The 288,358-nt window shown below is 49.7% G+C and overlaps 2 protein-coding genes and 1 pseudogene across 3 annotated transcripts; 1 reads left to right on the top strand and 2 right to left on the bottom strand.

The window, feature by feature from the left end:
- Positions 1-112,006: 112,006 nt before the first annotated feature.
- Positions 112,007-156,006, bottom strand: LOC308346104 (uncharacterized protein C14orf132; the record flags this gene model as incomplete). The annotated part of the gene is made up of 2 exons (XM_080808713.1): positions 155,978-156,006; positions 112,007-112,231 (listed from the first exon to the last, which is right to left on the bottom strand). The coding sequence occupies exons 1-2, from the start codon at positions 156,002-156,004 to the stop codon at positions 112,007-112,009; spliced, it is 252 nt and encodes an 83-aa protein (XP_080664839.1). The 5' UTR covers positions 156,005-156,006.
- On the top strand, positions 156,003-236,448 carry LOC308346742 (large ribosomal subunit protein eL32-like; annotated as a pseudogene). Its single transcript has 2 exons — positions 156,003-156,171; positions 235,988-236,448. The product of its transcript is annotated as a large ribosomal subunit protein eL32-like (transcript).
- A 9,791-nt stretch (positions 236,449-246,239) lies between these two features.
- On the bottom strand, positions 246,240-246,419 carry TUNAR (transmembrane neural differentiation associated intracellular calcium regulator; the record flags this gene model as incomplete). The annotated part of the gene is made up of 1 exon (XM_080808495.1): positions 246,240-246,419. The coding sequence occupies exon 1, from the start codon at positions 246,384-246,386 to the stop codon at positions 246,240-246,242; it is 147 nt and encodes a 48-aa protein (XP_080664621.1). The 5' UTR covers positions 246,387-246,419.
- Between the last annotated feature and the right edge of the window lie 41,939 nt (positions 246,420-288,358).

Genomic DNA, 288,358 nt, shown 5'->3' with positions numbered 1-288,358 from the left:
TTCTCCTTTGGCTGGAAATGCACATACAAGTAAAAAAAAAAAAATTTTTTTTCCAGGAAAAAACTCTCCTCCCCAGAGTCTGAGCATGACAAGCAGTTTCTGGGTCCCCAGCAGCACCCTGGTGCCCAACGTAGAGCCCCCAGACAGTAGGTGCTCAGCAAAGGAACTTCCTAAAAAACTCGCAAATGAGTCAGAGGGCCGGCCTGTCCCCCCATCCTGGGGTCCCTCCTGTTCTCTTGCTGCCCTGTCCCCACACTGGCTCCTGGGTGTCTGTGCCAGTGTGGGAATTGTCCCCTCCCTTCATCTGCAGGACAGACGCAGGCTGTGGAGAGTGGGAATCTTGGAGGATTTTGTCTCCTTATTTCCATTTTGATTTTTATATATATGTGTATATATATATATACACACACATATATATATAAAAAAATTGAAATTTATGTGTATTTATATATAATACATATAAATTGAAATATACATAATATATAATGTATTTGTGATTTATATATATTGTACATATATATGTGATTTATATATATATTGTGTGTGTGTATATATATATGTGTACACACACACATATATATATATGTTCTGCAAAGGGATATGCATGCTTATAATAAGAATTTCAAAGAGTAGGAAAGTGTATACAGTGACCAGGAAGCCTGGCTCCTGGCTCTGGCCCCCGCTCCGCCCCCTCCCAGAGGTAGGCGCTCCCTCTGGTCTCCCCCCAACCCCCAGCTCCTTCCAGACATCATCTGAGCCTGTAGAGTACTGCGTGTGCCCCTGTCGTTGGAGGAGAGCGGACACATCCTGATGCACGGTCGGCCTATTGCGTTTAACAAACCAACCACCCCCTTCGAAGGCACCAGGCACAGCAGGCGTTTCCCAGTTCGTCTTAGGAGGTTTCCAGTTCCATGAGTATTCGTAGCTGAATGAACCATGGCTAGGAGAGGCTAAGGGGTTGTCCTCGGCCATGAAGCTGGGGAGGCGTGGGGGTGGGATTTAGTCCCTGCGGATGGCTTCAGAGCTGGGAGGAGGAGGAGCAGGAAGGGAGCAGGGAGGGGACAGGGAGGGGACAGGGAGGGGGTGAGGCATCGCTGCCGTGGGGGGGTCTTTGGCCCCTCGTGCCCCAGTTCCTTTGAGCCCCCTGCTTCCCATCGTTTTGGCTACCACAGACCATCTGCGCGGACCTCCTTGTCCGCAGGCCTTTGCCCACCTGAGGCCACCTGTGCCCGGGGGACGCACCCCATTCCTGCCTGCTCTGGCTTTTCATCTCCCCGCCATGTTCTTGCATTCTAGCCATTCATTTCTGGACATTTCTGGTCAGAAAAGAGCCCAGAGGCCCTTTCTCCACCCCCCCCCCCCACTTTACTGGCTGACATTTAACAACATCCACTGGGGAGGGTAGCTTTGGTCCCGCGAGGGACAGGGCCTGATTTCTCCTCAAGGTTGCTCCCCTCAGAAAGCCCTTTGCTAAGGTTGTTTGTCTCCCGGATGTGGACAGAGGCCCACCTGCCTCAAAATCCCAGGGGGCTGCCAGGAGGCAGAGTCGCAGGAGAGGGCCCTGGGGTCCGGAGTTGGCGGGAGGAGGGAGCCAGCCCCCATATGACCGGATGCACAGCCACGTTTGGAAACGGCCAGTCCGTCTTTCCCCGCCAGGCAATGCCCACGTTGGAGCATGGTCGCTCGGGGAACCCTCAGGAAAGAGGCGACGTGGAGTCATGGGTACAGACCAGCCAATGGCAACCATTGAAGTGACAGGCACTCTACAGTTTACAACATCCTGTGGGATGTCCGGTCCAGATAAAGCTGATTGTCAAATGCCACTCTTCGAGGCCCAGAGAAGCAAAGTGACTGGTCTGAGGTCTCTCTGCTGCCTGCTGAGTGGGGACTGGGGTCTGGAAGCCAGTTCTCTGAGCCCGAACTGACCGCGCTCTGCAGGCTCCAGAGATCAGGAGGCCCACAGGCGTTGGGGGGTGGGGGGGGGCGGTCGGAAACCTGAAGTTTGAGCCCTGAAGGGAAGTATGATGAGGCTCTTGCTGTCACCACCCACGGATGTGTCCCCTGGGAACGGGAGCACATGCGTGCGGGGGTGCCGCTTTCCCCGGGGATCCCCGAGACGCAGTGGCCCCGTTGCAGGGCAAAGACAACACACTTCTGAGGGTCCCAGAACCTGTTCTTTGCCCTGTAGCCCGTCCCTCCACGAGGTGGGCCCCGGCAGTGAGCCTGAAACCTGCTGTACCAACACCGGCTGTACCAACACCGACTCTACCAACACCGACGGAGTTATGGCTCACTGTGGTCCCCAGAAACAGGAAGGAGGATCCCCATTACGCAATGGAGAAAGCAGGCTCAGAGAGCATCCCTAACCAATAAACGGTCAGGACTCAAACCCAGAACTCACGTGTGTTCCACCCTGCTTCGTGCTGTGATGATTGGCGGGGTGGGGGTGGGGGACTCATATTTTTCCAGCCTCCAGTAGACTCCAGTAGCCTCCAGATCCCCCTTTGATGACACAGTCAAAGAGGTAGCTGACTCTTGGGGTTTGCAGGAGAAAGTGTGTCTTGGTGGAGGCGCTGTGGAGGTTTAACTCAGAGAGGGTCTGCGAGCACTAGAATTTGCGCCCTCCAGCTCCAAGAAATAGACAGTGGATCATTGTTCAGTGGGAGAGGAGTTTAGCTCCAGTCCAGAGAAGGACTTCTTAACCACGGAAGTCTCCTGAGACGGAGTGGGCTGGCCGGTGAAGTAGTGAGCTCCCCGTCGGTGGAAGCAAGTACACTAAGAAAGATACTCACAGGTCAGGGGATTCCTAGACTGGGGAGGTGTTGGAAGCGATGCACTCAGGTGTCAAATCTTAGTATGTTTTGATCATTTGATTCACGGTCTTGAGCTACTCTAAGTGACTTCTGAATCTTCAAAACAACACAGATCTGCTTTGTGCCCCCCCCTTTTTTTTAATAGGCTCAATTTTTTTTAGGGCAGTTTTAGGTTCACAGAAAAATTGAGCAGAAAGTACAGAAGCTTCCTATAAGCCCCCTGCCCCGACGCACCAACAGCCTCCCCCATGATCAATACCCCCTAGCACGGGGTGCATTTCCTACAGTGAATACCTATATTGGCAAGTCATTATCACCCAAAGTCCACGGGCTCCCTTGTACATTCTATGGGTGTAATAATGTGCATCCACCACTACAGACCCCTAACTGCAGTTTTGCTGCCCTAAACATCCTCTGTGGTCTCCCTATTCATCCCTCACTCACTCCCCCTTATCCCTGGCAGTTACGGATCTTTTTTACAATCCCCATAGTTTTGCCTTTCCCCGAATGTCATGTAACTGAAATAATACAGTATGCAGCCTTTTCAGATGGGTGTCTGTCACTCAGGATGATTCTACCCATCCATCCATCCAACCATCCATCCAACCATCCATCCAACCATCCATCCATCCAACCATCCATCCATCCATCCATGCATCTGGAGTTCGGCAGGTAGTGACCAGGGCCTGCATTGGGCTGAGCACGGTTCTCCGTGCAGGGAAGGCAGCCGTGATCTGAGAGAGAATAACCCTGTTTTCATTGGGAAAACCAGACCCTCTGACCCGCTCTGAACTTGCAGGCCACACGCTGTCACCGTGTTAGCCGAGACCACGTGGCACGGCCATTTCCCCTGTGTGGTCCCCACTTGGTCGGCATCTCTCAAATTTGGTCTAACCCCAAGTCCTCAGTCAGTCATCTGAACCTTGCCCTGTGTGTCAGTGACAGAGCCAGAGTCCCAGAGAGGCTGAGGCACCCCCCACCCCTCCCTGGTGCCAGCAATCTTCACTTCTACCCTGAGGGGTTTGGAGCAGGGATCATTGGGATTTTGTGAGTATAGGGCAGGGCTGGATGGGGCCCTAGGGCTTCGCGGGAGGAGATGGCAGGGGAGCCTTCTTGTTTTCAGTGTTTTTCCAAACCTCTTCTCCTGGCTCTACCCCAGACCTGCGTGCCCTCCACCCCACAGAGGAAGAGGCACTCTTTCCTCAAGCTCGTGGGGCTCCCCTCCACCCCGCGGCTGCCGGGGCCCTGGAAGGACACAGAAGGGCTTTCCTCCTGAGAAGAGGGAGCAGGCAGTGTCCTCTGGGGTCCCTCACCCTGGCCCCAGCCTGAGCCCTTCTCTCTCTTCGGGGGCTGGCCCGGGCCCCCCATGGCCCCACACCTGGGCCAGTGTTCCCACTTCCTGGGCGCTGGAGCCGGAGACAGTCTGTGACTCAGGGAGGTGAGTTCTAACCTGCCTGCCGGAGCGACGCCCATCGGCCACCCCGATGCAGGCTCCTGCAGCCACCTGCCCTCAGCAGCCCGCCCGGAGCCCGGACTGCAGCTGTGGGCTTCACAGGCAGGCGGGAGCCCGTGTCTGTCTGCCCTTCCGCCGCCCTGCCAAGTCACCTCCATGCTCAGGAAATGGGGAAAAAAGAATTCCTCAAAAACGTTATGCAGGGAATGAGAGCAGAGCTGGGACCCCAACCGGTGCCGAGCCAGGCTCTGAACCGGTGTCCACGTTTATCCCTCTGCCTCGGACAGGCAGGACCAGGGCTGGGACTCGGACCAGACGGAGGGGCTTTCAGCCTGCCTGAGTTACCACTGACTCTGGGCTGCCCCCCCGCCCCCTGCATTTCCAGACCCTCTCCCCTCTGCCCTCTGATTTAGCTCTTGCCACCCTGGGAGCCAGCAAGCACAGTACTTTGCAGACAGAGAGGTGGAGGCTCAGAGAGGTTAAGCAACTTGTCCAGGGTCACGCGGGGCCCATGAGCAGCACACCCATGAGTTAAAAGCCGTGTTCCAGAATCTAAACCCCGCACGCGTCCCTGCTCCCTCCTTGTTGCTGAAGTCCGAGGCAGTTACCCAGAGTCCATAAAAATCAACTCACTAAATTGTTCACACAAATACACACATGCCTGTCTCAATTCAGGGAGAAGAGAAACCTGGAACAAACAAGATAATTCCACGTACTGGGAGCCCTTGTAGTTACTTGTCAGGACTGGGAAAGGAAGGGAACTTTCCCCCAGCACCTGAGGGAACTTTCCCCCCAGCCGGGGGAAATCAGCCTGTGGGACACTCACCTGCCGGGTCTCTCTTTGTGCTGGGACCTCCTGTCCTCCTGGCGATGGGGAAGCGATGGGACCAGCCCCTGCCTGGGGTCCCCCTTGTCCAGAGCGAGCCACACGGGCACCTTGGGCACTCCCTCAGTCCGGCAGGGCTGCCTGACGTCCTCACCCCTCCTAGGAGCTGAGCTGAAGTGGTGGAGGGAACAGCTCATCTTTCAAGGGCTGGGTGGTGATGTCACCGCCCTCCTGGGCACTTCCTCCCTCCTCCTCCAGCCCAGCCCAGCGCTCCTGCCCAGCAACCCGGCCAGTCCAGCTACCGTTTCCAGAACCCATGCCTGCAGAGCCCAGGCTGGGATGGCTACGGAGACCCAGGGCTCGGTCTGCCCTGTGAGCCTTAAGAGCTCAAGTGAGCCACACAGAAGATTTCCAGGTTAGCCCAAGGAATGTGCTATTGTGTGGACTGGCTGCCCTTTAGAGCCGTGGGTGACGCGGGTGACGGAGGTGTCCAGTGCTCACAAGCGCCAGGTCCTGGATCCCCATCCCTGCACTTCCTGCCTAAGGGCCTTGGGGAGGTGGCTTAACCTCTCTGAGCTGGGAGGTGGACCAGAGACCAGAGATCGGGACAAGTGTCCGAGGGGGCGCGGTGAGGACTAATTATAGCCCTGACCCACCCATAACTAGTTTTCCGTGTCAGGCATTTTTCTAAGCACGTAAATGGACAAACTCAGCGAATCCTCACAGGAACCCGGGCAGACAGGGTTCTATCCCCTTTCTCACTTAAATGTAATGGTGGATGTGAAAAGTGGATTGCCCAGCCGGTTACCCCAAAACACTAGCATTCTTCCTCCTGGCATCACGGTTGGCGGCTGGCACACTCTGGGAGTAAGTTTGTCTAATACAACATTTATCTCTTTTCATGACTTCCCCCACGTGATTCTTTCGGTGTAAACCGTCGGTGTGCCTCCCAAGTGGCAGAAACGAGGAAACAAACTTTGGAGAAGGAGCACGTGTCCCTGTCTTGTTTTCTGGGGACAGGGCAGGTTTGTGCACTGCCCCGCCCCCCCCCCGCCCCCCTCCCATCTGGGGAAGTTTGGCGGTGGTTTGCTCCTACTTCCACACTGATTGGTTTTCTTGGCTTCACTCGGGAGACTTGGAGACTTGCCAATCTTAGCACTTTCTGTTTCCAGCAGCTTCAAAGCTGGAAGTGCGGGGCCTTTCAAATGTTTTTATTTTTAAGGTCTTAAAACCTTTCCTTCAAAAGAGACCAGAAAAAGTGGAATTGGGGAACAGAGAGGAGGGTCAGATCTCCACCTGCTGGTGTCCCCTTTCCCCGTTACCGTCTCTGAAGCAAGTCTACGAAGAGTGATCACGTTCCACCGCACCCTCATGGAGAGAGGGAAACTGAGTCCCAGAAAGATGTATTGGGATCTGGGCCTGACGTGGCTGTGGGGCGGTTGCAGAGACTCGAAGTCAAGTCCCTCCCCAGCCTGGGGGCCTCAGATGAGTCTCCAGGGGACGGGCCTGCCCTACCACATTAGGACTCCTTGCCCGGAGGGTTCTCACGTCCCAGGTGGGGACAGGGCTCTGGGGAGAGGCTGCACGGGGCCCACTGAATGGGTACACAGATTTGTATGGTGTACATGGCTTTTCTGGGCGAGAGGATCTACCGCCTTCCTCGGTTCAGGAAGACCTCAGCATGTTGAGACCCAACAGAACAGAGACTTCTCGAAGTCCCCAGATGGCATGATGGTGTGGGGCTCAGTCCTAGGACCCCAGGATCTTGACCCGAGCCGAAGGCAGGCACTTAACCGACTGAGCCACCCAGGTGCCCTGTAATGTAGTTTTTGAACAATACCATCTTGATCCACTTTTGAAGATCTGGTTGGAGGCTGGTCAGTTTCTGTTAACAGTTAAGTTCACGTTCTGATGTTTCCCTTACTGGGCTCTCACACTCTGGGTCACCGTGTACCTAATCACCAGGGGGCCAGGTACCCAATAACTGTGGACAGGCCCCCACACCCTGGGGCTCGGAAACTTATTCAAATTAGCCAATCTGCAGGGAGCCTGGGAATCCCAGCTAAACCCTCCCCTACTTGCCACGGGGAAGCTGTTCCCCACAACTCCAGCTTGCTGCAAGCCTGTCCCTGAGTACAAGCCCCCGTGTGGGCCTGCCTAGAAGGCTTCGCACATTTGGAGCGAAAGTAACAAAAAGTTCCATCTTTCAACCATACAATTGTCATTGTGTTGTGTCTTGCCATCAAAACAAACTTTAAATCTTATAAAACAATTACCTACTTTTTCATTCACCTATAGGTGTACCTACCCATTCATCCAAATATCCTTCCTTCCTTCCTTCCATCCACTATCCAGCTACCCATGCACTGATAAATCAGACATCACAAGACTAGGCTGTCCATTCTTCGACAGAAGTAAATGCGTCCAACACACCCTTGCCTGGGAGAAGTCTGCCCCTGAGGCCAGTCCCAGCTTACGGGCAGAACCTGGGTGGGGAAACCATTTCAAAAGGAGCTCCATGTGGACACAGGAACAACCTTCTAATTTTTATCTGTGTTAGCATGTTTTTTGTCTTTCATTTTTGCTATGAGGAAATTTGGCTGAGCCCTTCCTGCAAAATGACCACGGCCACAGACTCCCTAATGGGTCCGCGTGGCTGGGGCCCACAGAGGGGCTCAGCCCTGCTGGGACTCCCAGCTCCAGCCGGCGCCCCTGCCTTCAGAGAGCACAGCACAAAGGCAAGCTATAGACATCTATGTACCTATGCTTGTTTTTAAAGGTCGGCCTTTCCACCCCAGTGTTCTGGAATGTTCTCTCCAACATCTGTGTGTGAGGCCAGGGTTGTCACTCCCACCCCTTACCTCCCTACCTAGGAAGGCCCTTGTCCCTGGCCCCTAGGAATGGGCTGTCCTTTTGTACAGAATTCCACCGTCTCGACCAGAAAGCCGCCCCTGTTCTCTGTGATCGGCACCCACTGAGGGAAGAGCTGGTCTGTCACACACGCCCCAGACAGACCCATCCTGGAAAACCGGAAGGCAGAATTGACTGTAAGCTCTGACTTTGATGCATAGCAAAACACACGCAAAGCCCATAACTGGGCCTGCTCGGCACCAGCAGCCGCACCTGTGAACCCTACAGGGCACAGCCCGGCCCCCCGTACTCCTCCCGCCCGCCTCTGGTCCCCGCTCCCAGAGGCCCTTACACCCTCCGCCCTGCTAGAGGCATTGACTTTGAGCCCCGGCCCAGCTCCGGCCCTGTGGCCGCCCACTGCCCGACGATAACACTGTCGGCGATTTAATGTCGTTCTAAGGAAAAAAGGTTAAAAACGGAAAGGGTCAGCATATTTTACAGTGTATCTTCCCATCCCTCCATATCAGTTTTAAATGAGAATATCCGTGCGTTTAAGTCACACGTGGAATCACCACAATGACGTAATCCGTGGATGGGACACGGGGAGACGCTGCAGAAAGCGAGCGCATCTGTTTTTGTTTAACTCTGGGATATGGGAGTTTCCCCCACAGTTTCTGTTTGGCTGGGCTCTCCCACGGCACCTACCCCTCCCTGACTCAGGGCGCGCGTGAGACCCCGGCTGTTCCTGGCAGGCCGACCTCAAGAGCTGGGCTGGGAGAGGGGCTCTCGGGGGTGGCAGAGACGGCTGTGAGGAGGCCTGTCCCTCCTCAGTCCCTCTGTCCCTCTCTGTCCTGCTCTGGGAGGCGGGCAGTGGGTCCTGGTCCCCCTGGGCCGACCAGACTGTTGGAGCACCCCAGGCTTGGTGGACAGGAGCCCTCGGTCTGCCCGTCAGCCCGGCCGCACTTCCTAACTCTGTCCTTGGCCCTGGGCTGTCGCCAGCAGGTCTTGAGCCCGTGGTTACTCACTTCCCGTGGCTGCGGCTGGGAAATCCAGGGTGCGGAGGGGAGGCTGGTTCCTGGTATCCCTCAGACCCGCTTCTCCTAGGACTGGCCATTGAGCCAGGCTCCCCAGGGAGCAGGAGAGGGCACCTGGCTGTCTGGTTAGCCCCTTGGGGTCCCCCAGGCTGGCACAGCTCCGAGTCCTCTCTACGCCCGCTCCCACCCTCTCCCCTCCTCCTCCTCCTCTTCATCTTCATCGGGAAACTGAGGCTTGGAGGGGGAGTGGAGGTGGGCTTTGGAGGCATGGCTGTAGCTTCTCCTCCAAGGACTTGAGGGGGTGGGGGTGGGGAAAGGAAGGCTGGGGTGATTGGCGAAAAGTTTGGGGATATGCAGGGAGGAGGAGCTGGTGGGACATTGAATGACCCTCCCCAAACCCATTTGCCCTCCCTCATCTCAAATTCGGGGTTCCATCCCCTTGGCCACCAGAGATGGCGCTGTGGGCCCCCAGGCTCAGGGGAGACTAGGTAGGGAGGGCAACCAGTCCGGGAGGGGAACCGCTATCGCATGTGTCTACCAGTGGCCCCTTCACAGCCTTGGTCTGCAGCACCCCGTGAACCCCAGCCGGGGCTCTCTCTGCGCTCTCCTAGCTGACCCTCCCTCACCTGGGCTCCCTTCCCCTTGCTCTCTAGCCTGGCGCGATACACCTGCTTCAGAAGCCCTCTGCCCCTGCTCTGCACCCTTTCTGCCCCCCACCCCTGAGCTCGGGGCTCAGCAGCCCCTCACTTCCCATCTGTGATCTCCAAGTGTCCCGGACCCGTCTTCCCTCTGCGGCTCCCAAACCCCGTCGCTTGGACTCACGTACATGATTTTAGATGGCGCTCTGTGTGTCCGCCTCCCCTTGTACCACAGAGGCGATACTCCCGCCTGGTGGGGCACGAGGCTCAGGTGAGGCTCAGGTGTGTGGTTTCGGCCGAGCAGCAGGCAGAGGCAGGGGTCCCTAGCGGGTGCAGACCTGACCTCCAGCCCCGAACCAACATAGGGGCTCCAGCTTGGGCAGGGTCCCAGGCTCCTCGTGGTGAACAGGATGCCACATCTGTCACGGGGCCGCTGGCAGCTGAGTAGGGATTTGGGGAGCCCTGCCCCTCACTGGTTGGGTCCTCTCTTCCTGGCAGTTTGGACCGTTAGCCCTCTCCCTTCCCTGCCCTTACGAAAAGCTGAACATAACCATTTAAAAGTTCATTGTCACTGAGCAGACTTGCCACATTGTACCATCTCCTCTGTCTAGTTCCAGAACATTTCCGTTCCCCCCCGGAGGAAACCCCGCACCCTGTGGCCGTCACTCCCCATTCCCCCCTCCTGAGCCCCCCGCAGCCATCCACCTGCTTCGTGTGTTGGGATTTACTTACTCTGGATAGTTCCCACCAGTCGAATCCCACAATCTGTGACCTTCTGGGGCCGACTCCTTTCACTCTGCCTAATGTCTTCGAGGTTCCCGAGTAGCAGGGAACCCGGTTCACAACCGGGCAACAGTTCACCTTTGTTCATCCTTCACCACTGACGGGCGTTTGCGCTGTTTTTACCTTTTGACTGTCGTGAGCCGTGCAGCTGCGAGCATCTGTGTAAAAGGACCCGAGCTTCTGTGTTCAGTTCTTTGGGGCACATCCCGAGAGTGGAGCTGCTGAGCCAGGTGGTACCCCCATGTTCACCTTCTGAAGGCCGGCAGGACTGTTTTTCACAGCAGCTGCGCCCGCCGTGCCCGCCCCCCCACCCCGTGTTCCCCTCTCGGGTCCACGCGCTCTGCCCCTGATGCTGCTGGGGGTCGAGGGGCGCTTTGACCTGTGGCCTTTGACGAGTTTCTGCCGACTCAGTGGCCAGCCCTTCCGCACCAGCATCCAAACCCTCTTTACCCCCAGTGTTGGTTAGAATATCTCAGTTCACCGAGGTCCATTGCCACGTGCTCCTCATTGGAGTCTTGTTTTTTCTTCTTCTTTTTTTAAAGATTTTATTTATTTGACAGAGGGAGAGAGAGAACGAGCAGGGGGAGGAGCAGGCAGAGAAGCAGGCTCCCCGCTGAGCAGGGAGCCTGACATGGGGCTCGATCCCAGGACCCTGGGATCATGACCTGAGCCACAGGCAGATACTTCACCGACTGAGCCACCCGGGTGCCCCTCTCTGGAGTCTTGTAATGCGGCAGAGAGGTTGAGTGTTTGGGCCCGGAGTCGCCCAGCTCAAGAGAGGCTGAGTTGGAGTAGGAATCCAGGCCTCCCCACCCTGGTGCTCTGGCCTGTGCGATGCGAGGCCCCACAAGCCAGGCTGTCCCTGGGACCTACCCGCCCCCCAGCCCAGCACCAGTGCTCTGGCCTCCCTGGGGGAGAAGCACGCTAAGTCCCTAACACTCTGGGCCACATTCCTCTGCCCAGGGTGGCTGCATCCGCAGGCCTGGGCCTGTGTCCCGGTGCCCTTCACCCTTGAGTAATTCCTCTCGGGTTTACTTTCAGGTCTGTTTTCTGAACACGGCCCCTGGCCCCTCCCGGCCCCCTGCGGCTACCCAGCTGAGAGCTCCCCTCGGGGCACCCCGAGGTCAGTCGCAGCCACCCTCTTGCAAAGCACAATCAGCCAGGCTCCTGGGGGCTGAACACCTTGCTCAAGCCAGACCCCACCCGGCAGGTTACAGGTGTCACCCTCCCCACCCACAGGCTCAGCCTCCTGGTGGAAATCATTGCACCGAGTCCTCCACGAGGGGCCCAGGGCCTCCCCAAGGTCAGCAACCTGAGCTCAGGTATGTGACCCAGCCGTTCTCACCAGGGTCATGGCAGGCCCCCTGCCGGTCTCCCTTGTCCCCGCCCGCCCCTCCCGCCCTTCCTCCTCACAGCGGCTGGAGGGATCATTTTGTAATTAAAAACTTAAAAAAACTAAAAAACAAAAAATAAATGTGCACACAGTGAAGTTTACTCTTGGGGTGTCCCGGTCTGTGGGTTTTGACAAATGCAGACTCATGTACCCAGCACCCGAGAGTCCCCCAGAACAGTGCCGTGCCCCAGGCATGGGCCCCATTGCACTCAGGCCTCCCTTACTGTCTGACAACTAGGGATCTGGGTTCTGTCCAGAGGGATTTGTAAGAAGGTAGGTCACCCTCGCATCTAAAAGAAAAACCAGCCCCAAGCCCCATGGCCCAGCCAGCACTTTCCTGCCCAGGACACGGGCACCGTAGGTCCCTCCCCTGGGAATGTTCTTCCCTCTGGCACCGTGGCCAAGCCCTCTTCTCCTGAGTCCCCAGCCACAGCTTTGGGGGGCTCGTCCCGGGGGCCTGCTCTGCCATCCTGGCGAAGAAGGAGCCCTCGCCCCTGCCTGCTATCCTGTGTCCCCTGGGGGCTCTTCTGGGGGACACCCACCCTATTCGGTGCTGTGAGCTTTCTCCTCTGAGTGTCCCCTGCATTGGCCGTGAACTCAGCTCTGTGAGGTCAAGGGCCATATTGACACAGCCCACCAGCCACAGGCAGGCACACACTCAGTGCTCAATAATTGCTCAAGGAAGGCCACAGAGGGCTGCAAACTCAGTTGCTTTCTGATTCCCAGCTGCACCTTTTCCATGATGCCTTGTGGCCTCCCCAGAATTCTCACACATCCATCCATCCGTCCATCCATCCATCTGTCCACCCAACACCCCCTGGGGCTAGATTTGTTCTCATGTGCCCGTCCAGGACTCACAGAACTGGGGAAGGCTAGTCCCTGCTTTCTCATGGTGGGGAGATAAACATCCCCCTCCCCGTGCACTTCCGAGACTGGAGAAGACCCTCCCCTCCATTTCCCCACCTGCTGGCCTGGTCACAGTTCTGGGAGGAGAGTGACCCTGGGATCATCCACAGAAAGGAGAGTGACCTGCCCAGGGAGAGCTGTAGCTGAAGAACGCGTTAGGCAGCCCAGCCCCCGCACAGCCACACCGCACTCTGAGAAAGTCTGCTTGGGCGGCAGGAGATGGGGCAAGGGGACAGTCTTTACATGGGGCCCTGGGGTGGCCCCAGCGGGAGCCTGGAGCCTGCGAGGGGCACCTCAGAGCCAGAGCCCCCCCCTTGCCTGGTGTGGAAACCAGGGTACACTTCCTGGGCTTTTCCCTTCCTACCCCCACCAGGGAGCCATGGGTCCCTATGTTTCTTGGTGGGTCACAAAAGCATCCCGGAGATGGGGAACAGGGGTGCTCTGGGGCGGAGGGAGGAACCAGCCTCGGCGTCGTGGCGACAGCAAGCATGTCCTGTTGTCCCTGCCCCATGAATAAGCACCACCTTCCTAAATGCCCCCCGCCCCCGCAGCCACGAACCCTGAGGGTGACAAGCTGCAAGCAGGATCCAGAGCTCCCTGTCGCCAGAAATAGGCGAGGGGCCCCCCGAGGAGGCAGGGACTGCGTGGGTGGTGGCTGGCCGCCCTTCCGGGCACTGAGCTGTGTTCCCTTCCCAGACCGGAGTGATTCAGAAAGTAAGGAGGTGACCTTTTTCCTTCCCTCAGGGTCACTTCTTTGACTCCAGGGTTTTTTCCGAGGCGACAGGACATTTTAGCCATCAGGGTGGAAGCCAGGGGGGATCGTGTCAAATCCCCGAGGCTGCCACGGCACCTGGCACAGGAGGACCGAGCAGTCAGCACTCACCGATGGACTGGACAGATGGTTCTTCCCCGCCCCCTGCATGCACACACAGCGCTTACAGAGCGACAGGCGTTAGAACCCGGGGAAGTCTGTGCACCCGAGGCCCTGATGAAACGCTCAGGTCTCCAGGGATGGGGTGGGGGTGCACGGCCAGCCGCATGCCCCGAAGCCCCCCCAGAGCGGCTTCTGAGTGGGCCCTGCTGCTGCCCCACTGGGCGAGGGTTTCACTGATGCTGCTGGGCCCAGGCTGGGGGGTGGGTGCCACGCTGTCCCCAGTGCACCAGGGAGCGGGATGCAGCTGTCACTGCCACCAGGACGGCTTCCCGGGTGCTCACCAGCTTCTGAGTCGAAGGCCCTTGTGGGAACGTCTGATGGGAAATCCTGGCGGCGTACCTACGTCTCAACTTACAAGAGAGTCTGGGAAAGCTTTTGCCATCCTTCAGGGCTCCGGGGGTGGAGAGCCCCCAAACTTGGCAGGGGATTCAGAGATGCAGGGAGACCAACAAGAATACACATGCTCGCAATCCTCCCCTGTAGACATCCCACACTCGGGCCGGTCTTTGTCTCCTCGGATGCTGCTCTCTGCGTGTCCCCGCATCATGGTCCGTCACCACATACATGGATGCCACTCTTGTGTCCCCTCCCACCTCCCCCCAGTGTGATCATATCAACAGTTTGGGTGCATTCGTTTTCACGTTCTTATGCCCACGGTGTAGGGCACGTAGTGTGGATGCGCTGTGATGGGGGAGCCTCGTGTCGTGCTGTGAGTAGGGGTATCGAGTTCCTAGGGCAGCTGTGACAAAAGACTTATGACACGCTTACAACAGCAGAAGGGTGTTCTCTCATAGTTCTGTGGGTCACAGGTGCGAGAGGAGGGTGTCAGCTGGGCTTCGGGCCTCCCGCCAGCCTCTAGTGGCCAGTGTTCCTTGGTTTATGGCCACTTCCTCCCACTGTCGCCTGTCATCTGTCTTCTCTTCTGTGATCATCTGCTCTCCCTCTGCCTCCCTCTCATGGGGACACTTGGGACGGTATCAAGGACCCACACGGACAATCCAGAATCTTGTCTTCTTCCTCATATCCACAGAGACCCTTTTCTCCGAATAAGGGCACATTTGTCATTTCTTCGACAAGTTCCTCCCTCTGGTTTCCTTCCGTTTTCTTCTTCTGCGTCCTCTGTGTCTTAGCTCTGGAACCACCTGTACGGAATCTCTAACTTTCAGGACTTTTTAAACTCCTATTATTATTATTGTTTCTCTCCTTTTGGGAACTTCCTTTGATGTTATTTTTGAATGCTTCTTTTGAAGATGAGTTACCACGTTCGAACCAGCTTTATTGAGGTGTAATGGACACATAGCAAACTGTGCCTAAAGTGTGCGGTTCACTAAGTTTTTACATAAGTTTAGGCTTCGAGGACATCAACACCATCAAAATAACAAACACAAATGTCTGGCTATGGAGCCCCTCAGGGATCCCTCCTTGCCGTCCTGCCATCTCTACCTTCTGTCATATGGATGAGTTCAGATTACAGATTTATAAAGACGGAAGCATGTAGGTGCCCCCTTCTGTTGTCTGGCTTCTTTTACTCAACATGACTATTTCAAAATTCACCCATGTCATTGCGCCTACCAATGGTTCATCACTTTTTCCTGTAGTAGAGATGGATATACCCAATTTGCTTTTCCATTCATCTCTTGATGGACATCCGGGCTGTTTCTGGTTTGGGGGCTATTGTGAGTAAGCGGCTATGAGCATTCACGTGCAAGGCTTTTTAGGACATCGATTTTCTTTTCTCTTGGGTCAGTAGCTGGGCACGGCATGGCTGGGTTCTATGGTAAGTGTACGTTCAACTTTGGCAAACTGCCAGACTGTTTTCCAAACTGCGTAAATCATCTTACTCTTCGACCCGCAGTGTATGAGTCTCTGTTAGCTCACAGTTACACTGGCGCTTGGTAAGGTCTGTCTTCTTAATTTTAGCCAAATTTTTATTTACTTATTTAGAGATAGAGGGAGAGAGCATGTGCACAGGGTAGGGGTGGGGTGGGGTGAAGGCAGAGAGAGAGGGAGAGAGAGAGAGATAATCTCAAGCAGACTCCATGCCCAGTACAGAGCCTGACTCGGGGCTCGATCTCATGACCCTGAGATCACCACCTGAGCTGAAATCAAGAGTCAGACAGACACCCAAGTGACTGAGCTACCCTGGCACCACATAATTTTAACCAATCTGATAGATGTGTTGTCGTATGTCACTGCGGGTTAATTTGCATTTCACCAGTGAAGAATGATGCATCTTTCCATCTCCTTATTTGACATCATTTGATCTTTTTTGGTGAAACGTCTGTTCAAATCTTTGTCGGCTTTTTGATCAGATTGTAGGTTTCTTCATTGTTGGATTTTTTTTTTATTTTTATGTATTTTATTTTATTTTTTTTTACATTTTTATTTATTTATTTATTTGACAGACAGAGATCACAAGTAGGCAGAGAGGCAGGCAGAGAGAGAGGAGGAAGCAGGCTCCCTGTTGAGCAGAGAGCCCGATGCGGGGCTTGATCCCAGGAGCCTGAGACCATGACCTGAGCCGAAGGCAGAGGCTTAAACCCACTGAGCCACCCAGGCGCCCCTTCATTGTTGGATTTTGATAGCTCTTTATATATTGTGGATGCAAGTCTTTTATCAGATAGATACATACTTTGCAGAGATTCTTCTTTCAATCTTGGTCATGAGATTTTTAATGTGTAAGAGTGCTATGTGTTCTTTTACACTTTTGTAGCACCCTATTCTTTAGCGGATGCAATATTTTATTTTGGGGAGGATATTAATTATAATTTAAAAAATTTCTGCACTGTCTCTTCTATTTTTTGCCCTGCTTTCTCTTGGCCTCTTGTCCTCTTTGCTTTTGGGTCAGCAGGTTTCCTTCAAGACCCAGTTCCCCTGGCTGTCTTTTTATACCCAAGAGTGAGCTGGTCCTAGGTTCGACACACCTGGGCTGGGCTCAGATCCAAGTGTGTCTCATGGAGAAATAATGCAGCCACAAGCCACGAATGCTGCTGGGGGCCCTTCCAATTTCAGTGCTACAGAGTTTCCTTAGACCCACTTAGCTTCCCAGAGCACAACCCTTGGTCTCCTGTCTGGGGAGGCCAGAGCCCGGCCACTGGTCCTCCTGGGACAGGACAGGGAGGGATCTCTAGATGCCAGAGCTTAATGGGCAGAGTTTCACCAAATCCTGTGCTGTTCAGCTTCATGCCTCCTCTCTCCCCTTTCTTTCTTGATTTTTCCATAAACCTCATGTCTTGGGGCTGGAGGTAGCACAGAAGGAAGGAGAAGGTGATGCTGGCGTCAGACAGGAGACTGGTGTCCCAGCTTTTTATGGAGACACTTTCTCCCAGTCCCCACCCTACCCCCCACCCCCTTGCAGTCCTGATTCCAGCACCTTCCTTCCACGGTACCTGGTGCCTCAAGGACCAAGCCCCTGTGGGTTCTGTGATCGAGGTGGTGTTTTACTTGGGTTTCTCTCTTCCTGCCGTTAGATGGGAACCCCCTCCATTCTGTCAGATCTTTCTTCTGCTTTCTGCCAGCTAAGAATCCGCTAACTCAGCCGCTGTGGTAGACTGCCGGTTTTATGATCTTGTAGGGTAATATCTTTTTGGGTAACACCTCCACTAACATTTTAAAGGTGTTTGGGGGAGGGAGGAGACCCATGGATGGTCACTTTGACCAAAACCAGAATTTCTCTTTTTGCTTATAGTCCCCTTTTTTTTTTTCATGTGACTTACTTGGTTATTCCTGCTGCCTGCTCACGCTCCCTGAGTCATTACCGGCTCTCCCTCCCCATACCCCTTGTCTCTCACTGCATTCTGTCCCCTCTCTACCAGGCCAGTGGTTTCCCTGCAGCCCAGTGCCCTGAAGCCACTGTCGACTTAGAATTGTCGGTCCTGGCAGGTCCCCAGATGCTGCCAGAGCCTCCCCAAGACCCCTCTTTTCTCACGGTCTGGGGGCCGGAGTCTGAGACTGGGCGTTGGGGAAAGAGGGATCCGGCCCTCTCTCTCAGCCTCTTGGCTGCGACATTTTCACTCTAATCTTCTTGTGGCATTCTCCTGGCGTGTCTGTGTCCAGCTCTCTCTCCCTTTTACAAGGACACAGACATATTGGATCAGGCCCACCCGAACCACCTCATCTTAATTCGATCACCTGCAAAGACCCAATTTCCCGAAAAGTTCTCATTCCCAGGTATGGAGCTTGGACTTCAAACCTTTCTCAGGAGACACCATTCAATCCACGGCCCCCGTGTCTCCCTGCCGCAGACCGAGTCTGCCGAGAGAGGTCATTCCCCTCCCCTTGGCATCCAGAGGCAAGCAGGTGCTCCCCGAGCCTGTGTACATCTCCGTCCCCTTGCCATGGAGGTCTCTTCCAAATTAGCAGCTCCGACGTTGTGGGCAGATGGACGAACAAATGCTTTCAAGAGCGAATCTTTACCCAGCAACCAGGATCGGGCCGTGTTAACAACTTTGTGGTACCTCCTGGGACTCAGCGGCTGGCCGGCCCCCTGCGTGGTGGAGGCCATGGGCTGCCCAGTCCGCATTCTGGCTCCACTGCAAATCTCTGGGTGGGCCCTAGCAACGCTTTGTCACCTGCCAACTGCAGCTGGAAACGGTCCCGAGCGGATCTTGTGTAAGGACCTCATGGGTGCTGCACGCACAGGGCCTGGCGTGCTCTTGTCGTTTACTGTTACCCGGAGTCCGGGATTAAACGTGCCGTGGCCACAGCAGCAGCGGGCAGCTCCCGGAACCAGACCAGCCTTCCTGCATCCGTGGGTGGGGGTGGGGGGGGGTGCAGCTCGCTGGCTCAGGGAGTGGAGACAGCTCCGTCCAGTCATTGTGCTCCCTTCCCTGCCCCCCTCCCTGGGGTCACTCTGGGGCTCCCACTCTTCCTTAATTTCTGCTCATTTAATTACATGCTCATTCATGCTAGAGGAACAGGTCAGGACAGCTCGAGGCCTCTGCCCTCTGCCTGATGGGGTCGCAGAGCTCAGGCACAGCTCTGGGACTTTGGCCACCTGCTCTGGAAGTTTCCACCTGGACCAGGATCCCCTTGAAGGTGCAGGCCGGGGGCACACCCTGAAAAAATCCTCAAGGCAGTTCACCTTCCCACCCCCACCAATAATAAGAAATGATCATAAGCTAACATCAACTCCTCCCAGGGGACAGAACGAGGCTTTAGGATTTTTATAATTATTACTTTATTTAATATTCAAAACACACCTGTGAAGTAGGTGTCTCGTTTTACCTATGGGGGTACTGAGGCTCACCGAGATGCAGTAACTTGCTTCAGCTCACGGAACTAAGAGACGGGGGTGTGCTTGGCGCTCGGACCCCAGGTCCAGTGTCTAAGCACCCACGCGAGCTCCCAGTGCCCTACCAGCCCGTAGCCTGGGATACCTGGTGTCTGACAGCAGCTCTGGGCAGAAACCCCTTCCAGAATGGAGACAGAATCAAAGGCCTCTGCGGAGGGTGTTTACTCGGGAGGTTACTGTATGCGGCCAGCCCTGGAAGGAGGAGCTGGGCTCGCTTCCATCCCACAAAAGGAGAAGGCAGAGGGGGCCTTAATATCCTCTTCCCCCCAGGTTTCCAGCCCCTGGATCACCATATTAATTCCCTTGCCTTTCCCAGATTCTAGAGGCTGCCCGCATCCCCGGGCTTGTAGCCCTTACAGCTTCAAGGCCAGCAACGGCCTCCCTGTCCCTCCGGTAGGGTTTGGGGTCAAATCTGCAGACACGCGCCTAAGCCAGAGAGGAAGTGCAGGGAAAGGGAGTCAAGGCCGAAAGGACACAGGGGAGGGAAGTGGCTTTGGAGCAAGACCCCCATGGAGCAGTCTTGGGGCTTCCGGCCTGCATGCAGGCCCACGGCTTCCAAGAGGAGGCCCCCCCCAGCTCCCCATGGCGCGCAGTTTCGTGGGGACTGTGAATCACGCGGTGGGCGTGTGGCTCAGTTGGGAGGACCAGAAGATCTCCTCCAGGAACTTGACCTTTGAGAGGGTGTGCGTGAGGACGGGAGCGTGGTCAGGGCGCTCTGGCGCCGTGAGGACTTCTGACCTGCTGGCCGTGTTCTGCCTCGGAACCTGGCTGGTGGGTGCTCAGGAGGCCGGTTTATACCATATTCTTGACACCGTATGGGTAATATTATGAATGGGATCTCCCCAAACGTTATTGAGAAGTAATTGATGCACATCACTGTATAGATATGCCTTAAGCGTACAGCGGGACAGTCTGATTGACACACATTGTGAATGAACGTCATCTCTCCTACGCAGGGTGTATTTTGGTCACGAAGATCGGGCAGTGGTGGTGGGTGGCTTTGCCTGCTTGTGAAACTCTAGGGGACCCTTGCTCGTCCCTGGTGCTGGGTGTTTCCCCCGGCTGCGCCCCGTCCTTCCCAAGACCGGCTTCTGTCATTCTGGGAGCTTTCCCGGCTGGGGTGGCACCGTCTGGCGGCTTACGAGTTACTTAGGGCAAAGAGGTGGGGAGCGGGTTCTGCACCCTGGCGCAGGAAGTCTTGGCAGTGAGAGGGCACATTCGGGCCAAGATGAAGGAGGTAAGAGAGGGCCATGGATCGCAGTCCGGGCTGAGGGCCCGTGGCCATCCTCTGACCCAGCTTCTCAAGATATAGACCCAAGTTAAGTCACCTGCCTTGGGTGACACAGAGACTAGGCAGCTTAGCTGGGTCTTGGATCGGAACTTGCCATCAGGGAGACCTGGGGCTTTGGCACTGGGAATGCGGGGCTGGACGATCAGGGTGTGGAAGGGGGATGCTGGGAGAAGGGTGGCGCAGAGTCACGTGGAGGCGAGCGGTCCGAGGACGGGCTTGGTCACACTGCTGGTGTGTGATCGTGGGTTGAGCAATGATGTGGGATTTCCTGAGTGTGAGCCTTTGTTACCCAGGCAAACACTATGTGGTCAGCGATGAGAAAGAATGATCGCTGCACCCAACTGGGAACACGTATTTGGATCATGATAGACATTCATCTATCTTTTTCAATGCTGTGTAGGCCTACTGTGCGCCGCTCACTGGCTGGGGACTCCACGAGGGCCAAGCAGCCTTCTTGATGGAGAAACCAGGACATCTGGGGAAGACAGATAGTAAACGTGCAATTTGACACATAGTTATTGTTTAACCCCTTCTGTACCATGTGTCAGGGACTGGTCCCCCTGGAGGCGACATTATGAGCTACTGCTGGGGGAAGGAAGGTTTGGCAGGGAGGGTGGGCAGCATAGACCTCAGGCAGTGGGAACAACATGTGCAAAGGTCCGGGGGCTGGGAGAATGTACCTCATTTGTAGGACGGGAGGAAGAAGGCTTTTTGTGATGAGTGAAGTGAGCTTGATGGGGCCTCGTGGGGGTATTGGGGGGATGGAGGGCCTCAGGGCTGGGTCTGGGAGTCGAAGAGAGGGAGAGGTAGAGAATGGTCTTGTTGGCTGAAGAAAGGGTTTAGACTTTGTCCACGGGTCAAGGGAAACCACTAGGGATTCAAGTTTGCATGTGTGCATGTGTGGGTGAGTGTGTGTGTGGGTGTCAGTCACTTTCTCTCTATATATCTTACTGATTCTGTTTCTTCGAAGAACCCCGGGTAATCCAGATCTCTCTTCCTGCCCCTCCAGGAACCCTCTCCCCTCCCATATGGCAACTCCACGTTTGCATGGCCCCTTGCCGCTTACGGCCCAGGCCGCACCCATCCGGGGTTTGCTCCCTGGGGTCCTGTGAGGCTGGCTCCCAGGAGACCCTTGTCAAACCGTGAGCCGTGTAGTGGTCAAGTGCATGGACGGCCGGGTCCGAACCACAGTTCTGCCCCACGTGGGTGCACTGTTAAACTGCTTGTGCCTCAGTTTACTCATCTGTAAGGAAGGGGTTATCCTGTTACCACCCACCTCGTGACTGGGGTGAGGGTTCAATACCTCAGCTCTCGGTTTTACTGGGGGAAATCTGCGAGTCAGACAGGTGAAGAGGGTGCGTGCTTTCTCTGCAAGTTGGAAGCGGTGAGGCCTTCCTGACCTCTGAGGGTCTCAGTCTGCCTGCCTGCGAGGTGGGTAGCGCCAGGCCCACTCATTGGGAGGCTATAAGCAGGGCCACTGGCCCCACGTTGTTTGTGCCCCTGAGTGAAGGCAGAGCTCGCTGGCTGTCTCTGCAGAAAATGCTAGAGGACCAGTGTCCCTGAGGTCTGGCCAGGCTCGGCAGGCACCGGGTATAAATAATATTGAGCTGCCCCTCTGGGGTCCTCGGGTGAACTCTCTGACCTTCCAGAGTGCAGGGCGAGTTACTGACTCTTTCCTGCAAGACGGAAAAATACTTCTGACTTATTGCCAACGCGTGTGCCAAACCCAGCCGCCGAGCAGCCAGGGGCCCACGGAGCCAAGGGCCACAAACCTCTCTGCTCGGGGAAGGTTCCTGAGATATGTGAGACTTTCTTTAACTGGCCAAATAGACAAGCCAACCTTAAACCGGAGACCAGGTTCCCCGTTTTCGGGTAAACTGATGAAAAAAAAAAAAATCTGCTCTGTAATTTCCAGTGACAGAATCACGAAGTGTGACCAGCCGGGTGTCAGCCTGAGGGTCATGGGACTGAGATTCGATCAGACACGCATTCACTGCCCATTCATTTAACCGATATTTTAAAAAGCACTTCCTAAGCTCTAAGTGCTGGAATATTGGAGCAAACAAAGCAGGCCCAGGCCCTGACCTCACGCAGTCTGTATTTAGCAGGGAGGAGGCTGAAAATAAATAAGAGGAATCAAAGCTACAAGAATACTGGCAGAGTGACCGGCAGGGGCTGACCAGCCGGGGAAGGGATGGGACCTGTGGGAATGAACCATCCTCAGAGCCCAGGCCTGATGCAGTGGGGGCCTGCTTCTAGCCCACTTAATAGCACCATGTGGATGTAGGGGAGGCTCTATTCCCCCAGTCTTGGAGGAACTGGGCCCCTGCTGTCTCATGACCTGCCCGTCCCCACTGCCTAGTGTCTGGGAGCCCTACCTGGTTCCTGCACTGGGCCAGTAGCCAAGGGAAAGGAGACATCATGGGAGACTGTGAGGTAGCTCTAGGGACGGGCTTGGAAGGGGTGCACTTCACTCTTGCCCACCTTCCATGGGTCAGAACTCAGCTCCTTGATCTCTCCTAGACCACCTGAGGAGGAGAGGCTGGGAAGGGCTGGCCCGCCATGGACGGGAGGTACTGGTGAAAACGAACCAGGTTCTTCTCCAGTCGCGGAAATGGCAGTGGAAAGGACCGGGTCAGATAGGACTCCTAGGTCACGGTCAGGAACCTACGATTTTGTCCTAGGTGCTGGGAGCCTGGTGGGAGGCTGTAAAGGAAAGTGACATCACCTGGTTTACATCTGTGATCTGCCTCGGACATGAACCTGCTGTGCTCTGCGTCTAAGCACAACAGCTCAAGGGTTTCCAATTTCTTCACCTAGAACATGAGAAGAAAGTGTACTCAGAAACCTTTTTAAAGATTATTTATTTATTTTACAGAGAGTGCGAGAGAGTATATCTAAGCAGGGAGAGAATCTTCAGGGAGAGTCCCTATTGAGTGTGGAGCCCGATGTGGGGCTGGATCCCATGACCCTGAGATCATGACCCACACTGAAACCAAGAGCTGGGCGCTCAACCGACTGAGCCCCCCGGGCGCCCGGCCAGATTTTTCTTAATACGCTTCACCTCCACATCCCGACCTCTTTTATGGCTTCCTGGAGACCTCAGCAAACAAGGCCTGGACAATCCTGGGGACCCAGAGCAAAGGCGGACAAGGGTGGGAAGGAGCCCCTCCACCAAAGGCCTTTCCAGGATGCTGGTCTTTCTCACTTCCCCAGGAACGACACAGAACATCCCTCCCTGCTCTTCCCGCCTCCTGGATGGTCGACAGGAACCCACTGATTTCATGAACCATCTTCTGCCCAGAAGAGCCTCCCGATTCCTCTCGCGGGCCTGATTCGCACACATCCTAGCAGGTTCCACTCAACACCTCCTTTTCCTACTTCCTCCACAGTGATTTCTCTCTTCCCTGTATTTCCACGAGCCTCAGAGTGTCTGTTACGCAGCTGAGTAAGTGGCCTGCTCACTGATTTATGATTCATTCTTTTTAAAGTCTCCTCTGTTGAGTGCTTTTTATGAGTAGTGGAATTCAAGACCTGAAAGTCACAGCACGGCTCAGGAGGTGGACGGCTGGGAGATTAGGCTACACGGCAGAAGTAGATCAATCTTGATGTCTCCGCGGCTTAAGCCACGAAGGTTTCTTTCTTATCCTCATCACAAGCCGGTTAGACTGTCCTCCAGGCTTGGACTAGACATGCTGTGTTACTTCCGTATACTTTCAGTATTTTCTACCGGTGAGAAAACAAGGGCCAGGATTTGTTTAAATTAGTTGATTGATTTCTCTTAGCCAATTTATTTTCGTAAAGACAGATCACAAGAACAAAAAAGTTGGGGGCGCCTGGGTGGCTTCAGTGGGTTAGAGCCTCTGCCTTCGGCTCAGGTCATGATCCCAGGGTCCTGGGATCGAGCCCCGCATCGGGCTCTCTGCTCAGCAAGGGAGCCTGCTTCCTCCTCTCTCTCTCTCTGCTTCTCTGATCTCTGTCTGTCAAATAAACAAGTAAAATTTAAAAAAAAAAAAAGTTGCTCACCCAGTGGGGTATCGACAACAGCTTTCTTGTTAGCAGGTCATTTCTGACACTTACGACCCCAGTTCGTTGCCGTTTTCTCAACTCCTGCATACTTTATTTCCCATTTCCCTCATTCATCAGGAAGCTCTGGTCCCACCCACTGTCCGCGGGGTCTTGGCAGGAGTCTGGGTGGCGGAGAGAGGCCATACCGCCGGGAGTCGCTGTGTTGATAGGGCATTCGTGTGTCGATGAATTCGGGGATAAAGGCATGAATGAATTTAGTGAGCTCCTGCCCGGCGGGCCCCAGACCACAAAGGGCCTCACGTGCCACATGCTGGGTTTTGGTGGGTCTCCTGTTGGCTCCAGGGGCAGCGAAGCAGGGACCCACGGCTGTCGGCCTTGGTTTCGAAGCTCACGACTGTGAGCGCTGGTCTGGTCGGAGCTGGGAGAACACGGAGGTGGGGGTTCTGGGAGATGCTGGGGGGCGGGGCGGTGGCTGCAGAAGCCCAGGGAGTTCCTGGAGCCGGAGACACGGCACCAACCCAGCGCTCTCTCCCGAACCTCATCTCCCAGCCCCTGGCTGGCTGGGCTGTTAGGACGATCCTGCTGTGTTCATCCTCAAGCCCTCAGAAGGGCTTTCCCTGCACAGCTGTCCCCCCCAGATGCGACCGAGAGCCCAGAAGCTCTACAGGCAAACATGTCGATTCCATTTCTCATTTGTGTATCTCAGAATCCCGGGAACATAAACAAAGCCATGTTTGTCAGCTGTGGTCGCCTCGCAGGGCTGAGTCAAGATATGCCGTGCCTGTCCTGTGCCTCCGGGACTTTCTGTGAGTTGGCGGGGTGCACGTGCACACGCACACACACACATACACACATGCGCGCGCACACTCACACACATGCAGACACACACAGGCACATGCACACACACGTGTGCACGTGGGACTCAGAGATCTGCTCTGCCTCCCGGCTCTGCCCTGACCTTTCCCCTCTGTGAAGGCTGTGGGTTTCCAAGCTGATTTCTAGTGCTGTGATCCCACGGGGGGATCCCATTGTGGATAAAAATATCATGCTTGAAAACAATTAAATGCTGTTTTGGGATAATTTAGAGACCTCCCTGAAGAGGTACGGAGGATGTTCTTACTCACTGCCTCCTAATTCCTGCCTTTAAATCAAATTTTAGCCAGTTATGTGCTTTTTATCTTCAAAGCTCTTTTGGAAACTTGGGTCAGCTCCTGGTGAGAAGGGAATTTTTAATTTGCATGCAACTGTGTTAACTCTTTCCAGTCCACGGCGGCCACTTTCTAAGATTCAGCTGTCTTAGAGCCAGGAGGGATCTTACAGATGGGGAAACTGAGGCCCCAAGGGGAGGAGGGCCTGGTTAGTGGCACAGCCAGTGGCGGGACCCAGGACTCCCGACTTTGTGTCAATGTATGTGGTGTAAACTCGAGGTCTTCAAAGTAAAAAAGACCCTTCAGGGAATCCAGTTCAGCCAGCAAAGAGAGCCAGACGGCAGGCACCCTATTTAAAATCGGTTTAAGTATTCGTTTTGTCCTCTGACAAGTGGGCTAGTTTCTAGGTTATAAGGCTAATGCTGGGATTAAAGAAGTTGATGATGATAATGTACTTAGCCCAGTGCCAAAAAGAAGGAAAGTGCTAGAAAAATGTTAGCTCTACAACGATTGCCCCAATGTCCAAATAAGGAGACCGAGGCTCAGAAAGCTTGGGCCTCTTGCTGGGCCAGAGTCTGTGTCCTTACCGACCAAGTGCACTGTTCGTGCACGGGGGAAGCGGGTGCACCTGGAACTCCTCTGGCAGGAGTGTGACGTGTCTCAGGGAGGGATCCCTGGGCAAGCCCACGGGGAACAGACGCTGGGCCCCCGGGGCCTCCGTGGGGGCAGAGACATCCCACTCGTGGCCCGCAGACGATGCTGGTTAGTTGGCTGTGCTGAGAGGAGGGAGAGGATAGAGAGAGGAAGGGAAGAGCCTGAACCCGGGCAGGGGGTGATGGTCCCGTAAGGCAACCCTGACCCCAACCACCTGGGCCTGCAGTTGCTGACGTCACAAGGTGTAACGACTGAAGGGGTCTTGGGCCTCACGAGCAGGACGCCGAGGCCGGCACTGAGTCAGCTCTTGGGGATACAGGAGCTCAGAGCTGGGGGGAGAAGCTCCAGGAAGCAGGCTGTGCAGAAACCACGACAATCATTTTGAGGGTGGAAGGTTGGGGTGTCGGGGGAGAAGGGCCCCTGGAGGCTCTGAGCTTGTGAACTGAGAGTTTGGGTAAGATTTCTCCAGATCCCTGGAAGGCAGGGAGACCCCTCCGTGGGGTCCTGGATGCCTAGGTTTGTGTGCCTCGACCGCTGGGTTTTCTGTATCTAAATCAGTTTAGTTGGTTTTTCATGAACCTGGAGAAACAGCCCCGAGAAATTTGCTGTCACCCACATGACACAGCTCTCTGGGCTGTGCTGGGTGCCCAGGGCTATGTCACTTGGCGTTCTGCATTTCCAGACCAATCCTGCCAAGCCTTCAATGCCCCATCCCCTCAGCCTCGGGCAGGACCTGGGCCTCCTGGATCCCCGAGGACTGACCACCTCCACAGACTCTCTGCGCATCTCCTCCTCGGATCCCATCAGCCACCTGCCTCTCCCTTCCTCCGAGCGCTCCGGAACTCAGGGTTAGTCCGAGTTCTGGTCTTTCCACCTTGTACAGACCCCAAGCCTGGTGTCTGTGGAGAACTCTGCTCCCCTCCCAGTCTTCTCAGGAGGTTGAATTTTCCTTTTTTAAAAGATTTTATTTATTTATTTGAGAGAGAGAAGGAGAGAGCACAAGCAGGGGGAAGGGCAGAGGGAGAAGTAGGGAGCCTGATGTGGAGTTTGATCCCAGGATCCTGCGATCATGACCTGAGCCAAAGGCAGATGCTTAACTAACTGAACTTCCCACGTGCTCCAAGGTGTTGATTTTCCCTACCACGTGCCACAATCTCTGGATCTGGGAGCAGCGGAGTCGACATCTGTCGCTCTTCCCTCGACGTCCATGTTATCTCCTTCCTGCACAAAGTCCCCAGTTCCTTCCAAGTGCACTGCCTGTCTTCGAAAGGCTTATTCCTTCCAGGGGCTGGGATTCCCTGATCGCCCCCTTCGTTACCAATAATGTCAGCCCTCGGTGTGCCGACTCCCCACCATGGTGCACTTCAATGGTCTTGGCATGTGACTATCTGTTCTAGAAGCAGAACCTGAACTGGATTCTTGCTCAGGGACCTCCCAGGGAAAAGGGAGCGAGGTCAGCAGGATGGGCAGGTGGAAGAAAAGCTGAGTGGTAAGATGATCTCTGCTGGAGACCAGCTTCAGCTTGACCCCAGGGGAGCTCTGGAGTGTTGGCTGCACCTGTCTCCTTCCACTCTGCAGGGGGATGGCCTCCAGGCCCGCTGTCCGTCTGCCATCAGCTGAGGTCCACAGAGCACGGGAGTGCAGCCTGAGTGCAGTCTCCTGGAATCTGGGCAGGAGCCCCCCACCCCTCACCCCCCAGAACCTCCCAGGTCCCTGATCTGAACGCACAGCCCATGACCTTTCCCACCACCCATCTCAGCCACCGTCTCCTACTCCTCCTCCTTCTGAAACTTCTCTGCCTCAACCGTCTGCTCCCCTTCTGCCTGCACCTGTAAGCTGATGAGAGCTGGGAAAAGTCATACAATGGGGTGGCTGTCCTCCTTCCGTATTTAGGAGCACAGATCTCTAGAGGGCAACGAATCCATGTGCCCTTTCCTAGAAACTTCCCTTTGTGTGTCCCTGGTCTTCCGTGCGGCTTCCTTCCCTCCCTCTTGGCTGATGATCTGATCTCAGATTCTAGAGAGACCGTCACCATATCTAGATGGGAGTGCCCGCTTGCTGAGTCCCAGCCCGCTTGTCGGTCCCCACGTGCCCCACAATAAAAGACGTGTCCTGCTTTCTTTTCCCAAAGCTCAGGATTTCATCTCTCCACCGGCTCAGAGATGGTGCTTCGGGAATTGTCACCTGTCCTTCTCCCATCGCCCGTTACAGCCTTCCTGCCGGCTGCCCCAGGATGCTCCCCTGACCCCGTGCCCCGCTCCACCCACGAACCACGGTCCTGCTCCCTGCCCAGTGCCACGGAGCTGTCCTGACCCGTTAGCTCCGTTTTCTCCCCTTCTCCTCTAAACCTCTCCATCTGGGTCTTGTCCCCTCATTCCCCGCAAGTTGGTCCTGGGCGACCCATGCCTTCCATGGCACCGAAATGAATGCCCACCTCCCTTGGCCTCCCCGTGTCATTTGATGTGACTGGTCACAGTGTCCTTCTGAAACTCTCCCTCCCTGGGCTCCCCCCCCTTCCCCCCCTCCACAGGCTGTGGCTCCTTCAACGGGTCATTCTCCTGCCACGGACCCCACAGAACTGGGGTGCCCGGAGCCCGCACTGAGCCCTGCCCCCCCCCCATCTACACCCTGGAGGGGAGCTCAGGTGGGCCGGGGGAGGACTCTGAAACCCATTCTCCAGCCCAGACCTCTCCGAGCTCCAGACTCTTCCTCTCCCCCTGCGCCCAGCCCACCAGCCACACAGACCTTCTTTCTGCCCGTCATCCTGTGACCCTCTCAGGGCCTCTCGGGGCCTTTCCACCCCTCGTGCTTCAGTCTGGAATGTTCCTCCTGAGATCTTGGGTTTGCTGCCTTCTCCTCAAAAGCCACCCCCTCAGAGAGCCTCCCTGACTCCCCAGGCTACCAGGCACGTTCTCCACGAACCTGCCTTTGGTTTTCTGGGCAGAGTTCCCCGGTTCCCGCATCCCATGAGAACGTGAGCTCCTTGGGGGCAGAGCTCCGTGACTCAAAGAATTCAACCCCTCTTGACGCCCACAGTGTGTCTGCAGCTGACGGCAGAACGACATGGGTGCCTTTCCCTTATGAATCAGCTCCGAATCCAGCAGAATGTTCTCTCAGCTGTGGTCGGTGGATCCCTGGAATCCTTCCTTCTCGCACGTGAGCTGGGATGAGACCAGAGACAGAGATCGCCAACCCGGCCCTTTTGGCCAGAGGTTCTGTGGCACTTTTCTGGAGGACAAAAGCCACATCCTCTGTGTTCTGCGTCCCTGGAAATCATGGGCATGGTGGTTGGCCTGGAGATCCGGTGATGAACCAAGTGCTTGCCCGGGGTGGGGGAGGGGCTCACGGTGGCACTAAGTCAACGAACAGCCTGGTGCCGGCTTGGAAATCAGAGAGGGTAGGGAGGATGGGGAGTCCTGGGGTGGGACGGACATGTGAGGAGGGCCCCAAACAAGGAGGGGGAACGGGCAGCCCTCTGGAGGTACGGCTTTGTAGAAGGAAGGGCAAGGATGAAGGCCTTAGCGTGGGAGGGCCGGGAACGTTCAGCAAACGCCAGCAACGGGCTCGGATCCGAGTAGCCAGGGAAGGGATATTTTTTTATCTTTTATTCTGGGTGGGACGGAGGCGGACCTCTGGAGGGTTCTGTGCTGAGGAGCTCCAGATCTGATTATCCTTTCAAAGGATCACTCTGGGTGCTATGTTAACAACAGGTGCCCGGGAGGCAAGCGGGAATGGCGGAGAACAGCTCTGAACGTTTTGTCCCAGTTCAGGGGAGCGATGATGGTGGCTTGAGGTAGAAGGTCCCCAGCCCTACATGGATTGCTTGCGGGGATCAGAGGCGAGCTCCATCGTCGTAGCACGTCGTAGATAAGGATGTATTGTAGCGTAGCTCGGACAGTAGCCACCTACAGGACCGGTGTATAGCCTGTGCTGTGTCTACCAGCTTGTCCCCAGAATCTGGCGATAAAAACAGCTAACATTTAGTAAATGTCTGCTGTGTGCCAGGCGCTGCCAGCTGGAGTAGAACATGGCTCAGAACCAGAGTATTGGCAGAGAAACTTCATTCCGTGGATAGACTGACCGAGACTTTCCTAATAAGCAGATGCCAGGGGTCGGGGACAGGCTGAGGACCCACGTGGCTAACGTGGTTCAGCAGATCCAGGCAGAGGTCTGAGGGATCCAGGATGAAGTAGGCGCCCCTTACATCCCCAGTGTCCTCACTCCCCACCGGCTTCTCACAGAGCTCAGGAATGGTGCTCCGTGCCTGGCAAGGGACACACAGCGGAAGGAGCCACAGACCTTACCCATTAAAGTGTTTCAACCCAGCCAGAAAGAAATCCACAATGATCTCTGGGAATCCTCTTTGGAGCATAAGTAAAGGGAACTCCAGCCGAAACAGATTCAGGTGGGAAGGAATTTTAGAGTCTGATGTCACCAGAGTCCAGGGGTATGTCTGGCTTCAAGAGATACTCACAGGATGGCACCAGAATCCCAGGACTCTGAGGACCAGTATGGGGAGGGGCGGACCCCCAAGAAGCTGTTACTGGAAATAGAGAAATGGGTGCAAGCCATAAAAGAAATCGCAACAATCAGCTGGAGTCCAAGCCTGATTGCAAAATATTATTCAAGAGTATGCTGGGGAGGAGAGATTGATTCTGACTGTGCGCTCAGCAAAGGGTTGAGGGGAAGTACCATTTGAGCTGTGGCATAATGGTGCCTTTCCGGCCAGTAGAATAGGCAGGAAGAAAGACATGCAGGCTGGGGGGATGGCATGAGCCAAGGTGCAAGGGTGTGGGAGTGACCCGCTGCACGCGGATTGGGAGCCAGTGTGTGGCTAGAGGCTCAGGCGAATTACGAGCTAAGGGAGGAAATGACCTGGGACTGGATTGTAAAGGGCCTCTCGTGTCCCCTGGGACTTCCTTTTTTTAAGTAATGGAAAGCAACTGGAGATTTGAGGACAGGAAGACGATGTGTTCTGTGCTTTGGAAAGATGGCTGGTGGCAGAATGGAGAGTGGATAGGTGCAGAGGGCAGTCTGGCAGAGGTTAGACTCTATAGACTTAACAAGAAGTTAGACTCTACAGGACTCAAGGGCTGGTTAAATGGGGGAGCTGTGTGGCGGGCTGCTGCTTCCTTATCAAATGTCCATTGTCCTGTTTCTTGCCCAAAGAAATTTAGTTTTGTTCAGAGCAGCAAAATGCCTGGGGACTACTTGCCTTTTCAAATGCCTTGCGGTGAAATGTGTCCGTGTAACCCATTTGTGCCAATGCCGTATGAACAGAAGTCTACCAGGTGAAGCTGTTGTTTCCCGTTTGAAAAGGAACACACTCGGGTGACGGGAGCCTTTGACCTACATCTTTCCTGTTCTTCCTGCTTGGCATGTAATCGCAATGCTTGGAGGTAGAGCAGCCCTCTTGTGACAGGAGGATGAGAGCTTCGAGGTCAGGATGGTAGAGCGGGAGGCTATAAGGAATTTGGGTTCCTGATGGCTTCCTGAAGCAAGGGCACCAGCCCCACACTGCCTACCTCCAGATTTCATATCACGTGGAGCAAAGCGATGCCTCTTTGGTAATGTCACTGGACTTAGATCACGACACATCACGGCTCAAGCCAATCTTAATGTTAGAAACGCCTTTGGAAGCGTGAAGAACCAGGTGGAGTTGGATGCCATTAGCTTCATTTGGGAAGTGGTTTGGAAGAAACTGTATCAGGAAAAGAGCCCGCCACCCAGAACCAGCCTGGCCTGTGGCTGATTGGGGTCCTTGGAAAAATCTCTCATCCAGCAGCAACGTGGGATTTTAAAGCTGAATTTATCAACAAGACCAGAAACAACAGATCCATCATATAAGGTATCTGATACAGGCTTTGGATTCCCAATAACTTATGGATTTGTTTTGCGGATGTCAGAAAAGAGGCTGCCAGCCTTGCTAGGGATTTAAATTCGAGATTAGAGAAGCCAACACAAGGAGGGCATTGTGAGCTCTGGCCTGTGTGTCCCAGCCTAGAAGGCCGCCTCTCAGCCTCTCATGGGATAAGGATGACCCCAAGCCAGGTGTGGGGCCAGGATGGTTCCTGAGGGGTGAGCTGGCCGTGGGCTGGGGGCCACTGCCCCCCACACCCCACCTCTTGTCCAGGACAAGTATGTTGAGGGCGGAATGACGTACAGACCAGACACAAAGATGAGTAAGTATGGGTGGTCAGATGTTTGCGGGCTCATCTTTGATATCACATTCATGCAACCACATAAACTCTGAGGAGCAAACACAAGGCTCTGGCCAGTAATGTGTTTATACTAGTTGTTGCGGACGGAGGTGACTTTAACTCAGGCATTCCATGGAGTGACTCAGCTCTCATTTACCCCCTCCACTCACAGACCGCTCGCCGGACACAGGAAGGCCACGGGACCACGATCTTCCTTGCAGGACCTTAGAGGACCACGATCTCAAGGAGTCGGGTGATCCAAGGGCCAGAGGGGGCACTGGAAGCCATCGAGGCCACTGGCCGCTGGAGCTGAGTGTTGGCCCATTCTTTGCTGTTGAACTTCATTGTTCAACCTCTACCCCAATACCCCCGGAGATGGGGACCCCTGTCCCTAAGGATGCCATCTACTAGGACCCTGGGAACAGGTTGCAATTCTTATCGGACTCTTACGCTTCGAGTCTGGCACCGTGTCAGACTCCAGCCATGTCCACCCCGTTCTCTTCCGCCCAACACCAGCCTTACTGAGGCTTGAGCTAAGCCTGGGGTTCTGAGACGAAGACATCCCAGCCCTGGCCTGAGGGCCCCGGAGTCCAGAGAAGGAGGAAGGAAGCGGGCAGGTGGTGACAATACAGTGGGTTGGGTGCCCCAAGGGGTCGTGCAGGATGATAGCTGCGCAGACGCTCATGCGGGGGGCCCTCACCTGGCATCGTGAGTTGGGGGCAGCATGTGTTTGAGTGCCTGGAGGCTGAGGTCAGCAGAGATTTCTCTGACTCCTGTCATCTAGACCAGATTGGCTGCAGCCCCCACTTCTCACCCTGGGGAAATGCAAAGCTTTTTCCAATATTTTTTGGGGATTCAATTTCCCATGGATGCCTCTGGCCCCAAGCCCTTGAACTTGATTCATGGCTTTTCTCCCTGCCCCACATCCCACCTGTGTGTTGAACCTGACCTGGACCCTAGCTCCCTTGGTTTCTGCGAATGAATCTTCTACGCATGTGCACGGGCATGCGTAGAAGACCCCCCTGAGGGTCGGTGAGAAGCGGTGGGCGTGCATTGCAACAATGCCCTGAGAGCCCCCTCTGGGCCCTCTGGGCCCTCACCTGGGCTCCCCCTGGCTGCCCTGCCCTGAGCCCCAGCTTCTTACCATCCTGTGTGTATACAAGGCTCTGTGCAGGTCCCCCCCACTTCTCCACGCCCCACCTCCCCGCTGGTCCCCAGAGGGAGGGGATCTGTTCCACGGAGCAGCCCCTCTCCACAGGCTCCCTGCACCTGTCCAAGCCCACTTGTGCTCAGCAGGATGACTGGACCTTTCACAGAGCACGCTCTCTTCCCTTTAGGAGCAAGAAATTTCCAAGTAAGAGCTCTGCCCCTCTGGGATTTACTGTGTATCTGGAATGAGCTCAAACCAAGAGGTCTTGTTTTGTCCCTTGGGCTGCAGAGAACCAGCAGGTCTCCTCCTTCCCTGGGCAGAGGGCTGGGCCACCGTCAGGTCTCTGCTCTGTGCCAGCCTCAAAGGGAAGGGACAGGCCAGCCTTTCTCTGTGCTCCTCACCCCTGTCCCTGACTACAAGGGCACTTGTTTCAAGTTCATGTTTACGGATTCCTCCCAGCCTGGCGGGCAGGCCAAGGTGCACAGAGGTTTATTTGTGCCACCTCTGTGGTCTGGGGTTTTGAGCAAGTCTGTTGTGGCAACGATTTGATGGGAAAGGAGCACGATTTTGTGCAGTTGGGGGGCATTTCTCGAGAGGCCCGTGGTTGGGCTTGCATTTCCTTCTACCTTCCTGGAACGGGCAGTTGCATACAGGTTGGGTCAGGGAGGGGGCTTGGAAGCACTCGAGGCTTCTCTCTCCCTGGGAGTCTGCCTTCGGGTTCCTGAAGGCAGAGAAATGAATCAGTGTGTCCACAGCCCTTGTTACCCCTGCCGACCCCTTCAGCTGTCCCGGCAGCTGGGGTGGTGTTGGGGGCAGGCAGAAGGCGCTGCTAGGGAGAGGAGTGGGAGCAGGTGGCTGACAGTCTGTCCTGCGCCTCCCACTGTCCCTCTCAGCCTTGAGGATGCAGGTGATGTCCCTTCTGCTTTCCCCCAAGAATGAGATGGGGATTGGAAGAGCTGGAATCAGTAACATGGCCGCTGGTCTTCATTCCTTCCTTGCTTCTCAAAGGACCAAAGGGCCCACCATTGTCCCCCCCAAACTGAGGGAGGAGACCCCAGGGGTCCGGAGAGGTGGGCTTGAGCCAGCTCCCCTTTATAGTCTCCAAACAAGGATATTTGGCTCAGAGACTGCTCTCCTTGATTGAGTTCAGTGACTCCCTTCAGCTCATTCAAGATACTCCGCCAAGGGAGACCAGTGGAATTTGCTGGTGGACAGGACGTGGTTTACGGCAAAGAGAGGAGACCAGACAGAGATCCTGTGGGAGGGAGGTTGGGTGGGGTAAATGGGGCACTCTTTCTAGTTGGAGATGCCTGAGGAAAATACAAGTAGAGGCGGATGTGTGCAGGTTGGGGGCACATGGGCAGCTCAGAGAGACCCGGATTCCCTGGGAACAGCCTTTCCGAGCATCCCGGGGAGAGTTAACGATGAGCATTCATTCCGGGGAGGGCCAGGGACTTCGCATGTTTAAGCAAGTACCATAGATAACTGCTTCCTCCTCCAGCCGGAAAGCTTTAGTCCAATTCAGGTCTAGTCCTTAAGGCCCAGAGAGGCCATGATTTGCCCAAGGCCACAGGCCCTTTAAAGGGCTCCTGCCCCACGGCCCTGTGGTTTACCCATCCTTTCTGACTGCCTCCAACAGGGTCATGTTCCCCCATCCTTTGTCCTCGAGAAGAACTACATGTTGCTTTGCAGACATATGAAGTTCACCTCTAAACTGTAGGAAAGAACAGAGGGAATTCCTAGAGACGGAGATTTCTGGAATTTTGTGCCATGCCTGAGAGAGGATGTCCCAAGGGTCACATGTCTGGCATCGGCCATGCAGGGAAATTCTCATCATGTTGACATATCCTTCCCTCCTCAGGAGACAGGGCCTGGGAGGAGCAAGTAAACATGGAAATGGTTTGGACGTCCAGACAGAGAGCTGGTGTTCGCAGCATTTTGGGGCCAGAATGCCTGGCCAAGGAGTCCGCATGAGCACTCAGTCATGGGGCAGTTCTGATGTGGAAAGAAAGCTCAGTGCTAGGTGCTCTGACAGCTTCAAGAGCTTAGAAACACGGTGCCTTTCCTCCAGGCAGTGTGGAGTGGAGAGGTAGGCAGCCTGGTTCTGCTGCTGACGGGCTGTGTGACTTCAGGCAAGATCCCTCTCTGAGCCTTGGTTTTCCAACCCTGAAACAAAGACCAGCATACCTGCCTCAGTAACTTATTAGGGTTAAGCCAGCTAGTATGTCTGAAAGCAGTTAGCAAAGTGCCAGGCCCTGACAGGTGCTCAGAAACATCCATTTTTTTCTTCCCTCCTTCCTACGTGGCTGTACATGGCTGAGACAATGACACTTGTGGCCTGATGGCTTCCCCGGAACCAGGGTCCCCCGAAACAGCCCCCGTGGTACCCATCTCAGTGGACACTCAGGTGCGCTGGGAACAAATATTTCTAACTTCATGCTCAGGTCTGCCCCGTGGATGTAAGGATGCTGTTGTACCAGCCCCAGAGCCTCTGTCCTTGAACCGGGGTATCCCAGAGAGGACTCAGGTGTCAAGCGGACCCCTGGTCCCATCCTAGCAAGAGAGACTCCTACAAGCAGACCCACTCTTGTCAGCAGCCAGGACAGATACGCGAAGCTTGACCTTCACCTTCCCCCAAATGGCCAGGCTTCCCCAAATCTGCTGTACTATTTCCTGCCTCGGTTGCTTCGCACCGTTCAGACCCTCTCCTAGAGCCCTCTTCCCCTGTTTGCTCAGCCGGAGAGCTCTGACAAGCTCTTACGGGTCTGCTAGGACATCATCTTCTCCGCAGACGCCTCCCTCATCTGAAGTGTGGACCCCCGTGGCTCTGTGCCAGACATCTTCCTACCGCACCATTTGGAAGTCGTCTGGTTCATACCAGTTGGTATGCTGGCTCCTCGGCGCAGGCACAGGCTCGAACTCAGCTCCACCCCGCACGCCTGGCCCAGAGTGTGGCGGGCAATAGCGGCCCTGGGGATGTCTGCAGGCACGAACCCGGCTGAAGCCGACGTCCAGGCACCGACATGCTTGGTTGCAGTCGTTGCCCTAATGAGTTAGAAACCTGATGATGACGTTTATTTCTCATGCTTATGAAATTCTGAGACAAATGCAAAGTTTGGAAAAGCGTAAGGAGAGGAAGAGTAAGTAATAGTCTCTCTCCACCCGGAGAGAATTCCTGTTCGTGTATGATTCGTTTGCTTCCCGGCTTCATTTCCAATGCGTGGTTCCGTTCTGTACCGTTTGCCAGAGTTGGAATCCCTTATGTCTGTAACTCAGCAGGCTCCTTTCCCCCTGATTATCATTACAATATCATGAACACTTCTCTCAAGTTACTTGTAAATAACTTTTTTCAACAGTTGCGTAACCTCGCACCCCGGTAGCTTGGCCAGTGTTTACGGAACTCGTCCCTGTGATGAGGAATGAAGGTTGTGTCCCCAGGGGCAGTGCTATAGAGGACACTGTGATAACTCAGCTTTGTACACACTTGGTCGTCTACTTAGAGGTACAGGGCCCGCTGCGCACAGCCCGGGCTCTGCCGGGCTGCACCCTGGCCAGGAACCCGCTCAAACGGCCACAGATACGTGACGCTGATCTAGACAGTATTGATCTGCTTTTGTTTGTTTTTTTAAGTGGAGAATTCACATACAAATTCTATTCTACAGCTTCCTTCGAGGAGTCAGAAGACTGGGGGGGCCCGGGCCCCCATTCCCGCGGGCGAGCCCCTGCTGAAGCCTGTCAGCTAGGTCGGGTGGGTTGTGAGCTCTCCCCGTCATCCTGGTCTCCCGCTCACTCGGGTCCCTTCCTCTCTACAGTCTCCTCCCCAGGGAGCCGTTTACCATTGCATCTGTGCTGGTTTTTTTCTCAGTGAGAAGAGTGAGCTATTTCTCAGACGGATACTTGTTTCAAAATGCAGGCCACACCGGAAGGGCTTTGCATCTCATAAAACACAGGAGCCGTCCTCTCCTTGCTGCTGATGAAGAATGTTCCTCCTGATTGCTATGCAAGCCAAGTGTGTCTTCGTAGAAGGAATGCCACCGGGACATCTCGTGAGAGCTCCAGACAAGCCACGGAGGTTCGGAGGCCCCGGCCTGCTTCCCGCATCAAGGCTCCCTGTGAGACACCTGCTCACACTTCCGTGGGCAGCTGCTCCAGGGTTGGGGGGAGAGTGGGGAGCTGTACAGTTCGGGAGGCTCTGAGTGGCCAACGAAGACATCTGACCCAAGAGGATTGAAACAGGGAGGACATGAACATCTTACGTGACTCATGGTCCAGAGGTGCGGGCTTCGGTCACCGCTCAGCCCATGACTAGTGCTCTCGTCAGGGACCTAGGTCCCTTCCAGTCTCTCTGCTCAGCACTGATGTCACCTGAAGCTGGCCCATGTCCTGACTGCCAGATGGTGGCCAGTGACGGCTGGGCCAATGTGCCTCTTTATTCACACTCACCAGGACAAGACAGAGAAACCTCTTTGCTAACCGGAGGGATGGCTGCCTTCTGCCTGACCAGGCCGGCTTGGGACACACACCCAGCCTCGGCCAGATGTGGCCAGGGGAGGGCTGCGTGCTCCTTGGCGGTGTGAGTCGTGGCAGTGGAATGGATCTTCGGGCTCCGCGTCACGTCCACCACAGACACGTCCCCTGAGACCCCTGACTCTGCTCATTGCACTTCTGGCTTTGCATTTGCAAGGACTGGAGTTCATCTCTTCTTGAGCGAAGTCCCAAACGGAAGCCCTGCCGAAGCCAATTCTCCCCAAACCAGGCACTCAGCAGGCGCCTCTGTCCCCTCCAGCCTCTTCTCAAAGAGCAGCCAGGCTTCTCTGGCACCGCCATCATCTTTCTCTTCGACTGGGGACTCCAAATTATTCCTGGATAACCCCATATTCCAACATGTCCTTTTGTTTCAAGCCTCCGTATGGCCCCTGGAGACTGGGTGATTAAGGCAGCACCCATGCGCCTTGCAGAGCTGCAAATATTATTTTTTTTATTTTATTTATTTACTTGACAGACAGAGGTCACAAGTAGGCAGAGAGGCAGGCAGAGAGAGAGAGGAGGAAGCAGGCTCCCGTGGAGCAGAGAGCCCGATGTGGGGCTCGATCCCAGGACCCCGGGACCATGACCTGAGCCGAAGGCAGAGGCTTAACCCATCGAGCCACCCAGGTGCCCCAGAGCTGCAAATATTTCAATGAGCAGGAGCAGCGGTGTCCTCTCCCATCAGACTGCCCATTCCGTACTGTGCCTGCTCTCCGTGCTAACGCGACCGTACTGGGGCTGTGTCGGTGCGAGAACCCGGTTCTGGAGCGCTGCAGGGGGCCAGCTGCCCTAATTTCCAGGTTCCATGCCTTGCACAACGGATTGGTCTGGGCGGGAAGGTTTTCCAGCTAACCAGCCTGTGGCGTAGCCTCTCTGCCATCCGACCCCTGCATCCTGGGCCCGTGCCAGCTACTATCCGGGAAGCGCCAGCCGTGGGACTGATGAGGCGTGCCACCATCCAGGTCCCGCCGCTAAAATGTAATTACGCGTCCGCCACCATTTCCCAGGACAGGGATGGGTCCCCGGAGAGCTCTCTAAATGCACATTAGGCCCGCAGCCAAGGCTGCGTTCCCTCGCAAAGATGCTCTTTCACACTTAGCAGTGGGAGAAATCACTGAATGTCAGAACAGGAGAGGACAACTTGGGGAGGGGACCCGACACTGCAGACATCTTGCAGTGTCTACGCAGGGTTCCCTGAGACGCCGGTGACAAAGAACAATCCGTGGACGTCAGTGTCCACCCCCAGCATCAGGCTGACCTGGTGAACATGTAATGTGCCCTTGAAATAGGGACAGATGGTGCAGTTGCTGTACCTGGTGGGGACAGCGTTGGTCACGGCTTACTGAACGTTGCATAGCTTTGTTTTATCAGTTGTTGAGACAGGGCTATTAAGCCTTCTTTAGATGACAGCCAGGCTTCCCTTCCTGAAACGTACTTCAAATCATGGTCCCCTTCTCTTCGAAAACTGGCGAGGGGGGCTCAGCACGTGCCGGGCAAGACCAAACCTCAGAGCACGGCTCTCCGGGCCTCCGGGATCCAGCTCTGCCGGCTTCTCCAGCCTCGCCTTTCCCCGTGCCGTGGGCTGCAGGTGTCCTCCGAGGGTCTCACGGCCCATGCACGGACACTTGGAGCGTGGTGGGTGTCAGAAAGCCGCACTTACCCCCTCCGCCCTCCCTGGAGCGACAAGCCATGCCCCCATGACTCCAAGCACGGCAGCTGCGTTGGTTCTTGGAAAGGAGCCCCAGCTGGAACAGTCCCTTATCAGCCGGCAGTTTTGAGCAGGCGACCGCGTGCTCCTGCTCTGTTAACCTTTGGTCTGGGGCTGTCTGTCAAATTGCAGTAGGCAGCGAAAGGGAAGCAATGTCACACGGTGCTATCACATAGAACACGGGCTCCTCTCCAACTTCTCAAGAGGAATCTTGAGATTATGTTTGGGTAAGTAATAGGACTTGCAGAACGAGTGAGCGGGTCCAGGGGAGGCCTCTTTGAAGACCAATAATTAAGTGGCCAACAGCAGTTAAAGCTGACTTATTCCAATACTGCCAAACATTCGGGTTACTCTGGTAGGACCTCTGGGCTCTCGCCCTCGGGCACCTGCTCAGGTGGTGGCGTAGGAGGGCATTTCCCTTCTTCCTCACCTTTTGGGATTGAGCTCAGCTTCAAAATCTGGTTTCGATGCCTCCTCCTCCATGGAGCCTTCCTTGATTTCCTTCTCAGTCTTGCTTCATGCTTCCCTCGCCCTCAACGGCCCCATCGCTGCCCCACGCGTGTTAGCTCATATCTTCCTTTCTTGTAAAATGATGGAAATTAATAGGGGCCCTGGAGACAGACTCAAGATTGTACCCTCGGTTTGCCACAGTTGGCTTTAACACACTGAGCTAATTGCTCATGCTTTCTAAGCCTTGATTTCCCCACCTGTAAAGTGGAGCTGATAATAGGAGCTTCCTCGTAAGCTCTTGAGGGAATTAAAGTGGCGGTACGCGCAAGGTACTGGGGCTCCAGCCCAGAAGAGGCGTTCTACTGATGCACTAGGCTGTGGCGTTGATGGCAGTGACAATGGCCATAATCCCTTGATTTGTTCTGTCTTGAATTTGAGTAGTTCTCTTTACCTGTCTCCTCTTCCACGCTGGAACCTTGGAGAAGAAAGAAATTGCATCTGGTCGCTGGGTCCCAAGCAGCTACTGTGTACCTGGACCAGAGGAAGTGCTTGGCCCATGTCTGTGAAAATGCAAAATGAGATGAACCAGACCCTAAAACCGGCAGGCCAGCCCATTTCTTTCTCAAGAGAAAGAAAAGAGCCCACAATTTCTGGAGTCCACCAGAAGGCTAAGCATTCTGTCAGAAGACATATTTTCAGACTTATCTAATGTGTTTGCTCGAGTCGCTGCATGCCCGGGGGAATATGAGGTCAGACTCGGTCCACACTGGCATCTTTGAGTTCTTGCTGGTGTTTCGCCCCTTGTTGGGTTCCTGCACTTGTACACTCCAGGATGCTGGGCGGGGTGGCCTGTTCTGGCAGCTGGCTCTATGCCGCTTTCCCCCCTCCAACACACATTCTGGGGGACCGAGCAGGGAAGGGGCCGAGAGACGGGCCAAGGCCAATCTCCCACACCGACCCATTTAGTGTATTGGTCCAGAGGGAACTGGCTGGCCTGTTTTCCCATTCTTGGCACATGCCCGCAGAAATGTTTGTTTTGCAATGTCCAGGGGAGCCATGATCTAGAACAATGGTGAATGATTTATTTGGTAAAGTGTGTTTGAGTTCCAAAGTGTTGCTAAACACATTACATCGTTGTCCTCCCTTTTTGGCCCCAACCAGTGGTTTCCAGATCTGTCCAGGAAGAATTTCACTTTGTTCCCCTGAGTTTTCAAGGGGCTGTTTTATCTTTCCCCTCAATCTTGCTAACCCTTGGATAATTATCACTGGGCCTCTCAACCTTCTAGCCGTGGGTAATGCATGTTATGTAAATGTTAAAAATCAAATTTGAAAATTCCGTAGATTAAAAATGATAAAGATTAATCACAAACGAGTCCTAGTCCCTTCTGTGTCAGAATCCTAAGGCTATTAATCATAAACTAAACAAATTCTTCCCTTGGAGGATGGATTTTCAGTAAAAATCCAAACACAGAGTTACGAAGCACTTTCTTCCCCAGAATGAATCAGACTCAGGCCAGGAGTTGATTGATATGCTGTGAACCTAAGGAACATATTTTATATCTGTTTTTAAAACAAAATTGTTAGTAATTCCTCTGCTATCTTGCAGCTATCACCTTGCAATTATAGTATATCATGAACATTTTCTTATGGCATTAAATCATTTCCCCCACAATCATTTTTAATGGCTGCAGAGTATTTTGTTAAATGACTGTTCTATAATTTATTCATCCAAAATGTTATTGTTGGATGTCTGGAATGCTATTCTCTTGACGCAATTCATTGCTTTATTTGCCAAATGTCCAGGACGCATCAACCACTTGCCAGGCCTTCCAGTGGATAAATTAAGGCGCAGTCCTGGCCCCTTGGAAGCTCCCAGTCTAGGGGGAATGACCTTATGGTCGATGGCACTGGATCAAGAGTTTTACCCGCAGACACGATGGGCCCAGTGCAGAGACAGGCCAGTTTCTCTAATGGGGGTGGTGGGGGGGCGGCGCTGAGCTGCACCTGTCGGGAGTGGAAGGCTCGCACTGGGAGAGGGGCTCGCATCTCTTCTCCTTTACAGCTCCTTCTAGGGCAGTGATTCTTTTTTTTTTTTTTTTCTTAAGATTTTATTTATTTATGTAACAGAGAGAGAGAGAGAGAGATCACAAGCAGGCAGGCAGAGAGAAGAGGAAGCAGGCTCCCTGCTGAGCAGAGAGCCCGATGTGGGGCTCGGTCCCAGGACGCTGGGATCATGACCCGAGCTGAAGGCAGAGGCTTAACCCTCTGAGCCACCCAGGCGCCCCAAGGACAGTGATTCTTAACCCCCCTGAATGTTTGTCTCAGCTGGTAGACTCTGCAAATACCAACACCAGGGGTGTCCATGTGGCTCAGTCAGTTTAGTGTCTGACTCTTGATTTTGGCTCAGGTCATGGTCTCAGGGTCGTGAGATGGAGGCCTGTGTTGGGCTCTGCTCAGCGGGGAGTCTGCTTCTAGCCCTCTCCCTCTGCCTCTGTCTCTCCCCTCTCCCCCCTACTGTCTCTCTTTCTCTCTCAAATAAATAAATAAATCTTTAAAAAAATTTTAAAAAATGCCAATGCTCAGTCTGATCAAGGATAAGCCAGGAATAGGGCTTGAGCAGTGGTATGCTCATAAACACTGACCAGTCTTAAACAATTATGCATATTTACATATGTACATCAGTTTATTATAAATTTTACTAGTACAAAGGATGAGTAGGATGCAGCTTACAAAATAACTTAAAATATGCAATATTGGGGCACCTGGGTGGCTCAGTGGGTTAAGCCTCTGCCTTGGGCTCACGTCATGATCCCAGGGCCCTGGGATCGAGCCCTGCATGGGGCTTTTTGCTCAGCAGGGAGCCTGTTTCCCCCTCTCTCTCTGCCTGCCTCTCTGCCTACTTGTGCTCTCTCTCTTTCTCTGTGTCAAATAAATAAATAAAATCTTTAAAAATATATACAATACCCTTTCTTTCTTTTTTTTTTTTAAAGATTTTATTTATTTATTTGACAGAGATCAGAAGTAGGCAGAGAGAGAGGAAGCAGGCTCCCCGCTGAGCAGAGAGCCTGACACGGGGCTCGATCCCAGGACACTGGGACCATGACCTGCACCAAAGGCAGAGGCTTTAACCCACTGAGCCACCCAGGCGCCCCTACAATACCCTTTCTTATACATTCCACATCCCGTGATTCCTCCAGAAAGTGTTTGCCAAACCATAGCCTGTGCTTGCAAAGGACAAAGGAAGGTAAGTAGGCCTTGCACCAGGGTTGATGTTTTCATTTGTTAATGACTACAAAAGCTAAACGAACAACGAACAACGGAAGGCATGGGAACTTCACTGATTTGTCGGCTACGGGAGTGACTTCTTTGCTGGATTGGATACTGCTGTTTGAATACTGGAAGAATGTTCTCTCTCTTGGTTTATACTATTCATAATACAGCAGCTACAATTACGATATTCTTTGAAGTGTCATCTGCATTATTAACATTGTCTCCATGGTGTCTTAAGTGCAGATCGTCAACCAAATAACAAATCAAGGTCTGATTCGTAGCCTTTGCTGATTTCTGCAGCATAAATTCTCCCCTGGATGATTTCAAGCTATTGGTGCCACATCAGACCCGGAGGAGTTTGATGGAGGAGGTAGTGCCTCAATGTGTATAGTTTGAACCATCCTGACTCGCTGGACCTAAATGACCTAAATGAAACTGGTTTGACAATGAGGACGTATCTGACATCTTTAAGAGGAGCGATGCAGGGGTGCCTGGGTTCAGTCAGTTAAGCATCGGCCTTTGGCCTAGGTCATGATCTTAGGGTCCTGGGATTGAACCCCATGTCGGGGAAATCCCTGCTCAGCAGGGAGCCTGCTTCTCCCTCTCCTGCTCCACCTGCTTGTGCTCTCTCTCTGTCAAATTAATAAATAAAATCTTAAAAAAAAAAAAAAAAGGAGGAACGATGCATTTGTAGAGAGATGACAGGACAAAGGTTTCAGGCTCCAAGGGCAGCAGACTGCGGAAACGGAAACGCATGTGGGAAATGAAAGGAGTCAAGTTTCTGTGCAGTTTCCCCCGGTGCCACCGCTGGGCTGATGAGTCTAGACCTGTCTCTACCAAAGGAAAATTCACACCCTTCCTTGAGGCAGAAAGGGGCAGAGTGGAGAGAGCTTTTCATGCATTTGGTTCTTCTTAATTGCCTTCAGCTCAAAATAATTTTTAGGTAGAAGAGGCGTATTTTGGGATGACATATTCTAGCTTCCTTCTATACCCATTATCAAACATTTATACAATACATAAATAATAAAGTTGTATATTTTATAGTGTTCTTTTTTTCTCTTTGAACTCGTAAGTCCCCTCCATTTCCCTCCCCCCAGTTTTGATTTCAATGTAGTAAATATAGTCCTTGCTGCTTTGAAACTATGGATGTGGATAGAAATGCAGATGATTGTAATTCCCTCTGAACACAGGAACATAGTGTAAGAGGTTCCTGAATGGACTTGTCATGATGATGATTACCAGTACACGATTTGGCTAAGCAAGAGAATATGTTGCAGGTAATGTTAATGGCCAAACAAAGAAAAAGTAAAATGTTACTGGAAGTAAAATGGTGTGATGGAGTTCATGCATCTGTGGATGTGTATTATTGCAAAAATGCATGCAGGGCCAGTCTCAGTTCTATGCTAATTTTTGTATTCATAGATGTAAGTTGTGACCAGCCTTGCTCCCATAAACAAGTAGACGGTGTGGAAGTTTTGCTATGATGTCATTCTATTCTTCAGTCGTCTTCTAAGTCACAGTTGTCTCTTGTCAACAATGCATTTTAATGCTCTCTTGGCACAATTAGACCCTTCTTCAAGTTAGTTGGAGGAATTAGAAACCATCTCACTAATACAAGGGCAAGGAGATGTGGATATTTCTAGTTCTTTTGTTTGGCACCTGAGGAATTTACACCCCAGGGCAAGACCCCCTAGTAGAGAGGCTATGGGTCTGCTCTTCCTTTGTGAGGTGGGAGAAGGCAGGAGGAGGAAGGAGAGGAGCTGCCTTCCTCTTGGACTGCAGGCTGGGTTCTTGGGTGGATCAGCTTTAGGAGTCAACCGGAAGTTGAGAATCTGGAAATTGATTGCCTTCAACACGGTACACCTGAGTAACCTGTGGGTGAGTCTTCCTGTGTCCCAAGGGACATTGTCTCCCACTTTGAAGACCACTGCTGTAGACTCTCCAAGAGGAATAAAGGAGGAAACAAGGAGTTTCCTCAACCCCAGCCACAGCAGTGCTCTGTTGGGACCTGGATCCAGCAGAGCCTGCAGCTGGCATGGGGATGGGGTGGTCCCCGCAGTGCTTGCTGCAGCATCTGGTGGGTGTTAGAGCTATGGCTCTGCCCCGGGGATCATGTCTTCCTGGGCCATTTTTCATGGAAGGCCAGAAAACTCTGCTGCTAGCAGGAGCAGAAACCATCAAACCCTCATGCCTTGGTTTCCCCCATTTGAAAGTGGGATTTGCAACACCAACTTCACGGGGCTGTTGTGGGATGAAAGGAGGAAAACGACACTCTTGTGTTTTGGAAGCACCAGGAACAGCAGAAGCCCAGGGACAGAGAGGGAAGGAGGCTCCACGGTCCTTGGAAATGGTTCTGAATTCTTCAGAAACGTCACTCTACACTTAAAGGTGAAGCAAATTGTAGGGGCTCAGGCTGTATTTTCCACATCCTCCCGGGCCTTGTTTCCTCGGCTCCCCCACGGAGAGCGAACCTGTGTCTGCTTTTCCCAATGCACACCGTGTGCTGACTTCCACTCTGTCTGTCGGGCAGAAATGCCAATTTTTTTGGTTCAGTGGAAAAGATAACCCCAAAGACTATACCTGCGTTGACATGGACCAATTTTGTGGCAGTCTAGCATCTCATTTTAACCTTAAAAATATATATATATTTAGAAAATGCAGTTCCTACCAGCTCCTTGAACTCGCTCTATTACCTTACTGGTTCCCTTGTAAATAAACTGAATAAACCTTTCACTTGTGTTCATTCTGCACATATTTTTCATTATGTATATGGAACATATATAAATATATAAAATACATATTTACATAAATACATAAATATATAAAAATACATATGTGTGTATTTTTAAATGATTTTATTTATTCATTTGAGAGCAAGAGAGAGAGCACAAGTCGGGGTAGGGGCAGAGGGAGAGGGAGAAACAGACCCTTTGCTGAGCAGGAAGCCTGATGCGGGACTTGATCACAAGACCCTGAGATCATGACCTGAGCAGAAGGCAGACACTTAACTAACTTAGCCACCCAGGCACCCCTTCACTCGACATTTTAATGAGAATTATGTTTTAAACTTTTTGAAAATTATACCTGGACAGTATATCATGTATAATATAGATAGATAGATAGGCAGACAGATATAAAATTGTTTTTGATCTTATTTAATTCTCCTGATAAGCTTGGAAATAGACACTATCTCTCCCATTCTATAGATGAAGACACAAAGGCTCACAGAGGCAAAGGAGCTTTCCCAAGCGGCCCCAGATAGTGAACAGTAACAAGCGGAGAGTGGGTCGTGAAAACAAAGTCTTTAAGGTCTTGGGGTGCCTTATTTACATTTGGCTGAAACAGGTGCTTTAAAAAAAGATTTTGTTTATTTATTAGAAAGAGAGAGAGAGCAAGAGAGAGCACAATCAGGGTGAAGGGCAGAGGGGGAAGCAGGCTCCCCGCTGAGCAGGAAGCCCGATGCAGGACCCGATCCCAGGATCCCAGGATCATGACCTGAGTTGAAGGCAGATGCTTAACTGACTGAACCACCCAGGTGCCCACAGGTGACTTTTTAATGCCAAACTCACGCCCCCTCCATCTGTCTCCGAGGCTGTCTGGGTGGCCCTAAGGGGGGGTGAACCTGCCCTACTCTGTTGTGGGATTATTTCACCTACGTTCCTGCCTTCTATGCCTCAGATCACTGATATAGCAGCCTCTGGGGGCCACCAAGGGCTATGTCACCACTGTTCAGAGGCTCCAGAGCCCGTCAGAGCCCTGTGTCCAGGCGCTGAGTCTTCAGATGCCTCAAATTAGCCAGGGAGGTGGGACAAACTACGCTTGGCTCCCCTCTGTGAGGACCACCTCTGATCCAGGACCCTCTCCTCCCCCAACCCCATGCTGGCCTGGCCTGGAGGTACTCCAGAGCCCCGAGCAGCAAGGGCTCCCAGTCTGCCCCCAACCATCGCAAGTGGGACCCACCAACCCAGGAGGCTAGTGTCCCCAGAGCCGCTGATGGCACCATGTGGTAGAAATCTCCCTTTTCAACCAGGGACCCAGATATGGGTATGTGTGTTTATGTGTATAAATTCAAATGAGATTGTATGAAAGTTTAGATCCTGTGCCCTGCCTTTTACAAAACGTAAATTACAATTACAAAACATAATATTATTTTGTATGATCATGTTTCCTCACCTATTTGTACTGTATCATGTTCCCTTGTGTGGAAGTTTCTATACATTAACCAAAGGGCATCAGTGTTGCTGATGGCACTGTGCCATTACACACAGCCTTGTGATTTTTAACAAGCTGAAATGGTACAGAATGAAATACAAAGCTAAATAAAAAAAAAAAAAGGGGGGGGTGCCTGGGTGGCTCAGTGGGTTGGGGCCTCTGCCTTCGGCTCAGGTCATGAGCCCAGTGACCTGGGATTGAGCCCCGAATCAGGGTCTCTGCTCTGCGGGGAGCCTGCTTCCTCCTCTCTCTCTGCCTGCCTCTCTGCCTACTTGTGATTTCTATCTGTCAAATAAATAAATAAATAAATAAAAGAAATACAAAGCTAGTGTACGAGCCAACCCCCCACCTCCCTCCACCCTCCCACCCTTCCCACACCCTTACCCCACTCACTCTTCCCACCTTCTGCTTATCATAATTGGTGTTGTCCTTTCTCTAGTGCCCCTTGTGTGTTGGATCTGTGCTGGGGTTACGCCCCCCCCCCCCATGCAGCCTACAAAGCTGACCTTCAGGGCCTTCTAACAACTTCCTGTGGTCAACTAGCATGAGAAGACCCAGAGCTTGAATTCCACGGTCCATCCGATTTTAGAACCTCAGATCCTCAGACAGAGGAATCTGCCAGGTTGAGTGTCTTAATCACGTTTTTGTTCTCTATATTTTATGATGCTTTGACATCTTGGGGCCTTGTGGGCCTGGGAGGGATGGTTCCAACCCAGTCCTGGCTAATTCCTAAAGATAGCGAATGACTTGCCCATGAGTTAAAAGCCCATACTCCTGCCCACCCGCTTTATCAAACTCATACACCAAGTCAATCTACCCTCTGCCCTAAATCACCCAGGGCCGGTTGTGAACCACCAGGGACCACCCTTGTGGCCCAGAGCCTGCTAGAATTATCCAAACTATCCAATTCTAAACTAACTCAACGTACCCACCCTGCCTTGCCCGTCCTGTCCCACAAGAACCACAGTGAAGGCTCAGGTCCATGCTCGCCCTTCACTCCTACCTCTCGACTGACCCTGCTGCTTCCCCCCATGGCCCCGGGTGACACGACTGGTGTGCCCCTCTCTCTTGGGGCTTGTAAGTCATGACCAATTCTTCTGAGGGGCTTGTCTCTGCGTTGGTCACCTTGCCATATCTGATTAAAACAAAATCCTGGACACATTTTTAAAATAATGAGGAGGCCGATTGGTCTTGGCTGGAGACGTGGACCACCCACCCTAGTTTTTTCTCCTTGGCCCTCTGCCTGGTTCATCCACCCCAGGACATCCACCTTCCTCTGCTAGTCTGTCCAGTCTCCTCCACTGGGGCCTGGTCCATTCCCCAAATCTGCCCAAGTCTAGGCTCTAATGCTTTTGTCTAAATTGATTCAGTTTCCAAAATGCGACTTCTGGGGGCACTTCGTTGAGTCTCAGAAAGAGACTAATGTTCTTGGGAGCTGCTGGCAAAGCAAAAGGATCTGTCCACACTGTAAGCCGCACAGCGATTGGGCACCAGGAACAGGACTGCACTGTGCCGTCTTCTCAAGACCTGCTCTGTGACCAGGCTGGGACACTCAGTCATGGGACCCAAGGAAGGAGTCTTCCAGTGAGCTCATGGCACTTGCAGGAGACCCACGTTGGGTCTGGGTTTCTTTCAGATGTTCCACAGGCAGAACTTGGAGGTTTGTCTCCCTTGAAACGGAACCAAATGGCATGAAGACTGATCAGAGATTCAAAGAGGCAGGACCCTGGGGAGGGAAGTGAGGGGATCAAGAGAAGAGAAAAGTGTTTCAGTTCTTTAGTGTCTGTAATGGGGTTGCCTGGTGGAGTTGCCCAGTAGCAACACAGGGAGACCCGTGTGTATTAAGGAGACAGAGTGAGGTGAGTCGAATAGGAAGAAAAAGTACTCCTTACGCTCCATGCTTGCAGTCCTGTGGGTTTGATGGGTAGAAGGTAAGAATCACTGCCAGCATGAAGCTCTGTGAGCTTTGTACTCTGTGTGGCTGTGTGCTCTCATCTGCTCTGATATTAGGATGTCTAATAATGAATGCCCCCCGCAACCTCCCACAAAAGAAGTTTGAGGGCTCCCATGGAGCCTGAGGCAGCTGGCAATGAGAGGAGTGGGGATGGGGATAGCTAGGACATCAGTGGTCTTCTCTAGAACCTCCCATGGGAAGGGTCCAGCTAGGACATCGACGGTCTTATCTAGAACCTCCTATGGGAAGGGTTGATGGATAGGTCTGTACCTCCAAGTCATACATACACAAGCCCTGGGTCAGAGCTGCTGGTATGGACAAGGCTCAGGGGAGGCAAATTCAGAACCAGTTTGACTGTAGCCTCCAGACTCCATGTACACATCCATAGACCAGGTGGCTCGTACAGGAAGAGGCAGAGCACAAATAACTAGAAAGGCAGAAACTTTTTAACAGGCCCAAGTAGGGTTGAGAGCCATTCTCTGTTCTTTCTGGAAGTTTCATATACTCGAGGAGGACCAGGTGGTGGGCTGGAGCTGGCTCTTACAGACTCACAGCAGTGTGTGGTGCTTCTCTTCCCAGCTCCGTGCTCCATGATGTCAGGCGAAGCTGGCCTTGGGAATATTTACATCATGGCCACCAGCAATGGCTACAGATCAGCATGTCTTTTTTCCCACAGAGCTGGTCATGGAGCATTTATCAGCACATCTCTGGCAGTAGGTAAGGGTGGTGGGAAGGCACATGGGAAACAGGGGGATCTAACAGACAGCTCCCACACATGCAGTGGGTTTTGAAACTTCTACCCCTGAGTCACCTGAAAATTAATCATAACCTAGGCCTGAAAGACAGATTGTTGGTTGTGTGTGTGTGTGTATGTGTGTATGTGTGTGTATGAATTCAGTGACATATAGTGGAGAATAAAAATAGCGTGGGCTTCAGAGTCAGATAGGTCTGCCTGGGTTTGGACCCAAGCTCTGCTACCTTATCAGCTTGTGACCCTTCATAGAGCGAGCTGCAATTTCATTTGTATGGAGCAGGACAGGGGTGTCTGCCTCTCCATGGGGTGCATTTGATAAGCCAGGAATTTTGTATATTGTCTCTACTCCTCACAGCCTTTAATAAATGCGGAAAATCATGTCTTCCCTTAGTCAATAAGGGTTTCTTAATCACCTGCTAGGTAGAGCGTGGTGGGTAATGTGATGCCCAATATGTTGGCGGTATGTGGGAGTGTGGGGGCAGGGTGCAATTTTGTCTTATGATACCGTACGCAGCCCTCAATGGTCCCAGTGAGTCTTACCTCCTGGTGTTTACACCCTTGAGTAGTTCCCTCCCAGAGTCTCAGCGCTGCTCTGTGTGACCAACAGCATGTGGCAGAGTGATGGCCTGTCCCTTCCCAGATCAGATTATATGAGCCCTCAGCTCCATCTGGGGCTCTCTCTCTGGAGTCCCTCCCTCTGAGGGCAGCTAGCCACCATGCTGTGAGCAGCCCCACATAGAGACCCCTGTGGCCAGGCACTGACAACGGGTGAGTGAGCTTGTGAGGGGATTCTCCAGCCCTGGTCAAGCCTTCTGTTGACTGCGGCCCTGACTGAGAGCTTGACTGCAGCTTCCAGAGAGATGCCGAGCCCAACCACCCAGCCGAGCCCCTTCCCGATTCTGACCCTCAGAAACTGCCTGAGACAGTAAGTCCTCGTTGTCTGAAGCTGCTGAGTTTTGGGGTAATTTATTATGCAGCCACAGTGAGCACAGACGGATCTCAGAATTTGAAACTAGAGAAGTACTTTCTAATTTTACAGATGAGGAAACACAAGTTGAGATAAATCTATAGGCAACTTGCTCAAGCAGGGGGCCAAAGAGCCCTAGAGAGGAAGAAAGTCTCAGAAATCATCGATTCAACCACATCGTTAGAAAAGATAATTAAAGGGGCACCTGGGTGGCTCAGTCAGTTGAGCATCTGACTCTTGATTTCGGCTCAGGTCACGATCTCAGGGTTGTTGGGTCGGGTCCCATGTTGGGCTCCACACTCAGCAAGGAATCTGCTTGGGATTCTCTTTCTCTCTCTCTCCCTCTGCCTCTCTCCCCACTCACTCTTGTGCTCTCTCTCTCAAATACATAAATAAATAAATCTTTTTTAAAAAGAAAGAAGATAATTAAAAAGAATATTTGATATTAAATCACTGTATGGCATCAAAAAGATTGCACCCTAATATCATTCCCCCATCATGTCAACTCTTGCATTTCTCTATGGTCCCTTCTGCTGTTTGGTTATAAGCTGAACAGTTATTATTCTAACGTGTGTGTAATTTTGAGGCCAATTTCTTAAATTTTATGTCACTTTATTTACATATTGTCATCTCTCTACAAGATACAGCATTGATCATTTAACATGATATGGTATCAATGAGTCATCTTCCTAAGCCTTCCAGTAGAATATGTTTCTGTTGTGTATCATAAACAACTTTCTGAAAAACACCTATATAAGTGATCTTTTCATTTTTCTCCAGTTTTTTCCTTTTAATACATTCTTAGGAGTGGAATTAATAATGATATATGTTTTGGCTCTTAGTACAGAGAGAAGGGGTGCCAGAAGGGATGTCTTAATATCTCTTCATCCTATACTTCTGACATGTCTGGAGGTCCAGATGAGGATCTGTCTCCAGGAACTGGGCACATAATGGTCTGATTGGTCTCTAGGAAAAAAACTCAACCTCAATAGAAGGTGGGAGGCTTGCCAGAGAAATAACAACCATTATTTATTGACAGCCGACTGTATTCTGGACATATGACATTCATGCTTTCTCATACCCACAACTCTAACAGGTATTTGTGTGTGTGTTCCATTTTACAGAGGGAGAAAGTAAGGCCACAAAACTGGTACAAACCCACATCTGATGGACTCCAGTGTTTGTCTTACTACACAACATTGTCTTTTTTTTTCTTCTCACTACAGAACATTGTCTTTTTTCCCCCTTCTCACAACATAAGGTTATCTTTTTATTCATTTATTTGAGAGAGAGAGAGCGAGAGAGCAGGGGGGAGGAGCAGAGGGAGAGGGAGAGGGAGAGGCAGACTCCCTACTTAGTGGGGATCCAGACGCAGGGCTCCATCCCAGGACCCTGGGATCATGACCTGAGCCAAAGGGAGATGCTTAACTGACTGAGCCACCCAGGCACCCCTATGTAACATTGTCTTGAAGTCAACTTTTATTGCTTATTGGTGTTATATTTTGTGACCACATTGACCCCAACAGTGTTCAGTTACCGTAACCTGGAGACCAGGTCACAAAGGTATTGCTCTTCCCAGAAGTCATGTTAGTTTCAGCATCCACAGTGACACAGGTCTGCATATATTGAACTGCAAACTTATCTGCAACGGAACTTGATTGATTTCTTTCATTTCCCCTGGTGTAAGGGAAACCCCTCCATTTAAATTAGCAGTGAAATCATTTGCCCAAAGTCACCAGTGACTTACTGGGCAATTCCAGCTCAGCCCCATCCCCCATACGGTCCTAATTTATGGCTTTTTGTCCTTTCACCCCCTCCTCCATCCAGCCTAACATTTGCATTCCCAAAAGAGGTTGAAAATAACCAATTCCCCACAGTTCTTTAGGAGAACAGGTTGAGAATCAATTTGTCCAAGAGTGCCCTCCTTTGTAAAGTGAGCCAGGGTATGACTAATCCCACACACCCAGGTCCATCCGGGAGAGACAAAGCCAGGGACTGTGCGCCTCTTCCCAGGCCACCGGAAACCTGGACAGCAGCCTCTGCCAACCTTTGAAGTATCTGTTTCCTCAGCACTTCAGGCTCCGGGGAGAGGCTCCACCTTCCACCTCTGGTAAGTCGGAGGTTTTCACAGCAGAATGTCTCCCTATATGGTGGTTGTTTTTCCATGCTCCAGGCTGGTTCCCAAAATAGGTGCTGGGGAAGTGGCTCTCTTTTACTCACCAAGGGAAGGGCGTCTTCCAGAAAAGACGAAGATATCTGGGGATGGAACTGGGGAAGGGGGAGGCAGACCTTTGGGACTGGTCATTAAGGAAAAGACATTGTGTCTCGTGTTGTGGACTCCAAGTCCAGTAATCAGATGTGAGGGAGGAGCTGGGCAGCCTGGAGGGGCTGTGACTCGTTTCAGAAGAGTGACTTCAAGTACTCATAGGGGTTTGTTCTCCCATGAAGAGATCCTAGGATCACCTCTTCCCCTTTCTTTTAATTAGGGTAAAGTGCACAGTAATATAAAATTAGCCATTTTGAAGTGCACAATTCAGGGACATTTAGTACATTCACATTGTTATGCAACCGTCTTCTCTACCTAGTGATGAGAACTTTTAAGATCTACTCTCTTAAGTTTCAAATATTATCTACAGTGTTATTAACTATATTCACCACGCTGTACGTTATGTCCCTAGGACTTATTTATTTTATACCTGGAGATTTGTAGCTTTTGATTCCCTTCACCCATTTTGCCCGCCCCTTCCCATTCCTGCCGCCACCTCTGGCCACCACCAATCTAGCCTCTGTACTTGTGAGTTTGGTTTACTTTTGTTCAAGCTTCTACATAGAAATTAGATCACGCGGTGTTAGTCTTTCTCAGGCTGACTTGTTTCACTAAGCTTAACGTCCTAGCACTTCATTCTTTCTATGGATGAATGATGTTCCATGTTGTTTATCCATTCACCTATTAATGGATATTTGAGTTGTTCCCCTGCCTTGGCTGTGAATAATGCTGCTATACCTATTCATGTTTAAGTACTTATGTGAGTGCCTGTTTTCAATTCTTTTAGGTATGCACCCAGACGAATGGCAGGCTTATATGGGAATTCTATGCGCAACTTCTTGAGGGACCATTGGCTTGGTTCCCACAGCAGCTGTATCATTTTACTTCTGCATCAGCAGTACCCGAAGATTCCAAATTCTTCACATCCTTGCCAACTTTGTTATTTTCAAGTTTTTCTTTTAAATAGCCATTCCTCCGGGTGTGAAGCATCTCACCTCAGTTTTGATTTGCATTTCCATAATGATTAATGAGGTTGAGCATCTTTTCTTATGCTTGTCACCATTTGGAAAAATGTCTCTTCATGGCCCTTGCCCATTTTTTGATTGGGTTAGAATAGTTTTAACCTGGGAGCTGAACGGGGCCTTGGGGATCGTCTGTTGCCTATCCATGCACCTTCTATTTTAGATATGAGGAAACAGAAACCCAGACAGGTGTAAGGCTACCCTCAAGATGACACAGATGTTGACTGAGCTGGGACAGGGCTTGGACTCCTGACAAGATTCCATGTCCCCCTACAACTTCTTTGCAGATTTGACTGAAGGGCAGGTCACAAATCTGGACAGGTTGGGCTTTGGCTTGAAGGAAAGCTGCAGGGTAGTCAGTCCAGGGTCCCATTGATCTGGCTTGCTGGTACCCAACCTTGGAAGTAGGACCTTGAGAGTAAGACAAGGGCTATGGAGAGTGAAGCTGGCTCAATTCACATGTAAACGACATATACAGACACATGTGCATACACACATACATGTACACACACACACACACAGACACACAGACACACGGAGCATTTCCTGTTTCACCACTCTCTTTTCTCCTCGCTTTCCCACGTGATCTCTGGAATCCCCATCCCATGGCTTGTTGAGTGATTTTGTAGTTGCCTCTGAGGTGTGGATCCTGTCCTTCAGACTGGATTTTACAGACCCCCGTGAAAGAGCGGTTCCATGGGGGAGCATGGAATTCTTGGTTGTTGTCTCAGATGTCCAGATTCTCACCAGCCTCAGCCTTGTCTGTGCCTCCTGCCTCCCCCGGGTCTTCAGTGGCGCCATACTCATCTCTCTATCAGTTTCTTCCCAGCAGCACCAACAGTTCTTGGCTCTGTCTTATTTTTGCAAACCTCTCTCCTGAACTCATGCCTCCCCCACCACAGCTTTTTCTCTCCTGCTCATTACCTATTCCCCCAAGACTCCTCTTCCTCATCCTCACTCATTGATCAGCCGATGCTCTGGCTCTTGCCTTTCCCTCCCGTTCCACTGAATTGGCTCTTACCAAGGTCACCTGCATATTTCTAAATACAACCAGTGCTTTTGAGACTTTGTCTTGCACAACCTCTTGAAAATCTGCAAAATGCCCCTGGTGTTGGGACCAGCACAGGAAGCCATAGGTGAACTCCTTCCAGCTTAGAACCCTTAGGTGGCTTAGATGTGTCTCTCTTGGGGGTCCTAAATTTGGACGGCCCAAACATAGAACAGGCAGGAAGACCCAATCTGTAGACCTCACCTGCAGAAGGCCTAGCCTCATGGTTTTGTGAACTGTACAGGCCCTACAAGGCCCTGTGCCTGGAAGGGCCTGGCTGAATGCTCTGCTGGGGCTGTCTTGAACTTATAATTTTGTCTTTAAACTTGTATTTGGTCAGTGAAATCTAATGGGGCCCTGGAGCGTGTATATGAATAAAGGAAATACACACAATAGGCATGTCCCCATTCCTTGCTCCCTACTCACACATTAGTGTTCAAGATGCCCTATAGACTCATGGTGTGCAAGAGTCCAGGGAGGCTCAAAGTGAGTACAAGGTAAGTGTGTTACAGGCGCAACACAATAAGAGGGGAGCTATGGGGACGCCTGGGTGGCTCAGTTGGTTGAGCGGCTGCCTTCGGCTCAGGTCATGATCCCAGCGTCCTGGGATCGAGTCCCACATCGGGCTCCTTGCTCGGCAGGGAGCCTGCTTCTTCCTCTGCCTCTGTCTACCACTCTGTCTGCCTGTGCTCACTCGCACGCTCTCTCTCTCTAACAAATAAATAAATTAAAAAAAAAAAAAGAGGGGAGCTATGACACTTTCCAACCAGAACTTCCTTGGAAATCAGAACGTAGACAATGGGGTTCCAGTAGAAGGGAAAGGATACAGGCACCCATGGTTTCCTTTCCTTCCCCATCAGTGAATCTGGAAGGGGCTCAGTTGGGTCATTTGGCTCAGCGTCTCTCTGGAAGCGGCAGTCCAGCTGTCAGTCAGGGCTGCAGTCAACAGAAGGCTTTACCGGGGCTGGAGAATCCACTCACAAGCTCACTCACCCATTGTCAGTGTCTTACCACAGGACCCTTTCTATCAGGCTGCTCACGGCACGGTGGCTGGCTCCCTTCGGAGTGAGGGAGGACAGAGAGCCCCAGACCAAAGGGGCAGGCTCCTGTAACCCAATCTGGAAAATGACACAATTTGCCTTTCATAGCCAGTCTGTACATGTATATTTTGTTCTTACCAGAACATTTGAGACACTGCACAAAATCAGCTCAACTGCTCTTGTCTTATTTCTCGATAGGCCCACATTCTGCCATGCTAGGTGTGGAGCCTACTTAAAAAAATAAAAGCAAGACAAAACAAAACAAAAAGCCATCATGACACGTTGAAAGAGAGTGACTGTGGAAGAAAGGAAAAATCTTTATATTTTTAATGCCTTCAGTGACATTTTGTCCTTTTTTTTCTGAGCCAGCACCCCATATTTTCATTTTGTCCTTGGCCCCAGAATTATGTGGCTGGCCCTGAGAGCTGGACCTGGCTGAAGAGGGCTTGCTAGATTCTCTGGGCTACAGGTAGCAGGACAGGGACAACTGGCAGGAGAGGAGAAGAGGTAGGGGTGGACGAAGGAGGCAGATTTGGTGCAGGCTCCAGATGTCTGCGTAATGGAACGACTTTCTAGGACTTAAATAGTGAGGTCCCCGGTTCTGGAAGGCTCTGTGCAACTGAATAAAGGAAACTTCATTTAAAATAGAGTTGGGGGGCCAAAAGAGGGAGCTCTCATGCCCCACCAACTCACCATCAATTGCAGACCCAACAGGAAGCAGGAAGATTTTCTGCTTGTCCAGCAGTATCCCAGTCGGCGAGAATCTGCCACAGCCACAGCCCAGCCAATGAGAAGCCATCACCGCCCTGAACTCTCACTTTCCTCCAATGGACTTTTCTTCCAAGCAACGCCTCCCAGCTTCTTCCTTTTTTCTAGAAGGTAATGTTCCTCTCTTTTTTCCTCTGGACTTGCTTACAGGTTGTCATAGGTGTCTCTAACGGCAGTTTCTCTGCTATTCCGGAATAAACCAATTTTGTGGCTAAAGACCATGTTATTTTATTTTCAAGGTCCATAATTGCAAGCACAAGTTAGGAGTTCTTTACAGGGGATATGATTGAAGAGATCCCTGACACCAGTGCAAATCATCTTAGAAACCTCCTCAAAGGCTAACAATTCTGTGACTTTTAGTTGGGGGCGGGGAAGGGAGGAAGACAGGTTGTAGTCCCTTCTCAGAAATCCCTATGTGACATAATGGGAAATATATATTTGGTCTTTGTCTCTGGTTCCTGACACAGAGCTTCTAATACTCTTGGCATTTCCTCAGTGATAAGAGTGTCTTTTGTTATAAATAACAAGCCCCTTTCAACCTTACCTGAGTTTATGCTAAAGCCGTGACTCTTGGTGGGCCCCTTGGTAGCCTCAGGATGATGCTGGTTGCCTGAGGAACCAGCCTTGTGATTAGAGGGTTGGAGCTTTCAGCCCCACTCTCAGACCTCCAGTAGGTGAGAGAGGCTGGAGATTGAGTTCAATCACCAACAGCCAACGATTGTATCAATTGTGCCTATGTAATGGAACCTCCACAGAACCCCCTAAATGATGGGGTTTGGGGAGTTACCAAGTTGGGGAGCATAGGTACATGCTGGGAGGGTGCTGAACTCTGAACTCCACGGAGACAGAAACTCCTGTGCTCAGGACCCTTCTGAGTCTCACCCTATGTACCTTCTCATGTGGTTGTTCATTTATATCCTTTATAATAAACTGGTAATAAAACCAGTAATGTGTTTTGTGGAGTTCTGTGAGCTGTTCTAGCAAACTACCAAACCTGCAAGGGAGGGGAGGTTGTGGGAACCTCTCAGTTTTGTAGCCAAGATGGATAGAAGTGTAGGTTACTTGGGGACCCAATACTTGGGACTGGTGTCTGAAGTGGGGGTAGTCTTGTGGAACTGGCCCTTAAACTTGTGGATCTGAAGCTGATTTGGGGTAGCTGGAGTCACGATTAAGTTGTAGGACACCCACTTAGTATCTGGAGAGTTGGCGAATTGGTTGGTGTGAGGAAAAACACCTCACATTTTTTATGTCAGAGGTTTTATGAGTAAAAACACCTCCCCTTGGGATCAATTATTCCAGAATTCTTTACTTTCCAGATTTTAGAAAGAAAACACTGTGCATATATCATACATTATGTCAGACCCCTAGGGGAGTTTGAGGAACACCTCAAAATGGAACACTAGTATTTCTGGATGAGCAAAGCCTATGTCAGGGTTTTCTTGGAAAGGGGTTCAGGTCAGGTCAGATTGTTTCGCCAAATATGGGAAGCCTCTGGAATTCACAGTTTTTTTGGACTTTGGTGTTGCAGATAAGATATTGTGGATCTGCATGTGAACTTTTAGAACATTTTGCTTACTTTGTGGGGTAGGAAAAATCATTTTTCCTCTATCCTTCCAGGTTCTTGGCTGAAGTCCCCTGAAATTAAAAAATGGATTAACGGTGCGGGGGGGGGAGGGGGTTGACAGAAGTTTATTGACATGTATCCCTCCTGTATGCATGGGAAATACCCAAGAATACTGAGTAACTCCCCAACATGGCCCAAGCCACTGCTTTTGTTTTTTTTTCGAGAGAGTATGATCAGGAGGTGAAGGGCAGAGGGAGAGGGAGAGAGAGAATCTTTAGCAGACTTCACACCCCGTGCAGAGCCCAACGTGGGGCTAGATCCCATGGCCCTGAGATCATGACCCAGGACGAAATCAAGAATCAGATGCTTAACTGACTGAGCCCCGCAGGCGCTTCTAAGCTACCACTTTAAATACCATCTCTAGCTACAGCCCAAAGAAGATGTAGGGGGGCAGTGATGGGAGGTGACCAGGAAAATTAAAATACACAAGGGTGAGTTTGCTGTGCAGATTTAAGGGGTCATCTTCCACACTGATTAAAAAGTTTCTAGAGATTTAGTCATCCTCAACTTCCTGGTACAGAGAAGAAGACTCCCTTACAAACGGAGACTTCCCTTATGAATGCTCATCTCTCTCACAAAAGGGTAACTTCTACTCAGTTTTCTGAGTGTCTCCTGTATCTGCTGTTTCTTGAAAATAACCAGCTGAAAGCAATCCTTACACCAAAGAGGCGTAGACTGTGGTTGTAAATTCTGCTCCTCTTCAACTTGAAAACACAGACAGAAGGAAAATCCCAAAGAATATTTAAACTGAGGTGCCTGTAGCATCTTTAGATTTCGTGATTGAAAAGAGGAGCCAGAGCCTGTGCCGTGGGTTAGGTCTGAATGAAAGTACCGGGGGCTACTCTGTGTATTGGATGCTCACGACAGTCTTATGAGTGAGGACTCATGGTCACCCTCTTCTGCAGATGAGGAAACGGTGGTTTACACGGGGCCAGCATCCCATAGTTAGTCAATGTTGGTGCCTGTGTGGGAATCCAAATACCAAACTCTTTCCAGAACATTGAAATCTCCCAAACGGCACCCAGCGAATGCATGTCAGGCAGTGCTATTATTAATGTTGAACTTCTTCCTTATAAGGTGACAAATAGCAAAGGCCCTAAGCCTCCCAAGGCCTCCTGCCTTAGCCTGCTGCCCTAGATCCTTCCCTGGAATCTTCCAGACTCTCACACAGCGGAAAAGGCCGACCCAGGCAAAGCAGGGAGCCTCCTGCATCAGACGCTGTCTCTGTTATGACTCTGTATTTTGACTATTACACCTGTTGAGGAGCACTAAGATACTGATTATCCCAACCCTCAGGGGGCCAGAGCACCTGAGGCTGTTGCCGTCCATCACGAAGAGTGCCCTCCCATACGCACCGCAACTATTCCTAATGTGTGTCCCACTGAGATAAAGGTTAGAAAGCCCTGCACAACTGCACATCGTATTCCATGCTTGTCTCAGCCTCATGACCATCCGGAGCTTCTGCCCCGCCCCCCCTCCCCATAACGGACAGTAATCAGAATTTCCAGGCAGGAGCCCAGGAAGGTGTACTGTGCATAAGCTCTCCAGGGGAGTCCCCTGATTGGGCAAGTTTGAAGATCACCGTATCATTCCATTTATTTTGGTCAGAAGGATTGACTCATTCTAATTTGGGGGTGTGACAGTAAATAACTATCCCAAGCTCTCAGACCTAAGCAACTTGATAGCCAAAACCTCCCAGCTCTAACTATTTCCGCTTCTCTACAGCCGCTTCCTCCCTTTGTCGATGTATATGTGTACATTTCCAGTTCCCATTTCCCACGTCCAGCTCCACTTCCTGCCCTGGTCTGGCTGCTTCACCCCAGCCAATGGCTGTAGAATATTCCGTGAGCGTGTTCTCCCATTGTTCTCCCTTTGCTCCAACCCATTGTTGGGGTCTCAGAATTAGTGAGGTCCCTCCCCTGCTGGCATTTGACCTCAATTGTCCATTCGTCTACCCAGTTCCAGACTGGCTTGTTTGGGCAATAATCTGATAATGTTTCTAATCATGGGGAATTTTCCATGTGTTCTCTTGCCCAAATATTGAGATTCCTGCACAGGTACTGGTAGCTTGGTTACAGAAAGAAGGCTTTTCTCCCTTCCCTTTTCCCAAGACTGACTGTGGCCCCTCACAAACATTGTGGTTATATCTACAGATGCGTGCCTTTACACCCCAAAGAGCTTTTGGTCAATAGACAGGTGTTTTTATGTTCCTCTTTTTCTGAAGGATAAGGAAACATGGTGCTGTTGGGGAGAAAACCATTTTATTTCCGTCCTTCTAGATTCTTTGGCTGGTCTAATAATCAAATTAACATAAAACGGATTAACAGGAGAAAACCAAGTTTAATTATATAACCATGGGTCCTGATAAGATTATGAGACCCAAGGACAAGGAGGCAATTGAGGCTTATGTGCCATCTTGAGTTAAGGATGGCCTGGGGCGGGAGGCTTCTAAGAGGGTGATTCAAAAGATGGTAAGAAGAGCAGATGTTTGGTAATTAGATGTTTGTCCTGCCGAACAGAAAGGTCATTCAGATAAAAGAGGTACTCTTGGTAATAGCTCACTTGCTATCACCAGGCCCCTTCTCTGAATTCTTTTAGGAGGTTTATGGGAGAAGTAAAAGTTTTCTTGAGTCTGCAGGGTCTTAATGACTTCAGCTAATAACAGTCCTCAGGCCAAAGTGGCACATTGTGGGGACACTTGTTCTGAACCCCTTTAGGGCCAAATGGAATATTTTGGGGGGACATTATTACTGATGCTACTGAAAAGAAGTGAAATTCTTTTCTGTTTAGGTCTCAGGAAATAAACTTTTAAATTTAAAATCATTACTGCTCATAAGCCTCTCGTTCCTTCATTTTCCAGTCTGTTGATTCTGTGGGAATAATGGTTTCAATAGCATGAAATATTATACACGAAGATGCTGATTCACATTTTGTTGTGGAACTGGTCTGGAATTGGAGCCTGGCAGCCTGTTGTTTACTGTGTGACCATAGAAAAGTCACTTAACTTCTCTAAACGCCCCCCTCCTTTTTTTTTTTTTTTTTTTTTTTTTACATGAAAAGAAGATGGCAATTGCATTAGGTGCAAAAATGGTTCCAATCCTCCACCCTTCCTAAATCCTCACCCTCAGCAATGAGTTGCATCCATCAAGAAGTGATGGATTTTCTAGTTCTCATCCCTCTGAATCTGGGTGGACATTTTGATTTGCTTTGGCTAAAAGAATGATGGGCACCAGTTCCAAGTCTAAGCTCAAGAAGCCTTGCACACTCGTGCTCTCTCTTGGAACCCTGCCCGGCTGCAATGTGAGAAAATACGGAACGGCTTACTGGAGGATGAGAGGCATGTGGAGCAGAAAGGAGCCTCTCTGGGAGCCACCATTCAGATCAGCCGGCCTCCGGTCTGCTTGGCAGCTAAGCATGGAGATGTAAGTGAACGCAGCCAAGGCTAGAAGACTTCCAGCTGAGCCCAGCCCAATCTGTCTACATGCAGAACAGTGAGTGAAATAAGTGGTTACTTATTTTTAAGCCACTATTTTTGGGGTGGTTTGCTAGGTAGTAAGAGCTGATATAATATACTCATGTTTTAGTACTTTTGTGTAAATAAAATTAGGCACTGTACATGAAACACCTGAATCAATACATAGTGATAAACAGACTTGCTAAGATGACCTGCTAATCCAGCTAAGGTATAAATTTTTTAACTTTCCAGCAGAACATGTCAGTTTCAGGGTCCATGGCTTATATTTAAAAATAAATACATTTCCTTGAAAAAATATAGCAGTAATAGAAATGGAACACTTCAAAAAGAACTCATAAAACTTAGCTATCATCCCACTGCCTCTAACACAGGGTGGAGTCCAGATACCTTAGCAGGACTCACAAAACCCTTCAAGGTTATGGTCAAGGTCCTGCCTCCCTCCCCACCCCACTTCCTGTTCCTTCTTATTATCTTCAGATGTTCGTATAAGTAACATCTGAGACATCCATGAGGTAAAATGCCTCTATCTGGTTCCTTAAGGAAACAAAAACTCACAGATAAAATCCATTTTTTAATCAACCTTATTGGCGTATGATCTACATGCAATATATTCACAGCTTGATGAATTTGACAAATGAGTACACCAGGTAACCACCACTTCAATGGAGAGAAAAGCATTTCCAGCACCTCAAAATTTTCCCCTGTATGTATGTATGAATTCCATTCACACCCATCGTTCAGGTAACCACTCCTCTGATTTTCATCTCTATAGACTCAGCGCACCTGTTCTGAGAACTTGGGAATGCCATGGCCATTCAGCAGGTACCCTTTCTTGACCGACTTCTTTCTCCCAGGATAATGTTTTTGAGGTTCATCTATGCTGAGGTGTGTATCAGTAGCTCATTCCTTTGTATTGTAGGGGCCTACTTAGCCAGAGCAACTCCATCTCGTTTAAACAGCCATTTTGTTGTTCATGCAGTAAACTTAAACTGACCCTGCACCCCCCAACCACCGCCAGGGGAACTTACTTAAAAGCAAGTCTGGGAAACCAGTAAAATATGGTCGACCAGTCCCTGATAACAGAGCCCAAATACAAGGACAGGTCAGGTCAGATGGAGATAACAGAGCCCAGAATGCAAGGACGAGTCAGGCCAGGTGGAGACATCCAATCAGTAAAGCACACCTACTATCTCCCTAACCACCAAAGAATGTAAACCCCGGCTTTTGGGCGCCAAACTAGGGCGCCAATTCTGACCAGAGTGATAGGCTAGTTCAAACAGCTACTATAGGGTAAATTGTAATTCAATTGGCCACCCGTGTGTGACCTAGCATGACTATGCAACTTTCTCTGTGTGTTACAGTCTCATTGGCCAGGCTCAACCACATGGCCTTTGCTCTATAAAAGCTAGTCTGTGAGGCTGGGGGTCATCGCTCTCTCCATAAGAGACGCCCCGGCCGGTCGGTTTGATTCTCGGTGCTGGCGTGAAATAAAGCTTTGCTTGACCTTCGCTTTGTATCAGTCTCGCTCCTTTGATCACGGACCCCATCAGTATTGCTGAGTAATTGTCCATTATATGGCTATACTACCTTGTGTTTATCCAGCTGATGGACATTTGAGTTGTTTCCAGTTTTGGGCTTTCCTGAAGAAAGCTGGTAGGAACATTTACGTATAGGTTTTTGTTGCTGCTGTTGCTTGTTCTGGTTGTGTGTGTACATATATTTTCATCTTTGGTAAATACCTAGAAGTGTAATTGTTAGAGTACATAGCAAGTATATATTTATGAGAACTACCCAATTGTTTTCCAAACATTTGTACCATTTTATGCTCTGCCGGTCGTGCATGACAATTCCAGTTGCTTCTTGTCCTTGCCACACTTGATCTTATCAATTATTGGCCGTTTACAGATTTTATCTTGTGAAGTCTCTATTCATGTCTTCCACTATCCCCTTTTAAGTTGGGTTGTTTTAAAATTTTTTATTAGTGAGCTTCAGGTGTCCTTTGTGTAACCCGAATACCGATCCTTTGCCGGATGTTATCTACTGTAAGTGTTTTCTCCTGGTCTGTAGCTTGTTTTCTCACTTTTTTAATGGTATCCTTTGAAGAGTCAAAGGTTTGAATTTTTTTTTTCTTTTAAGTAGGCTCCCAACCTGGGGCTTGAACTCATGCCCTGAGATCATGACCTGAACTGAGATCAAGAGTTGGACACTTAGTTGACTGAGTCACCCAGATGCCCTGGACTTTTGAATTCTTAAGATGTCCAATTTATCAACTGTTTTATGGCTCGTGCTTTTTGTGCTTTAAATCTTGGCTTACTACAGTGTCATAAGTACTTTTGCTTCTGTTTTATGGTTTCAACTTTTAAGTCTAAGCTCCATTTCAAATAAATTTTATGTATGCTGTGAGGTAGTTTGAGGTTTATATTTTTCAGTTAGAGATCTACAGTTGAGTCTTGAACAACAGGGTTATGAACTGTGGAAGTACACTTATATGTGGGCTTTTTTTTTTTTCACTAAACAGTAGAGTGTAAACAGAGTACAGTACTATAAGTGCACCTTCTCTTCCTTATGCTTTTCTTAATAAAGAAAATAAATCTCTTCTCTCTCTTACTTTTTTTAAAAAAGATTTTATTTATTTATTTGACAGAGAGGTCGCAAGTAGGCAGAGAGGCAGGCAGAGAGAGAGAGAGGAGGAAGCATGCTCCCTGCTGAGCAGAGAGCCTGATGCAGGGCTCAATCCCAGGACCCTGGGATCATGACCTGAGCCAAAGGCAGAGGCTTTAACCCACCGGGCCACCCAGGTACCCCTCTTCTCTCTCTTACTTTACTGTAAGAATACAGTATATTATACATATAACATACAAAATGTGTGTTCATTGACCTCTATGTTATTGGTAAGTCTTCTGGTCCACCATAGACAACTATGAGTTAAGATGACCATTAAATATGATGCTATCTGTGACCCGTCATCGATGCCCTCTATTAGGATTGAGGAAGTTTGCTTTTTCTACTCTTAGATTTCTGAGAGTTGGTTCTTCCCATTTCTTAAATTTTTTATTTTAGACTATAAATGGATGTTGGAACTTGTCAAATGTTTTTTCTGTATTTATTAAGATAACCACATGGTTTTTCTCCATTCTATTGATGTAGTCAATACATTCATTTTTAAAAATAAGTTCTAAGTGGGATGCCTGGGTGGCTCAGTGGGTTAAACCTCTGCCTTCAGCTCAGGTCATGATATCAGGGTCCTGGTATCGAGCCCAGCATTGGGCTCTCTGCTCAGCAGGGAGCCTGCTTCCCTCTCTCTCTGCCTGCCTCTCTGCCTACCTGCAATCTCTCTCTCTCTATCAAATAAATAAATAAATTCTTTTAAAAAAAGAAGATACCATTAAAAAAAATAAGTTCCAAGTGACTTCAAAATTATATAACATTCACTCCTTTCAAGGATGTGACTCAACGATGTTTAGTAGCTTTATTGAGTGCTGCAATCTTGATGATGAATTAGTGTTAGGTCACCTTCATTCCCCTGGTTAAGATCCTTCATGCCCATTTCAGTTAATCCCTGTCCCCCCCCCCCACCTCCATTCCCAGGCAACCACTCATCTACATGATACATTTGCTTTTTCTGGACCTTTCCATTACACATGGAATCATACCGTACGTGGTCTTTCGTGTCTGGTTTCTTCCACTTAGCATACTAGTTTAAGGTTCTTTCTGTGATGTAACACATGTGAGTAGTTTGTACCTCCTATTGCCTATCCATCGTGTGGATATACCCACTTCATCCACTCACCAGTCGATGGACATTTAGGCTGTTCTTGGCTTTTGTGAATAATGCTGCTATGAACATTGATGTGTCAATTTTTGGATGAACATGTGCATTTCCCTTAGGCAGACACCCAGGAATGGAATTGCTGTGTTGTCTGGTGGTTCTATGCTCAACCCTTTAAGAAACTGCCCAGCTGGTTTTCACAGTGGCTACACTGTGGGATCTTTTTGAATGTTAAATCAAACTTGATTTCCTAAGATGAACCCCCCTTGGTCATGATATAAGAGACTTTTTCCCCGCCTTGTACATGTTGCTGATTGGATCTGTTAATTTTTTCAAGTATTTTTGCATCTATAATTACAAGGGATCTTTATCTGTACTTTTCTTTTCTGGAAATGTCTTTGTTTGTTTTGGAATCAGGGTAAAGCGAACCTCATAACACAAATGGGGAAACGTTTCCTCTTCCTCTCCTTTCTGAAGGAGTTTGTGCAATGTTGATATTACTTCTTTTTAAAGCATTTCACAGCATTCATGAAGGAAGCCACCTGGACTGGGGGTTTTCTTTGTGAGAAGGTTTTTTCCTACAAATTCAACTTCTTTCATAGCTACAGGTCTCTTGATAGATTATTTCTTCAAGAGTTAGTTTTGGTAAGCCGAGCGTTCCGAGTTGTTGCATTGAATGACATTACAATTTTTACAATATGCCTTACCTGTTCTTTAACTGTTTGTGGGGTCTGGCTGGCATGGAACTCCAATATTGCCCAAGCATGACTCAATCATGGGGACCTTTATTCTGCTCTTAGCTCCTCGTAGCCACTACCTAGAGATGTCGGGTGTTTTCACCCCCACCAAGCATGCAGCCTACTATTCACCGAAAGACTTGTAAGGACCCGGAACATGGATTTATGCTTGCCCTACCTCCCTCCTGTCTGAATGTCTGCCCCACAGATTTCAACCACTTCAGCTTCTCTGGCTCCTGCCTCCCGGGATCAGAGGAACTCTGCGGTCTGTTCAGACTCCAGCTTGCTGCATCACAGCTGGGAAACCGTCCTCACGGAGGGGCTGGGGTTATAATGGGGCTCTTCCTGTAAGTTCCCCTTCTCCCAGGGCTGGCACGCTCACACTACGTAATGTCCAACACCGAACAAACAGTTGCATATCTATTTTGTCTCGTGTTATGGTTGTTTATGGTGGGATGATTAGTTGGGTAGTTACTCCATCATAACTGGAAAGCAAAATCTACTTTTTTAGAAGATTTTATTTATTTATTTGAGAGAGAAAGAGAGAGAGTGCAGAAGGAGAGGGAGAGGGACAAACAGACTCCCTGCTGAGCACAGAGCCTGATGCAGGACTCCATCCCAGGACCCCGAGATCATGACCTGAGCTGAGGGCAGACACTTAACTGACTGAGCCACCCAGCACCCTGCAAAATCTATTTTTAAGTTTTAACCTATTTATCATAAATCCTTTCAAATGTTTTCATGCAATCATCATAATCGTTTTAATGAATCTCTATTCTTTCCCTCATTTGAGTACCATGCTTTATTAATCTGTGATTCTTATCAAGCACACTCAGACCATTTTCAGGAAGCAGCCATCTTAGGTAACAACGAATCTCTACCTGTAGCCTTTTGCTTTTGTTTGGTTTTGTCTATGAAGTAAACACCTCAATGTGAAATTATTTTGAGTCAAAAGATGCAAACATCTTCATGGCTGGTAGATGTAGGAGCATGAAGCTTTCTGGCACATTTGTATCAATAGCAATACCGAGTTGTTCTAATTTTTTTCAAGTTTAGTCTATTTTGTACTGATTTCTAGTGAAAATAAGGATTTTGCCCCTCTTTGCTAGGCTTCTTGAGAATATAAGTTGGGCTGTGTGTAGCAGACACTACAATTTCATTTTTTCTTTCTCACATCCGCCTTGTTTAATTTCTGCCTGTTTTGTTATATCCTGTCATATCCTCTTGTAGCAGAGGCAATGCTTCCCTTCAACTCTTTGAGCACCCTAGACCTTCCTTCCACGAATTGAGCCCATCCCAAGACCCCTCCATCCCCCCAACTGGATCTGGTTCCCTGTCTTTAATCTGTGAGCTTGGCCAACTCCCTCCTTTGTTACACTGAATTTCACTAAAGCTCTGCATTCATATTCTCTTTCTAGTTCTCAAGGATGCATACCTTGCTTCCTAGTCCCATTTCATCTCCTCTGAGTGTCTCTTCCTTCTCTTTTCTTCTTTCATTGTTACCCATTTGGGAGTGGTGTTCAAGCATGAAGTCCCCCTTCTCCATCAGTGACCCAATGCCTAACCTGAAACAGACAAAACCCTGTTTTCCCCCTGTGTTTGTATGCTACATCCCACCCCTATGGGCCCAAACTTAGTCCCTTTTTACCTGGAGGTGGTTAGCACACAAAATGGTGTTTGTTTGCACAACCTGCAAAATGCTAACTCAGGCCAGTGCTGCTGCCCTTTTGTTCCCAATGGGAATGACTCTGAGTCAATTGAAATGAACAAATGTTTATTGTGGTCAGCTATGTTTGGTTGGTGGGATTGAGGATTAAAATACACCAAAGCAAAACAAACCATGTTAACAGCTCCTCCTAATAAGGAAAGGTAACAGTTCCATGATTAATCTTCCCCAAATGGTGCTTGGTTTGAAAATCTTTGGTGGTCTCGGAAAACCCTACTGTGTCTTAGCACTTGACAATTTTCACTGCCATCTACCTGTCCAAACTTCTTTGCCTGTCCTCTCTACTCTAGCTAAGCCTATACTCTCCCACCTCAGTCAGTTCCCGTCTTTGCACGTTTACTCAAACCTGCAGGAAATTTGCTTGTAGCTGTAGCAAGGGCTGTTGGATAGTCTAGTCTGGGGCTTTGGACAGTACTGTGTCCTGGCGACATGGCCTTAAGATCTAAAACACAGGGATGTATATTAGTCTGCTAGATCTGCCAGAACAAAATGCTAGACTGGCTGGGTTAAACAGCAGAAATTCACCTGCTCATTGTCCTGGAAGTTGGAAGTCTAACATCAGGGAGCAGACGCATTGCTTTCTTCTGTCCTTGGCTTGCCCTTGGCTGCCCTGCTGCTCTCTGTGCATAAATATCCCTGCTGTCTCTCTGTCTTGATTTCTTCATCTTATAAGGACACCAGTCAGATTGGATTAGGGTCCACTCTAATTATCTCATTTTAACCTAATCACCTCTTTAAAGATCCCATGTCTGAACACAGTCACATGGGAGGTTAGGGGGTTAGGGCTTATTAAAAGAGAGAGAGAGAGAGAGAGAGAGAAAGAAAGAATAGAGAAACAATAGGCCACAAATGGAGTCACTCTTGCTGAGCCCTACCAAGATTTAATACCTAACCTAATTGCAGGTTCCACCTCCCCCAGCAATGGAATTTTAAACCAATCAGTTTGGAATCTCCTAATCAGCCCTAGTGAGGAAGTCTACCGAGGACCCTCTGCCTTTTCCTAAGGGAAGGTAACCTTGCCTGAAATCATCCCTGCTTTTAGAACCTTCTTTGTCCCACCCTCTGCTTCTAAAAACGTTCCATTTTGCAAAGCTCTTGGAGCTCCTTTCTACTCGGTAGATGAAGAGACGCTGCCCGATTCATGAATTGTTGAATAAAGCCAATTAGATCTTCAAATGTACTCAGTTGAGTTTTGTTCTTTGACAGGCGTCAGTCTGAGTTCTGGGGGGAATAAGGTTGAGTCCCTAGCAAGATGGGCTCTGAGATTGTGGGGATGGGTGTTCTGATGGTGAGAATGGAGGGCAGGGGTGAGGTCAACACCCCAGAGATCAATGAACAAATGCACTGGTAGTCACCCACTAGCATTTTGAGCTGTATTCTTTTAACACAGATATACTTTATTTGGCCATTATACTTATTTTTTTTAAAGTTATTTTCACAAACAAAGGTTCTCTTTATTACTTTTCTTGAAACCAGCTTCGCTTTTGGTGTACTTTTGATGGAGGCCTTAGCCCAGATCTTCTGTCATAAGGAAGACAACATAGCAATGGCCTGGTAGATGCAACAGGTGCTCAACATCATTCTGGGGACACAGGAGGGCCTGGCAGGGCTCCAGAGAACCAGGAGCATGCTCTGTGTCTAGAGTGTCAGCCCCTCCTCAGATCCCGTAGACTGCCATCCTGTGGTCAGGTGTCCCCAATGCTGCTTGACTTTTCAAAGGAAGCAGAAAAATCGCATTTTTTAAATGTACAATACCCCCACTTTAACATACCAGCTCTACTGCTTAAAAAAACACTGTGAAGCTCAAACAAGACAAATTATTATTGTATTTCTAATCTTTGGCATAAAGTGAGAAAAAAGAAGCCCTAGGACAGAGCTCAGAGAGGTTCTCCTTTTTAATGGCTAGAATTTTGCAATCTTTCCTGGCCCAGTTAAGAATAATGATTGGATGCTGAAATCATCAGATGAAAGGTTAATGTGGGACTTTATATGAGAGACCTTACCCTACTCATGGTGGGGCAACAGACATGATGCTTTTCCTGGTGTGTGATGTAATAGGAAATGCCCAAGACCACCTAAGAACGCCACCAAAATCCCTCAACTGGAATCTAGTCAAGCCTCTAGATCAGATTCCCAGCTTACAGGAAATTCAAAGGTCAGAGGAACCCATCAAAGGTCATTACAAGTATGTAGGAAATTCTACTGGACAAATGGTCTGAGTTGTTTTTTTAAGGGGGCAAAAAAGAGAGAGGAACCATTACAGATTTAAAAAGATTTAAGAGACAAATCAGATGCATGCAATATGTAAACTATATTTGGATCCCGATTAGAATGACTGCTTAAACAAGTAGCACTGAGACAGTAGGAGAAATTGGACCTTGCCTAGGTATGCATGGACATGGACGGAATTACTTTTAATTTTATTACACGTGACTATGATTTTGCAGTTGTACATTTTAAGATTTTTAAGATTTTTTTTTTGACAGACAGAGATCAGAAGTAGGCAGAGAGGCAGGCAGAGACAGAGAGAGGAGGAAGCAGGCTCCCCGCTGAGCAGAGAGCCCGATGCCAATTCCAGGACCCTGGGATCATGACCTGAGCCGAAGGCAGAGGCTTTAACCCGCTGAGCCACCCAGGTGCCCCTGCAGTTATACATTTTAAAGGCTTTATCTGTTGGAGGCAAAAACTGAAGTATTTATGGGTAGAATAATATTGTTAGGTCCCCCAATAATGGGTCCGTGATTAAAGGAGCAAAACTGATATAAAGCGAAGGTCAAGCAAAGCTTTATTCTGCACCAAGCATCAAGAATCAGACCGAACGTTCAGGGCCATGCCTCTTACAAGAGGGGGTGACCTCTCTCTGTTTCATAGACTAGCTTTTAAGGGCAAAGGCCATGAGGTTGGGCCTGGCCACGCAGAGGTGGCCAATGAAATCGTAACACACAGAGAAAGCTGCACAGTGATGCTAGGTGACCAATTGAATTACAATTTACCCTAGTAGACATTTGAACCAGCCTATCACCTTGGTCAGAATTGGTGCCCAAAAGGTACCCAGAGGGCGGGGCCCATACTCCTTGGTAACTAGGGAGACAGTATGCATCCCCCCATTGATCGGATGTCTCCAACTGACCTGACCCACCCTTGTATTTTTGGGCTTTGTTACCTGGGACTGACTTCCAGGACTTGTTTTTGAGTAAGTCCCCTGGGGGAAGGGAGGCAGAGACAGTTTAAGGGTTAAACAACAAGGTTATTGTTTAACCTGGATGGGAGTGTTCTGGTTAAAACAGGTCCTTACAATATGATATCTGGGATTTGCTTTAAAATACTCTGATATGAGAATGGAGGGCACATGAAATAAGATGAACAAAATCTTTATAATTATTGAAGCTGGTGGTGGTGAATTTGTAGTGGGGGTCATTGTATGAATCACTCTACTTTTATGGCTATTTTTAAAATTCTATAATAAAAAAAAGAGAGAAGCCCAGCATGAATTCTGGATAAGCAGGGGGCCCTTGGGCAGTGTGTCGCCCTCGCTGATCCCATTTCTGACACTATGCCTTGATATGCAACCATGAGCTGTCTTCATCTTGATTTTGTCTTTCTTTCAGCAAACATTAAGTAAACACCTATTATCGGTAGCTGGGCAAGAGCTGAGTCCAAAAAGAGATGTTATTTTGGCATTCTGCACCCAGTTCCAACCTGTGGGGCTCTTTTCTGCATCACCAACCCATTCTCCAACACCAGTTGGGTGTCGTACAATTCGATTCCTTTGGGACACTGTTCACCTGGAGGCAGCACCAGATCCCACAGGTTAAGGGCTCAGTCCTACAGAATTGTCCCCTCTTCCCCACCTCAGACACTGACCAGAAGTCCAGGTGGTCACCTGTGCTTGTGGCCCACCAGTTATAGATCAGAGGTGCCAACGACCCCCTCCTTGAGTTGGATTCATCTTCTGGAGAAGCTTACAGAACTCAGAGAAACATTTCACTAACTAGATCACTGGTTTGCTATAACAGGATATAATTCAGGAACAGCCACATGGAAGAGATGTATAGGGTCAGGCATGGGGGAAAGGCATGGAATTTCATGGCCCATCTAGGTACACAACTCTCCCATAGGTCTACTTGCTCACCAACCCAGAATTTCTCCCTACCTGTCCTTTTTGGGTTTTATGGAGGCTTCATTACATAGTCGTGATTAATGAGTCATTGGCCATTGGTGACTGAGCCCACCTCCAATCCTTCTCCCCTCCCCAGAGGCCATGGGGGTGGGACTGAAACTTCCAGCTCCCATCCCTAAAGTCACCTCGTTCACACAATGAAAGACACCTTTAGCTTCTCTTCACTTAGGACATTCCAGGGGGTTTAGGAGCTCTGTGGCAGAAATGGGGATGAAGACTAAATATATATTCCTTATTATAAATCACAATTTCAGCTATTTTTACAAAGAAATGTTTTCTTTCCTAATTCTTTGAAATAAACTTCCCTGTTTCTCTGAACTTCTGGAGCTCCTGGCCTATGCACTGGACCCTCCCACCTAGAGACTGAACCATCTGCAGCCGACTCATCTTGTTCTTGTCATTGCTGTGTTGCTCTGTAACATCACCGTTTATGGACAGCTTATTGTGCATTTTATTTGTCACGGATTTTTTTTTTTGCATAAATTTGGCTTTTTAAAACACTGCCTTGAATAATATCTACCTTGACTGTTGCAGCTATTTCTTTTGGCACCCCTGAAATTTGGTACCAAGATTAGTGTCTTACTTGCCTTACCGGATCCTGGCCCCACAGGTAGGTCTCTCAAGTGCTTGAAACTGGGTGAACATCTGTTATTCTATTTATGAATGTTCTGAAACCTTCTACGGCACTTTTCAAACATCTGGACAGAAAGCAGGACAAAGAGGATTGGTCCTCCTAGTGGAACCCTGAGTGGCACTGGAGACCTACAGTTCTCCCCAAATCCTCTCCTCATTGTCTTACTTACATTGCAGTTTGATGGCTGAGAAGATGAGGAAGGAGGGGGGCAGGAGATTCTCTTTCTAGAAGTCGAGGCCTTTCTATGGCCCCAGTAGGCCTCTTTGTTGCTGATCTCCTTCAGCAGGCCACTGTTTCTTTCCACAGACTCCAGGACTCCTCCTCTGCTTCAGGACGCCATCTTCTCTCCCCTTCATGTATCCAGACATCGGGACCTCAAATTTGGCTGGCAATGTCTCTCGGTGCAGCAGGGGGCATCACACACCACCCCCCAGAGTCACTATGGTCACTCCCAATTGTGTCCTCAGCTCCTGTCAGCAACTTGTCCTTCTGGGGCTTCATGGTAGATTCTTAGCAGTCATGAATCCTATAGGCTGCCTACAGACGCTGTATGGACTGGCATTTCTCCCTGCTCATTTTCCTTTTTAAAAAAATTTGAACAAAGAATCACTCTTGGGTGTTTCAGAGTTGACATTGCCAACTCTCTCTCTCTCTCACACATCTACCATTTCACTTAAGGGCAGAGGGAAACCCACATCTGTATGGCTTAAGCTAGAAACAATCTTAATAGTTTGAAATGGAGGCCAAGTTGGTTTGGGGATTATTTTTCCCAAAGATGTAAAGACAAACAGAAGGTGACCATGCAGCACACTCTGGCTTTTAATAAGACAGAATGACTTTCTCTCCCCACACTGGTGAAGGAGAACGGTATACGCCACACCATACAATGCGATTTTGGCATATTGATTATTTTGAATTAAAGGAACTTGTGGAGGAGCCTCTGTGGCTCAGTTGGTTAAGTGTCTGCCTTCGGCTTGGGTTGTGGTCCCAGACTCCTGGGATTTAGCCCCATGTCAGGCTCCCTGTTCCACAGAGGCCTGCTTCTCCTTTTTCCTCTGCTCCTCCCCACTGCTTGTGTGCTCACTCTCTTTCTCTCTGTTAAATAAGTAAACAAAATCTTTAAAATAACAAAACGAAACAAAACAAAAAAACTTTGAGAAACAACCAGTACAAGAAGGACACCTTGACACTTTGTCCCCCGAAAACAAGAGATGAATCCCTCTGTGAGAAGATTCTCCACATCTTCTCTTCTCCGCATACCAGGAGGGTAGAAGACACCCTTATCACCAGGAGTAGGAAATTTAAGAGCTGAGAAACAAAGCTTATCACTTCACCAATTTACTATCTCCAGGCCCAAACCTTTTTCTTGTCAGTATTCCACAGATTCATGGTTTTTTTTTTTGTCTAAAAGGTGTAAAAGCTTACTGCTTTGGTCACCTCTTTGAGCCTCAAAATAACTGTGTGTATGAAATTAAATTTGTTTTTTCCTATGAATCTGTCTTATGTCAATTCAATTATTAGACCAGTCAAAGAACTTAAAAGGGAGGAGGGAAAAAAATTTCCACCCTTACACTGACATCCCTACCAGGGAGTTATTTCTCTAAGATGTTCTTGAATTAATAATGTCCATGATTCTCCTGAGAGAAAACCTCTCACAAGGGCCTATGATTTGATTCTTGGGCCCCTGCGAAAGGAGCCCATATCAGTAAGGCTGGGGATGTGCCTGTAGATTTCTGGTACCATAGCCTCTGCTGGGTCTGAAATGAGGAAAGAGAAGAAACAAGGCTTGCGCATTAGTTAAGCTGTTGACACTATGCTTAACATATAGTAGGCACTGGATAAATGTTGTCAACTGGGTGGTTGAACCAGCATTAAGACATCACCCAAGAATATGTGACCCAATTTCTTCCTTTTTTAAAAAGATTTTATTTATTTATTTATTACCAGTGGGAAGCTGAGCAGAGGGAGGGGGAGAGAGAGAATCCCAAGCAGACTCCACACTGAACGTGGGGAGCTGAACTTGGGGCTCTATCCCACAGCCCTGAGATCACGTCCTGAGCCAAGCCCAAGAGTAAGACACTCAGCCAACTCAGCCAACTGAGTCACTCGGGTGCTCCCTGTGTGATCGAATTTCCAGAGAAAACTTCCAAACTTCCTATTACCTTCAGTGGTAAGCCTAGAATTCCTCCATAATTGCTTGTGGCTTGCTCCTTATTTTATGTTACCAACACTCAAAATGAAGGAAGTCTCCAGAGGACAGGTGGGAGGTAGGAGTAATTTTTCTGGGCTTGTTGTGGTTCTTGAAGTCTGCATTTGGACCAACAAAGTCCTTTGGGAATAAGAACCAGGTATTTCATCTTTGTGTCCTCTGGGTCTTGTACAGAATATGCTACCCCAAAATATGCCTCGTTGACACATGGATTATTTTGTGAGACGGCAGTTAAAGGCTGTTGAGAGACAGCAGTTAGAGGCTCTGAAAACAATAGAAGTTAGTTGTAAGGGATGTTTGTTTTCGTAAAAGAAATCCTCATTTGCAAGCCTGTCTCCCTCTCTGTACCAAGAAGAGGTGGTTCTAAATCACAGGAGACTCGTCACTAGAGAAGGCTTGGCTTCGATGTGTGTAACACCCTTGCCCTTGTTCGCCATGCTTTTTCTGGTAACTTTCCATACCTGGCCTCTCCCAAGCCCCTCACCACAAACATGCTTTCCTCTGTCTTTAGTGCCCATGTAATATTTAAGCTGGTGGTGTAGGCCACCTCAGAGGAATGGCTCATTTTTCTGTGAATATATCCTATGTCTTTATGAGGTATATGTTAATTATCTTATATTTATTTTCCTCTTGTTAATCTGTCTTATTGCAGGGTAGTGGTCTCAGTTGAGAGCTCAGAAGGATAGAAAGGAAATTATTTTAATAGGTAGTCAAGAAATGTCCTTTGGTCCCTTGAATCAGTGACAGGGAGAAGGCACTCTTGTCTTGTTAGTGGTTAGCATAAGGATTCGTGCACGGTGGGTAGTCACTGAAGACTTATTCAGTGTGGGGCCAAACAAATGATTTTTCAGAACACTGGGAAGTGAGAAATATTTTGGCCTGGAAAAGTACAGATTCTGGCTGGCTTTTAAACATACTCCAATCACACTCAACTGCTGACGAACTTGCTTCGAAAATGTTAATTTCTTCCCTTTGACTCAGTGCCTCTCTGAGCAGATTAAGATGTTTATCAGTGAATCCTTGGAGGGACCCTGAAGCCAGCACTCAGGGCCTTGGGAGAGAACCAAGGAGTTGTGAAATGTTTGGAACAGGGCAGCTGGAGGCCCTGTGACTCCTGGCCCCTTCTCCCACCTTCTGCATCCCATCAGGGAAAAGGACATTAGACTTTGTTGAGCATTTACTCCACAAGGGATATTCCCTGTAGTACCAAACTTAAACCACACAACCACCCTAGACAGTAGGTATGGTTCTCAATTTACAGATGGAAACTAACCATTAGGAAGCTTAAATAACCGGCCCCAACTTATGTGTGTGGGAAGGTAGATGGCAAAGCTGGAGCACAAACGGGGTCCCAAAGCTTGTGCCTTGCCGCCATGCTGCTTCCTGCAAGGCTGCACGATGTCAGCCTCACCCACCTCTGTTGCTTAAGCTGCTTTTCTGAGTCCCAGATCTGACCATGCCAGTGCCCATACCAGGAGCAGAGTGCTGCCCTATGGCAGCAGCAGCCACTTCTGGAATATATGCTCTTTCCCAAGAGCAAACACAACCAGGAAAGCCATTCACCTTCAAAAGACTTCTCACAAATACCTACTTTTTTAATTGTTTTTTTTTTCTTTAAAAAAAAATTTTTTTTTAAATTTCTTTTCCGTGTTCCAGAATTCATTGTTTAGCCACCACACCCGGTGCTCCATGCAATACATGCCCTCCATAATACCCACCACCAGGCTCACCCAACCTCTCACTCCTATCCCCTCCAAAACCCTCAGTTTGTTTCTCAGAGTCCACACTCTCTCATGGTTCATCTTCCCCTCTGATTTCTCCCAACCCACAAATACCTACTTTTAAGTAAAATGGTCTCTTTAAAAAAATGTCATAAGCACTACTAAAAAATGAAATTTTAAAGATCTTAGTGACTTTGTTCGACCATTCATGAATCAGACAGCATCCCATCAAGAGGATGGTTGTTAGCTCCAAGGACTGTACAATCAGAAGACTTTCAGAGGCAGAAGGGGGCAGGACAAGGAAGTAGCCAGCAAGGACTGGATTATTTCAGCAAGATCACCTTCCTCAGGCAGATGACCTCCCTGGTGCTGACCAGGTAATTCCAGGTTGATGGGTTAAGATTACATTCCTGGGGGTGGGGGTGGGGCTGAAACTCCAGTTTGATGACCTGGGCTTAGCACAAGTGACTCCATTTTAGGCCTATTATCTCTTTGTAACAAGTCCCCCTTTGGATCAGACTCACAGTTTAACTAGAGGCGCGATCAAAGTGTAAGGCATTAGCACCATGCCTAGCTACAGTTCTGAAGTTCTTGTAGTTTTTGCTGATCCTTGGCAGTATCCATAGGTCATAAGATCTTTTTGAAGAATCTCTATGAACCTCACAGGTCATGACCTCGGGCTCACTTTTTTTTTTTTTTAAGATGGTCATTCTCTGTTCCTTTTTTGACATTCCAGTCCTGGGGAGATCATTAGCTTAGTGGTTAGCAGCTGCAAACATGCATCTAAAGCTTTTGGGAGAACACAGTACACCAGGGAGACCATTGTGATTATTATAAGCAGGACCATTCCCAATGTCTGGAGTACACTTTGGAAACACAGCCTCCAACACCCAAACCAATCAATATCAAATAGTCATAAAAATACTCCATTGAAAGAGTCACTTTCTTAAGCCAAATGGTTTGTTCAGTAATATTATGGAGCTGAGTTTAACTCTCCCCAAAGTGTTAACCCAGGTGCAGCAAGTGGTATTGGCCACAACACAGATATCTCCTTGCTCAGCTAAAAGATAATCAAAGGCTATCATAATATCAAGATCAACCATGGCTACGGAGTCTAAGGAATTTTGTTGGGCACCTATTGCTTTAGCAGAAGACTGTAATATCTTAGGAGTTATGGAGAGGTTCCTCATTACAGCTTCATTTGCACTCACTCCTAGATGGGGAAGTGGGGAAAGCCAAAGGAAGGGAATCCTGGATCATGAAAGCTTCCTCATAGGTCCCTTCTAACTCAACGATGTAAGTGCAGGGGAGCTGACTAATGAGGTATTTCAGTTTGATTGTGGACAGTTAGGGGCACAGATAAGTGAAGCTGTCTGGTTGTATGCTAGCTGTCAAGACATTCATGGGCTTAAGAAGAATGATAACCAGCACAGGCAGAGGTAAATCCTGTTGGGGCATGAACCACTCCTGCTAAGGGGGCACTGTTTTGCATCTGCCCATCCAAGCCAGGGGTCAGTTAAGTTTCTAGCACTGTCAGGAAGTAAATCTCCTAGGCTGAAATAAAAAGGTGATCTAAATTCCTTGCAAAGATGGGTGCTGCTGGTGAGATCTTTTTGTGACTGGGGGGCAGACCTGGTGTAGGTAATCATAAGAATGTGGGGGTGCAAATGTACTATGGTCTGCATAGGTATGTGTGTCTAGTTGGGTACAGGTGTAATTAGAGAAAGGTAAAAATGAGGCACTGGGATGTTCTAGCCATAAAAGATTCTGTAAATGACTTCTGGCACAGGGGGTCAACTGTAGTTTACAGTGACATTGGGAATAGAAGAGAAACTGATCACAAGAAGGGCCAGGAGATCTTTAGCACCGTGGACAGATTTGGACGACAAGTTCAGCAACCTGAAGGTTACCCTCATTGGCAATGGCCTGGGATTTAGGGATGATGGCATTATCTTTCCAGGCCAATGCCAGAGTGAAGGAAAGAGAAGAAGAGAGGGTCTTGTGTTTAGTTAAAGTGTGAAGTTCTGGCGTCTTGGGAGAAAGCAGTCTATCTCCACGTCAGCTGCTTGTCTCCCTCGTCAATTTGACTTGGAGGTCTCCAGTGTTTGCACAGGATCAGGTGACAGGTGGAAACTTCTTCAGCTGTGAGTTGTGAACCCAAGGTTCAATGCCTTCTGATTCTGCTATAACGTCAGTGGTCAGGAGCGCTTGGCAAAATCCCTTCCAACACAGCTCTAGGGCTGTCTTCCTCTGGTGATGTTTCCAGGATGCCTAGCCACTAGGCTCCAGACTGTGACCAACAGGATTTTTTTTTTAAAGATTTTATTTATTTATTGACAGAGAGAGAGAGAGAGAGAGACAGAGAGAGAGCGAGCATGCAAGCAAGGGGAACAGCAGAGGGAGAGGAAGAAGCAGACTCCCCGCCGAGCAAGGAGCTCAATGTGGGGCTCTATCCCAGGACCTCAGCTTCAGACCTGAGTTGAATGAAGACAGACACTTAACCAGCAGAGCCACCCAGGCACTGCAACAGAATTTTTTGAATAGGGTTCTGGGGAGGCTTTTTCAACCTGTTGATGATAGACTTTAGCATAAGACACTAAGGATATACAGTAGCTGATCACATTCGCAGGCAACAGATGTTGGTCTACCAGTGATTATCTCATGAGGAGTGAGCTTATGTTTCCTAAAGGGGGCACTTCAAACACTCAGCACAACCCAAGGCCACACTTTAAACCAACGGAGTCCAATAGTTTCAGCCAGTTTAGGGATTTTGAGTCTGAGGATTCCATCAGTTCTCGTGGCCTTGCCTGAATATGGAGGGTAACAGGGACAATTTCAAAATGTTTGCAAGGCTTTCCTTTAGGCTTATAGGATTTGCAACAAGGTGAGTGCCCCCATCACTGGACATGGTGGTAGGTATACCCCAAGTGGGAATCACATTTTCTAAGAGCTTATCTGCCACTGTGAGGGCATCAACCTTGGGGCAGGGGACTTTCAACCCATTCAGAAAACACACATCCGATAACCAGAACATTCTGATAACCCATAGGAAGAACAGTTGAATAAAGTTTGGTTGCAGGTGCTCTAAGGGTCCAGAGGGAGGAGGTTGGAGGGCTTTGGGAACGCATAATAGTCTTTCCAAGATTATGAGCCTGACAGGCCAGACATCGGTGGCACACTGCCTTGGCGGTTTTAGAGAAGTTTCCCCACCAGTGCTTGTTCATAGTTTGAGTCGTCTTAAATGCACTGTGGTGGGTGAAGGACACAAAACCCTAAAGATAGCATCTGCCGAGGAGCCGGGAAGAGGCAAGCAGCTGTCCTGGGTTTCCAATAGCCCTGACTGTTCATTGATTTTATAGCCATTGTTTGCCCATCATGGTTTCTCTGAGGCAGGAGCAGAATGCTGCCATGTGCAAGGACCAGGGGATGGCAAAAGTCTGGCAATTGGGGATCATTTTCTTGAAGAAGCAGAATGAACTTCATCCACATGCACCACAGTTTTTGGGGATCCCGTGGTTTCCACCTTTGCTTAATAGTCAGCCAGGGCATTTCCCTGACATTCAGGCTCAGTTCTTTCAGCGAGAGCCTCAATTTTGGTAACAGCAGCTTCAGAAGGTAAGAGAACAGCTGAGAGAAGCTAGTTTCGTGGTCCACTTACGACTGGGGTCCCGGTTGTTACCACAACATCCCCAAATCATGGACAACCCCAAAGGCAAACCAGCCGTCAAGATAAATATTAATTCATCCCTCTGATAAGTGGTCTGCTCCGGGGAGGGCACGGGGCTCTCCCGGGGGTGGACTTAACTTGTGGAAGGTGTCCCCTCTCAGGTTGCTCACACAAGGCAACAGCTAAGGCAGCTTGGTAATTTCCTTTTCTGTCTTTACCGTCTGACCTACCAACAAGCAAAATTAGATCAGGATTAGTCAAAGGATGCCTTGTAAATCAGGACTCAGTGTCATGAAACGGGATGTTATTCACCATCATGGGGCTCGCCTTCGTCAGGCAGGGGTAGGAGAGCCGCAGGATTAAGAATGTTGTAACATCTAAGATAAAATTAGGTGGTGACAGCAGAAGGATCTCAGAGGAGGTCACTCTGCTTGCCGCGAGACGTTGGGTCCTTTCAGAATTGAGGAGACTTTGGACAGCATGAGGGGTTTGTAAAACAACGTCATTTCCTAGGGTTTTATCGGCGGAAGCTTCTGTTAACTTTGCAGCTGTGGCTCTAGCCAGTTCGGATAGGCTGGAGGGACGGAATCAAGGTTCGTGCCATAGAAAGTGATAAGCAGATGTTCCAGCTGTTGTATGAGCATCCCCAGGGCGGGCTTGTCTCTTTCCTGCATAAACTAGGTGAAGCGTTTTGAGGAGTTCGGTAGCCCCAGGGCAAGTGGCTCTCATAGCCCTTATTCTAGTTGTGTAAAGACCGGCTCACCTTCACCTTCCTAAGGAGGGGGCCCAGGGACTGAAAATTTTAGTAAATTCCCCTAGAGTAGGGAAGCCAATAGAGAAACAATGGGAACCTAGAGCTACGATGCCAGCCAGGCCTAGGAATCTGTGAAGCTGCTGTTCAGTTGGGCACCTACGGAATTCTTGCATTAGCTTCGTTCTCTTTGGAGATACCTGGATTCTTTCAGCACCGAGATTATGACTTAGGTAATGAACGGTATCTAGAAGTCTTTGGAATTTTTATAGCCTATAGCTGTTCTGCCCTTTTCAGTAACTTGCAGCAAATGAAGGGAAGCTTTTATGGATGCCTCTTGGGTAACAGAACACAGAAAGAAGTCGTCTATACATTGTAAAAGCGTCGATTTCCCAGAGAACGGGAGGTGCTTTGAACTTGGAGGGGCACTTGGGGGAAATAAGAAGGGGCCTCAGGGAACCCCCGAGGTGTGGCTATCCTGCTAGACTGTTAATTGTTCCAAGTCAAGGTGAGTTGGTACTGGCTGTTGCGTCAACAGGGATGCTGAAGAAGGCTGAACACCGGTCCACAAAGTGAACCTCTATGAGCTGGTGGAACTCATGACAAAAGGGTGTCCGGGTTTGGGACAACTGGGAAATGTGGAGCCACTCTCTTGTGAATAGCCCTTAAGTCCTGCACAAATTGTCATCGTGCCCATTAGGTTTCTGGACTGGCCAGTTCAGCCTGTTGGGGGGCTGGCTCAGGGGATGATTAGCCCATGGGTGGTCAGGTCTTCTATGACTGGTGTGCACCCTTTGTAGTCTTGGGCTTTAAAGGATGTCGAGGCAATCTGAGACAAGGGTTAGTCATGCCTCCCAGAATCTTTAGAGGCTCTGTACCTTTTATTCTTCCAAAGTCAGTATTAGAAGTAGGCCACAGATTTTAGGACATCTTGATTCAATTAGAGGACTTTCGCTGGAATCTGTCCTCTTCTATATCAAGGACAGATTGTAAAGCAGATAAAAGATCAGGTTGTTGTTGGTCAGGAAATTCTAAGGTGGGGCTTCCGTCAGAGGTAAAACATATTAGTGCTTTTAATTTAGAAAGGAGGTCTCTCCCTAATCGAGAGCTGAATCACAGCAGAAAGGAAGGTTTCTCAGTGGAAGATACCAGAGTCATTTGTCCTGGTTGAGATAGAAAGTCTCTCTGAATTTTATGAGATACCCCCACTATGGAAACATCATTTTTCACTTCAAGTGATCTGTTGTCCTATCACAGTGGGTTGGAAGTGGAGAATACAGCTGTGGTATCTACCAGAATTGGAAAGGTTTCCCATTAATTTAAATTTTAGTTTCCTCTTGACTACTTAAGGGAATTACTGGTAGGAGTTTCCTAGTGGATCCTTCAGGATCCAATCAACTCTGGGGGGGTGTCCTGTGGGTGTTAACTTTGGGGGCAGATGGAGGGCATCTGAGTTGATGTATAAGGATTTGCCCAAACCTTTGAAGACAATAGTTTTCCAGTGTCCTAATTGACTACAAAGGGACCATTGACCCTTGGATCAGCATTTCTTAAAATTGAAGTATGATTGTTTCATGATATCCTTTTAGGTTCAGACATACGTCACAGTGTTTGATATTTCACTGATATATCATTGCAAAATGATCCCCTTGCAAGTCTGGTCGCTGTGTATGGCCATGCGAAGTTATTACTACTGACTGTACTCCTTATGCTGTACACTACATCCCCATGCCTTGTTTATTCTAGAACTGGGAGCTTGCATCCCCTAATCCCTTTCTCCCCCTCCGCCTGCCCCCAGCCCCTCCCCACTGGTAGCCAACAGTTTGTTTCCTGAATCTATATGTCTGTTTCTGCTTTATTCTTTGTTCATTTGTTTTGTTGTTTAGATTTCACATATTGGTGGGATCATACGGTATTTATCTTTCTCTCTCCGACTTCTTTCACTTTGGGTAATACCCGTTAGGTCCGTCCATGCTGTCACATATGGCAAGACCTCATTCTTTTTTATGGCTGAGTAATATTCCATGGTACATATATCACATCTTCTTTATTCCTTTTTCCTTCGATGGACACTTAGGTGGCTTCCCCTAGGACAGCATTTTGATGATGGGTCCCTAGAAGGGTGCCATGAAGGAGGCTCAGGTATTATTTGAGGTTTCTTGCCTTGTAGCTGTTACAGTTGTAAGGCTAATAGGTTGGTGAACGTTTGTTTATGATCTAGTTCCCAAGTCCTTCTGCATGCTCGGATATGGTCCTGGGTTCAGCCAGACTGATGGCTTCCTATCCTATTTTCTTCCTTGTTACCAATCCACTAATCTCAGGAGATATTCCATGTACAAACAGGGCAGCTAGAACATGTAGGATGACATTTATTGTATAAATCCCAGAATGCCACAGGAAGAGAGCTTTCCAGACCGGCTTGAAAACCTGCCTCGGATTCCTCTTCCGTGCTGCAGGTTTGAATAATAGACTGATCATCGTGGGCACAGAACTCTAGGAATGGCTTTTGAAAGCTCAATCACTATTGGCTATTTTATGAGCTTTTTCTGGTCCATGATGGCCACAATCTTGAATATCATCTTCAGGGTTACACCATTCTGCTTCCCACATCCATTTTGGGGCTTCATGGGGTCCTACTAGCAGGTGCACAGCTGATAAAGATCTGGAAACCTGGGGTGACTGACCTTAATAAGGACTCTAAGTTCTCCAGAAAACTTTTGGGGATCCTCCCTGACTTTAGGAAATGCTTTAACTATTCCCTTAGTTCGTTCAGTCCTTGACCACCATGTGAAAAATACCCAAAGAGGATCTTCTGCAAACTTGGGTGGATTTATTGGAAGAGGTAACTGTTTCGTAGTCTCTTCAGAGTGGAAGCAGTTCTGATAGAGAATTAGTAGATCACGAGTACTCCCGCGGAGGAGGATGGAGGGGAGGGGAGGGGTCACACCAGCCACACTGTCTTTTGTTTCAGGTACCTCTTGTGTCTTTTTCATTAGTCCTTTGCAATAAGCCTTTTAATGAAGCAATTTTGGAATTTTAAAGTTTGGAAGCTTCCACCTGCTAGTTAAAATAGGCATCCCATTCTGTGTATCTGATTTGGGAAAGCTTGCTTTCAAGTGAACTTCTTAGACCGATGATCTTGTCTAATTGGAACATTTCCTGTAATGACCACTGCAATCTTAGGTTGCTTCTAGTAAGCACTTGCCCTCTTTGTAGACGGCAGTAGCTTCTGGAATTATAGTTCTTGGCTTTAAAATAAGCGGGTATGCTGGAAGGTGGCATACCCTACTTTTTGGAATTTAAAGATCCCTCTACCCCTTGCTTTTTTGTGCTCTCACAGTTTTTAAGTGCTGGACCATGCCCACGAACATCTGTGGCTTTTGGCCTTCGCATTTTCCATTAGCAATAACACTTACTTCCCGTGCTCCGTAACACGTCAGCAGTAAAGGAAGAGATGTGAAGGCAGCCTGGCTGAAAGAAGGCCTCGCGCACCACCAGCAGCTCTCAAGGTGGAAGTGGAGACTGGGGTTCCCCACAATGGCTGAACCACCAGCCATTCCACAGTGTGGGATCTGGGCACTAAACCAAGGGTCAGGGTTTCCAATCAAATGGGGAGTGTGGAGAGCCAATTAGATCAGGAGCTTGAAGCAGGGAGAGTGGCGCTCAGAACCAAAGGGGACTCATCCATAGCCCTCCAAAACAGCAAGAAAGGCAGAGAACTCCAGGGATGTGTGGGTACCATACCTGTGTTTCTTGTTGTCCCTAAAACCATCAGAAGTCTCCTTCAGATCCCACTGCTGCCGCAGAATCTGTTCAAAACGAACTTCAGCTGAGTACATTTTCCAGATCTTACTGGCTTTATTCATGATTCATGCATTGGGCAGCTTCCGGCCTGGCGTAGAAAGTAGCTCTAAGGAACTGTGTAAAATGGAACACTGTGAGGTGTAGAAGAGGGCAGGACCAGGAGGTTACCCGCAGAATGGTTTGTTTCAGGCAAGGTCACCTTCTTTTAAGGGGAGGCGGGGCCTATCAGGCAGATGATCTCTCTGGTGCTGACCTGATAATTCCAGTTCCCCAGGAGACTGAAACTACAATTAGGTTCTCTACCAGGTCTTGGTCTGGTGATGTGGGCTTACCACAAGTGACTCCATCTGGGGCCTCTTGTCCGTTTTTAACAGCATTTACTATGAGCCCAGCACTGTGGGGAGTGTTGGCACCTACGATGGCCCACATTGGGAGCGTCAGTGACTTCACAGACATTGCTCAGTCCGCAGAGGAGGGACTGAATGTTTTCAAAGGCAGGTCTGGCCCCTTTTTCTCATGGTGAGTCCCAGGAAGGGGCTTGTATGAAGGAAGCAGTTGGGGCGGGCTGAACAGGGCTGAGACTAGTTCCCAATGGGAACGTATGGTCAGCTGACTCTGGGAGACACTCCAGGATCCATTCGCCTCATCCAACGTGTGATAAAGATTCCCAGAATCAGAAACAGAGTGGGGAATCTGGTGTCGGCCCGCAGCGGTGTAACCTGGGGCAAGGCGCTGAACTTTTCTCAACCTCGCTTTCCCCCTGTCCCATGGGCCCCCACACTTCCCTCTGGGCGTTGTGGTAAAGACGAAGGAGTAGATGTGTGTGTGTCCCCGCACACCTGGTCTGTTCCCTCGTACAGGAGAGGTCCCTTTAGGGTCCCCTTGGGAGGGACAGGCAGGTGACCCCTGTGACTGGGCTCAGGGCGGGTGGCCCTGGGATGTCCCTTCCCCTCCAGCCCCTTTCTCCAGGGTACACACAGTGGTCACACCTGTGCCTGACACGTGTTGGCCTTCCTGGGACCCAGAGTGTCCCCAGAAAGCTCCATGGGTGTTAACCCATTTGGTGCTGACAGCAACGCTGGGAGGGAGCTCCATAGTTATCTCCAGTTTATGGGGGTGGGGGGTACTGAGTGCTGGTGAGCTTGAGGGATACGCCGAATGTTAGAGGTAAAAGGTGAGACCCAGAGCATGAGCCCAGGTGGCCTGGTGGTAGCACCAGCACCCTTCATCACCAGGCTCCACGCTGGGCTTCGAGCCCTAGGGTGGAAGGAGGGGAAGGTGTGGGAATGGGGGGCACCTGGGCACAACCAGGCCAGCCAGGTGGAGCTCCGTCCCCTCTCACTTCTTGGTGTCCTTGAAGTGTTCACGACAGACAATCCCCATCAGTCAAGCTGCCTTCAAACCCTTTCTCTTCCTGTCGAGACATTGTCTTTTGACTCAAGACCTACTGTTTGGGTCAAGCAGTCATTGCCAAACCTGTGTCCTCCAAGTGGAGAAATAATAATAATAATAATAACAACAACAATAACAATAACAATAATAACAAAAGGCAGAGACAAGTGGGACTTGAGACTGGCTCTCTGCAGAAATGTGGTATTGAGGGAACTTCACCTTGAAGTCTGGCTCTCCGGGAAGGAGATTCACAAAGTGAATGACAGGTGCGTGCTGAGAAGTTAGGAAAGGAGGGTCACCGTCAGCTCTGGGGATACTGCATTTTATGTTTCTACTTATATATCTTTTTATTTATTAAATTTTTTTAAATTTAAATCTTGTTAGGTACATGCAGTGCAATATTGGTTTCTGGAGTAGAATTCAGTGACTCATCACTTCCATGCAATACCCCGGGCTTGTCCCAACAAGGCGGCACTGCACCTAAAAAGGGACCAGAGAGGTGTCCTAGTCTGCTTGGGCTGCTGTCACAAAATAGCACAGGCTGGGGGGCTTAGATAACACATGTGTATTTCCCACAGTCCTGGAGTCTCCGAGGTCCTAGATCAAGGTGCGGGCCAGTTCAGTTCTGGTCGTCTTCTTGGCAGGCAGATGGTCACATTGTGTCCTCATGTGACAGGGAGACAGTGAGCTCTCTGGGATCTCCTTTTACGAGGAGATGAAACAGGTCTCCACCGTCGACCTCCTTTAACCTTCATTATTCTCTTGTTCCCAAGGCTGTCCCTTGGGGGCTACAGCCCCACCGTATGGATCCTGGGGCGGGGTGGGGAGTAGGGTGGGGGACATAATTCAGCCCATAGCAGGACAGAATCCGCCGCAGTGACATTTCAGACATCCGTACGTGGGTTAAAGTCTTGGAGTCCACAGGAGAGTTTCCCCTCTTTGACCCCGCCCCCCCACCAGGGTGAGAAATATACAAAGGTGAGATTACACACCTTTCTCACAGGCTTGCTATGAGAACCTAATGAGAACACACACCTAAAATGCTTAGCACAGAACCTGGCACATAGGGGTGTTAGTATTGTTAGCTGGAGAGGGTCCAATTTCCAGCACAGGCATGCGGGCTGGTCTCGGCACTCGCTTTAACCATGGAATGTGGTAGAAGTGACAAGGTGTGAATTTTCGAGCCTGCACCTTGAGAGGTGTTGCGTCTTTCACCATGACGCTCTTGGAACTCTGACCACCCCCCCATCCCCTGCCATGGGAAGGAGCCCTGTTGCAGGAGGAGAGCCAGACCGAGAACAAGGTGTCACATTCCCGATGCGTGAGTTCCATTCTTCAGGACTTTCTGGTTGCCAGCTGACCACAGACAAATCCAGCAAATGTCAGCCCAGCCGGCCCGGACCAGAAAAGTCACCCAGCTGACCCCCAGAGCTGTGAGCTAAATCAAATGGCTATGGTTTTAAGCCACATTTTGGAGGGTGCATGTGTGTGTGCATGTGTGTACCCAATAAAATAAAAGCTAAGCGATAGGGCTCTCGGGCCATTTGAGTGACACATGGGTGGGGTGTACCCTGTAAATGGCAGGGATCTTGGCCGATATTTGGGCTTTTGTCTTTATTGTCAAAGTAGACAATGCTATCTGAGCTGGGCTGAAGTGTACAAATTGGGGATTGTTCTATCACCTGGGTTTGTTTTCTGTTTTCTTTTCCTTCTAATGTTTAATTATACCAACATAATAATTATGCAGATAAGCCATGTGTAATTGTGTAGAAACTGGAACATCTGAGTCAGGCTGGGGCCTCCAATGCGGCCCTCTCTGCCGGTCTCCTTTCCAGGGGTCCATGGTTCCAGTCCTGTGTCCGTGCCTTAAGTCATGTCTATGGACTCGGGGAGACTGGGGTGTGGGGTTTCCCACCTTCTGAATAAGACCATATCACACTTACTTTTCTCCACCTTGTTCTTTTACCCAATGACCCCTCCTGGAAAATCTTCAGGGCAACTAGACCTCCTTCCTCCTTTTATTTTATTAAAAAAAATTTTTTTTAAATATTGGTGGTGGGTATTATGGAGGGCATGTATTGCATGGAGCACTGGGTATAAACAATGCATAAACAATGAATTCTGGAACACTGAAAAGATATTTAAAAAAAATAAAATTTTTTAAAAAAGATGGATGTATTTACTTATTTATTAAGAGAAAGCACGGACGGGAGGGGCAGAGGGAGAGGGAGAGAATCTTCCAGGAGACTCTGAGCTGAGCAGGGAGCCCGGTGCGGGGCTCGTTCCCATGACCCTGGGATCATGACATGAGCTGAAACCCAAGAGTCTGTTACTCTACTGACGGTGCCACCCAGGCGCCCTCCTTCCTCCTTGTCTTGTAAACTGTTAGTCCATAGTCCATGGATCGATAGACAGTTTACTGCTCTTTCCAATGATGTGGTCATTAAAATGTTGGTCCATGTTTTCTCTGCGTAACTGGAGCTTTTTCCCGAGGGGTGACTTGAGCTGGAAGCTCTGGGTGATAGGGCTGGGCACATATTTAAGTTTGATAGCTCTTTCAAAGCTGCCTTCAAAGGGGACTATCTAATTATACTTGCTTCCCATTTTCCCATCGCGATTTTAGTATATGACACTATCTCTAATCTTTGATTATGTATGCCTTGGGGCCATCTCTTCCCGACATGGGAGGAAGCCTTGGGGAATCGACTCATGGGCAAAAGTGTACCAGTCCGGATTTCCTCCTCATCATACCTCCAGCTGGTGAGCTAGTTTATGTGATTATTGTCCTTCCTGTCCAGTGAGTGGCACCCAGCACACACACTCGGGACGTCTTTGCAAAGGGGACTCTGAACAGAGAGTGGACATGACATTGTGGTCCCAGTCTGCATAGCACCTGCTCAGGCCCAGCTGTCTCCCAGGTGCACACAGCCACAGCCACATGGGGAGCCCCAGCAGCCACCCACCCCAGGAGCTCCTGAGAGGGTCCCCCATGCACAGCCTTGCATTCCATTGGAGAATGGACAGAAGGACTTGGAAGGTCACAGTCATTGCCAAGAACCCCAGCGTTAATGTGCTTGCAGGTTGGGGAACTGGAAGGATAATTTTCATGACTTGGGGTAGGGGTGTCTGGAGGGTCAAAGCTGGTGCGCACTGGCCTTTACAAGCGCACCCCAGAGCCTCGTCCAGGTCTGGACTGGGGGCTTCTCAGCCGCTCCGTCCGGTTCATGTCCACGCACAGTTGCGGCCTGGTGTGAAATCTCAGTAGAGATCATTTTTGAGGACGGGTCTGTGTCTAGGTGACCTGAAAAACGTGCAGCCTATCCTCCCTTGAGCTTCTGCTGTGTCCTTGAGCAGCCAGATCAGTGCACCAAATGGGGGCCTGTCTCCATGCACACCTGGTAAATGTCATGCAGGCTGTCATCTGCCTAGAGTCACATGGGGGGCTGTGATGATGAAGGACCCAGACACTGTGGATTCTCCCTCCTTCCCTCTCTTTTCTCTCCCTCTCTCCTTCCTCCCTTCCTCCCCTCCATCCTTCAAAAAATATTTAGGGGCACCTGGATGGCTCAGTCGTTGAAGCATCTGCCTTTGACGCAGGTCATGATCCTGGGATTCCGGGATCGAGCTGGTGTCGGGCTTCACGATCAGCGAGGAGTCTCCTTCTCCTTCTGCCTCTGCCCCTCTCCCTTACTCGGGCTCTCTCTCTCCCTTAAATAATAAAATACAAAAATAAAACCTTAAAAAAAATGTACTGAGTGCCAACTATGTGTCAGGCACTTCGGTGGGTACTGAGGGTTCGAAGTGACTGAAGCAGAAATCTAGGAAGGGAGACACACAGATGTAATTGCGAGGGGGGTTAAGGCCCATGACGGAAAGACACAGAAGCAGTGACAGCCGCAAGGCGGGCTTTGTCCCAGACAAGGTGGTCAGGGCCCCTGAACCAGGCCAGCTGTGACGAATGAGTGGAAGAGGGTTCTGGGCACAGGGTCAGCCACCGCATTCACAGGACCCAGAGGAAATGAGGGTATCCTGTGTGCAGTAAGGGACCCCCAGTGCAGCAGGAGCCCCTGTGGGGGGGCACAGAGTTGCGCTGGGTCAGGTGACCACCGGTCCCAGTTTGCAGGGTTCTGGGGACTTCCTTGGCCACGGGACCTTCAGCACTAGAACCTGGAAAGTCCCTGGCTGATGGGGAGGAGTTGGTCGCTCTGGGGGGGCAGGGACCAGGCAAAGCCAGGGCAGCAGGGAGGGCTGGTGCAGTGCCAGAAGGGGTGGGGGCCAGCCTGCCAAGGGAAAGTGTAGATGGGGTGACTTTGTTCCTGTGTGGTTTGTTTTTGGAGGGAATGGTCTGGCCTGCCGGTCACCGATGACCAGTCTGAAAATAACTCTTGCTTTTCCCCCGCCTGCTCTCCTTGAAACCTCTTTCGCAAGCCAAGCCTGTAAGCGATGACTTCACGGCCATCCTTCCTCCTGTGGTCCGGCAGCTCTGGAAGGGGCCAGGGGTTTACTTACTGTAATCCCCACCATCTGGCCATCTTGGCCTCCTTCCCTTCCTCGTGTGGTCAGAGGCCACCCCTTATCATCCCCCGGGGGCCTCCTGGGACAGCAGCTGTCTCTGGGACCAGGAGGGGTGGCAGGGAGGGCAGGGTAGAGTAAGGAGGCTTAGTGACCCTGCGGCAGCTCCCCTTAGCCTACCGTGAGGTGCACAGGGAGGAATGTTCCGAGGCACCATCTCTGTTCTTAAAACCAGCCACCTCTGTCTGCCAGAACAGGTGAACGCATGTAGGGGCTGCGACCAGCACGGTTCTGGAACGCGAAGTCCAAAAGCAGTCTCACTGGGCTGAAGTCAAGTCGTCAGCAGGGCTGGCTCCTTCTGGAAGCGCCAGGGGGAAGAACCCTTCTCCCTGCCTTCTCCAGCCCCTAGGGGTGCCCACGTGACTTGGCTGGGGGCCCCTTCCTGCATCACCCCAACCACTTGCTTCCAGCTTTCCCTCTTACTGCTAGCCCCGACTCTCTGCTCCTCTGAGGACTCCTGAGATGACCTTGGGCTCACCTGGATAATTCAGGATCCTCCCCCCAGCTCAGGATCTTTAACCCAATCATGGTGGCAACATCCCGTTTGCCACACAGGTGACCCAGTCATGGGTCCTCGGGCCTAGGATCACACATCTCTGAAAGGCCTCTACTCAGCTCGTCCCAGCACTCGCTCTCTCTCTCTCCCCCTTATTTTTTTTTTTTTAAAGATCTTATTTATTTATTTATTTGAGAGAGAGACAGAGAGAGTGAGCAAAGGAGAGAGCACCATCAGGGAGAGCAGCAGATCGAGAGGGAGAAGCAGGCTCCCTACTGAACAGGGAGCCTGATGTGGGGCTCGAGCCCAGGACCCTGGGATCATGACCTGAGCCAAAGACAGACGTTTCACCAACTGGGCTCCCCAGGTGGCCCCTAGCACTGCTCTCGTTGCCATTTTACGGGTGAGGAGACTGAGGCTCGGAGGATTTGTCCAAGGTCGGGGCCAGGACCGGAATCAAAAGCCAGTCCCCCCACGCTGGCTCGTGCAGGTCGTAGGCAAATTTATGAGAATTCAGAGGTGCCCTTTCCCCTGGGAAGGTGTAGCCCACGCCAGACACAGAGCCTGCTGAGTGGCACATTTGGACATCAGACTCCAGGTGCCCCGAGGCCAGACCCCTCTGTGTGGTGACAACCCACACAGCCCCAGGCGGCTGCCAAGCCTGTCTCCATATCTGCTCCCTCTTAACCCGAGGGCTGATGGGCAGGCTCTTCGGGGGAAAGCTGGAAGGGTTGGCAGCAAGCGGATGGGGGGCCGCGCCAGGCACTCCTCCCTCCTAAGATCCATGGAGGGGTTGCTGTTCCCAAAGACCACCAAGAGGAGTGCCAGGAGGAGGGGCTGCCTGTTTGGTTGCCCAGGTGGACCTACCAGCTCTTTAGGAAGGGCTAACTCGGCCTCACATTTTAAGGCGGGATTGGCAAACTTTTTCTGAAAAAAGCCAGAGAGTTGATGTTTCCCACTCCTCCAGCCACGTGGTGTCCGTGGCAATGCTCACCTGTTCTGGTGGTGCTTGAACAGCTGTAGACAAGATGGACACAGATGGGTATGCTCTGTCTCAATAAAACTTTATTTATAAAAACCAGCAGGGGCCGCTGTTGGCCCCCTATCCTAGGGCATTTTCCCCTTGCTTGCCTCCCCTGGGACACTAGCCAAGGAGACACTAGTCAAAGTTCCCTGATGAACTTTAAGGTAGAACAGCCCCTGCGCCAACCCTTCTTATCAGGAGAGAACAGTTTTAAAGGGAGGCTGGGCTGAGCTGTTGAGCTGCGAGTCCTCAGGACAGTAGCAGCAGCTAGTGTCCGTGAATGTGGACCTCACATGAGGCCTGCTGTTGACATCGTCTAAGGAAATCCATGGGACACTCCCACACCTTATTCCCCAGAAATGGAGCCATGAACAATCTCGCTGCCCCAGCGTCCACACCCAACACAATGGGAAGGGAGCAGGGCCTTGATGGTGGCTTATCCATGGTCACAGGGTGAGGGCCGGTCTGACAGCAGGATGCAGGCTGCTAATTCCATCCTCCCCTACCCCTTTCCAAACTGATGTGTTTTCAATCGAGGGTTGCAAACCCAATGCTTGGAGGGGCCAGTGGGTAAGGTGAGACTGAAGTCGGCTGCTGTGAGACAATCTGGAGTGGTGGGCAGATCGCCCTTAAGACAGGCACACCAGACCAGAGCATTTGTACCAACAAAGCCCATGGGCTGTGTCCAAGTATGTAAAAGCTATAAACCAGGTAGTTAACTGTTGAATAAAATTTGTCTTATTCTTCTCTCTTGACAACTACAGCTTCACATCAACCTACAAGGATTTGGATACAGACTTGAATACAGACTTCTTGGACCCTATTATGGTTAATTTTATGTGTCCATTTGGTTAGGTTGTGGTGACCCAGTTGTGTAGACAAACAGTGGTCTTGATGTTGCTGTGAAGGTATTTTGTAGATGTGCCTAACATTCAAATTAATGGACTTTGAATAAAGCAGATTGCCCTCTGGACTATGGGTGGGCCTCGTCTAATCATTTGAAGGCCACAAGGACAAGGACTGAGGTAGACTCTTCTCTGAAAAGGCAAGAATCCTCCAAACTACAGCCTAGAAACCCTGCCTGAGTGTCCAGCCTGCTGCCCTGCAGAATATGAAGTCAAAATGACAACATCGAGACTCTTACCTGAATTTCCAGACCAACAGCCTACTTGGCAAAGTGTAGAACCGCCAGCCTGCATAATGGCGTGAGCCAATTCTTCTAAATAAATCTTTTTTCTCTATATGTGTATATCCTATTTGTTCTGTTTCTCTGGAAAGCCCCGCCTAGTACAGACCCTGTGGGGTTCTCTGCTGAAATGTAATTCCCCTGAGAGAGCTGGCTCTGACTTGGGGCCTGTCCCCATGTCCCGCCCCCCACTACCTTCCTATCTGAGCTCCATTCAATGCCCTCTTTCCCATCTCGGAAACAGCTGTCTGTTGGCCTGTCTGGGGCCTAAAAGTCAGCTCTCAAAACCTACAAACAGCCTAGGCCTTGAGGAGGGCAAGAATTCTGGCGTCTGAGTAGTGCAGTCTGGCTCGAAGGAAGAGTGAAGGGTCCTTCTGGAGACATGGCCTCTTGGGTCCCCTGCCCTACAGGAAAGGGCCTGCAGAGGATGGGGAGGTGCCCTTTAAAATGTGGGGCCAAGGACCCTTCTGGCCTGGGCCTGACACAGACTGACAAGTCTACACTTCCCCTAGTGCCTGCAGCCCACCTCCCCTCCCCTCCCCACTACAGGCAGACAGCCCCACGTTGGTCTTCCTATTTTGTCTGGACTTCCAGATTTTTCTACTGCTGTTCTTGGCAATGAATAGAAATGAATATTGCAACCTTGTACAGGCTGAAGGGGTTTTCTGGATGAGCTGAGGACAAGTGGTCATGGACCTGAGTCCTTGATTCATGGGTGTGATGATTTGGGGAAAATTCATGCAACCATACACATATGGTATGTGGGTTCTCCTGTCTGTATGTAGTACTTTAATAAGAAGGTTTATTGACACAAGACAGAGCCAGGCCCAGGCCCAGGCCCAGGCCCATGGGAAGAGGGGTGAGGGCTGGGCTTGGGCCATGGCCCACCAGTTCGGATCCCGGCTTTCACTCTGTAAGGCAGGATCTGGGCCCATACCAGGGAGTTCCGCTCAATTTCCTCTACAGTTTAGGGCTCCTCCCTGTTTGGGAACATAAGCTCCTGATAACAATCGGCGAGTCATGGTGCCCTCTGGGGGCGATTTTGGGGAATGAATTAATGCTCGGGAGTTTTCTGGGCAAAGCTGGATTTTGAATGTGGGTTTCCAGGGGCTTGAAAAGTGTCAGCCTAGGTGCAGACACACACAGTTCCTCCTTCCCTGCGGGAGGGGACCGCCCATGGGGGTGGGGGTGTGGAGAGGGAGTTGTGCCTCTTGCGAAACACTCTGGGGAAGGAGAATCACATTCCATGACAAGGCTCATCCCAGGTCCGCATGCCCAGAGCCGACCATCGGCGATGACACTGTATTTTCATCTTCATCATTTCATCAAATAATGCTCTTGCCCCCTCTCCCCTCCCTGGCTAGAAGTCGAGTAAACTGAAACAGGAGGGGAAGGAGGAGAAGACTTGAGGGGACACAAGGAAATCTCCTAAGTGGCTTTGTAACAAGAATGTTTTCGTCCCCTAAGTTAATGGAAACAAGTTTTCACTACACAGCATTTAAATACAGAAAATTAAAACTCTTTTTATTCTCTGTACAGCAAATACATAATATTTGTGGTTTGTCCATCTTCAATGCCCTTTGTCATAGAACATATGGTTTTTAAGCTCTACGCAAATGGAATTCTTAATCCCTTGGACTTTCCTGTGTATGCATAACAGACGAGTGCAATAAGATTGGCAAATCCTAAACTTTCCTCGGCTTCTAAATCACACGGGTTTGAACTGTGCGGTGTGTGAGACAGAGCTTTTCCAATAAATACAGGCCAGCCCTGCAAATGTCCTTTCTTTTCCTTATGATTTTCTTAATAACATTTTCTCCTCTCTGGCTTACTTCATTGTAAGAATCCAGAACATAATATACACGACACACAAAATATGCATCAATTGATGGTTTCTGTTATTGGTTGGGCTCAGTTGATGGTAGGCTATCAGGAGTTAAATTTGGGGGAGTCAGAAGTATGCAGATTTCCAGCTGTGGGTGGGGTTGGTGCCCCTCACCCCTGTGGTGTTCAAAGGGCACCTGAATATTGATGATTTAGCGTTCCTTTTTTTTTTTTTTTTTAGTTACTTATTCTTAGTTTGTGGTTTTTAGAAATAACACATTCACCTAAGACATGCTGATCGCTTGGCTTTGACTCGACATGCATGATGCCACAAAATGGACAAAATGGACACGTTGGTTCATGTCGACAAGATGGTTCAGATCCACAGGCTGAAGATTCGACTTCAACACTGACGCCTGTGGCCAGCATCTCTCTGCCTGGGAAGCAGTCACAGCTGCGTTTGTGTCCCGTGACGGCTGCTGTGTATCGGTGCCCTTCAGGGGTCTAGAAAGGGACAGGTGTTAGTGTCCATCTCAGGAGCCACACTGTTGACTCATGGAACAACGAATAGGATGCAGGGCTATGGCTGCTGATGGTAGAGATCCACAATGAGTCGGGGCCGCAGAGAGCTCCCTGAGGCTCTGGCCATGAACGTGAGGCTGGGGGGTCCATAGTGCCTGCAGACCACTGTGACACGCACCGTGATGTGACAGGACAGAACACGCTGAAGCCTAGCTTATGGGGACTGACCGCTGGTGGCAGCTTCGGGTGGCTCATTGATCCATGCAGGAAGAGGCTGCTTAGGTTTTGGGGTCCAGAAGAAGTGGGTTTGAGCTGGCCGTGTGACATTGGACAAGTCACCTAACCTCTCTGAGCCGCAACTTTCCCATCTGTACGATGGAAGTGAACGGATCTAGCTCTCAGGGCAGTTAGGGTGAAGGCTTAAGATGTGTTCCCCAGAAACAGACCAGAGACAAGGCTCATGTGCAAGTGATATATGAAGGAAGTGCTTCTGGGCATGTTGGGAGACTTGGGAGGAAGATGGGGAAGTGCAGAAAGCAAAGCCAGGGTAGCAGTTTCAGGCCAAGCCCTGCAGAGGGCAGTCTCAGCCTGATCCTGCAGGGAGCTTGGCGATGTCATTTCTCCCTGTGGTTGGAGGTGAAGGAGCAGCACCTGTCAGTCACTCCCAGGGGTGGGCGGCGCGAAGCAGGCTCAGGCTTTTCCAGCTGCCCCCTCCACGTGGGCGAAGCCCCTTAGCTAGAGGGCAGGTGGCTGGTGTCACGGTGGGTGGGGGCCAAAGCATCCTGCATCGGGGACAAGCCAAAGTATGCAAATGCTGGGAGGGATTCCGGGCAGAGCGGCTCAGGGGGTGTGACAAGATCAGATCAGAAAACGTAGGTCAAGGAACTCTGTAAACTATGGAGCCCTGGGCATGTGCTGGTTTTGTTAGGCTTCCTAAAGCAACAATAATGACACGGGACTGTGTTGGGGCTGCCCCCCTCCACCCCTGCAACACTCTACGGATGAGGGAGAGATAGGGAGGGCACTGACAGGTCATCATTCTTCGGGGGCCTGACCCGAAGGAACGCTATAACACGCTGAGACCAGGGTCAGGCCCTAGGTGCTGGGAACTCACTGGTGGGCCGTACCTGGGGCCATCAGAGGCCAACAGACAGGACGAAGGCCAGGGGTGATGTGTCAGGCCAGAAAAGCTGAGCCTGTGGTCAGACGCAGAGTGCAAGCCACCAGAAAAAAGGGGAGCTGGGCGGGAGCAGAATCAGGGGCCAGCAAGGCCAGAGAGTCCAGGATGGTTGATGTTGAATAGGATAGGGCCCCTGGAGCTTGTTGCGTTAGGGGTGGGCCCACTGTCATGGGGGTTAAAAGATGGACTGCAGAGACAGAGTGTCAGTGGAGACTATTACAAGGGCCAGAACCCCAACTCCAACCAGGTCAGACATACAGGGAATTTATTAGCTCACGTAGCTGAGAATCCTGCAGGTCAAATTTCAGGAATGGCTTGATCCAGGAGTCCAGTCAGACCCATCAGGAACCAATGTTTCTTTCCATGTCTGGGTTCTGTGTCCTCTGTGTCATTCTTTGATGGTTCTCCTTATGGGGGCAGGATGGCAGGTGGCCAATGCAGACTCATGTCCTCGTGACCCTCTGTGCAGCAGAGAATCTTCCTGGTGTTCCCTTACAAGTCAAGCGACCGTTCTGCCTGCTTGTGCTTGGTTGCATGACCATCGCTGACCAGTCACTGGGGCCAGGGGCATAAAGTGTCACAGTGGGCCAGGCCAGAGCCCGGTGCCCACCCTGCATGGGTCACTGTGGCCACGGGGCCTGGGATGAACCCAGTGCACAGATGGAGAGGGCGCTATGCTAAAAGGGGGGACGGCAGATGTAGGCAGTCTATGGGCACACACCTGCCCCAGAACCCAGCAGGGGAGCTTGAAGGCTGGGGGTGCTCCCTCCCAGGGGCACCCGCCAGAGTCATGCAGGGTGGCCCTCTCTACTTAGAAGAGGCCAACAAGGTAAGGGGCCCCACCAGGCACGCACCCAAGACATCACTCTCTGCCCTGTCTCCCACACATGTGGACCCCTGCTGGTAATAAGGTGCTTGAAGATGCTCGAGCAGAGGCTTGGTTTTGGGGGGCTGGAGTGGGAGCTGGGTCATGTCTCTGAGCAGGACTTCAGAACCTTCAGTGAGGGTCCTAAGGGCCCCTTGGGGGACGTAAGTAGTCTGGCATGTCTAGCTCAGCTTGGAGGCTTGCTGAATGCTTGGGGAACGAATGGGTGGGGGGATGGAGGAAGGGTGTCATTTCCGAAGGCCCGTCTGGGACCAGACAGCACTTTGTTGGAACTGAGTCCAAATCCCTTCTCCCCCAGCTCCCCAGGGTGGTGGGCACCTCGGGTCGCTGGTTTGAACTGTCATCTTAGGCTGAGTCAGCCCCACGCCTCTCCCCTGCGAGCAGGAGTTCTGAGAATTGCCAACAGCTCTCTTGGCCCCGGCTGGCTTGTTCAAAGCCCCACCCCAAGAGACTTCGCATGGCCTCCAGCAGCCAAAGGCCCATCCCCAGGGTCCTCCAGCTCCTTTTGGATTCCTATCTGGAAAAGCTCGGGGCTGCCCGAAGAACTGTCTTTCTACCCAACACCCGACCTGGGCCCCCCACCTCCTTTTCTTAAAAGCATTTACTAAAAAGGTGGGGGGACTTACGCCGTGAACCCTCCCTCTGTCTCTGTACGACCTACAACTTCCGAGAGCCTTTCTCAAGGCTTAGAGCCATTTCCCCAGAAATGTCGTCGTGGGGAAGGACGGGGCCTCTGTTGTGGGAGTGGGGACTTCGGAGAGTTGCTGGCTGGCAGACGCAGCTGGCCTCCGGCGTGTCCTCGGATCCTGGCTTTGCACTTGGTCACTTCTGACTCCACTTGCGTCCCGACTCCTGCTGCACCTGTCCCCACCCCTCCCTGCTCCCGCCTGTCACGTCTGCACAAGTGGGGTGCGCTCAGGGCTGCCCTGCTGACAGTGGTGACCCAGAGCGCTAGCCTCACACTTGAACTCCTGCTGGGCCTTCCCCGGGTTCCTGACAACCCTCCCCCAAACCAGGCGCTCCCTTCCCGCCAGCCTGGCCCTCTTTGCTGTGGTCCAAACATTCATCACCACTTGACATTATAGAAGGAAAACCATTGCTCTGCGTACACGACTTCCGACACGGAACGTGTGGACGCGTGTGGGGTTCTCTGACTCTCGGATGTCCACGGGGTGGGGGGCCTGGGCTTTCATTCCATTCTGACGGGAACTGCCTGGAGGCTTCCGGGCTCAGATCCACCAGACTGTCCCAGTGTCGGATGGTCCCCAGGGTCACACACTTGTGTCTGACCTGCTGTTCGCATAGCACCTTCCTCAGTTCCGATGATTTGCTAGAACAGCTCACAGAATGCAGGGAAATGCTTGCCCATGTGTACCGGTGTGTGATAAAGGATGCCATGTCACAGGGGATACAGGAGGAGGGCTGGAAAGTGTCCTGGGGCAGGAGCCTCCCTCCCCGGGGAGATCGGGGTGCACCACCCTGGCCTGTGGAGGAGTTCCCCCACTTGGAGTTCTCCCAACCCTCTAGTTGAGGGATTCTGTGGTGTGTCTTGGAGCAGGCAGGGTGGATTAATTATCTCAAGCCGCTGAGCTTCCCCCAGAGAATGGGGGTGGAGCTGAAAGTTCCAAGGTCAAGGGCTTTCTGGTGACCAGCCCCCACCCACGAGGCAGGGGGAGCGCCCCTGGAGTCACCTTATTAGAGTAAAGGCGCTGCCATCACCCAGGACATTGCAAGGGAGAGGAGGTCCTGCCTTGTTACAGAAGCAGGTGGATGTTGGATGGGAGGAGCCCACACTGGAGCGGCACCCCCTCCTCTTCCGCCAGAAGATCAATGCTGGGTGGGAAAGAGCTTTGCAAATCCCCAGAGCACCTCCTGGCAAGTGCGGTTACCATGGTGGTTAATGGGATTTGTGTCCTTTACAGAAAAGGCCTCCGCAGCCTAACTTGTATGAATATTCATCATCAGCCATTTCTGCTGCCCCGGTCAGGCTAGCACTCCGCAGGACCCGACTTTAGAGGCCAGCCCTGGCCAAACGGAAAATCACCAGGGAGGGCAGGCTCCGGAGCTGGGCGACGGGAACAGGCAGGGCTCCAGCCAGAATCCCCGGGGAGGGGCCCCATCACCATCCCGGGAACAGCAGTCCCTCCCCTCCTCCGCTTCTCCCTCCTCCCCTCTCAGCTCAGACAGCCCCGGGGTGATGCTGGCACCCAAGGGCGATGTGTTTTTTCATCCCATCTGCTCTGGTTTATTTATTCACCCGCTGGTGTGAAGTATGACACGGTGCCATGTCTGGGCTGGGCACTGGGGGAGGACACGAGGGTAAGCCAAAGGGGACAGGCTGGCTTACCCAGGAGAAGGGAGCACGCCTCCCCCACCAACTCAGCAACCGACTGGCTCCTGGACGGGAGAGCCGTGCCCGTTGGAACGTTAATTTCTCTCCGGGCCCGATGTTGGATATGTTGACATTCGGAGCCAGCAAACCCATTTCAAACCATCAAAATCACGAGACGGATTGGGAGCAGTCACATAGAATGCAAACCTATGTATTTACAAACCAAAGTTGTAAAACCCAAACTTTAGTATAAACGCTAAAGCGTGGCAGCGGTGGGGGCGGGGAGCAGGGCACATTTTCCCCGTGGGCGCGCTTGGCAGTGGCCTCTTGAAACAGAAATACAGCAGTGCCGGGCTGTGGCTGCCACCTTCTTTTCATTAGAAACCTTGCCGTGGGCTTCCTTTGTGGTTCCTAAGTGATGTACCCCATCCGTTCTTGAGAACAGGGTCCGCTGGGCCGCGGGAAGGCCTGTACCATCTTTGCCATCTTTGCTGTTTGATGGGGACGAAGACTCACGGCTTTGGCCAGAGGCAAGAAGGCAGGGTTGGGGGTGTGTGTGGGGGGGGGGGAGGGCTGGTACCAGGAAGGTAGCTGGAGGAGCTGGTTTGAGGCAGAATCAAGAGTCACTTCCCAGCTCGTTGCTGTCTTCCTCTTCCGGACACTGCGTCCCCTCCACCCCGAGGACCAGCCCTGCCTGGGGACAGCTGATGGCAGCCCACTGCCTACCATGACCCCCCAACCCTGACATGCGGGGCCCCTTCAAGCTGGCTTTATCTGCTTATCAGCCTTATCTCCATTATTGCTTTGACCTCCAGGCTCCGACCTGACCTCCCAACCCACCCCCCCGCAGCACCCATGTACCCCTCTGCTGTGCACCTGCTTCCTCTTGTGATGAGGGAACAGAAGGCCAGCGGAAGACAAAGCAGAAGCTGACGCGACCCCTCCCCATGGCCTCTAGGTGACATTCCTCAGCCCTGAAGCTCAGGAAAGGAAAAACAAATAGTTAAACTCACAGAGATGACAATCCTGCAAGACAGGAGTCTCCGTCGGTTTACGAATGTCTTGGCGATCCACCGGAACAATGCATTGTACCAGTAACCCAGCTTCCAGACGGAAATGTAGATACAATTAAATGCCTTTATAACCTGCAGCCACTGACAGACAATTGAAGCGGGCAGAGGGCAAAGTTCCTCCAGGAAGCTCCCGACTATCTCAGTGTTAATGTCTTACTAGCGGGTAAACAACCTGAGCTCCACGATGCCAAGGCCTCCGGGATCTGGCAGGTCCGCTCTAGCCTATGAAGGTTCTTTCGAAAACCTCCCTTTTTCCTTACCTCCCCCAACCCCATGGTGTATAATCTGCCGCCCCTCACAACCCCTGGGCCGCCGCTCTCTCCGCCCACGGGTCCTGTCCCCGAGCTTTAATAAACCACCATTTTGCACCAAGGGCGTCTCATGGGCCCCAGAGTCCGCCCCACCGAACCTCACCGATATTCCAAAACCACCGCACACGCGAGGTTGCGTCTTATCTCCTATTTGACTTACTATGTGATCCGTTTGACTTACTCGCTGCCCAGGGAAGGCCCGCGGCACCTTCGTTGCCTTGAATCTCTCCCCTCCACTGGCTCACTTCCCTCGTCTAGCAGGCCAGCCTTGGCTAGACCTGGCACAGGATTTCAAAGTCATCAAGACGGGAAACAGAGGGCGCCTGGGTGGCTCAGTCGGTTAAGCATCTGCCTTTGACTCAGGTCATGATCCTGGGGTCCTGGGATCGACTCCTGCACTGGGCTCCTTGCTTGATGGGGAACCTGCTTCGCCCTCTGCCTCTCAGTCTCTCTCTCATGAGGAAATAAATCAAATCTTTAAAAAAAAAAAAAAAGACAAGAAATGGCAAGGCTTCTCTCTCTCTCTCTCTCTCTCTCTCTCTTTAAAGTAGGTTCCATGACCCACCAGCATGGAGCCCAACCCGGGGCCTGAACTCACGACCCTGGGATCGACACCTGAGCTGAGATCAAGGGCTGGACACATCCCCAAAGGAGCCCCCTGGGCGCCCCAGCAACCCGTCAGCCTTCCTGAGGCTGACGCCCAGGACTGGATCAACGTCAGTCCTGCCCAAACCTCTAGGTCGACACAGGTCACAAGGCCAGCCCCGAGGGACAGATGTCAGGAGACAGGCTCCACCTCCACATGGGCCACAGTGCCGAAGGAGCCGGCATGCAGGAATGGGAACGTTTTCTGGTCCTTTCTGCTTCTTCCCCAGCAGCCGGCAGGAATTCTCCCGAAAAGCACGTGGGGAGAGAACACGGCACCATGTGGCATGGAGTGTGTCGCCCTGCCCCTCTCTTCCCCTGGCTGCATGGCTCCGAGTGGTGGCAGCTAGGGCTGCTTTGTGGGCCTGGGACCTGTCCCGTTGCAGGGATCCCTGTGCTCAGAAAAGCCCGACGCTGGGTTTGATGTCCTGGGGTCACCATCTTGAAATTCTCCAGAACGTTGAACAACAGCTCCGCGTTCCCGTTTTACCCTGGGTCCCACGGACTAGTGTGGCAGGGACTGAAGACGCGCCCAGCACAGGAAGCCGCCGGCTCTGGGAGTCCTAACGATGTCCCTGACAGAAGGGACTACAAGTGCTGGAACCGGTCTGAGACTGCAGTTATGGGTGGGAGGTGTGTGTATGTCGGGGGGTTGGGTCGGCCGCCCAAGATTTCATGGTCATAAAGCCCTTGACACCTGACCCATGGATGCTTTGACCGGCACACCCCCTCCTGCACCTGCCTCCTACCTTTGAGGATGACCAGACTTTAAGTTGGGACTCAGGGCTTGGGATATAAGCTGGCGTTAGCTGTCAGCAATTGCCCGAGTCACTGATCCAATCAGTTCCTTGCAGGGCTCCTACCTCAGTGGGACCAGGGTGGACCTCCTCTGGGGCCTGATATGGGTCCTTTATTTTTTAAAGATTTGTATTTATTTATTTGTCAGAGAGAGAGCGAGAGAGCACAAGCAGGGGGAGCGGTAGGCAGAGGGAGAAGCAGGCTCCCAGCGAAGCAGAGAGTCTGATGTGGGGTTCAAACCACAACCCTGGGATCATGACTGAGCCAAAGGCAGCTGCTTAACAACTGAGCCCCCCCAGCGCCCTGCTATGGATCCCGTAGTGGGGACCCTGCTGCAGAACCCAGCACTTGGTCCCTTATCACTCTGGCATGAAACCCTGACAGTGACGCTCTTCGTGCCTCTCGCCCCCTCAAGCATGTGTTTGAGGACAGAGGCTGCTCGCTGGCCCAGCATCCCTGCTCCTGGCACAAGGAGCCCACAGTTGGTGCTCAACACATGGGGGGCATTTACAGCCGTTAGAATGTGGGCTCTGAGTCCAGCCTGGATTCTGGTCCTGGTCCTGCCACGCCAGCTACACTGCCTTGGGCCAGGAAACGCTTCCTGCCTCCCCTTTCCCCTTTTGTAAAAACAGAAACAGGATAACAATAGTACCTACTTTATACAGTTGCTGTGGAGAGGACGTGAGTTAATATAGAGGTGAAGAGTTCAGACCTGCACAGAAACCTGGTAAGTGCCTTCTGTTCGCTCTTACCCGTGAATGAATGAAACTGTTAAGTGCAGGCTCACTGTCCGGTGTTGTGCGGAAATGTATTAGGCTGGTCTTCCGGACATCATTCACTCATCCCCTGAATGTCGGGTGTTTCCCGTGAGCCAGGCACAGTGCTAGGTGCGGGGGGATTAAAAAGTTGAGTAAGATACACCTTGCTCTGGGAGGACTTACCTGGGGAGGGTTCCTGATGTTAGGTAAGTGAACGCAGCTCCTGTGATCTCCCCGCTGCCCCCTGCAGGGGTGAGGCTGGGGAGGAGTGTGGGGAAGAGGGGGGGTCATCCTGCCTCCAGTGGGGACAGGAGCACCGGAATGGAGGTGCCCTAGAGCTGAGCGTCGCTGCGAGGAACAGACAGCATCCTTGCGTAAAGCACAGGCTGGATTCAAATACTTCGGCGTTAAAGTTTTGTTTTTAATGATCATCATAGAAAAGGACAAAATCAAATAGTGCTAACAAAGGGACACGATTCCACAGCCACAGTTTTACATCCTTCAAGGTCAGATACTTCTCAAAGAGCACACTGAAGCCCTACATTAAGAAATCGCCTTTTCACTGTAGTAAAAGTTAGTGATCTCATCGAGAAACCAGGGGGCTTGAGTAGCAAAGAATTACAAGAATAGTTAAAATACCTTTTTTTATTATTATTAAGTAAACTACTTACAAGTTGATTATGAAAACGTTCATCAGACCCAGAAACATCTCTGATTCTCTCTGTAGGAAGAACTGGTCTATGGAAAGCAGTTTGTTACCAGAATAAGGTTTCCGTAAAACTTTAAATAGTAGAAAGTGTGAAGAAGCCTTCAAGCCGGTGGAGGCGGGGGCAGGGAACAGGGTGGGATACGTGGAAAAGAGTCACAAACAAGGTTAAGATGTAGGTTTGCCCAAAGACAGTGAGGCGGCCCCTCCCATCCTCATCCCGTCTAAGCTCCCCTCCGCCCCCCACCCCAGCCCACGCCCCCACCCCAGCCGTGCTGCTCGGATGCGTGGCGGAGGTCAGGTCCCTCCCAGAGACCACAATTACCTGGACAAGTTCAAGTTCAGCCCTGCCTTCCCATTCACTTCCTAGGGCTTCCTCCATCCAGGCCGTGTCTCCCCTTGAAAGCCCAAGATGGTGGGGATGGAGGGTCCGTGGGTGCCCAAAGGCCTCGGCAGGTGGCAGACCACTGCCCTCCTCTGGGATTACCGGAACTCGGAGCCACAGCCATGATCACTGCTGCTGTCCAGAAGAGCTCTGGTTTACTCCAGGACTCGCAAACGGGGAAAAGCGGAACTCTGGAAAACTCCCATACTTTTGGATTCAGAGAGAGTATCGCCTGGCGCTGGATTTCCCCACCTCGGCGCTGTTGGTGCTTGGGGCCGGATCATGAATTCTTTGTTGCTGGGGGAGCTCGGCAGCATCGTGGCTTCTATCCACCAGACGCCAGTAGAACATCAACCCCCAACAAGTTGTGAAAATCAAAACTGCCTCCGCACATCGCCGAAGGTCCCCCGGACAGAATTTTCCCAGGTTGAGAACTACTGGCCTAATTGTTCAGAAACGTTGCTACATGGATGCTCTGGGCTCAAGGCTCCGCTCTCCTGCCGACCAGCCTGAGCTGGCAAACTCCCCAAACCCCTGACACTCTGTCCCCTCAAGCGTGAAAGTCTGGGAACCCCCTTCCTACCAGTTTACAGGGCCGAGGTCGGAATTGCCTGGATTGCTTGATTCTCTCGTTCCTGAAGCTGTCTGTGGGACAGACAGTGGGGTCACTGGAGGCTGCTTACCCACCTGGGGGCGCTCCAGGAAGAATAAGGCTCTGGATTTCCTCAATTGCTGTGCGCACAAGTTCCCTGCAAACATACCTCGTGTATCTGTCAGGATTTATTCCCAAGGCAGGAAGGGCCTCAGTCCTCCTTCCGGGAAGGCGGGAGGTCGCCTGGTGAAGGACCCAGAGGTGGAGGCCGGAGCCTCATTAAAGCATCTGGACAGATGCCGGCAGGTGCAAGCCTGCACCGTGGCTGAAGGATGGGCACGGGGTACGTCCCAGGTACTCTGCACCCTGTCCCCCCTCTCCAAAGGCTTCCTCTGATTTTATTCTCCTTTGATTAAAAAAAAAAAAAAAAAAGACTTTCCCAGTGACTCAGAAGAACAGCACGGACTTACATTCCAAAATTGATGTAGTCAATTTCCCATACTTTCGACTACGTTCCTGGCAGCTACCCTCTTCTCGCTCTGGGGGACTTCGTCCTCTCTTCAGTCCCTGTGGTTTGCACTGTTTTGTTCCCCAGAACCCCCCCCCCCAAAAAAAGGGGAAAGAAAATGTCCAATGTCTAATCTTAGAAGTGACTTTCTGGAAACATCTGACTGCTGCTTGATGCTGATGACCTGAGTTTCTCGGAGAGGCTCCTTTTTCCACTTGGAGATTATGAGCTCCATTCCTCTGGGCTCTCAGCACTCATCTCAGCCAGCCTGTCCCTTGTCCCTGTCACTGAACGATGGCCGGGTTGGGAGAGGTAGGGCAGGCCACCACAGAACATTCTGGCTCCGACTGCTCCCTTTGGCCCTCTGAGCACAGCCCCTTGGTTGTCCCGTCAGGGCATCCCAGCCCACCTAGGGCCCGCTCTAGGGATGCTCAAAGGGCAGGTACAAGGACATGGCAGAGGGGGCTGGGTGACAGCTGGCAGAGAGCACGGTGCCTGTCCTGGGGCTGGCGCTGGCGCTGGTAATCCAGGGCCATCCCTGCTCTCCCCGGTGAATGCCCAGCAGGCTGGGAGATGATGTCCTGCACCGGGCAGCCCGAGACTTGCCAGGTCTCCCCTCCTTTCCCGTGTGGCCCCATTTGCCCTTCCCAATATTACAGGTCCTTATTGGAAGCTCTCTAACACCACCTACTGCTGTGAGGTTCTCAGACTGCCAAACACGTGTGCACCACTCCTGTCCCCCTTCCAGGACCTACTGCCATCCAGGACCCAAAAAAACCCAGCCTTGGAGTCCCTGTTCCCGGGATGGCCCATTCCACAGGGCTCACGGTGCAGAGCAGGGAGACACAGGGCAGCCATCCAGCCTGGAGAGCCAGCAGGAGGATTGGAATCCCAGCTCTGTAGATGTGAGTTCTCAGTTTTCTCACCAGAAAAATGGGATAATAATAACACGCATTTCTCCGCACCTCACTTCTGCCTCCGAGGGGTGAGTTGACAAGTACACGGAAGAGGAACAGAGCACAACACAAGGAGGATGCACGATAAATGACAACAGTAAGGATAATCATTATTAATGATATCACTGCTAATGATGAAAGGAGGTCATGCTTCTGGAGGAGGACAGAGCATCTGTCTGGAAGGAATCGGGCGGCAGAGCAGACGACAGCCGAGTCTCCGCAGTCTCCAGGGAGGGATTCCGACATATGTTAGTGGTCTGGCTAGAATCCAGGCCTTCCGTTTAGAACAAGCTGGACAATGGCCTATCGCCTCTCCAGCCAAGTGGTACTAGCCTGCTCTCCCTGTCTCCCTCCGATCTCAGGGATCTCCTGAAAGGAGATAAACCGTCTCTCTCTCTGGAGGGTAAGGGGGGTTAGGAGAATTTCATCTGCCCCCTTGACCCAGATCTCAGGAGGAGGGAGGGACAGCAGAGCAATGATGTCGCCCAGGCCCACCCCGGAGCTGGAATCCCCTCGGAACACGCCAGGCTACCGTGTCCTCCGGCCTCTCCTCCAGAGCTCGGGGGACATGGGTCCAGCCTCCTAAATCAGGTGTCGTTCTGTTCGGTGGAGCGTCCCACATGCAGACAACAGTATGGGACCCCTATGGCTTGCGGAGGGAAGACGGGGAGGCATGTGGAGGGCCAGGCATGGAGAACTTTCCAGCAAATGCAGGGCCCCTTCTCTGAAGAGCAGCTACGGAAGAAGCTTCTTCCTCAGCGCCGGCCCACTAAGTCCGGGCGGGCTCTGGGCCAACCTCACCCAGGAGAAGCCGGTTGGGAGCCCCAGGCTGGGGTCTGCGAGAGGAACATCGTCCTGCCTGTTTGGGAGAGTCTGGGGCTCAACAGGACGCCTGAGCCTGGGCTGGAGCCTCACCCACCGCACGGACCGTCCCGACTCTCCTCAGCAATCCGGCTGCGCGAGCCTCGCTCCTCGTGTGGGCCCCTCTGTTGGGCTCCGGGTCGGAGCCAGGGGTCTTCTGCACGTGTCCCAAGAAATCTGCTTTCTGGTTACATCTCTGGCCACAAAAACCCACTTGTGCTCGGCTTTAAAGAGAGGGGCAGGTGACGGGGACCACCATCCTTGAAGCTTGGACAGAGACAGGGCAACGGGCAGGGGGACGAGCGTGCCGCGTTCTGAGGACGGTTAGACTTCTGCCTGTGGGAGAAGCCAGAGCTGGCCCCAGGTCACACCACGACATGGGACCTTGGGGAATGGCCTCTGCAGACCCAGAGCCTGGCTTAAATGAGGCCTGGAGGTGACACCCCAGCCACCGAAGGTGGCACGGTGTGGCAGAAAAAGGCTGCCTTTAGAGGCCGAGGGTCCAGCCGCAAGTCCCAGCTTGTCACATTCACACTGGGTGGCCCTGGGCAAGTTACTCTGCTCCTCTGAGCTTCTGGTTCTCCATGTATTGGAGCAACCATGCTGTAAGGTAATCGTACGGATTAAACGTGCGCGTGGGGGTCTAGCACGGAGCCTGGACGCAAGGCTCAGACAGCGCCTCCTGGCGGTTACCTAACGTCCACGACAGAGCTCCTCTGAGGAAGGCAGGAGGGACAGGACAGCACCCCCTCCGGCTGGAAGCCCGTCCTTTACCCTTCAGGGGACATCTATCCTCGAGGTCATCCGGGTGATGGTGGGAAAAAACCAGATCAAAACACTGTAGGAGACCGGGAGGGAGTGACCCTGAGCAGGTCACTAGAATCGCCCAACGCAGAGTTTGGACAAGCTGGGCCCTAAGCTCCAGGCTGTATGTCTGCGGCCCTGACCCAAGAGGGAGAATCCTTGAAAGTTGAATTTAACTGGCCTTTATGCCAGGGGAAAAGAAAGCCTTCATGCGGGAGACCCCCTATGCCCAGAATTTCCCAGAGAACCCCTGGCCCGCTAGGGCTGTCCTAGCTGCTCAGAGCCGGAGCCACAGGCTCCACCCCTCCCGGTCACAGCACACGGAAGCCCCAGAGCCCCGACGGCCATCACCACAGGCCATTTGCAGAGCAGGGAGCTGTCACACGCGTCTCTACGGGGCTCCTTTGGGGATGTAGGGTCAGAAGGTAGGGACTCAGAATATCTGCGCTGCAGTGACCTCCACAAAGACGCCAAGCATCACCTTGGCCCCTTCCCACCCCGGCTCCGGACCTCCTCCTTGGGTTCTCATGAGGACACCTGTCTCAGAAAGCCCTCGCTCACGGGGCACACGTGGGGGGCTTGAGACAGGGAAGAGTTTGCTCGAGGAGCATCTGGGATGACCGGCACGCAATGGCTGACCACCCAGCCCAGCCCAGCCCCTGTCCCCGCCACCCCGACCTCGTCCTGCCGAGAGCTCGGCCCTGTCAGTGATTCCAGAAGGAGCCCAGGCCGAAGGTCCCCCATCCCTTCTCCCTCTCTGCAAAGGTCATGCCAACTCTGCACTCGTGGCCTCCACTGGAGCTGAAGCCTTCATGTGTGGATGCATGCACGGCCACAGGGACCGACCTGACTACTAGGAGGTGGCGCGGTCTGGGGGTTGGGCTGCAGCTCAGCACCAAGGCCGCAGACGAGTGGCTGCCTCAGGACAATGAAGATGTCCCTTTGCCTGTCATCAGGAACAGCCATGTCTCCCAAAACCACAGGGACACAGTCAACCTTTTTGCAACTGTCTCTAGACAGCACCAGGGCTTCCCACCCCGTCTTTTAAGTTTCCCCACCACAGAGGGGACGTTTGGACCATTTATTTTCTTTTGCACAGCACGGGGAGAAAGCAAGGACAGCATTGCTCCTGGCCCACCGGCGAGGGAGGCTGCGTGTAAGCTTCCCCCACTCCGCTCAGCACAGGGCAGCTATCTGGGGAAGGGGGCTACCGGGCGGGAGCCTTTCCTAAGGACAGAAGTCGAGCGAGTCCTTCCCCATGCTGCCCCTCTCCCCCAGGGCACACCATCCCGGGCTGGTCTGCACAGGAGTCTCCCTTGCTGGCCAGAAACCACCCCCACTCCCCCAAAACCCCACCCCCACCTCTTGAGCCACTGACGTGGAGGAAGGTTAAGGAGGCTGACTCAGACAGAGCACATCCAGGTCTGCAAGAGAACGTGGGGGCCAGGCCCAGTGTAAAATGCAGCTGTCTGAGCACCCTGTGCACCCCCCTGACCCCAAACAGCTTCCAAACCCTCTGGGCATTCTCCCCGAGGGCAGCTGAGAAGCAGGGATTTGCTTAAGAGAGTGCTTCACTGGGGCCCGTCCCCCTGCTCTGACAGCGCCAGTCACCTGCCCTGTGATCATTGGCAAGTCGGGCAAATCGTGCCTCTCCCTCCCGCTGTCAGAAGATCAGGTGGGCGTGAGGCCACCATCTCTAAAATCTCTAAGTTCTCAGAAAGGAAAGAGCATCTGCCGGCGGCTGGTCTGAACTCAACGGCTCTGCCCATCTACGGTTTGAAGGCGCTTCTTCTCTTTTGAAAAAGAAGAGGAGGTCCGTTCGGCCGAGAACTCCCCCACTCCTGGAAATCCCACCCTGTCACCAGTCATTCCCCCTGTCCTTGGATTTCCTGATGCATCTGGGTCTCAAAAGGGGCCAAGTGTCTGGTGACAAAGGTGCCCTGTCCAAGTCAAACAAAGAACATTCTATGGCCCAGGTCACACCACCCATATTCCAAAGGGCTGAGTGGGAGACCACGGCTGGGCTGGAAACACTCCAGTTCCGACGGCTGCTCCTGCTCGGCACCCCACACACCAGGTGCAACAACTTGGCATAAAAACAAGACGCATACGTGATTATTTACTGCCAGCAAGCGATCGTCCCACCATGTCCATATTTCACACCTAACCAGCTATTTCCTCTGGTCTTACGTTCTTGGAATATAGGTTCAAAAATTCCCCACTTGGCTCCTTGCGAAGGCTTTGCCCCATCGTGCCTCCAGGGGCCGGAAGCTCACACTCCCATGTTTTCTGGATCAACTTGATCACAGCACAGAACACTGGAAATCGGGGCTGCTTGGGGGCACTCCTGATGCACGGTCGCTGCCCCCGGAGAGGCCATGGGCGTGGTCAGAACTCCTGGTTCCAGAAGGTGGGACCAGCCAAAAGCCAACAGCACCGGTGTCCCCAGCAAAGCCTGGCCCTGCTGTGAGCCCAGCGCGGGCTGAGCTGGCTCGGAGCTGGTGGGAGCCCCGAACCTCAGAAGGTGAAGGCATACACCACCCCGACCACCACAATGTTCCCCAGGGTAGCTATGATGGCGATCCAGAGTAGGACCGCATCGTTGGAGGACCGCGGAGACTCCTCCGGCTGGCCCTGGCCGCTGGAGGCCGCGTGGACGTTGGTTGAAGAGTTAAAGAGGGAGTACTCCGTGCTGAAGTCTTCGTTGGGCGAGTCCATGAAGGCGCCTCCCATCATGGGCAGCTGCGGAGAGGGAGAGAGAGAATTAATCTGGGCACACGGGGCTGGAGAGGAGCCTGGTCTGGTCTGGTCTGGTCAAGCCACCGGGTGCTCGGACACAGCATCTCACGGGCTCTCCTCCTGTTTGTTATCATGGATGGTGCCGCTACAAAAGGTCATAGAGACGGTAATGCTTGGAGGAAGACGCCCTCATGCCCATTTTGCAGATGGAACCGTTAAGGCACACAGCTCATGCACAGCTGTGGGCAGTCCCTCCACACCAGCATGGGGTATAAAACGCCTTCCTTCCTCTTCTCTCTGCAAAGTCATGATACTCAGCACAGACGATTAAGGAAAGAGAAAAGAGGAAAAAGAAAAAGTGAGAATCAGCCTCACTGCTTTAGGATAATGGCTGCTAACACGGTGATACTTTTCTTTCGCACTTTTTTCAGTGTGAGTCCGTATGTGTGTGTGAGAGAGACGGAGAGAAAACATGTTTAAACACGTGGTTTTATATAAAATTCTGAATAAAAATTCCTTCAGAACACCATTTTACCCATTGTATACTATTCAACCACAAATAAAACCCCAAGTTAACCATCCCCTACAATGGGAGATTCAGGAATTTTGTTTTTTTTCCCTTTTATAAACAATGCAGTCAGGGGTGCCTGGGTGGCTCAGTCATTAAGCATCTGCCTTCGGCTCAGGTCATGATCCCAAGGTCCTGTGATTGATCCCCGCATCGGGCTCCTTGCTCAGCAGGAAGCCTGCTTCTTTTTCTCCCACTCCCTCTGTTTGTGTTTCCTCTCTCGCTCTGTCTCTTTCTGTCAAATAAATAAATAAAATCTTGAAAAAAAATTAAATAAGTAAGTAAGTAAATAAATAAAGCAGTCAGAACAGCTAATTAACAAGTCAGGAAACGACAGATGTTGGCAAGGATGCAGAGAAAGGGGAGCCCTCCTGCACTGTTGGTGGGAATGCGAGCTGGTGCAGCCACTCTGGGAAACAGTGTGGAGGTTCCTCAAAAAGTTGAAAATAGAGCTACCCTACGATCCAGCACTACTGGGTATTTACCCCAAAGATACAAATGTAGTGAAAAAAAGGGCACATGCACCTGAATGTTCATAGCAGCAATGTCCACAATAGCCAAACTGTGGAAAGAACCTAGATGTCCATCAACAGACGAATGGATAAAGAAGACGTGGTGTATATCTACAATGGAATACTATGCAGCCATCAAAAGAAAAGAAATCTTACCATTTGCAACGATGTGGATGGAACTAGGGGGTATTATGCTGAGTGAAGTCAGTCAGTCAGAGAAAGACAATTATCGTATGATCTCCCTGATAGGTGAAATTTAAGAAACAAGACAGAGGATCGTAGGGGAGAGGAGGGGAAAACGGAGCAAGAGGAAACCAGGGAGGGAGACAAACCCTGAGACTCTTAATCTCAGGAAACAAACTGAGGGCTGCTGGAGGGGAGCTGGGCGGGAGGGATGGGGTGGCTGGGGGATGGACATTGGGGAGGGTATGTGATATGGTGAGCTCTGTGAATTGTGTAGGACTGATGATTCACAAACCTGTACTCCTGACACAAATAATACACTGTATGTTAATAATAAAAAAATTTTAAAAAATAACGCACCGATCGAGACCCTAGCTATCCCTGCCCTTGGGCGTACATACGTGCATCTACCTGCAATCATCTCTATTGTCGCAGATTCCCGGGCAGGGAACTTCTGAGTCAGTGGGTACGAGCACTTCAGAGCTCCTGGGGCACAGGGACGTGCTTCGCAGAAGAGTGATTCTCACTCCCAAGCCTCGCATACAAGGATGGCCGCATGTTGGCGCTCCAGAGGTCGGAGTAAAGGCTCCAGGCTCCAGGCTCCGGGTGGGGACGTGGGCTGCTCAACGGAGGGGGTGACCCTCCATATGGCCACAAGGAGACCTTCCCTGTTCCAGGTCTTCTGGGCCCTTCCAGAACGCCCCAGAGGCTAATGTCTCCAGGGCTGGCCCCCGCATCTGTTAGGCCCACGGTGTGTGTTTTGGATGGCACCAGGGAGAATGAGCAGTGAACAGTTACGCTCTCCTTCGGCACACACTACCTGAGCCCTTATTACCACCAGCACGGAGGCCCGGCCACACCCAGGGAGTATGCAAGAGATTTCAAGACTCACCACTTAGCTCTCCTGTCGGAGGGACCACTGTATCCCCATTTCACAGATGGGTAAGCAGAGGTCAAGGCTACATGGCGAGTTCATGGTGGAGTCAGGGTTGAGAGCTTCTCGCTCTGCACACAGTCACCCTGACTCCGGGCTCGGACTCCATGTTGGGGCTTGGAGATGTCAAGATCACTGTCCCCTGGACCCCAGGGGAGCAAATCAGGCGCCACTTCACTCCACCATTCATCCGACAAATAAGTTTGAAGGGTGCATGGATTAGGTGCCGGGGTTGCAGACTCTGGATACAGCGGTGAGCGAGACAGACGGGTCCACACTCCAGTAGGGGGATGAGAGCAGGGAGGAAGAAGAGAGGCCAGGTGAGAGCAGGGAGGGACGAAGACGGGGAGCACGTGTTGGAGGAACGTGAACCATCGGGATCAACGCAGGGAGGCTACCTTCATCCCAGCAGCCTCCGCAGAGCACCTGCTTGGCCGAGAAGGGCAGCCTCTCTGGGCTCGCTCAGAGAAGCCCAACATTTCATCCACAACACAGTTCTGCCTTTTATCTGGTGGGGACCCGCCGGCTATCACAACCTGGGGGTGTAGGGACAGCAGGGCCCCTGGGGATCTCGGGACCGGCCGGGCCCAGCCTGGGGGGCCGCTGCCCACAGGGGCTTGCTCACGGCATGAAGATCCGGCCAGCGCTGCGTGTGTGCGTGTGTCCCTTCTTACATGTCGATTACGGTTTAGCCGTATATTAAATTAAGACGTTGAGTTCAATGAACATGCTTAGTGCGTGTGAGTAGCTATCAGGACAAACACAAGCGAGAAGACCAATCGACATGCATTCTACGAGAAGTACAATTAAGAGTTTAAAGAAGCGAGCCGGGACCTCTTCTTGGCCCCAAGCTGGTGACGCAGATGGGATGGGTCACAGCCTCATGAGGCACAGGCGGCCAGAGGGGGGCTGAGGAGCTGGCACAGCCGGGTGGGCGGTGGAGCCTCTGAGTCCAGGGCCTTCCCATGAAACCCAGTCCTGCTTTGGGTCTCAGCTGATGGTCCCTCCCGTGCTCTGCTCCCCTGCACGCAGTTTATGTCCCTGTGTTAGTTTCCTATGGTGGCTTTAGCGAGTTGCCACGAATGACGACACACATTTATTCTCTTCCAGACCCAGAGATTGGAAGTCTGACATGGGTCTCCAAGGGCTGCCACCCGGGTGTTCACTGTGCTCCTGCCTCTTCTGGTTTCCAAAGGTGCCCACATTGGCCTGTGCCTCCTTCCTCTGTCTCCCAAGCCCGCACTGTGCTATCTTCCAACCTCTCTCAGATCCTCCCTCTTGCCCAGTATGGGGACCCTGGTGATTACCCTGGGCTCACTTGGATAATCCAAGATCATCTCTGATCTCAAGATCTTTTCTTCTTTTTTTTAAAGATTTATTTATTTGAGAGAGAGAGAGAGAACACATGGTGGGGAGGGGCAGAGGCAGAGGGAGAGAGAGAATCTCAAGCAGACTCCCCGCTGGGCATGGAGCCTGATGTGGGGCTCAATCTCTCCACCCTGAGATCATGACCTGAGCCAAAACCAAGAGTCAGACGCTTAACCTACCACACCACCCAGTCGCCCCTGATCTCAAGATCCTTAACCTTAATCATACCTGCACAGTCTCTTTGCCCCATCGGGTAACCTATCCAGAGGCTCACTTAATTGGACGTCAGTCTCCGCTACACAGGGAACTCTCTGGAAAGCAAGCCTTGTGACCTACTCATCTCAAGCTCTCTCAGCCCCACTGTTAACATAAAAAAGGTGACAAACCTGACCCTGTGGACATAATGACCCGAAGTCAGCAGAAGGGCTCCCTACCAGCTGTACTCCATCAACCCAGTCCCACAGAGCCCCTCGGGGATACAGTGCATTCTCCAGACAGTGAGCTCCCCTCTGCCCTGCATCTGCCACAACAGAGAGCTCGGCACTGTGCCAGGGACCACGGCTGTTGTCTGATCAATACTGTCCCTCTGAGGGTGGGGACAAGGGTGGGTTCCGGTTCAAGACAGACATGGGGGTGAGTCCGTATAGTAAAGCTAGGTGGGTCCTTCAACCCACTTGCCCGTAAGTAGTGAAGATAATTCATTGTCTTCAGTGGAACCAGCAGGATTCTTGCAAGGAGGAAATAAAACCGTCGATGATAAAATGTGGCCCAAGACTGTCATTCAGTAATTCCTCATGTTTTCTCCTTTTATCATTCTTTGTAGAAATTCAAAACCAGGAGCCTTGCGTGTGTCTCTTATCCAACTGCTTAAGCAGAAGGGAGGGAAGGGGGACCCTGGCGTTTCCAGATGTGCATTTTATGCGATCCATTAATCAGGCACTCTCTTGCAGGTGCAACAGACCGTCCCCCTGCTCCCCAACTTATGTTCAGGCTGAGAGATGCTCTAAGTCTGGCCAGTGCTGTCATTTGATCCTCTGTCTAAGGTGTTTGTTTGTTCTGATTTTTTTCCCCTATGTAAAACAGAGTCCACATTCAAAGTGTCCACAGATGTGAAAACAAGTTTAAATGGCGAAATCTCATGAATAGGAAACAACAAACACAAAGGTCAGCCTCAATTGCAATATTGGGAAATTGGAAACGGCTGACCAGGAGGACTCATGATCAGAGCGACGGACCGTAGCTGGAGTCACCCCAGAGACAGATGGTGAGAGAAGCATCTGGGAGGCCTCTTGGAGATGCCCCTCCTCCCCTACCGCGTGACAACTGGGCCTTCTCACGCCAGTGGGCAGATGTGGTCACTGGCCCCCTGGGAGTGGAACCCTTGGATGAGGTTTCAGCTCAGAGCAGATCTGGGGGTGAAGACTTCTAACTTCCCACCCTGCAGAAGCGAGAGGCCCATGGAGGCAGAACCAGATCCCGGGCATTTGAGGCTGAGTCACAGGGTGGGGCGTTGGCGGGAGGAGCGGGGATCTCGTTTCCCCAGCAGAGGAGGTGGTTACAGCCAGCCGGCCGGGTCAGAAAGAAACCTGTTGGCTTGTTAAAGAGGGGACACCAGCACAGGTCAACATTCAAGCTCCTTGCTGTCGATCAAGGCTGTACTTCCTGACGGTACCTTTCAGGAGAGCAGGAGCCTTCCTGGTTTCCTGCAGCATCCCCAGGGCCCAACAGAGCTGGTGCTCAGAAGATAGAGGGGGAGCCAACGAACTCCAGGTCCATCGGCCAAGATTTCCGAAGGCACGCTGAGCCCGCACTTCCCGGCTGGGCGATCCGGGCCCGTTTCCTAACCTAACCTGTCCGAGCTCAGGTTTCCCCCAGAAACCCAGGGGCAAATGCCAGACACTGCCTCCCAGATGAGGGCTGCCAGGAGGGGCAAAACGCTGTCTGCAGTGGGAGGTGGGGAAGGGGAAGTCACCAAATAAACTCAGAGAGCATCCCCGACACTAAAAGTGAAGTCAAGGATGATAATATGGGGGCCAGACTCAGCAGTGCACCTGTCCCGGAGGAAAAGGGCGGGGGCAAAGGAGATTGGTTTTGCCCATAACATTTTATTCTAAGAAAAGATAAGCAAACAGGATGAGCTATTAGAAAGAGTCTCTTCCGGTCACTGGGCACTTTTCAGTATTTTCAACCTCTAATGTTAATAGCAAGGCTTAAACAACAGGAGTGGGTCACAGACCGGGTGGGTCTGATCACCACTGCGGGCTGGCGGCTCCCCCGGGGGACCCCGGCCCTCGGTGCTGGAGACCAGAACGGTGTGGAGGGGTTCCAGGAAAGTGTAGATGTGCGGACCCCAAGGTTCCAACCGTGGAAATTCACATGGTCCCCACCCCATCCCCTCCTCCCTGCACACAGCAGAGCTGCTGCGAGGAGGCCCGGGGAGGAGGCCCGCCTCCGGGTCCCCATCTGTTCCTGCCGAGAAGAGGGAGGTTAGATAAATCTCCCCTAGGCTGGGCCTCTCCAGAGGAAGGAACAGAAGATGCTTTCAAAGGAAAATCTTCAAAGAGATGGCTCTGGCAGAAGTTTCCAGAATAATGCCCACGCTCCAGGGGAGGGGACACCAGAGACAATGGGTGTTTGTTGCTGGAGGCTCTGGGAAGTGGGTTTGCTGGCCTCATGCTGGGTCCCACCAGACCCTTCTCCCCCAGAAGACTGTCCATCCACAGGGCTCCTGCAGCATCTCGGCCACACATGGGATCTGATCCTCTCCTGGACTGTGGATTTCAAAGCTAAACTTATATGAGGGTAGAAGCATCCAGATTGTCCCCATCTCCAGTGGGTGGGGACACTCTGGTGCTGCTGAGGGCTGACAGGCCTGGCCCTGCTTCCCTCTCTGAGCCTCACTTACCCAGGAGCTGCTCAGAGGAGTGACAGCCAAGGCCAAGCTCGGGGCTCAGAAGCCCTTGCCAGACTCTAAGAAAGCCAGGGTCAGGTGTAGACGGTCTTCAAGTGAGGGTTGCGTGGTGAGGGCTGGGAGACAGGCCTTTGGGTAAAATCTGCACCTCCTCCCAAGTGCAAACTGAATTTCAGAGAAACAACAACAAAACCATTTTTTGATGTAAGTATATCCCAAGTATTTCACGGGACCTACTTGCAGCAAAAAAATCTTACTGAAAAATGATCTGACATTTAAATTTAACGGGGCCTCCTGCATTTTTATTTGCTAAATCTGGCAACTCTGTGTGCGGCCACTCTGAGAAAGAGCTGCAATTTCAGAATTTGTGTGAGGGGCCCCGCCCTCGGGTCTGTCTCTCCAGAGCCCGCCATCTGCAGCCGGGGCTCTCTGGGTGACCTCGTTCCCTGGAAAATTCCAGGAGGCCTCTGGCCGGCCTACAAACATTATAAAACCAATTTCTTCCCTTACTGCCTTCTCGCAGGGTCTCTGTGGTCCAAATATAAAGGCTGGACAGCCTGGGAGTGCCGTCCATCATTTGTTAGTCATTCAACAAACACTGAGGGCCTGCTGGGCACCTGGAGGCACTGGACCGACCCCAGGGGTGCCCAGGGGAGACATCGAAGGGCTTAACATTTAAAAGGAATACAGATAAACTCTCAGCCATAAAACGGCATTTAGTGCCCTTTAACAGAGATGAGAACCAAGCAACGGGGTTCTCACAGCATGAAAGAGGGCAGGCTGCTTTTAATCCCTTGAACCGGAGAATCAGGCACAAGGCTGAGCCCTGGCTCTGTTCCTTTCTGGCTGTGTGCCTTGAGCCAGTGACTGACCCTCTCTGGGCCTCTGTTTCCTATCTGTCCAAGGAGGATAATAGCAGGGACCACTCTGTCGGGTGCTGTGGGGGTGAAGTACCCAACACCCGGGGGTGTAAGGACCCAACACCCGGGGCCCCTAATTGTTAGTATCATCCCTGCTGTCATTACTGGCCGGGCACAGAGCCAGGCCTGCTCCCCTCTCATGGCCTCCCCATCGTGGGGCTTTTGTGATTTTCTCCATTTTCCACCCTGAAGACACAGGTGCGGGGAGCTTCCTGGCGTCCTCCCTCCTGTCTCCCAGCATCGACAGCTAAAGCCCTAGAGAGCCCCCCTCTTTGTAGACAGAGGGCAGGGAAGAGGGGCTCCAGGGAGCTGGAGAGTTTGGGGGAATCCCTAATTTCTTTCTCTTTTCTCTCTCTGGCTGCCTTGGGGCCAGCCCCGGTTGCTGGGTGCTCTTCAGCGGCAGTGGTGGGCAGCGGCAGGGACCGGGGACCTAAAGTGCAAGACAAAACCCTTCTCTCCGGCTAGAGGAACTGAAGAAAGGGCCCTTGCGGTTTGAGGTGTGGGTAGTTAGTTCTTCTTATCCCTCCTCTCTCGCTCTCTTGCTCTCCAGCTCTCTTGTCTCCTGCTTTGCCCTGCGGGCATGATGACAGTTCAGACCTGTGGGACACACAGGGCAATAAAGTCAACAGGCTCCCAATTGGAGGGTTAGGGAAGAAGGTCCCTGGGAGCCAAGGAGTATCCCAGGGGGAGAGAGTGCAGAAAGGATCCCCTAGCTCGGCACAGAACCTGTGCACATTCTGGGCTCGCTCTGTGCTATACAGGCATGTGAGTGACCCAAAGAAGCCTCATGAAACCTTGAATAGGTCTGGATGCACCCCTGAGAGGGGCCCGTGCTAAAGAGAGTCGGACAGCATCGCCACGCGGTTACCGACGGACCCACGCTGGGACCACCATTTGCAGAAGGCGCGGCAAAAATCTCCTGAACAAAAGAAATATCCAAATGGTCTCACTGACTCATTCTACCAAACACGCACCAACTCCTCACAATCTCTTCCAGAAAATAGAAGAAGGAAGGTCACTTTTTAACTCTTTTTGTGGAATGCTTCCCAAATCAGATTAATGAAGCCAGCACAACCCTGCTACCAAAATCAGAGATATGACAAGAAAAGAAAATCGAAGATCAATATCCTAATTAAATACAGACAAAAAGTAGAATGAGAGCTATTAGTGAACCGAATCCAGCAATACATAAAAAGATACTGTATTTTTTGTTGTCTGGGTCAACATTAAAAAATCGGTTAATGTAATTCATTACCCTCACAGAAGTAAAAAGAAACAAAACATAATTGTATCCATGGACACAGAAAAATCATTTGACAAAATTAAACATTGACTCACAGTAAAATTTCTTGGCAAACTAGAAATAGAAGGGAACTCCCTAAGTCTGATCAAGACCATCTACAAAAACCAAAAACCATCACCAAAAAACAGCTTAAAGCTAACATCATACTTAGACTATTAAACAAATCAACTGGATGTCTACAGTCAAACAATCAACAATTGGAATGTGAAGATAGTGTAGCATTTGCAAAAGAGATACACAAATCGATGAGACAGAACAGAGCATCCAGAGCTAAATTCACATAAATATGGTCAATTGAATTTAAAAAAAAATCTCAGAAGAAATTCAGTGAAGAAAGGGTAGTCTTTTCAACTAATGATGCTAGAACACTTGGTTACTGATGTGTCAAAAAGATAAATAAAAATATAAATAAAAAAACAATAAAAAAACAAAAAGATAAATAAAAATATCCCTGTACCCTGATCTCTTATATAAAAATTACCCCCCCCAAGACCCCACCTCATGCCTTACACAAAAATTAACCCAAAATGGATCACAGACCTAAATGAAAATGAAAAAGTATAATACTTATAGGAAAATACAGAGAAGAATGTCTGTGACCTTGAGTTATGTAAGCAAAGAGTTCTTAAATCCAACACCAAAAGTGCAATTCATACAAGAAAGCATTGGTAATCCAGATTTCATCAAAATTAGAAACTTTGCCTCTTCGAAAGGCACTGATAAAGAGAATGAAAAGACAAACCATTGACTGGAAGAAAATATTTACAAATCATGTATCTGACAAGGGACATGTAACCAGAATATATAAAGAACTCTGAAAAATCAACAATAGGAAAACAATTTGAGAAATGAGCAAAAGTTTTGAATGGTCACTGCACAGGAGATACGCAGAAGGCAGAGCAACACATGAAAAGATGTTCAATGCCATCAATTATTAGGGAAATGCAAGAAAAAACCAACATGAGACACCACTGTACGCCTATTAAAATGCTTAGTTTTTCTTTTTCTTTTTCTTTTTAAAGATCATTACTTAGTTCTGGCGAGAATGTGAACCAGCTGGAATTCAAATACAAGGCAGGTGGGAAAGTAAAATGGTACAGCCGTTCTGGAAAATTTGGCAGTTTCTCATAAGCATACACTTGCCGAACGACTTGGAAACCCTGGTCCCGTGTATTTGCCCCCAAAGAAATGAAAACATACATTCGTAGAAAAAGCTGGGCAAATGTTTAGAATAGCTTTATTCATAACTACCCCAAACTGGAAGCAACGCAGATTGTCTTTCAACAGCGCGGAATAAAACAAAACCAAAAAACGGCGATAGGATCATGCAGTAAAATACTAGTCAGCACTCGAAATAGATCAGCTCCGGATGGACAGCAGCGCGGGGGACTCTCCAGCACACGAATAAGCCAGACAGAAAAGGCTTCGCGCTGTGTGATTCCATCCCCGTGACGATCTGGAGGAGGGAGAAATGACAGGGTGACGGCGGGAGCGGGCGCGGGTGCGGGGTGAGCAGGAGGGCAGCTGCAGGAAGTGTCTGGGGTGAGGGAGGGGACTGTGGCTGCGGTCACAGGACTCTGCCTTTGTGAGAACTTACAGAGCTGTATGTATGCCCTGGAGGGGGTGTATGTTGGAAAGGAAATTACAGCACACCTCGAAGGCCACCGCTGTTTCTGCAGCCCACGGGAGCCATGCAGTGTTCTCCACGCCCTGGGAGGCAGGGGGTAGGTGGGAGGGGCGAGAAACACCGGCATTCCCACTGTACCGGCTGGAGCTGAGGCTCCCCCTGCAGAACTGGGCTGGGGAGGCTGGGGGAGGCTGGGGAGGTTGGCCCTAACCTGCATAGGGCCTGAAGCCTGGGCTTTTTCCACTGCCCCTCCCCCCGGATTTTCCTGCGTGTATGGCCAAGGCAGGTAGGGGAAACTGAGGCACGTGGTCCATGGCAGACGTCACCGTGACATCCCCACGGGCTGGCTGAGGGCTTAGGACCCTGACCTGAGGAAGTGCTAAGCACCCTGCCTGTTCGGCCTCCTGGTGGCCGCTCCTTTCCTGGACCAGGAATCCCATCCCAGACTTCCGCGTACCAAAATGCCACCCAACTTTCCAGGTCCAGCTACTATTTCTGGAACCTTCCCTTGAAGTTTCAACTTCCTTTGGTTCTCAGAGCATTTTATTTGTGGCTGTCCGACCATCTCCCCACTGCCAGAACACTGTGAACTGCATTCATAAGATATGGGGTGTGTACCCACACTCCCGCACACGTGCTATCATCCATCATCTGACCCCTGGGGCTGGTCTCCCTCTGGACGTTTAGGGTTTTCATTTACAGGCATGGATCACAGCTCCCCAAAGTTGAGGGGTGCCACCTCCCAGGCCTGGCTACAGAGCTGGGTCAACAGGCTTCCCCCTCCCCCCAGCCCCACCTGGAGGCAGGGCATGGGCTATGGCTGGTTGGTCAAAGTCTGGGGGTCCCCACGGGGCTGTGTGGGGAGTGTCAATGGCTTCGGCGGAGTGACGACAGCAGATGGCGGAGCTTGGGACACAGGTTTATGCCGCCAGGTCCAGGGGAGGCTGAAGGGGTTGGTGAGGAAGTCCCTTTAGGAGGCAGGCACGGACGCCAATGGCCACTGGAGGGAAAGGAAGCAAAAGATCTCACAAAGCAGATTGCACACCCAACACACCTGCAAATACGTGTACACCGAAACACGTGTGCACACGTGTCCATACAGCATCACTCAGAAGAGCCCGAAACCGGAAAGAGCACACTTGCCCATCTGCTGGAGAATGGCTATGTCGACTGTGGCGCACTCATACAATGGAATCCTGCACAACGAGAACCATGAGCCACAAACATAAAGATGACCCCAAAAACCCAGCCTCAGATAAGAACGTACTCTGTGGTCCCAGTTATTTCAGCGGGTCTCAACTGGGAGTAATTCTGCACCCCCTGGGGACTTTAGGCGACGTCTGGAGACGGTTTTTGATTGTCACAACCGAGGAGGAGGGCGCACTACTGACTACCTAGTGGGTGGAAGCCAAGGCTGCGGCTGACCATCCCACAGTGCCCGGGACATCCCCCCACGACACAGAGTGATCCAGTCCCAATATCAACAGCATGTCGACTGAGAAATCCTGATTTTTATAAAGGTCATGATCAGGCAAAACTAGTATCTGGTGTCAGATTCAGCCTATGGCTTCTGATGGAAGGGGTGAAGGCTGGGAGGAGGGACAAGGGTGTTTCAGGGCAGAAGGCTGGCTGGTCTGACCCGGGCGCTGGTGATGGGCGCTCCCTTAAAAAACACCCATCAAGCTGTACACGGTCCTGTGTGTCTGTCCTACTTCCAAAAGTTGTCCTTTAAGAAGATGGAGGGAACAACTAAACTTGCCCAGGAATCTCGGATTTGATTTCAATGACGTTTGAGATGGAACCTCTACTCGGAGTATCCACAGCTTATGGGATGTTTTTCCCCTTCCCGGCACACGAGGCAGGGCTCAGAGGGAGCTCGCCTGTCTGCAAAGTGCAGACAAGAGCATCCTGATGGGGCCATCATCGCCCCACACTTGTGGGGCTGCCTGCAGGGATGGAGGGGAGATATGGTGACCCAGGGGCATCCTGAGGGTGGCGTCACAGCAGGATGTAGGGCAGGCAGCTTAGTCCCCCCCCCCCCCCCCCCCCGCACGCCTTCAGGTCGCACCTTCAGAATGGCCAATGGCCCAGCTGGGGTGCTTGCCTTCCTTCGCGCCTTCCAAAAAGGACGCAGAATCTGCCTGTGGGAAGAGGGAAGGACTTTGCCCAGGGTCAGTCCCTCAGCTGGCAAAGGACAGGAATTGGAAGGTGAGTGTAAGCACATGAGTTTGGAAGTACGTGAAAGAGAGAGAGAGAGAGAGAGAGAGGAGGGAGAGGGAATGTACGAACGAGAGAATTCACGTGCACAGGGGAACGAAACTTTGTGATCCACACACCAGTTCAGACTTGGAACCCGGGTTACTGGTGACAAGCCCTGGATGTCTCCTCCTCCCAGAGTCCTGGCGTTTCTGTAAATATGGTTTGCAGTTTATGTGCCCAAGGCTTCCCCACGGGGAGAGACGGGACAGGCTGCGGTGGTGCAGAGAGCCGAGTGAGGACGGAACCGGCTCCAGAGGGACAAGGTGGGCTGGGTTCCTCTCCAGGGACCCAAAACACAGCAGCTGTCTGTGCTTCGTGGGACACAAACAGGGAAACCAGTTCTTTTAAAAATAAATGACCAGGCGAAGAGTGTAGGGTTCTGGGCACTGAGAGTTAATCACCAAGGTAAATGGACAATCCTCAAAGGACTCCCAGAGCGCCCTCCACATGGAAAACCCTGCTTTGGTCAAAGGGCCCACGGCTCACGGGCTCCCCCCCCCCCCCAGCTTGGGCGCCAGGTGGCATGTGGGCCAATCGTCCTGGCTCAGTACTGAAATCAACCCCCATCCTGAGAGCAGGGCTCTGGGGCGTGGGATCTTAAGTGGAAGCAGGACTCCATCCAGCTCTGTGAGATTCCTCCCTGGGACCTGGGAATGTGCTGGAAGAAATGCTAATGAGCACAGGTGTGAAGACTTCTTGATGAGGAGTTTGTGCCAAGGGCCCCATATCAACTCCAGGTTGTAAGAACACAGGTCAGCATGGCACAAGACGGCCTCCCAAATAAAGAGAGCCTTTCCCTCGAAACGATTAACATTTACACCCTCTACAACGTAAGAGAGGCAGCAGTTCACAGAGCTCAGCTCAACATCCTTAGTGCCTTGACCTCCACCTCGTGCCTGATTCACGAAGCCGTGGTCAGTCACCAGTCATCAGTCTGAGCCCCGGGCCTTTGAGGACAGTGAAGGGGGCTGAAACCTTCGAAGGCCACCCACTTCCCCCAGCCAGTTGCCCTGGCCCCATGGGGGTCACCACGTGTCCCTCTCATGTTACCTTGCTCCTTGACTGTCCCATACCTGCCCTGGTTAGACAGAATGCCTCTCAGGGAGGTGGGATCTTAGAGATGGTCAAACCGAGGCTTCAATAGGTTAGACATTCCCGAAGTTCCAGAGGCTGAATTCAAAATGCCTATTACATGGTTCCTGGCAACATTCCAGGATGATTCTTATGGAAATCAATAGTCTGTGTATTGGGGTGTATTGGGGTTCGCAGCAATATTACAGGATGATCCTTAAGGAAACTATGTCCCCGTGCTCAGCGGCTGGAACAGGTGTAAAGGCAGCAAGGTGTCCGCGGACAGAAACCTTGCCCAGAAGCCCGAAGGAGGGGCTCCGCTGAGGAACGCGCCTGTGTCCTGCTCACCCTCTCCGCAAGCCGTGCCGCCCGCTGTGCTCCGGACACCGGCCGCACACTTGCTCCCCCTGGAGGCAGAAATGAACGGTGCCATCGGATCCCGCTTCGGTCTCCTTCGGAAGCGGGAAATCCACTTCTCCTCCCCAAGAGGGTATCAGCAAGGGGCTCTGCCTCCTTCTACAGATGTTGAGGCTACAGACCCGAGTCCACACCGGCCTCGGCAGTGAGCGCCCCCCCACCCCGACCCCTGGCCCCGAGCTTCCGGCATCCTGCCTACGAACACTCCGCTGGGCATCCCGCCTACACCCCAAACCCCCGAGAGCCCTGTCACGAAGTCACTCAGCCCCAAGCTACTCTGGGATGCTGTCCTACAGAGAACTGGCCTCCAACTTGGCTATTTTGTTGAAAGAGCACAAGGAAAAAGGCAGTTCTGCTCTTTCATCAAATCGACCACCCACAGCCGGCCGCCCACCTGGCTGTGCCTTCCTTCTTGTCGGCTCCAGTCAAGGGCAATGCAGCCGCCCGATGCCAACACTTGCCACTCGTGTTGGCTCCTGTTCACGTGCTGAAGAGTTGCTAATGAAAAACAGCGTAGGAAATAAAAATAAAAGCTAATATTTATGGAGAGTCTGCTCTGCACCAGGGACGTGTTGGGTCCTTTTAGGGCATGATCGCATTTTGTCACCAACAGCCCCATGAGTTGGGTACTGTCCCCATGCCTGCGGGCAGGGGAAGAAAGGAAGGCACAGAGTGAAAGGAGGATTGGGGAGGTTATCACCCCACCGTCCTCTCCGTGGCCACAGTGATTGGACACCCCCATGAGCCAGCGGATACTTCCTTCTCTTGTGGGGTGTCTAAACAGGCCAGGAAGGCAGAGGTGACACCCGGGACACTCACCAAGGTGACAGGGCACCGTGACATCAGGACCAGTACTGAGCACACACAGGGAGCTTCTAGAGTGACATCTGTGTTCATTTCAGTGCCTCCTCGAGGAGCACTGTGACATCAATCTCCTTCAGCAGCCAGGGGTGGCAATGGGTCAGATCCCACACCCTCAGGGACCACACTGCCTGCCCCCCACCCCCAACTGGGTGTGCCGGTTGTTTCCACCCAGCCCCCTCGCTGCTCAGGCGGCCGCCTCTGCTTCATGCTGGACTGTCCCTCCACTGCCTGTGGATCCTCTCCTGAGCCTCTCCCGAGCCTCTCCGGAGCCGGCTGGCAGGAATGAGCAGGAATTCACAAAAAAGGGCTGCTCCGGATGCTGTCACTCTATGGTACAGCGTCCATCTCGCCCCAGCCCAGCAGGAGGTCAGTGGCTGGAGGTTCAGAGGGGTGTAGTCATTTTCCTGAGCTTGCACAGTTCCAAGTGGCTGACCAGGAATCAAAATCCACACGTGCCAACCCCTCACCCTTGTCATAGCTCTAGGCTGCATTACGGCCTTCTCCGCTGGGTTCCCATAAAACTTTGTTCCTACAACCGATAGAACATTTAATACATCGTCTTAGATTTATGACTTTACGTGATATTTATTATATTATTGTACTATGTTACATTAGGTGATGTTATGTTGTATTACGTTGTTATAGTTCGCGGTGTACTAACATGTTATGTTACTTTATATTATGGTTAGCTGTGCATTGAATGATGTGACATTACATAATGTTACATTATATTCCAGTCGGCTGTATCCTAACATTATGTTATTTTGTTGCAGTGTGATGCTCTCTTAGATTACATTGTATTATAGTCAGCTGTGAACTAAGATTACATCATAGTACATCTTTAAGTCACATTATAGTAAATTGTATTACAATTAGCTGAGTTCTGATCTATCTTTCTTAGGGAATGTGAGCTTCCTCAGAATAAGAACAGAGTCTAATCTCCCTTTGTATTCCCAGTGCCTAGCATGTCAATTCGCACAGAACATTTTATTTAAAAGAACCTGCTCGATTGGTGGCTGTACCTTGTGCTATTTGAGACGATGTCTGTAGGATGGATAAGGTTCTACTTGTGACTGAACACGTGTAGACCCAGGAAAAACCCAGGACCCAGGAAAACAAGGATATTTTTGGCAAGGCTTAGAGCACTACTGAATTAAAAGGAAAAAGCAAATTCACCACTTTTGAAACCGTTGCCATAGAAACTCAGTACAACACAGCAGGAGAAAATGCTGGCTTGGTCAGAACACACATCAACTCTGATTACCAGTAATGGAGGAAACGCTTGCCTTGGGGGACAGAAATGCCAGGCGGCGGGGCTCCAGGGCTCCCAGGACCCTGTCCTCCATGCTGTGTCCATGGTCCTCTGTGAGAATCAGGGGGGCAATGCTTATTTTGAGGACACTGACTGAGAACGTGGAGGAGAAGCAGCCAAGACCTGGTGGGGATGCTGCCGTCCTCCCTGGTAGCACCTGCCGTCCTCTCTAAGGCCCGGGCTTCCTGGGCTGGCCACCCCTCTGTTGGTTCAGCTTCGAAAAGCTCCTGTCACTATCACTGGGTATGAACAGTTGAGCACACACAAAACAACAGGGAGTTTTAAAGTTTTCCCCTAGGAAATAGTGGGCAAAAGATGTCAGGTTAGTGCTTATTCTGCCCCAACTCATTCACGAATATCTTTGGGATGATTCAATAGTGGGACTAGTCCCCTGTGTGCGCCCACATCCTCGTGATCATACTAAACTCCCTCTCCCTGGCGCAGTGGACTCTCAAGGCCTTGGGGCGAAGGCTGGGAAATTTGTTTGTTCAACTGGTCATTCATTCACCGGCCGGACAAAGCAGCTACTACGTGCCAGGGATACTGGCTGGAAGCCAGAAGTGCAAGGAGAGAAACCATGTGCTCTTTACTTTGGAGGAAGAGGGAGAAAGAAAGGAAGAGAGGGGGAGGAGCAGGAGAGCGGGAGGGAGAGAGGGCAGAGAACAGAACTAACAAATGAAATTAACTGGAACAGAGCATCACTCCCGTCTGCGAGGGCGAAAGCCCTGGAGAGAGGGGAGGCAGGGCCGTGACCTACCCAGCGTGCTTACCTCCCTACGCGGAGGCTTTTGGATCTTTTTTCTTTTCTCTTCTTTCTTTTTTTTTTTAAATTTTTTTATTATTATTTATTTGACAGAGATCACAAGTAGGCAGAGAGGCAGACAGAGAGAGAGGGAAGCAGGCTCCCCGCTGAGCAGAGAGCCCGATGTGGGACTCGATCCCAGGACCCCGAGATCATGACCTGAGCCGAAGGCAGCGGCCCAACCCACTGAGCCACCCAGGCGCCCCTCTTTTTTTTTTTTTTTTTAAAGGCGAGGAAAGACGGCATTTGAAAGTATTCTTGCCATTAAGTGGAGGGTGACTATCGCCATAGGAAAAATGTCTGGATCATTTTTTTATCTCCCTTCCTCTGCACCACAAAATCATTTTCAGTAGTCACTGTGGTGTGAGACAAATGACAAGAACAGAAGCCCAGGCACTCTTCACTGGGGGGAGGGGGGACCATCGGGACCTCCAGGGGAACGTTTTTAGTACACCGGTCTCCTCCCAGTGATGACGGTCCTGGTGAATGTGCCGTGTCCTCCACAGGGACACCTGTGTCAACAGAAGAAGAGACGGGACACAAGGGAGGGAATGACTAATGTCCTAGGAAGCTTCCAGAAGGTCTCCATGCAGGGGTGTCCCTTGAGATAGGTCCTAATAGATGTACAGAAAACCTGTGGGCAGACGGGGGTGTTGTTCGTCCACTACTTGCTGATACTGGGAGCCGGGAGCCAATGAGAAGCGATCTCTCCCCGTCTTTTGTTGGCCGCAGTTACCGTGTCGGGAAGCTGGCCACTGTCGATGCAAGCTGGCTCAGAACACGTGATGTACACTCGCTGGGGTTTCTTTGTTTTCATTTGTTGATTTAAGATTTAGGCGCCTCGGTGGCTCAGTCAGTTAAGCAGCTGCCTTCAGCTCAGGTCACCATCCCAGGGTCCTGGGATCGAGCCCCGCATGGGGCTCCCTGCTCAGCGGGGAGCCTGCTTCTCCCTTGCCTGCCATTTCCCCTGCTTATGCTTGCTCTCGCTCTCTCCCTCTCCCTTGCTCTGTGTCAAATGAATAAATAAAATCTTTTAAAAAATTCATTAAAAAAAGATTTATTTGAGAGAGAAAGAGAGAGAGACAGCGCGCACAGGGGTAGGGGCAGAGGGACGGGGAAAAGGAAAGAATCCCAAGCAGACTCCGTGCTGAGCAAGGAACCTGACACAGGGCTCGATCCCGGGACCCTGAGATCATGATCGGAGCCGAAATCGAGAGTCGGACACTTAAAATGACTGAGCCCTCCAGGCACCCCTGCACTCACAGGTGCTTCTGCAAACCCTGCTGGGTTGGAAGCCGGAGGAAGAATCCCCCCCATCCGTGTTCATGAAGCCACATCACAGCCCCCTGCATGTCCATGGGAGGGAAATCCAGCCCGTGTGTTGTAAAGAAAACAGGGCCAGAGAAATAAGGGAGGCTGGAGCCCTGGGCAATCCCTGCCAGAGAGAAAGGCCGGTCCCCGGAGCAGGCGCGGAAGCAGGGTCCCAGCGTGGAAAAAGCCAAGAGCCAGAAAAGCAAAGAGAAACTGGGCTAGGACTCTCATGATTCCTCAAGAGGACCTCGGAGTCCCGCTCCTCAGGTCAAGAGCGCTTTTAAAGAACAGGATTCCTCTGCCACTGACGTTCCCCTTCACAACCTGGTCCTGAGCGCAACCATCCGCCAGCGGGGGCTTGGCCAGGGGTGAGGAGAGTGGAGAGTTAACTCACAGCTGAAAATCAGCAGGGGCTAAACAAAAAAACTTTCCGGTCTCAGCTTCCAGACCTCAAACAGACACGCCATGATGATCCCGACCTCCTCCACCTCCCAGAGGTTTTGCAAGGGTCAGATGAAATGATTTTTCCTGCTATGTGATGAAAGTCACAGCTTTACCATTTTACCATGTACCGATGTTTGTTTTATGACTCAGGACCGTGAAGAGCCGAGTTGTTACCTTTGATCCTGAGCGCACACAGTAGGTCCTCACTCTATGCTCCCAGCCTTGTCTGGGCTAACTCAAGTCTGTATTATGCTCCGCAGGAAATCTGCCTGTTGGAGAGAAATCGTCTCAGGAACAAGGCTATATTCTCCTCAAGAGTATTTAGGGCTAACGAGGCTCAGGGCGCCCCAGGAAGGATGTGCTTGAACAGCACAGAAACAAAGAAAGTGCTTCAACCCTCTGTTGAAAAACCCCGGTCCGGTTTCAGCTGAAAAGTTTGGAAAAGGGATGTGGGCCTCTCCCCTGCGTGGTCTGGCAAGGATGCCACTCAGAAAAGTGGTCTTGTGGGTACCGATCGTTATCAGCGGCTGGCAGGGCGCTGGGGAGGAGGCATTTTCTCCTAGAAGACTTGGAAAAATGCTTCCTTTCTAAGTGGTAATGACAGTCCCAGTGTTGCAAAGGATTAGCGTAGAGATGCACGTGGGGGGCTATAAAATCAATGTCTGCTTTTGCAAAAGGCAGGGAAGAAAGAAGGGGGAATAAAGGAGAGGGTAATACAAAAATCCACTAGTCCTTTGGCTTTTCTTCCTCTTTCCCTCCTCCTCCCTTTCTTCCCTTCTTCCCTCCTTCCTTCCTCCTCCATCCCTTCCTCCCTCCCTGGCTGGGAGCAGTCAGCAGCTGTGATGCTCATCGTTGCTGTGGGCTCAGGCCACTTCCCCTGTGACCACGGACCCCCTACTTCATCCCAAGCCCACCTTCTTCATCGGACCCTGGGGACATCAGCCCAGCTGACTGGGGTGGGGGGAGGGCAGGTTCAGAGACAGTGGGCGCCTGCTGCAGGCACTTGATAAGCACAGGGACTTTCTGAGAAAAGCTGAGAGCAGATAACAACGTTGACGGCAAGGGCTTCGACTTCAAAACATGCCAAGGCTCAGGGCCGGTGGATAGAGGATTTCTCCCCACAGAGGTTGATTAACTCTTTATTAGGGAGGCACGTGGTTACCAAGAGAGAAAACCGAGCATCAGAATAACATCCCTTTGAGGATGATGCTGATGTGTTTATTTCTTTAAATTCTGCTCAGCCAGGGGGGTCAGGTCATGATCCCAGGGTCCTGGGACAGAGCCCCACACTGAGCTCCCTGCTCAGCAGGGAGCCTGCTTCTTCCTCTGCCTTTCCCTCTGCTCCTCCCCCCAACTCCTGCACACACACACACTCTCTCTCTCTCAAATAAATAAAATCTTTACAGAAATAAATAAATATCGCTCAGCCAAAGGCATCATCTCTTACGTACTGGTCATATGGCCACTAACGTGTTCTACCAGAAAGAAAATACAGTAAATTCAACACACGCACACACCCCGACCCTACTTCCTGCAGTAGCAGGTGTCCGCCACACCCAGCCCCAGCAATCTCACTGGGCTTTCCTGGTGGCCGCCTTTGCTGCTCTGCAAACACCTGAATAAGGGCAGGTGGCTCCCCGAGTGAACTTATGGACGGTAACACAGGGCGATAACACTTAGGCCCGGTGACAAGAAGTCATAGCACGCCCCCGCTACTCCCACGGGGAGAAGTGCAGGAACTGGGAGTTGGACCATCCGTGTCCACCACCTGATGTGGCCACCAGGGAGCTGTGTGCCGGGGGACCCACCCCTCACCCTCCCTAAGCCTTCCTCTTCACAGCCGCACAGAGGCTAAACGAGAACACCCTCACTGGGGAACCGTGAGGACTTCCTGGGCTGACAGGTGTAAAGCCCTTAAGCTCAGTGCCCGGCACATGGTGTTAAGGTGGGTAATAATTTAATGAGCTACCATATTCCTTAATGTTACTAGTCGTAATAGTAGTAGGAGGTTGTGGTGACAGTGTCTTTATTTTTATTACTTTAAGGTGATGCATGCTCTGTAAAGAACATTTGCAAACTCTGGAGTTCGAGCTCAATGTTTCTTGCAACTCAAGAGTGTACAGGAAGTAAGCCACGAAGGGAAGGGTCAGGAGGGGACTCAAGGTACCCACCCGGTCAGAGGCGCCCGCAGTGGTCTAGGAGAGACGGGCTGGCGGCGCTGCAGGAATTTGCAGACAGGGGTGTGTGTGTGTGTGTGTGTGTGTGTGTGTTTAAGATTTTATTTATTTATTTGAAAGAGAGAGAGAGAGATCACAAGTAGGCAGAGAGGCAGGCAGAGAGAGAGCAGGAAGCAGGCTCCCTACTGAGCAGAGAGCCCGATGCGGGACTCGATCCCAGGACCCTGGGATCATAACCTGAGCCAAAAGCAGAAGCTTTAACCCACTGAGCCACCCTGGTGCCCCAGGTGTTTGTGTGCTAAGAAACACCCCGCCCTGCTAGAGGCCCCCATGTTAAGCAACATCCTGCACTTTATGCCGCATCTGATGGGGGCTTGGCATGGCGGTGGAAGATGAATAAGCCACCAGCTGCCCCCGGCCTGGTCACCAGCAGCCCGCCGGATGTGTCCCAGAGCCTCCCCTCCCCCACATGAGAGATGCTGGGGCCACAGCACAGAACTCTGTGAAGGCTGGTCTTCCTGGCCCCCTGTTAACATCTGTCCTGTCAATGCAACGTGTGTCCCATTTGTTCTCTTGCTTTCAAATGTCATTTATAAATAAAAGATATGTACACATACAGTTTAACCCAGTGTGCTGCACTGGCTCCACTGTGTGCCCAGTATTTACCCACGGCCTCTACATGCAGGGAGAGGTGGCCAAGGACAGAAGGCTTTGGCATGAACCCTGCCTCCCTCCTGATCCCGCTGGGGAGGACAGCAGCCTACTGGGTGCTGGGTGCGTGATCCCCCCAAGCTCTCTGCTTGGGAGAACAGACTGTCTGAAGAGTTTCCCCCCGTCAGATGTCAAGCTCTACCACCCGCTCGAGGTGCGGCCGTGTGGGAAAACCCACCAAGTTAGTCCCCATTCAACATTGTTCTGATGAACAATGTTCATGAGAAAAAATGTTCTCAGATCCAGGCTTGGAATCAGAGCTTATTAAAAGTCTCCGGCAAGAAAGTAGACTATGAAACCCCCCAGGAGCATTCTAATAACAGACATCATTATAATAAGCCACTACTCACAAGATTTTTTAAAGTAAGAACGGGGAGGAAAGTGCTGGGGGTCAGGGAACAGACTCAGTAGAAATGATGTCATTAAGGAACATTCCGGTGGATAAAACACTGCTGGGTCAGAAGCAGCTATTTTCAGGAGACAAAAAGATGCATTTGTGAGTAAGCTGTGTGTAAAAAAAAAAGAAAACAATTCTTCTGTATGCAACCAGAGCTGCCTCCGAGAGCGACCAGGGAAAGATGCTTCCCAAGGCCTGGCAGGGATGGGGGGACAGGGAGAGCGAGATGGGGAGCAGGTGCTGGCTGCAGGAGGGCATCTTTAGGGGGAGAACGATCTACTTCTGGAGCCGGATGGCAGTCACGGGGGCGCCCACATGTATATGTTGGGCCCCGAGCCTACCCCAGGTTCGATGATGCCCTGGGGAGACTCATGGCTCCCATGTATCATAACACAGGACGCAAAGCAAGATAAGCAAAGGGAAAACATGCAAAAAGGATGAAGCCCGCAGGAAACTAGGCACCAGTTTGCAAGGATCTCCTCCTGGTATGGTCACACAGGACGCACCCAATTCCCCAACAACAGGTTGTGACAAAATGTCCCCATTGTAGCCAACTAAGGACACACAGCACCAGAATTTTTACTGGGGCTGGCCACACAGGAACCCCCAGCCGGCACACACCCACATTCCAGACCCCTGGGAAGGAAACCAAGAGTTCTGCATGAACCTTAACTGTTTGCAGGAACCTTACTGTTTGCACGAGCAGTGTCAGCACGGTGAGCCGCCCTTCGCAATTAGGAGGGGGGACCCTCCAGCCAAGCACCAACTTTATAAGTAGGGATTTCGCCCGATGGCAGCCAGGCCTGGTGTGTCCACAGTTTTCGGCACAATACGTAGATTCATCAGACCGCACGGTCAAGAGTCGTGCTCTATCTCCTGTAAATTACACATCACCGGAAGCAAACAAGAAACCAGAATCCAGACAGGTTTGCTTGAAATTTGAGAGACCATGAAGCTGTTGATATGGGGTCTATGCCTTATCTTCGCTTAGGCAAAAAAGAGGAAAGATGTTGAAATATTTACATCACAGTTACCAGATTATTTAAGTTAAAGCCAGATCGATTCTGCAGCTTGTCCTCCAAAGGTCAAGCAGGATTCTGCTTACAGAGTAGAGCCCCCAGCTTTGATATTATAATGAATGCTATTTCAACAGCTCTAAAGGCTATGGACTTACCAAGCTGAGTTGTTACCATTTGTTAGATTATTTGCTGTAGTAAACTATTTGGTCAGCCAAGGATTTTCTCCACCAACCTGGCTGTAAGTGACCCTTTGACCACAGAGCCCCTGATCTGGCCAGAATTAGTTCAACATGCTGATTGTGTTAAAATGAGGAACACAGCAGGCTCCTGGGTGGCTCAGTGGGTTAAAGCTTCTGCTTTTGGCTCAGGTTATGATCCCAGGGTCCTGGGATCGAGTCCCGCATCGGGCTCTCTGCTCAGTAGGGAGCCTGCTTCCTCCTCTCTCTCTACCTGCCTCTCTGCCTACTTGTGAACTCTGTCAAATAAATAAATAAAATTTTTTAAAAAATGAGGAATATAGCTAAAGGCTCTTGCTTCCTTGCATGTAATTCTTCTGCAAGTCAATCACTGTGAGTGACAGCCGAGCTTCCAAAAGCAACACCCGCAATCTCACCCTGCCATGTAGCACCAACCTTGACCCATAATGGAGCTAAAAAATGGGGAGAGAACCATCAGATTTGAGATGAGGTTCTGGGAGACGGGACTGGTCTGAGTCAGGAGCCTTTGCCAGCTGGAGCCAGGCGCCATGCGCTGAAGTCCCGTCCCTCTTCCTGGGCCCCCCTTCCTTCGATCTAGACAATGCTCAGTGCCAGGCCTGTGCCCTTGCTCTCCCCAGTCCCCACCGAACCCTTCCAGCCAAACGTCACTTATCAATCTCACAGGCAAGGGAACAGGTCTAGAGCTGCTAAGTGACTGGTTCAAGTCACACAGGAGCCTGGACGGCAGAGCAAGAATTTGAAGGCAGCCGTGTCCTCCAAACATGGACGCACAGCTGGGGTAGGGGACACAGAGGAGCTGCCTGTGACCCCAAAGAGACTTGTTAGGGTAGTAGAAGGACGGATCGGTTATTAAGACTGATAAGAAGAAGGCAGAGGAAGAGCAGGGGGTCTAAGAGGACGTCTGCTTTTCTTTTTAAAGATTTTATTTTTTTATTCGACAGAGATAGCGAGAGAGAGAAAGAGCGTGCGCGAGAGAGCGCACAGGCGGAGGAAGAGGGAGAAGCAGACTCCCCATTGAGCGAGGCCACCGACACAGGGCTCCACCCCAGGACTGTGAGATCATGACCCGAGCTGAAGGCAGATGCCTAACCTGCGGGGCCACCCAGGTGCCCTAAGAGGACATCTTTCCTAGAGGCCAGCTCCAACCACGGGTGCAGGCCCTGCCCCAGGCGCATTCCCAGGCCCCCTACACTGTCCCACACAGGACCGACACCAGCTCTGTGTGAAGAGGGCTTCGATGCCAGGTCCCTTCCTGCTCCTGCAACATGCAAGTCTGTGATTGTCGGTCTGAGCCCCATGCGCTTTCCCAGCCCAAACGGGAAGCCAAGTCTCCCAGGTGAAGAAGTGTCCCAGGGCCGACACGCAGAAACCTGAACACCCACGTGGAAGGGCTCTCAGGCAGGAGCCTGGGCCTGGTCTAGAGTGAGTGTGGCGGGCAGGAGGCCCCTGGGCTCTGAGCGTGCCGGGACCAGTGGGCCTTGGGCATTACAGGTGTGATGAGGACAGGGGACACAGGATGGGAGTCTGAGCCTCAGCGGGTGGGAGGAGAAGGTAGGAGGGCACTGGGGCTTCACCCCTGCCCTGGCCCCCTCTTCCTTCCTGAAGGACCTCACTGCCCCAAGGTCAAGATTTGCGGGCCCCCAAATACACAGAACCTGGTACTTGCTGGAGCTCAGAATTATAGGAGTCCAGGACCTGCCAGCCTGTTCCCTCCAGAGCCTGTGGCCACCCCAGAGCTGCTGCAGCCTCCAAGCAAGCCACAGGCACAGAAGCATAACCACAGGGCCTGAGTCGCCACCTCCTCGAGGAAGCCCTCCCAGAGAGCCCGCCCCAGCAGGCTGCTGGAGGTGCCCTCTGGTCAGCCCCACCCTTCTCTCTGAGTATCATCTGTTTTCTGGGCTCCCCTGCTCTTCCACCAGACGGCTGGGCCCTTGGTGGCAGGAACTGTCCCAGCCACCTCTTCTCCTGGTACCCAGCGCGGAGCCAGACCCAGGCGAGTGGCCCAGAGGACAGCTGTCCAACGAATTAAGTGGACGAAGGAAGGAACACGAGGCTTGGCCCAAGGGCCTGATGGGTAGCATCAGTCGGCTCGTGCTGCAGTCTGGGCCCCTCTGAGTTCCGGGGTCGAGGGGTTCATCCCCAGCGGGCACCGAAGCTAGAGGACCTGGCATCTGGCTACCATTCTCTCCCTTGGTGCAGTGCCCTTCCCCAGTCCCCAGCACGGCCCCTCCCGCAAGCAGAGCACTTTCCAGATGCGGCTCTGGGCTGCCCTGCTCCGGAACCTTCTAGGCCCCCACCAGCTGCTTCCTCAGCTTCCCGCCGGGCTGCCCTCTGCCCCGGGAGCTGCTTCTGGCCCCCGGCCACACCCTGCGGCAGGGCTGGGGTCCAGCCTGGGGTAGGGCTACCCACTTCTGCTCTCGGCACCTGGGGTTCCGGTTTTGAAAGCAGAGGTGCTGACCCGCGCTCCCGTATCAGAGTCGGCTCTGAGGCTTATGGCAAATCTAAAAGCACCATGGGGATGCCCGTCACTGCTGGTCTTCTGAGCCCCTGCTCGGGCTGACCTCAGATCTAGCAACGTGTCCACCACACGGCAAGGCCACTGCGCCCAGGGAGGGCGGTGAGGACATGGTGGGCACTGCACAGTGACCCTAGGGGCCGATGGCAGTTGGAAGCCAACTTGTCCACCACTGTGACGTGAATCAAGCCAGAAGGAGCCCTGGGACCTTCACGTTCCTCTCCACGATGGATCCCGGGAATGGAGGCCTGCAGATTCCTCCCCAGAATATCCCTTCGCACCACTGAACTTCCCCGACCGAAAGTATAGAGAATGGGCTCCGCCTCTGAGTGCCCAGCAGACGTCACCTGCCAGGAGGCAGCTGAGCAGACTTTCCTTTTGCAGAAGGCATTGTTCCTTCCTGTCCACCCAGGGGACTGTCCACCCGGCTTGCCGCAGGGGTACGATGAGCTGGGGGGGATGCATGGGGGTCGATCAGCCCAAGCTGCTCCAGAGGATGTCCTGAGGACTAAGCCTTGGTTTGGGATGAAACGATGAGTGCTCCAGCCACTGGGACTGCGTGCAGCCCACTTTGAGACTCCTACCTGCTCTGGCCCCAAGGAGGACTCCAAGTCTGGTACCTTCCTCCTGGCGACGGCCCCCGATAGAGGAGTGCTCTCTGGGACCAGTAGCCCTGCTGACGAACAAGCTCAGACCTGAGATGCACCCTGACCACCGACCCAGCTCCTGGGCCAGGCGTGGGGACCAGCAATTTCTCATACGTGCAGAAGGAGGTGGGATCAGCCGCTGCCATGGAGGGTGGGCGCAGGGAAGGGACAGGACCTGTCCAGGTCACACGCAACCAGGAAGAGGCTGAGGAACATCTGGACCAAGGTTTGCTCACCTCGACTCCGGGAGTCTCTCCATGTCCCCACGCAGTAAGAGGTCCTGTGGTCCACTCCCACCGGCCCCGTTTTGTAGATCCAGACCCAGAAAATGCAGCATCACAACAGACACCCTTAAGTGGCTGGGCTCTGCTCACATATGCTCACATCTGCTCACATCTGACCTCTGCTCACAACAGCTCCATGAGGCAGGAAAAGTCATCATCCCCACTTTACAGAAAAGGACACCGAGGCCGAGGAAGATACACTGCCTTGTTTGAATCTCCCAGCCAGTTTCCAATTCAGGATTCAAACCCCATCTGTCTGACTCTTGGTCTGAGCCCTCAACCACCACGCCACGTGGAGGCCCTAAGTGGAGCCTACTGAGGGGAACATTGTCACCCAGGGTCATACAGTGTGCAAGCAGCATTGCAGAGACCAGACAGCAGGTGTCGGGGGCCTGAGGTACCCCGGCTTCTCGAGCCCATGGGATGACAGCCAGTTCAGTTCTGTATTCCCTACACAGGAGACTCATGGGGCCCTGCCATGCAGATGCCCCGCACGCGGAGCGGTCTGCAATGTTTGCAAAACCAGCTCGCGCCCCGCAGTCCCCTTGGAGGTGGTTCTCTTCCGCATCGGTTCTCTCCAGGGAGCGGCTGGCATGGTCACCTTTCCCAGCAGGTAGAGACCGTGCGTTTTCACTCTCATACTGTGTTCCGGGAAGCTCAGACCCCAGGAACAGCAATGTCACGGCCCTGCTGAGCACTTGTCTCACGCGGGAATGCTCCAAATGCGCTTACCCCCTCCTTTCATTTGTTCCTAAATCCCAGAAGATTCTATGACATGGATGAAGAGGCTGAGACTTGGAAAAGCTGGGCAGGAGCCAGGCTCTGCGCATTCTGCTTGGAGCCTCCGGAGCCCAGCTTTTAGGTGCTCACCCTGGCCGCGGGGCTCCGGGCCAGGATGGAGACGGGCCCATTTGACGGGAAAGAAGGGGTAGGAACACGAGCACCAGGTCAGAGCGGGATGGTGGAGACACAGGGGCGAGAATCAAGCGATGGAAAGATGAGCTTCTTATCATGGTGACGGCGGCTTTGCTGTCTCCCCTCCTCGGTCCGCTGTGTACCTGCACGGCCAGCACGCTTCCAGAAGGCAATTCCTAAGGACGCCTTACAGGACTTCCACTTCAGGCTGCAGAAACAGAGGACCAGAGAGGCTAGTGCTTTGCCTGAAGTGACACAGCTCAGGAGTAGCCAAGGGAGACGCAAGCCCAGATCGGCGCACCGCGGTTGGCGGGAGAAGTCGGAAAACCATTCTCCATCCATCTCTCACACACCTTCTTGGCAAAAGAATCGGTGGCTTTTTGTCTCAGACTGTCTTTTGTTTTTTGTTTTGTGTTGTTTTAAGATTTATTTATTTATTTTACAGAGAGAGAGAATGAGCTGAGGAGGCGCAGAGGGAGAGAAGAGAGAGAATCTGAAGCAGACTGCCTGCTGAGCGCGGAGCCCGTCATGGGGCCCGAACCCACGACCCTGAGACCATGACCTGAGCTAACATCAAGAGTCAGACGCCTAACTGACTGAGCCACCCAGGCACCCCACTTCAGACTATCTTTTAAGGATGTTTGCAGAGCAAACTGCCCCAAACAAAGATGATGTTCCCTGTGCGGCTGAGGGCACATCTGTCTCCTGACCGGGGTGACTCCCTTGGAGACAAAAGTGGGGCAGGTTTGCCAGCAGCTGCCTTGAAAAGAGCGGGTTTTCCTAAGCATGAGGTTTCTTGGCTGTTCCACAAACCCAGTGAGCACGCAGAGAGAATCTCCCCCAGGCAGCTCGGCATCACCCCCCTGGGGCTCGTGCAGTAGGGTGTACTGATGAGAACATGAAGCTCACACTGCTGGCTGCGCTATGAGTCATAAAGTCCTCTATCCAGGAGCCTCAAATCTTCTGCCAGCATCGTTTAAATTATAGCAGGCAAACTTACAAACAGGGTAGAATTTCAGACGCCTCGCAGCTCTTAACATATCTGTGCTAAGGTTCAGAAAGATCAATTGTACACATTCTGGAAGGCAGAACTGGCTACATAGCACTCGGAAAAGAGATGCCTCTCATCAGTATGAGTCAAAGGTACAGCATCACGGGAGGCAAGATATGGCTCTCAATGGCCACATTAATGGGTATATCAGGGTTAGATCCGAGGAGGTGATGGATTCTTCTGGGGCATCATGTCTTATTTTAAGAAAATGGATTTATAAGAACACTGCCTGACCTGGTGAAGATTTCGGAGAGAGTAGTCATTTGGGAAGACAGTTGAGGGAAATAGCTACATTTAGTCCAAAAAAGGATGGTACCAAGGGAGGATAAAGGAGGATGGCCCAAATGGAGTAATAATTACTGGTATTCGTGCACTAAAGTGTACTTTTACAACCATCATCTCGTTTCATTCTCCTGCCCACACCATGAGCTAGGTATTACCGCACCCATTTAACAGAGACACGGAGGCTACAAGTTAAGTATCTTACTCCAAGTCATGCGTGGCAGAGCCAGCCCTGGGGCTCAGGCCTTCTGCTCCCCCCCACCAGATGCTCTCTGTGGCCCCCCTGTGCAATCACAGAAGAGCCCACCACATGCAAGCAGGGTTAGACTCGGTGCCTGGGACCAAGGGCAGATGATTTTTGACTCAAGGGAGGAAGTCTGTTGTGAATAATTCCCATTCACTGACACTTAATAGGAGCCACATTCCCGCTGGTATGTGAGAGCTCAATCTTGCGCTTGATCATAACTTATCACAACTACCACGACTCCACTGCACCCCGAGCATGCAGGGGCTTGGAGAGAGGAAGTGATTTCCCTGCTGCACAGTGAAGTCACGTTCTTGCCAGGTGGTGAGTTCCCTGTCCATGCAGATACACAAGCCACTTCACAAGGCATCCTGGGAGGGATTTCTGGCATTACAGTAGATCTGCCTGGGGATCTGGCCAGGGTCCTAGAGTAAGGCAAACATGGGAATCAGAGCTCACTCTCCGGTTCCCCGACTCGTGGGGTCACTATGTCGATTCCATGGGCTACTAAGGACCTACGGTGGGCCAGGCCCCGGGGCTCCAAAGAGGAATAAGACACAGCTTGTCCCGTTAGCCTCTGAGGGTCCCCTGGACAGAGAGGGGAGGCAGACATATGTGTAAAGGGGAATGAGCTATAAGGCTTTGGTGTATGGAAGGGTTCAGCTTCAGTTTGCTGTGAGAGTTCTCCACCAACGCTTCCTGACTCTAGCAGTGCTATCTTCTTTTGGCATTTCTTCCCCAGATGGGCTCCTGGGGACCAACAGGGTGAGCCACACTCCAGGCTGGGTGTGCTCCCGTAAGAGTGTTCTAGACCCGCGGGAGGCTTCTGGGTGATGGGTGGCCAATGGGAAACAGAAGGATCGAGGGCAGCCAGGCAAACCAGCTTCCCCAAGCCTTGGGACTTATTTCCTGGAGGTGGGCTCTAGTCTCCTAGTGAGACCGCCACCAGGCCCGGGGCACCCAGCAGGGCTAGGACCCCAGAAGAAAAGAGTGCACAGCCTAGGCAGCCCAAGGGAGTCAGCTCCCAGGCCCAGGGGTGTGAGGGGACCTGTTCGCCCTCTGCCACCTTCCTGATGAAGCCACAGGGGTCCACAGTTTCTGGGCACCCCGCTGGGTGGCCTGTCTGCCCTCCCAGGCCTTGGTCACCTCTCATGGAAGGGGCCATTACTGATTATAACCGGCTGTATACGTGTTCACCTGTACATTCATTATCTGTCCTCATGCAGATAACAGGGACCTTAGCACTTGTCCCCCGCCTTGTGCCCAGTGCCTAGACCAGTATCTAATCTATACCAGGTGCTTATGACATATCTGAGAAATGAATGGGCCACGGGAAGGTGCTCATTCCACCAGCCCCGTTCATTTGTAAGGAGCACGCGCTCTAGTGAACTCCACAGTGAGGGACACTTCACTCTGGAAGAGCATCTCTGCCATCCCCGAGGGATCCCAAGAGCCCTTCTGAACCCCAGCGGACTCGTGAGGGGGGGTGACCCACCCTCCCGGTTTGCCAGGGGGTCTCCGGGGGTCAGCACTTAAAGGCCTGCATCCTGGGAAGCCTCTCAGTCCTGGGCAGACCTGGACCGTGGGCAGCTCACCTCCGAGCCGGCGCTGTGATGCTGAGGTCCAGAAGCTGCCGAGGGGCCAGCCCTGTAGGCAAACCCCAGTCCCTCCAGCTCCCGGCTTCAGAGGTTTCCGCCTCTCTGGGTGGGGCAGCCGCCGCGAGACCGTTCGGAGGACGCGGGACAAAATACTGCAGGCAAAGCCCTAGTCCCGGGCTGCACCCATGCCAGACACGCTGCGGGGGCAGGGGAGGGCGCTGCGGGGTCCTGTCCTACACAGGTGGCGGGACGGGGTATTGTCAGTAACTGGGGGCCTTGGGGGAAGAAAGCTGTGACCCAGGCCCCAACAGGAAGTGATGCAAGGTGACACAAGACATGGTTTTCTATCCAGCTTTTCTTGGGCTTCTCGGGATTCCTGGCCCTCTCAATTCATTGACTCAGTATTTTCCCCGTCTGGCCCTGGGCTGGGCAGTGGTGATCCCAGCATAAAGGAGACAGGAACCCCGACCTCAGGGAACACCAGGACTCTCTGATGTTCTGATGGAGGAGGAGGGAGAGGGCCTCTTCCAGAGCGGCTCCCCCTGCTGCAGCCCTGCACTACCCCCTCCCACCCCCTTCAGCCTTCTGTGGGCCTCTGGCCAGCCTCTGGCGCCAGCCTGTCTGGGCTCTGGAACAACTCCCTGCAGCTACGGTCCCCTGTGCCCCTGTGCGCACACAGGCTCTAGGGAGGGAGACCGGCTAACAGAAGGCTGTGACAAAGAACCACACCGGTCAGGGGCTTGGGGCGCCCTGGAGGCCCACTGTGGCGCAGCAACCCGTTAGCTGCTCCCCGCCTGGCACCTGGGCCCTGGCTCAGACCCAGCCCCATCTCACCCCTTCCTGCCTGGGTGACTGTGGGCCAGAAACACAGGCTCTCAGAGCCTCGGTCTCCCGTGTGTGACACGGGCGTGCAGTGGTATTGTCCTCACTGGGTGGTTGTGTAGCATGAAGCCCATCCTCAAGGAGCTCAAGATTCATCCACGCCATCCGCCCCCTCTCCCACCGGGGTGGGCTCCTGCCTCCCCCGTCTGAGTGCCCGAGGGGGATGTTCTGTAGGTAATCTGTGCTCACACAATGTTGATCAGGGTGACAATGATGACGGAGCCTGGTAATAGCTCCTTTTTGGCTCCTAGACACCCCCAGCACAGCCTGGGGGGGGGGGGCTCTGTGTGGCCTGCTGCCCGCAAGTCCACCCTGCCTGCTAGGTTACTGGGATGTATGGCGAGGCCGCAGCAGGATCTCCATGGGAGAAAGAAGAGCTGGCAGGACCTCAGAGAGGAGGCAGGACATGCCAACCACACTGCCAGGCTCGGTGGAGAGGCGGGGGTGCAGGGGTCTGGGAGAGCAATTAGTCACCTCCCTAAGGTTCCCCCTCCCCCGCAAGGCTGCTGGAGGCCAAGTTAACTGCATTTCTAACCAGCTCCCACAGCTCTGTGCTGAGGGGATGGATGAGGGGAGGTTGCGGGGTCTGGAGAGGACACACGGAGTCCCAGCTGCTGCCTGCCAGCCTGCTCCACCCCTCACTTCCATCCCTCTGGGGACCGAGCCTCCCCGCGGTGCAGGGGCCTGGAGGGAGGCCTCAGGGAACCCACCCCTGCTCACTGAGCCACCTGACACCTGCGGCACAGCACTGGCTCTCTCGATGTCCCCTACGTCCTGTCCCAGGGCACCCCAAAAAAAACCTCACATGGCAAGGTAGCATGGAAAGGAACTTGCCCAGTCTGTGCAGTTTTGCTTCCTAACCCTGGCATCCGAGAGTCACCTGTGAGATTAAGTGCGTGCCCCACCTACATTTTATAACGTTCAGAAGATTCCAAGATGTGCCAGACCAAGCAAGGGGCCAGAGCTGGGAGTCGGCGGGGGGAGACAGTTGGCCAGTCAGACTTCCCCATAATGCAGGAAAGGAGGAAGGTGGGAACACAGTTGTTGAAAACATCTATGAAAATTCTGCTTCCAGCCGAGAGGAGTAACAGAGACTGGATCTACCCTTCCAAACGAAACAACAATAAAAATGTACAAAATACATGAAAATGGGTTGCAAGACATTGGACATCAGGCAGCAAAGGGTACTGACCTTTGAGAGACAGGAAACAAACCAGGTGATCCCTCCAAATGACTCAGCTGCCTACCTGAGAGAGTTTCCAGGTTGTGGAACAGGAGAGGGGAACCTGGCAGAGACCAGTAGGTTCCTTGATGGAAAAGATGGGACTGAAAGTCCGGGGAGACCAGTGCAGCTGGAGACAATGAGGCAGAGCATGGAGGGGAGAGAGCTATACACAGAGAGAATCCTGGGGGTCTGCAGAAGGACCCTTCAGATATCCAGGAGAGGACTGATGGGTTCATGTGTGTCAGGGAAGCCATGGAGGCAGGAATCACCCAAAAGGATGACAGGGAATAGTGCCCAGCATCCACACAGGCTGGAAACAGTCCCTGTTTCCAACAGTCACTTTGAAAATTTTGCAATCCACAGGCACTGGGTAAATTATTCAGAACTGCCTGCCTCGCCAGCAGGAAAGAATGGCTCTTTGACTAAAGGTGGTTCCAGTCTGACCTCACAAACCTTAAAAGCAAGACCCCGAAGGATCAAACTGTTTCCAAGTAACATCACTGCATCCCAGAATAAAGCTCAAGAATATTTATAGGAATACAAGGATATCGAGCATCCCATGATGTAAAATTCACAATGTTTGGCATCTAATAAAAAATTATCAGGTATGCCAAGCAGCAGCAAATATGACTCATAATGAGGAGAAAGCAGTCAATCAAAATCAGCCAGAACCGAGGCAGAATTAGGAGTAGCCAATGAGGGCCGAGGGGTCAGTTGTTCTAACTACTCCACAGGTTCAGAGAGCTAAAGAAACACTGAGCACACTAAGACAATTGAAAATATAAAGAAAGACACAAATCAAGCTTCTAGACATAAAAACTACCATGCCTGAGATAAAAAATACACTGCATGGGATTCACAGAGATTAGATGTTCAAGAAAAACACTGGTGAACTAGAAAACACGTCCATACTAATTACCCTAAATGAAACACAAACAGAAAAGGAGACTCCCAAAAAATGAATAAACACCAGGGAGCTGGGAGACACCTGTAGGCAGCTGGATGTATGTATAAATGGAGTCTCCAAAGGAGAGGAAAGGCGGGAATAAAAAAGCTATGTAAAGAAATAATGCAAAGCTCATGTGACGCAAGAGAAAAAAAATCCAAAGAACCCAGATAGAAAGCGGGCAGAAGATGCGAATTGGAGTTTTCCCAAAGAAGATGTTCAGAAGACCTAACAGGTGCTCGACATGACTTATCATCAGGGAAATGCAAAACAAACCCGCAATGAGCTGTCACCTCACACCTGTCGGAGGGGCCAGCATCAAGAAGAAAGAAGACAAAGAACTAAGGTTGGTGAGGATATGGATGGAAGGCAAGCCTCATGCAATGCTGGTGGGAGTGTAAATTGGTGCAACTACTGTGGAAAGCAGTGTGGAGGTTCAAAAATTCAATGAAAAATTAAAAAATATAGGACTGCTATGTGATCCAGCAATTTCACTTCTGGGTATAGAGCCAAAGAAAATGGAATCGCTGTCTGAAGAGCTACCTGTTCCCTTATGCTCACTGCAGCATTACTTAGAACAGCTAGGACACTGAGACAACCTAGTGTGTATCAATGGATGAATGGATAAAGATGTGATACACACGCACGCACGCACACACACACCCACACCAGAATACTATTCATCCAGAAGAATGAAAGAAATCTTGCCATGTGCACCACCATGGATGGACCTTGAGGGCTTTATGCTAAGTGAAATAAGTCAGAAAGAAAAACTAATACTGTATGATCTCACTTATATGCAGAATCTTAAAAAACCCAGATTCATTGAAACAAAGACCACATTGATGGTTGCCAGGGGCAGGGGGTGGAGGAATTGGGTGAAGATAATAAAAAGGTACAAATTTCCAGTGACAAGATAAAAAAAGTTCTAGGGATATAATGTACAGGACAGTGACTATAGTTAAAAAATACTGTACTGTATATTTGAAAGTTGCTGAGAGAATAGATCTTAAAAGTTCTTACTACAAGAAAAAAAGAATTGTAACTATGTGAGGTAAGGATACGATAATCATTTTATGATAGACACACATACCGAATCACCATGTTGTAGACCTTTAACTTACAAACCCACAGATGGGAAAGCTCCCAGATCCTAAGCACAAGAAACATGGGAAAAACAAACAAACAAAACAAAACAAAAAACTGCACTAAACCACATTATAAGCAAAGTTCCCAAAATCAATAAGGAGAAAGCCGTTAAAGCAGCCAAAGGAAAAAAGACACATTACGTTTAGAGGGCCAAAATCCGATGGCAGCAGATTTCTCAGTGGAAACACTGCAAGCTAGAAGTTGGAGGAACAATATCTTCACTGAAAAACAAACTGTCGACCTAGAATTTCATGCCGAGTAAAAATTAACTTTAAAAAATGACAGTTAAAAAAAAAAAAAAGAGAGAGAGACTCTTCCCAGCCAGACATATAAAAGTTGGAAGAATTCATTGCCAGCACTTGTGCACATTAAAAATGTTAAAGTCCTTCAGGCAGAATGAAAATGATACCACATTTGTGATCTACACAAAGCAATAAAGAACACTGGAAATAATAATCCTATGAGAAAATACATAAGACTTTTTTCTTACTATTTAAATTGCTCTAAAAGATCCTTGAATTTTAACAAAAATAATAATGTAGCATGAGACTTATAACACACAGAAGTGAAATGTGTAACAATAACAGCACAACAGCTGAGAGGAGAGAATAGTGTGAAGTGGCATAATATCATTGTAGCTCAGCTGTGATAACTTAATGATCCATACTAGAAATCCTAAAGCAACTGCTAAAATAACAAAACAGTTAGAGCTAGTAAACCAACAAAGGAGATCATATGGAATAACCAAAGTTTCCTTATCCAAAGTAAGGCAGAAAAAGAGGGGAAAGGGAACAAAGAACAGATGGGACAGGCAACAATGAGATAATAGATATAAACCCAACCACATCAAGAAATCACACTAAACATGAACGGCTTAAAGACTCTAAGCAGAAGGCAGAGACTGTGAGATTGCATTTGAAAAAAACAAGCCAACATGGCAGAGAGATCTAGGTTTGAATCTCAGTTGTGTGTGCCCAAAGCCTCAGTTTCCTCATCTGTAAAATGGATCTTAAAATTGCCTATTCCACAGGCCTGTCATAAAGGATTTAGTGAGATTCTGTGTGTTGCACAACACAGGGCCTGCCTGGTGCCCCTCTAAGAATTTGATAAATGGTAGTTATGATGGGAAGGTACAGGGACACCTTGAGAGGACAGAATGAGGAGGCAGTTAAAAGGTGAGTCTCCGTCATCTCAGAAGAGAAGGAACTGGGGTTCGGTTCCTAAAAGCAGAGTGAGGAGAGTTCAGCACACAGGAGCTGCTCCATAAACACTCAAGTATTTGATTGGAGACTTGCAACTCACCTCTGGATGCCCCAGTTCTCTTAGCTCTGTGACATGGAGTGTCTTGACTCCCAAAATGCTGTCTAGAAATCTGATCTACAAAAAGGACCATGAATTTTGAGTCTTCCTTAACCGCTCATTACGCCCCTGCAAAAATGTAGCATTATATTCTCTCTTGAAGCAGGTCTAATTACAAAGATAAAATATTTAAATCTTTTAAATGAAAATTGGAAGTATAACAAGACAGGCCCTTCAGTTAAAAACATTTGAGATAAATAGACAATTTGTATTTTAATGATAAATCTTGCTTTAAGAAAAGAGAGCAGTTGCTGGCTGGGGAAAACATTCTCTAAGTAGGAGGTTGCCAGACTCCCCAGCATTCTATTTTTCTGGGCCGTGCTGCGTTCTTCTGGGGAGAGGAAATTTCTGCTGGTGTCTTGCAGATCTTTTGGAATCATCCCACAAGCCCATGCCTGTAGTGACGGCCATTTCAAGAGATAACAGAATAACCTCTTCAGTATTACCGGATTCTTTTGTGGATTTTTCCCTCTCCATGAAAAAATGATTAAAATGCAAATTAACTGTGAGTCCCCCAGGGTCTAGGGGGAGGAAAGGGCAGGGGATGAGGGACTGGCGGCTGATGCATCTCAGCTATGATTAGACCACACAGGCTGTCTTCCGGAAAGACCTGTCCACTACCAACACAATGTTCCAGGAGTGACTGTGTCCTCCCACCAGCAAGGTCAAGGTTCTGAAAGCCCAGCTGAGGGGAGAAGTGTGTGTGTTTGTCTCTTGGGGTTGGGGTGGGGAGACCCCCTCTCTTCAAACACAGGAAGCCCCCTCAGGTCTCCCCAGCGGGTACTGATCCCCCTCTCCACGTCTCCTCCCCTCCTTTCCTCCATAACTCAAGAACTTACTGTCTTACCAGCTAGCACCAATTAGGCTGAACTATATGAAATTGTCAGGTAAAAATGGCCAAGGATCAGCAACTTGATGCAGTTCAGCCTAATGACGTCAAGGCCTACCTCCTTAGCAGTAATTTATTTCTCTCTTGGAGTTGGCAGTTCACAAGGTTTTGCCAAGTTCTACACACATCCTCCTCGTCTAGGGCAAACGTGTGGGCAGCCCCAGGACCAATCCTGCACCTGCCGGGTTTGGGCCCCGGAGCAGCCAGTCCCCAAAGATATCCATTCCTTCCATCCCTCCTGGATGTGCACGCTGTTCCCCACACTGAGAGGTGGAACCTGATCCCTCCCACTGAAACTGGGGCTGGCCTTCGGACTTTCTTGGCCAAATGAACAGTTACTGACATTCTGGGACTTCCGAGGCTCGTTTATAGGAAATCTCACAGCTTCTACCCAGGAATGCCCGTTCAGGGGGAAGGCAGTGCGGCACGAGGAGACCATCGCACTGGGAGGAAACCCCAGCTGCCTGAAGAAACATCAGCAAGACGAAAGGCCAAGTGGTGAGAATGGTCAAGTTGAACAGAGTCGCCAGACGTGTGTACGATGCTGGAAGTCTCGACTCCAGACCCCACTGCCACTGAGCAGAGACAAATGGCTGAGCCAAATCCTTCCCAAACTCTGGTCCCACATTAAGTAACTGAAACAGTTCACAGCACAGGTGCTTGGCTTACCAAAAATTTTTAATGAGTGGCCAAATTTAAAAATCCAGGCTGCATGTAAAAAATCCAAATTTTCAGTTTCCTTGAAAACCTGGAAGAACCCACAGCCCTGGGCCTGTGTGTCTGTGGGGCACGAGCTAGGGGCTAGAGCTGCCTGTGCCCCCTTCTAGGCCAGCCCTCTGCTCTGTGGGTCACCCCACCCCTTCTCCTCCACTGCATGAGTCACCTATCTGGCCCTAGTCTCCCACTCCCTCCCCACCTGCCCCCCCCCACCAAAACCCAAATGCCCTGACTTGCAAACCCCATGCCCAACACGAGACACTATTTCAAGCCCTATCCCATTCAACGTTTGTGCATGCCAATCCCTCTGCCTAAATGTCCTCCCTCCTTCTTTGTCTACATAACAGCTAGGCATCCCTTGGACCGCTCAATTCAAACTTCTAGAAGCCTTCCCTGACCTGTGGGTTAGGTGTCTTGTCTGGCCCTTTACCCACACCGTGTCACATATCACACAGCAGGCCCGTGGCCTTCTCCTCCCCAGAGCTCCGGGTCTGGCCCACAGGAAGCTCAAGGACTACGTGAACACTTCCACTGGGAAAGCGATTTTGTGCCCATTTCACAGATGATGAAACTAAGGTGTAGACAAGTGATCTGCCTCCTGCCTCTCAAAGACCTATGGCCACTAACCCAAGAATCAAGATTTGGATTCTTTATGGGAGTTCAGATGTTATTATGGGGTAAACTGTGTCTCCCCCCAAAACATGCTCTTGAAACCCTAACTCCTGATACTTGTGAGCATGACCTCCTTTCAAACTAGGTTCTCTGCAGGTGTAGTCAAGTTAAACAGAGGGCATTAGAGTGGGCCCTAACCCAGTATGCCAGCGTCTTTCTAAGCAGAGAAGAGACACAGAGACACACAGGGCGGATGCCACGTTTGCTGAGGGAGAGATCGGAGAGATGCAGCCACAGGCAAGGGGCACCAAGGACCATGGGCAATTCTGAGAGGCTGAGAGAGGCCTGGAATAGATTCTCCACCGGGGACTTTAGAGACCCCTGCCCTGCCAACACCTGGATCTTGGATTTCTGGCCTCCAGAACTGGGAGAGATTACTTTTCTGTTGCAAGCCACTCTGTGCCCCTTTGTTAGGACAGCCCCAGGAAACTAGTAGAGTCCTCCTTAGGAACATGTTTAAAAATGGACATAGGGGCGCCTGGGTGGCTCAGTTGGTTAAGCCACTGCCTTCGGCTCAGGTCTTGATCCTGGAGTCCCCGGATCTTGTCTCGCATTGGGGTCCCAGCTCCGCAGGGAGTCTGCTTCTCCCTCTGACCTTCCTCCCTCTCATGCTTTCTCTCACTCTGTCTCTCAAATAAATAAATAAAATCTTAAAAAAAAATCAAAATCAAAATCAAAATGGACATAAACATGGGGCGCCTGGGTGGCTCAGTTGGCTAAGCGTCTAACTTGGGCTCAGGTCAAGATTTCAGGGTCTCGGGACTGAGTCCCGTGTCGGGATCCCTGCTAGGTGGGGAGCCTGCTTGTCCCTCTCCCTCTGCCCCTCCCCCTGCTCATGCTGTCTCTCTCTCTCTCAAATAAACAAAATCTCTTTTAAAAAATGGACATAAGCACAACACTCTGTGTTCAGGGACTGAGGATCCCCTGGGGCTGCTCCACAGCAGGGCCCTGGGTTCCTCCCGCACCCCCGCACCCTGGCGCTGGGTCTGCTCTGAGAGGTGGTGAACCCCCGTGCAGGACAGCTGCAAGGCTGGGGCTCCACGCCTGGTCCTCGGCTCGCCGGCTGAGCCATCCTGACACTCCCCTTCTTCCCTGTCTGCAGGACGGGACTCGCAGAGCCACCTCCCCGACCTCGGGCCTCCCACCTGTGGCAGGTGTGGGCAGGAGGAAGGGGGAACCTCAATTCTGGAGCAAGCCCCCACGTTATCATTCTGGGTCTCACTTTTTAAGTAGCTGAACCCATACTCAGTTGGCTTCCGGGGACCACAGGACCTTTTGTGACCTGAAAGGCACCAGGGAGCCAAGGACCTGTTCCATCCAGAGGAGAGGGAAGGAGACAGCTCTAAGTGCGGTTTCCGCTTTGAGCCCCCCCACCAGACCACACACTGGAATCTGCTGGGGAACGGCAGAAGGTACTGATGTCCGATTCCAGCTGAGACTCTGAGGGGAGCACTGGGGGGGGTGGGGTGGAGGCCCAGGTCTTCCAAGCTCCCAGGGGATCCTCGTGGCAGTAACGTCGGGAACTCCTGGGTTTAGACTAGTTGCTGTAGGGGTGGCACAGGACAAACACAGGACTGAGCTCGTGTGCCCTGTGTGTGCTCGTTCAACTCGACCTTACAGCCTTGAGCGCTCCTGTGATCTCTTGTTCATTTCTGCCCACACGGCAGGTCCCTTAAATGTTCACTCTCTCGTCTCATTGTGGAGGTCTCAGGCTTTCTGCATTTTCCCTAGAGCAAGCATTCTAGGAGTCATCAGTGGACACTGCAGTCTCCTTAAAAGCTAATCTCGGAGGTTCCAGAATGCCACTCACACTGCCTTCTCCTGGTCAAGAAAGTCACTGATGTCAACCCAGATTTAAGGGCAGGGGAACCATGATGGGGAGGGAGGGAACAGGGCCATCTTTGCAGTAAGAGCCACCCCACCAATGACACAGGGATTTGGGGCTCAGTCCTCAATGTCTGTGCTGTCCTCCTCGTCCCCAGCTCCCTGGGCATCTGCACAGCCCTACCCCTCTGGCCACCGCTGACCATAGAGAAACAGGTGCTCAACCCTCCAGGGGGTCTGGGGACCCAGGAACTGTGCAGAGAGGGGCTGGGGTGTGTCCAGGATGGAGGAAAGGGTGGCTGAGCACCTGCGGGGCTCAGGGGTGAGGTCGGGTCACAGCTTCTTCCACACCCCCTCACACAGTCCCACGCACCCACGCCAGTGAGGGCGGGATCTGCGGCTGGGGAATTGCGGGAGAACTGGTGTCCACTCCCTCCACCCACAAAGCATGTCTTTGTAATGCTTAGCGTTTGAGAGGCCACTCTTTCTGAAATGGCTTATATCCCCTGGCCCTTTAAAGCCAGGAGCAGGAATCACAGTCCACAACCCTGCGGAGGGGGAGGAGCTCTTGGAGTCCCAGGGAGCTGGCTTCATTCCCTCAATTAATCAAGCGGGTGGGTGCTTCTGGCTCCACTAATCCTCCAGCCTCTCCGCTTCACTGGGGCTGGGATCTTCCCAAAGCACTGCTTCAATCATAAACCATTCCCTGCTCAACGACCTGCAATGGCTCCCACAGCCCACTGATTCATGTGAACTTCCCACTTAAAGGTTGGCACCTCTGTGACCTGGCCCCAGCCCCCCTCTCCCAGATGTCCTCTGCTCCTACCTTCCGCCTTCCTGAAGGAGTCTGTGACTATATTCTGGGCCTCCCTCCTCCTGCCTCTCTGCCTAGAGCCCACGAGGGGAGATCTGCCTGAAGTTCTACTCCGTCAGAACTCCAGTCCTCCAAGTCCTGACGATGACATGTGTTCGGGGGGGAGGGGCATCCAACACAACAAAGGCACTGTTTTCCTGTTCTTGCCTTTTCACGATACACATCCATCTGGTCTCACCCCTGTCCAATCACCTAACAGAAACTTGCCGAAGGCCTACTATGTGCCAAGCGTCTTGGTTGGCTCTGATCCCCTGATCCATTCCCCCTGCTGGGCACGGCCTGACCCATCACTTCTCCAGTCCTCTGTAAGTACCCAGAAAGAAAACCTGCATACATCCCCTTTCACTTTGTCGCCAACACCCCAGTCCCACCCCATATGCCCGGCACGGAGCTTGGCATGAGCTTTTGGGCACTTTTGCCAAACAAGTAGATGGAGGCATTAATATTTCCCTGTCAAACTGTCCACTGCTGATGTGTGGGGACATGCACCGAGCTGGCAAATTATTTAATCTTGTTCAAGTTTCATATCCTGATCTGTGAAAGAGGGAATAACAGTGCCCATATCACAGACTTGTCCGGATTTACTACAATACAGTGTGCAAATGGCGGGCACACAGCAGGTGCTCCATAAACCTCAGGCTCTCTCCCTAGGATGGCTCGTTGTGTTTCTGTTCCTTGCAACTGACTCGGGACTGAGCATGTCACCAATGCCCAAATATCGGTTGGCAGGAATATACTGAGCACACAAAACTTGAGAGTAAACAAAAAAGAGAGACAGAGAAAAAAGAGCCCAATCTCTGTGCAGGATCTGCCTACAGATGGTGGAAAGTCCTATGTTTATTTTGTCGGGTTACCATAGCAACCTCCAAAGCTCCAGCCAGCCCCAGGGTTAGCCCCGATCAATTTATCTCATCTTGTAACCATGGATGCAAGCTGTTTGGTGGGGTCCGCAGGGGGCAGGCAGAGACAGGTGTGTGCGAACTCCTGTCTCCCCTAGACATAAATCTGGTGAGGCCACTCCAGTTAACCTGTAGCTAAAGTCACCACTTTCTAAAATGATGCCCACATGACAATATCTATAAACAAGGGTTTAGGAACAGGAGACGGAAAATTAGGCAAACAAAAACCAGTGTTGCTGACTGGAGCAAGGCACATTTTGGAAAACTAAACAAGAGGCTACCTAGAGCTGGGATCTGGAACCATCCTGGGGATCCCGCATCCTTCCATGACTGTGTTCGGGAACTCATTGTCCATACAGCCTGGATTTTGCTATTACTTTTTCAAGAGGCTTCCACTGGGGGGGAAATTTGGGGGGTGGGAAAGGAAAGTGTTCTCTTCAAATCCATCCCCTGGAAAATTAAACACCAGCGGGGCCCTTGCTACATATGCAGGGGACAGAGGACCCCCAGTGGCCTGCCTTCCTCTGGGCTCCCAACATAAGCAACTCATAGAAGGGACAAGGTGCGAATGTGGTACACTGGGATTTACTCGCCCAGACCCAATGCGATCTTCCCTGGAACCAGACGGTCGTCGGCACTGGGTCCCGGGAGAGGACACAGGCAGCTCTGCAAAGGGGGTGTCTGCCTGTCTTTGTTCTAGCTCAGGAGAGCTGAGCAGGAACACATAAAGACCCAACGCTCAGAACTCCAGGGGACTCTCTTTCAGCAGGGATCAGGTGACGAGAGGTCATCTGTTTTTTTCCTGACATTGGCAACCTGTTTTGTGTCAAGGGAAGAGTTACGGTCGCGTTGGGCACTGATGCCTACAGACTCCCTACAAAGGAAAAAGAAGGATAAAAGGATAGCGGCGCTCTGGCGCTTGGTTGGTCACAGAGCCGGTCTCACCTCCTTCCTCAGGCTGCGGGGGCTGTGGTCTCCACTTAATGGGGGAGACTGAGTGGGGGGCCGCCCGAGGTCTCCCGCGTCTCGGGAGGATAGGGAGTGGAGAACAGCGAGGGTGCCCGCCCACCCGGGTTTGCACGGATCTGGGCTGCACGGCCCTGAGGGAGAGGCCCGGGTCCTGGAGAGGGGACGGCAGGGAGGGGATGAGCAGGGAGGGGTCGCCTCGCAACGCCCAGGCCCCTAGCCGTCTGGGAAGAGCTCGGCCCTGCGCTCTCAGGGCGCACGGCCGGCCCCACCCCCCGGGAGCCGCGCTCTATGCCGCGGACGCTAGAAATCAGGTCGGGGATGCCCGGCTCCGGACAAAGGACTGGGACGTAGATCCCCGGCGGGCGCCACCGCCCGGCTCGAAGCCTCCCTGCGCGGCCCGCGGTGCAGGCAGGGCGAGCCTGTGGCCCCGAACCTCCCCAAACTTGCAGCTCAGGGAGCGCAGGGAAGGCGCCCCGTTACCTGCGCGGCCATAAAGGACAGATCCATGGTGTCGCCGCTGCCGCCCGCGCTCGAGTCCTCGCTGCTGCCGCCGCCGCTGCTGCTGCTGCGGGTCCAGCCGCCTGCACAGCTGGCCGGGAACGGCCGGAGCAGCGAGCAGACACCCCGGACCCCGCGACCCCGCGGACCTCAGCAGCCTCGGCGTGGCGGCCTCGGTGGGCTCTGCGCGCTCCGCTCCAGACCCAGACTCGGCAGAGGCGGGGAGCGGGGCGGGGCTCGGGGGCCCGGGAGCCCCTCCACGTGACCGCCCCCAGTCCCACCCCGAGGGCGGGGCCCGGCGGAACCCCCCGCGCGTCCCACATCCTCTCCTGCCTGGGGGGCCAAGTGGGGAAACTGAGGTCGGTGTCGCCCAGCTGATGGGAGTAAGAAGCGGCCTGGACCCCAAGTACAACGCTGTTGGCGCCCCGTAGGGGCTGGCCTGTCTTGCTCGGGGTTTGAGGGTCAGAGTCAGGGTGACCCAGCTTTCTGTGCCAGCTCTGTGCCCAGAGCTCAGTGTGCCTCAGGCCCTGGAACTGGGCGCAAGGAGGTTTAAAAACTAGCTTGGCTTGTTCTTTATTTCCTTGCCTTGCCTCACTTTCTGAGCAGAACTAACTCTAGGTTCCATAAGAGTAGTGAGAGCAGACAGCCATGGTCATGGCTCCTCCCCGAGCCCCTGGAGGGGAGGTGGGCAATGATGGAGGTGCAGAGACCTGCCCCAGGTGGACCTCGCTGCTTCGTGAAGACTGAACCCCGGGGTGGGGGGAGTGGGCGGACCACAGGCATCTCACCTAGAAGGCGCTCTGCAGACCTAGGGTTTGTGCAATTGCCTGCCTGGCGGGCCTGGCCTTGCTGGGGTGGTGGAGGGTGGGAGGCATCCTGACCTCACCCCAGACTCAGTTGTGAAGGAAAACAGACAGGACAAGAGGTGAGGGATTGACGGACGGACATCTGCCTCTGCTTATTTAGGTTTTTCTAAAACCCAAACCTCCCCTGAGCAACACCTTGTAGTCCATACCAGGATGGGGCTGTGTATCCTTGGACAAGTGTTGCCCCTCTCTCTGGGCCCCAGTTCCCCCATGCACCGCAACTCCTGAGTCCATTCTTGTTGTTGTTGTTGTTGTTGTTTTTAAGATTTTATTTATTTATTTGAGAGAGAGCGAGAGCAAGAGAGATCACAGAGGCAGAGGCAGAGGGAGAAGCAGACTCTCCTCTGAGCCGGGAGCCCAGCATGGGGCTCCATCCCAGGACCCTGGGATCATGACCTGAGCTGAAGGCAGACGCTTAATGGACTGAGCCACCCAAACGCCCACCCCCCCCCCCCCAGTTCATTTTTAATGCTCATTATGTCCTTGCCCTGAACCAATCTCTTTAACTACAATGTCCTTGAATAGAAGAAACATTCTAATGTTAACCACGCTCTCTGAGTAACAAGGAGGACCAGAGGATTTAAAAGGCTGTCAACAAAACCTTGAGTGGAGGTATTTAACTCACCCTATTGATGTATAATTTATATAAATGTATCTATTTTACAGGTCCACGTCAATGAGTCTTGATACATATATACACCCTTGTAACCAGAACTATAATCAAGATATAGAACATTCCACTCACCCCTCCAATTTCCCTCTTGTTCCCTTAGGGTCAATACCCACCAGGCTCAGGCAAACATTGATCAGGTTTCTAGCACTACAGTAAGATTTATCTTTTCTAGATTTCTATATAGATGGGATCATACAGATTATTGTTTTTTTTTTTTGGTCTGGCTTTGGGGTTCAGCCATGGAGACTCATTCATGGTGTGGCATATGTAGGTAGTTACATTGTGATTGCTGAATACAGACCCTGTGTATATGGACCAGTCTTGTTTGTATCTTTTCTCCTGCTGATGGACACTTGAGTTGTCTCCAAGGTTTTGGCCATCATGACTAAAACACTGAACATTGGCTACAAGTCTTTGTATAGACATCTTGTTTCCATTTTCAAAGGGCAATGGCTTAGTTTTGTGTTGGTAATAGGCTGCCAAACTGTTACAAAGTGTTCGTACATTTTATATTCCCTCCAGCAGTGTAGGAGAATTTCGGTTGCTTTGTGTTCTCCCAGAAAGCTTGGCATTGTTATTAACAGAAGCCATTCTAGGGGGTGGAAAGTAGTACTTCATTATGGTTTCCATTTGCATTTTCCTGATGACAATGATCTTGAACATCTCTTTAACTTACTCACTCTTGGATGTTTGTATATTTTCTTTTGCAAAGGGTCGGATCCAGTCTTCCACCCACTGGAAAAAAAAATTGGATCAATTGTCCTTTTATCAGTGAGTTGTAAGAGTTCCTTATGTGTTTTGGAAACAAGTTCTATGTCAGATATGTATACCGTACACAGTCTTTCTGGGCCTTCGGTGTTTTGATCTTCTTAATGGTGGGGTTTTTTGTTGTTGTTGTTTTTTCTGAAGAAAAATTCTTAGTTTTGATGAAATCCAATTGATTTTTTTTTCTCTTTTATGGTTCATGCTTTCTGTACCCTAAGCAATCTTTGCCTACCCCAAGGTCATGAAGGTTTTCTCTGTTTTTTTTTTTTCCTCCCTAAAGTTTCGTACTTCTAGCTTTTATGTTTACGTCTCTGACCTATTTTTATTTTTATTTAGAGTGTGAAGGGAAGTGTGAAGGGAAGTGTGAGGTCCTTTTCTTTTTCTTTCCCAAGTGAGTGTCCAAGTGGGCCAGCACCTTCAGTTGTTAGACTATCTTTTCTCCATTGAATTACACAGGATGGAACTAGATTGAAGAAGACACAAATTTTAAGGTGGTACTCACTCTCAAGTGCCAGCTCTGCACTTATGTGATCCTGGGAAGGAGTGTCTCCTTAAATTTTGATTTCAGAGCACCTTGTTGACGTCTCCCATGGACTAGTAAGCACCTCACAGGAAGACCTGGCTGTCCCCGGATTGCCTCATCCAAGTGTGTGATGATCCAGTGAGGACACCCAGACCTCTGCCCTGAGTTCCAGGTGGGCATATCCATCTGTCTACTCAGCAACTTCTCCTGGTGGCTGATGGTATCTCAAATTTAACCTGGCCAGCACTGAGCTATGATTTTCCCCTTCTGTCCAGCTCCATCACAGACAACTAATGGCACTCCCCAGGTCCTCCAGGTACAGTTCTGCATGTTCCACACTGCACAAAGGTGCCTGGCAGACAGGCAAGTAGGGGTTAAAATTCAGCTATGTTCCTCTTGTGGAATCTTGTGTATGGATAAGGGGCTATGTCTATCCACAAAGAGGGTTATCTTTGCTCTTTTCCCCAGAGGCCTCATGAGGGCCAGTAGATCCAGTCTTCTGTCTCTGTTATACCCCACTAACCCTCTCATTCACTGTGCTCTGGCCACACTGAGTTTCTTTCTGTCCTAGGAACACACCAAGTATGATTCCCTGCAGGCAGACAGTCTTTGTTATTCCTTCTGTTTGCAGCTGTCTTTCTCCAGATCTTTCTTTTGATGGTTCGGGTTTCATTTCAAAAGCTACCTCCTCCAGGAAGCCTTCCCTAGCTTAAGTAATCCATTCTTAAAATAAAACAAACAGGAAAAAAAAACAACTTTGTTTTTTTCAATAACATTTCTCCATTTAAAAATTTTATTTACTTGTTGGGAGAGGCAATCTGCCAGGGCCTTGAGCATCCCAAGTTGTTTTTTTTTCTTATATTTTATTTATTTACTTGACAGACAGAGATCACAAGTAGGCAGAGAGGCAGACAGAGAGAGGGGGGGAAGCAGGCTCCCCACTGAGCAGAGAGTCCGATGCGGGGCTTGATCCCAGGACCCTGGGATCATGACCTGAGCTGAAGGCAGAGGCTTAACCCACTGAGTCACTCAGGCACCCCAAGCATGCCAAATTTTAAGTCACCTGCATGCTCTGGGTCCTGGTAGTTTAGCCTGGGGGAAGGGAATACAACCATGCATGCTCCACTTAGAGGATTTGGGTCCTGGGGACAGTCTCCAGACTGCCCTTATGCCAATTACTGGTGTAGAATCCATGTGCGAAGAGAACTGGGGATCCTGCGAGGGGAAACATTCCATTCCTTAAAAAGCTGTCAGTCTGAAGGTCACACAGGGGGGCCTGACCCTGATATTTGCTTTATCCAGGACCTAGATGGAGAGACCGCAGGGCCACAGAGACCCTGGAGGGGATGCCCTCCCTTCCTGGGAGGCCCTTAAAAGGGTTTAAGAATTCATGAGCTTCTCACTTAGTGACTTGATCAATTATTCAAGGCCCTTCACAGGAGCAGAGATGGCCCAGGACCCACCTGTCCTTTAGCAGGCAGAGAGAATCCAGGGCCGTGGTGGAGACAGTGAAATGCACAGGAAATCCTTCTGTCCTTTGAGGCCTGGCTCACTCTCTCTCCTCTGCAACCTTTGCTGTGAGACCCATTTCTTCTGACCATTTGAATGCTCCAAGGTGATCACACTCAAAAAGTGATGCCCTAGCTTCTCGCCCCCTGCCCCCCATGTCTGGCTCATGAGCCGGATTCCTCCTGAATCTCATTCTCAGGAAGACGGGCTGCAGTTGGGATTGTACATGCTTCCTGAACGACTCTGATGCTAGCTTCTTTTGTCTTTATCTTAAGCTTTCTCTTCCCCAGCCTCCCTAAGACTCTTATCAAATTGCAATTCAATGCCATTCCATTTAACAGGTGTTTTCTGAGCACCTACACTTTGTGAGGCATAGAATCTCTCGTACATTGCTCCCAAACCTCAGAAAACATAGCCTCAGAGAGGTTAAGAACCTCGATTGGGTCTCTCAGCAAATGTGGACCAAGGCAGGATTTGAACCCAGACCCAGCTGATTGCAGAGTCCATGTGCCTTCTGTTCCCATCAGGAACCTATATTTTAATCAGACCAGTCTGAAAACAAATCATCACAAAGTGATGAAGAAGTCATTCATTCATTCTCTAATTCAACGAGTATCCCGTTGATCCATTCAGTCTGCATTTCCAGAGCACCTGCCATGTGCTGGGCCCTATAGCCAGGCAGAGCTTCAAGAGCAAAGACAAGGAGCTGCCATAGGGTCCCAAGCCCCGCATTTAGGGAGGCTGAAGGGTCAGGCTTGCCTCTGGGCTCAGCCACTTGCTAGCTGGAAGCCATCAGGCAAGCTACCTACATTTTCTGACCCAGAGTTGACTCATCCCTAAAAATGGAAGGATTGAATGAGATGGTGGAAAGAGGGTCTAGCACTCTACCTGGCACATAGTAGGTGTGCTGTCAGTGGAAGGGGAGAAGGAAGTTTAGTTAAAGTCCACATGTGGTGCCTGGCTGGCTCCGTCGGAGGAACACGCAGCTCTTGATCTTGGGGTTGTGAGTTTCAGCCTGTGCTGGATGGAGAGATCATTTAAATAAATAAAACTTAAAAAAAAAAAAAAGTCCACAGGGGAAAGGGAAGGTGTTAGCCTTATACAAGCGTTGCTCGTTTGCTTGTTTATTCTAGTTTAAACACCAGTTCTGCTAGAACTAGTTCACCAGAGGATTACAGAGCAAGAGATAGGATGGTTTCTTATTTATTCATGAAACGCACCAGCACCTAGCAAAAGCCTAGCTTAAATGAAGTATGCTGGGAACATTCCCTAAATGAACAAACTAATGAGCTAATAAGCATTTATGGTTGAATAAACAAAGGGATGAAATGAAGTCGGGGGCTTTAGGAAGTGAAGTGTTTCGCTCTAGGCCCCCTCTCCCCTTCTTGGACTTACCTGCTTTCCTTTGCTGGTCCACACACATCAGGGCTGATACTTAAAATGAGTGAGTGCCAGATGTTGGAACTTTACTTGTCGTGGCACTGTTTCCTCTTTGATGCGGGGCTTCCACATCGTGGCAAAGAGAAGGGAACTTGGGGCAGGATTCCTGGACCGTTGCCATGCCCACATCTCCTAGCGCCATATCATATTATGGGCAGAGCGACCGTCCCTCATGATGAATCTTTCATTTACTTCAAAACAATGACGAAGCTCCTACCAAGAGCTAGGCACTGTGCCGGGCTCTCTAGAGGGTGAATACGTCCTCCCTGGGTCCTAGTTCCACAGGAGGAAGATGTACCCAGTTGATAAATGAAGATGATTATTCCCTCAATGTAAGCACAAGACAGACCTGCACTATCCAATACAGTAGCCACTGGCCACGTGTGGCCACTGAGCCCATGAAATATGGCCAGTCAGCACAGTGATCAGCCAAGAAAAGTGAAGTAAGGGAGAACTTAAACCGGCCTTATTTGCAGCTGACATAATACTGTACCTTAAAAAAACCCTAAAGACTGCCCCCCAAATAATTAGGAGTAATAAATGAATTCCGTAAAGTTGCGGGATACGCAATTAATGCCCAGAAATCAGTTGTATTTCTATACATTAATAACAAAATAGTAGAAAGAGAAATTAAGAAAGCAATTCTCATTTATAGTTGCACCAGAAAAAATAAAATAGTTAGGAATTAATTTAATAAAAGAGATGAAACCACACCTGTACTGTGAACGCTTAAAGATGAAAGAAATCAAAGAGGACATAAACAAATGGAAGACGGAAGAATATTCTACGCTCATGGACCGGGAGAATGAGTATTGTTAAGATGTCCGTACTCACCAAAGCAGTCTGCAAATCTCATGCAATCCCTATAAAAAGACCAACAGCATTTTTCATAAAACTAGAACTAATCATTCTAAAACTTGTATGGAACCACAAAAGACCCCGAATACCCAAAGCAATCTTGAGAAAGAAGAGCAAAGCGGGAGGAATCACAATCCCGGTATCACAGTCAAAACAGTATGGTTCTGGCACAAAAACAGACACGTAGATCAGTGGAATAGAATGGAGAACCAAGAAGTAAACCTGAAATTATATGGCCAATTAATCTTCAACAAAAGAGCCAAGAATATACAATGGGGAAAAGCACAGTCTCTTCGATAAGTGGTGTTGGGAAAACAGGACAGCTCCATGCGAGAGAACGGAACTGGACTATTTACCATATACAATAGTAAATTAAAAACAGACTAAAGACCTAAATGTGAGTCCTAAAACCAGAAAACTCCTAGAAAAGAACATAGTAATTTCTCTGCCATCAGAGATAGCAACATTTTTCTAAATACATCTCCTAAGACAGGGGAAACAAAAGCAAAAATAAACACTTGGGACTACTTCAAAATACAAAGCCTCTGTACAGTGAAGGAAACCGCCAACCAAACCAAAAGGCAACCTACTGAATGGGAGGAGACATTTGTAAATGATACATCTGATAAGGGGATAATATCCAAAATATATAAAGAACTTATACACCTCAATGCTAACAAACTAATCTGATTAAATATGGGCAGAGGACCTGAAGACGTCTTTCCAAAGGAGATATACAAGTAGCCAACAGACACACGAAAACATGCTCAATGTCATAAATCAAATCGCACATCAAACCCCAGTGGAATATCACTTTACACCTGTCAGAATGGCTAGAAACAAAAAGACAAGAAATAACAATTCTCAGGGAGGATGTGGAGAGAAGGGAACCTGATGCACTGTTGGTGGGAACGCAGATTGGAGCAGCCACTGCAGAAAACAGTACGGAGCTCCCTCAAAAAAAAAATTAAAAATAGAAATACCGTACAATCCAGCAATTCTACTACCAAAGAAAATGAGAACACTAATTCAAAAAGACATATTTCCCCTCATGTTTATTGCAGCATAATTTACAAGGGCCAAGATATGGAAACAACCCAAATGTCCATCAAGAGATGAATGGATAAAGAACATGTGGTGTGTGTGTATACAATGGGCTATTACTCAGCCCTAAAGAAGAATGAGATCTTGCCACTTGTGATAATCTGGATGGACTTCAGAGAGTATTCTGTTAAGTGAAATAAGTCAGACAGAGAAAGACAAGGACCATATGATTTCACTTATACATGGGATCTAAAAGTCAAGACAAGTGAATAAACAAAGAACAGAACCAGACCTGTAATTACAGAGAACGAACTGATGGTTGCCAGGGGCACGGGCATAGGAAACGTGGGTGGAGGGAGCTGGGAGAGGCAGGCTTCCAGTAAGGGAATGACTAAGTCTCGGAAATGAAAGACACAGCGTAGGGAACATAGTCCACGACACTGTTAATAGCGACAGACGGCAGTTATACTTGTGGGAGTGTAGCGTAACGTATCAACATGTTGAATCACCACGTTGTACACCTGACACTAACACAACATTGTGCGTCAACCATCCTCAAAAAGAAAAGGAAATAGGGCAAGTCCGAATTGAGACATAAGTATAAAATACAGGATTTTGGAGGCATAGTATAAACAAGTAATGATTTTCACTATTGATTTCATGTTGGAATGACATTTTTTTGGATCTACCGGGCCAAATAAAATGTATGATTAAGATTGATTTCACTTGTTCCTTTTCGCCTGTTTATGGGGCTGCTAGAAAATGTAAAGTTGTATATGGGTCTCGCGTTCTGTTTCTGGGAACGGAGCTCGTCTGCAGTGCTGGGGTGGGATGCGGGAGGGTGAAGGGGTCTGGGACAGCTCTGTGGCCTTTGAGGGTGGGCTGGCTGAGCAGAGAGGACAGGCAAGGTGGTCCAGCCCCGGGGGCAAGTTTCACCAAAATTAAGTCCACAGCTTCCCAAGCTGACCAAACAGAGAGGGATTTCGATTCCGGCCCCAGGTCTTTCCTTGACTGGGGAAGACAGCCGCCGGTCCCACCCCAGCATCTCCATCCTCCGCAGGGGGCTGGGGTGCAGAATGCTTAGTCAGAAACCCATGCGCGGCTGCCCGTGTCTCTCACACACAGAGAGAAAAGTGTCTGCCTCTCCCCAAGCCCCCAGCTCAGTCTTGCCGAGATACCCCCCACTTGCTTCTCTTCACAGGAAACTTGCCCGACTCCAGGCACCGCCTCCTCAAGGTAAATGCTGTTTCTGCTTCTGCTGTTGGCTGCACCTCCGGAGGCTGATGAACTGATTTTAATTAAAGCGCTGATTGCATTGGGAGGAAATGGTGGGGGACAGTGTGGGTCTGCTGGGGAGGGTGGCAGGGCTGTGACGTCACAGGAGGATGCTTGCCCCTGGTGGCTGCTTCCCATCCTCTCCCCCAGGAAGTCACACGGACGGAAGATGATGATTGGAATCACGTGGCCACCAGGCTGCCCCCATTTTCCTGGGCATCCATTGCCCAAGCCCTTTTGTGCCCTCCTTGGCCACTCCAGGCAGAAGCCCTGCCAGGCCGAGGTGCCTGCATGTGGGAGGCACCGTTCAGGGAGCAGAGCAACTTGCCCGAAGTCATGAGCTAAGAAACAGAGGGACGGGACTTGAACTCAGCACCTGGCCTGGTGCTCTGTTTTCTGGCCCTGCTTCATAGCCCAACCCCCAGGGGAGAAAGATGTGTCCCTAGGGGACTTCCAGGGTCAGAGACCAGCCACTTTTGGCCTCTGATTCTACCTAGACAGCTGTGACCTCTGGGAGCCTCAATTTCACCATTGTGTCAAATGGGGCTAATGTCACCGACTCCGCAGGACAGTGAGAATTGGATGGAAACCAGCACCTCTAGCAGAGCCCAGCACATGCCCTCAGGTGCGTGGCTCCTGGTGACATCCTGGACAGCATCTGAGCTCCTGGGCATGGCTTTCCCCCACTCCTGGGTCTGCCCCTGCCAGCCTATGCAGATTGCTATTTGCACTTCCTTCTGATCTCTCCGCTCTGGTCCCAAGGAACTGTTTTGACAAATCCAAAGAGCCCAGTTCCCTCTCCCTCCCAACCTTTGTCCTGTTCCCTTCTGCCTGGAACCTGTTCCTCCCTCCTGTCCCTGCCCTCTCCTGCCCACACCCTGCTTATCCCTTGTGGCTCCATGCAGACATCCCCTCCTCCAGGAACCTGCCAGGGGCTGGGTGGTGCTGTTTCTGTTTCCACCCTCATCAGAGCATTCATTCCTTACCTTATGTCTCTCCCTACACCACAAAAGCCCCTGGAGCGTCCACACCTGGCTCCCTCACCTCTGGGATCCCAGCAGCTGTCTCCCAGATCTGAGACCAGAGGTAATAGATGACTCTGGGACCAGGCCTGGCTTGGATGCTGAAAGATATACTGATATACTGAAGTCCTAATCCCCAGTACCTGTGCAAGGGCCTTGACTCCAAAGGAGGGTCTTGCCAGATGTAATTAAGCTAAAACATGGTCATTAGGGTGGGCCTTAATCCCATGTGACTGTGTCCTTGTAAGAAGAGATGACGCCATGGTCACGTGATGATGGGGCAGAGACAGAGACACCCGGCTGCAAGTCAAGGAAGCTCAGGGACAGCCAGCTGCCACCAGCAGCTGGGGAGAGAAAGAGGGGGGTCCGCCTAGAGTCTCAGAAGGAGTCTGATTCTGCTGACACGCTGATTTCAGGCTTCCAGCCTCCGAGACTGTCAGGGACTCTATTTCCGTTGTTTCAAGGCACGCGGTTTGTGGTTCTTGGTTACAGCAGCGCTGGGAACCTAACAGGGTTGCCCAGCTCTGCCGCGGATGGAAGGGTGACGTGCTCGTTGCTCCAGTTTCTTACAGTCATAATGGGACTCACCCTGCCGAGTTGGGAGCCGTGTAAACACACAAACAGTGTGAAGCCTGGGAAACACGAGGTACCGTAGAACAGTTAGCTGCTCTTACGCTCTGTAATAACAGGAGCTCCAACATTTATGTTGAAAAAATAAGCTGATAAAAGCCATGCAGTGGGTGATGCAGAATTGTCCATTCCCCTTTTCTTGCTGCTCCCCTGGGACAGCGGCCACTGAAGTTTGGAAACTGAGAGGGGAGGTATGTCGTTTGTGTCTGTTCGGCAGACATTCTCTCTCTTCTGATGACAACATCCCCAGGGTCATCCTTGGGTCATCCCTGTCCTCAGCTCTCTGTCCACGTGGCCCCTCCAGGACTGACGCCACCCCCAAGCTGCCACGGGAATTTGATTCAGGAGTGAACACACAATCCCAGGTTGGTCCGATGAGACTTAGCCTTAGTGTTTCCCCTGGAAAGAGAAGCTGTCTCTCTGTGAAGTTGCTGAGCTGGTAGAATGCAGATCTGGAGGGCCCAGTGGTTGTCTTCCTACCCAAGCCCACCCACAGGGAAGCAGAGCTGAGAGATGAAGGAAGAAATTTCCCAGGGCCATCATCTGAGCACCTGGATCCTGTGGTGCCTGAAGGTACATCTACCTTTGGACTTCCCCGCCCCTGGAGAAAATAAACACGAGTTTTGTGTCCTGAAACCAAAACATCTGGCTCAGTATTGAAATTCATAGCAGAAGTGGGGTGTTGCAGAACCTAAGATGAAGTGTTCGCTGAATGGGAACTGGTGTGGAGCAGGGACAATCTTTCAATCTACAGTGGGGAAGTTATTTGGAGCCAGCCAGCTGGTTGAGAGTCACTTGCCTCTCCTGGGATAGGGGCCGTGTGCTTGCTGGTACTCGCTTTAAGGGGGCGTGGCAGAGAAAGGATATTGGAGCAAGCTTGTCGTGGACTTCAGTAAGTTCTTACAAGAAAGAGATGAGCTTTGCTGGAAGCTGGCCCACCCCAGACATGATGGGGGAATAAAAGCTGCCTTTCCTGAGAGTTTTTCTGCCCATGGTTAATAATACAAGTTGACTGAGAGACAGATAAGAGAACAGGGGTAGGCCTGTTTCCCATCTGTAGAATTTGCAAGCCATGGCCTTGATGCCAACACCCCCAGCACAAGCAAAATTCTAACTTTGGGTGCTGATCTGAGGACGTGCCCTGAAACAAACAGACCAGACTCTTAATGAACTTGTCAGGTCATTGGGCTTCTAGAGAAATCCCAGTAGTGGACAACTGAAAGCCTGAGTTGCTTGTCCCTGGAGGTAATCAGGGGGCCTTGAACCTCCTTGATCAGAAATTGGATTGCCAGAGACATATAGCATTCAAAGGAGCATCCTTCTTGACCCAACAATGATGGTCAACACATGAGGAGGATCTCCTCAGAGGGTGGATGAGGGGTTGCCAGAGGTGACCGCCAAGGACTTGTTCATTGCCAGGAGGGAGTCCCTGTGACCATCCCTAAGGTAAACAATAGGAACAAGTAGTAGTCTTATATTGCTTCTCCTTGTCTTCTTTTCCCAAGGGGAGTCTTGTTGCAATTTTTCTTTTTCTGTCTCCACTGCTGTATAAGAGATGTGTTAGAAGAGAGATTTAATGTATCATTCAGCCGTACGGTAGCTGGGCACCTGGAGATTATAATCAGATCTAATCGAGATTCATGAAATTCACTCAAGAGTCGTGGATTTGGATCTGGATCTGGACGTGGCTTTAGGTTGTCTCAGGCTGGGGGAAAGGTCAGTGTTGGATTGTACGTTATTTCGTCGCATCCTGTTGGGTGGAGACATTGTGAAGGTGTGGGAAAGCTGTGGTATGTGTAGGTTGGGGACTCAAAGTGCAAGGTGGAGTCGGCATGTTGTTTTTCCCCTCCCCCATTCATCCTTGCCTTTTCTGCTCTCGGAACCCTGTTTCTCCTGTGGGGAAAAGACCTCCCCAGCCTCACACAGAGTGTCTGATCGGAATGACAGCTTCTCTGCCACCCACCTTCTTAGCCTTTGGGGTCGCTCCGTGATCCAAAACCTAGACAACCCATGATTACATCCAAGAGTCCTTCAGGGGTAGAAATATTAACCCAACAAAAGTCAAGAGAGTACTTCCTCTGCAACTACTAGGGAAAAGATGTTCCCTTTCCCCGAGGCCATGAAGGGGATAGAGGGCAGGTCTAGAGCCACTGATAGCTTCTTCCTCCTACGAAGGGAGAACCCGCCTGAAGGCAGCGGTCATCAGAATGAAAAGACAGAGTGAGACAGACAGGGCAGCAGTCTCTGAGCCCCTGGCACTCTGGAATCCCGGAACCTGCAGCGAAGTGAGCCAGTAAATCTTCTCTTTTGCTAGCAGGCTTGAATTGAGTTTTTGCCATTACAGTTGAAAGAATCTTGACATTGAAGAACTCAAGCTCATTCTTGAGGTGAGGGCATTTGGAATAAAAGAGCCCTGGGAATTTCTCCAGGGTTAGATCGTCAGTGATCTTCCCCTCTGGCCCATGAGAATGACTCAGAAAACTCCCCATCACCAACGGCAATATTTCCACAGCTGTGTGAACCCAACAGAAATGTGGACCTAGTTAGCCATTGAGGTGTGGAGATCGTCACTGTTGGACTGAATTTAGCTTTTCCTCCTCCTATACAGGGTGTATATGAGTGAATATAATTATCTTTGAGCTCTAGAGAGGGTTGTTCTTTATTTTGACATCACTTCAAATACCAAAGGGTCATGAGAATCCTACGAAGCACTCCCATATACCACCCAGATTCACCAATGATTAACATTTGGCTGTATTAGCTTTATTATCCCTCTCTCTAGATATCCAAATCATTAATTTTTTCTTGAACTATCTGAGATGAAGGTTTCAGATACTGGGCATCTCTAATCCACAAATAGGTACGGTGTGTTTTTAAGGACAAGACTATTTCTTAGAGTATCATGATCAAAACCAGACAATTTAACATTGATATAATATTGTTATAATATTGTTATTTAATCTATAGGATTTATTAAAATTTCATCAATTGTCTCAATTTCCTTTAGGGTCATTCTTATTCTAATCCAGAACCCCATTTTGGGATTAAGCATTGCTTTTAATTTTCATTGCTTTTTCTTCTCCTTTAGCCTGGAATGTTTCATGAGTTTATCTTTGTTTCTCTGGACATTGGCATTTTTGTTTTGTAGAATGTTTCTTACTTAGCTGGTGTCTTAGTCCGCTTGAGTTGCTGTAACAAAATACCTAGACCCGGTGACTTATAAATAACAGAAAATTATTTCTCACAGTTATGGAGGCTGGAAGTCCCAGATCGAGGTGTCATCTGATTCTGTCTCTGGCAAGGCCCTGCTTTCTGGATCACAGATAACTACTTTCTTGATGAGTCCCCACATGTGGAGAGAGACAGAAAGTGTACTTGGTGTATCTTCCTATAAGAAAGAGCACTGATCCTATCATGAAGCCCCATCCACGTGACCTCATCTAAGCCTGATTACCTCTGAAGTCTCCATCTCCTTGGGGGGGACCCCAATACACACACTTGAAGGGACATAATTTACTTCAGAGTAACTACATTATTTTGATGGTCACATTGTCTCAGATTTCTCCATTGGTAACGCTTTCAAGTTGGTTTACTTTGGTTTCTGTGTCCTTTTTACATTTTCTTTCTTTCTTTCTTTCTAGCACTGATATATTTTTAAGACACAATTTGATGTTATAGACTCATATCATACTTTTTTTTGTCCCAGTTTGAAGACAGACATTTTTCAAAGAAGCTTTAGTTTCCGTCAGTGTGATTGGTGTTTAGAAATAAGATCTAGCAATCTTTGGGCTTCTGAACCCAGAGTGGAACAACTTTTGAAACTCTGATAAACTTTCTAGAAGCTCAGAGACCTTGGGGGAAGCTCTTAGTCTCTCATCTATAAAATGCAAATATTTTCCAGTGTTTCAGCCATTTTATTGTTAGCTATTGGGTGCTCTATTCAAAGAAGCCCAAATGGGAAAACAGATGTGACAGGGTGAGTCTTTGAGAAATTAGTTGGTTTCTGGTTTTTTTTTTTTTTTTTTTGGGTTGTGGGAGATACCTCAATAAGAGCGAAGAGGGACTTGTCCCCTTCCCTGTCCCAGTAGGATGGGCAGCCAGGCTTTGAGTCCTAAGGTGGGGACTCTTCTCGGCTCAAAGAGGATTTAATGGCTTTTGTGTTTCATAATTAAGTTGGTTCTTCTCACAGTGGGAGGGATTGTTTATTTCTGAGCTTTGAGGAAGAGTATGAAGTGGCCATGAGATCAGAAAGGGACAGATTTTGCATGTTCCCAGAGTGGAGATGCCTGAGCTCTGTTCCTAAAAACAGCCTCTATCCATGGGGGTGGTGGATACAGGTGTCACAAAGCAGGGAGCTAGGTCTCTCCCCAAATTTTATGGTCTGAGTAAGCCTTGGGGTTTCTGGTGTAACAGAAGGGAGAAGGAATGGGTCCTCCAGTGTTAGATATCAGAAGCTTCTTAGAAGCTTTAATCAGAAGAACTCAGAGCTGGATCTGATCTGATCTGATTTGATTTCTTAAATGTGGAATTTTCTGTTTATATGTGTTGGTTGAGAGTTATCAATACTTTGCATATAGATAAAAGGAGAGAGAGTTCTCTTATTGAAGAGGGATATCCAAGGATGTATGGAATTTTCCATATTCTATAAACGCTCTGCAGAATTTTGACATGTGGCATCACCGTGCCCAGTCCTGGGTGTTGCAGTGGTGACATCTCAGGACCTGGAATCCAAAGTTTTATTTCTAAAGTGAGAATAATGAGTACATTGGAGGGTTTTTATAAATGAATGTTAAATAAGAGGATCCATGAAGGGGCGCCTGGGTGGCTCAGTGGGTTAGGCCTCTGCCTTCAGCTCAGGTCATGATCCCAGGGTCTTGGGATCGAGTCCCACATGGGATCTCTGCTTGGCAGGGAGCCTGCTTCCCCCTCTCTCTCTGCCTGCCTCCGCTCTGCCTACTTGTGATTTCTTTCTCTGTCAAATAGATAAATAAAATCTTTAAAAAAAAAAAAAGAGGATCCATGAAAATTGCTGCCCATAGAATGTGCTCAATAAATAATAAATCTTAGTTTACTAGTTAATTGACTTCTTTTTTATTCATTCATGGGGCTCCAGGTCCTTGCTCTTTTCAGTGTGTTCTTAAAGCACTGGCCTGCTTGATCCACTCCCTAGTCTTTGGCTCAAAGCGTCCTGTAGACAAGGGTCCCAAGTAGATGCCAAGGCCATCATAAATTGGCCATCTTCAGTTTTTCTATAGGGAGTTCTTGTCTCATCCTCCACACATTTCAACCAACCTTGACATCAACAAGGTGGGGCATGAGTGATTGGACATGAGTAGTTCAGCCACGGGCTCTACCTTGCCTTATTGGCCAGAAAGGTGCCATCTTGCCTTGTTCTAGAAAGAGTTCTCTGCCACCTGATGGGGCACAGTTGGGTATTGTTGGCATCCTGCCCTCTCTTGGTGTTGTACACCCCAGGAGGCCTGGGAGAAACAGGCATGTGAAGCAGAAGAGAATCCCAGGACCATGACCTTGATTCCCAGTACTGGATATTAAGCTAACTAGGTAATTGTTTTTCAGGCGGAAAAAATCATCACTTTGGGTATCTGCTGATGCATTCAATCCAAGTGAGCCTGCATTATCACCATGGATGCCTTTGTGGACCTGCTGACTGAGGCAGCACATCTGTCCATTCCACACTAGTGGGGAGTTGTAAGTTTTTAAGATGAGGCCCTGGGGGAGGTTTTGCCGCTAATGAACTGAAAGATAGTGATGCTGAGGGTCTGTGTCCACATCACACCAATGGGACTCAATCCAAAACTGTTTTTCAATTGCCACAGTGGTGACCTAAGGCTCAGAAGTAGCGTGTGGGCAAGAAAAGCAGCTGACATCATGACACCTTTCCAGGTGTTTTCTCTAGACACCCTCAGAGGAGCCTGGTGTGGTAGAAAGATCACCAGCCAGACATCAAGAGGCTTAGGGCCTCACCCTGCTGTACAGCAGCTGGTCGAGAGGCCCCAGACTTCCTCTTTCTAGTAAGGCTGGGTTAGTGGTCAGTGTGTCTTTCAGAGGCAGTACAGAACCGAGGTCAGGAGTGCCTGAGGCCGACTCAGCTGGTCACTGATCTGCCTCTCTGTGCTGTACTTTTCTCTCTTGTAAATGGGGGTGATCGCGGTACCTGTGTCACTGGTAATTTGAGGATAAAATGAGATGATGGATTCAAGCAAATTGCTCATACATAATTTTTAGGAGCTTTTTCTGCTTTATTTCCTATGCTGTTAACTTGGGCTCCACAAATGGTCTACATTTTCTGCAGAAAGAGTCTTAGGCTATTCTGGAGCTGCTTACCATGTCCTTCCTTTCCATATTACCTCCATAGAGACCCTGTTCCATCCCTAGCTCCGGCACCAGGGGTCCTTGTGATCCTGCCCATAGCTTAATGGATATCTAACTGCAAGCGGGCCCATTAGATGCTCCCTCTCTTAAGAATTTGGCATTGAGGTGAAGGCTGGGTTATCAGTCATAGGGGGCTAGGCAGAGTTAGTCCTGAGGGAGAACACAGATGGCAAGTGGAGAGCAAGATATGAGAAGCCACACAGGCTGGGAGAGGCTCAGTTCGTTAAGACTCTGCCTTTGGCTCAGGTCATGATTTCAGGGTCCTGGGATCATGCCCCGTGTTAGGATTCCTGCTCAGTGGGAGTCTACTTGTCCCTCTCCCTCTGCTCCTCCACCCACTTGTGCTAGCTCTCTCTCTCTCTGTCTCTCACACAAATAAAATCTTAAAAAAATTAGTAACCAACCCTTAGACAATGAAACTGAGCAGCAGTGCTCAGTATTCAGTCCCATACTGGACCATAGAGGAGATGTTCTAGGCTTCCACTGGGAAGAAGAGTTCCTGAAGGTTGTCAATAGTCAGCAGAGCACTAAGGGTAAGATGTGACACAGGAATTCCATTTGTATGTGTGTGTTTTTGGAAAATGGAAAATAAAAATACGATGTAAGGAGGCAAGTGCAGAAATACCTATGGAAGCAATGCTAGAGTAGGAAAGAAAAGGAAACACACCCAGTGCTCACCAGTTAAGGAATGGATAAATAAACTAGGATATATCCATGGTGCGGTGTGTCTGCAGCACTCTGAAAATGAGGTGGTGTTCCAAACACTGACACGTAAGATTTCTAAGACATTAAAGAAAAATTACTCACATTCTGTATTGTTATAAGGCACAGAAAGTCAAATTTATCCTTTTCAACGTACACGTCTGTGAGTTTTGACACGTGTAGGCAGTCGTGGAACCCCCACCACTGTCAAGATCTAGAAGAGTTCCATCATCTCCCCAAAGTACCTCTCACCATGTTCCTTTGTAGACAGCCACTCCCACACCCCCATTCACAAGCACCCACAGACCTGTTATCGATCCATACAGTTTTGTCTTTGCAGGAAGGTCCTAGAAATGGAATTCTAGAGTATGCAGCCCTTTGTGTCTGGATCCTTTTGCTTCACCTAATGAATCTGAGGTACAACCATGGTGCTGTGTTTCAGCAGTTCCTTCTGTTTTTAATGGTTGAGAAAAACATTCCACTGCATGCGTGTACCAGATTGTTTATCCATTGTCCACCTAAGTAACTTGAAGTGACTGTCCTTCCTTCCTTCCTTCTTTCTGTCCCTCCCCTCACCTCCCTCTCTCTCTCCTTCTCTCTCTCTCTTTCCTCCTCCTCCCCCTGCTTGGCAATTACAAACAAGCCACTATAAACCATTCGTGTACAGATTTTTAAAATTGAGCTATAACTCATGTCTCTTCAAATTTACCATATTAAAGCATTCAATTCCGTGGTTTCTTGTGTATTCACAGAATTGTGCAGTCAGCATCACCGTCTAATTCCAGAACACTTTTATCACACCCATACGAATTCATTAGCATTCATTATTCATTATTCATTATTCAATGGCATTTGCTCCCAATTTCTTCTTTCTCTCAGCTGTGGCAACCATTAATCTGTTTTCTCTTTCTATGGATTTTCCTATTTAAGACACTTCATATGAATGGAATCACACACTATATGGCCTTCTGTGTCGCTTCCTTCAGTTAATGTTTTCAAGGGTCATCATTGTTGTAGTATCACTATGACGTTTCTTTTTATGGCTAAAAATACTCCATTGTATGAACAGACCACATTTTGTTTACCTTTTCATCAATTGATGGGTATTTGATGTTTTCATTTTGGGGCTGTTGTGAGTAATTCTGCTATGAACCTTAATGTGTAAATTTTTGTATAGATATGTTTTCATTTCTCTTAGGGTAGGATTGTTGGCTATGATGGTAACTCTGTATTTCAATTTTTAGGACTGGCAAACTGTTTTCCAAAGTGGCTGCATCATGGAACAATCTCTAGAATAGATCACATATTAGGCCACAAAACAAGTCTGTAGAGATTAAGAAAGACTAAGTTCATACCATGCTTCCTTCTGACCACAATGCTATGAACCTAGAGTGAACCACAAGAAAAAATCTGGAAGGAGCATAAACACAGAAGTTGAATAACATCCTACTAAACAATGAATGGATCAACCAGGCAATCAAAAAGAAATTTAAAAAAATCACAAGGAAACAAATGAAAGTGAAAACAGAACAGTTCAACATCTTTGGTATGCAGTGAAAGTAGTTCTAAGAGGGAAGTTTATAGCAATACAGGCCTAGCTCAAGATTCAAGAAAAATATATTTTAAAAAAGCAGAATATATGATATAGAATATATATATGAATATATATATTCATATATATAGAATATATATAGAATATATAGAATATATAGAATATATGATATGAATAAATGATATAGAAATGAAAACAAACAAACAAAAAAACAAAATAGGACAGATCAGTGAAACCAGGAGCTGGTTCTTTGGAAAGATCAACAAAACTGATAAACTTCAAGAATATATAGAATATATAGAATATATGATATGAATAAATGATATAGAAATGAAAACAAACAAACAAAAAAACAAAATAGGACAGATCAGTGAAACCAGGAGCTGGTTCTTTGGAAAGATCAACAAAACTGATAAACTTCAAGCCAGACTCATAGGGAAAAAAAGAAAAAAGAAAAAACAAAAAAGAAAAGAAAGAGAGAGAGAAGACTCAAACAAAATCACAAATGAAAGAGGAGAAATAAAAACCAATACCATAGAAATACAAACAATTGTAAGATAACATTATGAAAAATTATATGCTAATAAAATGAAAAACCTAGAAAAAAATGGATAAATTCCTAGAAACATATAACCTACCAAAACCAAATCAGAAAGAAATAGAAAATTTGAACAGACTGATTACCAGCAATGAAATTGAATCAGTAATTAAAAAAAAAAAAAAAACTCCCAATAAATAAAACTCCCGGACCAGATGGCTTCACAGGCAAATTCTACCAAACATTTAAAGAAAAGTTAATATTTATTCTTCTTAAACTATTCTGAAAAATAGGAGAGGAAGTAAAACTTCTAAGTCATTCTGTGAGTACCACGTTATCCTGTTGCCAAATCAGATAAAGATAACACCAAAAAAAGAATATAGGCCAATATCTCTCTGATGAACATAGATACAAAAATCCTAGCAAGTTGAATCCAACGATACATTAAAAAAATTATTCACCACAATCAAGTGGGATTTATTCCTGGGATGCAAGGGTGGTTCAATATTTGCAAATGAGTCAATGTGCTACATCACATCAATAAGAGAAAGGACAAAAACACACATATGGCTATTTCAATAGAGATAGGAAAAACATTTGACTAAGTATAACATCCATTCATGACAAAAACTCTCAACAAAGTGGGTTTAGTGGAACATACTTCAACATAATAAAGTCCATCTATGAAAAACCCACACTGGACCTCATACTCAATGGGGAAAAACAGAGCTTTTCCTCTAAGGTCAGGTACAAGACAAGGATGTCCACTTTCATCACTTTTATTCAACATAGAATTGGAAGTCCTAGCCACAGCAATCAGATGCAAAGAAATAAAAGACATCTAAATTGTTAAGATAGAAGTAAAACTTTCACTATTTACAGATGATATGAGACTTTATATAGGAGACCCTGAAAACTCCACCCAAGCACTCCACTAAAACACTGGTAAATGAATTCAGTCAAGTTTCAGGATACAAAAATCAATGCACAGAAATCTGTTGCATTTCTATGCACTAATAATGAAGCACCAGAAAGAGAAATTAAGAAAAAAAAATCCCATCTACAATTGCACCAAAAATGACTAAATATCTAAGAATTAACTTAACCAAAGAGGTGAAAGACCTGTATTCTGAAAAGTATAAAACACTGATGAAAGAAACTGAAAACAAAACAAAGAAATGGAAAGATATTCCATGCTTATGGATTAGAAGAACAAATATTGTTAACATGTCTACGAACCAAAGCAATCTACAGATTTAATGCAATCTTTATCAAAACACCCAACATTTTCCACAGAACTGGAACAAGCAATCCTAAAATTTTTATGGAACCACAAATAGCCAAAGCAATCCTGAAAAACAAAACAAAACAAAACTCAAGGTATCACAATTCCAGACTTCAAATTATATCACAAAGCTACAGTAATCAAAACAGTATAGTACTGACATAAAAATAGACAAATAGATCAATGGAACAGAATAGAAAACATAGAAATAAACTCAAAATTATATGGTCAGTTACTCTCCCACAAAGGAGGAAGGGATATACGATGGGAAAAAGGCAGTCTCTTCAAAAGTGATCTTGGGGAAACCGAACAACTACATGCAAAAGAATGGAACTGGACCACCTTTTTACACCATACACAAAAATCCTTAGGTGCATTTATGTTTACAATTGTTGTCTTCTTGATGGATTCACTCTATTCTCAACATATAATGTCTTTCTTTGTCTTAATTACACTTTTTTGGTCTTAAAGTCCATTTTGTTTGGTATTAGAAGAGGCACTCCAGATGTCTTTTGGTTCCACTTTGCATAGCAGATTGCTTTCTATTCTTTTATTGTCAACTTATTTGTATCTTTGTATCTATAGTATGTCTCTTGTAGATAGAATATACTTGGATGGTGGTTTTTTAATTCATTTGCCAATCTCTGCCTATTAATTGGAGTGTTTAAGACATTTGCATTTAATGTTGTTACTGATAGGGTAGAATTATGTCTGCTCTTTTGGTATTTGCTTTGTCTGTGTCTTAGGTCTTTTTTATTCCTTTATTCCTCCATTATTTTGTATTAAATAGATATTTTCTAATCCCATTTTATTTCTCTTGTTTCTTAATATCTATCTATATATATATTAGTACTATATATATGGTAATCCAGTTCAAATTAATACAAATTTAATTTTTATAGTCCACAAAGTCTTTGCTCCTATACAGCTCTGTTCACTTTCCTCCTCCCTTGTGCTATTTTTTCCCTCATGCTATTATTATCCTACACATTGCATCTTTATATATTTTATGTCCATAAACACAGATGTACAATTTTTGCTTTATGCAGTTTTTAAAATCAGATAGAAGGGGGAGAAAGTGACATAAAAAATACACGTTTGCCATCTTTTATGCTTACCATAGAGTTGTGTTTACCAGTGCTCTTTATTTCTTCATGTGGACATTTGGGCTGGGGTTATTGTCTCGTGTCCTTTCCTTTCAGCCAGTGGGATTCTCTTCAATATTTCTTGTAGGAAAGATCTGGTAGCAACTAATTATCTAAGTTTTTTATTATCTAAGAATCTCTTAATTTCCATATCTATAGTTTGGGATTTTATAGCAAACTATACTCATAGTTTTGCTGGATACAGAGTTCTTATTTGATAGGTTTTTGCTTTCATCACTTTGAATATATCATCCTACTGCCTTTAGGGCTCCATGGTTTCTCTGAGAAATCATTGATTAATCTTACTGAAAATTACTTGTATTTTTGCTGCTTTCAAGATTCCCTCTGTCTTTGGATGTTTAAAGTTGGATTATGATATATATGTGTAGGCATGGAAAGTTTTGAATTTATTCCCTTGGAGTTTGTTAGGTTTCTTAAATGTATATATTAATGTTTTTTATCAAAAATTACCAAGTATTAAGCCATTCTGTCTCGAAATATACTTTCTGTTCTTTTCTTTATTTTCTCTTCTTCTGCTCCCATACTATGTGTATGTTGCCACATTTGATGGTGTTCCACAGTTTTTGAAGCTTTGTTTATTCACCTTACCTTACTCTCCTTTTAAACTCTTTTTGGGGCACCTGGGTGGCTCAGTCTGGTAAGCCTCTGCCTTCAGCTCAGGTCATGATCCCAGGGTCCTGGGATTGAATCCTGTGTCAGGCTCCCTGTTCAGTGGGGATCCTGCTTCTCCCTCTCCCACTCCTCCTGCTTGTGCTCTCTCTCTCTGTCAAATAAATAGGTAAAATCTTTTAAAAAAAGAAACTTTTTAAAATTTCTGTTCCTCAGAATAGATAATCTCAATAAAATGATTTAGAAGTTTCCTGTTTCTTTCTTCCATCAGTTATTTGTTACTTGACACTTGTTAGCCTGGTGGCAGGATTAACTATGCAATTAGAAGTGAAAAATGAAAATTTGGGGCACTCCGGTTTAAAAAGTTATTGAAAATTTTAAGTTGGTGACATCAGAGTGTTAAACCAAATACAGGAACCTTTAGAACAGGTGTCCTTTGTGATACACACTTCACATGCTCACAGTATCATTCCTGCCTCTGGTGGGGTTTGGGAGACCTTTTTTTTTTTTTTTTTTTCATTTTGACTAAGCCTTAGTTTTAGGCAAAAGCCCTGTCCCCTGGTCTTGGGTGTGGGGCTTCTCAGTGATCTTGCCTACCTCCAACTGGGTTTGGTCAATGGACTGTGATCGTGCACCTTCCCCAAAAGCAAAGGACTTTTTTCCCCCCCTTTTTCTCCAGCTATAATGGATTTTCACCAGTGCCCCAAAGGTGACGAGGTTTGTTGTCCTATGGCAATGATTGGTTGCCCTCTGACCTCAGCTCTCAAGAAAAGTTATGAATTTACAGGTTGTCTGACGTTTTTGATGTTGTGAAGATGGAAACAGTGTTCTTTCCATTTTCCTGTGTCTTAATTGGAGACTGGAAGTCAAGAGTGTCTAAAAAACTTTTAAGTATGGCAAGTTGCAGTTCAATGAACCTTATCATGCAGCTACAGCACCTGTCAATCCTAGACCCCTTGCTTCATCTCAATTCTTCCTACCCCAGTAGAATTATTTGCAGCAAATCCTATACCTTATCAAGTTTTAAACATAACATGTCATTATAAGATATTTTAAGTCAATAAATACATCATAGCAATGACATAATAACTCAGCATGAGCAAAGTCTCTCTCTTGCTCTCTCTCTCTCTCAAATAAATAAATAAAATCTTCAAAAATAATGAGAGGGAAGGGATTGGGTGGGAGTCTAGGATGACATAAGTTTTATCTTGAATGTCTTTATTAACAATGAGAATATAGTCTTGTACATATTAAAAGTATGAAAAGGAAACAGGAAATGAAAAGAATAAAAACAGACTTTGGGATTTGACATGGGTTTGAATCTTAACTCCACTGCTGACCATATATGTATGACCTTGGGCATGTTACATCACCTCTGGGGCTAAGACATGGGTGGGGAGGCTTGGGGGCCAGATAAGAATCTCTTACAAGATTTAGAGGATTTACTGACCCACCCTATGTAAACTTTCTGACATACAGCAGGCACTCAATAAATGTGAGGAACCTAATTTCCTTCTGTGTCTCACCCAATGTAGAATTATGAACAGGTGCAAATGCACTGAAGAGTAAGAAATCCTAGTTATAATGGGCTTCTTCTGCCCCTGTGTGGTGTGTTTAAGTTATTGCTAGGATTTTTCTAACCCATGGAAAAATGAAAATGAACACTACTTATTTTCCTCTTAAACTGGAATTCAACTCTTTTACCTCTCGGATTCCAAGACTGATTCTGCAGTGTCTTATTTAGGTTTCTGTTACTGATAAGAGCTTACAATATCTTTGTTTCCTCCGGTAGCTTGTAAACCTCTTGAGGTAGGAACTTATTTAATTCTCTATCTTTTATTTCCACCAAAAAAAAAAATGCGCTAAAACAATACCAACCCTGCATGGCTGTCGTGATGTGATTCATTGCCTGAAGTCGGTGAAAACATTTTGTAAATTACAAAGCACTTCCCAGATCTCTTCATCTGCTCTTTCACAAACTTTTAAAGAATTTTTTAAAAAAAGATCTTATTTATTTATTTGAGAGAAGGAGTGAGAGAGAGCATGAGAGGGGAGAAGGTCAGTGGGAGAAGCAGACTCCCCATGGAGCTGGGAGCCCAATGCAGGATGCCAGGATCATCACCTGACCTGAGGGCAGTCACTTAACTAACTGAGCCACCCAGGCACCCCTCACAAATTTTGCTAATGATGCATACTGTACAATTAGGAGGGCACAGCTCATTTCCTGAAAGAATTGGTGGCCTCATAGGTGACACAAGAGAACAACCATTGGAAACCATAGAGACCATAGTCCAGCTTGTGCAAAGTGCTGCAGGCGCCTGGAGGAGGAAGGTAGACTGGTGTTGGGGACAGAGCACAAGTGAGAAGCTTACACAGCAGATCCAAGCTGTGTGGAGGCCATAGCAGTGGTTCACCATGACAGAAATATGATCAGAGAGGGAGTGTCCACAAATACATGGGGGTAGGATCCAGGGAGGCATGCCAGGGCCATCTCAGGGTCCCACATGGGGGCACCTTGAAGGCCACGCTGGATGTGGCTGGAGAAGGGCCTGAATGGTAAGAGCTAAGCAAGTACATGAAGAACCTTGAACTGTGTTGAGAAATACGGACATAGTTACCCATGCAGTTGAGTTAGATGGACGTGAAGGTAGGAAGCGTCATTGTTTCTAACTTGAACTGTCAGTTGTCTTCCTAGGGGCAATTATCAAAGTTTCAGCCTCACCACGTCTGTTTCAACCACAGCATTGCTCCCAACACGTTTCCTAGACCAACGTGTGAAGTGGATATTCATTATAAGGAAAAATCTCATGTCTTAGGAATCCATCAAAATCCTAGAGGAGAACACAGGCAGCAACCTCTTTGACCTTGGCCACAGCAACTTCTTGCTAGACATGTCTCCAAAGGCAAGGGACACAAAGGCACATATAAACTATCGGGACTTCATCAAGGTAAAAAGCTTTTGGATAGCAAAGGAAACAGTCAGAAAAAGCAAAAGACAATCGACAGAATGGGAGAAGATATTTGCAAATGATATATCAGATAAAGGGCTAGTATACAAAATCTATAAAGAACTTACCAAACTCAAAGAACAAATAACCTGACCAAGAAATGGACAGAAGACACGAACAGATGTTTCTCCAAAGAAGACATCCAAATGGCCAACAGACGCGTGACAATGTGTTCAACCGTCACTCAGGGAAGTACAAATCAAAACCACAAAGAGATACCACTTCACACCAGTCAGAATGGCTAAAATTAACAAGTTGGGAAAAAACAGGTGTTGGCGAAGATGCAGAGAAAGGCGAACCCTCCTACTTTGTTGGTGGGAATGCAAGCTGGTACAGCCATTCTCGAAAACAGTATGGAGATTCCTCAAAAAGTCAAAAATAGAGCAACCCTATGACCCAGCAATTGCCTACTGGGTATTTATCCCAAAGATAAAAATGTAGTGATTTGAAGGGGTATGTGCACCCCAATGTTGATAGCAGCAATGTCCACAATAGCCAAACTATTGGAAGAACCCAGATGTTCATTGACAGATGAATGGATAAAGAAGACGTGGTGTGTATATACAATGGAACACTACTCAGCCATCAAAAATCTTGCCATTTGCAACGACATGGAAAACGCTAGAGGATATTTTCCTAAGCAAAATAAATCAATTGGAGAAAGGCAATTATCATATGATTTCCCTGATATGTGGAATTTAATAAACAAAACAGAGGATCATAGGGGAAGAGAGGAAAAAAATAAAACAAGAGAAAACCAGGGAGGGAGACAAACCATAAGAGACTCTTAATGATAGGAAACAAACTGAGGGTTGCTGGAAGGGGGGGGGAGTGGGAGGGATGAGATGGCTGGGTGATGGACATTAAGAAGGGCATGTGATGTAATGAGCACTGCGTGTTATGTAAGACTGATGAATCACAGACCTGTACCTCTGAAACGGATAATACATTATAGGTTAATTAATTGAATTTAAATTAAAAAAAGAAAAAGGAAAAAAAAGAGAGTCTCATATCTTGACAATGTGATTTTTTTTTCTCAGAAAGTGATCCTTAAAAAAATATGGCTTTTTAAAGAGGCTACTACACATGTGTACTTCTCGGTTCATTCAGATTCAGAGGTCATACCTAGATTTTGCAACATCTAAAAGCGGAGCTGAATGCCTTTATGCTAGAAGCTAGATTTCTCTCAGAAGAACTTAGGGTATTATTTTAGAAGTTGACAGTCAGCTTTCACCAGATTTGTTGCCTTGAGGGTTTTAAGAAAAAGGAAGAGAATGGAATCCTAGGGAAACACAGCAGGTTGGAATGGAGAGTAAGAATAAATGAGGATGTAAAGGTGTTCTGTTGGTGGGTGGGATAGTCAGTGGTGGGTGGCATAGTCAGTGGCACATCCGGTTTGGCTCAGGTCATGATCTCATGGTCGTGAGATCAAGCCCCATGTCAGGCTCCACACTCAGCGCAGAGCCTGCTTGAGATTCTCTCTCTCCCTCTGCCTCTGTGGCTCGTATTGGCTCTCTGGAATAAATAAGTGACTCTCAAACGAAAAACACATTTAAAGTTTTGTGAGTGTGATGGTAGAAGACAAGCTTCCAACTTGCACCCAAGCTTGGTTTTTATCCAAACGCCCACTTGAGGGAGAAGCCAAGTTTAGTTAGTAGAAAAAGGAGCAAGGAAACTAACATGAGGGGGAATCAGCAAATATATAAACAAAAAGGTGCCCTGATAGTTTAAAACAATATGCAATTTTTACCTGTGATACGGGCAGAGATTTAAAAATATCAGCCATGAGTGTCGCCCAGGGTAAAGGAAATGGGCACAGAAGCTGGGGTAGTGGATGGGAGACATCCGGTTTTCATGGAAGGATGGAAGCACTCACTGCCCAGCTGCTAGGACAGTTGGCTGCTGGCAAAAAGCTCACAACCTAATCCCTCCCTGAGCTGTGTTCCCTAGGACTTCTCACAGCCCATGACTGGTCCAAACAGGGACACAAAAGCCCGAGCTCTTTGCCTGAATTCAGGACAGCTGGAGGCACTGCCCAGTTCTAGAACTGCCTATGAGGTCTGTTCATCACACCTCTCTCCAGTCTTGCTTCTCCCACTGCCTCCCCGACAGGTGTCCTTGGGAGAGCCCTTCCAGTAAAATTTCCATCCGTGTCTGTTTCCATCTAAGGCGACTGCCTAGGGAAAATGCACATATTTCCCCTTGTCAGGCCTACTTGACTTGATTAATACTTTCCCTTATGAAATCTTATTTTGGTTCTATATATATAAAGTGTTTTCCACCAGGAATCAAATTAATGTGCACCCTATTTTCTTAGTTTTAGTAATTCATACTCTATATGCAGCTCTAGAATTCTCATCAGGGTAATCTATGAGGTGGGGTCTAATGAAATCTCCCACGGTTGACCGCCAGCTCTCATTATCAAATAAGCCACCTTAGTCTTCCGAGATTTGAATGACATGTGATTTGATTTCACAAATAAGAAGTCTGAACATCTTCAGTTGGGAGCTTTCCCATTTTAGGAAGTCAATGAAGACAGAACCATCGCTAGCCATATACAGGCAGCAGGGGGCTCTAGTGCATAAGAAATGGGCCTCTGCCTACGGGCAAAATTCCCCCAATAAATAGTTTGCTTTCTCTGAACAAAATGAACACTGGACTCTCCCCAGCTCCTGGCTATGGCCCACGGAGGAGAGGCCTCTGTCTGCTACCGACAGTGTAGACAGCCTCAAGTGTGGGGGAGAAGGATTTGAACTCCACCCCGCAGCATCCCCACACAGGATAGTCTGTCTGTCTTAAATAGGCATTTCCTGTGATGGAGGGCTCAGACCAAAGCTCCAGAAACGTTTCTATGAACCTTCCAGTCACCCGAAGTCTGATCATCCACCTGCTTGAGGGTGCCCTTACGTAAACGATTGTACTTGACCTTAAAAAGTGCAAAGTACCTAATGATATTCTTTGATGACATTTTCTCAGCAGTGACCCAGTCACTGTTTTGTAATAATTCAAGGTTTGGCAGAAGGACCTCACCTGCCCCCAGCTCTCTCTTGTCCCAGCCTCCGTGCTGACATCACCACAGACGGATTCTGCTGGCTCCCAGGTGCGCTTTATTTGGTGACTACGTTCTATAGGAAGAACAGCAGCGCCCCTCAGCAGACTAGTCCTGGGCCCTGATGGTCAGTCGATAGCCAGAGATGACTTCTCTTCCATCACAGTTTTGTGGAGATGTGGCCATGGCCATGGCAGTAAGAACAGGGTCAGAACATGGCTGCTTCTTCTTCTTCTTCTTCTTTTTTTTAATGTTCAGTTAGCCACTGTATAGTACATAACTAGTCCTTGATGTAGTGTTCAATGATTCATTAGTTAAGTCTAACACCCAGTGCTCGTCACAGCACGTGCCCTCCTCAAGACCCATCATCCCGTCACCTGTTCTCTTCACCCTCCTCCCATCTGAAACCCGCAGATTATTTCTCAGGGTCCATAGTCTCTCATGGTTCATCTTCCTCTCTGATTTCTCCCCCTTTGGATTTCCCTCCTCTCCCCTATGGTCCTCTGTGCTATTCCTTATGTTCCACATATGAATGAGACCATATAATTGTCTTTCTCTGTTTGACTTACTTCACTTAGTGTCATCCCCTCTAGTTTCATCCATGTCGATGCAAATGGTGGATATTCATCCTTTCTGATGGCCGAGTAATATTCCATTGTATATATGGGCCACAACTTTATCCATTTGTCTGTTGGACATCTCGGCTTGGGCAGACATTGTTGGGCAGACGTTGCTGCTCTGGATACTGGGGTGCACGTGCCCCTTCTTTTTACTACATCTGTATCTTTGGGGTAAATACTGACTAGTGCAATTGCTGGGTCATAGGGTACATCTTTTCTTAACATCTTGAGGAACCTCCATGCTGTTCTCCAGGGTGACTGTACCAGCTTGCATTCCCACCAACAGTGCAAGAGTGTTCCCCTTTCTCCACATCCTCGCCAACACTTGTTGTTTCCTGTTTATCCAATGGAAAAAAGATAGTGTCTTCAATAAGTTGCTGGGAAAATTGGGTGGCTACATACAGAAGAATGAAACTGGACCATTCCTTTACACCATACACAAATATAAACTCAAAATGGATGAAAGACCTCAGTGTGAGACAGGAATCCATCAGAATCCTACAGAAGAACATAGGTAGTTACCTATGAAGAGACATCGGCTACAGGAACTTTTTCAAGACACATCTCCAAGGGAAGTGAAACAAAAGCAAAAATGAACTTTTGGGACTTCATCAAGATAAAAAGCTTCTGCACAACAAAGGAAACAGGCAACAAGACTAAGAGGCAGCCCACGGAATGGGAGAAGATATTTGCAAATGACACTACAGACAAAGGGCCAATATCCAAGATCTATAAGGAACTTCTCAAACTCAACACTCAAAAAACTAATAACCCAGTCAAAAAAAATGGGCAGAAGACATGAAAAGACACTTCAAAAAAGACATGCAAATGGTTAACACACACATGAAAACAATGCTCAACATCACATCATAGCCATCAGGGAAATACAAATCAAAACCACAATGAGATACCACCTCACTCCAGTTAGAATGGCAAAAATGAACAAAGCAGAATGTGGCTTCCAACTCCAGCTTGGTCCTTGGAAGACTCAGGCTCCGGCTGCAGGGAAACTCCTCCCTCTCTGAACCTCATCTCATAGCATGAACCGAGCCCTTGTTTCCTTGGAGGCTCTAAATCTGGATTCTATGAGATGATGGCATGAACACCAGCAAACAACACTGAAGCTCTGTGGTGCAGTTGGCTCTTGTCTTTCTAAGTGGGAGAATGCGGTCAAGGTGCTGTCTATAGGCTCCGCCTCTCTCAGAGCAGGCAGGGCTCCCAGGACCCCATGCACAGGGCTCACCCAGCTGCCTGTCAAACATGCAGATTCCCTGCCCCCTGTCCAGCCTGGCTAAGCCAGCGCTGCTGGTATGGGCCCTGTGCCCTGCACATAATTGACCCCTGGGGGATTCTGATGCTCGGTAAAATGTGAGACTGCTGCCCACAGGATAGAGCCCATTCTCTCTCTGGCTAGGGTCATCAGCCTTGTAGAATCGGGCCTCTGCCCAGTACACCACCCTGGGTACACGTCTTCCAACAACATGCACTCTGCACCCCCCCACCCCCCATACACTGGAACCTGGCCATCCCCAGCTGCCTGGACTGTGAAGAATGCACCTGAATGATTCATACAGCTGTCATTTTGCTCATGTTGGTTCCTTCTCCAAGCCAACCCACATCTCCTGGAAACACAAGGTCAGCTGCTCATGCTTCATGTTTAATTTGAGCTGTTTCTGAAGCCTCTCTGGAAATACTGCCCTCAGAATACATCGACTCCCCCCTTTCTTATAACCTTGTGTCACATCCAGCCTCCTTCACCTCACCTGTCATCCTTATGGTGCCTTGGTGTGTCCACCTCCCGGTTTCTGGCCTACATTCCATGAAGGCAACACCAGTAGTATTATCTATCATTGTAGCCCCGGGGCCTACACAATGGCACCCAGCTTTTTAAGTGTCTGCTGGATGAATGAATGGATGAGTCATTGTCTACAGATCTCCTAAGAAGAAAGAGTACAGGACACAGTCAGCTGAGTTCTGGGAGCTGGTGTTGGTCAGCTTCGATGAGGAGAAGCGAGAGCCATACTGGAGAATGGTGGAGAATCCTGTGGGACACCTTGAATACACTGATATCAGAGAACAGCTTGAGAAGTTTGCAAAAAAAAAAAAAAAGGAATGTTTGTGGCTGAAGTGGGAAGGGGACATTGACCATCTGGGCTTTTGTCTTACATTGAATGGAGATTAGCCTTGATGATTTAAATGGTGCAAATTTCAGGAGGCTGATTATCTTGCTTTTATTGCATACTTCTTTGTCATCCCAGACTCTCACTAGGTAGCACAGTGCTCAGTACATGGTAGCAGAGGGAATGAAATTGGAATGGTGCAGAGCTGACTTCTAACAGGGAAGGGACAGAATAGCAGGTACAAAAATAAACTGGAGGTAGAAACAGCAGGACCTTTGAAATCCAACAAATCTGGTTTCCAATCCCAGCTCTGCTATTTGCTGTGGATCTTGGGCCAGTCACCTAACCTCTCTGAGCTTCAGATTCCTCCTGTATAAATGGAGGTAGAAACTTCAACCATAAATTGCTGTTGAGATGATTGGAGACATGTTTATGAAGTCCTGGGCAAAGTGCGTGCTTGTAAGCAGTAACTATTGCTTTGTGAAGTTCCTATGGATGCCCACTGAAACAAGGAACAGAAGCTCCCCCAAAGAGCTCTGAGTCTCAGAAAGGGTAAAACTCTTCTGGCCTAGGTGCCCTGGAACAAAGCTATCATGGTGTGGAGAGAAACATTCCAAGAAAGCTGGCTCTGGTTGGCGCTGGGAGCCCAAAGAGTGAGTGGTTACCCAGGCTGGCTGGACTGAGAAAGGGTGAGGATCATTTGCTGGGTACCCATCACTCTTTCCTGGTGGGATGAGCAGTGAAAGAGGAGCCTTCCTAGGAGAGTCTGGGCCACACAGCTTACTGAAGGGCTAGAGTCAACAAGAGGAGGGAGGACATTGGTGAGGCCTCCAGCCTCTCCCTCATCCATCAGAAATAACAGCAGAAAAATGAGTCTAATCAAAAGAGTTTCCAGAAGTCCAAGGAGCAGCAGCATTAGAATTCGATAAGATTTTGGAATCTTTGTAACAACCTAATTGTGTTACTTTGTTATCCAATGTCTGTTTCTACTCCTTGGCTAGAGGAAAGTAAAACATAGTAGGAATATTAGTCAGGACAGGCTAGGCTGTGCTGCAGAAACAAACACAGTTCTCTGTGATGTAATACAATAAAGTGTGAAATTCAAGGAACTTTGTGTAAAGGTCAGTGTGCTCAGGAGGCCCTCCTGCACCTTATAGCTTTGTCACTTGGTGCATACTCCCTCTGCAAGAAAGAAAGACACATGTGATGTCATTCACAGGCTCTTGGTCAGAGCTGGTCACATAGCCCCAACCTAACTGCAAGGGGGGCTAAGAAATGTAGAGAAGCACACAGAATACCAGGTGAGTACTATCTCTACCAAGGGCTCCAAATGTCCCTTTGATGTCTTCTCCCATTCCTCCTTCCCCCCAGCTCATTTAACCCCTCCTCCAAAATCCCTTCCAGTTGCTACATGCAGTTTCCAACTCAGGATTTCCAAATATTGTTCAACCATCTTTACCATCAGGTTTACATGGTTCTTCTTGGTCTAGAGATTCTGAACGGAAAAAAAACAAGTCACGTGCTTAAACCCACTCTCAATATATACTGGTAGAACTGGAAAAATAGGACCTCAGTACATTGCCTCAATGACATTACTCCCTGGGAGATGCTCCTCGTTAATTGTTCTCTGTTAGTCCTGATTCCACCCCCTGGGTGTTTTTTGTTTTTTTGTTTTTTATTTTGTTTTTGTTTAATGAGCCTTCTTGGTAGTATGGAAGTTGGTCACTGAGGAATAATCCCTCTCTGGGGGACTGCTTGGTTCTCTGTCCCACTGGATGTTCTAGAAGATCGGCACAAGGATTGTCTTAAGATCTGAACTGTGAAAGGCTTGCTCTGTCTGGCTGCGTGGTTCCTTTGGCAATATGACCCTCACAAACAGTGAATTTCTGATATATTAGTTTCCAACTGGGTCCATGCACCGGTAACTGCACCTAAACCTTGTTCTGAAACTAGTTCCCAGTCTGATTCTTTCTTTGCTCCCTTGCCCCGTGTACCTCTCTACTTAATGGAGGTCCCATTAAGGTTATCTGGAGCTGTAGGTTGGCAACCCACACCCTTACTCTGATCTTGGCTGTTAATTTGATCTTTACTGGGAAGTTTGGCTGGACTTTGTACCTTAAAGCCTCTTTTGATTCCATTTCTTCCTGTTTTGGATCTAAAGAGAGTCGGCTTTTTTTTTTTTTTCCCATCCATGCAAAGCCCCAAATTTCTGGACACTCTATTTTCCCATTTTTTGGTCTGAGTCCGTCTCTTCTTATAATATCTTATCAAATCCAGCCAACAGCAGTGAGCACACATCACTAATGATATTTTTCCAACCCCTGCCCTAGAACTGCCAATTCAGTGAGCCCGTGGTCTGCCTCCCCAGTAACTGCAGGCAAGAGTTTCACCATATGCTGTGCTATTTTATAATAAGCTGAATTGACATATTTCCATCCTGTCTTAATTTTCCTCAGTGCCCATCCCCCTACCGCTAAGGAAGCATCACATATATCAGGTTTGTTGCTCTGGCAGAATTCCACTTCCAGTCCCAATTTCTGTTACGATAATTAGTGCAGGCAAATTGGTTTGCTACAGCAAACCAACCCTGAAGGTCCTTGGCTTACGTGACTATTGGAAGGGCTTGGGCAACAAAAACCAGAGTCTTAGACTGAGTTCCCTGGAAACAGGTTCTGAGGAATTGGGTGTGGAAATTAATTGGAGAGTGTTCTTGGAAGATACACCTGTAAGGAAACAAGGAAGGGAGGACTGGGTGGAAGGAGAAGCTGACTTACAATGCCTGGAGATCTCAGCCAGTCTGGTGGGGAGCTCTGGATCTGGAATGGCCCTTCACTGTTTTCCCAAACAGGAGCCAGAGCGATAAGCCTTTGTATCCAGGCATCAAGTCAGTCACTGGGTAGTGGCCATACCCTTGGAGAGGATATAACCTTGAGTATGGATTTACCTCACTCGGATGGCAATTCCCAGTGAGAGACGTAACTGTGAGCTCTCTGTCAGCAGTCAGGAATGTGTCTATCATCGCTGAAGATGGGGCTTGGGAGGGGACACCGTGGTGCCCATCAGAGGTAGAATGAAGGTCTCGGTGTTCCAGGGAAGGAACCATCATGGATCTCACTGCCCACAGCACGAGAGCATCCTGACTCCAGTGGACACTGAGGAGAAGGGCATTTGGTACCGATAAACCCAGCCACGTATCTCCAATGTCCCTCAAGTAATAATGGCTTCTTCCCTTTTCCCTTCCATTGTCAGTGGAGTCTCTCATTTGTAAAAACTAAATAGGAACCATATTGGAAGGGGAGTCTGGGAAATTGCACCCTGTTCATTTCCCCTGCAATGAAGGTAGAAGGAGGTGGGGATGCTGCCAAGCTGGACAAGACCCCTGATTGTGTAGAGGTGTTCCATAAATGGTCAAAGATATGAACGGTCCAAAAACTGGGAAAAGCTTTATGCCCAAAGATATTAATTCTGGAATCATTTACAAAAGGGGAAATCTGGACCAACCCAAACATGCAATAATGGAATATTTGAGTGAGTGTGGGCATGAAATCATGCAGTCAGGCTGCAGGCTCTTTAGAAGCCAAGACAGACCCAGCAGGGTGCCCAGCTCTGACATGCAGTCAGTGCATGATGGGCGATCTCATGGCCCACTTGCTGGGCCCTTGTGGGTATCAAAAATAACAAGCAGCCATTAAATACAACTGATGATATTGAGTGGGCATGGAATTGAATGGGAAAGCAGGATTCAATATCTTAAGCTCACAGTGATTAAGATAATTGAAGTTTATATGCAGGGGAAGCAGGCAGGCAGTGAAATGGGAAGGAGAGCCATCCAAAGGCTCTGGGCAGTGTCTTTGGAGGCTGAGGGGCTGGAGGAATCAGAGAAAGAGTGGGGGGTGGCCTTCCAGAGGGAGGGGGCTAAGGGAGGGTCAGAGGAACAGAGCAGTGAGTCCCAACACAAATGGTCAGCCTGAGGGATACCTTAGCTCATGGCCAGTCAAGCCAGCTTAGCACAGGAAAGGAGCACACTGTGCGTGGATGGGTGTGCTTGCCTTCTTCATGGGTCCCAGCTGGTTATAAAGGCTTCTCTGGGCCCAGATTCTCCCCAGAGACCTTATGGTGAGCCAGAGGCAGAAATAGACTATCTTTTGGTTCTTAGGATGCATATAGTCTATGTCTCTTGGATGAATAAGGCTCAGGTGGGTGAAACTACTCACTATAACATGAGGGGAGCAGGATGAGAAGTCGGATGTGATGACATCAGGTCTATGTCCTTGTCACTGCACATCTTTGTCTCTCTCCCAACTGAGTATTGTCAGAACAGCACCTGTGGGCATGTCCTGCCTTCATCATGCCGTACCCATGCCATCAGTATCCTCCTCCCACCCTCTTCATTATCATCCCATCAGTATCATCATATCATGGTCATCCCATCATCATCATAATCACCACCATCATCATCATCATCCCACCACCACTACCACCATCATCATGACCTTCATCATCCCATCATCATTATCATCTTGCTCTCTCCATCTTCATCATTCCTTCATCTTCATCATCTCACCACCACCACCAGCAGCAGCAGCATCATCCCACCCTCTCCATCATTCAGTCCTCTTCTTCATCATTATCCCATCATCATATAATCACCATCACCATCATCATCATTCCACCACCTTCATCACCATCATCCCATCAAGTTCATCATACCATCCAATCTGTCAAAGGCGTTAAGAGTAAAAATCTGAAGTTTCCCAGCGAAGAAATTCCGCCCTCAGACTGCAGCACCAACTCCTGCCTGAGTCTCTAGCCTGCTGGCCTGCCCTACAGATTTCAGCATCCATACCATATGCACCAATTCCTTAAAATAAATCTCTTTATATATCTATATAGATGGATGATAAAGAAGTATATAAGGAAATAGATATATGGATATGTGTGTGGATATATAGATATAGATAAAGATTTATAGATATATAAAGATGTATAGGAATATATGATATCTATATGTAGATGTAAAAGATATATATGAGGATATACATAAAATATATAAACATACATTAATATGGAGAGAAGTAAATTTTATATATATGTAATCTTATTGGTTTTGTTTCTTCAGTGAACCCTGACTAGTCTAATGCCTTCATGTGACACATGAGAGACTAATCAGAGAAAGGAAGTGATATACCCAAGGTCACACTGTGAGGTGGCAGCTGGATTCTGCACATCTTGGCCCACAGAGGCTCTTTCTCGCCCTCAGAGGACCATTCGGGAGCTCTGTAGTGGTGAGAAAGCTGAGCCTTCCACTGCTGTCTTTCATCTTCTTTCAGGTACAACCCTTTCATTATGTGCAGAAGCCATGGGGTTTGGGTTAAAGTTGATTGGTTTTCATGTCTCAGAACCTCAGCACCAGAGGGAGAGAGGGTAGTGCGGAGTGAGGGACATTTTCCCGGATTCTCATTTCCTTGAGATTTTGCATAATTTTGGTCATTAACTTTGGGGAGCATTGTCAGACTGTTCAGTCCCCTGGGGGGGCAGTAATGATGTCTGTGGTGTGTGAAATACTGTTCCAGGTAGAAAATTCCAGGCAAAGAGGGCGTTCAGCATTGTGAGTTGACCCAGTTTTTCAAAGAACCCGAGAGGTTTGCTGTGCTTAAAATCCCGCAGTTCCATTGTCCCTTGTCAAAGAAATTTCACCTCATTGTCACTTCTGCCATCCTTGCTCCAGACAGCACATCATGTCCCTGGAAGTCTCACAGCTCTGCTCCCACCCCACACAAGAGCAAAGAGCTGGGGGCCGTCCTCTGCTGAGGCGGGAGCACTAGACTGGGAGTCAAGACACCTGAGGTTCAGCCCCTGCTGTCTCCTGCCTTGGCTGTGCAATTTTGCAGGGACCATTACCCTCTCTAGTCCTGCCCAACTCAACCCCTTCTTCCCAAGTATCTCACAGGCCATGGTTTATGCTGAAGAGTGGTTGCAGGGTCACACAGTGGAGAGCTCACACTCTGGGCAGAGAGATTCGGTCCAAATCCCACATGGCACTTATTACTCTGTGATCTCTAACTTGTTACTAAGCCTCAATCTTCTCATCTGTAAAATGGGGATATCACAAGTCATGCCCTGGAAGGCTCTTGTGAGAAATGAGATAATGCCCTGATGACTCATGAGCTTTTTGACCCATGATCAGTATTCGGATGTCTCTCTCTCCTACTAAATCATGGGCTCTATAGAGCAGGGGCTCGCTTTTTACGTTTTTACCTTTGATCCCTAGCTCGGCATATATGGGATCTTCAAAACGTGTGGAAAGAATGCTTAGATAAAATGAAAATACCCATTCGTGGATTAGTGAATGAATGAAAATAGGCATTCATGAACCAACGGAGCTGGATAGGAATATTCTTAGCAACCTCTGTTTTCCAAACACATGTTCAGCAATGCCACTCTGTTGAAATGGAATTGTTTTCAGGAATCTAGCACATCAGAAGGAAGAGTAAGGTCCTGAATGAGGGGAGGCAGGGCTTCCTGGACGCTCCCAGCTCAACCTACCTCTCTACTCTTACTCTCCCAGGAGCAGCAGCGAGCATCAGCTCTGGGGTTCTCCCTGAGGACCCCACAAAGAGGATACTTATAAAACCCAGCTTTAGCCCAGCCTCGCCCACCCATGCACCCAGTGACCCATCCATCCATCCTTAGGAAATACTCCCCAAGTAGCAGAACCCTTCTTCATGAAAGTGTTCTCTGTGCTGTTATTTATGGTGGCAGAAATTTGCAAACAACTAAAAAGAAACATCAGTAGGGATATTTACACCACAAAGTAAATTAGGAAATTCCACTCCGTGGGATAAGCCTCAGCTGATAACAACAATAACTCTGAAAATAATCTGCAACACAGGAAAAGACGAAGTGAAAAGTGATTGGAGCTTTGTAAAAATATGTCTCCATCTGAATAAGGGATGCAGGGGAATGTGGGGGAGTGAAGACAGAGTTGTGCTGGACTGAAGGGGTTCTGGCTGAACGTTTTCCCTTCTCTCTCATTTCCTTTATTGCCAGCATAAAGCTGTGTGTGCAATATATGCAAATCAGGAGTGAAAGAAAAAAAGGCTTTTTCTTTTTTTTTTAACTACAGAAGCATTCACTAGGAAGTTCTGATCGTTTCCTCCCATGTTAAAGCTGTTTCATGAGTCCAGCATACACTCAAATGGGAAAAGGTATTAAACTGTGCATTGTATGTATGTGTGTACGTGTGTGCATATTTGCATGCATGTACATTTCATGTATGTGTATGCATGTGCACATGTATACGTGTATCCATGTGCCCACGTAAACCCACGTATATTTAAGAGGCTGTGCGTACATTGTGCGTGCACACACATGTGTGCGTGTACATGTGTGTAGGCCTGTGTGCAAGTGTCTATGTGTGCATTGTGTGTGCGCATGACTGTCTAATGTGTCTCAGAGGCCAGCCCAGGTGATTCCCAGCCCCGCCTCAACAGAGAGACCACGGGCCTCTCTCTGCCTCCCTTCTCCTGTCCCATCCCATGGACTGGGGAAGCTTCACCAGACTGGTGTTTCCAGTTCCGAGCGTCATACACAGATGGTCCCTGGCCTATTCTTAGTTCGGGCAGATTCTAGAGGAAGAAAATGAATTCCTCCCCTGCTCAGGAACAGCAAGTTCCTTCCAAGTAGTGTCACCACAGGGAGAAGCAAATGCTATAAAGCCTCATAAAATAACCAGACACTCCTGGACAGAATGGATTGTTGTGGGGTTTTTTTCTTAAGAAAAAAAATTTCAAGAATATCTGTGTTCAGCACGGTGTAGTACAAAGACTATGACCCTTGAAATAAAGGAGTTCTCATCTTTGTCGCTTCTGGCTGTTGGACTTTGAGCAAAATGTTTAATGCCCTTGAGTGTCTCTTCTATAACTGCTTTCTCATCTGTGTTTGGGGTGCCGAACTTAATGTTTGTGTTCCAGTCCCCAAATTCATACATTGAAACTCTACCCCAATTCTGATGGTATGTGAAGGTGGGGCCTTTGGGGGGTAATCAGACTTAGATAAGGTCATGAGGGTAGAGCCCCTGCAATGAGATTGGTACCCTTGTAAGAAGAGGAAGAGACACTGGAGTTCCCTCTCTCTGCCATGTGAGGACACAGTGAGAAGACAACCATCTGCAAGCCATGGAGAGAGCTCTCTCCAGGAGCTCATCAGCTGGCATCTTAGTCTTGGACTTCCCAGCTCAAGAATGTGTGAACCAAACATCCATTATTTAAGGCACTCAGTCTGTAGTGATATAACAGTGGGAGCTAAGATAATTGGGGATAACTATATGTAATTCTAAGGTTGATGGGAGGATAAAATGATATAATATACAAAAGCATTGATGTCTGCCTTTAGGCAGATGGTAGATGCTCAGTTAATATCCGTCCCAAGTTGCTTCACATCTTGATACGTTTCAAAATGCCTCTCCTTTCTTCTCACCTCCCTGTGCCATCCTCCCTCCTTCTAATATTTAATAAATGATGATAAGGAGGGAAAATATGGAAATATGTGAACTGAACAGGTCCCTGTCTCTCCCTTCTTCATTCTATTGGCCACATCTGTGGGGCTCAGGGACAGCTGTGCTCTGGTGGGGCCCTGGGTTTTGTGGCAATTACAAGTATTTCTCCTGTGGGATGGAGCAAGGACCCAGAGACCAGCTTCTGGGAGTTCCAGGGTGAGGGCCAGGCATTTTGAGATGCTTAGTGGGAAGAACTTGGCCTTCAGAGACATCAAGACTTTGGGGGGATAAGGGAGAGGCAGGCATGAGTGGACCTAGTCCCATTGGCCATTAAGTGCTGATGAATTCATGAAACAATGGACTATTTCCCCCACCGCCCTTGATGCCAAGGCAGGACAGGGATACTTGTGGGCAGGGTGGCTCCTCCAGCTGAGATTCTTAGCAGGGCTCTGCCTGTTGGTCTGCCACCAGCTCTACTTTCTTACCTGCAATACTTCTGTTGCTTTGAGCATGTTAATAGTCAAATTAAACCAGAGTCCTAAAGAAGGGGCAATAAGCAATCTTGAAAACTCTGGAGCCAGAAAGAGGGAGGTAAGTCAGGATACAGAAAGCAAATGTCCCTAACAGAGACATTTTGAATTTTAAGATGAAAGAGTAACATAAAATTATTCAGGAACTAGGATGATTAAGGCTCTCTGGGACTGAGATGCATTGTTTTTGAGCTAAAAGAAGCTAGCAGAAGATGGTCATGGTAGAGACCCAAGCTAGTGGTCTCGAGGGACAAGTGTATGAGATAACCGAAATCTCAAAACAAAATCACAGAGACTAGGGATCATGAGAGAAAAGACAAGAGACTAAAAGTAGACACAGGGAAGTTAACACGTGAACAACATGACTTTCAGAAAAAGACGGAGTTGGAGAAAAGACAACTAACAAACAAAAATAGAAGACAATTTTTATGAGCCAAAGAAAAAAACAGTTTGTGAATTGAAAGGGTTCACCAAGTTTCAGGCTAGACGAGTAAAAGACACAGAATTAGGCCTATCTTGCAGGAATCCCCAAACTTTAAACATAAAAAGAAGCTCTTATAAACTTCCCAGCAGAAATAACAAATTACCTATAAAAGAGAAAGAATCTGACTGACATTGGACTTTTCCTCTACACTGACTAAAAGACTGGAGATGGTGACAATCCATAGACAGCTGGGTGAAAATAATGAAGATATTGACTCCTAGATTCCACCAAAGGTATTCTTTAGCAAGAGTATCCTGCCAACAGTGTGCATTAAATGAAGAAGCTTGAAGAGGAAATTCAAGATGGGGGAGATAAGGAGCCAGGAAGCAATGGTGAGCAGTGCTGTGTAATAAAATATATTATATATAAATACGTGTGTGCAGTGAAATATAAATGAATGAGGTTAGGCTGTCAAGGGTCATGTAATATGTTTGTTCAATAAAGACTTTTGAAGTAAAAAGGAACAGACTATGCCACATGGTTCAAAATTGAAAATATGTGTGTACTTATTTATTTATTTATTTTTGAGAGAGAGAGAGAGAGAGCGCACAAGCGTGTGCGTGCAGGGAGAGAGGCAGAGGGAGATGGAGGGAAGTAGACTCCCCACTCAGCACAGAGCCTGACTTGGGGCTTGATCTCATGACCCTGAGATCGTGACCTGAGCTGAATGTTGACCAGCTGCTTAACTGACTGAGCCATCCAGACACCCCCAAAGTGAAAGTATATTCAACCATCTCAATGAAAACTCAGAGTTCACAGTAGTGGGGCCGGGGGGGGGGGGGAGTAAAAACATCCTCAGTCTTATCCACCGTGGAAGGGGAAGGAGCAAAAAGGAAGAGGAAAGCATCTCCATCAGTCATCTTCCCAGACAAGGAAGAAATTTGGGCAACATAGAGTGTCTCAGTGAGGACACAATATCTCTTTGGTGGGAAAAATCATAGTTAACATCTCTGCTCCAAATATTTCTAACAAAATATATCCCTGATGAAGACAGCTGACCGAAGATAAGTAGCACTGATGGAGTGGAAAACGCTAAGAGAGTTTCCAAATTAACAAAGGGAGAAGAGAAAATGAATAATAGCTTCTTGGTCACGTGACCCCAAACCAAGAAGAAGGAGAAATGACACAGAGTGAAACAAGTAATAAACGTGAAACAAATGATAAGGAATAGAATAAAGTCAATCAGTATTTACACTAAACATAAATGACTACATTTTCCCCCTCAGAGGCAGAGACTTTCATATTGGATTAAAAAAAAAATTTACATAGTAACAAACGTTTAAAATGAAGAGAATGGCAGAGATAGATTGGTCACAAGATAAAAATACAAGAATCAGTAGTCTTGAGGGGAGGGGTGTGGGAGGGATGGAGTGACTGGGTGATGGACATTGGGAGGGTATGTGCTATAGTGAGTGCTACAAATTGTGTAAAACTGATGGTTCACTTCACAGACCTGTATCCCTGAAGCAAATAATACATTATAAGTTAATAAAGGAAATACAAAATAAAAAAAGAAAAAAGAAAAAAAAGGAAGAAAGAGAAAAAAGAATCATTAGGCTTTGTCTCTTCCAAAAGTAAACATAGAAATAGAAATGTAAATAGGGAGAAATATTTCATTTGTGTAATGACAAAAACTCTAGAATATTTAAATATAACTAAAATAAGAAAAGATGGGGTCTGTGTGAAGATCATTAGAAAAATCTCATAGAGGAATATAAAACCAAGAGCTGATCAAAGGAAGGAACATAGTGGGTTAGAGAAAGAGATGTCTTATGAAAGTGTCTGTTCACATAAAAGAAGTAGGTAAATAAAATAAAATTTTAATCAGAAATTCAAAGTCTTTTTGGGGGTAGATTATTGAAAAATATCATATGTGAAGTTATAAGGAAAAATAAATATTTGGTGGTTTTCCCTCCACATGCACCAGGTGGGTGTGGGTCTGGAAGGAGGGCATCTACCAGATACCCAAAATGTATAGAAGAAGAATGAATGATTTTCCTTATCTAATATCAGAATATCTTGCAAAGCCATTGCAACCAAGTCAGGCTGGTACTGGGTTAGGACCAGAGAAATAGATCAGATGGACAGAATCATGCAGGACCCACTTAGCCTGAGAAAATATGGGGGCTCAGTTAGGGCGGGAAAGTTGATTGTTGAAGAAATGATATTGTGTAACTGACTATCCATGTGGAAGGAAATAGGAGTGAGTTTTAGATCATACCAAAAGAGGTAGAGGGATTACTGACTGTGTTAAAAAAAAAAAAAGACAAACTTAAAATTTTGCAAGATATGCTGTGTTTATAATCTGAGGATGGGAGAAACTTTCTGAACCTGGACTCCATAAAGGAAAAGGTAGACATATTTGTGTCTATACAACTTTAAAACATATGTGGCAAAAAGCTCTCATGAACAAAGTAACCATACACAGGGTAGATTTGGAAACAAAATTTGTGGCAGGGGTGACAGTCAACATATATACAATTTATACATGTGATTTAAAATTTGATAAGATAAACAACACAGTAGAAACAGGGCTGCTTAGGGATGACTGGGTGGCTCAGTTAGTTAAGGGTCTGCCTTTGGCTCAGGTCATGATCCCACGGTCCTGGGATCAAGTCCCGCATCAGGCTCCCTGCTCAGCAGGAAGTCTGCTTCTCCCTCTGCGTGCCACTCCCCCTGCTTGTGTATTCTTTCCCTCTGACAAATTAAATCTTAAAAAAAAAAAGAGAGAGAGAGAGGGAGAGAGAGAAAGGAACAGAGCTGCTTATATGAAGAAGCAGTGTACACAGCAGCAAATCCAAATGGCCAAAGATTATATGGAAATTCACTAGCAGTCAAAAATATGCAAATCACAGTTATGACGATGTATCACTCTATTCCCCAAAGCCCAGCAAAATTTAAGAGTGATAACAGTTGCAGGAGGGCATGTGGGAAAAAAGGCGCTCTCCTCCATCACGGGTAGGAGTGTGAGTTGATAACAACCTTCCAGGAAAGCCATCTGCCAACATCTGTGACAATTAAAAGTTCATGCAAACCTTGCCTTAGCAATCCTGTTACTGAGAATATAGCCCACAGAAATGAAGCCACGACATGGTGGCTCATGTGGACCAAGGTGTCTGTTGCTGCATCAGTCTGGGGGGTGAAACCAACTGGAATTAAGTAGGTGCCTTTTCCCCTGTAATCGGTCAACTGCACTGTCCTAATACTCATAAAATCAGGTAACACTCTGTGCTGACATTCAGGCCAGCTGTGACCATTTTCTTTCTCTAGGGCATTTGCCCTTTGCACGGGGTGGCAGAGACAGAAGAAGAGCATCTCTGGGACCAGGGCTCTTCCCCAGGAAAGCTGCATGGAGGTGGGTGTTGGCTCTGGGTCTCTGGGCCGGCAGGGTCTTACAAGCAGGGTTGAGGGTTGGACTCTGCAGGCGTGAGTCCCGACATCCTTGTGATGAGAGCCACCCTCCTGGAAAAAAGGGAGGAAGGAAGGTAGGGCTGGACGCAGGGTGACCACATGCCCTGGTGTTTTGTTCTCCGCTTTCCAAACCAGTCCTAATGGGCATCCTGCACCACGATGGCCCACAGACATTCCTTATGTATGGTTGTAGCGTGTGTGTCAGCATGTGTGTTTTCCTGAGGACACGGTTACTGCTTTCATTGGGGTCTCAGAAGAGTATGTACCCCCAGAACGTTAAGAATCACTATGTTAAGGTAACATTTTTTCCTTTGGAAAAATTAATCCACGGTTGTGGGTTAATGACCTGCCCTGTGTTGGGATGCTCTGCCCCAACATTAGAGGCTTTCTGTTTCAACGGAGGACATTGGGGTCAGCCCATGCGCGGTCCAGTCCTCCTAGTATGGGAGCAACCTGCCTGCTAGCATGGGAGTGCCCACTCAAAGAAGCAGCTGGAAGCCATATTAGCCCCCTCCTGGGGATTTGCAGACCAGTTTTCTTGTCTTTTTTTTTCATTGTATTTAAATTCAATGAATTAATATATAATGTATTATTAGTTTCAGAGGTAGAGGTCAGGGATTTGTCAGTTGCATAGAACACCCAGTGCTCCTCATATCACGTGCCCTCCTTGTTGTCTATCACCCAAGAGAGTTTCCAAATTAACAAAGGGTGAAGAGAAAATAAATAATAGCTTCTTGGTCACATGACCCCAAGCCAAGAAGACGGAGAAATGACACAGAGCGAAACAAGTCATAAATGTGAAACAAATGATAAGGAATAGAATAAAGTCAATCAGTATTTACACTAAATGTGAAGGACTGCATTTCCTCCCCTCCTCCCCTCCAGCAATCCTTGGTTTGTGCCCTATGATTAAGAGTCTCTCATAGTTTGTCTCCCTCTCTGGTTTTGTCTTGCTTATTTTTCCCTTCCTTCCCCTGTGATCCTCCGTTTTGTTTCTTATGCTCCACATATGAGTGAAATCATGATAATTGTCTTTCTCTGATTGACTTATTTCATTTAGCATAATACCCTCTAGCTCCATCCAGAATGTTGCAAGTGGTAAGATTTCATTCTTTCTGATTGCTGCATAGTATTCCGTTGTATATATGGACCACATCTTTTTTATCCATTCATCAGCCAATGGACATCTGGGCTCTTTCCACAGTTTGACTATGCTGCTATGAACATTGGGTTACAGGTGCCCCTTTGGATCACTATGTTTTTTATCTTTGGGGTAAATACCCAGTAGTGCAATTGCTGGGTCATAGGGTAGCTCTATTTTTTACTTTTTGAGGAAGCTCCATGCTGTTTTCCGGAGTAGCTGCACCAGCTTGCATTCCCACCAACAGTGTAGGAGGGTTCCCCTTTCTCTGCATCCTCGCCAACACCTGTCATTTCCTGACTTGTTCATTTTAGCCATTCTCACCCGCGTGAGGTGGTATCTCATTGTGCTTTTGATCTGTCTTTCCCTGATGCTGAGTGATGTTCAGTATGCAGACTGTTTTTCAAAACTCCAGGTATACAGGGTACCCTGAGGGCATGTCCACATACAGGCCCTACTCGCTGAAAGTCTGGGATAGGAAGTCAGGGCCAAGGCAAGAGGGTTTGTCTTGTTAGCCAACACACAGAAGGTTCTGATAAAGAAGGTCTGCAGACCAGGTTTTGAGAGACAGTATCCCCAAGTCTAGGTGGACATCCAAAGAGTTTCTCGTTCTGGACGGTCTTGTAGCATGAGGCTAGACTCAGAGTTCTTCTGTGGCCCTTGCTATAAATAACAACGGCGTGCAAACCCACATTCACCACCGTGCTGCTCCTAACAGTCAAGAGGTAGAAGTAGCCCAACGTCCAGGGATGGGTGGCCAGGTAAAATGTATATATTTTATATATATTTGGACACATGCTCCGTCAGGGTGAACTTTGAGGACATCTGCTGAATGGAAGGGACTAGACACGAAAGGACAGCTATCACATGAGTCCACTGATATGAGGTACCAGGAGCAGCCCAACTCCTAGAGACGGAAAGTAGGCTGGGGGTTCAGGGCCCGGGGATGGGGAGTGGGGAGCTGAATGGGGACAGAACTGCATTTGGGCGAGATAAGAACGTATAAAGAACGATCAAAAACAGTGTGTACGTACATAGCATTTCTGAGCTGTACACTTCGCTATGGTTAGGATGGCAAATTTTACATTATATGGATTCTTTTTTTTTTTTTTTAAAAACAGAGTTTGAAACAATAAAACAAGAATGCTATTTACTGAGCATTGACTCTGTGCTTGACACTGACCGCCCCATGGGTAATTGCTCTCATCTTTATAGAAAACCAGACTGGGGCCATTAATCCCATCAGTTCACAGTTCTCAGAAATTATTCATCCATTCTGCACACATGGGAGAAATGTCTTCACTCTCCTGGATGTAGCCTCAAGTAGGAGTGAATAAGGGGACCCCGGGGTCGCTGCCCTCACAGCTTGGGCTCTACGCAGGAATAGGAGTCGAGGGACAGAATGAGGACAGGATTGGTCTATGCCCTGGGTGATAGTCTGATGGCATCGAGGCCACTCCCTGTCTTTCGAGGGAGGGGACCACTGTTGAGCTCACTGCCACCCGCATCCCCTCTCTGGGCCTCTGCTTCCACCCGCCCCGTGGTGAGGCAGGACCAGTGCTGTCCCTGCTGCTGGGGTGTCCCAAGATGGGGAGCGTGTGGGCAGGCTTTCATCACGGGCAAGCGGAACAGGGTGCCTGCTGAAAACAACATTCCTCATAGGGTTAGGTGTCCCCTGGGTGCGAGCGGTGGGAAGCTCTCTAAAAATTCTTCTTCCAGCGGTCCCATTTCCCCCTCAGACTTCTCCTCCCTCCAGACCTGGGGAGAAATAAAATGTGCAAAATGAGCTGCTTCCCTTGTTCCTAAATACCGAGGAGTTTTGCAGTGTTGGTTAAATATCGCAAATGTGGGTAAAAGCCCAGGAATGATGTGACGCAGCACTCCAGGGTCACACAGGGATTTGGGGATGTCTCCTTCGGAGGAGGGTGGCCGGTGGGGAGGGGGGAGTGGGACACCTGGCCTCGGGGAATGCCATCCTTCCATCCCAGGAAACCAGGAAGCCCAGCAGCTTGGGAAGTGGCATCTACAGGGGGATTTCTGGTTTGGTTTCATTCCACTTCCTGATCCAATGGCCTTCTCCTTTCATACACACCATGTCACCTGCTGCTTGCCCTTCCAAACGTGTATTTCCTGGTGTGTCTCCAGGAAATCCTATAGCATCGTTGGGGGACTAGATGCGTCTCATTGATAAGGCGGATCGTAGATTAGATTTCTCTTTCTTTGCATCTGTCACCCACGTTTGGGTGAGAAATCAAGCTGACAGCTCTGGGGTTGTGCACACGACATGTCCCTTTCCACCACCCCCTGCCCCCCATGGGGGTGGCTCAGGCTGCTTTCGGTCCTTTGCTGCTGCATAAATTACTGTGCAACAAACATCTTTGACTATTGTCTCCTTGGGCGGAGGTAAGAATGTCTCTGGAGCTAGAAGCCCAAGGGGGAGTCGCTGCTCATCGAGCAGGAGCGCACCCAGGATGGACAGCTTCAGGCGCTGCTCTGCAGACTGGTTTCTCAAAGTCCACGCGCATTGGCACCGCAAGGGAGACTCCATCTGCCCTCATCCAGGCTCGCACCTGCATGACCCGACCCCACTCTCACTGTGCCCCTCTGCGGAAGGCAGGTGACTCACACTTCCTTGAATACCGAACACTAGCTGTCTCACCCAGAGCTGTCTCTTTCTCCCGTTGTGCCTCAGTTTCTCCATCTTGGGAGGTTGTGGAGGTGCACAGAGTGGAAGCCTATAATTCTCACACTATGCTTGGCATAGAGTAAGTGCTCGATTGATGTCGGCTAAGCAAAGTCAGTCGAGTGTTTCAGCTTGAATTCATCCAGTGATGGGGAGCTCACTATGAAGGTACCATTTACCCAAAGTCAGAGGGCAGCAGGTGGTGGAGTCAGGTTCAAGTCCGGGAGGCCTGCCTTTGAAGGATATGTCCTGCCTTTTGTTCTGACTGAAGAGACAGAAGTCAGCAGGTAGGGTTATAATACATAACCCCTCCAAGCCCCCCACATCTGGCCACACAGGAGCACAATTCCCTGGGAATTTCAGCCCAGGGGCCACTGATGATGGGCATTGGACCAGAAGGATGGTGTGGATTTGGGGTTTGGTGGCAATGGACACTTGTCAAGAGAGAGACAGAGACAGAGAGAAACAGAGAGACAGAAATAGAGACACGTGGAGACAGAGACAGAGAGGCAGACAAAGAGAGACAGATGGGCAGAGAGAGAGAAAGAGAGGAGCGGGGAAGAGGGACAGACAGACACACAGAGAGAGACAGACAGATACATAGGGAGAACAGAAAAAATGTAAAGAAGGCTCCTAGCTGCTCCCCTGAGACTGGTTGTCTCTTGGTTCCCAAGTATCCTTCTACCCCTACACTAAACTCCCCCCCCCTTTTATTTAAAGATTCATTTATTTATTTTAGAGAGAGAGAGAGAGCACGTAAGTGGGAGGGTCAGAGGGAGAAGGAGAGAGAATCCCAAGCACTCAGAGCTCAGCACAGAGCCAGGTGTATGGCTCAATCTCATGACCCTGAGATCATGACCTTGAGCCAAAATCAAGAGTCGGATGCTTAACTGACTGTGCCAACTAGACACCCCTAAACTCCCTTTTTCTTAGGTCTGCCAGCTTGAGTGAGTTTCAGTCCTTGCAAACAGATGCACCTTGATTGAAACTGATGGATGGGAGGGACCCAGGATCCCTACTTCTCATTCTTTCCTCTAGCACTTACAAAAAGAAAGAAAGAAAGAAAGAAAGAATGAACTGTCCAGTTAGCCTCCTGAGTAGATGTTCTATCAGTACGACTGGATTATTCCAGTGAGAAATCAGAGGCGGGCCACACACCCAGCCATCAGAGGCTGCAGAGCCAAGGTATCACCACAGCAGAAAGGATGCGGTCCTTTAAGATGATAAAGGTACTGATGACAGAGATGAGAAGAGACCTGCCTGTCAATGAAGGGGTTAAGCGGAAGAAATGGAGGAAGCAGAAAGTGATATTGATGACAAAAACATCAAACAATGCTGACATGTTGATAATGATCAGCAGAGGCCCCGGAGAGGCATCACTGGTAGTTTTGGCAAGATAACAGAATTTTATATTTTTACGTAATGCTGATGCACAAACCAGATATGAAATCATATTATCTGGGCCAGTATTAAAATGCACCTTTAAAGCATTTCCTGATAAAACATCTTGCATGTGAAATACACGGTGTGCCCTGATAATGCCCTCCACGGGGTCTGCGCCAACAGGCAGGAGGGTCGGTGGAGAAGAGCTGGGGGCTTGGAGTCAGGGAGACCCAGGGTGAGCGCAGGCTCCACGGTTAAGTCTGCCTGAGACCATTGTCATTACCTGCCCTTGGTCCACCCCAGCCTGGTGGGTGATGGACTTACGGTGCTCAGCTGATTTCCCTCGTCTTCCTCATGCTGTGTTCCTTAATCAGACAGGACTCGAGCAGCCAATGCTGATCTTGCATTTCTGCGCAGCTGTCACATTTCCTGTAGGGAGCTGGCCACGGGGACACAAAGGGGAGTACAGTATGGGTTCCAGCTATGAGCGACAGACCCGGACGGACTTAGCAACCCACAGCATAGTATCATTGGAATGCAGTTTGTCTCGTGTCTCTCTTCTGGCAACCTCCAGGTTGGGTCCACGTGGAGGCTGATTTTCCTCATGGTCAAGGAACCATGGGGCCAGTGTTCTTCCTCACTCATGGCCTGTTGGGGGAAGGACAGGAGAGACACAGAGACTGAGAGAGAGAGAAATCTTTCCTGCCACTCTGCAGGCAAAGCTCTTGTCTCCCGCAGACTGGATCAGATCTCATGCCTGCTCCTGACCCAGCAACCGTCTCTATGGCGATGCCTTGTGCTGATTGGCTTAGCCCTGGGGTCTGGACCATCACTGTTGAAGAGGATGTGGTGACTTCAATGGCCTGAACTACTACAAGCCCATCCTCAGCCCTGGATCCGTTTCTTAATTTTCATTCTGCTCTACAGTGGGGTGATGGAGTGCGGGAAACACTGGGCAGCTGGTGCCCATTGCACAGGCTCTCTGTCCTCAGAACTCACAGCCTGAGGGAGGGAGTAAGCCGATCATCTAACACAGGAGCTAGAGGAGGGACACATGGGGCTCCCCTCCAGGCTGCAGAGGAATAATGGGTGACTCAGCCTGGGATCTGAAAGACGCCTGGGGATCCGCAGCTGACTGGGTCAGGGGAGGTTGGAAAGCCTTTCCTGACCAGGAAGGGGCAGAGGCAGAAGTACCGAGGTTGGACACAGTTGTGCTCCGAGTGCCTAACTGAACACTTCGGCAGGGCCAGAGCCAAGGACATGGGTTAGAGTGGTGAATCGCGTGGAAGGCACGTCTGGAGCACAGGACGACCTGTCTGTGGGCAAGCCGGGCACCCGGCCGTGGCTCACAGGGGCCCTTCGGCAAGCCTGACAATATACGGAGGAGCACATGCCTCCACGGCGGGGAAGTGGTGGCCAGTGATGAATGTGTGCACGCAGAGGTGGTACCCAGAGCATACACTGGAGGGATGAGGAATGGAATCGATACTTGTCCCGCATCTGGGGTTTGGGGTTGGGGAAGCGGACTGTAAGGGACCCGTGAGACATGACGTTTGCTTCCAGCTTTTGATGGGACTAAATAAAGCACAGGCTTGATTCGGAGCGGGGAGCCTGCCTGCTGCAAGGGCACATCCTGTGCTCTGCGGGCCACTGAATGATAGCAGGGACTCGGGGATGTAGTGTCCTCACTCTCTTCTCAGTGTCTGTAGCCTCACGTTTCCGGCTTTCAAAGGTTTCCTTCTCTCTCTTGGTCTGTCTCCCTGTCTTTCTCTCTCCTCCTTTCTCCCCTTCCCTCCCCTTCTTTCCCCTCCCCCCCTTCTCTCTCCTTCCACCCCAATCTTGGCAGCACTTCATGCAGATACTCCACACATCTGTGCCTGATATTATTAAGGATTCAGAGAATATGAATTCATAATTCCCAGGTTTATTGTGGAGACAATTTACATAGCTGGAAAAAGTCCACGATAACGCACAGAAGGAAATGAGGCCATCAGCTCTAAGGGCCAGCTGCTTGACCATGGCTGGGCCCGTGGGGTTATGCCCGGGAGGCTTTGAGTGGGCAGAAGTCAAAACCGTGTCTGCTGAGCACCTCCTCTGTGGCCGGCCCGTGCTGGCTTCTGGAGAGTCGGATGAGGGCGGTATAGTCCCCTGTCTTCAGGGAACCCAGGGTCTGGCCAAGGGATAGGCGCCCAGGTGTGGCAGGCAGCGTGAGTGGCCAGATGCTGCTGGTCCTGAGCACCTGGCCCGAGCCGGACACTGGCAGCCCCCCTCCGTCCCTGGGACGCGGAGTCCTCATGTGCAAGGGACCTCCATGACCTTGCAGACTGTCTCAGATCTAGTATCTTTGAGTCTCTGATTTCTATTTTCTGGAACCAGAAGTAATTGCCACTGTCCATGCTCCGAAGAGTGAAGAACACTGGAAGCAGGATGGGAATTTCTGGGAATTGGGGGCCCCAATGTCCGTCTCAGATGCTCTCCGTTACGCCCCGCCCCGCCCCTATCCACAGATCTCGCTGGGCTAGCCTTGGGGAGGCTCCACTTGTCTATCTGAAGAGAAGAGCAGGCCCAGGGCTGGTTCTCCTCTTCATGTGTGGCCTGGGCTCCAGCAGCTGCGGGACCTGGGGGATGGGTCAGGACACGTGGCTCCATGAGACCCGTGGTGGCCTGGGATTTATGGCTCACAGGCGTGATGCCTTCTGGAATTTCTCAGCCCACCCCCACCCCCACTGTGTTTGTGATTTGGGAATTTCAATTTTGCTTCCCTATTATGCACATATTACCCGGAGGAGCATGGAGATGTCACGTGTAATTACTGCGAATGGTTTAGCAAACAATTAGGGGACAAGAACAAACAAGTCCTGTGTTTCCAAACCTTCTTTAATCACTTTGCGTAGCCTCAGAACCTGGAGCAAATATTAAGATAATTAATTGCGGCCAGCCTGTCAGTCCTAAGGACAGCGATCCCGATTAATTATGCAGAAGTGCTGCCGAGTCCAGGAGCGGTCCGAAGTTTTGTTCAAGGTCACGCTCCATTCTGGATCCCCTCTCTGTGGGCAGAGATTCAAGCCAGTTCTGAGGCTCCCTCCAGGATGATCTGTTCCTGGCGTGGCTGTCATCAACAGTGAATTCTGCACAATCTCTTCACAATCTCGCTGCTTTAGCCGAGCACCTTCCATGTGACCTTGTGAAACCTTCCACGCTCAGAGCGGGAGGGAGGGACTTCCCAGACATTTTATGGAGATCGGGTTGGAGTGCTTTTGTTACCCATGGGCCGTTGGGAGAATCACATGGGTCTGGGAGAGTCAGAGTATGGAAGCTGAGTGAGGGAGTGTCAGGAGGCATAAGTGCCGGGTCTGAGGCTGGTCGCAGAAGGCAGGTGAGTTCTCACTGGGGCGGTTGCAGAGGGCTGAGGGCACAAGGGCAGGCTGCCGGCTGGAGGGGCATGCTGGAGATTCAACAGCCCTTGTGTGGGGTCCAGCACGTGGTGGGAGATAGTAGATGTCAATTTGGATCAATGGATGAGTACACAAATTCAAACTTAATGCCTCAGTCCTCCGTGCAGAACAGGTGTTAAGTTGAATCAAGCTCTTACGCCCCCTTTAGGATTCAGTTTAACTGTTACCTCCTTGGGGAGCTTGCCGTGACCTCTTTTTCTGCATTCGAGGTCCTCCCTGAACTTCCCCTTCCCCCTTCCCCCTTCCCCTCCATCCGGGCTCAGACCACGCTGCACAGAGACTGCCTGTGGGGGGCAGGGACTGCATCGCTGGGGTCCACTTAGGACTTGGTGCACAATAGGTTTTTGGTCAGTGTGTTCGTTGAGCAAATGGAAGAACCTGAAAATTAGAAACCAGCAAAAAAAAGAGGTAACTGAGTGGAGAGTGGTTGCCCATAGAGGATACACGGGTCTGCAAACAGAAAAGTGTCCTAGCAATGCCCCCAGGGGGCTGGATGGGGTCTGCGCATGGGGAGGGAGCCACGTAGAGAAGCTCCTGAGGCAGAGATAGGCTGGGTACATTCGGTGGTGAGGTGGGCAGGCAGCAGGCTGTGGCTGGGGTGGGGGGTGGTCTCTGCCTGTCCACTCCTGGATTGGGTGGCAAGAGTCAAAAGGCTTGACTCTAAGAGAATGAGGACGTGGTCACAGGTGTTAATTGCCCTGGGTCCCTGGGCTTTGGACCCTGCCCACCATGAGCCCTTGTCTGGCCGTTCTGATCCCATGTGGCCTGTCTGGGCTCATTCCCCATGGCAGCCGCATGCCCCTGACCTTCTGCGCCTGGCTTGGGCTGCCAGGACTCATTCTTAGCTATGGATCTGGGACCATGTGGCACAGCGGAGGGAGCCCTGACTTGGTTTTGCGTCCCGCCACTACTGTTTGCTGCCATTGGGCTGTGAGATGAGTTTCCTCATCTTTACTGGTAAAATTTACATCAAAGAATGCCTAGTAAGGTCCAATAGAGTCTGGTGAATGATGACAGATTGAACAGACGTGTTCAGCATTGCTCCCTTCTGAAATCCCAACAAAATCACAGTAAAGGCGTTTTTTAAGAAGCCTTAGCCTCTCAAGGCCAAAGAGGGAAGGAGAGGAGACAGCACATTCACAAACTGGAACCATGAGCTAGAAAGCAGGTGGGTGAGAGGAGATGGCTATGCAGCCCGGGGGCACAATATCCTGAGCCATCTGGACCCGGAAAACAACCGGTAATACAGCTGAAGCCTCAAAGACCAGAAGTGGTGTGCCAGTTTGGGGCTGGAGACAGGAGAATTGGTTGAAAATTCAAAACATGGTTAGATTAGCTCCCTCTGCCACTTTGCTGGGCATGTCCACTCCAGCAGAGGATCAGAGCTTTGTTTTCTGGGGAGGTAAAGGGAGGGGGTCTGGACTTAGGATGTCCAGGGTGCTATGTTGGAAAACAGGGGGGTTTGCTGGAGAACAACACCTGCCAGAGGTCCGTCAAGTCCAAGGGCAGGCAGTGGAAGGGTCTGCCTTGGGCACAGGTAAGAAGGTCCACACTGTCTGTAGAGAAAGTCACAAAAATTATAAAGCTGATTAAAAGTCAGTCTGCTTTACACACATGAGGATGGCTATTACAAAAAACAGAAAATATTAAGTGTTGGCAAGGACCTGGAGAAACTGGAACCCTTACGCCATTATTACCGAAAATAATTTTTCATATAGAGGAGGGGGTTGTAAATATGATCTGTCTTGGAAATAGGCTGGGTATGGCTCTGCTAACAGGATTGAAGGAAATGCTTATCTTTCTCCATTGGTAACTGGAAAGACGTCAGGAGCCTCTCGGAAATGTTACCCGTCTGATTCCAAGATCTGGGATTTCCCAAGGAAAATGCCCAGCCAGATCACCCCATAGGAGCACCACAAGAGCTCACCCACCACCTCAGCCACCCTTCCCATCAGCTTTTTAACGACTCCTTGTAAACAGCACCAATCGGCCAAGAAAATCCGAGGACACGCTTAACATATAAAAGCTATCAAAACGAATGAACCGAAGTCACTTGAAAGAAACAGACGTGGTGCAGAGAGGAGTCAACTTCGAATAAATTATCCTCACCGGTCTTAACAATTAGTTTCATTAACATCTTCTCTTGCAGGGAAGAATGCTTTAAATGGGAGGAAAGGCTGTAAGAAGGACCGTTCCGGAGCTGAAAGAGAGCTCTCGGGAATTAAAGGATGTGACTGCAGAAACAAAAATTCCATTAAGGGGTAGCATGATAAAAAGGTGAGAAATCTGGAAAGCAGAGAAAGAGGCAGAACTGGGAGGGTAGTTCAATGATAAGCAACTTGAGGACGGTTTAGGAGGTCCGATATCTAGATAAAAGCAGTGGCAAGGAAGGAAAAGGAGAGGAGGAATTCATCCATGAAAAAATTCAAGTTGCTTTCCCAGGTTTGAAGGAACTGGGCTTCTGGTCTTTAGAGACCCACCGAGGCCCAGGCCGATGGAGGGAGATAGGGTCACCCACACTGTGGGTGAGGAGGAATCCCACAGGCTTTCAGAGGAGGAACAATTTCCCATGAAGAACTGGGAATCAGAGTGGCTTCAGGCTTCTGAACACCAGCACTGGATGGGAGGTAACAGGGGAGACACGTGTCCCAAATTCTGCCCGAAGACGATTCCCGCCTAGAGCGCCATGCCCAGCCAGACCCTCATCACAGGGTAAGCATGGACGAAAGACAGTTTTACAGTTACAGCTCTTGTACCCCATCTCGAGAAGCTTCTGGAAGATATGCTGCACCCAATGAGAGGGTGAGTCATGGGAGAATGAGACATGTAAACCCGGGAAGTGGGGAACAGCAAAAGGGAGAGGTAAAGCAGAATCCCCAGGATGCTTGTGAAGGGAGACCCCAAGAAGTCAGCTGGCGGCAGGTGCAGGGAGGTCAAGTTCAGTTGGGGCAGGTCAAAGGTTCCAGGAGAGGCTACTTCATGATGAAAATGACGGATCACCTGGTGTGCGTGGCACCTGGCCTATTGAAGAGTCCAGTGTTGAATTAGTGATGAGCACATAAAAAATCTAGACAAAGGGTGTTGGGGGAGAAAGAGTGATTGACAGGTCCAGGTTTGGAGGACCCCGAGGTAGAATGAGGTGTTCAAGAGATGGACTGGGAAGACCCTGTGAAGGACAAAGAGGGAGAGGGCAGAGAAGTCGGGAGAGCCCGACCACGCCATATGCAGGGCTGACCCAAGAATCTGGGCCGCATGCATTTCCCTGAGAGAAGCATCTAGAATGACAGCAAGGTCTCCAGCCAACGATGCCCATTGGAAGAGCTTTGAGTTTTGTAGGAACAGGCCTGCACTCAGTCACTGGGCTGCAAGGGTGTGGCCTGGAGCGCACGTGGCAATGGACCCAGAGGGGCAGCAGCCAGAGCTGCCTGCCAGGCCGAGTCCTGCAGCAGCAAGAGATCCGACGGATGCATTCCTGGGGCCGCCACACCCAGGAAAACGAAACGCGCCATGTGGCTCGGCTTGGTTTTGCCTTTCTATAGTCATAATAATGCAGCACCGGCTGTTGATCTAAACAAAATGATGGATGAACCATGGGAGGGTGAAGGCAGAAAATGTGTGCTTGGGGGGTGTGGGAGGTGGTAAGAGAAAGCCACGTTCCGTAGCAGAAAGTGAATAGATGATGCCCCGAGCCACGCGTGTACCTACGGATGTGAACGTGCAATGGACCAGCGGACAGAATCGGAGGCGGCTGGCCCCGAGGAGTGGGGCCAGTGGAGAAGGCAGGAGGGGCGCACTGGCAGGTAGCATGTGTGCGTGGGAGCTCGAACCAGGAAGCCCGATCAAGCCCCCCGGGCACCCGGGAAGTGCTCACTAAGTCGTGGGCATGACAACAGTGATGTGGTTCATGCACCTAGTGCCGGACCTGGACAGATCTTCACCTAATATTTGTCCCATCCGTCCTTGAAGGGTGAGCAACGAGCAATGGTGCTCACTTTTAAGCGTTCCTTACTGAGTATACAGAGCCTTTCGGGATCCGTCTGCCTCTCCAACCTGCCACCTTATGGGGAGCCCGCGCTGATGTTTCACTGCACATTAATTCTGTGAATCCGAGGATGCCCTCCCTCCCTCCCTCCCTTCCTGGAGCAGGTTGGGTCTGTGCTGCCGCGCAGACCTCTTGACGGTGGAGGGGAGGAGGGTGGCATGTGCATTTTAATAAGCAGAGAACGTGGGTGGGGGGGAGTCCCGCTGACTCAGGTGACGTCAGCCCACAGATGGAGCTGGCTGCACCCACAACTGCTCCAGCTGCCCCCGTGGTAAGGAGCCAGACGGGGTGGGGGTCGCAGGAGAGGCGCCACAAACACCTGGAAGTCTGCTGCCGTGGATGGGACACGGCAGGGAAGGCCTGCCTTCGTTGTGCCAAGATGACGTGTCTAAGAAGGTCTGGGTCCTAACCCCTGCCTGCTGCAGCCGGAGCACCATGGAATCCTCGGCAGGCTGGCCAGCTCTGCCCTCTCTGTGGCCTCCAGGCTCCCCAGCCTTTGCAGACAGAGAGCCTGGCCATGCATGTGGCTGGGGGTTGGCGAAGGCTTATGAATGCAAAAGCGTAGTACTCACCTGGGTTTTTGGAACCAACTCTGCTGTCATCTATAGGACCTCAGTTTCCCCACTGGTAAAATGAGGGTTTCCCCTTCATGCATTCCGGGGCTGGCAGATTTCTGTCTGGCAGAGTGCCCATGCACAAAGCTTGCCAGCCACACACATCTGCGGAGCAAACGAAGGAAGGCTGTCACCTGCTCTGGGGGTGCTAGGAACTGTCCTTCTTACCTCTTGAGTGGAAGACACAGAGTAAGCCGGGAGGATGGGGCATGTAAGGACAAACAGGGGAACCCGAAACGTGGCTTTACTGGAGCCTCCCAGGGCGAGGCGGAAAGCCTGCCGCATACCCAGTGCATAGGCGAGGCACAGTGCAGACAGGCAGGCAGATGCTGAGGGTTACCATGGCAACGGCAGCTGGGGAGGAGTTGTGGGGGGAGGCAGTCAGAGGATGCCAAGAACGGCTTTTCTCCCTTCTCGTTTTAAATGACTGGCTTTCTTTCTGCAAGGAAGAGAGGAGGGGTGTAACAGGGAAGAGGGTCCAAACAGGAGAACTGGGGTGGCAGCAGGTCATCGTGGAACCCGTAAGGAAACTCATCCCTTTTTAAACAAATCAGCTGCGCCGGCTTTATGACTTGAAGGAGGTCCTACATTTCAGCAGCGTCAGGAGCTCCCCGGGCGGCTCTGTGGAGCAGGGTTGTGGCTTGGCCTTTCACACCCGTGATTCATTTTGGTCTCACCACGGTTGCCATTGAGGTAGAGGATGGGGCCCATTTCACAGGTGGGGAGACTGAGCTTCGGAGAGGGTAAGTGCCTGCACCCAGGCACAACACAACACAGGTGTGTCTGGCCCCAGAGGCGGCCACGTTGCCCTGGCATCACCGGTGTAGGGTGGCGGCTAGCCACAGGGACAGTTCTCCGTGTTTTTTTTCAGGGTGAGATCCCGAGACCTGTGTGGTGTAGAGACCTGTGTCGTGTAAAGACTTCAGCTTCCTGTGCCAAAGTGCCCGGAATGTCCTCTTCTCTTGGAGTCCTCAAGGTCAGCCTGCAGTGGAGAGGGCTGGGATCAGCACAGGCTCTGAGGGTCACATCCTGCTCCTCCCGCTTAGCAGTTACATGACCTGGGACCGTGCCTCAGTTTCCTCTCCTGTCCGTGGGGATGTTCTTGGACCTTTTCACAAACTGTCGCAATGACTGATGTGCTAATGCATATAGAACCTTCTGGAGCATTTGACCCATAGCTCACGCTCAACAGACCTCGGGCATTTTACTGAACACACTCATTTTAAGGGAGAGGGAAGGGAAGCTAAGAGGAGGGGGGTTCCCCAAAGTCTCAAAGCAAATTAGGGCAGAGCGGGGGGGCCTTGGCCCAGACTCAGCCTCCTGAGTGGGCAGGCGTGGTGCCCACCACCCCACAGAGGAGCCGCTGACCCGCACGTCTGGGGCGTGCAGCCCCTCACCCGCCATGAGCCCCACTTCCGGTCACAGGTGTAAGAAGAATGTAAAGAGCACAGCACCGGCTCTGGGAGCTCCCAGCCAGGGGCGGGTTCTGAGCCATAAGCCCGAGAAGCCTTGCTATGGCCCCTACAGCACCACTCCCTCTAGGTAAGGTTTTGTAATGGAAATTCTAGCAATTCACTGTGTAGTGTTCACACTGTGTAGTGTTCACACTGCCGTAATTCTGTCACCTGTTTGGGCAGTCTTTTTGGTTCATTTAAACAGGCCACTGCTCTGATTTCAGGTAGGGTGAGGCTTCTGGGGGCTCAGAACAGAAGACAGGAGTGAGGGGACAGCAGGATTCCCAGAAGGTTGGTGCTAGAAGGAACCCTACAGCCTCCAGAAGACAGGTCTGAACGGAGGGATGGAAGGGGATCATTTCGGAGCCCCCTGCGGAGAGTGGGGGATCCAGACAACAAGGGGGCATTGAAGGAAGAAAGAGAACTTACACTCTCTGAGGACCTACTAAGTGCCCAGCACTGGCTAGGAGCTTCTGTACACCTCCACCTGCCAAATCTTTGTGGTGGGTATTTCCGTCCCTGTTGTGCAGACTGGGGACAGAGAGCGAGCTCAGAAATGGAGCTACTGGCTTGTCCACCAACAGGCCTTTACCTGCTAACTCCCACACTCTGGGATGATGGTGCTCAGCCTGCGAGTGGGAACGGAGGTGTGAGTCCTTGTGGTTTACATGTGACATGCTGGGGGAGGTGGTCTCCAGAGACACAGGCTGCTGGGTTTATACGGCTTTGGTGTTCCAGGGTGACAGATAAAGAAGTCATTCCTTCTCACCGGGCACCGGCACACACAGCATTCTGAGGACTCGTCAGAAGAAAGGGGAGTAGAATGTCATACGTGGGCCAGCAGAGGCCAGTGGGGCTGCCAGAGGCTGGCGGTCATGGCCAAGCCATCCGTCTTCCCAAGGTGGATGAGTCAGCCAGGCAGCTGGAGTTGGTGGCATGTCTTTGGGGAGAGATGGTTGTATTATTAGAAGGTGTTGACGTGGTGCTCCGTTTGCAAAACATTCCTTGGTTGCTTTTAACTGGGGAGATATTTGGAGCAAGTTTACTGATGCTTGAACATCAGATTTCCTTGGCGAAGTTGCTTTTTGGTGATTCCTGCTAAAGGGATGGAAACTACAGAATTGCTCTGGAAACTTGTTAGATGTGACAACTTTCTGTGGGGGGTGAGGAATGGAGCCAGAAGGATGCCTAGATAGACCCCAGCTGGTCTGACTAACCCTTAAAGAGTTTGGACGCTGAGGCCCAAGAAAGTTCTATGACATTCTCAAGGTCACCAAGCCAGTTAGCAGCCACACCAGGAACCCAGCTTGCCTGGCTCTGAGCCCTCCACAAAGAGGCATGGGGGTCTGGGGATCCAGAGGCAGAAGTCTCCAGGAGTGGGGGGTGGGTCACCAGACCACCATTAATAGTATAGGAACTTACTTGATCCCAGCAGGCTGGCGTTGGAGCCAAGACATGAACCTGGGTCTGCAGATTTCCAGGCAGGGAACCTGACTGTTACTACCCCAACGTTGTCTCATAAGCCCCCCCAAGACTGTTAACTTGCCCAAAAGGAGTTTTCTAGTGAAATCAAATTTCTGAATAGACAGTAAAATGGACTTCCATCATGTCACTCAACACTTAGGAACACTTTATCTGTATTTTGGAAACTGCCATGCTTTGAGACCCTCTTTCCCAAGTACAGACCGGAAATCAGTTCCTAGCCTTTCTTGAAGCTAAGAATGTGGTCTACTCACAGACCATCAGAGGAAGGCTGGCAATGCTTTGATGTGGAAGAAGAGCCCACATGGACTCCTCTTCTGGTGAGGATGGTGGAAGGTATGGGAAGAGGGGGCTTCTAGATCTGAGAGCCAGCGGGGCCCAAGGACACAGCTGTGTCCTGTGTGCAGCATCTGCAGAGTCTGTACCCAGAGGCCATAAGATCTGAGCACGCTAGGAGCAGTGCAGGAGGGTGATTTGGACACTGTTCTTGGACACGTGGGCTCCAGGCCCTAGTGTCTGGCTTCCTTGGAGATTCTATGAGTACCTAACAACCATTACAAATTCTGCTTCCTTCTAAACTAGGTAGATTAGACCCTATTGTCTGCCACTAAAAGTCCTAATAAGCACAGATATCATCATCATCATCCCGGCCATGATTCATATTGTGGGTTTAAAACGACTCAAGAAGAGGCACGTGGGCAGCTCAGTTGGTTAAGTGTCTGCCTTTGTCTCAGGTCATGATCCTAGGGTCTTGGGATTGAGTCCTGCACTGGGCTTCTTGCTTGGTGGTGAGCCTGCTTCTCCCTTTGCCTGCCGCTCCCCCTGCTTGTGCTCTCTCTCTTTGACAAATAAATAAAATCTTAAAAAAAATTTTTTTAAATGTCTTGGTATCTTTGTCTGTCTTTCTTCCCTCCCCCTCCTCCTCCTTCTTCTTTTTTTTACTTCACATAACACCGCAGACTCTGAGACAGCATGTATGTGTGCATAGTGGTGTTCATTAATTGTTGGCTGCTGGTTAGCTGGATAGAGAGCCAGATGAAGTTCCCATGACAAAACATGCCACAAGTCTTAGCTTTTTTCTTGGTGGGTGTTCTTATTAGCATGATTTTGGCTGTCTGTAATAGATGGCTCCATTAAAATTTACTTAAACAATAAAGGGCATTAATCATTTCACATAACCAGAAATTAGAGTAGAACCGGAAACAGTGCAGAGTCAGTATTACTTAATTCAGTGGCTCAATGTTATCGTCAGGGCCTCATGTCCTTTCTTTCTACTCGGTCATCTCTGTATGGTAGCTTTCATTCTCAAGTTCACCCCTTCATGGTCACAAGATGACTGCAGCACTTCCAGTCTTCACAGACAGACACCAACATTTGGTAATGCAAAATACCTCCTTACTACATTTACATACTTCCTTTTGAGGTATCCTTTTTGCCTTTTGACAATTTGATTATATAGTGTCTAGGGTAATTTTCTTTGGGTCAATCCTTTGGATTTCTGTATCTGGATGTTCATATCCCTCCCAAGATTTGAGAAGTTTTCCGCCATTATTTGTGTCAAAAACTTTCTGTCTCTCTTCTTCTGGGACTCCCTTAATGATTATCAGATTAGTTCATTTGATGATGTCCCATAGACCCTGGATGTTTTTTTCACTCTTTTTTTTTATCTTTTCTTTTTGTTCCTGCTGAGAGTTTAGCTAAGCTGCCCCTTGGTATTGGTATCTTTGTATCCATTTTGGTTGACACCAAACCCTTATGTAAGCACATGTTCTAGATAATAACTTGCAGACTCAGAAGTAAATGAAAGTCCCCAATATGGCTTCCCACCAGCCCTTGTGCTCAAAAGTCTCTCCACCTCCCAAGGCCTTCCCCTTATGCACTTCTCAGATAAGACCCTACGGAGTTTACCAGAATCTTGCTCTTTTTGGTTTGACCTGATGAATCCAGACTTAGCCACGGAGCCCCAAAGCTCTCCAACCATAGGAACCACTGATTCTTTCTTCTGCATGTTCAAGTCTGCTGTAGAAGCCCTCTGTTGAATCCTTCCATTCAGAGTTCATCAGCTCCAGGACTAATTGCTGTTTGGTTCTTTTCTGTGTTTTCTACTTCCTTATTAAACTCATTTTGGTCAAGCATCATTCCTGATTTCATTTAGTTGTCTATCTGTGTTCTCTTGCAACTAATGGAATTCCTTTAAGATGATTATTTTGAACTCTTTGTCAGGCAATTGGTGGACCTCCATTTCTTTGGGGTTGGTGTTTTGTTAATACCCACTGGTGATGTCATGTTTGTTTGATTCATCACGATCTGTGTAGCCTTACACTGGTGTCTGCATTTGAAGGAGCAAACATCTCTTCCAATATTTATTTATGTTTTGTTCTCTCCTAATATTTATAGTCTGGTTTCATCAGGTAAAGACCTCTCCTGTCAGGTCCTCATACCGATGGTATTGTCTCTGGGGTTACAGCTGAGTGGGGTTGGATCCAGGCCACATGGTGGCTACTGGGTCTGCAGTAGGGTCTGTGGTTGGTAGGCTGGTCATCAGGGGCTCGGGAGAGTGTGGGTTCTGTCTGGTCCCTTGGTGAATGGAATGGCCTTCAGGACATTGATCGGTAGAGTTGGCATTGGGACAGGGTCAATTTCAGGGTCTATAGACAGTGGACCTCTTCCAGGTATGCATATAGGGATGGCTCCCCTGGGACTCTGGGAGGGCTCTTGGCAGGTTGCTCAGAAGGTCCCTGTACAATGGCCAAGAAGAGCTGGAACTGAGTCACAGGGCTGCTCTGGGGTCCAAGCTGGGATAAAGGTCTCCAGGTCTTTCTCTGAGAAGGTCACATCTCCCAGATTTCCCTGAGTAGGCAGGAGTGTTTCTGGCCAATAAGGGAGTGGGGCTAGAGCCAGATTACAGGACCATTTCAGGATCTGTGGTCAGACTGTGGTCAGTAGGCCTGCCTCAGGGGCATGGATGGGTGTGTCTCCCGCCTTGTCACCAGGCAGGTGGGCCTGAGGACTAAGAGGGGCTAGAACCAGGTCATGGGATGCTTCAGGGCCCACAACTGGGACTGAGGTTATCAGGACTGTCACGTGGAGCACAGGCCGACCTAATTCCAGTTGGTTCCTTCATTGGATGGTGCTGGTGACAGGACGGAGGCCAACTGGGGCTGGAGTCAAGTCTGCAAGGGGGATGGGGCTATTTCTGGCCTGTAGTCAGGACCACAGTCAGTGAGTGTACCATGTGGGCAAGGGTCTGCCTCGGGATTTCATAGTCCCCTCCCTGGAACCCCATGTTCCCACAGAGACACTTTTGCCATGGATGGCTGCCAACTTATTGTTGCTGGGGGGGATATTGGTGATTGCCCCTCTTGCTGATGTCCTTCCTGAAGGTACCCCTTTATGGAAGTGAGGATACTTTTGCCAGAGGGCCCTCCCCCAGCCTACATCCCCTGATGTCTCGTTGGCCAATATAGCTCATATGACCAATACGGCCATGGACTGCTCGGTCATGGAAGGGGGCTAGGCTTACCACAGCCTGGGTTTCCTTTATCCATTTAACAAAATGGGAGCTTTGTTAGAGAGGAGAGGAGGGAGGGGAATGGCTCTCGAGTAGATGTAAAATTTGCTGATTGCCTTCAGCATGCCAGCCCCAGAGATGTCCCCTTCCATATTCTTTAAATCCCTCGAGCCTCTCCGCAACACACAGGCAGGTGTCTCTAGCCCCATTTTCTTGAACTTGAAGTCCAGGAGGCCGCATGCTGATGTGCCGAAGGTTGCAGAGCTGGTTCCAGGGAGAGATGGGATTTGACTCTAGTTTCCGTGGTCCCTCGAGGGCAGAGCGCCCCACCTGCAGTTGATGCAACTGTTTTGCCAAAGCCAGAAAAAACGCTCAGAATGGAAGTAGCTGGCAAATTGCAGAAGGAGCCAGGAGAATGTATTCTCTTGCTGGAGTTAACCTGGTGGTTTAACAACAGTTTAAAGGCAAGAGAAACAGCTTCCTGTTGGCTGTTGAGAACCTGACTCTGTGCTGCTGAAATATTTACTCCTCTGTAATTGTTGGCCATCCCTCGGGCTCGGGCCAGCTGCTCCGCAAGAGAAAAGAATTCCGTTGTGACTCAGTAGGACTTGCACAGGAAGGAACTCCTGCCAGTGTGTAACTGTAGTCTGCTAATGGCCTCCCTGGGAGGCTCACTGGGGATTTATTTCTAGGTAGAATTAATATCTCTTTAGAGAGAAGAATCTCAGCTGCTTCTTCTGGAGGGAATGGGGGCAGTAGGGGTAGATCTTGCTAATTTCCTTTCTATGTGGCTGGCAAAGGTTTTTCCCCCTGGGCACATGGGCTGTGCTGGTAAATTGCTTTGGACTTGAAAGCAGTTTTGTTTCTAATTCAGATAAATTCAGTTTATTTTCACTCTCAGGTACTGAAAGCATCCACCGTGTGCCACGCCCTGTGCCAGGAACTGTCAGTACACATCTAGAAGGTCCTGTTGGTTCCAAGTTCCGCTGTCAGCTAGCAGAAGATGCTGATAAGCCAGAGGGTGGGCAAACTCGCTGCAGTGTGGGCATGGGGCTGTGCATGTCTACACAGGTCACTACCCCCACCAGGGAGGGCGGGGACAGGAAAGGAAAGCTTCATGGATGAGAGAATGCCTAGTCTCAAAGAAAGGGTAAGAAAGGGTGTGTCAGGTGAGGGCATAACCACAAAAACCAGAACTAGTTGTCACACCCCCCACCATCCATGCCTGCACTATATAGTAGGAAAAAGAGCAAATACGGTTCATTTCCCATGTTTCAAATACCATCCTAAGTGTTTTACATTTATACAATGATTTAACTTTCATAGCAACCCTATGTGTGCTGATATTTATTACTGCCCTTTTATGAATGAACAAAGAGGCACATGGAGAATCAACAATTTGGTCAGAACAGAGATGGGAGCAGAACCCGGGCAGCTTGGCTCCGGAAATCTTACTCTGAAACCCTGTGCTGGATCCCCTCTCTTTGTGCATTACATGTATAAAAATTATTTGCACACTGGATACATTTACTATTGCAGCAACATCTGTGTATATGATATGCATGAAACTTAATATTAAAATACAGGAATTCACACTTTGTTCCATTCTCTCAATGAATTGTCTTGGGCATCTACGCCCTTGAAGTATAGAGTGAACCACATCAACCACATCAACCACAATGAACCACAATGGAGTGTGATTGACATAAACCAACTAGGGAGGGCCTATGTTTCATAGCAAGTGGTACTGGGATGAGAAAAAAAAAATCTTCCTTTGTTTTGACATCTCAGCCTATGCTGAATGGTCTTCACAAGCCCTTTCCCACAGCCTTGGCTTCTAACCTCACACCATCTTCCTTCTCCTGAGAACTGGTCTCGGAGTTCTAGAGATCTTGACTTTGTTTCTGACATTGTGATACATGGTAGGTTAACAGGAAAGAAGGGGATGACCTAAGGTGCCCAGGGAGCTGTTCTTCACGGAGATGAGCAACAGCACTCAGTGAGCTGGCAGGAAGAGAATGTTCTACGCTTGGAGAATATTCTCCTCCCTGTGTGTGTGTGTGTGTGTGTGTGTGTGTGTGTGTATGTATTAGAGATGTGGCTGTACCCTGTGTTCCTTCATTAATAGTTAAGTACCTACTATGTATCAGGGACTGACCTAAGCACCCAGGACATGCTCCAGCCACAGTGAACTTCTTTGACTCTCCAACACATGCTATCATTTCTCATTTCTTAGTTTTCTGACATCCTGTTTCCTCTATGGGAATACTATTCCCTTCACTGTCCCAATCCTTTGTCCAGATGATTCTTGCTCCTCCTTTGGGTCAGCAATTGGATCCCTCTGTGAAAAGTCATCCTCTAACTTCCTGAATTGGGGTCTGTGCTCCTTGGGATCCTCTGGTGCCCTTGACTTCCCTAGTCGCCATATTTCTTTGTACTCTGCAAAACGTAAAGTCTGGCTTTCTTGTCTGTGTCCCTCCCAGGAAAAGAGTAGGGGGAGGATGAGGGTCCCTGATGTGCTCCCTGCTGTATTTCCATGGTTCCTAGAAGCCATATAGTAGGCACTCAATAGATTTTTCATTGAATAGCTAAAACAGTTCATAGGATGAATTTTCCAGGCAATGGCAACCACATAAACATAGATTATTTCCATGCTTCTTCACTGAGGATTACAGAGGGTCCTATCTCCTTCCTGCTCAGACGGTCATGAGTCCATTCTTCTGACTCTTCCATCTCATGGAATTAATATCCATGGAGTGGGTAGCTCCTTCCTCAACATCTCCTGAGCAGATTATTACTTGCCAGGTACTCTTTTACTCCCTGCTGTACCTTAACTTATTTGATTCTTAGAACAACTCTCTCAAGTAGGTTCAATTATGAGCGGCATCTTCAGCTTATAGATGAGGGAATGGAGGCACAGAAAGTAAAGTAATTAGCACAGGGCAAATATCTTCTATTTCAGTCAAAGTTATGATAGGAAATAGCACATACACATTGGTAAATTGAGGAAGGTCTGATTAAAGAGTAATTTGGTTGAGGGGCGCTTGGGTGGCTCAGTCGTTAATCATCTGCCTTCAGCTCAGGTCATGATCCCAGGGTCCTGGGATCAAGCCCCACACTGGGTTCCCTGCTCAGCAGGAAGTCTGCTTCTCCCTCTCCCACTCCCCCAGCTTGTGTTCCCTCTCTCACTGTCTCTCTCACTCTGTTAAATAAATAAATAAAATCTTATAATAATAATTTGGTTGAAACATGAGCTTGCCCATACTTGATAATTTTTGATCTTCAAGATAGTAATTTTATAAGATTAGACCACATACAAATCTAAGGATAGAGTTCAAGGCAATCAGTAAATGATGGTGTGGTACTTGTGGTTAGCACCTCGAGGAGCTGGGACCACCATCTGAAGGAGCAAGAGGAGGGGGTGGTTACCAGAACTTCAAGAGAATTACACAGAGAGGTCACCCATGAGAAGATGTGGCTTCCAGTGAGCCCATAGTGATCCCTCAGGGAGGGAGCTGAAGGAATAAATTTCTGAACCTTCCTCTTCATAATTCCTGCATTTTCTACCGGGGCTCCCCATGGGCTGAACTCAACTGGAAGCTGGAGGTCAAGGGCACCTGTTGTGGCCATTCGTGGAATTCAGCCTCTTAGAGCACAGAGCAGAGTGGAGAAGTGTAGAGCGGTCTGGAGAAGCAAATGGAAGACATCCAGCACTGCGAGTACTGAGGGGCCAGCAGGCAGCTCCGGGCCCATGCTGGGGAACCAGTGGCTCTCTCTCTGAACTTGGTAGAAAGAGCGGGGTCTGTAGCCACTGAGGGACCGAGCGCCCCTCTCAGGGATTTCCACTGAGTTTCTCAGGGACTCAGCCTCAGTAATGAATTATTCACCTTTCGTATTAATATTTGATTTCTAACAAAAGAGCTGGTTTCAAGAGGGCCTTGGTGCAGAATGGAGCCGGTCTGAGCCCAGGGTATAACCCACTCTTTGCAGGTCTGCCTCACCTTTTGCAGTTAAATATTTTAGAGGGTGGAGACAGACCAATCGCTTGTTTCATAAATGTTTTATAAGTTGAGGCTGGCTGTCAAGATGATGGTACATTTGTGAACATTGATGACATCCGACCAACTGAAGGTAGTTCACTCAGACCCCAAAAAATCGACTCTGGAAAGAATCATATAGCCTGGAATTTAAAAGCCTGTGCTTTGAGAAAATTTTGAGATTAAAAACAAAGAAATCTGGGGATGGCCAGAGGAGAGTAAGGTGGGAGAATGGACAAAATAGGTGAAGGGGACCAAGAGGTACAGACTTCATGTACAAAATAAAGAAGTCACGGAGATAAGAAGTACAGCAAAGGGAACATGGTTAATAATATTGTAATAACATGTACGGTGACAAGTAGTATCTATACTTACCATGGTGAGCATCACGTATTATGTAGAATTATTGAATCACTCGGCACATGGATGGCTCAGTCAGTAAAGCATGTGACTCTTCTTTTAAATTTTTTAAAGTTTTACTTATTTAAGTAATTGCTACACCCAATGTGGGGCTCAAACTCATGACCCCGAGATCAAGAGTTGCATACTCTTCCAAATGAGCCAGCCAGGCACCGCAAGCATGTGACTCTTGATCTCAGTTCAAGTTCCACATTAGGTGTCTAGCTTACTTAAAAATTTTTTAATTAAAAAATTTTTAAAAAGAATGATTGAATCACTATGTTGTACACCTGAAACTATTGAGACATTATATGTCAACTATACTTCGATAATAAATACTTTGTCTAAAATGACTAAATGTGATTCAAACATGAACAGGTAATGATAGAAAAAAAACAAAGATTATGGTTAATCAAATTCTACCCAACCGAAGTTCATTAAGGAAATGAACAAATAAATAAAATGTGTGTTATCTGAAAAAAAATTAAAAATTAAAAAACCATCAAAACAACAGGTTCTGGACAACCCAGTGTTCTGCCACAATGCTAGAAAGTTCTGGCATATGCACCAATAGGTCATTGGGCTAGGAGACAGGAGACAGCCAGGAGACAGGACTGGAGACAGCCCCATTGTTTCTCTCCTTTTGGCATCTTTGTGCTTGATATCTTCTCTGCCTAGAACATTCTGTACCTTTAATCCCAGGATCAAACCCTACTCACTCTTCAAGTGTCACCTTTTCTAGGAAAGCTCCCATTATATTCCAGTTCACCCCAGGCTAAAAAGCCTCCTGGGTAAGAGGCTGATGACTGATCTGTCCCCCACGAGCCTGGGACTTAGCTTCTCTTCATGGCCAGAGACCATGTCACAATCATCTCTGGAGCTTCTAGCCAAGCCCAGAGCCTGGTGGTCCACACAGGTTGGCTGCATGAATGCACAAGTCAGTAGATCCTGTAGTTTCAGGAGAAGCAGCCTTGGGCTGTTGGAGGACTCACAGAGGCTCTGTATGAAATGCCACTGCAGGCTGCTGTGTCTGCTTTGTGGGCTTAATGGCGGGGGCGGGGGGGGGCAGCTGCTGGAATTCTAGGTGTTTCAAAAAGGCAGAAAGTGATGCAAGAGATAGGTGCACTGGGCCACTGGGCTCTTTCCTGGAAAGCACATGGGATTCCAGGACCAGAAGGTCAGTCTGTCCCTGATTTTCATTTCAGGGAACAACCAGTGGAAGTTTTCAGCAACATGAAGCCAATGTCCTAAAAATCCCAAAGCCTTTGGTTATCAGACAATCCTGGTTCAAGTTCCAGCTTTGTCATTCACTTGATAAATGAATTCCCCTCTATGTGCTTCTGTTTCCTTATCTGTGACATAAGGATAATCACACCTAGCCTTTTGGGCTACTGCAAGTCTTAAATGAGATGATATATACCAATTGCTGGGCACATATTCCACAAGGCGTAATATGGTTTCAGGCTGCTGTACCTAAAGTTAGGGAAATCAGGGACAGGACTCTGCATGGTAGCATTGCCAAGAGACATGCAGAGGGCTCTCTAGGAATTACGAGTCAACAGGCTCCATGTTTCTCACTCTTCCCTCAATGTTTTCCATTCCCATTGCTCTGGGTCTATGTTCTGGTCTATGTCCAGAGTGCCTTTGATCTCACCAAGTCTAAAGTGCCTTTGATCTCAACCAAGACCCTTACAAGTGGTTCCGTGTTGCTCTCTCTGACTCACACCACCATCACCAACACTGCTTCTCTCTTTATTTCTTACTAGTATTTAAATACGTCTTTTCTGGGGTGCCTGGGTGGCTCAGTCAGTTAAGCATTTGCCTTCAGCTCAGGTCATGATCCCAGGGTCCTGGGATCAAGCCATGCTTCAGACTCCCGGTTCTCCCTCCGCCACTCCCCCTGCTGGTGCTCTCTCTTTCTCTCAAATAAATAAATAAAATCTTTATAAATAAATAAATAAATCTTCTCTGTCGTTTTAGGCTGAATGCCCTCACCTCGAGGGCAGAGGTAACATCTATGTGGTCTTCGTATCCAATCCCAATGCCCAGCCTATATCTACCACAGGGTATGGGTCCAGGAAATGTGCGCTGAGTGAGTGAATGAATGAGTTCGTGAGTGACTGATTCAAGGCTATCTAGCTGCCATACACTTAGCATGGAAGACAGCAAAGGAGCAAAAGTTGTGGACCTTGCTCTTCCAAGGACTTCCTGTCCAGCTCTGTGAAGTGGAGAAGAACCAGAACATGTGAATGGTGCCAGATGTGTTTGTGGAAGCCATGGAGGGGTGCCATTTACATCTCCCTTCAGGACAGAACCCCCATTCCACTGCAGGGGGTGCAGTAACACGATAGCCTCCCTCCCCAGCACCTTTAGCCTCCACCTCAGCTTTTGTCAGAGACCCAGCCTATGACTGAACACAGCAAGGGTACTCTGACCTTGCCTTTGCTGCCCAACCCAGGGCTGCTCTGATGGGCAGCCTGCACCGGAGCTCACTGTTGACCTTCAGATCTGCACCGGGTCCTAGGCTCTCCCTGCCCACTCCTGCTTCCTCTCCTCTATCTTTCATTCTGTGCTGCCCCCATAAGTCTTTTAAATTCCTAACTTGGCTTTGGCATTTGCTTCCCAGAGCACCCAAATGACATTCTCTCTTACTCATTACTCATCTGCAGTGCTTGGCAGGGCCACTTAGAGCTCCACAAGTATCTGTTGAATTGAAGAGGAAACAGATGCCAATAGAAGGTGAAAGTCTAAGTAAAGGGCTTCCTATAAGCTCTGATGGGACATCCATCCATGTTCTGGCTCCTTTTAGCCAAACTTCATCTTGGACCTCTTGTCATTGGCAAGTACCTGTTGAACACTTCATCCCTGAGAAGCACCATGGTGGCTCTCCTCTCTCTTAAAATGACAAAGCAACTTCTGTGGATATTATCTGCCATAGATGATACTTCCCCTCAGCTTCAGAGCTATTTTCCATGCATGAGGGAGACTATTCATCCATCCATCCATCCATCCATCCACCCATCCACCCATCCATCCAATCAATGGTTACTGTATGCCAGACACTGTTCCTGGGGCTCCAGTATACACCAGATGTTTAAAATATCTACTCTTCCTGAGGTTCTGGTTTAGTCACAGGACCTTCACATCACTACTGGATTAAGAGTGGTAGATTGATAGCCTTCTGAGGAGCTCCAGGCCAAGGATGTTGCATGTGGTGGGATCTTACACTGGCCCCCTTGATCTGCTCTCCAGCCAGTTTTTCAGTGATCTGCATGGACCATCAACAAGTGTCTTTGTTCTCCAGCTTCCACTTGGTCCACCTCATGGGAAGTTCCAACGGGAGACTAGGATTGGGAGAGCAGTCAGGAGGAGACCCACCAGCTCCTTCCCTGATGTACTGCCTGGGTTGGTGAGTCCCCACAACTCCTGTCAAGCAGCTCTCTCCTGTGGCTACTCCATCTGGGCTCTGGAGACTTCTCCTTCCCGTGAGGATTTCAGGCTAGGGGAGGGAATAGCTCTGTACTATGGCTAACCCTGGGCTCTTGCTCCATTCTGTTTTGTTTCTCTTAACTGACCCAGACCTTTGAAAGAGCTGCTTTATGTTCACTGAGCCTGGAAGATGTCTAAAGCTGATTCTTCCTCCCAGAGGGCACTTCTGTGTATTCTTCAGAGACTCTATTCCACTCTGGTATGAAGGACCACCTACCTCTCATTCCCTGGACCAGAGCATCTTCCTCTAGCCAGCCCCACCCTCTATTTTTTGCAATCTCCTCCACAAGGCTCTCCTTATAGAAGTCCATTGCCCCTCCAGGTGGTCCTCTTGGGTAGGATTGGAAATGGGTTTCCCTAACTCACTCCAGTGTCACTCATGTAGCCCAGGGGAAACATGTTTCCTATGTACCGACAAACTCTGAGTGCAGCCAGTCCCAACATAGCCATACTCTGCTGGTGTGTGCCTATAGTCAGTCAGTTAAACCCCTGTGTTAAAGACACTAGTCCTCTAGTACTATGTTGAACAACAGTGGAGAGAATGGGCATCCCTGTCGTGTTCCTGACCTTAGGGGAAAAGCTCTCAGTTTTTCCCCATTGAGAATGATACTCACTGTGGGCTTTTCATACATGGTTTTTATGATATTGAGGTATGTTCCCTCTATCCCTACACTGCGAAAAGTTTCAATCAAGAAAGGATGCTGTATTTTGTCCAATGCTTTTTCTGCATCTATTGAGAGGATCATATGGTTCTTGTCCTTTCTTTTATTAATAGGATGTATCATGTTGATTGATTTGTGAATGTTGAACCACTCTTACAGCCCAGGAAGAAATCCTATTTGGTTGTAGTGAATAATCCCTTTAATGTAGGATCCTATTGGCTAGTATTTTTTTGAGAATTTTGACATCCAAGTTCATCAGGGATATTGGTCTGTTAATTCTACCTTTTTCTAAGGTTTCTGTCTGGTTTTGAGATCAAAGTAATTCTGGCCTCATAGAAAGAGTTTAGAAGTTTTCCTTCCATTTCTATTTTTTGAAACAGCTTCAGAAGGATAAGTGTTATTTCTTTAGATGTTTGGTAGAATTCCCCTGGGAAGCCATCTGGCCTTGAACTCCTTTGTGTTGGTAGATTTTTGATTACTGATCAACATCACTTGGCATCAGGGAAGTATAGATCAAAACCACGATGAGATACCACCTCGTACCAGTCAGAATAGCTAAGATTAACAAGTCAGCAAACAACAAATGTTGGCAATGATGCAGAGAAAGGGGAACACTCTTATACTCTTGGTGGGAATGTAAGCTGGTATTGCCACTCTGTACAGAGTTCCTCAAGAAGTTAAAAGTAGATTACCCTATGACCCAGCAATTGCACTACCGGGTATTTACCCCAAAGATACAAATATAATGATCCAAAGGGGCACCTGCACTCCAGTGTTTACAGCAGCAATGTCCACAAACCAAACTATGGAAAGAGCCGAGATGTCCATCAACAGATGAGTGGATAAAGAGATGTGGTAGATATATACATATACATGTATATATGTGTATACATATGTATATATAATGGAATGTTACTCAGCCATCCATCAGAAAGGATGAATACTTACCATTTACATCCATGTGGATGGAACTAGAGGGTATTACGCTGAGCTAAATAAGTCAATCAGAGAAAGACAATTATCATATGATTTCACTCATATGTGGTATATAAGAAACAAAACAGAGGATCATAGGGGAAGGGAGGGAAAATGGAATGGAAAGAAATCAGAGAGGGAGACAAACCATAAGAGACTCCTAACTATAGGAAACAAATTGAGGGCTGCTAGAGGGGCGGGGGTGGGTGTATGGGATAACTGGGTGATGGGTATTAAAGAGGGCACGTGATGTGATGAGCACTGGGTGTTCTGTGCAACTGATGAATTATTGAACTCTACATCTGAAACTAACGGTGTACTATATGTTGGCCAGTTGAATTTAAATTAAAAAAAGATGAAAACAGAAGACATTAGTTCCCTATGTTACCCACTTTCAACCTACAGGAGCCCCCCATTACTCTCTGAGTCATCTTCTTGAAGCCCCTCTTTAGAAGTGAAAGGGGAGACATTGCCTATCCTCCAGAAAAATGGGCTTCACTGCCCCTCATCCTTTCCAAAGACATACTCCCTGCAAACTCTTTCCCAAGCTCCACGCTTGACCCTTTAATATCCCAGCATGAGTAAGAGGCTATCTCAACACCCACTTTGACATCTAATATCTGTTGTACCTTGGTGCTTTAGTCAAAACTATGAGACATCCCATTATATAATTTTTGTATAATAGCTGCAGGGGAAAGTTGGACAGGCAAGCCAACTTTAAGATAGCTTGACCTTAAAGCTAAGATACCTTTGAAAGGATCAGAGTGAATGATGGAGATTTGGAAGGTCTGCCCATGGGACTGCAGGCAAGTCCTTGTGTTCTCATTAATATGATTTCAGAAGCACTTCGTGGGGGTGTGATCAAGGTTCAAGGAGGCCATGAATTGCACAGAGTCATAGCCGGCTTTCATCATAACAGCAAATCACTGTTCTTGGTTATTCACATGTACAAAAACTCATTTAATTCTTATAACAATGGCTCTATTATGAATACTCCCACCTCACAAGCAAGACCATTAAAGCACAAAGAGGTTGAGTAACTTGCCAAAGTTTTCTGGCTAGTAAACAGTAAAGACAGGCTCTGAACCAAGGAGTTGAACTCTAAGACGCTGTTCGCCTTAATCACTGTCCTCTACAGTCTCCTGATCAGTCATAACTCCATTCGCGGGCACCTTGAATTGAGGTCAGCTGGCTTTGCCCAGACCTCCGTGCCATATTCTCTACACCTGGCTCCCCCTTCATGTAGCTTGCTTGACAAGCTACACAGCACTGTGAGGTTGACTGTGCGAAAATTTTGGAGTTCTAGTCCATAGATGGATATTTAGTGGTGTTTACACAAGTCTGGGTTTTGGAACAAATCTAGCTTTTTATCTACCTGACTGTCTGCACCCCAGACTTAGGATGCCAATATATATCATCCACTTGGATCAGGATTCCAGGGCATAAAACCTAGTGGCCAGCTGTTAACAAAGAAAATAAATATTTCACATTCCTTGGCAGGAAGAAGTGACACATTTCCAAGGGACATCAGAAAAATGGTTTGTGCCTTCTTTCCACCAGCGGGCAGCCACAACCTCTGTGGAGGTGGCCAGCCTGTTGCCCAAAACAGCCTGCACAGTACGAGTCACACCAGGCCTGGCCCTTCTTCCTGGTGTCATTAAGCGGGCAGGTAGTTCTCTTCTGGTCATGCCACCCACTCAGAGTGTGACTTTGGGCTCGTCCCCTCCCATGCCTGAGCCTGTCTCCCCAGCTGTAAAACAGAAGGGGTGCACTAGAGGACACTGAAGATCCCTTGGCTGTGTCCTTATAATTGTTAACTCGTGGGTCCCTGCAGGCTGGACAGCCAGGGGCTCAGATGCTGAAGAAGGTCCTCAGGGTGCTAGCAAATGGGAATCTGCATTTTGTAATCAGATGTGTTAAGTAAAGGATGGTTGGGAGGAAAGGCAATGTTTGGGTGATCAGGATCCCAGGACAGTGTCCTATCTTCTCTTCCTCCTGTCCTGTTACCCTGACAGAGTGTGAGAAGAGATTTGATTGCCGGTGACAGGAAACAAATTTTTTCTAAGTTCCCAGGACCCCAGCCCAGGGAGGGAATGAAGAACACCTCCTACTCATCTTTGTGTCCTGGCGCACGTGGGCTCCACTCTCTCAGAAAGGCTTCCTCCCGCAGCAGAAATCAAATAGGCCATATAGAGTAGTGAAGCATGGGGGCCCTCAGGTCAATCTGCCTGGGCCCAAATTACAGCTTTTCTACTTACCAGCTCTGTTCTATCAGCAGTCTGTTAACCTCTTCCCATCTGCATAATGTGGATGATACCGGAGCCTACCACCTAAATAGACATAGTAATGCAAATGCTATGGAGTGGTCAACAAATTTTGGTGATGATGATGACAGTGATGTCCACTGGCATCTCACGGCTTTGCCATGAAAGGGACTGATACTGTTCCCAGTCTTTAGTTTTAATTTTCCCCAGTTGGGTCAGGTGACTATCCCCAGACCATTCACGCTGGGCCTGTGGGAGGTTATTCTGATTGGCTCACCCATGAGCCAATCAAGAGTAAGGGGGAGTGCAGAGAGGTGGGATCAGGAAGAAGATGGCAAGTCCTGCTAGAACCACATCAAATAAGAGAAGAGCACTGTTGAGGAGAATGGGTTGTTTTTATTTACAAACAAGATCGTAGGTATCCGCTGTAAGATCCCAGTAGCAGATTCCCCATGACCTAACAAAGCCACATTTCAGGACCTCTCAGACCTGAACAGGCTTTTTACAAGGCCCTTGGTGGGGTACCAAAAATGTGTCCAGAGGTTCATATGTTTTTATAAAAGTAAAATATTTTAACCACAATTGGTTAATACTGCTGTCTCCTTCCAATCTGACCTCCCCTCTGTCACGCCCCTTTCTGGACAAGGTGACACTGGAGGGGCTGTGAACATTTTTGGTATCTGGCTAAAAGTATGTTGAGCTAGGGACACATTTATTTTTAGTTTTGTAAAATAAATGTATGTCACTCACAGCTACTTCCATATATAGTTAAGCTATTACTAGCTCGCCCAGTGCAAGAAGAGCTTCCAGGAAAACTGCCTCTCATTTAACTGACTTAACGGGCATTAAGACCAAAAGTGCACCAGAAGTGTGTGGTTAATAATGGAGGAGGAGGAATGCGGTTTGGAATAGAATAAGAAAGTTTCTCTGCAGAATTTCTGATTCTTTCAAGAGTCCAGAGTCTCATAGTGGGATGGTTTTAAGTGCACATGACAACTTGGATTTAGGAGCAAAAACAAAACAAAACAAAACAAACAACAACAAAAAAAACCCCTCATACTTTATGAAACTGTACATGCCTTGCTCGGTGAGTGATATGTCAGAGAGCCTGGTGAATGTTTTTGGAGGCTCAGAAGACATAAACGAGATGGGAAAACTATCCAAAACGTGGGTGCGTAGTTGGTATTTTAAATTTGTATTTCCCTGATGATTAATGAAGTTTTCACAACGATTGGTCATTTGTATGTCTTCCTTTGTGAGATGTTTGTTCAAGCCTCTCACTCATTTTTCTAAAAGTGGGTTATCTTCCTCTTTACTATGGAGTTGTATAAAGTCTCCGTGTGTTCTGATTACAAGTTTTTTGTCAGATAAATATATCATCAGTATTTCCTTTTAGTCTGTATCTTGACTATTCCTTGTCTAATGGTGTTTTTTGATGAGCAAAAGGTTTGAATTTTATGAAGTATAATTTATCAATTTACTGTTTTTTAGTAGGTGCATTCTGTGTCCTCTCTGGGAAATCTTTGCTTATCCTAAGGTTGAATAGATATTCCCTTGTGGTTTCTTGGAGAAGTGATAAATTTGGCTTCTACGTTGTCCTTTGATTCACATCACATGAATTTTGTATTATTTGTATGAGATAGGAAGTCAGGGTTCAATTTTCCCCCATATGTATTTTCAAGTGATCGAGCAGTTCTTGATGAAAGGATTTTAATTTCCCCATTAATCTGTATTGGCACCTTTGCTAAAAATCCGTTAGCCTATTAAGTGCAGGTTTCTTTCCAGATTTTCTACTCTGTTCTGTCGATCCCTTTACCATGCTTTATACCAAGACCACAACATTTCATTAATTGTAAATTTGAGTGATCTTAAAATTAAGCAGTGTAACTCCTCAGAATTGTTCTTTTAAAAATTATTCGGGCTTGTACGTGTCCTTTGCATATCCATATATATTTTAGAATCAGGTTGTCAGTTAACACCCAAAGAGGTTGCTGCAATTTCATAAGGATTTTGTGGAATGCATGGTTCAAACTTAGGGAAAACTGAAACCTTACCAATGTTAGTCTTTGAATCCATGAATGTGGAATATCTCTCCATTTATTTGAATCTTTTTAAATGTCTTTTAGCAAAAATCTGTATTTCAATGAGCGATGTTGCTCATTTTTGAATTTATCCTTCATTACTTCATATTTTTTGCATTAGCATTTTTCTCCCAAGTTTAGCGGGAAAGCATTCAGTTTTTGGCCGTTAATTGTAATTTTTTTCTATGGATTTTCTTATTATACATCCTTCAACACTTTAACAAAATTTGCTTATGGGGCACCTGAGGGGCTCAGTCTGTTAAGCATCCAACTCTTGATTTTAGCTGTCATGATCTCAGGTAATGATCTCAAGATCATGAGATCAAGCCCCATGTTGGGCTCTGAGCTCAGCGGGGAGTCTGCTTGAGTTTCTCCCTCTCTCTCCCTAAACCCCTCCCTCCACATGCTCTCTCTCTCAAATAAATAAATCTTTTTCTTTCTTTAAAATAAGAAAGTTTGCTTATGCTCCTAATTTTCCAAGATTTTTAAAAAATCATGAAGAGATGTTGAATTTTGCCAACTGCTTTTTCTGTATCTATTGGGATGAGATGATGATCATCGTATGCTTTTCAACCTTTATCCTGCTAATGTGGTGAACGACACTGACTGATTTTTTTTTTTTTTAGATTTTTTTTACTTATGTGACAGACAGAGATCACAAGTAGGCAGAGAGAGAGAGAGAGGAGGAAGCAGTCCTCCCCCTGAGCAGAGAGCCCGATGCGGGGCTTGATCCCAGGACCCTGCCATCATGACCTGAGCTGAAGGCAGAGGCTTTAACCCACTGAGCCACCCAGGTGCCCCCTAATTTTTTTCTAGTATTAACATATAACGTATTATTTGTTTCAGGGGTGCAGGTCTGTGATTCATCAGTCCTACATAACATCCAGCGCTCACTACAACACATACCCTCCCCAGTGTCCATCATCCAGCCACGCCAACCCTCCATATACCACCCCCAGCAACCCTCAGTTTATTTCCTGAGATTAAGAGCCTCTTATGGTTTGTCTCCCTCTCTGGTTCTGTCTTGTTTCATTCAACCTTTCATTTCTGAGAAAAATTACATTTACTTTGTCACAGCATATTTTTAAAATATATTGCTGAATGTGATTTGTGAATTTTAGAAGGATTTTTGCATCTATGTTCTTGAGAGATAACGGTGTGTAGTGACTCATCTCATTTATTTCCTTTCTCTTGGGGATAAGTCCTGTGTTGCTTGTTGCCTGATGATGTTGGAGACAGTAGGTCCATATATTTTGTCTAGTTTTTAGTTATTTATGGCAGGAAGGCTGGTCTGGTACCAGTTACTCCATCTGGCCAGAAATAAGAAGTCTGCTCAAATTTTCAAAATATTTGTTGTGACCTATTTGTCATTATAAATAAGGGTTCACTTTAGCTTCTCATTTTGTGTTTGTAATTCTGTGTCCTTTTTCTTAAGGAGGCTCGTGCATTGTAGAAACTGTAGACCCCTCAAAATCTGTCTCTCCTAAGACTACTTTCTTTCTTTTTTAATTTTTTTAATTTTTTTATTAACATATAATGTATTATTAACCCCAGGGATACAGGTCTGTGAATCGCCAGGTTTACACACTCACCATAGCATATACCCTCCCCAATGTCCATAACCCAACCACTATCTCCTTACCCCCCTCCCCCTGGCAGCCCTCAGTTTGTTTTGTGAGATTAAGAGCTAAGACTATTTTCTTGAATAAAGATAAAAGTTTATACTCTCTTCTTTGGCACTGCCCGTGAAGGTGGCAACCATCTGCCACTGGGCATCGTGGCCACCCTCAGACCTCTGGTGAAGCCCAAGATCATTAAAAAGAGGCCTAAGAAATTCATCTGGCACCAGTCGGACGGATATGTCAAAATTAATTAAATTAAATTAATAATTAATACTAATAATAAATAAAATCAAATGCAACTGGCAGAAACTCAGGAGGGTATGCAGAAGATTCAAGGACCAGGTCTTGACGCCCAGTGTTAGTTACAGGAGCAACAAGGAAACAAAGCCCATGCTGCCCAGGGGCTTCAGGAAGTTCCTAGTCACAATGTCAAGGAGCTTGAAGTGCTGCTGTTGTGGAACAAATCTCATTGTGAGATTGCTCACCGTGTCTCCTCCACGGACCACAGAACCATCACGGAGAGAGCAGCCCAGCTGGCCAGCAGAGTCGCCAATCCCAATGCCAGATTGCTCAGCGAAGAAAATGAATAGACAGCTTATGTGCATGTCACATTTGCATTAATGAAACTGTTAAAAAATAAAAAAGGGTTTATTGCATGACTACAAAGAGCTCCATGAAAACCCAGAGGAGGAATGAGGGCACTGTCAGTTTCGGGAAAATTCCCAGTTGGAAGTGTCAGAAATAGAAGCTTCTCCCTGCCGTGGTATATCCACCTTGCTCTGCCTGTATCGGTCAGCTATTGACGAGAGACGACCACAGAAGCTGAGGGGTAAAGACAGTAACGACTTATTTCCCAATGCATGTCCTCAGGTTGATGAGAGTGACTCAGGCCCTGGGTGGCTGAGGAAGTTCTGATCCTGGTGGCTCATTTTCAGACTCAGGCTACTGTGGCCCCAGATACCCAGGGCATATTCTCTCGTGACTATGTCTCAAGCTCTAAGGAGAAAATGCCAAATACAAAAGCAAACTCTAAACTTCAACTTGGACCACGCTCCCTAGTATTCCTTTAGCCAAAGCAAGTTATATAGCCAAACCCAAAGTAAAGACTGGAGAATTAACAATGGGAGGTGGGAAGAGAAAAGACAGTGTGTGACGTTACCATCTGGTAGTGAAGAATCAGAACCAGTAATTCCATTGATCACACTGTCTATTTCTTTCATTTGCCTCTTCTGTTCATTGTCTTCAAGACTTCAGGCTGTGGACATGGTCCCTAGATATTCCCAGCCCTTTCTACGTCATGGAAGCTTTCAGTATATTTATCCTTCTGACTAGATCTTTCCTGGAAACTTCTATTTATATTTCTTGGGAATTTCATTGGCGGAATCCATCTTTCTGAGTCAAGCTACGTATATCAAGGGTCCTGTCAGTGGAAAGGCCACCTTTGGGTCAGTTATCCATTCCTGGACCTTTTTCTTTCTTTCTTTTTTTTTTTTGTTTAGATTTTATTTATTTATTTGACAGAGAGAGAGATCACAAGTACGCAGAGAGGCAGGCAGAGAGAGAGGGGAAAACAGGCTCCCTGTTGAGCAGGGAGTCCAATGTGGGGCTCGATCCCAGGACCCTGATCATGACCTGAGCCAAAGGCAGAGGCTTAACCCACTGAGCCACCCAGGTACCCCCATTCCTGGGGATAAGGTAACAGGGGGAGGCAAAGTGATAATTTAAAATGTCTCCTAATCTATATGGTATGGGAACTGGCTAACAAGAATGGGCTACCAACATTAAATCTTGGCGTGTCCCTATCCACCCCTGAAGCTTCTACTCAGGTAGTGTTACCCCCTCTAAGAAAAAAAAAGTCCCCACACAAGTCATTTGTCTCAAGGTCATACAGCTAGTAAGTAGTAGAAACTATCAACTTCTTCCATTTTCCAATGTGAAATCACTTAGAAAGAGGGTCTGGAATGCTGTGTTGGAAGAGGTGGTTTTTAAGGCTGACCTCCAAGGAGATGAATCAAGTTCTTTACTCTTCTATCTTAGGGAAATAATGGTAATAACTTTCACTCAGTAAGTACCTTCTACGTGCCAAGCACCTGGTAGGCACCGGACAAGCATGATCTATAAATCCTCACTGGATCTTTGCAAAGCACCATCCAATTTTCTAGATGAGCTGAGGCTCAGAGAAATGACATACCTCAGGAAGAGAAGTGCCATCTACTATCGCAGATGGAGAGCACTATGGTGACCCCTTCTAGAAGCCCTTCTGTCTTCTCCTGCAACAGTGAGAAAGATAGCATAGGGGACATAAGGACTGGCCTGGGATTCAAGAACGATGTGGTTAATTCTTGATTGAGACTGACAGTTGGTCTCCTTCTGCCCCATCCACTCCACAAAGATTCTTCTGAGGGTTAAGGTACTTGACAAGTTCTATCTATGCAGAAAACTTACACATTTTCTTGTCCTGCCATGTTCTTTACAACTCACACATCTTTGTCTTCCTAAATGTTTTTCTGTATTCATTTTCTTTGTGGGTAGAAGACAGAACTAAAATCTCAAATGACTTATGAGGAGCTCACTGTGCTCCCGTTTCAATATGCAGTGACTTCCAAGTCCCTAATAGTTTCTTCAATTGAATAGACCTTTGCCACCATCTCAGGTGAAGCTACACAGTTAATTTTGTCCCTAAGAAGATTTTGAAACATTGAATCTGATTCTTGTACCCTTATCATTATTCCTTAGTAGGAAAATTGTCTTAAATACATACACACACTTTTTAGTTGCTGTTAATAGTTAATAGAAGCGTACTTTCTTTAGTTTCCCAACATAAAAATGTAATCTACATAACTGCACTGAGGGAATGGATTTATTAAATTCATGACAAGAGAATCAAAGTTCAAAAACATCAAGATTCCGGTCCAAGATCTATGACTGATCAGGAGCAGACTGGGGACTTGAATAGAAGACTTGTCAGTTTCCAAACCCCACCCTCATTTCTGGATGACTTCCTGGCTCTCAGGAAGAGCTGGGGGTAGTCACTGGCGAGGACTGAGTGATGGGCTTTCTGCTCATGTTATTTGCTCAAATACCCAAAGCAATGGACTTGCCCAGTGAGTCTTCCAAACGGAAGTGAAATAGGAAAGAACTGTTGCCCAGTTCTGGTGGCCAAACCAACGTCCAACCAGACCACCGCACTGAAGCTGAATTCACACCTCTCTAACACTGAGGCAGAATCTTAGAATTTCAGAATCCAAAGTTCTACACCAGAGTCTTCAGAATCAAAAACATTAACGTGGACTTCTCAGAACTAAATACAAAGTTACCAAAGAAAAAAACATGGTCAACCTGGGCCAGATAATGACCTCAGACGCTGGGACAACAGAGTCTCAGATGGCAAGAAGGGAGGAGGGTGATAACACACAGGGAGACAAGAGCATTGTGGGGGTGTTGTCTGACTCCTGAATTATCAACACAAGTCTCCTTGGGAGCTGACTCAAGGGTTAGGTAAGCTAACCGTGTATGGACTCCCAAAGGAACCCACAAGTTTCTTCTGGAATATGCAGGTTTGTGAGGAAAGGCCTGAAATGACCTTTCCTGGGCTGGAGGTCCCACAGATTAAGTGACACGCAGGCATCCCAGAAGCTGGTCCATAGCAATGGGTCATCATTGGTCTATGCCTTTGGCCTTTCATGACAGAAGTGACCCTTCTGTCATGATGGCAGCTTATGGGTAGGGAAGATTGGAAGAGTGAACTTTGGCTTTTGCCAGAATTAAGGCTGACCCACCTCTTTGCTTGTTCTAACTTTTATTCCTTTAGTCCCAGTGAGACCAATACTAAAGACATTGTCCTTTTGTTTCCTTACTAATTGTAATGCTTAAGACTGTTCGGCTATCACCCCACAGCTTCCCGCCCTTGGCTGGGAGGTGGGATGCTCCTACTGTCCAAATAGGACATTGAGTTGTGCTGTCCTCTCAGTGACCAGGACAGGCAACAGGGTTGAACTTCAGGCTCTAAGGCCAAGGGTATGTACCTGTCCTAGGCAGCGAGATGCACTGGCCCTTGGTTAGTCTGCAGTAGAGGCGTCCAATCTGACTCCTGTTCTGCAGAATTCCCCTCATTATTGTCTCACAAGAACGCCTCTTAACAGTCTTGGAGGGAAAAGTTCAGCTATTTTGTGATCTTGTTTCTCACAGCAATATGTTGCCCTTTTTCTTCCAGAAGCATGCACCATTTTGTGTAACTTGTTTACGAAAAACAGAAAATATCAGCTGTCTGTTCATTCCATCTGCTTCCTGCGAGAGGGAAGAATCATTATGTAGTGATGTCAGACAGTCCCCTGGCCCACAATGGGGTCTTTCTCGGGGTGTCCCATCGTAGAAATCCTGCCTTTAGTGAAGCAGAAGATACAGGGTCTTCTAGGAGACTGCTCTCAGAGGCAGAATCAGGAATTTGGCCTCTGGAACTTTCTCTTCCCAACGTGTGACATTGCGGAAACCAGTCTGGGCTCCCAAAGTAGCTATCAGGAAAGTGCTTGCATGGTGGATGGCGTTGTTTCTGCAGAGAACAGGACGCAAGGAGTCCGGTGGGCGTTCTGATGCTCTGTAGGCTCCTGAGGGGGAGAAAGATGCCCTAAGACCAAGCATGGCAGATGGCAGTGTTCACAGGAAAGTGGGCTGCGGTCCAGGTGCTAAGTGGAGAGGGAGGAAAGGAGAGAGAGAGGAAGAGAAATAAGGACAGAGGGAGGCAGGAGGTGGTGAGGGAGATAGTGAGAGACGGACACTCTAACTGAAAGACTTCCTGTGATTTGCCATCTAGTAATGTATGACAGCACACCTGTTCTCCCAGGCATTCTGCAGGGAGCTCTATCTGCATTGTCTCATTCGGCTTTCCTAATGACCTGGAGATCCGGAGGTCCGTCTAAGACAGCACAACCACCTGCGTCCGGGGGTCCTGGCCCAGGTCATCATCCTGCGTTCCACCTGCATCCCCACCTACAAATACACTTGGTCAGCTGGGAGCCTCTCTGAAGACTCGGGTCAGGCTCTCCTCTGCAGTTGAGATCTGAGAAGGAGCGTATGTTTCCTGTACCCACGGGATTCCCACCATCACTTTAGTTTGGGAAAGTGACTTCTCCCATACTGTTGTGAAGGAACCCACTGATACCACTGGAGGGGGCCATCCCAGGGGGCTTGGGCCGGGTGCTTTAGAGCAAATGCTGCCAATAGCCTCAAGGTCCAACAGTAAGAAAACAGGGTCATCAGTGATGGTACATCTAAGCAACAGAATCCCAAGATTCGTCGATAGGCAAGCATATTCCTGATTGTTAAAGACAAAATATCTGGGAGCAGTGTTCACAGCGTGGCGCCGTTCGTGTAAATTATAATATTCCACTTGCTCGTGCGGAAGTGTCTGGATGGATGTTGAGGATGGCCATCTAGGATGCCTTCGGACCCAGCAAGTAGGAGAAACAAGGGAAGCTGTCCATTAGAACAGGGAAAGCGGGGACAATGACTCCCCAACATCCCCAATGACAAGGAGCGTGCCTTGCCTCAGGGCAACATTTTAATATTTCAAGGAAAACGTCTCACCAAACTGATGTGCCTGCCACCTGGGTCTAGAATGTAGGAACTAAATATCAACTTGACTCTGGGTGGCGGTATCTGGAGATTATTTTATTTTTTAAAAAAATTGTAAAGAGTTTTTTAAAAAGTATTGGTTCTTTTCAACTGTGACCATGTGTGTGTGATTCATGAATAGACAAATAAGAATGAAAGGACCCTTCTGTTGCGGCATAAAAAGGCATTTCTCAGCCTTAGATTTTGCATAGAAATCACAGCAATGTGCACTGGAAAAAGGCCTTGTGGTGCAGCCAATATCCAGGAAGCTCTTTATTTGTCCGATGTAATGTTCAGTAATTCATCAGGTGCATATCACACCAGTGCTCATTACATCACGTGCCCTCCTTAATGCCCATCCCGTGCTCACCTCCCCTCCAGCAACCCTCAGTTTGTTTCCTGTAATTAAGAGTCTCTCATGGTTTGTCTCCCTCCCTGATGACTTCCCATTCAGTTCCCCGCCCTCCCCTAGGATCCTCTATACTGTTTCTGATGCTCCACATAGAAGTGAAACCATAAGGGGCACCTGGGTGGCTCAGTGGATTAAGCCTCTGCCTTCAGCTCAGGTCATGATCTCAGGGTCCTGGGATCAAGTCCCGCATCGGGCTCTCTCTTCAGCGGGGAGCCTGCTTCCCCCTCTCTCTCTGCCTGCCTCTCTACTTGTGATCTCTGTCTGTCAAATAAATAAAATCTTTAAAAAAAAAAAAGTGAAATCATAAGATAATTGTCTTTCTCTGGTTGAATTATTTTGCTCAGCATAATACCCTCTAGTCCAAAACTAAAATTCAGGAAGCTCTTTTTAAAAGAAAAAGTCTCCAATCGCCTGGGTGGCTCAGCCATTAAGCGTCTGCCTTCAGCTCAGGTCATGATCCCATAGTCCTGGGATTGAGCCTCACATCGGGCTCCCCGTTCTGCAGGAAGTCTGCTTCTCCCTCTCTCACTCCCCTTGCCTGTTTCCCTCTCTCACTCTCTCTCACCCTCTGTGTCAAGTAAATAAATAAAATTAAAAATAAATAAATAAAAAGAAAAAAATCTTTATAAAATTTCTTTCCCCAGACTTCCCTTGACGTCTCTGGACTCCTGAGCTATGTGACTTGGGGATTTGTTCCTGTCTAGGTTTCAGTTGGCTTATGAGTTTAAAAAAAAAAAAAAAGAAAGGGAAAAAAAGTCTTAGGGAAAGCGTCTCTTGGTCCTGCCCCTCCCCTATCCGGTAGAGTCAGTGGGACCCCAAGCCCCGCCTCGCTTTCTCAGGGTCTGGATCATTTACACTGAACCTGAAGGTCTTTGAGGCATCCTGTTCCCTCCACTGGACCTCAGGCTCCCCGGGGCTCTTTCTTTGGGGGCCTCCATGGGCTGTATGGGGGAAGGCAGCAGTCCCCAGAACTTTGGCCTGGCACCTTGCTGCATGAGTCCTTGGGCCCCTGACAAGTAACTCACCTTGCTGGTCACACTTTCTGCCTCAGTTGAATGTAGTAAATGTATCCACCTGATGGAATTTGGGGGCCATTATCTCCCCGGTTTCCAGGTGAGGAACACCAGGGATCCTAGAGTTGGGGTGGGATGCCCACTCATAGGAGCCCCAAATGCGGTTCGGACCACAGGCAAGCACTCTGCAGCCCCAAACCTCTGCTTCCTGGACTGGGCTTTCTGAGTTTCTCCCCTGGGGCCGAAGTGAGGGGTGCCTATTGAGCCATGCTGCCTGGGCCAGCTGCACGGAGATCAGGGAGTGCCAGGAGTGGCGGGAAGCAATGTGCTTGAGCCAGCACCAGCCGGATGCCCACGGAGCTGACCCATAGCCTGGGCCACGCAAGATGCTGATAGCGCGTGGAATCCGGAATCAGAAGGGCTGATTCTTCTGGTCCCTCACCATGCAAACTTGGAACAATCAGCCTTCTTAAGAGCCTTTTCCTTCAGCTTGTCAAACTGGAATAAGGAGACACACTTCATGGGGGGGTTGGGAGGGCCCTGCAGGGTGTGTGCAAAGTGCTAGGGAGGGCACTGCTGCGGTCGGGATTATTGCTACACTCCCCGAGGCTGGGCTCCCTATAGTTAATAAGACTCTGAGGACCCAGGGCTGAAGGCAGCATCTCCCTTCACTGTTCCCAGAAGACGCCTCCAGATTGTCAGGGGAGCTGTGAGTGTGCCCCGCGTGCGTTCTTGGGTTCTGCTAAGTGAGAGTGGGGATCAGACCATGCGTGCCAGACACCCAGGAGAGTGCCGCTTCTGTGTCCAGCATGCACTGACCGGACAGCTTTCTTTCCAGGCTATGGATTAAGACAGTCTAGAAGAACCATCGAGAGGTGGCTCAGAGGGTTGGAAAGGAAGTTTTTCCCCTCAATAAATTTTGAACTAGTATACTTGAAAAAGCACTGGGCTTCTAGGGCCCAAATAGTCTCTGTTGAAGAGTCACACTCTGGGTTTTCTTTAGTGTGTTTTTTGAATATAATAAAAATACAGAGGAAGGAACGACAGAGAAGTTTAAAAATACCCTGATGTTAAAGAAGAGAAGACATCGATTTTTTTTAATCCATTGCACCTTTATTGTTTACTCTGTTCACTGTTCAGAATTTTCATACAGTCTTTCTAGAATCACAAAGAACCTGGTAGATAACTTCCCTCCCGCCGGACATCCCGTTTTATTTCTAACCAGCTTCCTCTGGTCCCTCGTCCTTACTTGTATGATATTCTGTCAGTGTCCAACAAGTTCCCAAGGCTTATTTATTTTTATGGAGGAGGGGGGAGGGAGGAGTGCAGAGCTGGCCCTTAGCAAAGCTATCAGGTCTGTGACCTGACCCCAAGGGCTCTTTCCAGCGCCTTCCCCTCCTGAGCATTTCCTCTCTCTCCAGAAGCCCAGTCCTGGCTGGGCTAAGGAAACAATCAGATCGGGGAGGGGGGGTTTCAGCCACATGATCTCTCTGAGCCCTCCTTTCTTCTACGATGCTGGGAAAAGACCTCCCCATCTCACAGGGTTACAGGGAGAATTCAATGACCTAAGGAATATAAAGTGTCCGGCACTGTGTCTGGCACACCGTGTGCCCTAAATGCATGTCTACTTCCTTCCGGTAGGGAAGAGAAGACACCTGATGAATAATGTCAGAGCCAGGTGCTCAAGGGCATCTGCTTTATAAAAGAACCTGGTCCCTTAGAAGAGCACAAGAAATGACTCTCTAATGGTGGAATTTCAGATACCACAACAAGGGGAGGGAGAGATCTGGCGGTAGAGACCTGCCGGGCGTCATTTGAACCCAAGAAGGCAAGTTGCTGCTTCTTTTGTCCATGAACAAGTCTGGCACTGGCAAAAGGAATTGTGACCCTCTTTGTCACAGCCAGGCAAAGACCCATCTCAGGGAGCTGGGAGAACAGGGCAAATTCATATATATTCACCCATCCCTACCGGGGAGGAAGTGGCTTGCGTGGGTGTAAACCAGGAGCTTTAAGGAAGCACAGCAATCTTTTGGGGGTGATCGTTCTGTCCCCTTCTTGTGCCCTTAAAAGGTCACCTGTCACAGGGGTGTCCTTGCAGCTGAAACACCCAGATCTCTCACTGTGGGGACTGAATCCACATGCCCTTTACATCCCACCTACTTTGATAAAGGTCCCAGGCAGCTCACTAAGGAAAGGATTATGCGCTCACGCTGGCCTCCAGCCCCTCGTCCTCCCCTATCTTGCACGGCATGTGGCCATTAAGATAAAAATCTGATCGGCAAATAGTCACAAGAATGAAATAATAATGCTGCCAAGAAGAAGCTGAATGTTCCATCCTAGAGATGATCCGTGGATACAGCTGCCCTCTCTCCTTCCACGACAGTCCTTTTTACATCTCTCAGAAGCTGATCTATCACTCAGCCCTTGTTCATGCAAAATTCTCAATAAGGATGCTGTGCAACTAAGGACCCCATGCCTACGATCATTTGAGATCTCCCCTAGAACAACAAAAAGCCGCTCAACGGACAATCTTAAAACATGCATCGACCAGGATCATGGCTGGTATTATGGGAAATGCCCTCCAGACCAAAAAGTGGGGGAGAGAGAGAGAGAGAGGGACCGAGAGAGAGAGAGAAGGTAAAAACTGAAGATGTTCAAAGCAGGACAAGAATGGCAATACCACAGAACACCTGCGAATCTACGGGGCGAAGCGAATAAAACCAAAGAAGGCTCTAGGACTCCAGGAGCGCCTCTCCAAATATTTGGTTCATGCTAAAAAATAGAGCACATTTATTAAAAATATATATTTATAAACCTTGATATGAACAGATACACACGTCAAGCCAATGAAAAAAGAAAAATAAGTTATCTCCCCAGTATCAAATAGTTAGACACTTTTGATGGGTGGGATGTGTGTCAAAGGGTTTCGTTCCGAACTCCCGTGGAGTGGAGGCCGAGCGTGTGTCCTGGGTGATGCATCCCCGAGCCACGCTGCCCTGTTGCCCTTTCCCGAGGCGCGAGAGCCATCAGAGACCCGGGACCGTGAATTTCTGCCTCCATCTGCTCACCGACGGCGTCAAAGGCTGGTCTTCCGGGCCCTGGGCCAAAGACGCTGAGTTCCTTGTTGTGTGAATGAGTCTTGTTGGATTCATTGTGCTTTAGTGTCTGCTCCTGGCGGCAGGATTGGTTTGTGTGACCCTTTTATAAAGTTCGAAGGTGCATTTGCTCCAGCAGCGTGTGTAGGTCAAGCCCGCTTGTTTGCACAGCGTCTGATCATGGCTGTGTTGAAACGCAGGGCTCCCGTCTTCCGGCCACCCCCGTGGGCTCCAAGCACCCTCCGGGCCATTCACAGAGTGGTGTAGATGTATACAAATATGATAACAATCAGGTTCAGAATGGTCCCGACGATCCCGAGCATCGCCAAGATACTCTCTTCCTTATTCTCTCTCTCCTGGCCTTCTCTGTCCTCCTCATTTCCACTCGTGATTACCATCTTGGTGGCAAATGTCTTTATCTTCCGCCCCAGGCTAACCTGTAATGGAAAAGAGGCAGCACAAGAGACGATCAGTTACCAGCATCCTCTCCATAGCAGGGAGACCTGGCACAGGGGCGATTCCATGCCTGGGCACTAGAGCGTGCCTTGGGAGCAGAAAAATCCCCTGTGGATCCAATCTTGGGACACACGGCTCTGGGCCTCGGAGAAAGAGCAGAGCACGCGGCCTGTCAATTTCAAGGACGGCTTAACTGTCCTGACACTGGCAGGAAGAGATCACCCTGGGGGTGGGGGCAGCCAGGGGCCCCTGTTCTCTCTTCTGCCCCTGTTCTCTCCCCGTTTCCTTGAAGCAGAAACAGAGGCCACTGCATAGCAGGTGGGCAGTGGGAATTTTCCACGCGTTCATGTATGAGATCCCACCAGGATATGCACTGCCCTGCATCTGTATAAAGAAGGCATGATATGCAAGACACATTATGGGAACACTGGTGGCAGTGTGGGCAGGGTGGCTGGGACCTGGGGAAGGTGATATCCTGGGACCAGAGGGGATGAGAAGATCCCCGTAAGGAACTTGCATAGCCTCTAGCAGGAGTATAAACTGGTATAGCCCTTCTGGAAAGTTCCTTGGGATTACCTAGAAAAGCGAAGGGACATATAGCACAACTAGGCAGGTCACCGGTTCCCCCAGGCGTAGACCCTAGGGAAATTCCTGTATCTGGGGATGTGGATGGGACAAGCCTACAAGCTTTGTGATAGCAGAGGACTAGAAACTACCCAAACATGCACCAAGTATAAAACAGATGGACACGTGGTGGTCCGGGCACGAGACACGGCTAGGCAGAATGGAGTATTATACAGCAGTGAAATGAATGAGCTGAGGGTACAAGTGACAACGTGGCTAAAACCCCAACTCACAATGGAGAATGAAGGGTGCAACGCAGATGACTTTATACAGCATGTGTCAATGCACAAACGCTTAAAACGGGCAAAACCAAACAATGTACTGTTTACAGACATATATTTGGTTTTTACAGGAAGCAGGGGAATGATTAATGATCAAATTCAGGAGCCAGGTATCTCACAGGTCAGGACAGTGGGAGGCCATTTGGAGGGAGCACTGAGAGCCTTCAACGCACTGGCCGTTTCCATCTGTTACGATGGGTGGGGAACCCTCAGGTGTTCATTTTTATCATTACCTTTCGAACCATATTCGTAGGTTTCAGACTTGTTTGCATGACACATTTTGCAGTCACTAACATCCTTTCTTTTTTTTTCCTCTAAGATAATAAACATGTTCATCCAGGGGCACTGGTGGGCAGCTGGAGGCTTCTGTGCTTTCTCTTTCAGAGCCAGAAAGCGTTTCATGCTCTGCGGTTGTGATGGTTCATTTTGTGTGTCATCTTGACTGGGCCACAGGGCCCCCTTGCATTTGTCAAACACTATTCTAGGTGTCTCTGTGAAGCTGTTTCTGGATGAGATTAACATTTCAATCGGTAGACTGAATAAAGCAGGAGGCTCTTCCTAAAGTGGGTGGGCCTCATCTAATCAGTTGAAGACCTCAATACAACAAAAGGGCCGAGTGGGAGGAATTTCTCTTGCCTGACTGCCTTTGAGCGGGGACATCAGCTTTCCCTTGCCTTTGAATTCAGATCGAATCCCTCTGGTTCTTCCTGGGTCTTGAGCTCGTTTGCCTTCGTATTGAAACTAAACCCATCGGCTCTCCTGAGTCTCCGGGTTGCTGACTCACCCTGCAGGTCTTGAGACCGGCCGGCCTCCACAATGACATGAGCCAGTTCCTTGGAATAAATCTCTTTTTATCTGTATCTATCTATCATCCGTCTATCCTCTTTCTTACAGTTTCTGTTTTCTTTGGAGAACTGCCTAATCCAGGGGTCAAGATATCTGGGGGCCAATATCCAGGAAAGATCACAAACAGGAATCCAGGAAGGTGGAGGGTATGGCTGCAAACTGAAATGTCTGCACGCCCCTTCCTCTGGGCATTGAACTCCTGAAAGGGCTAGGTCAGGACGTGTGGATCAAGTCTAGATTTGGAACACAGCATATGCAGGCAGACGTCTGTGCGAGGGAGAGACAGTCAGTGGGAGCCAGGGGAATTAATGCAGCAGGAATAGAAGCACAAAGGAATGAATGAATGTCTTAAAGCAGAGTTCCGTTTCGTTCACAGCTTCGGTATGCTAGACAGGCTCAGAGTGGGAACCTAACCCTGAAGCTCAGCTAGGCAAAGCTCCCAGGGGGCTCTACTCGGTTTCCTTTCTCCTAGTCTAGTTTTTAATGATGCACGGTACACACGGAGAAAAGTGCACAGACCTTAAGTGCACAGCTTGGTCAATATTCACATCTGTTTAGCCAGCATCGAGATCAAGAAACAGAACCTTCCAGTACCCCAGGAGGCCCCCATGGCACCCGATTTCACTTACTATCCTTTCTCCTTTCTCTCCACCCCTCGCCCCCCAAACCACTATCCTGACTCCTACACCCGAGGTTAGTTTTGAGTGTTTGTGAATTTTATACAAATAGAATCATACAGCATGTTATCTTTTGAGTCTCACTTTTTCCCCCCTCAGTGTTCCATGGGTGAAATTCACCTGCTTGAATGGATCTGTGTTGTGGATCTGTGGCTCATTCATTCTTACTGAGAACAGTATCCCATGATACAAACAGACCCACAATTTAGATCTTTACCTATTGCTGAAGGAGATTTGGATTACTTCCAGTTTGAGCCATTATGCTGCTCTGAACATTCTTGCACATGTCTGCTGGCTAATCTATGTTTGCATTTTTCCCTGTGTTTTATATCAAATTTTTCAACATACAAAAAAAATTTATAGGGAGCACCCGTATTCCACCATTAATATGCTACTCTACTTGCTTTATCAACTCTCTACCCATGTGTCTTTGCATCCATCTCCTTTCTTGGGTGTATTTCCAAGTAAATTGCAAATATTATTACACGTCCCCTTATGTACTTCAGCATGCATATATTAACCAGAGTTCAATCTTTGTCCGCAATTTTTTCTTTTGACATAAAGTTTCTAGCGTGCAATTTCCTATCGGCTACCTACACCCAGGAGGGGAACCGCTGAACCACAGTGGGTGCACGTGTACATTTACTGGACAGCGTTAAACAGTTTCTCAAAGGGGTTGGATCGGCTTGCTTGTTTGAGGGTGCTGGAAAGATCGCCTCTTTTCCTCTGATGGGAAGTCACGAGAAAGTACAGGTACTTCCAGATCTACAACTTCCTCTGCTCTGGACAGACCTCTAACCAAGTACCAGTGATCTCGTGGATCTCGTTTCTTGTAGTCTCTTTAGCTAGATTTCGAGCCCTGAGAGGGCAAGCTGCTGACGTCGGCCTCCAAGCTCGGGGCCCGGCACGGGATAGGGGCTGGGAGAAGCATGTAGAATGAATGAGCGGTGCTGTGGAGGGACTCGGCATCTCCCTGTTTCTGCAGGGCAGGGAATGATCGCCACGGCTGGTCTAAAGGGACGCAATTAGTGCTGTCCTTAAAACCAAAGACCCATCATCACAGTCACTCAAGCAAAACAAAGTGCCTGTCACCAAGGCAGCTTGGTTTCAAGGCTTAATTTAGCCTCTTCCCTGACTTAACCCGAGATAGCTCTGACTCAGGAGGAAGTGCGGGGAATAATCAGGTCGACTGTGTTTACTTTCTGAGGACTTTGCAGCAGACCAAGGGCCCAGGAGAGGCTTTCTCCACCCCAAGGAAGTTACACCCCAAAGCCTGTTTCTACAACACTTGACTCATCAGCCTCCAGTTCCCTGGAGGAACCATGTCGGCCGCGTAGCTGGATTGCCAAGGGAGCTATGAAGGGCTTCACAGGAGAGAAGTGGTTGGAACATTCTTTTCCTTGGAAAAGGTTGTTTGGGCAGAGTGTGAGAATAAAGAAGGAGAGATGAGCTTGGAAGCTATAGGAGTGTTAAAGGTGGGAGGGGAAACAAAACTGAAATAAGACAGAAAGCAAAGGCTGGGACTGGGCAATGTGTGACATGAAGCTTGCTGCTCCAGTATATGTTCCCTCCCTTCCCTCCCTCCCTCCCTCCCTTGGTCACTGGACCCTTCCTGCAGGGACTGGGTGCAAGGGAAATGGGGAGTAACTGCTGATAGGGAAGGCACTTCTTCTGGGGGTGATAAAAATGTTCCAAAACAGATTTGCGGTGACGGTTCCACAACTCTGTAGATGCTAAGACCACTGAGTCATATACTTTAAACAGGTGAATTTTGTGGTTTGCAGATTGTATTTTGTTGAAGATTTATTTAAAATTATTTATGAAAATGTAAAGATATTTCAAAAGTCTATTTTTTTTAAGATTTGTTCATTTCTTTATGTTCTAGAGAGACAGAAAGAAGGGAGAGACAGAGTGCATGTGTGTGCACACACACACGTACAGGGAGAGGGTCAGAAGGAGAGGGGGAGAATCTCAAGCAGACTCCCCGTTCAGCATGGAACCTGAGGCGGGTCTCGATCTCGCTACCCTGAGATCATGACCTGAGCTAAAATAAAGTGTTAGATGTTCAACTGACTGAGCCACCCAGGGAACCGCCAAAAGTCTATTTCAAAGGGTTAGCATTTATGATAGTATCTGAAAGACAAAGTATCTAGAAATAAATATAATAAAAAACGTGAAAAATCTTTATAAAGAATATCAGAAACTTTACTAACGGTCATAAAATTAGATCAACAGAAAAAGGGAGACAGTGGCGCCTGGCCAGCTCAGTTGTTGGAGCCTGCGACTCTTGATCTCAGAGTTGTGAGTTCGAGCCCCATGCTGGGCGTAGACATCACTTAAAAACAAAATCTTACACTGTTGGTGGGAATGCAAGCTGGTGCAGCCACTTTGGAGAATAGTGTGGAGATTCCTCAAGAAGTTAAAAATAGAACTTCCCTATGACCCTGCAATTGCACTACTGGGTATTTACCCCAAAGATACAGATGTAGTGAATGTTTATAGCAGCAATGGCCACGGTCTGTGGCCATTGTACCCCAATGTTTATAGCAGCAATGGCCACGGTCACCAAACTGTGGAAAGAACCAAGATGCCCTTCAACGGATGAATGGATAACGAAGATGTGGTCCATATACACTATGGAGTATTATGCCTCCATCAGAAAGGATGAATACGCAGCTTTTGTAGCAACATGGATGGGACTGGAAGAGATTATGCTGAGTGAAATAAGTCAAGCAGAGAGAATCAAGTATCATATGGTTTCACTTATTTGTGGAGCATAACAAATAATATAGAGGACAAGGGTAGATGGAGAGGAGAAGGGAGTTGAGGGAAATTGGAAGGGGAGGTGAACCATGAGAGACTATGGACTCTGAAAAACAACCTGAGGGTTTTGAAGGGGCGGGGGGTGGGAGGTTGGGGGAACCAGGTGGTGGGTATTAGGGAGGGCACAGATTGCATGGAGCACTGGGTGTGGTGCAAAAACAATGAATACTGTTATGCTGAAAATAAATAAAAAATTTTTAAAAAAAAGGGAGCTATACCATCTTCATGGAGTATAAGAGTCCATATTCTGAAAACACAAATTCTTCCCAGTGTGACTGATCTACAGATTCGCTGCAGTTCCAGTCAGCTTCTTCACGGTTTTTCCTGCTATGTGCCGGGCTTACTCTAAAATGTGTATCAAAGTGCAAAGGGACTAAAGAAGAATAAGGTGGGGGGATGTGCCTCTGGAGGCCACAAGAATTATGATGCCGCCTTAGTAATGACATCTTAGACAAACGGGCTAAAGAACAGAAACAGAGCTTCCTGTGCATGGACAGTACTAGTCAGTGGGAGGAAACAGGCCTTTGGATAAACAGTGCTGGAATAACTAAGTATCCAGAAGGTGGGGGGAAATGGAAGCTTGAACTAGTAGTTCATCCATTCCCGATGGATTACAGACAACTGTGAAAAGGAAAACCGAAGAACTTTCAGAAGACAATATAAGTGACTATCTTTAGGATGCTGTGGTAGAGGTTATCTTAATAAGACAAAAAGGCTCAAGCTGTAAGGGAAAATGTTAATAAAGTCAATAACATTAAACTTAATGTCTATCAAAAAATAACATAAAAAAATGAAGAAATCTCAAACCTGGATGTACACATATCCTATATATACCACATATACTGTGTATATCATATGTGTCATGTTAGTGTCAAGTCAGTGAAGAAATGCTAAATTTCCCGTAGAAAACTGGGCAAAAACCATGTTGATGAATTTCTCAAAAGAGTAAATAACTATAGGGACACCTGGGTGGCTCAGTCGGTTAAGTATCTGTCTGGCTCCGGTCATGATCCCAGGGTCCTGAGATCGAGTCCCTCATTGGGCTCCTTGCTCAGTGGGAAGTCTGCTTGTCCCTCTGCCTGCTACTCCCCCTGCTTGTGCTCTCCCTCCCTCTCTCTCTCAGTAATCAGAGAAATGCAAATTAAAATATAAGGAGCTACCACCCAACAGCCATCAGATTGGCAAGAGATTAAAAGATCCGACAAACCACCCACTGCTAACAAGACTAAGACCCTGAGGCAAAAGAACAGGCTGGTTGCTGTCACTCTGGACGACAGGATGACATCATCTTGCAAAGGTAAACATATTCAGACCCTGGTGTCCCACCAACCCACCTCTGGGCACCCACCAGCACCTACATACCGAGTTACGTGACCCAGAACATTCACGGACAGCGTGAGCAACATGCTGGAGACAACAGAAACGTGTTGTTTCCCAGCGGTCTGGGAATTACGTACCACGATGAAAATGCCAGAACACGCATGTGTGGATCCTTAACGTAACACTGCATGAGAAAGCATGCTGCCAAAGACCGCACAGAGGGTGTTTCCCTTTATAGGAAGTTCAGAAACATGGAAAATCTAACAATACGTTGTCCAGAGATACAAATGTGATAAAATCACCAGGAAAAGCGAGACAATCATAAACACAAAGGCAGGGCAGCCCGTCCTAGGGAGTGGAGAGGGGCAGTGGACGGGTCAGGAAGGGGTGCTTCGGGAACCCCAGAACTACTGGTAATAGTTCTTAAGCAGGACAGTGGCTACATGGGAGTTTGTTCTGCATACTTTATATCTTTAAAAGATGCTTCTGTTATCTAACAACTAATAAATCAATTAACGAAATCAGGAGTATGACAATGGAATAACTGATTCACAGTAAAACAATACTGATGAAGACAGATTAAGACTTAATAACAATAGGAGCCTAAGACCGGGGGCACTGAGTGCCATGCTCTGTACCCCATGCAGCAGTGTGCTCTGTAACCATGAAGGGGGCCGCCCTCGCTGCAAAGAGAGAGAGAGCACCCCCCGGCAGCGCCAAAGGGACAGACAACTCAGTTTCGAGCACAGTTTCCAGCAAACCGGTCCTCTGCTGGGCTGCTTCCGGATAACGCAGCTGAAGGGGAGGCAAAGTTTGCCCAGCTGGGATGCAGGGCCTTAGAAGAGAAGCTACATGAGGACACAGGGCTGGGTGTGGCTTGTGGGTTCGGGGCTACAGGGCAGTGGAGGGGAGCCTGGACAGAAGCGGCAGCCAGTCAGGGCCAGCAGGTACTGCAGTCGCTGGCCATCAGGGTTGTCCGGAGTTGATGCCCTTCTTTTGGAAACAACACCTCCACCCAGGCGAAGCCCATCAGACGCTCAGGGAGCCCCACCTGGGGGAGGGTGCTGCGGGGGGTGGGGGGGTTGGAGGGTCGGTAAATGCTGGGTCATTGTGGTCACAGCTCCGGAAGGAGCCACTGTGAGTTGCCCCCGCCTGGGCAACCTGACTCTTGTCCTTTTCCAGATTCCGTTCACCGTTCCTTCTATCCCATGAATGACCTTCTACAACCTTCTACCACAAAAAAGAGCGTGGTTTTGCTGAAGGCAGTCAGAACCCGGTTCCTACGATATCTGCCGCTTACAACCAAGGAACTTCCACTCTCGCAGAAGACACATCCCGGTGTATCTTGTTTGCTTCCTCACTTGACCTCTGAGTCCCTCCCGGAACTTACCACTCCGCTGCGCGCTTCCCGGACACCTCCCGTGGCTCTGGGACTTCGTCCGGTCGGGATAGCTCACTCCACCTGCCGACAGTTCCACTTTAAAACGGCACAACCTCGCAGCAGCCTGGACCCCCAGAACCATGGGAGTGACCAGGAGCCAAGCAAAAACACATCCCGGTGTCAGCGCGCTAGCCAGTCACCTCCCGCTTCTCGAGAAGTGGGAATTCCAGCCAGAGAGGGGCCGTTGCCGTGGAGAAGGTTCCAACAGCCTTTCTGTGACTGAGCAGAGACCTTTGGGCAGAAAGGAGTCGACTTTGGTTTCACTGAATTCTAGCAGAATTCTTCTTTTTCCAAATGATGCCACTCTGCGGGGGCGGGGGGGGGGGGTTCAGTGGCTGAAGCGCCTGACTTGATTTCGGCTCAGGTCGTGAAGTCAAGTCCTGCGTCGGGTCCCTCGGTCAGAGGAGAGCTGGCTTGACATTCTCTCTTCTTCTGCCCCTCCCACTCATGCTCTCTCTCTAAGATAAATCTTAGACAAAAAATAATGCCAGTCCGGAGACTACATCTGTGCTGAAAGGTACCACACAGGCAAGACAAGGGAAGGGATCACGCCATCCAAATTCCTCTCACGGCTCGCCGACTCTGTTCTTTTTCAGGAGCGGGTCAGGCTGAGCTGCAACTCCAAGTGTTTCTCCGTCTCGAGGACACATCCACATTTTGGGATAAGAAGGAAGCACTCTGATCCTCTTTCTGAGGATGAGCTCCTGCCTAGAAATTCAGAAACCCTGGGTGACCAGTCGAGTGGATGCAACAAGAACTTCTTCCCAGAGAAGAGACCTCAGTGGTCACCTAAAACACAGCACCCCTGGGGACCCCGAGGCCCGGGCGTCCATCAAATATCCCCAGAGCCCTTGTGCTGACCCAAGCTCCATGCTACGTCTTTGGCCCTCCAGGACCCCTTGGCCCCATCACTCTGGCCACTGGGGGACTCAGAGAATGCAGGAGTCCCGCACTGTCCCTGGAAGATGGGCGGCATTGCGGCTGAGATGTGGAAGTGTGGGGGGACTCGCTGTGCGATGGTGGCAGGGGAGGGGCGCACAGTCCGGAGGCGAGCAGGTGCAAAGGAAAAGGAGAAGTGAGGAAGGAGGCTGCGGGCTGGGTTGATGAAGGATCCCCGAGGGCGTGGGCCGAGCGGAGGCTGCGGGTGGAAGAGGAGGCCGGAGCGGGCGCTCTTGCAAACGACACAGAAGACTTTGGAATTTATTCAGTAGGCGTGATGCATCCGTGATGCCCACCTCATGCTTATTTCTTCAGTGGTACCTGTACACATGTAGCCTCTTTAGTATGCCCGAGATACCTCATTCTGAATTTAAAAAAAACCATCTAGCTCCTAAGAGCTCCACCAGGCTGCACAGGAGCGAGCTGGTGACCTCCTCTCCCTGACGGAACATAGCGCTCGGGGACCTCTAGCTCTACCCACCATTCCACAGGGAGGAGCACCTCACCTTCCAGGGCCTCGGGAGATCCACTGCGAGCCTCCCTCCAAGGAACAGGTGCCCTGCCCCGGGGGAGGTCCTGGGCAGGCTCTGGGCTCATCTTCAGAGGACAAACTCCTCCACATGTCCCCATGTCCATCCTGGGCGGCCACAAGGCCTGGGTGCCCCTGATGGCTACGAAGGGGGCATCAGCCAGGACAGCCCCGGGGACCGGGATTTACTCCCACACATTCCAATGAGTCACTGAAGACAAAGAACATTGGTAAAGCATTTAATTTGCTCAGCAAAAGTTCATGATTCTTCTTCTTAACAAGCAGAGTGCTTGCTAAGAAGTCATGAATTGCCAAGAGGTTGCTGGATCTACATGGGCACACGAGGCTGATCTCCATCACACTGTGGCCTGTGGCTGCTTCTCCAGCCACACGTGACTCTAGTGCCCGTGGCCGCTAATGAGTAAGCACACGATGGGCCAAGCCCCGGACCATTCCGCCAGTCAGCCACTCACCAGGTGTTTACCCAGCACCTACTATATACTCTAGGTCCTATTAGAGAATATTGGGACACAGACAAAAATAAGTGCTCTTCCTGCTTGAGAGAGAAGGAATCGAGACTCAAAATAATGACTGAACACCCATAAGACACCAGGCAGTGTTGCAGGCAGCAGGGACAGAGTGGAGAATAAAATAAAGAATTCATCAAAAACAGAGTCAGGATTGAATTCAGCAGTCGATTCTGCTACCTGACATGACCCATCTCCTGCCTGCCCTCGAGTGCTCCCCACACCCTGTCCTACCACACTACCAGCCCCCAACTCTGCTGAGCTTCTGCCACAGGACCTTTGCTCACGCTCTCTTCTTGGCTTGGACAACTGCTGCTCATCTTTCCAGGCTCAGCTCTGTTGGCAGCGTCTCTAGGGACCCTGCCTCCTTGATGTTGGGAGGCCTTCCCCAGGCTGCATCTGAGCACCTCCCGCCCAATTCTGTAACTATCTCTTTATCTAGAGCCTTCGACACAGAACTGTGATCTCCTCAGGAGGGGCAAGCCTGGGTCTGAGTCGTCTCCACGTTCCCCTGCCCCTATGCCTGGAATACCAGTGGTGCTCAGTGTAGTAAATGAATGAATGAAAAGAGGGGCCTCAAGTGAGCCTGGGGAACCCAGCTTCTAGGTCAGGGGAGGGAAAGTCGTGGGAGGCAGCAGAGTGGACGGCAGGAACACTCCAGCCCACCCAGCTGGACCTCACTAGAAAGGAACAAGCAGTGAGGGGAACCGGTGTCGAATGAATATGCCCTCTTTCCCAACTCTCCAAGCAGGGGTCAGCCAGGGTCGGGAGGCTGGGCTGATGAGTGTGGGGGCAGGGATGCATGGCGGGTCATCAGCTCTGAGGCCAGGTCAGAAGGACCGCTCCCGCACCAGCAGCTCCTGGCCTCTTCCTTCTCTGGAGCACCAATGTCACACTCAGAGCCGTGGATGGAGTGGGATCTGCCTTCCTGCTCTGCTCCTACGTGTGAAAGAGCCTCGGTAAACCTCCTTGGATTCCATTTGTCCATGTGACCAAGGAGAGGGGGGACCCACCTGGTAAGGTACAAGGACCCTCGCCAGACTTGCTTCTTTCTCCTTCACCTTGAAGTCTGATGGAAAGGAGGCTTAGTTTACTGCATGTGGAGTAAGAAAAGTTTAAACACTGATACAAACCAAAGGAAACAGCTCCCTATGCTAACACTTAAGAGTAAATTAATCAGTATTTCCCTTGCTCAGATGAGAACACATTTTTCAGTTTCTGGAAAACTGACTTATATTAGCCTAGTCTTCCCCAAGGTAGCTCTGTGGTAAGGCTGCTGAAACCAACCAGTGAAAATAAGGCTCTGGTCTGTGGTCTGGTCCTCCAGCCCCACCAGCAATGTCACACCCGCCTGTTATACCCGTACTTGGCCATGGACTCCACTTGCCAGTAGACTCCACCCCCAATTCCCAAGATCAGCAGGAAGGAGAGAAGGAGCCTGGGACTCTGGAGAGCCATATTTTGGTCTTATTGGGACCTAGGGAGCTGTGTCACTGAAACACATGATCCCCGCCCCCCACCCCCAGTCTTCACCTGTAATTGACTCAAGATGGACACAAATTGTTGACTTTGAACAAGAGACAAATATTTTCCAACAGCTGAGCAAAAAACTTACTGGAAGGCAACTGGACAGCACCTCACAAAACTACATATGTGTTGGTCTGCCAACATAGCAACCCCACTCCTTGTACTCTACCATGAACACAACCTCCAGCTCTACAACAATGCACATGCAACCTTATTCACCGAAGCATCATCTGTGAACACCACAACATGGGAAGAAACATCAGTGTCCAGACATTGGGGAGTGGCTGAATCAATTCTGGTCCCACACAATGGAGCACTCTGCAGCTGTAAAGAAGGCAGGCATGATATGAACAGATTTGGAGAAAATTCCAGGGCACACCATTCCGTTCAAAAAGCAAAGAGTGAAGAGTATTTATAGTACGCTCCCATTCACATAAGAAAGGGTGACAAAATATATAACCCACTTTGTGTCCAGCAAGAGTCAACCGGATACAGAACAGACTGGCTCCCTAGTGGAGGTGAGTGATAAGGGGTGGAACGAGGGGGCATGGGACTGGGACGGGAAGGACAGAGGGAGTGACAATTTTCAGAGTGTCTGAGATCTTCTAAGACCTAATGTAGAAGCACTGCAATGTTCATGTGACCTTCATAGATCCTCCCCAACCCCACACAAGATGATCATCACCAACCAAATGTGAGGGAGACCCAAAGTCAAGGATAAACACCAACAAATGGACCAAACCATTACAAATATATGGCATGCCCACACAGGAGGGGGTGGGAAAGAAAAGTACTCACTTCAGAGACTCTGGAAACAGTATCCTGGTCAAACGGTGGAAAGCCAAAGATAAAACAAGGGACACAGATGCAGTCACCGACAGAGCAAGTGTTTCTCCCAAGGGCGTGTGTTAGCCATTTGGAACTCAGGCATACTTGAATTACGTGAATTTGTTTTAGCTACCAGGAGCTGGTCTCTCCCCGTTGGCCAAGGAAGTTACAAATGTGGAAAGGGGATAAGTCTAACATGGAGCTCCTGCTGTTGATACTGGAATTCACAATCTCAGAGCAGACTTGAGGTTTTCAATGTACATACAAGTAGGCAGGCATAGAGACACACATGATGTGTCAATACACACCCAGCTCTGTCCCCTGAAAGGGCCCGAGAGCAGCGATGCCCCAGAAGCAATGAGCACACCCAGCTCCCAGACCTTGGTTTCTATGCACCACGCCCCAGTGATAGGACCCAGGATTCCTTGGAGAAGCAGCTGACTGAGGGGCTGGGGAAAGACAAGATGAGCCTTGTACACCTTGTGATTTGAGAAAGCAAGAAAGTGCCCCCCCAAAAGACAAGGGGGCACGGGCTGGCCAAATCTACAAGCACAAAACTGAAAGAGCTCCTTACATTAGGCCAAGCTGGGAATAATCTGAGCCAGAAAATAAATAGCCATTGAATCAGCTTGTAATTCATAGAATAAAGTAAATACCCAAGACTTCATATTGACAAAAGTAAATGATCATAAATACATAAATGGGGGAGAAGGGCTAGTTCTTTCTTACCATATAATTCTAAGCAATAAATGTAGAAGGAAAGCAGGAAATAAGAAAATCACCACCAGGCAAACTTGACAGCAATAACTGTTGGAGGCAAGATCCACCAAGTGATGCTAAAATGAATGGGGGGAAGTTTAAGGAGAAACAGAATTTGCATGGTCTCAAAGTACATTCCGTAAGGAATTTCACCAAGGAAAGATGGAAGCTTTATGGTGAAGCCTGGCAGACGTCACGGTGAGCAAGGTCAACATCACCAGCGACAGGACATGGACAGCATGACTTCCCGACAGGCAGCGTGAGTGGGACACATCACCACCTCTGTGGGGTTCTTGCCAAAAATGCACACCCTCAACCCACTCCATACGAAATGTGAGACAGACCCAAATTGAGGGAAGTCTATACAATATAACCGGTGAGAACTTTCCAGCAGTGCTAGGGGTCATGAAAGACAAGGAAAGAACAAGCAAGGCTTCCGGACAGGAGGGAACCAGGAGACCCGGGTAAAGCGATGTGGGGCCTCATGGGAAAGGACACAAGGAGAAAATGCAGTGATGTCTGAACAAGGCATAGGGTTGTACGGGGCTCCCTCTCTGTGTTTGCTGACCTCACTCTGGTCATGCATGCTGAGGACCCACAGAGAAGCTAGGTGAGGGGAACTTCCTGAACTGTTTCTGCGACTTTCAAGTCTGAGTGAGTGTGTTTGTTAAGAGAGGTAGGGGTCATTTCACAAACACTTATGCCAACCCAGCTGGCCTTTGCCAGGCCCTACTTAGGATTTGCCTCGTGGTGAATCCTTCGTGGTGGTGGTCGGGAGACAGAGGCAAAGGGGTCCGAGCTTTGAACCAGAGTTTCCAGGGCCTTAGGTTACAGGCTCCAGGTCACTCCTTGGTTACAGAGATCCCCAGAACTGAAGGGAGCTTCTGGAACATTCTGTCTAATGTTCTCAGCCGTCCTGAGGGAGAGGGGTCTATAGTTAGGCCCTGTGGGGTTCTCCAATTCCCGGGCCCTTCTGCAGACACTGCCCACCCTGGTTCTCAGAAGCAATCAGGATGCGAGGCCATCGTCTTTCAGAAGCTGAGTCTCAAGGGTCCTGGGAGTCATTTCAGATTCTGTGTTTTGGGGCTAATACCCAGGCTTTGCCAGCACACATCTGTGGCTTTCCTCCTAGGACCAGGCCTCTGGCTGCGCAGGCTCTGTGAGTTCCTATCCTCTGCTTGGCAGCCCTGGGTCTGGGCTGTTGACTCTTATGCCTGTCCCCTACCCTCCAGGGACACGTGTTCTACTCCAGAAGCCTGCTCTGCTCCCGAGGCCGGGGGTTCAGGCTGAGTGCCTTTCCGAGTCCTGCCCGTGTCCATCTCACCTCTCCCACTCCTCTGCCCCTTAGCTCAGCACATCTTTGGGGATGTTGTCCCCTACCCTAAACCTCAACTGCTTGACTGGCCTCCATCTCTGTGCTGGACTTTCTTCCAGCTTCCAAAAGAGGCAGGTCCCAGCCGAAGCCAAGATGGTCTGTCTCCAGGTACGTCAGGCAAGACCCCAGATCTGTTCTGACAGACTTAGCGGAATCTACATTGCGTGGCAGTGAGCTGTCAAACACATTCGGACCCCACAGAGCCTGCCAGACCCCTCCTCCCCAGCTGCGGTGATTACAGAGGACAACAAATCTTCTGACGCTCTCTACCATCGAGAGGCAAACATCGGAGTCCCCTCCCCTCGGGTGACAGCATACAGGGACAGTTGCCCTGGGCCTTTTCTGGATCCAGCCCGAAGAGGCTGGCAACTTTCATGGCCTGTCTCTTGGAGCGCTCCACTCCGGAGGAAGCCGGTCGACCCGCATCAGAAGTCAGACCTCCCTGGGACCGCCTGCAGCAAGGAAGCCCAAGCTGGGCACCTGGATGGGGGCCTGGAGAGAGAGATGTCCCCACAGGGGAGCCTTCAGCACTCCTGTCCTGGCCACCAGCCACCTCAGGGCAAGACGGTCTGAAGTCCAAGCTGCCCGGAGGGGCCCATCTGCCCCCAGGACCAGGAGAGAGGATAATGACTTTTGTCCCAAACCATGGAGTTTTAGGTAGGCTTGTTAACATAACACGAGGTAACAGGACTGTGACGGAAAGAGCTCTTTTGTGGGAGATGCTGAAGGAAAGGCTTTTCTTCTTCATGCAGAAGCAAGCGCTTCTAGCAGAATCTGATAGATAAACAAGAGGACAGACCCTTTTGGGGGAACAATGAAGATCGGGAACATTCTCATCTGTAAAATGGGGGTCGCGACTCCCTGAGGAACAGCATGAGCCCTGCGTGAGCCGGACCGTGGATGGAGCTGGCTGCGTCTGTGATTACGTCCCCATGTGTCACTGTGTGTGTGTCACAGAAGGGGGTCACGGCACCTGTGTTCCCAGTAGTCACAGATCCCGAGAAATAAGCAGGGCCTCTGGATTTCAGGTCTGGTCTCCCCTCACATGGATGACCTGGCGTGGCTGTGCCATCATCCCTCACTTCCTGCCCGCCAGCGATCTGGGCCCCAGAGGAGGTGGTCCGAGGACCCTCTGGGCTCCCGGACACTTCCCGGGGGGGCAGGCAGTGCTCTGAGCACTTCATACACACAGGCCACTTGAATCTGCACAGCAGATGAAGAGAGGGTGGTGCTCTCATCACATTTATAAACGAGCAAAGTGGGGCCAGCAAGGCGGATGGAGGGATGTCCCCTGGCAGGTCCCCCAGCTGGCAGGTGCAAGAGAGCTGGGACGAACCCGCACATCCGAACCAGGCCCACGCCCCCAGGGACCCTGGTGTATGGTTTCCTGGCAAGCGGCCACAGAGTTCCCTTCTTTCATCCCTGAGCCTATTTCCTTGTCTGCAAAGTGGGATGGTAACACGTACCGATAACTGAGGTATGGACCGCATGAGACAGTCACGGTTCCTGCGGCACATTTCTCCCTCTCTCTCCACCTGCACTCTTTATGGCTCCGAGTTGCAAAGGAAGCATATTTACTAAGAAAATGTACGCTCCCCTCCCCCCCCCTTTTTTTTAAATTTCCAAAGTCCCACAAGGGAAAGGATCATCCTTTTTAAGGACATCCAACTTGAAGACCTTGATCAGTCCAGAACCAGAATCTGAACAAGGGTGAAAGAAGGTGGACCTCCCCTTAGCAACATGGTGGCATCAATTTTTATTCCTTCTCCCCAAGCTCCGTGGTGAAAGGTCCAACTAGAATATGAAAGGGATATGGCCAGAAAGTCCTTCCAAGAAGCCCGGCCCACGATTTCCTGGTACGCGTGGCGTCCCCGTTTCTAAACACCCCTGGGGAGATCCCAGGGTTCGGAACAGCTTCTGTAACTGAGATTTCTTGGCCCCTGTGTCTTGCTGAACAAATGGCTCGGCCAGCTAGCTGGGGACCAACAGTCTGTATTTCATGAATATTTTTCTTTGGAGGGCTGTACCCATCAACATTTCACTGACTCAGGAGCATCTGCATTTTAAAATGATTTTTTTCGACACAACTGGACAGTTGGGTGGGTTTCCCCATCTCCTGAGACCCCAAAATCTCATCTCTGCATGTGGATCTCTCCAAGTTTGTTTGTGTCCAGGCTGGAAACTGCATCCATCTGAATGACAGCATTTTTGAAGAAACTGCTACTGACGTCCAGAGAAAAATCAGGGTTACAATTTCGAGCCAATGCTTGCCCAAAACGAATGGGGGGGGGCGGAAATCGTTTTAAATGGATTTTGCTATAAGGTGTCGTTTCTGAAAAAATTTACATGATTCAGCTGCCACCTACCTATCCACGTTCCTATTTCCCTTCTCAGTCCCTCCCGTACCAACTAGACTGGTACCCTCTATCTTTTTGGAAAATACCACCCCAGGGCCTTTGCACTTGCTCTCTCCACTATCAGAATACGCATTGCTCCAGCTTTTATGCTGACTTGCTCTTTCCTGGCATATCAGGCTTTGTCAGACATCATACATCAGAAAGCTCTGCTGGTCGCTCTGTTGATAAAGGTTCCCCTCTTCTCACTCCATCCACATGCCCAACCTTACTTTCATCAAAGTGCTGGTCACAACTCAAAGCTATATTATTTTTTCACCATTCCTTCCCCATTTGAAGATAAGTCACATGATAGCAATTTTGTCCTCTGCGGGAGATCCAGTGTCATGCTTCAGAGACAGTAAGCTATTTTTGAGGGAATGCATAACTGCCCATTTTCCAGAAAAGGAAGCCGTGGTTCCCTGAGGGCAAGTGATTTGTTCACGATGGCACAGCCAGGACCTGGGGGTGTCAACTCCTGGGTTGTCATAAGCTCAAAGCAATCAGATCAACTTCTACATTCTACACTTGCCTAATTTGCCTTTTCTGACTCCATCCAACCACACTGACTCTTCCCTTGTCTCTCCTACAATCCTCCAGGGACCTGGTAACCAGAAGACGCTCAGAGAATGCTTGAGGAAGGAGGTCTGCATGCATGAGCAGAACCCTTCACCCCTGCTCTTCCCATCTGACCCCTCACGGAACGCTCAACCCGTCCTGTGACAGTCCTGTCACAAGACCGCCCAGATTTCGGCCGGGGCACCTCAGGGGGCTGCTTGGACCCCCACCTCCCGCAAAGCAGGCTCTGGTCAGCGCTGGCAGCAGGCGGGTTCTCAGCCCAACCAGACAACAGCGCGTGCTTATTTGTCCGCTAAGCACAAGCCTTCTGGAGTGATTTCTTGGATCACCTCCCACCATCTCAAACGTTATGTCAAGAGAATAGAAGAGAGAATCAATAAGTGATCACTGAAATAAAAAGGGAAAAATGCGCTCTTTAAAGACAGGTAAAGAATGCCAAAAAGAAAGAAAGAAAGGGAATCACAAAGCATGTATAAAGGCTATGTCCTCATTCTTGTCTAACTACACAAAATCAGGCCACGTTTCCCCTCCGTGATCCTCTGTTTGCCTGTCCATAAAATGGGGATTCGGGCCCGGTGGTCTCACTCTTTCTAAGGGCGAGCTGTTTCCCTCCCTTTTGCTACTGTCTGTTAATGTCAGCGGTGCAATCCAGCAGCACTCACCCTCCGAATCACTCACTGCCTGGGACCCTTAGCCACCTTGTCACACGTGGTAACAGCCCACATACTTACTGTGTCCTTGTCCCTGTGCCAGCCACCTGTCCTGGCCGGCTCCTTTACTCCCCGGCACGGCTCCGTGCACGAGGTAAGGAACTGTGTGTGCCCTGCCCCGGACAAGAAATCCATCTGCCTTCTAGTGGCAAACCCCATGCTGCCGGGCTCCTGACCACGTGGGCCCCACCCCGCCCCCTCGCAGGCTCCCCCCAGAAACACCAACTCCTGCTGCTGCGCGGACAGGGACATGGGGACGAAGACTCAGCCAAGAGCAGCAACTAGATCTTAACCCCTTCAGCCTCCTCCACACCCCCAGCCCTGAGCAGGTCTATTACAGGAAGATTTCATATAGGTTAGCTGAGCACAGGAGAAAAAACAAAAGACAAATAACGGCTCCTGGTAAATGTGTCCGTCTCAGATCCTGGGGGTCGGAGGGGCTTCCTGAAGCCCGAGATGCTCTAAATGCCCTTAAGTGGTTTTCTGTTTCCTCCCTGCAAGTTGGAATGTTCAAAGGAGAAAGTTTTCAGGAGCAGAAGATGAGGGTAAGTGAGCTAGAAGACTGACGTGAATGTTTATTCCACATTTTTCTGTTTGGCACTTGTCTGCTTGAATTCTGTATGCAGCCCCCCTCGCCTCCAGACTCAGGAGTCCCTCTTGGGGAACGCTGCCCCAGAGCCAGCCAGTGAGTACAACAGCCTCCCCCCGTAACAGCCCCCCAGGCTCTGGAGGCTCTCCTGCCTGCAAGGGACAAGCCCACGTCTTTACTGGGAGCTGTGGAGAGCCCTTGGAAAGGCCACTGGGCAGGGGAGAAGCATCTCTCAGGAAGGGTCTCAGAAGGAACGACACAGGACTCAGAAGGAACTCCAGCATCGCCCCCTGCCGGGGCAGCGGAGACAGGTGGACGGGAAATCCGAAACTAGTCCAAAAGGAAGGTGGAGAAAAGGAGAAGAACAAGGGTCTGTCCCTGCAGGGGGCATGGAAGGAGCACCCAGCTGTGGGACTCCCAGCAGGCCCCTCCCCCTCGTGGGTCTCTGTCCCTATCTTTCCATTAGACTGGAGTGGACAGACTAGCGGACAATCTCTGGGTTTGCTGCCTACTCCTACATCCCATTATCCAATAGCCTAAGTTGAGAAGGTTCTGTGAGAGTAGAAGGGGGTCAGAAAGCCAGGCATCTGCTGGAGCGACCAGGATCCACCAGCAGAAAGAACTCTTCTGGGCGCCTGGAGGGGTCAGTCAGTGAAGCGTCTGCCTTTGGCTCAGGTCATGATCTCAGGGTCCTGCGATCAAGCCCTGCCTTAGGCTCCCTGCTCAGCGAGGAAGTCTGCTTCTCCCTCTGCCTGCTTGTGCCCATAAATAAAAATCTAAAAAAAAAAAATAAAGAAGGAAGGAAAGAAGAATAGACGGACCTGTCCTCCTTTGCAGACATGCCAAGCCAGGTGCTCTCAGCGGATACCGCACAGAGCACGCAGCATCTCAGTGACACTCTCTGACCTATCCTGCCCCTCTCCAGCTGCACTCCGGAGGTGCATCTTTCTGCAGCCCCGTACTTGGCCCAGGGGTTGGCATGCCATGGGCATACCCTAAACGCTGGCTGGTGGGCTGAGGCTGGGACGGATCGCCCAGGATGGCTTCAGACACCCTCCAGGGTAGAGACCGCTAGCTGTCTCACCAAATCCACATGCCGCCCTCCCCTGGGGCACAGCCGGGTTACACTCCCCATCTACCCTGCAGTGAGGTGCAGCTGTGTGGCTCAGGTCTTCACAGAGGAATGTGAGCAAAATGCTGTGGGTGGACGAGTGGCCAGTCTCTCTCTGCCTTCCCTCCAGCCTGGAACAGATGACAAGGATGTCAGCGGACCTGGAGCGTGGTGGAGCCCACGTCGGGAAGCCGAGTCCCTGCATCACTGCCCGGACACCCGCCAAAACTATTTACACGTTAAAGATAAACCCCCACGGTGTCGGAGCCAGTACATCTCGGGGATGTATCTGATGGTTATATTGCTTGCTCTTATGAATACGTTAGTTCTACCCTTTAAAACGTTAAAAAGAGGGGCGCCTGGTTGGCCCAGGCATTGGGCATCTGCCTTCGGCTCGGGTCATGGTCCCAGGGTCCTGGGATCAAGCCCCGCATCGGGCTCCCTGTTCTGTGGGGAGCCTGCTTCTCCCCCTCCCTCTCCCCCTGCTTGTGTTCCCTCTCTTGCTGTGTCTCTCTCTGTTAAGTAAATAAAATCTTTTAAAAATAAATAAATAAATAAATAATTAAAAAGAAAATGGCTGCATTTTGAAAGGGGACGGTGGTTAAAAAGCTTAACATAGTTCCCATTTTTCCTTTGGAATTGGTATTTCTAGGGCTTTGGGGATCAGATCTCATGTCCTCCTACTGACACACATGTGCCATAGTTGTCCTATGACCTACTATTTGCAGAAAATTCCGGTCTTTACACACTCAGCAAAGCAGATGACTCTGGGCCTAAAGTCTACCTCAAATCAGTCAAGTCTTTGGGGGCAGAACACAGACACGGAGGGCCTACTAGGTAGAAAGCACCAAGCTGGATGCCCTAAATTTGCTGTCTGCTTTTCGTAACCTTAAAATCAGGCTGCATGGTCTGGGAAGCACAGGTCAGAGGCAGCAGAACAGAAAAACTGACATGCAGAGTCCCAGAAACCTCCAGAATGTATGGATGCCAAAGCAAGGGCACTTAGGCATGAAAGATGGAGGCCTGCCCCCAAGGGTGCTCAGGATATTGGCGGGAGGGGTTCCCCACGTTTAAGGAGAAAGTATCATAGGGCTACGGAGAAGCAGAACTCTCAGGTAAAAGAGGCAGGTCAGAAATCCAAAAGTTGGGGTTCAACTGCTGTGCCATTTCTACTGTGACCTTGGCTGATGATTCAGTCCTTCTGAGTCTAATGACTTATTGGCCAACGAAGAAACTCAAGAGCAGCTAGACTATCCCAACCCCGGAGGAGCAGGCACACGAGGAGATGAGCACCATGAAGGGAACGATCAAGAGAGATGCACACAGAACTGACCTTCGAGAAGAGGGAAATAAGTCATGGATGAAAGCAAACAACAAAAAAAAAAACCCTCCAATATTTCACTACTCAGGAAAAACACTTTCCTATAAAACAAAATGAGATTCTAAGAGAAGGAGCAAGCAGGGAATAGGAAAAAAGCTCTTGGGATGCCTGGGTGGCTCAGTGGGTTAAGCCTCTGCCTCCGGCTCCCGTCATGGTCCCAGGGTCCCGGGATCGAGCCCCAAGTCGGGCTCCCTGCTCAGCAGGGAGTCTGCTTCTCCCTCTCCCTCTGTCCCTCTGCCTGCTGTGCACACACACTCTCTCTCTCAAATAAATAAATAAACCTCTTTAAGAAAGAAAGAAAAAGCCCTTAGAAATTAAAAAAAAGAACTAGTGCCAAAATGTCTTTAACATTTAACAAACATTTAACAAATAAAATCTAGAATAAAGAGCAAAACAGCAATGAAGCAAGGAAATAGAAGAAAAATGCAGAAGTAAATAGGCCCATTCTGGAAGGGGGAAGAGCCAACAAATAAGAGGTTCAGAAATGCACTGTGGGAAAAGATGGAGATTTAAAATAAGAAATGCATTAGGGTCTCCCAGACCATAAGGGTTCACCTTCAGATTGCACTAAGTATCCCGAAGAGTGGAGGGAGACCCCCCCAGAGTACCCTCATGTGATAGATGAGTGCCAAGGATGAAGAAAAATTCCTAAAATCTGCCAGAAAAAGAAAACAGAAAATCTACACGGCCCCTGGAATCAGACTTCTCATCAGCAACCTGGAAAGCTCCAAAGCCTTCAACATTCTGAAGGAAAATGATTCTGAACCTGGAGATCTACCCTCAGTGTGAGTATGAAATAAAGACATTTTCTGAGAGCTTATGATCCACGTATCTTTTCCTAGGAAGCTCCAACCCAGGGAAGCGATTGATGAAGGACGGGCCCAGGATGACCACAGCGGAGCAGGTGTGCAGGAGAGGTACACAACTTGGTACAGGACAAGGAGGGTCCTGGGAGGACAAAAACTCAAAACCAACACACACACACACACACACACACACACACACCAGGGAGGAGCTCAATAGAGCAGGGGGTATGAAGAAAGGGAAATATGATAGAGGTAGAAAAAGCAAAAAAAAAAAAAAAAAAAAAAAAGGAAAAGAAAAAGGCAATTAAAAATTCCAGGAAACACACAAACACAAAATCCTGCATAATTAAGTCATGATCTAAACACAAAGGAAACTAACAAAAGGCATGATTTTAAGCAATGGATGGAATGCAAACAAATATAATGCATTTGACTCTGTTCTGGGACATTCTGTCTTGAGTGATCCAGGGGCAGAGAAGCTGATCTCTGGAGAAGGAAATGTAATCCCAGCATACGGTTTCATGAAGCATGAGGTACTTCTGATACAGCAGTACCGGTATTGATTCCTACAGTCAGGCTCCGGACAAAACACATGGTGGAAAGTATAGTACAGGAGGTAAATAGAAGCAACTCTGATGTAAGGTCAACCCCAATGCTTCAGGTGCATGAAGCCGGAGGCAAGAGGAAAGGCTGGATAAAGAGTGGGGCGCTAGTCACCTCCTCTTACAAAAAGAAGAGACAGAAGCAGCGTAAGAGGGTGATGAGGAAAGGCATTTATTTAAAGACTAAAAAGTAAGGGCACTGGGGTGTCTCGGTCAGTGTCCAACTCTTGACTTTGGCTCAGGGCATGATCTCAGGAACATGGGATCGAGCCCCGAGGCGTGCCCTGTGCTCAGTGGGGAGTCTGCTTGAGATTTTCTCTCTCCTCTCTGCCTCTCCCCACCACGAGCATGCTCTCTCTCTGAAATAATAAATAAATCTTTTTAAAAAAGGAACCGATAGAAGCACTTGAATAAAAATAAGAACAGGCAGAGGAGCCGTCACACCTTCCTTTTTGACTTTAGAACACTCACAGCTACAGCCTGAAGGTGACCAATTCACTACCTGGGTGGGAATTGTGGCTTGTGCAAAAAAAAGAAAAAAGGAAAAGGGTCCTGTTGGGGATTAAATGAGTTTAGATGCGTAATATCAGCGGGGCTCAAAATACATCAGGTATTTTACTGTGCTTACCCCTGCCTTACGATGTGCAAATATTGACCAGAAAAGAGCTTCAAGGGTTGAAGTAAAAAGATATGCTGAGCAGAGCAATTTGAAGAAATCTATGCAAAAGTGAACCCAAATCAGGACGTAAAGTATGACAACAGTTTTCAAGTCTGCTAAGTAAGACAAGACAACTTGCACTGGGCTAACAGGTGGCCCAGAAAATGGGGGGAGGGGCCTTTGGTGAAGAAGGCTTCCCAGAGACACCCTGGACAGAGATTCCGTTCTTTGCGTGTCCCAAGCGTTTGCAAACATCTCTACAGTTGCATAATACGGACACGGTGGAGTATGATTGCTATTACTATTTTTTTTTTTTTTTTGGCAATCACAAGTCTCTCTATACTTTTGGGGGAGCCTGGGCATTTTTAAACAGCAGGTTCAAATTGCCACCCTACTACCTACATTATATTGCAGGGAAAGCAAATGCTGCATGCAGAGACTTTCGCTAAGTTTCCAGGGAAAAGGAAAACAACAGAGGCTCAGAACGACGGCCGGAGGGCGTGATGCAGCAGCTTTTGGTCTGACTCTGGCCCACCCCAGACCTTTCCCCAAAGTTCCAGCTTTATTCTGAACCAAGCAAGGTAGGGGATACCTCGTCCCTGGAGCCGGGGCTGGAATGAAGCTTGCTGCCAAAGATTCCATCTTCGGTGGGCCCGGAGTTAAGGTCTGACGTCTCCCCCGTTGGCTGGATCATCCCGATGTCTGGGCTTCTGCCTTAGCTTCCCAATGAAGCCCAAATACGGAGGCCCTGACACTCCACCTGGCTCTTCCAGTGCCCTCCCACCACCGGCCCGGTCTCACTGAGCCCCCTTTCCTCCCACCGCTGGCTGCGGGACTACTCAGGTTGGCAAGGGAAGCGGAGGCTGGGTGTGCAGCGGGACCCACACAGGTGTGGGGGCGGAGAAAAGACAGCTGAATCCCAACTCTGCCACTTGCTGGCAGTGTGACCTTGGGAACGTTTCTGAACCTCACTGAGCTCTGGCCTTCTCCAGGATTCACTAATTTACTTAGCAAATACGTCACGAATCACCTCCCTGGGCCCAGGTACCGTGCCAGGTGCACAACGCGTGTGGCATGTTTGCGAAGAACTTGGCAGGTAAAAAGCCACGTTGCAGTGCGTGCTCTGAGGGGCAAGTGCTTTGTGCAGGAGCCGCCCAGAGAGACGGGAGCAGGCGCTGTGGTGGGGGGCCGAGGGGAGGGAGAAGGGGAGACCCAAGCTCAGACAGGAAGGAGGAGAAGAAACAGAAAAACAGTCCGGAGGTGCAAACGGCAGGTACAACGGCTCAAATAAAGGCAAAAGGATCTGAAGGAAGTTCTGAAGGTTTGGGGCACAGAGTGGGCCACATTTCAGAAAACCCTGCCAGGAAGATCTGAGGTTCTGTCAGCCCCTGAGGCTTCCTTATAAGGATTCTCAAGCATCGGTTAAGGCAGACAACCGTTCCCACTTTGCAGAAATGTGAGGTTTAGGGAACCAGGACCTGGGACGGGGAACGGAGCCTTGGGACCTAGTATTGGTACATATCACGGAAGCACTCTGACTAGGTGACCTGACCATCTGACGGCCTGGATTTGGGCTTAACAGCTCTCCACCCGACCCCTGCACGCATGCACATACGCATGCACGCACAGGTGCACACACACCAGAGGCAGGCACAGGTGCACTTTGCTGGAACTAAGCTCTCTGGACATGGAGCTAGACTGGGGGGGTCCCAGCACTTCTCCCACCAAAGCAAACCTGCGTGCGAATCTCTCTTTGTCGTCCCAGGCTTAGGGTCCCTTCTCCCACCAGCCTGTGGTTAAGTCCCAGCGCGTCTTCCCTGGCTCTCTATTCCCCATTAAGACACAGGAGCTGTTCTCTGCACCTGGACTGCCCTCCTTTGAGGGACTGATGGCTACCCCTTCTCAGGACACAGCTTAGAGGTCCCCTCCTCCCCAGGAAGGCTTGCCTGACTGTCACCTGCTCTCAGGGCTGGCTCTGGGCTCCCAGGATTTGTCACGAATCCCCAGAGACACTGCTGTCTGACCTGACTCCCGAGGGTGGGGACGGCCCGCCCGATCCATCTCGGGGCCCCAGCTGCCCCCCAGCTGCCAGCAGAGAGAAGGCGCTCAGCAGAGCCACATGTGATTGAACAGTCCACCCGACGGGGACGCCCCCCAGCCCCCCACATTAGTCCGAGAGCACCTGCTCTGAATGAGGCAACCCCGCGAGTCCGGGTCCCCCGGCCGCCCTACGCCCTAACTCAGTCTACACCCGGGCCGCACGTCACACCGAGCCCATCTGAGGCTTGCCGAAGGGGCCCACTGCTCGTCTCTGGAGATGTCCTGAGGCTCTGCAATGGTGCAAAGAGAAGCAGGTCAGCTGGAGAGCCTGCCCTGTTCTTTCAGGCATGGCCTTAGGGATTTTTTTTTTTTTTAATGTAAAAAACTGAAGAATCCATAGACCTGCGGCTTAGCACCTGCAGCAGCTCACCGGCTTGATTCCAAATCTCCTCTCTCACTCGACTGGCAACTGTTTACACCCAGGAAAAAAAAAAGGTTTCAATAGGCACGAGATGGCTGCCCACGGCTTCCACGACCCCTCCTGCACACCCCAGCCCCCCCCAGCTCTCCTGCCACCCCGGGTTCAGGGGAGGTGGCGGGAGGGAGTCCCAGAGCATTGGGCTCCAACAGGGTCTAATTCATTTAGGGGTCCCCAACCCCTCATTCAGGCGTGGTTCCCTAACGGGAATGGCACGACCTCATCCCCAAGCAGAGAGACAATGACAAAGATGGCACTGGTTTCACCCAAAGGAGACCCATTTCCCTCAACACACAGCATTGTCCTCTTTCTACTTTGAACCAAGAGTAGCGGGGGTGTCTGTGTGCCAGGCGCTGGGCTAGACCCGCCTCGTGCCTCAGGCCTGCAAGGCTGTGCCTTGGGGCCATGTTGGGATGAGGAGCCCCGTTCAGCAAGGCGGGAAGGGGGCCCAGTGGTGGAGCCGATGGGATGCAGTGTCAGCGACGAGCTTTTAAAAGTGCTGGTGCCCAGGGCCCATCTCTGAGCAGCTGCACCATAAGGCTCAGTGGGGGGTGGGGTGGGCTTCAGCATTTTCCGGGCGCTCCCAGAATCCCAGCCCTTGAGCACAATGCCTTAGGCAACAAGAGGGTCTTCTAGTTTTAACCACACACCTACTACGCACCTGATGTCCTGTGGTCTCTCCAGAGCAATCTCTGCCCCCCAGGGAGCATTCATGCAGCTTGAGAAACCAGGGCCCCGCACAGGTGAGAGCCGACCCACACCCTCAAGCCCTAGAGAGTTCCTAGAGGATGGACCCTTATCTGCCAGTAACTTCGATTCTTCTTGGCAGCAAGAATTCCCTTAAAGGGCCAAGCAGACGCTATTTTCAGGTCTGCCAACCCCCTGCCCACAGGGGGTGCTCCAGACTCCCGTCTCTGGAACCCCCAACTCCCCATCCTCCAAGCCTCACCTTCTAGGGTGGCTTTGGTGCTACCCATGGGCCGGACGCCCCTGCCCAAGCTCCCCTGTGGCCTCCGACCCTCCTGCTGCCCCTGGTCTCCTCTCGCCCCCTGCAGAAGACCTCCTAACAAAACTCTAAGAGGGTCCCTGTTTCCCTCTCTCTGGGATCCTGGGGTGAGAACATTTTTCCCACCACATAGGCCACAGTCCCTGTAGACCTGACAGGCCATGCTTTCACTTGCAACAGCAATGCATTTTTCACAGGGGAACACATTTCTGGCCCAAACCCAGCGCCCCCTCCTCCCATGAGCTGTCCCCACTGGGGCCCCCCGACCAGCCATCCCTGCAGCCAACCAGCCAGGGGCCATCTTCGACTCTGCTCTGTTCCTCCATCACACTCTGACCCTTCTTCCCTAAGCCACCTTCCAGATTATGCCTGGAGCTGGCATCTCTCGTGTGCATAGTTTTATATTAATATCCACAATCTCACCGAATCCCACAGCAGCCCTGCCAGGGGCACAGAGACTCGCCCAGGGGAATCTCAGAGTCTCCGAGTAGCAGCCACATGGTGACTGGATCAGAAAACACGGGGCAGTTGCCACACATCCGAAACTGTGCGGAAGCGACAGACGGCCCTGCCCTAGAGAGGTCTGCAGTCTGGTGGGGGAAAGGAATCAGCCTCGCTCCAATGTCCCAGCCCTGCGCCGCCTCCCCGGACACAGCTGTCCCCTGGCCGTCCTGCAGTTGGAGCAGTCGCTGACTGAGATACGTGCCACGTGCTGCCAGGAGCCCACAGAAGGCTGCCACATTCAGCCAGGGGCGGCCCTGTTCCCCAGGACACGCGGTGTGCCCAAGCTGCCGCCTGCCCGCTGCATCCAGATGCTGGCAGCATCCCAAACGGACGCCAAAGCAACACAGCCCATCCCCGGAGCGCGGAGCTGGCAGCTGCTGACTTCACGCCCCTCCTGGCGAGGGGCCAGAAGCCACAGGAGCCCACTGGGGGCATGTGCCAAGCCACCCTGCGTGGGGGACAGGTGAGATCCCCACAGCCCGGCAGTGACTGCTCCCAGAACCTTCTAGATGAGGGTGTGGTCCAGGACGAACCCGCCCCCGGGTGGTCAGTCTCTTGGGGTGCGATGGGCTGAACTGTGCCTCCTCATCAGGTAAGTTCAAGTCCTAACAGCTACTCACCTGTGACTCAGGGAGATACAGCCTCTGCAGAGGCGATCAAGTTAAAACGAGGTCATAGCGGGTGGAGGTGGGCCCTAAACCCAGTGGTTTGTACACAGAGGCAGGCACACAGACACACGGGGGAGGCCACGGGAGGCTGGCGGGAGTACAATAAGCGGATGCCGCTACGGGCCCAGGAGCACCAAGGATTTGCTCGCTGCATCCCCAAGCCAGGAAGAGGCATGGAACAGGATCTCCTTAGAATCTTCCGGAAGGTCACAACCCTGCCAGCACCTTGATTTCAGACTTCTGCCCCTGAGAACAGCAAGAGAAGCCGTTTCTCTTGTTTTCAGCCACCCAGCTTGCTGCACGGTTCCGCAGCCCAGAACTAAGGGCTCGGCAAGGACACATGACAACAGGGAGCAGAGACCGGAAAAACTCCCACACGCGCGTGTCCTGCATAATAACAGGGTAGGAAGTCCCCGGGGTTGACACTTGGCGGCAGGGAGACCCTGGTCCACTTTCCTGCTCCACCTGTGTGACCTTGGGGTTGCTGCCAAGGCCACCTGAGCCTTTCTTTCTCATCTGTCATTTCGGGCCATGAGGTCCTGCCCCACGCCCCAGAGTTGCAAACTCGACCGCACTGTGATAGGGCTGCATACAGAAAACCGGTCGCTTGAGTCGGGAGACTGTGGAAGAGGGTGGAAGTTAACTAAAAGCCAGTGTTTGGGGCGCCTGGGTGGCTCAGTGGGTCTGCCTTCGGCTCCGGTCGTGATCTCAGGATCCTGGTATGGAGCCCTGCATTGGGCTCCCTGCTTAGCGGGGAGCCTGCTTCTCCCTCTCCCTCTGCCCCTCCTCCCTGCTCATGTGCACGCGCACTCTCTCTCTCTCAAAAGAATAAATAAAATCTCAAAAAAAAAAAAAAATTAAAGGCCGGTGTTTTCTCTGAAAAAAGCATCAACATTCCAAAGTCCAGGGTACTGTCACGTCTGTCCCTGCCCGTGTCTTTGGAGACGGGAAGGCAGGTAACAAACGGGGCTTCCCTCAATTTCCACAGAAGGCCCAAAGGAGGTGGGACCTTGGTGTCACTTCCAAACGGGAATGTGTTTTCAGAAATCAGTTTGACCGTATCTGCATATGCCAAACATTTGCTCTTTTAAACGTGTTTTCCAGCAACCGTTTCCTAATTTGCAAATGTTGGTTCAACCTCTGTGTTGTCATAGGACTGTCTTTCTAAATTCCATACTGGATCACGTCCCTTCCCTGTACCCCAGCCCTACTCGGCCCGGACAGGAATGTCCAGGCTGGGCTCTCCACGCTCACGCACACCTGCGTCCGTGCTTCTGTGTCCATCCCTGGCCTGGATGCTTCCATCCTGGCCCAGGTCTGCCTAAGCCAACACCTCCTCAGGGAAATTTCCCGGGTCCCCCCTCCCCCCACCCCTCACAGTCTCCGAACAGTTGGTTCGTTCTGCTGTGTGCACCCCCACCTCACACCTTGCCTCTGCTCTAGCTGACAGGACTCCTCTCCCTCCCCGAAAAGGACACAGTTAGAGCAGCCAACAACTTGGAATCAAATCTCACTCCTGCTCTCAGGGACTGTGCACCCCGGACGAGGCCGGTGGCCTCCCTGAGCTGCGTCATCTCCAGCTTCCAACGAGCAGTGGCCCACGGGGGACTCAGGACAGCACGGAGCCCGCAAGGCTCATAGCCCAGTGCTGACGGGTGTCAGCCCTTCCTGCTGCTAAGGGGGCTGGTACTACTTCTAAGTCACCTTTGAGGACCCGTTCCTGCCCATGGGTCCCCAGTGTGTGTTCCCAGAGCACACCAGGTCTGTGAACAAAGTCTTAAATGCATTTGGCAAAATGAAAAGGCCAAGAACAAGGCACGCTGATTGGTGAACTAGTGGAACCTCGTTAAATGAACTAATTAAAAATAACTAATCCGGAGGGTGCCTGGGTGGCTCACACTGTTAAGAGGCTGCCTTCAGCTCAGGTCACGATCCCAGGGCTCTGGGATCGAGCCCCAGGTCGGGCTCCCTGCTCAGCAGGGACCCTGCTTCTCCCTCTCCCTCTGCCTCTCCCTTCTGCTGGTGCTCCCTCTCTCCCTCTTTCAAATAAATAAATAGAATCTTTAAAAAAACTTATTTTGAAAATTCTAATGCTGGGGTCTTCCTATTTTTCTTTCTCTTAAAGATTTTTTTCTTTTTTTAAAGATCGTCTGATGCAGGGCTCCAGTGCATGGCCTCGAGATCAAGACTCCCATGTTCTGTCGGCAGAGCCAGCCAGGCACCCCAACCCCCAACCCCATTTTTCTAATTATTTATTGTACCACGGTGGTAGCACTAGGCAAGTGAAAGTTTCACAATCTCGTGCAATTCCTTGATTCAACATACTTCCTCGCCTCTGTACATCAAAAGGCTGAGCAAACAGCCGGTTTTGAGGCTCCCCCACCCCACACACCCTCCATGAGCAACTGTCCCAACGGTCTCTGAGGACAGGCAGCTCACCCCACCACAGGGCCCCACCTGCCCAGCCACAGCTGCTCAGCCTGGAGGGCCCCCCCAACCCAAGCCAGGCCACACAGCTTCCCTTTCAGGAACCTAGGACCCCAGCAGGGGGAGCAAGTTGGGCTGAGGCTGTCATGTGGGGGCGGGTCTCAGTTGTCCTTGTGCTCAGAGGAGCAGGAGGAGACGGCCAGTGGTGAGGGGCAGGGTGGGGGCGGGCAGTGCCAGGTGGTGAGATGAGGAGCCCCCAATGGACAGGAAGGCAGGCATCCCGGCTGCTGCCGCAGAGTCTCCCGTGACCGTGCTCACTTTGGTTCTCATGAAATGCTGACTCCTTCTCAAAAATCTCCTATTGTTTATAAAATTCATGTGTTGATTTTTCTGTCTCCACACCTCTCTAAGTTCCACGAGGATAGAAACCCGGGAGGTCTTGCTGGCACAGGAGCTCAGCAAAGCTTCTAGATGGATGGGAGGCTCATTACAAGCTGGCCGGGGGTGTCTGAGGCTGGCCACCCTGCATGGCTGCAGCAGCCGGGGGGCGGGGCGGGGGCAAGACTCCTCTCTCGAGCCTGCAGGGAAAAAAGGGAGGTGCTCCCTGGGTTCAGCTTTCAGAGACAAGCCAGAAACCAGATAGGGATGCCTCTGCTGAAGTCCCTTCCCACAAGGAGGGTCCACCCCCTAGGGAAGGGCCGGGACAGAAGAGGCCCAGAGGCAGTGGGGACACTCCATGCCCAGTGTGGAGACCAGCTAAACAGACACAGACAGGAACCTGGGGTTCACAATCCAGGAGGGGAGAGGGGCTTGTGAAGTGGGGACCAGAATAAAGACTGAAGTAGTGCAGGGTGGGGAGGCCAGGCAGAGAGAGGAGCGGGAGGAGACAAGGGAAGAGGAAGAAAGTGGGTAGGGGGGCGGGGGAAGGGGGGGGAGGTAGGGAGAAGAGGTTCAAGCAACCCTGCCATCTAAAAGTAATTTCAGTTAGAAGAAAATGTTTGAACACATACTATTAAAATACTCATCTTTATATCAACTCAGTCATAAGATAATAATTTTCAATACTTTTTCGTGGAGGAAGGGGCCCACAGAGGCTAAGGCCCAAGAAAGTGAGCTCACAAGCCTGGTGAAGGGGAAGGAGATGGAGAGGATGGGGAGGGGAGAAGTGGAGGGGAGGGGAGGGGAGGGGGCTGCTGTAGGGTCTGTACTAGTGCCTCTTTGAACCAAAGGAGGAGACACCTGTGCTCTTACATACTTTTGCTTGCTTCTTCAGGGAGGATGTCTGGCAGGTGAATGGGAGAGGTGCAGGGGTTTCCACCGGGGCCAAGTGGTCAAGGTTTTATGTCTGAGGGTGACAGGATATGCTCCAACCTCCGGAGTCACAGCCCACTCTACTGCCATTGCCTACCAGTGCAACCCAACCATGTGCTCTGTGCCCGCTTAGAAATAACTCGGTGAAAATACCCCGATGATCCTCCATCTGGAGACTGAGTGCCACTGCCCTCCCTCCAAGGTGAGAGCTGCAAGAACTTGCTTCAAAGGAGCAGAGTATGCCAGCAGGGACACTGTGTGATTCGGGAGGCTGGGCCATGGAAGGAGGTACAGACAGACCCCCTAGGTCGCTCTTTCCCAGAACACGTGCATTGGAGCCTGTGCCATGACATAGGAAGTTGGGCTCATCTGGCCACAGCCAGGCAGGAAAGGCCACACAGACAGGCCACACAGAGATCAAGGAGCCTCTCCATGCCCCCAGGCTGTGTGGATCTTCCCAGTGCCCCCCCACTGGGGGGGGGGGGCAGACATGTGAGTGAGGAAGCCTTCCAGATGATTCCAGTCCCAGCCCCAGTCTGAATGCAATCCCCCGTGAGGCCTCCCACAAGAACCACCTGCCTGAGCCCAGGCAGCCCCTGGACTCATGAGCAAAATAAAGGGTGACTATTATTTGAAGCCACTATTTGAAAATATCTTATATGCAGTAAGAAATACTCTCTTAATCTTTAGCTTGCACGTCTGTAAAATGGGAATAAGAGCAGCTACTCTATTGTGCTGTTGCTCAGATCCAATGCAGGGGTCCCCGGAAAGCCCTTATTTAGCACAATCTCCACGCAGAGGAAGCACCCGGTATATAAAAGCTGCAATTATCGCTCGCTGTTATCACCCTGGCCATCGTCCATAAGAAAGAACGGGACTCAGAAAGACCAACTCAAAATGATGATTGCAAATCGTCCAAGAATCACATGGTGAGTGAGATCGCCCACAGTCTGACCCTGAGAACAGCTTCAAATAAAAATGCATGCCCCTGGCAGCAGCCATGACCATCATCACAATGTCCCCGAAGAAAGGTCACTCCAGTCTGCGAGGCGCTCGGTCCTTGACCAGAAAAACAAGAGGGACTGAGGTCAGGCGCTCCGAGTGTCTTCATCAGCAGCAGCCTGCCACCTGTCACAGCTCCGCTCCCCGCTTTCATCAAGAGTCAGTAAGGTGGGGACGTCTACGAAATGGGCCCGGCAGGCAGATTTCTTTTGTCCCCAGCTGCAGTAACGAACGTGCGTGCCTCCTGAGATTACTCACCTAATGCAAGTACCTCCCGAGTTTGGGGGTAATAACCTGGGGAAGTGTGCAAACAATCCTGCCACGCTCGGCGGGACGGTGACAGACACAGTTTAAGGGCAGGAACTGTATTTCTAGATCTAGCTACTAAAGCCTGGAAGGTTTTACTGTGTTGGGGGCAGCCAGCAAGACTGCCATTGGCTTCACCCTCACATCTGGGGGAACCCACTTGACAAAGGCAAGAAGCAGCCAGGAGAGCCAGGGTTGGCAATGGACAAATCCCTTCCCACACGGTACCCCTCGCGCAGCCATGAGACACCGGAAGCAGCCTGCGCTGAGCCAGCTCTGTCCCCAGTGCTGGGGATCCAGGGAACATACAGCTGCGAGGAGACAAGAGGCATGGATGTGGAGGCCAAAGGGTGGTTTGTGCTATGCCATGGACGTCCACGGGGCTTGGAGAACCAATATGAAAGGCTTTCCTGGGACATTTGATGGGGCTTTTCATGATACCCAGAGCTCCGGAGATCTCAGCCTCATTCTTTTCTCTGCCCAGACCCTGAGAAGCATTCTAATTTGCTCCCTTATTCCCCTTTTCTAGCATTAAACATCCACACAAGCTTCTAGAAACCAAAGGGGTGAAGAAAGGGTCGGAGATGTAGGCAGCGTGCCCAGCCCCCTCCAACGCCGGTTGCCCAGGACCCTGGCTCCGGCGCTGGCTTCCAAGAGGACAGGCAGAGGAACGAGGAGGAAGCCATGTCCTCCGTGCCTGGTTGGCAGCAAGGCGGTACGAGTACAAACTGTCCGCTGCCACGTGGACGCCTGCCAACATTGGGCAATGGCCAGCCTCAAAGATCACTGACTCCGGAATGATTTGATGCCCTGCTCGGCGACAAGCCCACTGTGCAACCTTGGACCAGTGGCCTCCCCTCTCTGGGCCTTGGTTTGCTGACCTATAAATGGGGCCAGTGTGAGGGTGGAGGCGCATTCCCTTGCTGGGCCCACATTCTGGGGCAGTGAGCTCTCCAGCCCACGGCAGCTCCTCACCCTGCTTTGCCCTTGGCATGATCTGGCAGTCAGCCTGGACCAAGGAAAGGCTCTTGGCCAGGTCCCAACCACCCAGAAGCAGTTAAGAATTTACCCACTGGCCTGCGGACCATGCTTTTCTTCCTCCTCTTCCTCCGCCCTGTAACAATGAGAAGGCGCAGGTGGAAGACAGAGGTGGGGATAAGCACCAGTGACCCCTGGAACCTTCTTCCTTGTGTCCCAGCTACCCTATCCGCTCTGCAGAGGTCAGCGCCCGGCCGAGCGCGGTGATCTCAAAGCAAACGGGCAAAGAGCGGTCCAGGCTTCGGCTCCTGACACTGACTCCATCTCCCACCCATTAAGCCCGCTGCTGGGGGGACGCTTGGGGAAGGTGGCTGGCGGACGCGTGCCCTGGATTCTCTCAGCTGTGGATGTAGGTCTGGGAGCATTATCTGAGGCCAGGAGCAGCCTGAACGTGCTTGTAGAGGCGCAGGGAGACCCACGGCTCGGTGAATCAGGCTGAGACACTGCCCGCTCCATTTCCTGTTGGCCGGAGTCCACCATGTCTGGGCAGCAAGTGCCTGAGCCAGCAGCTCCCTCCCCTTCCCTCCAGGCCCCCGCAGGGTCGGTGGAGCTGGGGTCTGGGCAGCAGCGCCCGGAAGATCACTCAGGAACTGCAAGCAAGTGGAGCACAAAGAAAGAATGGCCTGGAGGTCACTCCCAGACTGTCCCCAGACAGTCACGCTTGTATTCACACCGTGTGTCCCCGTGAGCGCCTTCTATATCTTCACTGTAATATGGAAGTTACGGAGGGAGCATGAAACAGGACCACCAGCTAGCTTTGTCAAACCCACACCCTCACTCAAACACCTTCCATGGCTCCCCATCGCTTATAAGACATGGAACGCTCCTTCTGTTGGCATCCAAGACCCATTCCCATCAGGCCAAGACGGAAGCACCTGCTCCTGCGGCCTGATCCTACAACCAGCCATATGCCGCCCCCCTTGTTTACCCCTCCCAAGAGGTCCAGCCTCTGCATGTCTGCTCCTACTGGGATGCCCTGGGATGCCTTGCCCCCCTCATCTTTGCTTGACAAGTTGCTGCCCATCTCTCAAGGCTGATGTCAGATGGCCCCACGTCCCGCATCCAAACCCACCTTTCCCACCTCTGCCTGCTCGCTCACAGCAACCACTGTAATGAGCTACGGGGGTTACGTAACACGTTTCCCAAGGATCTCGGGAGTCTGTTGAAGACAAGGGACACCTTATCTACTATCAGTAGAGATTTGGTCAATGTTAACGTGACAGGGATCGGCAAGAACACCAAAGGTGACAGTGAAAATTCCTCCTCCTGTAAGATTCAAGGATAAGTATCTGCAATGAGCAGAGCCGGGAAGAGTCTGAATGTTCTCGGCCTTTTCCGTGTTGATATACAGCTGGGCAGGCTGGCTTCACGGGGACCTGAACCAGGGCCCTGTATTAACCACTTATCCCACCTGCGAGGCTCCTTATATCTTACATAACTGCACCCAGTTACTCACTGAGCTGGCTGTGGAGGTAAATGTACAAGGGGGTCCCTCCCTCCCTCCTACTCACCGTGCGATCATTATTTCTGAGTGCGGTTTGTTGTGCTTAAACCCAGGAGGGCCGCTCCTGTTAAAAAGGCCAGAGCTGGGGCGCCTGGGTGGCTCAGTGGGTTAAGCCTCTGCCTTCGGCTCGGATCATGATCTCAGGGTCCTGGGACCGAGCCCCACATCGGGCTCTCTGCTCCGCAGGGAGCCTGCCTCTCCCTCTCTCTCTGCCTGCCTCTCTGCTTACTTGTAATCTCTCTCTCTGTCAAATAAATAAATAAAATCTTTAAAAAAAAAAAAAAAAGGCCAGAGCTTCTCTTCCCTGGTGGGAGAAGATAAAGGCCCGAGGAATCATGTCTGGGCCTCACTGTCCTATCAGTAGGAAAGTCAGAGCAGGAGTCAGACAGGAAACCAGGCAGACTCTGCTCCTCTAGAACCACGGTTCCTCCAGAACACCCTGGGGCCCAGAACAGTGCCTGGACATAGCTGGGGGTCTGGGAGCGTTTGTGGAAGGCAGAGCAGGGAGGACAGCAGGACCACTAGGATTAATGGCAGCTGAAGAAACTGTGCAGCCCAAGCTCAGGAGAGATCTGGCCTATTTCTAGAAAGTTCTTCTGAAAGAGATTTCTAGATCCACTTTGATAACCCTGTCCAGGGATGAGTCACCCTAAACCACGGTGCCCGGTTAAAGGGCTTCACCTGAAACAACTTGTATCTGGTGGACGGCCCGGAAACTGAGCTCTGCCCCAGCCCACTTAGGCATGTTTCCCCAAATGGGGTTTCAGAAAGCACCGTTCACTGCCCTCGGAGCACCCAGCCTCATCGGTCCCCGGCCCCCACAGGCCAGAGGGAGCGTTGGGCAGCTGCGAGGTTTCAGGAACGGCACAGAAGCCAGTGTGGCTCGAAGGGCAGAAGTAAGGGGCGGGAGGCGGGAGAGAGACCCAGGACGAGCGCATGCAGGGCCTGGGGCCTTCCCAAAGCTGCTGGCTTTGGGGAGACAGCAAGCCCCCGAGAGCTCTGAACAGAGGAGGGTGGTGAGACCCACTGGAAAGCAAACTGTAGAGGGAAGGAGGGAAACCGGAAGAGTGGCTGGGGGAGGGGAGGGGGGTCTGGGTGGAGCTGATGAGAGTGGCCAGCCTGGTGGGGGGGGGGCCTTATTCTGAGGATTCTGCAGCAGGAAGGGTCATTAGTGATTAACCAGCCGTGAGAACCTGTGGGTCTGGAATGTTGTCGTGCCTGAGAGAGGAATTACAGGGAAGGTGTTAAAAATACACCTGCTTCCGGGGCACCTGGGTGGCTCAGTGGGTTAAAGCCTCTGCTTTCGGCTCAGGTCATGATCCCAGGGTCCTGAGATCGAGCCCCACATCAGGCTCTCTGCTCAGCGGGGAGCCTGCTTCCTCCCCTCTCTGCCTGCCTCTCTGCCTACTTGTAACCTCTGTCTGTCAAATAAATAAATAAAATCTTTAAAAAAAAAATACACCTGCTTCCGATACAACAGGTCTGCAAAGGGGCTCAGGGCATCTGTATTTTAGTAAGCTCCCAGGCACGTTCATGGAAGTGGTCCCCCGGACCACACTGGGGATAAACCTTGCACGACCCAGTCCTTCCACCTGACGGCCCAGGAAGCTTGGGGCGAGGACGGAGTGTGGCAGAGGCTTGCCCCAGGCACCCAGGTGAGACAGAGAGAATGCCGGCCTGAGAGACAGGCACCTAACTGCCCCCGAGGCTCTCCCCGCTGGCCTCCTTGGTCCACTGCACTAGCCACGTCTCCCAGATTTTGAATGGACTTTTGAAGAGCGGGGTGAGGGGCAGCATCCCAGGCCTCAGGGAGCAGGAGCAGGTCATGGACACTCTGCTGCTGCCCGCGGTCTCCCAGCACAACTCCCAGCCCAGCCGCACCGAGAGCTGGGGCTCAGCGTGCTTGTGATGGACCAAGGACAGCACCCACGTGACCGCGGAGTGAGGGGGCGGCTCCCAGGGCTCAGGCAAGACCGGGGGCAGGCACACCCGATGCCAGGAGGAGATGGCACCCAGTCTGCACCCATGGACGGAGCCGCCATCGCAATCCACAGCCATGTCCTGGGGCAGGCCTGTGGACGAGCAGGGACACTGTCTCATCTAGAGGGAATTTCGGGATCAACCGAGGCAACGTCAATACTGTTAGCCAAACGGACCGAGGATGGTCTCGACATTCCCTTCTAGAAGCCGGATGTACTGTTCCCCACCTGCTTTCTGGGGGGCGGATACGGGGTGCAGACTTCCATTTCTCCCGTTAGACTTCACATCGCAACGGCCAGGCTTACTTTTCTCGAAGTACTCAATAAAGCCCTCTCAGCAAGTTAGCTGTACGCATTCATAAATCATCTTCAGCCAGAGCATTGTGATCTCAAGCCACATTCATTTTACTAAAAAATAGAAGACTTGTCAATATTGATCATGACGCCGATGCCGACTGCCGTTATCATCCGCTTCCTGAATTAAAAGGAATCGGGGATCCTTCGGGGGTCCCGTCAAGGCCACTAGGAACTGGGACGGTTTACCCGTGGCCGAATGGAGTGGCGTGCTGGCCAGGATCCGGGACGCCGTGAGCAGGTAGAGGCTGAGACACTGGAGTGACCAAGGTGGTGGACATTCCCTATTTGTTGGTCTGCTTCAGGATGCTAAGTGGGGGCACACGTCGTCTCATCACAGATTATTAAGAACAGGAACCAACAAGGACTACACTGAGCCTCCCAAGCACGGAGCTTCGCAAATTCAGAGACGCACCACCCTCTGCCCACCGGGAGAGCCTGTGAAGGGGGAGGTTTAACCCTGCGTACAGCATCCCTCGTCCCCGCTCATCGTAAGCCACACACAGAGACGGCACGAAAACTTCTAAAATGCTTTAGTGAATGTATGCCAGGACTCTTGGGGCTGTAAGCGGACATTAAATCATTTCTATGACCATGTCCTAAATACCGTTCATCATAACCACAGATCACAAACGTCGGTGCCCTCTTGCCTTACGCCCGATGCCTCTGTACGGCCACTTTTGCATTTCCTGCCACTTAACAGCCATATGTACTAGAAATCTGGCCCGGAGCTGCAAAGCCTGGGCATCTGTTCTCTCAAGGTTCGGGGGCAAAAGGTGCAGACTCGATGGGTCCCACGGGAGCCGTGCAATGTTCTTTCTAATTCGCCGAATCAAAAAATTGGGCCGGCCGGGAAGATGTTTTGGTATCTCGCAGATGACAGATGAATCACAGTTGAGTTTTCCAACACCTTCTGTCCGCTTTTTCTCGTTAATCACCTATCACGGAACTTAAAGCTCTGGCAAATAAGCGGTTTAGGAATCTAGGCGAGGTAGAGGGAGGGTCTGGTTTGTTAAGACTTCACTGGCAGGACATGGCCTGGCCAGCATCGGAGCCCACAGGATTTTAAGCTGCCGGCAAGGAGAACCAGGCTGAGTGTTGTTACGAGAATGGGGGGACAGGTGACTTCAGGGACTCCCTTACTGGCTGTAAACTGTGTGTCTGGAATCTCCTGTCCTGGGTTTGGATGCCGCTTGTCCAGATCTGCAGGCCGATCGGCAAAGAACAGTGGGAGCTCAACAAAGGCAAGTGGACTCCGCTGGCCCCTGGAAAAGTCGGTGGTGATGGCATCTCTAGGCGGTGGCTTGAAACGTTCTTCAAAACCTGCATTTCCTCCAAATCCTGGAAATTCTTTTTTTTTTTTTTTTTTAAGATTTTATGTATTTATTTGAGAGAGAGAGAGAGAGAGAGAGAGAGAGAGAGAGAACGAGCCAGGGTGGGGGAGAAACCGACAGAGAGAGGGAGAAGCAGACTCCTCACTGAGCAGGGAGTCTGACTCGGGGCTGGATCCCAGGACCCGGAGATATGGCCTGAGCGGAAGGCAGACGTTTCACTGACTGAGCCACCCAGGTGCCCCAGTCCTGGACATTCTTAAAAGCTGCAGCTAAACCTTGAGATTCTGGTCTACGTTCCTCCTCTTTCCTCCCAGCTCGTTGTTTAGGGAGGATTAACCCGTGCAGCATCTTGGAGGTGCAGTCATGCTCCTTTGGGAAGCTTCTGTTACATAACTTCGATTCTGAGGTCCTTCTCGGAGGTGTAGGCTGGCAACGCCTCCCAAAACGTCCCACGTGCCAGGGTGGGCTCACATCCCACAGAACACCAGGGTGACACGGGACCTGGAGAAGTTATTTTTGTCTCCCCGGAAGAACTACCAACACTAACCCTTTTGCGGGAACCTTTGGCTTATTTCTGAACACATCCAGGATCTAATACATCTGACACAAGAGTTAAAGGAAATCCAACATCTTTACAAAAACCCCCAGCGAATTCAAAATTCTCAGGATAGTCAGATCAGCCCCACAGGTCACCTGCGTAGAATCCCCCGCCTCCTCTCTCGGTGCCACGGTGCTGTTGAGAAATTTGGGATGAAAGGACACAATTTGGTTGCCAGGCACATCGCAGGGACGGTGGCAATGAGGTGTGGCGCGGGTGACTTAATTCTAAATCCTGTGTGGTTCTGCCAATTCACTAACTACGCGGGTCTGAGCACCATGCTCCAGAGGACACTCTCTCGAGCCCCAGGCTCCTCATCTAGAACGGGCGGTTGGTGACATCTCCTCTGCAGACAAGACCAAGTGTGTTTGAGGACTGCCGGTTCCCTTCCCCCTCGCTGTCCCCTCTGTATCTGCCAGGGACTGCGGCTCTGCTTAGGGAGCCCAAACTCGGACACCAGCCTGCTTCAAGTATTACAGGGAAGCCCGCACAGAGAACCCGGCAAAAACACCACTGCCAAACCTCCAAACTTCTCACCAGCTTTCAGCTTCGGCTGAGTTCTAGGCTCTAATTAAAGTACTTCCCATTTGCAAAACAACGCAAACAGTAATTACATACTTCCCCTCCTTACCTTCCAGGAACAGCCTGAGACAGAGGCAGAGCCTCAGCTTCCCCAGGACCTCAAGTTACACACACGGAACGCCATCCTCTTCCTACCCCAATGACCCAAATTACATACAGGCTCCTGCGGCTCCAGCCACACAGACCCTAGAGAGGGTCACGGCTCACTCTAGCCCTCTCCGATGCGTGCCAAGACTCCACCGTGCGGGGATGCCGGCATAATCGCCTTTAGAATGAAAGCCCCATCATCACACTTTCAGGGGAGAGTCCCCGTTTAGGGTACTAAAGGGAATGTTTTATAACAACTGGTTCGCCTTACTGTTCGTATGGATGTCTAATTGGAAATGTTACGTAACCTTACAATACGGAGCATCCTCGAGCTATTAATAACCAGCTACATCCCCAGCCGAGGACTCCTGACGCTTAGATTTGGAGAGATCACCTTTTCTAACACACACACACACACACACACACACACACGTGCAGGCACACACACAGACACAGGAACACAGGCACACTCGCCGCAGGTACACCCACGGATGCCTAGAGAACAGGAATAACTTGTCCAAAGTCCCAGAGCCAAGGGACAACAGTCAGGGACAAATGCCACACTTCCTTACCTCTGGGGATGTTCCTTTCATTGACACATCCCTTAAGTACCTTCGCACATCCTTAATGTTACACAAAGTTCCCAGCACCCCCTAGGTTCCCGGGATGCCGGGCATCTCAGCTCCAAGCAAGGCTTCATGTCTAGGCTCCCGGTTCAGAGATAGGATGCCAACAAGGTAACACCTCGTTGTTCTTATGCCTTTGTGATATGAGCCCGTCCTGTCCTCCCAAAAGAAATCGAAGGCACCCCAAATGTATTTGTACACGAGGCCACTATATGTATGGTACCCGTGAGCCCAGCTTTAGAGATCTTCCAAAAAGAGGTGGGTTTAAGACAAACCCAAAACTGAAAAGGGAGGATTTATTCTTGATCACACATTCTCACGCTCGGGGTGAGGGAGGCAAAAGAAAGGGAAAAAACTGACTAATTAAAAACTAGATTATCAGGCACGGAAGGAATGTTTCACTGTGTAATCAGGCTTTGGATATGAGTCGTATGATCTATGACATAAAAAGTGTCTTTTCATAATTACATTACCATTTTCAAAAAGTAATTCACCAAAGATTGTTTCTCTGCATTCGTTTTTATACCAAACTGGGCAGGTTAGCCATGACGAGCTGAAGCACGGCACCCACGATGCGGGGAGATTAGATTAATATGCCCACACGAGATGCATCACTTGCTGTTTCCAGACCCTCTGAGCTTGTCAAAACGAAAGCTTTGCTCTGGTTTTGTGAATTTCAAGCAGTCACAAAACCCGCGGGGAGCTTAGTTTCTGGGAAAAAGGTGAGACATGCCCATTTCACTTG

Source organism: Martes martes (assembly GCF_963455335.1).
Source record: "Martes martes genome assembly, chromosome: 7".
In the NCBI taxonomy this organism is placed as follows: domain Eukaryota; kingdom Metazoa; phylum Chordata; class Mammalia; order Carnivora; family Mustelidae; genus Martes; species Martes martes.
This window is presented reverse-complemented; position numbering and strand designations above follow the sequence as displayed.